This window comes from Callospermophilus lateralis, chromosome 2 (genome assembly GCF_048772815.1).
Source record: "Callospermophilus lateralis isolate mCalLat2 chromosome 2, mCalLat2.hap1, whole genome shotgun sequence".
Taxonomy (NCBI): Eukaryota; Metazoa; Chordata; class Mammalia; order Rodentia; family Sciuridae; genus Callospermophilus; species Callospermophilus lateralis.
This window is the reverse complement of record NC_135306.1, coordinates 169,481,236-169,769,593: the sequence shown is the minus strand read 5'-3', so window position 1 is coordinate 169,769,593 and position 288,358 is coordinate 169,481,236. Positions and strand designations below refer to the sequence as shown.

General features: G+C 38.9%; 3 protein-coding genes and 1 non-coding gene across 5 annotated transcripts in view; 1 reads left to right on the top strand and 3 right to left on the bottom strand.

Annotated features, from left to right (window-relative positions):
- The window catches only part of Nell1 (neural EGFL like 1), a 787,071-nt gene extending 759,297 nt beyond the window's left edge, over window positions 1–27,774 (bottom strand). For both annotated transcript variants that reach the window (XM_076844271.2, XM_076844272.2), the window contains exons 1-2: window positions 27,588–27,774; window positions 19,898–20,026 (exon numbers count right to left, since the gene is read on the bottom strand). In XM_076844271.2, coding sequence (XP_076700386.1) covers window positions 19,898–20,026; window positions 27,588–27,642 — 184 coding nt within the window. In that variant the 5' untranslated portion in view covers window positions 27,643–27,774. The remainder of the gene's footprint in view (window positions 1–19,897; window positions 20,027–27,587) is intronic.
- Window positions 27,775–43,531: 15,757 nt separating this feature from the next.
- Window positions 43,532–91,120, bottom strand: Slc6a5 (solute carrier family 6 member 5). Its single transcript, XM_076842594.2, has 16 exons — window positions 91,052–91,120; window positions 90,214–90,750; window positions 87,517–87,655; window positions 84,821–84,952; window positions 84,339–84,512; window positions 76,869–77,010; window positions 74,028–74,160; window positions 66,995–67,129; window positions 65,195–65,298; window positions 63,154–63,278; window positions 58,307–58,419; window positions 57,482–57,613; window positions 56,475–56,574; window positions 49,930–50,030; window positions 45,845–46,012; window positions 43,532–43,687 (listed from the first exon to the last, which is right to left on the bottom strand). Exons 1-16 carry the CDS (start codon window positions 91,118–91,120, stop codon window positions 43,532–43,534), a joined length of 2,460 nt encoding a protein of 819 aa, XP_076698709.1.
- On the top strand, window positions 53,764–53,837 carry Trnaw-cca (transfer RNA tryptophan (anticodon CCA)). The gene has a single exon. It is a non-coding gene; the product is annotated as a tRNA-Trp (tRNA).
- A 60,225-nt stretch (window positions 91,121–151,345) lies between the features above and the next one.
- On the bottom strand, window positions 151,346–286,938 carry Prmt3 (protein arginine methyltransferase 3). Its single transcript, XM_076846986.2, has 16 exons — window positions 286,745–286,938; window positions 286,337–286,472; window positions 284,768–284,850; window positions 283,259–283,308; window positions 282,569–282,671; window positions 275,919–276,081; window positions 274,181–274,322; window positions 269,384–269,449; window positions 254,860–254,981; window positions 243,519–243,618; window positions 217,942–218,020; window positions 205,683–205,870; window positions 203,388–203,474; window positions 176,223–176,273; window positions 175,940–176,027; window positions 151,346–156,118 (listed from the first exon to the last, which is right to left on the bottom strand). The coding sequence occupies exons 1-16, from the start codon at window positions 286,770–286,772 to the stop codon at window positions 156,009–156,011; spliced, it is 1,596 nt and encodes a 531-aa protein (XP_076703101.2). The 5' UTR covers window positions 286,773–286,938; the 3' UTR covers window positions 151,346–156,008.
- Between the last annotated feature and the right edge of the window lie 1,420 nt (window positions 286,939–288,358).

Genomic DNA, 288,358 nt, shown 5'->3' with positions numbered 1-288,358 from the left:
TGTGGTACTTGCTTTAAGCAAAAGCAGTATTCCAGACAAAGGTTTTTAAAGGCCAGCCGATACTCTGTCAGGCTCTTTTTCTTCTGTCACAACAACCAGCAACATTCTACATAAAGGATGCTCTGTCCGCTTGCTCCAGAAGCCCCAGATATCCCATAACAAACGTACAGAAAGGAATCAGCCCTCTTTGTTATATTAGCCACCATAAAATCCAGCCTATACTGAACAATACAACCATAAAATTCCTCCTCCTTAAAGGGGTCCAAGTCAATATTCCTTCCACCTCATAAACATTTGGCTCCTAATTCTTCTCATCCCACTGGGGCTGAGTTCCATAATCCCTGGTCTAGAATCTGAACTGATTAAGACAATAGATGAACAAGGCACTGGGCACTGATGTCCAATTTTGAAGACTAATAAATACTTTTTACCAGGAGACAGAGCTCATAGCTTATCTTGATGAAATATTTACCAGTTTCACACCATTCCACAATAAATAAGACTTGGTGATTGAGTTCAGGTACTACCATATTTCAGGTAGATATAGTCTCTACTTCTTGAGGAGGGATGATGGAGTCATGTCAGGCTATCAAGTGGAATACTTCAGAATATACAGGAAACTCCTCCACCAAAGCAGAACTTTATAAATGTGATTCTCTCTAGCTATTTCTCAAGAAGGAAAATTCCTTTCCTCTAGACCAGAGATTTTTAACCCTTACTGTAAATTACAGTCACCAATGGATTTTAACAAGACTATCAAAGTCTTGGAGCCCACATTAGTTCAGAAAAATGATGATCTCTGATGTGGGTCCTCAGCTTCAGAGGGCTGTGTGATGATGATGATGATGATGATGACGATGACGACAACAACAACGATGATAGAGATTGAATCCATGGCCTCATACATGCTAGGCAAGTACTCCACCACTGAGCTACACCCCCAGCCCTAGCATCAGAACGTTTTAGGGTTTCTCACTTGATTCCAATATGCAATCAAGGCTAAGGATCACTGCACCAGACAGGAAAACTCTTGAGAGCAGGGATCAAGGTTTTCTTCAAAGATTATTCCCATCACCTTCTAATTTGCCTAATACATAGCTAGTGCTCAGTCAAAGAAAAGAAGAAAAATCTGTTAAATAAAAAAAAAAAACACTGAATAAATTATTCCTGACCCAGAACACCCCATTCTATCTACTTGTTGGTTTCTCCCCATATATTCTACATGCCATTTAATCTTTTTAAAATCTACTAATTTCCTCCAGAACTACACTGTCAAATTCAGTAGCTATGAAGCACAAGTGGCTATCTAAGTTTAAATTTAATGAAATTTAAAATTCAGTTCCTTGGTTACTAGTCACCTTATAAGTACTCTACTGCCACATGTGGCGGGTGTCACAGGCGTGGACCCTGTAGATACAGAGCATCCCATCATCACAAAAAGCTCCACTGGACAATGTTGCTCCAGAATAACCAATTTCATTTTTTTAAAGCAGCAAGCGACCTTGGTGATTTAATCAAACCTCTCCTTTTATAGATGGTAATGAAATTTAATGGTAATGAACATAAGGACATAAATGTGGGTCCAAAAACCAATTGCATGAGATCAAGAAGAGAGAAGTCATGCTTAGCAGGAACAAATGAAAAACAAACAAATGCTCTGGGATTTTGGATCCACAGTAAGCTCATCATCGACTCATACCACGCAGGACAGCACTAAGAGAAACAGGAACATGCACAGGGATAGACCATGCTCTGCTACGCCCTGGCCAGACTGTGTTGGAAGCGCCACACTCCGTTCAAGACAGCAAACATCATCAGGGACATGGACTGATGGCCCAGAATGCAAATGAGAGGAAATGACAGGGATGCAAAAGGGTGCCCCATGAGACCCTGCTAACATAACCAGAAAGGGAACCACGGGAAAGGAAAGGAGGGAGGTCTGGAGGGCTGTCTAATCCACCTGAGAGAATACTCAGGGGAAAGGGATTCAGACCTTTTCACTATGGTGCTTCATTAAAACGTGTCTTCATCCATTGCCTGGCCAAATCTTTCCTGAGAGCTAACTATGAGCGCCAGGTATTGGGCTGGGTACTGATTTACAATGAAACACAAACCAAGTCAGACTATGAAGCTATTTATGATTTACTAGGGGGAAAAACTGAAGGACACTAAAAGAAATGTGTGTGATTTCAATTCTGAAGGATTAAACAACTGGAATTAGTGACTGATAACCAAAAGGGGCACCCTCAAAAATAAGATGGTTAAAAAGGCCTTTTTGAGGAAGTGGCATTTAAGCTAAAACCAGAGGATGAGTAAGAGCCAGATAAAGAAAGCACAGAAACAAGTGAGTAGGGCTGGTATGGGTCTAGAAGTATTCCAGATACCAAAAGGTGGTTCATGACACCAGAGTGATTTAGGTGGGACCAACGGAGGGGACTGCATGCACTAAACCAAAATTAGTCTTCCTTTAAATTATTCCCAACCGAGTACTCCAAAAAATAATAATGCTTCTTTCTGTTATATTGTTATCCCCATCAGTAGGGGTAACCTAGGATTAGGATTTTGGACTAATGGACTGTTGGATGATTAAAGATTCCCTTAAAGAACCTTCTCCAAAGTGAGGTATGTATCTTAAGAATTTAAGAACCCTGAACCAACAGGCACGCACAAAGATCGACATTGCAGCATTGTTTGTCAAACACCTGAACTGAGCCAAGTTTCCATCGATAAGCATATGAAGAATACCTTGCAGTGTTACACAGAAGTTCGAATTAATAAACCAGATCTATATGTCTGCAAAAGAATTATGATAAGCTAAATAAGTTTCAGAAAGATCCATACTGCATTGCACTATTTTAATGATTTTTGTAAACCACACAAAGCAATAACTAATGTTCACTGAATGCTTCTACATGCCCAGTAATGTTCTGATATACAATATGAATCAACCAGCTTAATCAACAGGACAATATTATGAGATGAACATTTTATTTACCCTATGATAAATGGGAAAAAAAAATGAGGTAGAGAAGTTAAAGAACTTTCCCAAGATTACACAACTAGTCAAGAGTCAGTGCCACCAGGCATTGTACCTCCAGAGGATGTACACTGAGTCACATTACATATGGCTTATTATGTATTGTACATTCGGACACCTATAAATATGTAAATTGGTAAATATATGCATGCGTGCACACACACATAGGCATGCATGCCCGTGGACTGAATACTCATCAACCACTTTAGTGGTAGCCTCTAAGGAGGAACTGGAAATCAAACACAGAGACTTAAATTTATTTTGTAATTATTTTTTTTAAGTTTCTAAGCAAATGTGATGAAATGTTGACATTTGTTGATGCTGAGGGACAGCTACAGGATTGTTGCTTAGTATCAACCTTTGTGCTCTTCTGAATATTCCATTTGCTTTTCAAAACAATTCCCTGTCAAATTAAACATTCTGTCAGTTTAAAGACCTGAAGTGGGCAGAAGCCAAGTGATTTACCCAGGGGTCAACAATAAAAGAGCCAAGGCCAGAGCCTGGGTCCCCAGGCACCTGGCCCCATGCCTGTTTTGCTACCCCATGCTTCCTGGCTGCGTGTATACTTAATTTTTTCACAGACCACATCATCAGGAGTACAGAGCCAACCTAGCTCATCACTACTTCTTGTCTTTACTTCATATCTTTGGCTGCATCCATGAAAAGTTGGATGTAATAAAATACTTGAATGTCAAATAATGATTTTCCACTGGTTTACATTTTAAGTTTAGAGATGTGTTCTCACAGAAAATAATTTATTCCCAATAATGTTAAAACAAATCCCAATTAAGAATCAGAGCATTCATCAAGGAGTACTGTAGTACAGGCAGATCTAATTCACTCACAATGTTCTCTCAAGAAAACCCTGTCAAATGACCACAGTGCCTTAACCACAGTACCTACATTTTAAATATATACTTATTAAACTGTAGCCCCATGGTTCATTCTGATTTTCTTGTATGTGCTCTTTAAGCAGTCAAACAGGTCTTCATCTCCAGGCATTCTGCAGGCCACTGCAAGTGGAAGAATCATGAAAATTCTATTAAATGGAATTCACCAACTGTCAGGACAACCATCTGTCCTGGTTGACTTAAAATACCTGTCAGAAGGTATTTTGGCAGAGTGCTTTGGTGTCTCTTAAGAGAAGCTACATCTCCATCACGTCGCCCTTATTTATTCATTCCTGCTCTCATAAAGCGGGGGAAACAGCCATGAGGTGGAGTGCGGCTAAGACAGAGACTGCAGACAGGCTCCCGAGTTCAAACGCTATGTTTGCCATAACAGCTAACAAATGGCCATGGGTGAGCTACTGGAACCATTTCTTTGTAACAAATGTGAGAATAGTACATATAAAGGAAGGCTGCTGGAAAAACTTAAATGTAACAGCCGAGATCATTCTTTTTTAAAAAAAAATCTAGTTCAGAAAATAATTATTCATTCTCAATGGGAATTAACTACAATAGGTAATATATGTTCCTTGAGAGAAAAAAAATATCTTCCGGAATTTAAATATGTGAATTTTTCCAAGTTATATAAACAAAACATACTTTATACTTATTTATTTGCTTATTGTCTTTTTTTCTGATTTCTTCACTGCTGTGTCCCTCATGCTTTGAAGAAGACTGCCAAGGACATCATACGCACTTCCTGTATGTTTATTTACAGAACAATGCACACTTTCAAATGAATAAAATTAACATTTACTCTTTTTATCACAGCAAATGTCTACTACCTAAATTAATTTTTAAAAGCATCTTCTTATATCATAGACATAACCAATTATTACTCAATGTCCTAAGAGAAAACAAATTCCATAAGGTTAAGTAATTTGCCCAAGGTCAATTTGTTCGCATGAATTGGCTCATATACCTAATAGTTCCTAGAAGAATTCTTATTGTTTCACATCATGTTTCTCTCCGTATCTGCTTTCCTTGGTGTACTATGGGATGGGAGAAGAAGCATGACGGAGAGAATAGATTTCAGTGCAGATGTTGGAAGTGTGCTGATTTGGGGAATAAATATAGAGTTCATTTACTCTATGATATACATTTAGTCACACAGCCATCTAACAATTTTCCAGGATAAGCCAGTGCAGGTGTTAATTTGCCCCAGAGAGGGACTTGAAAACCCACTTACAGCTTGCTTGAGTTTTTATTTGGCAAGAGCAAAAATACCTATATTTGGGGAGACACTGGTATGTGAATTGAATCACTCCACTAATTGATTAAATGCAAAGTTATACTAAATCACTCCACTCAAAGTGAGGTTGACTTGTAAATGCTCCCAGAGGTAATTAGCGACTAGGCGCATCCAATCAACAGAAAAAACAATTCAGACTTGGGCAACAGTGGGTGGCGGGAAATCTGGAAGATCGACATTAAACAAACCCTTTGGGTAACTCCATCTTACTCAAATTTTCTAAGCATTAAGAGCTATATAGTTTAAGCCTCCAGCACCATTTTGTGAAAATGATTACACATGGGCAATACTCCCGTGAAACAGAAACAACATATTTAATTCCTGTCTTTCAAGGTCGGCTTCAGGTGCCCTCTCTGGAAGTCTTCTCCAGGTCATCCTATAAGAAGAAATACCTCTCTCGAGCATTCTCAGAACTTTTCCCAAACCCAACTGCAAGCTAGTTCTCTTCTGCTCTGCATTAGAGGATCTGAGGTCACAGTAACCTCCTGAGGGCTGCCTTCTTTGCCTTATTCATATGGGTCTTACACAATGTCCAGCTCAAAGCCTAGAATGCAAATATGTGCTAAATACCTGAATCTTCCCCTGGAAGTAGCCCATATTAGGTTTTGTTCTATCTTGTCACATAAAACAAGGTACTTGAAAGACATTATTCTTTCTTTAGAAACTCTCTGACACAGAACTCCTGAAAAGGAACACTTTCCTAAGCAGAAAAAGAAAAGTAACATATTAAAGGATTTTCACTCATGCATATTCTAATTTACTTTTGTAAATGAAGCACCAAGGGACAGATCCTCCCAACGACTTAATTCTAAGATCCCGTTAGGGAGAACCAGTCTCCAACTCTCAGCTCTTCTCTGAGTCCCATTCAGAGCAAAGCAGAAGTACTCTGATGTTGGTATTTAGAATTTTTTTTTTCAGCTTTGAGAAGATCTACGGCAGTCTTAAACAAAGACAATCATTCTTCTCCCCACAACAACCTCAATCTCTAATGAAATAAAATTTGTTTCAAGCAAGAAGAGAGTAAAAATCATGCTGATTCTATTCTTTGCACTATACAAAGCAGCAACCAAGATAATTCTAACAAGCTGGCTAACCCCAAAATGAACCCTATCAGGCTTTATAGCTAGTACTATAGGAGTGCTTCCAGTTAAATGAGCTTTCTATTTAAATTTATTAACATTATTAATAGGCTAGTATTGAAATGAAGGTTTTCATTTCCTGAACATGCATCAACTCATATCAGGACAAGGGATAGTGAAATGTGAGAAAAAAATAAATAAATAAATGAAAGAATAATGAACTTATCTTTTAGACTTTATATTTTTCCAAGTGTTCTCCAATACATTGTAATGTAATTCTTAAAATTGGTGCATTCTTGCCCTTTCCAGACAATGAAACTGAGGCCAGAAGACCATAGGAGACATATCTATTGGCACCCTTAACTATTGCCTCAAAATTCTTCCATTTATTCATTGATAAAAAAAAGAGTAATAATAGAACTGACTCCATATGGTTAAAGTGAAGATGAGATGAATTAATACCTAGTGTGCTGAACTCTAACCTTCTGCCCCTCCACAATCTCCCACTTTTTCCATTATCCTACTCCACACCTCTACAGGTTAAAATATAGCATTAATAAGACCAAGGCAGATGAGACACATGGAAAACATCTAAAGCTACACCCTATCACTTTAAAACGTATAAACATATTTAATGAGCCCTCCCCATGTACCAAGTTCAGTTCCAGCCCTTGATATGTATTAGTGGATCCCATCCTGACTACCACCATATATAGTGGGTATTCTTCCTATCCCCATTTTATCAATGAGTAAAGGGATGGACTTTGAGGTAGTATAAGCAGCCTGCTAGTTTCCCTCATGCAGTAACCTTGGAAGATAAGACCTTCCATGTTGGCAGAGCTGTGGTGAAGCAGAAAACCTCTGAACCTCTCTAGAGCCTTTCTGTCCACTAGGGTCACATATGGCAAATGAAATGTGGGTAGCATAGTAATGGATTTTTAATATTATATAATTTAAATTTAAAGCGAATATTTGAGGAGAGCAGTTTTCGTGACACTGGACATCAAGTCCATGAGAAGCAGTGATCCTTGAAGTGGAGGCTGTAAAAGAGAAGAGCCCCACAATTACCACAGCTCACCACTCTGACACGGTTTCCAGGCGGCAGCCCAATTGGGGGTTGGGAGAACTTAGCAGAGCCCAGCATTCCCTCCCAGTGGAGGAGAGGAAGCCGGTGGTCTGGGAAATCAAGGCCCTGATTTCACAGGACAGAATACATGAAAGGAGATGGCAGCATGAAAAGAGGAATATGGATTTTCCTGAAGATCTGCAGGATGATTTACTATGCATCAGCAATGGGGGACACTTTCCAATGAGGTACAAACAGATTTTACGTATCTGGAAGTGGGATGCTACTATAATACCCAAAAATGTAGAAGAGGACAAAGGCAAAGCTTGGGGAAAAAATTTAAAACCGTGCCAGGAAAAACCTAGAATACCTCAGCAGACAGTAGAAATATGGATGTATGGGAATACTGCCATTAAGATTGGGAAAGGAGAGACTGGGCCATAGAGTAGAACCACCCAGAAGGCAACAGTCTCTAACAAACACACTGTACCAAGAAGATGTTGTACCTGTTCCCAGCAGTCAAATGAGAATCTCATGACTCATGAGGCATTGAGTGGAGTATGCAGGAGGAACATGCCTCAGATGGAAAATCCTTAGCTCCACTCTACAATTAGCAAACCAAAGTTGCTTAGCAACTCACCATTGCTGAGGCTAGCTTTGAACTTGCAATCCTCCTGTCTCAGCCTCCTAAACTACTGGGATTACAGGCATGTGCCACCGTGCCTGACTACCATGGAATTTTATTTGGAATCCCATTGAATCTATATAGCGCTTTGGGTAGTATAGCCATTTTGACAATATTAATTTTGCCTATCCAAGAGCATGGGAGATCCTTCCATCTTCTAAAGTCTTCAATTTCTTTTTTCAGTATTCTGTAATTTTGTAGAGTTCTTTCACCTCTTTTGTTGATTCCCAAGGTTTTGGGGTTTTTTGGGTTTTGGGGGGTTTTTTTGTTGTTGTTATTTGTTTTGTTTCGTTTTGTTTTGTTTTGTTTGAGGCTATTGTGAATGGAGTAGTTTTCCTAATTTCTCTTTCAGAGGATTCATCACTGATGTATAGAAACACATGTGATTATGGGTATTGATTTTATATCCTGTTACTTTGCTGAATTCATTCATTAATTCTAGAAGTTTTCTGGTGGAGTTTTTTGTATCTTCTAAGTACAGAATCCTGTCATCAGCAAATAATGATAGTTTGAATTCTTCTTTTCATATTTGTATCCTTTTAATTTCTTTCATCTGTCTAATTGCTCTGGCTAGAGTTTCAAGAACTGTGTTGAACAGAAGTGGTGAAAGAGGGCATCCCTGTCGTGTTCCAGTTTTTAGAGGGAATGAGGTATTGGCACCAAAACAGACATGTAGACCAACGGTACAGAATAGAAGACACAGAGACAAACTCACATAAATACAGTTATCTCATACTAGACAAAGGCACCAAAAACATACATTGGAAAAAAATATAGCCTCTTCAACAAATGGTGCTGGAAGAACTGGAAATCCATATTCAGCAAAATGAAAATAAACCCCTCACCATGCACAAAACTCAACTCAAAGTGGATCAAGGATCTAGGAATTAGACCACAGACCCTGAGCCTAATAGAAGAAAAAGTAGGCCCAAATCTTCATCACATTGGACTAGGCCCCAATTTCCTTAACAAGACTCCTAGAGCACAAGAAATAAAATCAAGAATTAATAAACAGATGTACTCAAACTAAAAAGCTTCTTCTCAGCAAAAGAAACAATCAATGAAGTAAGGAGAGAGCCTAAGTTTTGGGAGCAAATTTTTGCCACACACGTCACACAGAGCACTAATCTCCAGGATATATAAAGAACTCAAAGAACTTAATACCAAAAAAACAAACAACCCAATCAATAAATGGGCTAAGGAGCTGAACAGACACTTCTCAGAAGAAGATATGCATTTGGTCAATAAATATATAAAAAAATGTTCAACATCTCTAGCAATTAGAGAAATGCAAATCAAAACTACTCTAAGATTTCATCTCATACCAGTCAGAATGGCAGTTATCAAGAATACAGAAAACAATAAATGTTAGCAAGGATGTGGAGGAAAAGGCACACTCACACATGGTTGGCAGGGCTGCAAATTGGTGCAACCAATCTAGAAAGCAGTATGAGGACTCCTTAGAAAGCTTAGAATCATTTGACCCAGCTATCCCACTCCCCAGCCTATACTCAAAGGACATAAAATCATCATACTATATTAACGCAGCCACACCAATGTTTTTAGCAGCTTAATTCACAATAGCTAAACTGTGGAAGCAGATGCCTTTCAATAGACGAGTGGATAAAGAAACTGTGGTACATACACACAATGAAATATTACTCAGTATTGAAACAGAATAAAATTATGGCATTTGCAGGTAAATGGATGGAGTAGGAGAATATCATGCTAAGCGAAGTAAGCCAATCCCACAAAATCAAAGGCTGAATGTTCTCTCTGATAAGTGGATGATGATCCATAAGTGGAGGGTGGCACATGGGATAAATGGAGGAAATTTGATGGGGCAAAGAGGAAGGAGGAGTAGGGAGGAGAAATGGGGGCAGGAGAAATGGTAGAATGAGATGGACATCATTACCCTAGATACATGTACCACTGCTCATAGGTGCAACTCTCCATCATGCACAACCAGACAAAAGAAAAATTCTGCTGCAATTGTGTACAATGTATCAAAATGCATTCTGCTGTCATATATACCTAATTAAAATTAATTAATTAATTGGTTAAAAATAATACAGAGAGAAACAAGAATAATATCTTGAAAAATGAAATGAGTATCAGTGAGCTGTGGAAAACTTTAATCAGCGAATACACACATAATTGTAGTCCCTAAATAAGAAAGAGAAAAGGGAACAAAAAAGATATTTGAAGATAAAATGGCCAAATTTTTTTTCAAATTTTTGATGACATTCACTAAATCCCAAACACAAGAAACATGGCAAAAACTACATCAAGGTACAGCATAATCAAATTGTTCAGAATCATGATAAAGAAAATGTCATAAAAGCAGAGGGAACCAACAGCAGCAGCACAAGTCAGCTCAGGATCTGGCTTCCTTAACAAGACTACCAAAGTGCAAGAAGTAAGATCAAGAATCAGTAAATGGGATGGATTCAAACTAAAACCTTCCCAGCAAAGGAAACAATCAATAACCTGAAGGGAGAAAATCTTCAGCACATGCATCTCAGATAAAGCACTAATAATCAGGATATATAAAGAATTCAGAGAACTTAACACACACAAATAAAATATATATATATCCCAATCAATAAAATGGGCTAAGGAACTGAACAGACACTTCACAGAAAAACAATCAATCAACAAATATATGGGAAAATGTTCAACATCTCTAGCAATTAGAAAAATGCAAATCAAAACTCCTCTAAGATTTCATCTCATCCCAGTCAGAATGGCAATCATCCAGAATACAAACAATAATAAATGTTAGTGAGGATATAGGGGAAAAGGTGCACTCATAAATTGATAGTGGGAATGCAAATTGGTGCAACCATTATGGAAAGCACTATGGAGATTCCTCAGAAAACTTGGAATGGAACCACCATTTGACCCAGCTATCCCATTCCTCAGTTTATACCCAAAGGACTTATAATCAGCATACTACAGGGATACAGCCACATTAATGTTTATAGCAGCTCACTCACAATAGATAAACAATGGGACCAACTTAGGTCCTTCAACAGATAAATGGATAAAGAAACTGATATGGGTTGGGGTTGTGGCTCAGCAGTAGAATGCTCGCCTAGCATGTACAAGGCCCTGGGTTGAATCCTCAACACCACATAAAAAGTAAATAAATAAAATACAAAGGTATTATGTCCAACTAAAAAAAAAAGAAACTGTGGTATACATATACAATGTAATATTACTCAGCCTTAAAGAAGAATGAGATTATGGCATTGACTGGTAAGTGGATGGAGCTGGAGAATATCATGCTAAGGGAAATAAGCCAATCCCAAAAAACCAAAGGCCAAGTGTTTTCTCTGATATACAGATCGTAATTCACAATGGGTTGCGGGGAGGACCTAGGGAAGAATAGAGCTATTTTAGATTAGGTAGAGGGGAGTGAAGCCAGGTAAGTTGGTATGAGGGTAGGAAGGATAGTAGAATGAATCAGACATTACCCTAGGTACATATATAACCATACGAACCATGAGATCTTACATCATGTACAACCAGCAGAATAAGAAATTATACTCCATTCATATATGATGTATCAAAGTGCATTCTACTGTCATGAAAAACTAATTAGAAGAAATTTAAAAATAAATAAACAAGTAGCAAGCAGAGGGAACATAGTTACATTATCTAAAGAGAAATAAGACAACAGTTTTTCAGCGGGAAACAAAGTGAGAAGACCATCTTTAAAAGTATGAAAGGAAAAAAACCATCAACTCCTAATTCTGTACTCAGCAAAAATATTTTCAAGATTGAAAGCTAAAGACCTTTTTCAGACGTAAAAAATCTGAAAGAATATACATCACCAGCCAGCCTGAACTCTGCGAAATGTTAAAAGAAGTCCTTTAGGCAGGATGAGAATAATACCAGATGGAAATACAGATTTACACAGGGAATAAAAGAAAATAGTAACTACATGGGTAATCATAAACATATAATAGGTTTTCTTATTATGTAAATGTGTTTAAAAGATAATTGACTAATTAAATAAAAATAATAACAATGTAGCCTGGAGTTTATTATACAAGTAAAAGTAAAATGTGTGGCAAAAGGACAAAGGTCAAGAAGACAAAAATATACAACTGAAATATTCTGATACATAAAGTGGTACAATGTCACGTGAATAGATCATGATGAATTAAAGGTAGATGCCATATGCCCTGAAGCAATCACTAAACCAACAAAAGAGAGAACATGGAAATCACCCAAAAAATAATTCACTTAATTCAAAAGAAGGCAGAAAGAGGGAAAGAGAAAAAAAGAATAGATGGGACAGGTAGAAAACCAATAGCAAGAAGATACATTTAAATATAACTATGTCAACAATCATATTTAATGTAAATAGTCTAAATACCTTGGTTAAAAGAATAAAATTGTTTTATTGACTTAAAAAATAAAAAGGGGAGATCCAACTATTGACTTCCTATAAGAAAAGCATTTTATATGCTACACCCTGTATAAATCTCAAATTATCTACAATAAGTGAAACAATTCAGACCCAAAAAAAGTACATATTGCATGTTTACATTTATATAAGAGTCTAGAAAACATAAATTGATCTATAGTGACAGAAAGCAGATCAGGAGTTCCTGGGAATGGAGGTTGGGAGAGACATATGGAAGGAATTAAAGAGGAAAGTTTGTGAAGATAACTCTGTTTATTACCTTGATTGTGGGGATGATTTCACAGGTGTATTCATATGTCAAGTTACCAAATTATACTCTTGGAATATGCACAGTTTATTGTAAATCAATTATACCTCACTAAAGCTGCTTAAGTTTTGATCTAATACTTAATTTAGTCTGCACAGAATAATTTGGTGAACCTGCTTTTTTTTACTACACCAAATATAAATGCATAACAACTACTGCAGATAAAAATTTAGCATCCAAATTGAGATGTGTCTGAAGTGCAAAATACAAGTGATTTTGAATATTATTTGTTTAAGAAATATAAAATATTATTAATTTTTTGTATTGGCCATTTATTAAGATAATATTTTTAAATAAAATATACATTTAATTCCACCAGTCCCTTTTTGCTTGTTCAATGTGGCTCCTACAAGACTTAAAGTCACAGCTCAGAATATATTTCTGCTGAATGGTACTGCACTGGAAAGGAAGATTTAATTGAAGTACTCAGGATACATTATAGTGTTCATATTTCTTCTCAACAATGGGAAGCCAGAATAATAACCCACCAAAGATATACAAGTTTTAATTTCCAGAACCTATAAATGTGTTGCCATTCATGGTAAAAGAGACATTGCAAATGTGATTTAAGTTATGAGTCTTGAGATGAGGCTGTTACCCTGGACTAACTGCGCGAGCCCAATATAATCACAATGATCCTTATGAGGGAAAAGGGGAGGCAGAAGGTCAGCATCAGGGAAAATAATACGATGAGAGAAGCAGAGAAAGGAAGGGTAACCACAGAAGCAAACACAGAAATGATGCAGCCACAAGCCAAGGAATGCAGCAGCTTCTGGAACCCAAAGAAGGCAATGACCAATGAGTGTGTAGAGCCTGCAGGGTAATTGGTTTTAGCCCCCTAAAGCTCATTTGAAATTATGACCTCCAGGACTGAAGATAATAAATTCATTCTAATTTTCCAAATTTGTGGCAATTGATTATTTATAGCAGCAATAGGAAAAGTTTCAATTTCATCTACCTGGAAGTGGGATACTGCTAAAACAAATACATGAAAAATGTGAAGAGACTTTAACACTGGGTCATAGGCAGAGCCTAGAAAACTTTTGAAGAACATGGTAGAAATAAGCTACAATGCCTTCCATAGAAATAGGGATGCTAACAACGATGCTAGTTAGGTCTCAGAAGAAAGTGGAGAGCATGGCAGAGAAAGCCTGTATCATCATAAAGAGCATTTAAGTCATGGTGAACTGACTGCTAACAGAACACAGGTGTTAAAAGTGCCATCATGGAAAGCTTAAAAGGAAATGAGGGACATATTCTTGGAAATCAGAAAACAGGGAATCCTTTCTACCCAGTGACAGAAAGTTTAGTTGAATTTTGTCCTGCAGCCAGGTGAGAAACAAAACTTGTAAATGATGAACATAAACATTCAGTTGAGGAGATTCCGGAGCAAAGTGTTAAAGGTGTAGCCTGATTTCTTCTTATGACTTATAGCCAAATGTAAGAAGAAAGAGAGAGATTGAGGAAGAATGGTTTAAGCAGAAAGGAATCAGGGCTCAACCATTTGGGAAATTCTCAGCCTGGCCACCTGGCAAAAGAAAATAAAATTAGGGGCTCAGGTTGTGGCTCAGTGGTAGAGCCTAGCAGGTGCAAGACGCTTGGTTCAATCCTCAGCACTGCACCAAAATAAATAAATAAAATATGGTGTCCAACTACAACTAAAAAAATATTTAAAGAAGATTAGGAGGTCGTTAGGAGAGCCTTCTCCAGAGAGAAAGCCAGGGCTGTAACTGAACAATCTGTTGCCAGTGGCCTGAAATGACCAAAACACCAGAAAAATCAATTACCCGGAGAGCTCTTTGAAAAGAGCAAATGTGTGATTCCTGGATTCCCTCAGTCATCTCAACAGTGGTCAGAAACAGAGATGGGAATGATCTATGGAGGAGCCTCTTGTCCAGTGGACAGGAGACCTGCAAGATTCTTGAGAATGTTCAACAGACTAGAAGCAATATTAACCAAAACTGCACAGCACTGGCATAAAAACACACACATAAACCCGTGGATCAGAACAGAGAGGCCAGAAACAAATCCACATATCTGTGTCAGTTGATTTTTGACAAACATATATTGGAGAAAATAAATTTTCTTCAATAATGATCCTAGAAAATTGGATATCCATATGCAAAAAAAAAAAAAATTAAACTAGACCCCGGCCTCTCACCAAAATCAGTCAGACTTAAATGAAAGACTCAAAACTATGAAACTAACAGAAGAAAAGATAAGGAAAATGCTTCGGGGCATTGGAACAGACATGGATTTTGTGAATAAGACCCCAAAAGCACCTGAGACAAAAACAAAAATTGAAAAATAGGATGACCTCAAACTAAAAAGCTTTTGCATAACAAAGGAAACCAACCTGAAGAACTGACCTGAAGAGTGGAAGAAATATTTATCTAACAAGGAAAGGATCAAGGTCCAGTATATTTAAGTAACTCAAACAATTTTTTAAGAATCTGATTTTAACATGGGCGAATGACCTACACAGACATTTCTTAAAAGAAGATATACAAGAGTTGAGATATATCTCAGTGGTCTAGCATGGGTGAGGCCCAGGGTTCAGTCAGAAGGAGGAGAAGGAGGAAGAGAAGAAATACAAATAGGCAGCAAGTATATGGAAAAATTCTCAACATCACTAATTATCAGAGAAATGCAAATCAAAATCATAGTGACCATCATCTCACCTCCATTAGAACAGCTGTCAAAAAAAGACAAAAATACTAAAGTAGGTAAGGATGCAAAGAAAAGGGAACTCTTGTACAATGTTGGTGAGACTATAAATCAGTACATCCATTATGGGAAATGCTATACAAGTTCTTCAAAAAACTAGAAATAAGCCTGACTCAGTGATATATGCCTATACTCTCACCTATTCAGGAGGCTGAGGCAGGAGGATCATTCGAACCCAGGAGTTCCGGACTAACCTGGGCAACATAGCAAAACTCATCTCCAAAAAACAAAGCAAACAAACTAGAAATATAACTGTCCTGTGATCCAGCAATCGCTCTACTAGGTATATTCACAAATGAAACAGAGTTAGTATGTCAAAGAAACATCTGCATTCACATGTTTATTGCATCACTGTTCACAACAGCCAAGGTGCAGAATCAACTAGGTTTTATGGTTTAGATATTAGGTGTCCCCCCCAAAAAATACTCATGTGTAAAACAATGCAAGAAAGTTTAGAGGCAAAATGATTAGGTTATGAGAATTTTAACCTAATCATCAAATTAATTCCCTGATAGGAATTAACTGGGCAGTAACAACTGTAGACTGGTAGGGTGTGGCTGGAGAAGGTGGGTCCTTAGGGAAATGTCTTTGGGGTGTATATTTTGTCCCTGGAGAGTGGATCCATCCCTTCCCCCACACACACTGTTACTCTCTCCCTCCCTCTCTCCTGGTTCCATGTCCTGAGCCACTTTTCCTCCACCATACTCTTTTGTTATGATATTCTGCCTCACTTTGGGCCCAGAGCAATGGTATCCGCTATCATGAACTGAGACCTCTGAAACCACGAGCCTCAAAATAAATTTTTCCTCCTCTAATTGTTCTTGTCAGGTCTTTTAGCCACAGCAGTGAAAAAGCTGACCAAAACATGAAGTGTTCATCAACAGATGAATGGATAAAGAAAATGTAGTACATATACATAGTACATATACACAATGGAATACTATTCAGTTATAAAAGAATGAAATTCTGTCATCTGAAGCAACGTGGGTGAAACTGGAGGACATTTTATTAAGTGAAATAAGTCAGGCACAGAAAGACAAATACCACGTGGTCTCCCTTAAGTGCAGAAGCTAGAAAGTTGATCTCATAGAAATAAAGAATAGAAGAGTGGTTTTCAGCACATGGGGGAGGGCGGGATGGAGCGAGAGGATGGTTGATGTGTTCAGGTTGCCTAAGAGGAGAAATAACCTCTAATTTTCTATAGCACAGCAGGATAACTAGGGTTGACAGTAATTAATTATTTCAAAAGAGCTAGTAGAGAGGACTTTGAATGTTCCTGAAACAAAGAAATGATAAGTATTTGAGGCAATGTTTATGTCAATAACCCTGATGTGCTCTTTACACGTTGTGTACAGTACTGATATATAACATCATACCCCATAAATTTGCACAATCACTGTGTATCACTCAAAAATAAAGCTTTGTTTTTTTAAAACATTCTTGGGAATTTTATATCCACAGAAACATAGCCAACTTGAACTGAAGGGAGCAGAGAAAGGACAAAATGAAAGAAAGCTGATAACCGTCCCACCCCCCAAAATTCTGCCAATAGGCAGCAGGCTGAAGAAACTACTTGAGTGCATACTCATGCTGTCGTCATGCAAAAGGAACGATGTCTCAGAGGAATAAGCCACAAGCACACAAGACCAGGAGTTATTCCCAAGCCTTGAAACAGTGCAGTTTGCACTACGGAATTTCAAAACTGCTTGGCCCTGGTGAGCCCTTTCTTCTTTCCATTTCCTCCCCTTTGAGACAGGAATGTCTATAACTGGTGTTCTACACCTGTCCTACGGTTGCCTTTTGGAAACAGATGAGCTATTTTCTAGTTTTGCAATCTAAAGATGGGAGGGAAATTTTTCCCATAATGAGTTCCACACCTGACTTAAATTATTTAGATGATGAAATCTGGAACTTTTTTCAGCTGATGAGATTAGAGGAGATTTTAGATTTAGAGCTGGAGGGCATTTTATTAAGTGAAATAAGTCAGGCTGTAATAATTAAAACTTTTGAAGGTATTAGGATGGAGTCAATGTATTATGCAAGTGAGAAGACATGGAGCTTTGGGAGCCAGATAGCAGACTTTGTGATAAGCAAAATAATGGCTCCCCAAAGGTATCCATGAGCTAATCACTATGACCTGTGAATATGTCACTTCATATGATAAAAGGGATCTTGCAGTTGTGATCAAGTTACAGATCTTGAGATGAGGAAATTATTTTGGATGATCCAGGTGGGCCCAGTATAATCACAAGAGATAAGAATATAGGGAAAGGCCTCCCCAAACTCCCAAAGCAACGACGTTACTTTCCCCCCCCCCAAAGGAGCTGAAAATCCCTCCCAGTTGTTGCAGCATAGCAGACATCCCAGAAGCAGTTGCCAAATTAGAGAACACACAGATTACACAGCAGAGATCCAACCTTGGGTGCCCACACTTGTGGAATAAATGCATAAGTTATGGATAAGCAGGGGCAAGTCTCTTATAGGGTAGACAAGGCAGGGGAAATTTTATTTCAAAAATTTTATTAATCACTTACTACTTTCCATGTGCAATAGTAGGCTCTGAGAACCTAGAATTATCTAGATCAGCAAGACCCCTGCCCTCCTGAAGCCAAATTTTCATAGCAGCCTTACTAGGATCAAGAATGGAATGAATACTCAACAGTGACAGAACAGATCTTGTACAATGCAAAGAGAAAAGTAACCAAGTCTGTATTCTCTTAACCATACCCAGCTTAAATACTTCTCTCTTTAGCAAGAAAAATAACATATCTGTAGTCTTGTTACATGTCATTATACAACACATGCAGATTTGCAATATATCATTAACAAGCTTTAAGTTGTCTACGCAGTGAATATGCAAATCTTGTTCCATAATGTTGGTTCAGTTATTCTAAAGAAATCCTTTTGTCATTTTCATAAAAGGCCGAGTTAAACGAACCCTGCCAGGCATTTGCATAGAGAAATATCCAATCCACCTCTCTACCATATCTGACCAGTTCATTTTTCTACTTTAACCTAACAAAGCCCTCACCCCACTGTGAGAGTAAAGTACAAAAACATTAATGTGGCCTACAGGCAGGGTGATATTTACAACACTTAATAACAAGTACATAGCCTCCTACCTATCAGAATGGACACTGGCCATAAATCATCAGTCCACTCAAACCTGTGCATATCAGCAGAATATCCAGTGTAACCTGGCCTGTGACTTCCTTGGCAACGACTTGCCATCATTCAGCCATGCTAGACCTCTTTCTCTTGGTCTCTACCTTAAGACCTTCTTACATATTATTTCCTCTGCCCAGAATGCTCTGAGCCCCACCCCTTCCTATACCAGGCTTTTTATTCATTTTTCAAGTCTCTGCTGACATTCCACTTTTTCAAGGTAGCCTTTCTCTGCCACCATCTACTACTCCAGTTAAATCAAATCTTTCTCTATTACTCTTTTTTTGGCAGCCTGGCTATCACCTTCATTGTAAGTATAGGCATTTTGATTCAATAATGACCTGTGCAGTGATTGTTTCCTTCATTATATCTTAGAGCAGGGGCTGCATCTATCTTACTTACTCTAACTGGTAACCCTGCTATTAGCACATTGCCTAGTATGTAGAAGGAATTTCAAAATGATTCCTAGTGCTTAGCAAGCATTTACTACGTATCAGAAATTGTAGTAATCACTTTAATAGACTATCTCCTTTAATCCTCGTAACAGCCCCATGAGGTAGCTATTACAAGGGTCTATTATTTTAGGTGAGGACACTGAGGCATAATCAAGCTACGTAATTGCCCAAAATCTCAAAGCAAATCAGAAGTAGGGCTGGAAGCTGAACCCCGGCAGTAGAGTGCCAAAGCCCATGCTTTTAAGAATCACACTATACTGACTTTTCAAATACTTAAAAAATTTAATAAATTGTAATCAAGGTTATAGCTGGCAGAGCCAACTAAGCTACACCCCAAAGAGAATGCAACCATAAAACAGCCTCTGTGCTCACAGTCATCATGAGTGATATGGGCATGGATATAAGTAAAGCCAGAGATAACAACTGGAGATATGCCCTGGGAGGGAAAAAAAAGTGCATGACTGGCCAACCGTTCTCAAGGGTTTTGCAAATTAATTCCCCTTTAGATCCCCACCAAAATCCCCAGAGAAACACTTCACTACCAAACCAAATATTTTACCACCACGCCCCCTAGTGCCTCCTCCCACTCTCAGAACACTGCATATCTATTTGAATACTCTTCAGGACAATTACACAAAGAAAATAACAAAAGCGATCCCCAATCACACACCAGATGAGCACTCCCAGATCAGCCCTCCTTTCTGACCTCTGCTCCATACAGAGGAAGAAGTGCCCTTACCTTGAAATAAAAATGCTTTGCTAGCATTGTGCAGTCCAGACACCTGCGTGACTCCAAAGGTGGTATTCACAAGATCAAGTTCGGTGATAAAATCCATCTGAAGGTCAGGGTCCATACCAAAGCCCACCACTGGAAAGGAACAAACAGCTGTTATGACTTAAAAGGCAGATGACCAGCAAAAATATAGAGCAGAAATCATAGAGGCAGGGACTGGCAGGGAACACAGGGGAGCCAGTGAAGGATATTCCCTCTCCTGGAGACTCCCTCTCCCTGGAGAGCAATGGAAAGCAATTGTGTCCTATCACCCCTCGGATGGTGCAGCTTCTTTGTACCTTTTCCCAGCCTCACTCCCCACTGTAAATGGATAATCTCCCATCCAAAATCCCTGGGGCTAAATATATTTTGGAATTCAGAATGTATCCTATGTTTGAAAGGTCCTACATACTACATACTACACACTTTATGTGATTCTTTCAGCAAAGTTGGAATGGGCACTCCATAATCAAATTCTATATTTCTGGATTGGAAAGCACGATATTTTCCTTTAATTGGTACAAAAACTATAAATAGATTAATACAAGTTTAGTTCAAATTTTGCCACCAAATGAGTTCAACTCAGGATAGATTTTGCAATCTGGTGAATTATATAGAAATTTGGGGATTTTTTAAGCTTTTTTTAGGTTTGCAGATTATAGATACTGCATTATGACCTTGATCTTCCTGCTTCAAGGAAGCTGCAAGAGCAAAATCTGATACAACCACCAACAGTAAACACTAGCACAGAGTGAGCCCTATTAACCAGGCCCAACCACCTGTAATAAAGAGGAAGGAAATGGAGAGGGTCCCTGCCCCTGTTGGGAAAAAAAAAAAAAAAAAAAAGGTGGTAGAGAGACTGACCAAAAAGGAGGATCCTTGGAAGAATAGATGTATATTTTTACCCAAGGGGATTTCTGGAAGTTAGATACCCTGACATCTCTTGTTGGAGAATCTAAGTGCAAAGAAACATGGCCCCAAATCTCCTCCTCCCTTGTCTGAGAAAGGCGAATCCCCAAGGTTGTCTCTCCCAGGGAATGACTGTGAGGAATGATTCATTCATGATTGCAAAGTGATTTCCAATTATATATATTAATAAGGCTACAGATCACTCTAAGGGACTGTGTTTAAGCCATTCATAAAGGCTGTTTCTATCGACGCTTAGCATCTCAATAGTGCAATTCTGATTGCGCAGTTGGAAATGTTTTAATCAGCAACAGCTGTCAACTTTCCTCTGATGGTAATGCAGTCACCAAGGCAGGATTCGGAGAGCTTGCACCCAATTTGTCCCACAGAGGCTTAGTGAATATTCATCAGAACATCACGAGCCATCACGACCTCACCTGTCCCCCCTCCCACACCCCCCTCAAGACCTACAGATTCAGGGAAGGAAAACTACCCTCTCCTTCCTCTTTTCATTTTAGGAAGCAGGAATTGCTACAGCTCTCCAGTCTTCTGTCATCAGAAGGTTGGTCAGAAATGACTTTGGAGCTGCAGCTTGTCATTGCCAAGGCAGAAAATTGGTTAAATTGAAAGTGCAGGACATATAATGGCCTCTCCGTTTTTGTCAGGCTTCCCTGGGTCTACCGAACTGAAGGTGTAGGTTTTCTCCTTTGAAATGCAGCCAGTTATGGGGTCAGTTTACCCAAAGACAGCTTTTTTTTTTTAAAGAGAGAAAGAGAGAGAATTTTTTAATATTTATTTTTTTAGTTTTCGGCGGACACAACATATTTCTTTCTATGTGGTGCTGAGGATCAGTCGAACCCGGGCCACACGCATGCCAGGCGAGCACGCTACCACTTGAACCACATCCCCAGCCCCCCAAAGACAACTCTTACTTGCACTGACTCTGCACTCATTCATTAACAATGTTTTCAAAGAGGCACTGCTAAGGGCTTACTATGTACTAAATATATTGCTAGGCACTGGATAGGTCCTCGTGAAGCTTGCATTCCTGGTGGGGGAGGGAGACAAGAAATAAACATATTTTTTAAAATAATAATTTGAGGTGATAACAATGCCAAGAAAAAAATAAAGAGTAATGGGATAGAAAGCAACTTGTGCAGAGAGGCCTACTTTAAATGAGGAGGTCAGGGAAGGTTCTTTTGAGCTAAAACACAAATGACGAGAAGTAGCAAGATTTGCCTGGAAGGTTTTTCACAGGTAGAGATCAACAAATGCAAGCAAGGAACATACTTGGAGAGTTCAAGGAATGGAGAAGAATAGTGTGGCTGTGGCAGAATGTGCCAGGGGACAGTGGTAGAAAATAAGACCACAGGGTAGGCAAGGGCCAGATCACATAGGTCCTGTCACACACAACAAGGAGCCTGGATATTATTGTAATGCTAAGAGGATATCCTTGGAGGGTTTTAACATTTATGTTTAAGGAAAGTTGAAGTTTCTACCTGCCCACTCTTGCTCATCCTACACACAGTCTCAGTTCACAAGTGCCTACTCTGTGCAAAGCAGAACTGAGATGGATAGTTTTCTGTCATCCCAAGTTACAACACCCTGAGCCTGTGGTTGAGACCTGTGATGTTTTTCTCCAAGTGAGCTCAGATGCTAGCAGTTCCGTGATCACCTTGAAAAGACAGGAAAGGAACTAATATTTCAGTTTGATCTATAGTGTTCTACACCTATATGGCAGAAATTAAATCAAGAGTGATCTCAGAGGACCTCCAAGCTGGTCTTTCTCTGGCCAGGAATTTTGAAAATGGCCTGGGGAATGTGCCCTTAGCTGGACACAAAAGGAAGGAAGTATCCCTGTTGCTCCAGTGCCTTGCACCAGACCTGACATATTACAGGCTTTTAATTTAGGACCTGATTAATTATCTAATGCGTGGGTACATGCTCATTGCTTTGGGAGCAATGATCTCAGAGCAATATGCTTATCTGGGGACAACATGATAATACGGGATGGCATACAGGTCAGAGAAACTTTCAAAAGAGACTGTGGTTAACTGAATTATTGGCCCTCCCCTATCTATCCTCTGTGCTGTGTGACTTTGCAGTTTCTTCTAGTGAGAGTAAATCTCCCCATCCTTTGACTTCAAGCCCAGCCATTCAATCTGTCTTGGCCACTGGGATCTTGATGACACTACACAAGCAGAAGCTTAAATGTGCTTGCATGAAGGAACTACTTTCTTGTACTTCTAAATCTTTTTTTTTTTAATTATTTTTAGTTGTAGATGGACACAATACCTTTATTTTATTTACGTGGTGCTGAGGATCGAATCAGTGCTCCACATACGCAAGGCAAGTGCTCTACCACTGAGCCACAACCCCAGCCCTGTAGGTCTGAATCTTGATGAGAAGAACATGGCTCTGCAGCCACACAGGTCAAAGAGGATGGAGACTTGAGAAGCAGACCAACTCTCAGATATGTGAAATAAAATAAATGCTTGTTGGTTTTGGATGGCTTGCTAATAGCCAGTTTCTGTCCTATCTCTTCCCCCTACAAATTCTGTGCCCTTGGGAAAAATCACTTTCCAGAGCCTTAATTTCCTCATTTGTAAAAAAAGGAAAAAATAATACCTCCCCCAACAACACCTGAACACTCCAACTCAGGCTGCCACCTAGTTGGTATATAGCTGAGGTTACTCCATCTGTCTTTCATACAACATAGTTTTCCAGACTTTCCCTGGTGCTCAGCTCCACTAAAATAATGCAAAAGCTACATAAGGCCTTTCTCCAAGTTGGTAACTGTTTTGTTCTTTTTGTGAAAACACCCCATAAAAACGGAACAAGAGAAATCAATTAGGCTTCTGGATACAGTTTTCTTCTTTTTCTTTATTTGTTACCCTTCAGGATGGAAATGCCCAGTGCCAATAGCAGGATGTGTAAGGGATAGCACTTTGCACACTGCCTAGGGAATCAGAAAACCTATTAATAAGGCAGCATTTATATGGCCTCTCCAGACCTTTTGGAGTGTGAGTGTTGGTTCCATTCAATTTTTTTCTTATTTTAATGTTTCTGTTTCTTGTCCAAGCATGGAGTTCCTGCCCTTTCCTAGGGAAACCCTATTAAAATTTTCGACTTTTGACATAAAGTCTCTACAAATGGTTGAAGCTGGGAATTAGAATTAAGCAGGATAAAAAGCTCCTGGGGAAAAGATATTTTAAAAACCTGGAAGGCAGCATGTCAAAGCCACAGAGGCACTTGAGGCCTGGCGCTGGGATTCAGAAACTTCGCCTTAGCCAGGACACCTGCTGCTGTTAGTCACTCCTTAGCCCTGCCCAAGGAGTGCTGGAGGCCAAAGCCCACTTAGTCCACCTTTGATGTCTAAGACCTAGGCTCCCAGACAAATCCCCTGGGTCTGGCTCACTTCAAATCTAATCTGGCTCATTGCCCATGGTGGCAGCTGTCTCCCTGGTCCATGCAGAGTAAAATGATGCTGAAAAGATGCTCTAAGACCTCATTTACCAGCAGGATTTCACAACCACTTGATCGGTTCTTAATACCCCCAAAGCATTTTTCTCAAAGAATATGCTTTATGCTTGTTCCAAGTTGGCTGATATTTTACATGATCACTGAAGGCTGGGGGCACATAGTCACGAGTCCATTATTCAATTCATAATTAATGAACCACCTGGGAATTGCTTCAAAAAGAAAATCTCTCCTTTCCAGCAGGTGGCAGCAAAAGGCATTCAGTAGGCACCTAAAGGCATTGGTATTTCAGGTATTTCCTTTACCCCCTACCCTGCAGACCAAAACAAACTGAAAATCAGTGGCAGAATAATCATTGAGCTCATGTTATACTTCCAGGCCACTGGAGAAGATTCAAGGACATGGTGTGCTATTACTGCTATTACTGTAGGCTTCTAAATTTTCATTATTCATGATTACCTGGAAATCCCAGATTCTCACCCAGAAATAAGAACAAGAACTGGAGAACAGCATCTTCTATCTTAGACTAACTCGACTTTGCACCCTAAAACAAGTTCTCTGAACGAGAGCAGCGTAAGCAGCTTCCTTAGGACACCTATCATTAGATCTTTTCATATGTAACTGCTTCTGCACTGCAGTCTTGCTTTAATTAAAATGTGCCTGATATCATCTATTCATTTCCATTAAAAGGCGGTGATATCTGAGCAGCTCACTAAGTGAACCACATGTTTATTTCATCTAGGACTGTTAACAGCTTAGACAACAATTGTCTCACTTGACAAATAAACTTCCCAAGCAGCTGTTTGGATCCTGATAAACTCATCACCAGCCATCCTCTGCTACCTAAAGAAGAGGATGGATGTCTAATGTGGGAATGGGGATTTCTGGGCAAAATCAAAGAGATTGTCCCCAGAAAGCTACTCCCTTAAGCTACAAGAAATTCTAAGTGTATGAATTAAATCCCCCCCCCGCCCCCGTCTCTGATTCTTCTGACAATTTTTGAAGGAGAAATAGGTGGCTTCTGGTGTGTAAGTAGTACCAAGTGGCACTGAAAACCCAAACTCCCAGTCTTTAGCCACAAACCAGTGGGTCAGATCCACCCATGTTCTTAGTCCTTGCACAAGCTTTTCCCTCTGCCAGGGATGCTTTCCCACTTTATCCCTTCAGAGTTTACAAGACACAACTCTCAAAAGTCACCTTCCAAGTACAGCCTTCCCTGATACCACCACCTTTCCAGAATTAATTCACAAACTCCCTCCTCTGTATTTCCTTAATACAAACTTCTTTAACCCCACCTCCCACCTCCCACCATCCCATCAACTATAGAATACAAAATGCTTTCCATTTTCTATCTAGATTCTCAGCTAATCTGTAAGTTCTCAATAATGAAGAACTAAGTCATTTTCCCTTAAGTTAGTGGGCACCTAGCAAGAATGAAAAAAATGAATGAATGAATGAATCTTCCTGCACAACCAAATATGTATAAGATTTAAAGGGAAATGGGATTGAGCAGGAGAATAAGACCATGTTTTTAAAGACTTCCTCCACACAAGCAATGAACCCTGGAAACAGAATCCACTCCTGGGTATGCATACTTTTTGGCAACTTTTCAAAGGACTGATGTGAACAAAGGATTTAGACAGATTCCACATGACTTGGTGATATGCACTTAAGAGTGTAAACTGACCCATGGGATGCCTCTCCCCCATCTAATGTCTCCTTGTCTTCCACTCCTCTGTAAGATGCTCACCAGCCTCAGACTCCATACCCCTGATGGGGAGCCCAAACTCTGCCCTAACCTCATCTTTCTGGGACCTGGTCCCTTCCAGTGCATTCTTGGTTGTAAAAGGCTAACCCATCCCAACAACGCCTGAATTCAAGAAGCAACTATTCTAGATTTAAAACAATCTTGACCTCTCCGCAGTCAGGGAAACTCCCGATAAAGAAAAGCATGATGGTTCTTTTGTCCCTGGAGAAATCTCTCCTTGACGCTCTTCAATTAAGCAAAGGAAAGCGGCTTAGTCCTGGGGAGATGGTAAGGGCCAGATCAAAGCTCCTAGACGCCCAACTCTTGTATCTCCGTGGACTACTTGCCATAGAGGGGAGCCTAGGGCTCAAGCAAAGGGAACTTTTGAGCCAACCAGGGGCCCGCACTCTCCGGTTGAAGTTGCTCCCTGTCCTGGAAAGGAGGCTATACTTCCTGAGAAGAGGCATGGGAATGGTAAAGGGGTGAAGATAAAGGGAGAGGAAATGACCACATGTCCACTCTGGGGTTCAAAAACAGTGGGCAACTTGTACTGAGGATGGCTGGCTTAAAACTGAAAATCCCCAACACTCCCTAATCCGCAGGCCCTAATTTTACCAATTTCCAACCCCAACCCGCCCCCCAACCTCATTCCCACTCCTTGTCTCCCAGCATCTACTACTAGTTTCTTGAAGTAGAAGGCTACGTCCAGTCTACGAACCCCAGGGGACTTGGGAACGCAAGGAAGCGGTGCGCTTAGAGTCCTTACAACTGCGTCTCCGGTGGCAGAACGAAGTGGGGACTTGAGACAATTAGCCAGTTGCTCCCCACCCTACAACCTTCGATTATATCAAGGGAAAACTGATTTGAGAAAATCTCCTAGGATTGTCTCCACTGCTCCAATTTCACGAATAATTGTTCGCCCAGCCCTTGGGGAGGGAGGAAGGTGGAGGACAATACTACTGGAGTCCCCCGGGGAAAGTCAGGAAAGATAAAATGAGATCCGCCGGATCCCGGGCTCCCCCGCAGCCCTTTCCCAAGCTGCGCCTCACCCTCCCCGGCCCGGGCCGCGCCCCCCGGCCGGAAGCGCTCCCTCTGCGGGTGCAAGTCCTGCGGTAGCCGGTTCCCCGCCGGCGGGTCTCCAGGAGAGCTGTTTCCACAGTGCCTTTCAAGTTCGGGGATGTGAGACCCGCCCTCCTGCGGGTTTCGCCTCCCCAGAACCTAGAAGCGGGCTACTGGCGGCAAAAGGGTGCGACAGCTCGGCCGCGCCCCTCACTCCTGAGAACCCGCTGCCTCGACCCCCGGGAAGGGGACACTCAACTGGGGTGCCTAGTAGCCCATGAGTCCGGTTTCCTGCCCTTTCACCCCAAGCAGGGCAGAGAGATCTAAGGTACCAATCCACCCTTCTACCCTTCTCCGGACCAGCGCGGAGCTCGGCTCCAGGTCTCCCACGCCAGTGTGGACGCTAGGCACAGCAGCGGCGCCCCTTTTTCCGCGTATCCCTCCACCCGCCCCAGCCTTGCTTACCTGTCCTGGCAGTGCACACACAGAACCATAAAACTAAAATCACATCCATCGGCATTGCTCTCGAGGGTCCCCGCCAAGCAGGGCGCACCGAAGCCAGGAAGAAACAAATGCGCCTAGAGATCCCGAGACGCGCGGGTCTTGGAGCCGCCAAACTTGCTAGCGGGCGGCAGGGGAGGTAGCTCGGCAGCGCCGGGTGCTGCGCTAGGGGATCGCGCCCGGGATGGCAGTCCCGGCCGCCCCGCCCCCAGTCCGCCCCCCCACCGTGGGCGGTGGTGGCGCGGGGCTTGGGCCCCGGCCCCCGCTGCGGCTGCGCTCGCCTTAGGAGCTGGGGCGGGAGCGCAGGGCTCAGCCACTCCGGCAGGTTGCCCTCGAAGCGGGGCCGATCCAGTTCTCTTCCTTCGCCTACGGAGAAGCGAAGATCCGGGAAGCAGGCGCGGCTGCAGCTACCACCCAAAGCACCGGAGCGGGAGAGTCCCGGGACCCGTGGCCGTAAGGGAGGAGCTGGAGGCGCAAGGCTTCACGCGCTCCACTCCCTCCGAGCTACCCTCGCCACTGTCGCCGCCTCTGCCTTGGCGTGGCCGTGGGAGCTGCTGAAGTTGCCACAGTTCATCCCGGCCGAGTCGAAGAGCCGCCGAGCCCTCGTGGGTGGGTTTTTGTCCTCGGGGGAACCCAGACCGAGGCGGCGCCACCGAGCGTGCCCAGCACCACCTCGGAAAACAATTACTCGGGATTCGCTCTGGCAACTGGGTGGGGAGCGGCGGATAGGGACCTGAAGGAGATGATGGCTGAGACCCTGCTCACCACCTGTACCTCTGTCTCTTCTCGTTGGGCGGAACCTTATAACTGGGTGTACGCTTTTGGGGTGCAGGAAGAGAGAACTGAGGAGGAAGGTACAGGGAAAAGGGATCCCTAAAGAGATTAGGGTTGAGGTTTGGGGAGTCTATTTGCAAACCTTGTTCTGCAGGGCAAATGCTGCCACATAGGGGAAATTCTCAACCATTTTTTTTTTCCCTTGCATGACTTTCTTGATGGTTTTGTCAAAAACCCAGTCTCATTTACTAGTAATATTTTGGCCTCTCCTGCAGTTCCTCAGGGAACACCTCTACCCCCCTACACACACACACACACACACACACACACACACACACACACACACACCATTCTCTGAAGATAAAATGCTGCCTCTTGGAGACGGAACCCGATGAAAATTTCCAGGTTGGAGATCTCTGTCCCATTTCTTATTTGTCCCACTTCTACCCAGGAATGTTATTTATAACTGGAGTGTGGAGTCGTGAAATCGGGAAATGACAGAACCTCTGATTTATACCAAATGAGCTCTACATGATTTAAGCTCCCCAACTTGGTCAACTCTACCTCCAAGCCCCTGCCCCTCAACACTACCCTTGCAACACCCACAAGAAAAATCCCAGAGGAGAAAAAGAAAACTCCCAATAACCCTCCCTCATTTCCTAGGAACCAATTCAGAATCTTCTTCAAGAATAAGGACCTGCCTTTCTCACTTTTTGCCCACCCTCTCACTTCGGATATCCTTAAACCCCAGACAACTTTGACCCAGGGAGCCCCAATAATGGTCACCAAATTAGCAGTACATCTTACTAAAGTGAGAGAAGATCTTACCCACATGCTGGTCTGGTTTCTGTCCTATTTTCCGGATATTTCTGTATGCAAGCCACTGTCCCACTTGGCCCTGTATATATATATATTGGTCCCTTGGCAGATGAAAAAGAAGGTGAACAAATAGGTAAATTCTTGCTCAAAACTATACTACTCAATCCAGAAGCTGAATAGAAAGATTAAGAGGTAAACTGACTCTTGATTCAGCTGATTCTTCAACTTCACAACAATTCAGCTTGGCCCCAGAGGGGTCCTCTCTGCCTCCATGCTGGGTCTATATCAGACTCAAGATTTTTTCCTTCTGCTTGGAACATGTTATATTTAAGCTAACTTAAAATCACACACTTTGCAGAAAATAGGATCTCCCAAGTCTAGCTGGGCCTTGTGAGCAAGGACACCATTTTCTCTGTGTTTTCAGAGCCAGGTTCCCTCTCTGCACCTCATCAGCCCTTAGTGGCTTTGGACCACTCTTCTCAAGGTTCTTTTCTTCTCAGAAATCCCAGATTCCCTAAAAGCTGCAGTGATTCCAGCAAGGGGAAAAGGCTGGTCTGGGTAGGAGCTCTGTACCTCCAAGTCTCTATGTAGTTAGCTGGTCCTGTGGGGCGGGGCTTTTGCTCTTTCCATTAAAAAATAAAGTGAGACATATGTTCTGTCATAGCTTTGCAGCATCACATCCATTAACTAGAGTTAATCTCAACAAGGTCATAAATCTTTCCTAGATAACTAATATTTCAATCTGCTCCCATAAGTGTATTTCTGAGTAGAGATTTTGGATGTAGAAACCCATTAGGCTAAGAAAACCAACACAGAGTAGGCCCATAAAATGTCGATGGAGGGACCACGTGGCTATGTGTGATAGGATGTTGCACTGGGACCTGTCTCAGTGCGGACAGCAGCAAGAGTTGTCTTACCAAATGCCATATCCCAGTATACCTTCCCCTTGACCATGACCTAGCTCCCTGGTTTCTCCAGGAACTGGTAGCTTCATTTGATCATCACTCCACTGCTTCTTCTTCACCCCTAAATATTGGGGAGTTCTGGGGCTCAGTCCTCAGTTTTCTCTTCCAGAGAAATATACTCACTCCCTGTGATTTTTATCCAGATTCATGGAATTGAATATCTAAAATTGAACGACTCTCAAATGTGTATTTCCAACCCCAGTCTCTCCTTTGAATCCTAGGCTTACATGCCCAACTACTTACTAGGCATCTTAAGTATAACATTGAAATATACTGCAATTAAAACATACTTCAAATGATACCCATTAGGGAAATAAAAAGATAACCTGAAGAATGAGAAACAGTTTTTGCAAGTTCTGTATCTGATTGGGACTTGTAGCTACTAAAAATCTATTATAACTAAATAATAAAAGTTCCAGTTTGAAAATGGGCATAGGTTATAAATAGACACTTCTCCAGAGAAGATGTACAAGTGACCAGAAAACTGATGAAAAGATGATCAGCATCCTTATCCATCTGGAAAATGCAAATTAAAATCACTATGAGATATTGCTTTGCACATACTGAAACAGCTAGAATCAAGAAGACTGATAAGCATTTGGAAAAGATATGGAGGAATTTCTACTAGTAGTGAAAATGTCAAATGGTTCTTCAAACAGTTAAACATTGTCATCTGATTCAACAATTCTATTCCTAAATATTTACATAGGAGAAATGAATACATATGTTCACATGCTAACATACACAAATATTTATAGCATAATTCAAAATAGCCAAAAAGTAGAAACAACCAAAATATTCATCTGATGTTGGATAAATAAATGTAGTATATCTTTACCATGAAATATTATTCAACAACAAAGAGAAATTAATTCCAGTGGAACATAGATAAACCTTGAAAACATTTTGCTAATTGAAAGAAGCCAGCAACAAAGAACCATATAATCTCTGATTCCATGTCTGTAATGTGCAGAAAGGCAAATCTATAGATGATAAAAGTTAATTAATAGTTGCCTAGAGCTGATGGGGAAGATTAGGGGGAGACAGCTGTGGCTTGTGGGGATGATTTGGGGATCATGAAAATGTTCTAAAGTTGCTTGTGTTAAACAGTATGAAACACTCACAGACCCATTATATTTCAAGCTACTGAACTGTGTACTTTCAATGGGTGAATTGTATGGGATATGGATTATACCTCAATAAAGCTGATCGCTTCTTTAGTGATCATGACAAACAGCAAAAGATTGAAATGCTGTCAAGCAGGACTTTTGATTTTTACCTCCTCCCAGATTTGCCCTCTGACAACTTCTAAGGGGATGGCATCAGAATTTACCAAGTGATCCAACCAAATAACCCATGGTTATCCTTAACTCACTTTCCTTTCCTACATCAAAGCCAGTATACCTTAAAGACAAAGTCCAAGACAATCACTTCTTGCCATCCCCACTGTTCCCAGTTTCCTCTAATCCATCATCATCTCTCCCTTGAGCTACACCCACAGAGTCTTTTTGTTGCCTCCATTTTTGCCTCCTATAATTCAGTCACCCTCCAGCTGTCATGGTCTGCTTTTATAAACATGTATTAAATTATATTCCTTGCCCAAAAAATTCCCCTGCTGTCATCATATTTTGGAAAAATCCTAATAGTTCACAAGACCCTTGCCTATCTCCCTTTTCTCTTTCCCCTTTCTCCCCCTTGCTCACTCCAGGTGGGGTTTTCTTGCTGTTCCTCAAACATACCAAGTTCATACCTTCCTCACTGTCTTTGAGCCTGCTGCTCTCTCTACCTAGAGTGTTCCTTCCATAAATCTTTGCATGATTCCCTTTTAATTGTGACTCAAATCTCTGCTCAAATGCAAACTCCTCAGGGAGACCCTACCTACAGAAGGGTCTCACTTCACTTCCAATACTCTGCTTTAGTTTTTACTGTGCTTCCTATTATCTGAAATGATTTATCTGGATACTTAGATATTCTCTGTCTCTCCCAGTATAATGCAAGCTCTTTTCTTTCTTGTTCACCACAATGTCTTTCCACCTAAGGCTGTGCCCAGCACATTTTAGCATCCCGATGATTGTTTGTTGAATGAATGAAGCAATGGATGCTCTGGTAGGAAGCAACCTGGAGAACTGACTCTTCTCATTGGCTGTCACCAAGGCAACAGCCAGACTGCCTAGTCCCACTGGCCCCCAGAGCTGCTCCATTGCTGACTCTATGTGGGGCAGCAGATCCCACAGAGGAAGAATGAGAAGGATTCCTTTTTACTATCCAAACAAAATCCATAAACTAGATAAGTTCAAGCCTGAGAAAGTACCCATCTCATTTTCTGCTCACACAACTCTCCTCCCTCAGTGACTCTCCTTTGTCTGGCCTTATAGCTCCCTTTGTATTAAGGACACATAACAAGTTTCCTTATAAAATAGGCAAAAGTGAAAGGGTAGTGCTGTTAGGAACTGGATTGTGCCTCCCACCCTGTCCCAAAGGATATACTGACGTCCTAACTGCTGGCACCTGTGAATGTGACCTTATCTACAAATTGAATCTTTGTCGCTCTCCTGAAGTTAAGACAAGGTCATGAGGGTTGGCCCCAATCCAAAAATGACTGATGTCCTGAGGAGAAGAGGAAAATTCCATGGGAGAGCAGGGAAGAAGAGACACACAGGGAGAATGTCATGTGATGGTGGAGGCAGAACTTGAAGTGCAGCAACTAGAGCCAAGGAGAGCCTGGGGCTCCCAGAGCCTGGAAGAGATAAGAAAGTATCCTCCCCTGCAAGGCTCAGAGGGAGCTTGGCCCTGCGGACCCTTGATTTCAGGCATATAACCTCCAGAACTGTGAAAAACTGAATTTCTGTTGCTTTAAGTTTCCCAGTTTGTAGTGTTTTGTTATGACAGCCCTAAGAAACTAATATAAGTGCCAATTTGTTTGCAGGGCCAAGAATGTATAAAAACATCTAAGTTTCTTTCACAAACACAGCAGTCTCAGTACCCTGTGGAACTGTGCAAGCCCGACTTGGGTGGGTATTCTTTCCTGAAATGTATGTGCATTCATGGAGAGGGCTTGGGTGACTATATTAGTGCTTTACTTTAATTACTACAATCAACCTCAATAACAGCCAAATTAGAGGGCCCTACATTTTGCTAAATTAACTATTGCCCTTCTGTCTTACAACTTCAAACACTTTTAGAACAAAGCTGGATATCAATCTATAAAAAAAAAATAGGTAGAAAAATCTATAGATAAGACTACAGATAAAGGCATCTCATTATTCTCTGGATGAGACTGTTCTGATCCATAATATCAACAATCTTGGGAGAGCTTCAGGTTTCTGATGACAAGATCCAAGGTGTGTACAGATCTAGATTGTATACGTGTTAGGTAAACACATGTTTTCCTACAAGAGGTCCTGGAAAGAGGCCTCATTCTAGCCCAACCACAATGGCACAGGCTACATTTATTAATTTTAACTATTGGTGGGTCACTGCTCAATGTTTTCTGTAAATGAACTCATTTGTTTTTCAAAACAATCCAATTAGACCCGTAGGATCATTGCACCTATTTATACATATGGAAACGGAGCCCGTTGGTCAAATGAGCAGTTGAACCAAGCTTCACACCCAGGCAGTATGACCGCAGTCTGTGCACTCAATTATTAAATTCCACCTTTTCTCCTGGGATGAAGCCTGTGCATTCTCCTGGTTGAGATCGTGTGGGAGCTCAAGCTCTTGTGCCTGAGCTCTGAACCAATTGAGAAATAAGACAAGAGAACCAGCAGAAGGCAAAGCGTCACCTTCATTAATATAGAGACAGTGCTGGAACAGCATAGCCTCATGTGAATGCCAAAATGGACTGGCCATCTGCCCTCCCTCTGGGCTGGACCTTGCCACAGCCATCTGTCCCACTGATCAGGATGAAGACAGAAAGCAAAAGAGACCTCATTGAGAAGTGAGGAAACACTGACCAAAAGAATGCCTCCTTGGCAAAAAAAATGACAATAAACTCCCCTGCATTCCCAGAGGTTCCTTTGGTTTCCCTTTAGTCATGGCGCTCATCCTATTCCTCACGCCAGTCAGGATGCTATCTGGCTTCGTTAACGGTTACCACCATATATAGTAACTTAAATGATAGATGTTTAATACTCTCCCACATAAAAGAATCCTAGGGTTAGACATTTGGTTGCTCTATGAAGTCCTCAGGGACCCAGATTCTTTCCAGATCTTTCCTCCACCATGGCTAGAATATAGTTCTTGCCCTCATGGTTCAATAGATCTGCAGGTCCTCCAGCCATAATTTCCACATTCATACAAACTGTGGATGAGAATGAAGGGAAAGAGAAGGGCATGCCAGGGAGTCTCGTGTATTATTCCCCTTATATTTGAGCAGAACCTAGTCACAAAACCACTCCGTATTTGTCTGTTACCCTATTGCTGCACAACATCCAACCACAAAATTTTTATGATGTACAACATTAACATTAAGCTTTTTTCTGATTGACACATGGAAAGAATTAATATTGTTAAAATGTCCAGACTAGTCAACATCACTAAGCATTTATTCTCACATATCTGCAGGTTGGCTAGGGTTCAGCTCATCCAGGCTGGTGTCGATGGGCAGTTCTGCTTCAGGCTCTAGGGACAGGGCTGATTCTACTGCTCACTGCTGGTCTGTGTTTCAGTTGAGTGACTCTGTCCATCTGCCTTTTATCTTCCTTGAGCCAATAGACTAGCCAGGATGTATTTTCCTCAAAGCTCAAAGAGACACCAAAGAGCATGTGGAAATAGGTGAGGCCGGTTGAGATCTAGACACAACACTGGCTCACTGCCACGTCTGCTCACAAGCACAGGCGCGTGACCAAGCCCAAAGTCAAGGGGAGGTAGAACAATCTGCCTATGAGGACATAGCAAGAGAATGATCTGGATAGGCTAAGGAAATGGAACCAGATCTATCTACCATATCTGGTTACCAGGGTCCCTGGAAATGTCATGTTTGGGTAGACCGGCTAAAATCAGAGCTGTGACCAAGCAGGGCAAAAATCCGGGGCAGTTATCCATTTCTCCCCCCACTCCCTTGCATTACACCAACTCTGTGAAATAGCAATATCTGCCACGTTGTAACTTCTTACCCTTCACCTCTGTGAAAAGAGTTAACCACCACTCACAAGAAGGCAAGAGGGGTGCACACCAAGATCGGCAAGGTCCTGTACTTACCTATCAAGGTTCTCCATTTTGGAGCAGGTGAGGCAGGGTGGTTTTTTTTCATATGGGCTATCTCAGAGCCCTAAGCCAGAAAAAATAAAATCCATGCAATTTTAGAAGTTAGGGCCCAAGCCTCTCTCGGTGTCTCCCTCTAGAACAACAGCAATGAGAGCCACCCAATAGAAACAGCAGGCAGCCTGGAGGAAAATCGTGCAAATCAATACCCCCCCTAAATAATCACAGAATCCCTCAGCCTATTTTCTGATAGAGAGGAAAGACAGAAGGAACCAAATTATGGTGTTACAATATCTGGGCTGTCCCTAAGGCTGCTGAGCCCTCCTCCAAGGTCCTACATGCACCACACCTCCCTGGGACTCCCAGATTCTGCCGTGATCCAGCAACGAACATGGCAGCATCTGCCATGGCAAGAGTACCAGGATGGTGCTCCACCTCGCTGCCTTGTCCGTTCCTATTGACTGATGTCCTATTCACAGCAACTGCTCCAATTTTACAGTTTGACTCCCTTTGGCCTCAGTCACAAGAGTCAGAAGGGAGACTTCTACCCAAAGACTTTTAGATGTGTGACTCAGTATCTTGGAATTCGCTCCAAATGCTTTCAAATAGCAGGTTTTGTATGCAGTCAAATCAGTGGCCTTGCCACAAATCTCCCCCCACCCCAGCTCCTTGACACTGTGACCAGTTAACTTTCCAGACAGGTAGAACTGACTCTAACAGTACATACCCAATATTTACATGAGGAGTTACTGTTCAGAAAACAATTTCACCTACAAATCTAATTCAATCTTCATAACAACTGTGTGAAATGTGTATAATTATCTCAATTTTACAAAGGAAAAACCTGAGGTTATATTAATAAGGAAAAAGCTGGCACTTGAACCCATTACAGTGCTTTGACTCTGGCAGCGAAGAGGCCTCTGACAGGAGATACGAATCGGTGCTTCTGTGGCCTTCAAGGCTCCCTGTGGCCTGCCATGTAATATCTGAGCTCTAGGTTGTCACCAAAGGCATTTGATTGCAAGTCTTAAGCTACATTTTCAGCCTTAGTTCTTAATTCCCATCAGCATATATGACACTTTCCAAATTCATCCTTCATTCATTCTTGAAGTGATCTGCCTCACACCATGCTGCCATTCTTCAGGAAAACCGTTCTACTACTCCACACTAACGCTCAACGTCCTCCCTGTGTACCAGTGTCTATTTCATGACATCCTGACTAATCCACAGCCAGAGGGAATTTCTTCCTCTGTTCCCCCTCAATATGACAAGCCCCTTCCTGTCATCAGTCCTTCTGTGGCTCCTAGCACTTTCCACCATGTCATAGCAATGTACATGTAGGTCACTGTGAATAAACCTGAGGTAGGGACCTAGTCTTACTCCTGTTTCCTTCACATTATAACATGGAGCCCTGTTCCTTGTGCAGAGCCAAAACTCAATATTTGTTTTATTCAGTTTAAAAATGCATTGTTGAGCATCTACTATGTGACCAACTGTTAGGTGCTAGAAACACATTAAATAATTAAGACATTGAGTATAATGTGAAAATACATGAACGAATTGATGGCTGATGAAATTGTGATTCTGTTTCAGTGTTGATTCACACTATGTTCCAGACATTAATTTCTTCTTAATTCTACTAGTGTTGGTGGGAAGAAGTTTTCTGGAAAAGGGAATGGGTTTGTGTTAAATTACTCGTAATATCAAAATTCTTTTAGAGCTACAAACTACACTAAAAGGCAAGAAAAAAAGTGACCCAAACCACACACAGGGTCTCTGGTTTACACAGTGGAATGTGTAAACAGAGGAGTAAATCCAATTTTTGTAAAGTCAGGCCATTTCAATGGCTCTAAAGGAGTTTTCTATTGTAACAGGCCCTCACTGTGAATTCTTAAGACAGCAACTACTCACCCCAGGCACATCTCTTTGTTAATCCAATTCCCACTAAATAGACTATTATGACAGATTTCATGTCTCAGAAATGCTGGAATAAATGACCTGGGAATTCCACCCAACTGTGAGATTCTGAATCTCTGGTTGCAGGAGAGACATCTAGGCATAGGAGGAGAAGCATAAAAAAAGGCAGAGAACTCTTCAGGGGAGTAAAAGAAAGCTGGAAAAGAAAATGCAGCCAAGTCCAAGGGCAGGAATATTTGCCAATCAAATGAAAATGGTTGAAAGACTGGATGGAGGAAGCCAGGCTTGTTCTCAGAGCAGACAGCACATGAGCACCTTCCAGACAGATCCTCCTACCCCTTCTTCCTAACAGCTCAGAGTAGGTTGCTCCTGCCATGGATGTGTGACCTCTAAGCTTCCACATTTGTCCTTATCCCCATGTCGGGGAAAAGATTAGTTCAAACAATTACAAAACCACAACAGAGCATTTCCAACTGAAATTCCTTGGTATCCAGTATCTGCTTTCAAATACTCCAGAGAAATGCCCTTCAGGGAGGGGAAAAGAGAAAAATAAAAACTGAGTATGAGTTGACAACATTATTAGGATTCTCTCCAGTTTTATGTAGGCCTGAGAATTTTCAGACTAAAAAGTTTAAAAAAAAAAAAAAAAAAGAGCCAAGAAACTCAGGAAAAAGACAGAGAGTGATGAGCTAGCACCAAGTTCTGATCCCACAGAGCAAGGCTTCTTGCTGCCAGTGGACCCTGGCTGGGAAGATAAGACATGACACGGGATGTGGTATTTGCTTCTCTGTGCACCTGCTGAAGTACAGTTTGATGGTCCATCCTTGTGTGTGAGTAAATCTCATTACCACAGGCCTCTCCTAGACTGGGGCTTGGCCACAGGTTGGACATCTTGCTCTCGGCATGCAGCAGCTACGAGGGCTTTCTGTTCCCACTGAGGCTGGTCCAGATCAGCCATCTAACACTGAAGTGGAAATCGGAGGCAGAGCCTATGTAGGTTATGTTCATTTGAGGACAGAGTTAGGCTTCTGTGTTGACATGATCAGATGGGAGAGGTCATGACCCAGGACCACAAGGCCCCATCTCCGGGCAGAGAACATGGGGATCCCACCCAACCAAAAGAAGAGAAATGGCATTTGTTCATTGGTTTGATGATTTGATATGGGTAGTCTTTCTACCAGGCTCTGAGTTCCTTGAGATCTGGGACTGTTTTATTCAATTTTGCCTGGGGCCTAGCACTCTGTAGGAGCTATGTAGATGTTTGCTGAATTGAAATAAAGCTGAATTGAAAACTGACAAAAATAATCATCAAAACACAAGGCTTTAACGTGCCCAGTCCTTCTGTTCAGATCTCAGATCTACTCACATTCCCATTTCTCTCTGAGTGTTCCCTTCTCTTCCCTCCTCCCCCTCTCCTCTCTCTCTCTCATTTTCTTGCTTTCTTCTCCATGAGGAGTAATTAATAATTCAGCAAACAATAGTGCATTCTGATGGTTAAGAATATAACAATTTAATTGATATTTGTTTCTGTAGCAGCACAACAATCTCTCATTTTCCCAGGAGGGCAATTTTCCACGGCTGTTCCAGGTTTTGCACAATAAAATAGATCAATCCTGGAGATACCTGAAGCCCTTCTGTTAAGAAAAAAAAAAAAATGTGGTGGGTAAGGGTTTTGTAACAGACACAATACCGCAATCATCATGTTTTAAACACTGACATTTATTTAGGGTTTGTGGACTCATACATTATTAGGATAAATTCTAATTTATATCAGTATATAATAGGCAAATATATAATACAATAAATTGCATTTGTACACATAAATACAAAATTTGAGGTAGGGCCTCAAGAATAATGACTTCTTAAATGAATAATGCACAGTATATAATATGTACTCTATAAGATATATATATATATGATGCATCATTTGTAACATAATATATTTTCTTCATGTACAGTTAATGAAAAAATAGAAGGACCTGATTAGGGAACATATCTTTCTTCATGGGCAACAGTACCCACATAAGATGCTTGCATTTAGGACATTATCCAAGTACACAATTTAAGAATTCACCTATTCCTTGATAGGTCCATAATAAAGTGCAAAAAAAGACCAACAAATGAGAGACAAACAGTTTCTAGTCAATTACTATGTATCACCCTAACAATAAAATACACCTATAAGGCAAATGGTTACCTGAAGATGTATTTCATCCAGGGCAGGCAAATCCAACCACTGCTTGCTTTGCAGAGGTGATGAATGCCAATCTGAAAACACTTCCTCTTTGGCTGCAGGCTACTCAAAAGTGACTGAGCAGAGACCACATTTAACAATTACTTAGCCTTTCTGGACAACCAAAGCAAAATCTGGGAAAGACAGGAAGCTTCATTTTCACAAATTTTAGGGTCACTCTGTGGGGGAATGAGTATCAACACTAAATCGCCTGCCTTCATCCAGCCTGGAAGTTTTCTGCATGATACCCAGTGTGAAACACAGGAAACGCTCATTTGTTGGTCTTGACCCTTCGTCCCTGCAAGACACCCCTCCCTTGCAGAACACCTTTGCTAGAGTCATCTGCCTCAAAGAAGCACATGGTGACTCAACTCCAGGTGTGATCCTGCCTTTTTAAGTACAGGGAACAACATTTATTGTGCTAGCCTCTGGGAAGAGGACAGTGACCAATGGCCAAGGGAACAAAGAGGAAAGAAAAACCTTAACATTAGGCATGGGAGAACCATGCCAACCGGAGAAGGTGGACAAGAAGGACTGAGGCACACGTAGATAACAGAACAAAAACAGACAAAAATTCACCTCCCAAAGCCACGTTGGCATAAGGACAACTCCAGACTTATTCGTTTAAAGATCATCGTGTTGAACTCTTTTTAAAGTGCTGCTCATGGAAAAACAAGTCTCTCTCATGTCTTACATATTGAAATCACATTGAAAATTTCAAATATATTGAGGTCATCAAGATTTTGCATTGACCACAGATTTCATGCAATAAATAAATACAAAGGAACAAGAAGGGACAATTACAAAAGACCAAAACTGGACACATTTGGACTTGACAAACACGACCCTAAAGAGATTAGATTAAAAGTTATGAATATATGAGACAAACATTTGCATAAGAAGCCACAATAACAATAGTTAAGAAATATACATTTTTTTCCTCCTTTAAGGATATTATAGGGTTACAATTTTTCACATATGGCTTGTTTTTCTCAGAATGGGTTTCTGGCATTTGTGGTGTTATGAAATTATCTCACAAATGGAAAGTACCCACCACTCTGCACAAGTGAACCAGTGAAAGTCTTTCCTAAAAAAAAAAAAAAAATCCATTTTTCCTTCCATTTGAAGGGAAACCCTCAGGTGGCAGTTTATGACAGTACTATTCATTTTCTTTTTACTCATTCATTTTTTTTCTTCCAAGTGACTGTGCATTTTAATAGCATGGAAACGATCCATCTGGTGGTACATATCTCAGCTCTAAGCATCCCATCCCAGTCCACGGGGGGGGGTGTAACACTGTAGATACAGGAAGACTGACGGCTTAGAACTGAACACATCCCTGCCAGGGGGAGCCTCAAAGGTGAACGTGGCTATAAAAATCAACCTGGTAACCATTTCCAGGTAAGTTCAGAATATTTCACCTGAGTGTGCCCCTTTAAGCAAATTTTATAGGAAACTTGAAAATCACAGGAAAAAAGAGAAACAAGAGAAGCCCCAGCTGCTCGGTGGGCAGCTACTGGGTCTTTCCTAGACAAATTCTAATGAACACAAATATAGCTACCTCCAAATACAAAACATACTGGCTGATGAGGAGTTCTCTATCCTCAGAATTAAGTCAACTTTCAATTTGTACCTGGCAGCCTCCATGAGGCCCCCTCCCCACTTTCTTTAATCACAACTGCTATAATGAGTGGGTATTGGATTGGTGTCCAGCATTGTACTCCATTTTAGCCAAGTGGCAAGAGGAAAGCCAAAACCCACTCACCCTGACACAAACATCAATCCCATGAGAGAATGTTCATCAATTTAAGCTCTTTGCTTCAACCTTCAAATTAGAAAGACTGCAGACAATTTCCAGGCCTACCTAATTCCTCCCCAGCTCTCACTCTGCCTGATAGCAATTGTAGAGGCCGATTTTTGCTACTACTCTACAACATCTGGTGCAGGAATGAGGGCTTCTCATCAGTATGAGAAAGCAGACAGGTCAAGACAGCAAACCCTGAGGGCAGACAGGTCAGGACAGCAAACCCTGGACAGGTGAGGCCACAGCTTAGCTTCCTAAAACTGAGATTAGGGGAAGCTCAGGGTTTAGTCTCTGTGGTAGAGTCCAACAAGGTCTAGCTTTGGGAGACAGGGAGGAAAGGAGAACAAGGGGAACACATTGCAAACGAAAGACACGCAAACCTACACTTCAAAACTCAGTCTTGATTCCTTTCCCAACACCTTTCACAGGCCACTCTGGAAAACTAGAAGTTGGAATCATTGTTGGCACATGGCAATGATATTTGCCCTAGAAAAGAGAGAGCTCAGGAAAACGAGTTGGGACACTTTATACAAATGAAGTCACTTCTCAAAAATGTTACATTAAAGTCTGTTGTTGGGTTTCATTACTGTCAAACAGGATGAAAATGTCATGCCAATATACGAGATTTGAACTGAAAACTTTGCCTGAGACCCTGTAATAAGAAGACAAATGAGTGAGAAAATGATTGAAATGGTCTCCCCTAAAGGAAACAATCTCAGGTTTAGATATTAATACTGTAAGGGGAAAAAAATAAAACCCAGACTACACTATTCTAAACTCACCATCTCTATAGTGATTCATAAGATATTTATAAGGACAGAAAACACCACTACGAGTACACACTACATGAGCACATATCACATTTTTAAAATTTCATATATGCATATTCAGGATACAAGAAGATAATAAAGGTTACAGCTTCGCCAATCTCCGCAGACACGTGATCTGCTCTCATTAGAGTGCAGTTACAATGAGCACTGTGAATAGGGAACTCTTAAAATTGAATTGGCTAAATGTAGTCTTAAAAGCTATAGTCTTAATTGGCTCACTCACTACCTACCTAAGCTGTATTTATCAGAAATTTCTGTAAATACGATGGCCTAAGATATACTACCAGAGGAGTGAATATTGTGGTTGCTTTCTATTAAACTCTTCACTTCTTTGATTCCTCCATGACCACAATTGGTACTGACTGTGAATGAAAAAGTTAAGAGTAAAAATTGAGAAATTATCTTTGAAGAGAGTGTGTGTCCAGTGTGTATAATACCTAGACAAACCAGGGTAAGTCTTGTTTTTCCAGAGTCTGAAAGACAAGGTATCTAACTACAGCTTATAGAAAGACATTTAGAAGAGAAGAAACAAAGGAACGTGACATTGAACCACAGTGCTAATGTCACCCAGAAATTAGAATGGTGCTCTACCGGCGATGTATGAAATGAGAACAAATCATAGGATGGCTTCTTGGAGGGAGGTGGAAGAGATGGCCAAAAGTACTCACAAGTGTAGTTGTTAAAAAGAATCTAAAGATGACTGAGGGAAGAGAATGGATACTTCACTAGGATCCAACATGTGTGGCGAGTGAAGCACATGATTTCATGGTACACCTGGTCCAGATGAAAGAAGGAGATGACCAATTGTGACTAGAAATATGAGCTTAACCACTTGTGGCAACTGAGTCTACTGGCCTTGTCTCGCATCCAAAATAATTCTTGGCCACTGCTATCCCTCTAAATGTACCCTGTCCTGAACTTTTTGTGTCTGAATGAAATCACTACAATGCTGATGAGTCCAAATGGACAGTCCTAAAATTCTGCCATTCAACGCATGCCTGACTGGCACCCCAAGGACAACACACAGTGGATGTCTGTCTACTGACCAAACCACACATACCAGCCAGAATTCACCTAGTTGACCCACCCCTGCATGATGAAGCACATGCTCAGGGGACCAACCCCTCCAGACACCGACACCATGGACACAGGCAAGCAGCGCTCCAAGTGGCCCCGTGTGGCTCTCACTACAGCATGCGTCACACGTCACTATGCCTTACTTTTCTATGTAACCATCTCATGCACGGCTGTGAACCAAGATGTGGGGAGAAAGAAGGAAAATGGGAGGAAAGCTGGGGGAAATCTTAGGCAGAGGCAGACAGGAAAACAGGATTAAATCTGGAATATCCCGCAGCATTGGACTAGCACTGGGTGCCCAGTTCCAAATCCTTTACTGGCAGTTTGAGTCCCAGGGAAGAGGTGCCCAAGGGGTCGATCATGTTCTTGTAACGCTCCCCGCGGTGTTGGGCTAAGAATGGGCCCCAGTCGGGCTGTGGCGAGCACACCAACTTCAGCCTCTGTGGAGAAGTCAAAGACACACATGGTTACAGAAGTAATGCACCTCCCTCCCCTAGGGGCCACCTGCACCCAAGCTGCTTAGGACATTTGCCAGAGCCCCTGCTTGGCCACGAGGCCCCCCACAAAACAGGCAGTTAGGAAGATCAGCCCTGTTACTGAGCTAGGTCAGGGACAAATAAAGAGGAGACTGCTTGGTTCACTTGAAATTCTTTACATCATCCTGAAAGCGATATTACAATATTTCCATGTTTGCCTTGTATAAGATTAATAGAGGATAAAGGGCCCAGATTTTAATTATACATTTTTTTTTCCTTCCAAATGAAGGGAATCTGTGAGATTCCTCTCCACTGCTGAATTCAGCCTGAAAAAGACATGTGCTCAATTACTTTTGTTCTGTAGTCTCAACCGTGGGTTGCTGCATCAAAATAATTGGATTTTCTTTAGCATATTTCCCCAAAGTATAAAAATGACCGGGAAAAAAAAAAAAAATCCCAACCCCAAAGATACATCGCCAAGAGTGAGCAGAGATTTTAATTATCTGTTGACAAAAATATATGCTTCTGACTTGGTTCAGCAGTGTTGGTTCTTGCAGGCAAGCTGAAAATAATGGGAGTGTCTCTACTCCTTCAACTGAAATTTTTATGGAAAACATAATTTGACTGGAACATTTTCTAGGAAAAGGAAAGAAAACATATTTCTGACTACATAAGAGGGAATAATTATGTGTTTATTACCTATTAAAGTGAAGCTGGTTCTTATAGCTGTTAGTTTAATCTCCCCTTAATCATCAGTTTGCAACCTTTGTGTCCCAAATCAACCATAATAAATTTATAGAGCCGACTCATCAGTTTAGAGAATTTTAGCCTAAGACAACAGTAGCAGAGGCTAACCCAGCTTCTGTTCAGAGGGAAAAAGATCTTTGCACCTATTGGTGGGGAGCTTGATCTGAGGTGGGGGTGAGCAGCCCCTGGGGGTGAATGGGGCCAGGGTTAATTTATCTCAAAGGGATAATGAATGAACGGAGTTTCCTAAGGATTCAAACTGGAGTACTGCTTCAATAAGAAGACTTCCTACACCTCTCCTTACCAATTCTGTCTCCATCTGTAGGCCAAATAAAAGCAAAAACTACCCCCACCCTATAAGTGGACATCTGTGCTGTGGACTTCCTGTGCACCTTACTTCCGTCCTGCTTCTCCCCCCTGCCCCCCACCCAAGCCTCTTCCTTTTATCATTCTGGCTGCCCAAAGGCAAAGCCCAGACAGCTGTTCTTCTCTGCCCTCTACTGACAGGTGCGCCTAAATCATCTGGAGATGATGCCAGGGTCCCCTTTCTCCAGGATCTTGGTTCAGTGGAACTGCCTATAGCCTGATAGTTCATGTTTCCGATCAGCTCCCTGGTGGGCCCTCAGCCACACCCTAGGTAGCAGTGGTTTATTGTAAAACGACAGGCCTTCAAGATGGAGGCGGGGCTGACTGATTCCTAGCACACCTGAGCAAGTGACTTCTCAAAAATAACCTGAGCATACTTCACAGTGGCTCAACAAGCAGCAGTTCCCTTCCCATCTGCTCTGGGTGAAGGCAGGGATACTCTGCATTACAAATGGGAATGGGTCCAGCAAGGATTTGCTTGATAAAGAAAAACAAGTCTCACCTCATTCCAGTTATATCCCGGAACTTACCACATTCTGTAATATTGACATTAATCAGTCTGGACCCTCAGTCATTCCTAACACAGGGACAGTAGGAAGGGGTAGTAATTCCAAGCTTAACGGTAATAAATGTTCGGGAGGGAGGAGGCTTGGACAGAGAGGAACATCAGGAAAGAGAAATCTGATGTGTGGTTAAAACAAACGCTGGGATTTAAATTGTGGATGAGGGGAGAGGAGGAGGCACTCCGATCATTTATTCCCCAGAGCTGTCACCACACTGAGGAATAGCATAATAACAGCTCAGCCTGTGGATTGGCTGAGCCCCTCCATTAGAGGAATAATACATAATAAAAATGGGATTAATAGAAACAGTGGCAACTGTAATCACTTAATCACCAAGTCTCCCTCTTGAATAAGTTTACTGAATCTTTTGTTTTTTAATGCACAGAGCTTTTAGGGGCTTTCCCTTGGGAGAGGATGGCAGAGGAAGGGAGGGGAGTAGAATTACCTCAATAAATCTGCCAGGTGCCAGATACATTTTTATCACAAACATAATTGGGATCCAGATAACAGAACAGGCAAGCATTAGCCAGCCCAGCACCATGGACCAGTTAGGGTAACGGTAAGATCCATAGGTCATGGGCTCCCACTGGTAAAAGCTGAAGCAAAGGATAAACTAGGAAGAAAAGAGAAAAGATATGCATTAGGGTAGTGAAGTGATTACTCACTCCTTCAACAGGCATGCGCCGAACCTGTTATGAGATGGATGCATTTGTATCTATTATCTCATTTTATACCATGTCAACTCTGAAACAGAATTTTCCAAAGGAAGAAACTGAATTTCCAGGAAATGAAGATGACACACACTTAGCTGCTGCCCCTGCATTTGCTGTCCCCTAGGAGCTGAGCCATATGTATGCATGTATATTCACACAGACGGGCTGAGAGGAAAAGTCGGGAGAATACACACCAAAGCAACTGATGGTGAGGCAGAGGAGGTTCTATGGGGTAGTCTGCACTTCCTATAGTGGATAATCAAGCTTTGTTATAAAAGAAAAAAATGGTTAAATTTACACATTTTAATTTTTTTTTTAAATTGAATCTACTTGGCTTTTTCCTTGAGTGGGGAATGGCCCACATCCAGGAGCTGTCTCTAAAGCTGGCTAAATGAGACCCAAAGCGGTCCCCAAGCAGTGACTGAGCTGGAAGCCTGCTCCTACCTATAATAAGCTGTGGGACAAAGAGAGAAGATGCACAGCTCCCCTGTCAATGGACTCAAGGTGAATGGGCGTCACCACCCAACATCCAGCTAGACCCCAGAGACCTGAAGGCTAATCTTGGTTCTCCACTAATTAGCTGAGGGACCTTTATGTCTCAGACTTCTCTGCTATAAAATGGATATATTTCACAGTGTGACTAAAGCACAGGGGTTTTCTGGGGAAAACAGTCTAAGTATTTACTCAAGAGTCCCCCTTCGATTTTAAGAGAGGTCATGATTTATTTTCTGCCCATTATTTCCTGTCACTATCCATTTTGGCTGCAGCTGCCATGAGGTTCCTGTGAAGGCCTGGCCAGTGCAGCTGGAGAGGAGCAAGGGATGCAGATGCTGGGCACCTGCAAAGACAGAGCAAGGCTTCTAACTGCTCTGGTCAAGCTTTTTGGGGGGGTGTGGGGGGCATATCCCTGAGAAAATTATGTGACTCTTGTTTCATTCTTCCTACAGCAGCAGAGGCCTGGACCAATTCACCCACTGAAGTCCTCTTCTCAATTCCACTTTTCTCATCCTATCCTAAGCTATAAAATAACTGCCCCAGAAAAGATCAAAGGGAATTATGTCAGAAAAAAAATTATATATGGACATATTTTGGAAAAGCATGACACACTATATAAATGCTAGGCATCTATGTTATCATTGCAAAGCCCAAATGACCAGGACAAGTGATTATTTCAATGTAACAATAATTAAATATACCAATTCAAAGCAACATGAGTCTGAAGACAACTGGTGAAAAAATGCTTCTATGGAAAGAGATGTCTCCTTTAGTCTTTAGTCCTCCTTTTAAACATTTGCCCCTAGAGTTATAAGCTTTATTAACCAGTCTATTGGAAGTATGGCCTAATGTAATTATGGTAAGCTGCTCCATTTCATTTACTATATAAATAGCAATACATCTGCTTATGTGTGTGCATAACTCAGTAACGTGATCTGACTATGTATACAATAATTGCATGGAGAATATTTATAACTCTATAAATCCATGAAGGCACATATAAAAATGATCAATTTTATTTCAGGGGCTCTGAGGTACTTTAAACCCATAATCTTAGCCTATTCCAGCACACCACAACTAACCATTTTACACAAGGGTAAATGGCAAAAACTAAGTGTTGGACTTAGTCCTTTGACACCCATTTCTAGTTACACAAATATCACATCAAACTTACAGGCACAAACTTATTCTTTGCCAAACTTGTTCCCTTTTCCAATCCAGGTTTGATTTAAAAAGGGGGGAGGGGGGGTATCAGGACCTCACTGGGCCTGGCTGTTAGAGATGATAATTTAGCCACCAAGTCATCCTGATCTTTTGCTAATGGCAGCCAAAGAAGGTACCAGAAACAGACCCGTAGGTTGATGGTGATAATAGATTCAATGGCTTCAAATTGTCCCTACCTTCCAAATAACTCAGAAAAGCAATCTGGTTCAAATATTTTCTGAGACCTCTCTACAACTTTCACAGGATTCATACAATGAAAATCTAGGAAATTTTAGCATAATTGAGAAATGGTCTCAAAAAATACAAGAAGTTCCTATAATTCCTCTTCCCTGGCATTCTGTTCACAAAGACTAGAACTGTTTTAATCCAAACTGACCAAACTCCACTCGGAAACGAGAGCCTGGGTGTTAGAAATGTATTACAGCATGAACTTCAAGCCTAGAAAGCCCTAGGTTCAATCCCTGGCTCTACAAGCCTTCTAGCCCAGGGCAAGTTCCTTAACCTCTTCAAGCCTCAGTGAACACAGCTGTGAATTGGAGAGAGAATCACCCACCAGGCAGAGTGGCCATGGACTTTGGGGATAATGTTTTAAATTGTAATAAACCTCAACACAGAGGAATGCTGGTTATTACTGTGGGATTTTTTTTCTGCAGAATATAATCAAATTCTCTGAAGCTCTTCTAGGATCAGAATAAGCAATAGACAGGAATAAATCATGAGGGATAATAACTGGGAAAATATCAATGCTCAGCAGAGACAGGGAACACTACTGTCCAGAGGGTCTCTGGTAGCAGAAGGCATTCTGTGGGAGTGTTTCCCCCAGCAATAAGGAGGATCTTCACACACACCTCAGACCTGAACTCAAGGGGGTGAAAGCTATCTTAATCCTTTCCTATTCATGTCCCAAGCTGGTGGGGCTATTCAGACTAATTACAGCCTCTAAAATAGGGGTTCCAATGTGGATATGATGTTGATCTGGGGAATTAATAGTTTTTGTGTCTAAATTTCTAGCTTTTCAGGAAGAAGTATTATGATTATATTTCACTCTGGAAAGAAGAAATAAGGGAAGGAGGAAGGAAAAAAGAAGGAAGGAAGGAAGGAAGGAAGGAAGGGAGGGAGGGAGGGAGGGAGGGAGGGAGGGAGGAAATTTTCTTTGCGATTATACTTTCATCCCCCTGTCTTGTGTTTCATAAGCAAAGTTGGTATCCTTCATTCAAAGGTCTTAATCTGGTTTCTACTGCCACCTACTGGGTTAAGCAAAAATAACTGCTTCCTCTAGCCTTGCCAACATGACACTCCCAAGCCAAAGAGGAGAAAGGCAAGCCAAAGGGGAAGGGCAAGATCTCTGTAAATGACTGTGCTTGGAGAGCAAAGCGAGGCGAAATTGACAGCTTATGGCACAATAACAAAGGTGACAAGATGCAAGTATAAGCCCCTTTGCAGATTTACTGACACGTGAAAGGTTCTGATGTTTAAAAAGATGAATGTCTGATGATCCCAAAATGTCATCTTCACACTTGAGAATGAAAAGATAGTTCTCCAAAGCAATAGAAATGAGCAATAATGATCTAATTAATGCTCTCTTATCTGTACAACAGCTATACTGAGTAGTGGTTAGGAGCCAGACTGCCTGGGTTCAAATCCAGGCTGTTGCTAATTATTAGTGTACAAGTCATATCCTCTGGGTTTCAGTTTCCTCACCTGAAAAATGGATGTTAATTATAATGCCTGCCTCACGGGAATGCTGTGAGAAGGAAATGAGGCTATACGTATAAAGCACCTTGAACACAGCCTGAAACACGGTTAGCGTGTGGCAGCTTTGGGCTATGAATGCTATCAATACATAAGGCAGACAGATATAAGGAAGGGTCAGTGTTCTGCAGGGGTACTCCAAAAGCCTATGCACTAATCCCTGACCATTTAAGGCACCTTTAGGCATGTCATTTCACCTCTCTGAACCTTAGTTTCTTCACCTAAAAGACAAGGATAATACCCATCCCACCAGCTTCCCAGACTCATACATACAGGTTTTCAAACATAAAACATTGCATATATACATGCAAGGTGCTATTTGCATGAGAAAGCATGCAATCCTTACAGTTAAAATGGTTGGAGTTACAAACGCCCAGCAGACTTTCCAGAAAATGTTGGGCTGGAATCCAATCATCATCTCTATATCTTCACAGAATCTTTGCAAGCCTGCAATAGACAAGCAGAGACCAAGTCTGAGGTGCAGTGACAGCGGCTAAGGAGAGAGCAGAGGGCAGGCACTCAAGCCCCTTACTCGAGAGCCATTGGCTAAGGATGGCCCCAGCCTGGTGTCAACATGACCCCTATTATGCAGGGAAAGAGCAGACAAATGACTCGTTGCCAGGAAGATTAGGGCAAATTGAACATTTAAATAGATATTACATACTCTCTGCAGTGAGGTTCAAAAATGTCAGCCCACAATGACATCTAAAAAGCTCATTTCCAGTCCAACCCAGGTGTCTTAGCACTGCCACAGCCTGCCATGTTCAAGTGCAAGAGGCTGTTTTGTGAGATGGCCTTATGTGCTTAGTGACTAGTCTGGCAAAACCAATTAAGATTGTGGTCAATAAACAGAGTGTATTATAAAAGCCCTGGGATTTAGAGTGAGAGTCACTGTACACTGGTTTCATGTCCCCACTCTCTCAATAAAACTCCTCCAGTGAGCCCAGTTATCTTTGCCCTTTTTTAAGACAATCATGACAGGGGAAACCCAACGCAAATTCCAAGTGGGCGTCACCCACTGTGTTGGGACTAAAGGGCTGCTGTCCTCTTGGACAACTGTATAAAGTAAAATGCAGAAGTGACAGTAATTTGGGCCCCACCCAAAACCATCCCTGCACCCACTTTAGGAAAGCTTCCTGGAAAGGAAAGGCCATTGGAAAATGTTTTGGAGCTGAGCTGTTCCCTGCATTCTTTCCTGAGCTTGTCAGAAGTGTGGCCTTCTCAGATCTGTGGAATGAATTATGCCAAAGGAACCGGAAAGGTCCCCCAAGTTCAAGCTCCTTTGTATTTAGCAGTTTTGAAAATTCATCCAGCTGTATACTCAAGATATGTGCTCCTTGCAGAGAACAAGGAACCCTAGTACACTGTTGATGGGAAGATACATTAGTATAGCCATTATGGATAACCTTCTGGAGGCTCTCAAAAAATTAAAAATAGTTACCATAAGATCCAGCAGTCCTACTACTCGATATATATCCAAAGGATTTGAAATCAGTATGTTAGGATCTATAACTTGAACCCCAATTCTGCAACTCACTCACTGTGTGACCTTATGTCAGTCCTCCCTCTCTGACCTTTCATTGGTTTATTGAGGAGACTGAGCCAACTTCAGGCCTGTCCAGAGGTCCATCCATGGTGCAAGGGGGCTCTGCTTTGCTTTTTTGCATCTACCGGTAATTACTGAATGTTTTGAATAGTGGGCCATGCCAACTTTGGATTTGTTTTCTCGTTTGTTTCCTTTAGTGTTTTATCAAACACCTTCAGATAAGTGACCACCAGACACTAGGCCCCTTGGGCTTACATGAAAGGAGAGAACCAAAGAAACAGAAGGTGTAGCTGAGGCCCTCAAAAGCAAACCAAAACACCGAAATCAGATCTCAAGTGAATGAAAGAAACAAAAATGACAAAGTGAGGTTCTAGAAATTTCTGTTATCAGCTCATCCTTTTGCCGAGTTCTTCACCATAAAACTATCCCCAAAAGATGGTGATGTGTGGCTTGAATGGGGACCACTGACATGACAGGGTCAAAGTTAGACCTGAGGGGGACAGCTAGAGGAGGGGATCATGGTTAAAATGTTCAGTTTTCCCAGAGGGGACTAAGAACTGGTCCCCAGCTGTGGGAAGTGGGGGAGGATGGCAAGAGGCAGCCCCATGCAGAGGAGCAGTCCCAGGACTGGCAGTGCAAAGGCTTGGGCTCCCAGGCCAGTTCATCTTCCTCCCTGGACCTCATACAAGGGACCTGGCCTCTACCTCCAAGAGCTCCAGGTCCTGTAATCGCTGCTTGTTCTGCCAGCTTATAAGCTGCCCTTGCAGATGCAGCCAAGGGGTACCAGTTGGGAGCCATTGGGCAACCCTCCTGCCCCGTGCCCATTCCTGAGTCAAGATCTCCCATCCCTTCAGCTCCAGCCCTCCCATGTCCTGGCTCACACCCCAGCCCCCACCCGAGTTTCTTACTGAGTCAGTGGCTATCTTCACCTTAGGCCTTTTTTATTTGGCTTCCCCTGCCTGCTCCATGCTTTCCACCAATCCAATTCCATCTTGCCTTCAAAGCCTAACTTACAATAAACAAATTGTTCATGGAGCCTTGAGCATGTTCAAAAGACTTATCTGCTGCCTGTCCTTGAGGCTAGAGATATAGGAAGTAGTTGGGCCCAAAGGAATCTGAACCACCACCTTTCAATCATTTGTCTGAATTATCAGAAAAACAGGAGGAGGAAAAAAAGAAAGCTGAACTCATGCCAACTATTCTAGACTCAACAAACACATGTGAGACTCAGAAACCAACCCCCAGTAAGCTGCATGCAGACAACCAATCCTAGTCTGGGTAGACTTGTGCTTATGTAACTTAGGGGCTTCTGTGCTGATAAGTCATGCCCCTGCCCCTCGCCTGGATGTAGTCTTCTGGGAGCAGCCAGAGCAGCTTCTGGCCTTGAGCTATGCAGACCCACTGGGACCCAGAAAGACACCCCCCTCCCCTTGCTTAATAAGAGACTCCATATTTTCATTTTGTGCTGGGTCCCAGAAATTATGCCTCCATTCTGTGTGTAGCTCCAGACAAGTAAACCCCCATATTATTCCTCTAATAGCTACTGTGAAGGCCCTACCCATGAGAGCCAAATCCCTCTGTTAACTAGGATTTCCCTGCTTTGGTGGGGAATTCAGCTTAACACTCCCTAAGTCTCAGTATTTATTTGTTTGTTTTTCTATTATCTTTGAGACACCACCTTCTCAAGGTTTTTTCTAACTACAGAGGCTCTCCTTCATCTCTGGATAGTTAAAGGTTTCACAGCCAGGTGCCCAGCTTAGCCCTGACCTTCTTCTCAATGTCCTCAGTGTGTTTGCTCTGCCTTGGTGACCGTGAGCAAATGCCATGAAGGTAAGAAACCACCCCTTCCCCTCACTACTCCCTTTTCTGGGAGCACACAGTAAGCACTTAATAAATACTTGGTTATTTACTCACACATATTCACAGTGTGAGTCATTAATGGACTGAAGTCTTTCATTTCTAATGCATACTGAACCCCAGGATATGGAGCTTGGGAACCCTACATCTTGAAGTGGGAGGTATATACAGAGTCATTTCAACGGAAACACGAGTAAAGATAGAGTTCAGGTAGAGGGAGGCCATGAAGAAAAAAAAATGAAGCTTGGAGTTTCAGAATTCATGGGGGAGCAGCTTTTGTTTGCTCTTTGTTTATGTTTTGTTTTAGTTTGTTTTGTTTTGTACTTTAAAAATCTTATGAAGTTCTGCCAGCAGGATGAGCAACAAGAACTGAAGAAGAATCATGCCACCCTGTAAAAGCCATCACTTTTGGGGAAAAGTTGGTTGGTGGAAAACCAACGATTCTCACGGGGTGTTGAGAGAGAAGCCTAGAGGTGGGGTGCTAAAGCACCACCTGACTCGAGTGGAGAACAGAAGATGATTGTGCATAGCAAGGTGTCAGAGGCAAGCGGTCAGTAGGTGTGATGCCTCAGTGGACACGGTTCAGTCACCTTGTTTCTCCAGCCAGAAGGTCCCCTGCGCTGGCTCCCAGAAACATGCACTTCACTTTTTCAAAGTGACTCTCCTTTGGTAAAAAGCCAATTGAAGTTGCCAGGCAGGGTGGCACACACCTATAATCCCAGCAGCTCAGGAGGCTGATGCAGGAGGATGGAGAGTTCAAAGCCACCCTCAGGGGGCTGGGGGTATAGCTCAGTTGGTAGAGTGCTTGCCTCCAATGCACAAAGCCCTGGGTTCAATCCCCAGTACCACAAAGACAAAGCCAGCCTCAGCAAAAGCAAGACACTAAGCAACTCAGCGAGACCCTGTCTCTAAATAAAATGCAAAATAGGACTGGAGATGTGGCTTAGTGGTTAAGTGCCCCTGAGTTCAATCCCTGGTACCTCCTCCCCCTACCACCACCCCCCAAAAAAAGCCAATTAAAAGGATCACTTCTATACCACACTTGGGTAGTTCTACCTTTAACTCTAGGTCCCTCCAACCTGGGGATTGGCCTTTGAGGCATGTTAACCTAATAATTTGGATCAGCTCTTTTAGTCTAATGATAAAACTTGAAAACTGCCTACACCATAGATCAACCGCTTGAGAGGCATCCTCTGGAATGTAGACACTATCAAAAATAAACAGAAAACACAAATCTCTGCAATTTACTTGCTTATTTTTAAGATTCTGCAGCCTGGAAGGCGATGCACCAAATTGATCAGGTTCATGCTCATTCTTCACAGTTTTGTATTCAACTGCCTCACACTAACCTCCAGGTCTGGGGCCTCACGATTTCAATAGAGTGCACTGTCCTCGGGGATACGATTACATATTGGTGCAGGCTTTTCCTTTCATCTCTGACAACTTTTAGCTTAATTAACTATTTCTTCCTGAAATTTTGTTTCTTCAAACTCCATCTAGATCCAAGTCTAGCCTGAGTCTAGCATAGAGTCAACCTGATTCTGGGGGCTGACCCAGTAGTATCAGTACCCTTAAAGACCCAGGGTTTTCTGTCTCCTGTAAATCCATCATGAACCAGGAACTGAAGCACTCAGGATTTATTTATTCCTTTCAAACCAAGAGGTCTACTCCCAGATTTATATGAGGGAAGGGGAAAGAAAGCCATTTAACTTCTAAAAACAGAAACATTAAAAGGTTTCTATTTTAATGATGCTTTTAAACTACACTGAAAAGGCCTATTTTACAGGAGAGAACTGTGCAAATGTACTTTATGCAGCAATTAGCAGTTAGGAAACAGGTAAAGAAGGAGGTAAATGAGATGACTCTCTCTGCACTTGGGCCAGCGCTGCAAAGGAAGTGCTTTCCTGACTCTACCGAGAGACCATCTGGTGATTTCACTAATATGTGGACCCACCAGGGGTTGAGTTTCCAAATCAGGACCTCAGAGACCTCTCCTTGCCTAGACAAGCCCTTCGGTATCTGGGCAGACAGTTAAGATCCACGGTGCTGGATCTCACTGGGCGTCTGCCATTCTCTGCTCAGATAGAAAGTGCTTTGAAGCTTCACCCTCACTCTGACATCAGATCTTCCATCACAGCATTACTGCAGGGTCCAGGCTGTCTATTCAGCCAAACATGTTGGCAGGTTGGTCTCTGATCTCCTCAGGATGGCTGGCAGACCTACCCACTCCTCTTGCCAGGAACTAAACTCTTTCTTTTAGGGATATGATATCTGGTCGGAGACAAATTCCCTTTCAACCAATACTCAAAACTGACTTCAGTATTTTCCCGTTTCTGGGGTACCAAGGTTTCCTTGATTCCTACCCACCCTCCTCCACCTTAAGGAGTTTTCCAGGAAAGCAAAAAAAAAAAAAAAAACATTGATCACCTGTTGAGTGGAAAACTAATGGTTACATTAAAAAGATGCTCATAGCAAGAACACATGGCAGCCAGGGGGAGCTTTACTGGGCCCCAGTTTAAAGGGAAGAACTCTGCAGGGACCCGTGGTTCTGGCCTGGACCCCTCTTCCTCTGGGCTTCATGGGATGCATCTGAGGACACTTACACCCTGCACTCCAAGCGACCACTGCATCAGCTTTTAGATCAGAGCATGTTGCTATCTCTTTGGGGGAGCTGAAGTATAGTTATATGGTCTGAACTGGAAATGTTCACCTTTTTGAGATTTGCTTTGGTGGCCATATCAATATTAGGGAGGCTTTAGTGTAGGGACAGTTCTGAGCAGACTTTCAGAAACAAAGAGGTCAACAGTTCCTTGAATCAAATAGGGCTTCCTTGTCCTGACTGACAGGGTCCAGGAGACGCCCTGGTGAAAGCCCAAGGACAAGCACCTTCACACAAAGGACAAAGATGGCATCTGGTGGCTCAGCACTCCCGTTGTTCTTGACAACAGCTCCACTGATTATGGGATACAGGTTGCTATGGTGATAGTAGGATGAGTAAATCATAAGGGAACTGGTAGTTTATTCCTGGGAAAATCTGAGATTAAGACATTGTATCACAAGCTCTCCTTGTGCTAATAATTTCCTAAGGATCTGTGAGCCAAGGGGTCTCTGTTCTCTGTATCCAGAGACCAGATGCAGAATTCCCCCACACCTCCAGCTATGCAGACATTGCAAGAAATAATTTCACACCTACAAAGTAGCCCTCCTCCTCCCTTCCCTGGCCACTGTCCACAGGCATTAACTGTTCACATGTCAGACCATAACCAAAGGCAGGGGCCTTGGAGTTTCTGACACAAAGTTTCAGAGTTTCACCATCAGCTACTGTTTGTTTCTCTATTAACTCTGGATCACAGTGGTCCTGACAAGCTTGGATATTAAGATGCAATTAAATCTTTAATTGCCTTGTTAAATATGCGGAATCTTCTTACAAGGAATGCCTTAGAGACACTGAAGTTCTACCTGGAGAGCAGACACAGCGATTCCCTTACCGTACACATAGGAGATCCCAACGAGCTCAAATATGGCAATGATGACGAGGGCGTAGGAGGCAGCATACGTGTCCACAAGCTGAAACATGTAAATCCCACCCTAACAGGAGAGAGAGACAACCAACATCAAAATGAGTCCAGGAGTTGGGCTCTGTCTCCATCCTGAGAAGAGTCAGGTGCAAACAGTAGTCGAAGAATCTCCTCTCTCTCAAGAGCAGTAACCTACACCTGGTCAAGTTGTAAACTGAAGCCCTTGCCAGTTAACAAAGCAGCCCCTTGACAGTCTCTGAATTAGTCAATAAAGCAAGCATCAAAAAAAAAAAAAAGTATTTTAACACCTTATTTTTCAAAGGCAAAGTCAACATCTGAGTTACATATGTGAAAGCAGCCGGAGGGCTTCCTTTTTGGCTTTAAGCAATCCATGATCATTTCCACCAGTGTATCTGCGTTTGATTGACCTTCATACAACCTTTGGATATCTCTGAGCTGTCCTCACACAGCCCCATGTGTCTCTGCCTTACTTTTCAAGTCTCCCTATAATCGATGAGGCTTAGAGGCCATCTCATTTCAATCCATCATTTTGTACATAAACTAAGGCCCAGATTAGTGACTTGCTCAAGGTCACAGAGACAACAGGAGCAGTGTAGATACTACGGGAGCTCATGTCCAATTTACCAAGACATTCAGGACTAGAGGAAGCTTGTGTGATGAGTAACAACTTGGAAATGTATCTGGTTGGTAAATTGCAATTCGAATTTTTTAAGTTTTCCATCTTAAATGGGACACACCTGTCTTGTTGGCTCAGGAAGGCTACATCTTAATTACAAAATGCCAGAAGCACCATCAGTAGCCAAGATGGCATATTTTCCTCTCTACTCAGAATTCCTAATGGGCTGGTGCCCTCTACATGAAAATGGCAGTGATTCAGCTATGGTTGTGAGAATTAAGGGTGAAGGGAACGAGAGTCGCCTGGGCCACCCCAGACCTGTGTCCAGCAGGCCTCTTACCTGGGTGATCATGGGAAAGCCCATGATGAAGAAACAAATGCAGCAGCCCAGAGTGAAGACCGGCTTGTGTGTGCGCAGGTACTTGGGGAACTCATCCGAGATGGAGGTCACTATGGTCTCGATGGTGGCAAACTGCAGCAGTGTCGGGAAACAGTATCTGAGTCAAACTTTCCCACTCGGAAGGCCCTCAAAAGCCGTTTGCGTGTCTCCCCAGGGAAATCTGGGCTAGGTTTGGTTTTTAGGATGGTATTCTTTTGATGGGTCTAAAAGGGCCCAGCTCACATAGCCGGCTGGGAGAATTTGAGCAGGATATGAGCTTTAGAAACTGTACTTTCAAGCCCCTGGAGAATACACTCATATTCATTCATCAGGTCACTTTAAGCTTCATTTTGTATTCATGAGATGTAAATTCCTCTCCTCCAGTTACCTTGCATTTGATCTTCTATTTGAGGAAAAACCCTCTTTGCACCAACCACTGAACTTTAAGCACCTGTCAGCATGATTTGCAGTATTCTCAGCCCCACAGCAATTTCCCTAAAATTCACTTTATAATATTCTCCCTTATCCAGCCCCATGGAATTTACTTCAGGAAAATGATGCCAAGACAGGATACATGCAGGTTAAAACTTAGCATGGAGAACCAGGAGAGGGAAGGAAGGGAGAGATGACTCCTCTGCCCAAAACTGCCAAGTAATCCTGAGCCCTGGACGGGCACCTCACCTTCACTCAGGGGAAGCCTTCAGTCACCCCTAAGTCTACCTCTTTACTGCAGGAAAGAGGGTCTTCAAGGAACCTGGGACAGGGGCAGAAGGGGAAAGGGCTCACCATGGTGTCAAGTCCGAGAGTGAGGAGCATCAGGAAAAAGATGATGGCCCAGAACGGAGAGAGGGGCAGCCTGGTTAAGGCTTCGGGGTAAACCACAAATGCGATGCCTGGCCCTGGGAGGAACGAGACAGATGATTGCAGGCCTGCTCAGCTCCAGGTCCCTCTTTCCAGAGCCTTCTGACCACTAAGACCCTGAATTCTTCCTCATTCTGTGCTGAGTCCACTGTTTTTATTTTTTACTCATCTCCACCAGCTTCTCCAATTAGGCCAGGCTGTCTTCCATGCAAATAACATATGAAACTACATTTCTGTTGGATTATTATGTTTTATTGAGTATAATAATTACCCTCTAAAAAGTGGTTCTCAGTCAGAGATGATATTGCCCCCCACCACCAAGAGATATTTGGCAATGTGTGAAGACATTTCTGATTCTCACAACTGTAGTGGATTAGTATGGTTGCCAGCGTCTAGTGGGTACAGCCAGGGATACAACTAGACACCCTTCAATGCACAGCCAGTCTCCCTCCAACAAAGGATTGCCCAACCCCAGTGTCAACAGTACTGACGTAGAGATCCCCGCTCCAAAGGCTAGGACATCACCAGAATGACATATCTCCCCATTTAGCTATACTCCCTCCTACTCAGTTCTCCAACAGAAACCACTCCCATAAAACATGAATCTCTCCACCACCTTTAGGATCTTGCCCTACTTGGTAAAGTTGGGACTATGTTAGTCCACCCGTAATTCCTTAAGAAGAGGGACAGTGAAGCATGGCGTGGGTTGAATTGGTCCCTAAAGGTCAGGCAGACCTGATCCACATCCAGACTCTACCACTTATCAGCTGTGCAACCCTAGGTCAGTTACTTAATTGCCAGAAGCCATAAATTTACTCATCTGTAAAATGGGAATAACAGTAGTATCTCAACTCAATCAACAATGTTGTTATGAAGAGCACATTTTAAAGTGCAGGTGATACGCTGAGTGCGGTACCCCTGCACATCATCAAAGTTCACATAATATTAGCTTTTATTAGGAAGACAATGAACTTGGCAATTAGAGGTTCTGATTCAGAGCTTCCTAAGAATCCCACAGGCTGCCCCGCTGGGGAGCTGTCCAACTTAGAGTTTTCTCAGCTGCTGTAAAGCTCTGTGGCCATCCCCTCCTGCTTTGTGGTCTCACTGGAAAGATCATCATGACCAACCATAGCCATAACATGACAGGTGTGTGTTTCTTTGTAAGTAGAAAGCGAAATGACATGGGCAGAGACTAGTTAACACCAGTGCTGGATAATCCACTGCCAGCCCATATCTGGAAACCAGAAACCCCAGCATCTGCAGTTTTTTATAACTCAAGCATAATGGCATTTTTTAAAAAACTGAAATTTATCAGGTTATTAGTTCCTAATGTTGCCTAGGGCCTCAGGACATTTGAAATATAAAGACTCAAATGCCTAAAATACCCCTGCTTTATGCATTTAGTGAACAGACTGTACGGCCAGACTCTAAAGGCTCCCTATGTGAACCATAAAAGAAAAGTCTGTATTAAACTACAGTTCAAAATAGGTCTCACATGCAGAACAAGGAAGCCAGCACAGTGCTCTGACGACAGTCAGTCCCATAAAGCTGACAAGGTCTTAAATGGCCACTGCCACAGGACCTCAGCAGGACACTTAAACAGGATTCAACCCTTTGGGGTGTTACTACTTCCCAGGGGGGATTGGTTTCAAAATATTAGGCCTGCTTCAATTTCAGCTGTCTCCCTAAAGGACTCAAATGAAGGTTCTTTTTTTCAAGCTACATTAAAGCAAACTTCACTTACCCATGTTGCCTGGGGAGTGGAATCATCTAGAAAATAATACTGTTTTTTAATAGCCATGGTACCACAGGTGAGTCACTTGACCTCTCTGGACAAACCTGAGTTTCCTTCTCAAGCAATGAAGATAACAGTAGCCCCTACCCTTGTAGTGCTCTGTGAGAATGAAATCTGTCAATATAAGCAAATGGCATGGAGCATGCCTGGACATAGCAGGAATGCAGGAAACATAGACCTTTATCACTCTTCCCGTCACAGGAGATGAATAGAGTTCTGCATCCCGGTAACTTTCTGGGGACAGGGCCTCTGGAAATGGCACAGTGAGAGCCTCCCTTACTGCAGAGCACCCCTGAAGACAAAGCATGGGTCTCTGGCCAAAGCAATACCTGCAGACCCGCAGCACAGCATGGGTGGCCACTCAGCTGTGACACTTATCTCAAATGGGATGAGTTCTCTGAGAACACATCACCTGCACCCTGTGCCTGGGGGCAGGAGGATTGGAATGCAGGGCATGTACATGTGGTTGGATGAAGGTGGAATCAGTCTTGAGGGGGTTTGATTTGATCTCTGAACTATTAGGATGTGCCTAGTCTGGTTTATCGGGAGTTACCACCAATCAATATTTGGGAATTCTAAATAAAATTGTGTTTGTCTGCTCGAGTTGTACCCAGTCTTTCTGCTTGTTGGATAAGCATCTTTGTAGAGCTTCGGATTCATTTCAGAAAATGAATCACTGCTCCATAGGCAGCAATACAGATGGGCAGGAGATGGCTCTCAAAGGGCAGTCTCCTCTGGAGTGTTCATTTCTGGAGTAGACCCCTGGGAAGACTCCCTTCCCTATGCCTGTCATAAAAGTAGAGCACATTTGGTATCATCACCAATACCACCTTCAGTCCCCCACCCCAAATTCTGATGTGGTCAAGATTTGGGGTCATAATTTTGAAAGAAACACTATTCTGAGCCAGAATAGTGTTCCGTCATTAAGGAGAACCTGTTTTTGACTAAAGACCAAAGCTTAGTTACCAACGTTGGTTTAACAAAAATATCCTGAATGTCTACAGGTGAATAGTGTTGCATATTACAATATGGATGAAATTCAAGGCAAGTCTGATCCCAAGTATCTGACCTGGATTCTGCAGAACCTTCTTTATACCAGAGGTAATAAGCTTGTAAAGTACACATAAGAATATATGCAAGTTCAGGTGAGCAGAAATAGCTACCCTAAGGGATCTAGGGGACAGTCCCATGGACCACTGCTTTCTCTCCTTTGGGGAAGGAAGCCCACTGTTTCTGGACCAAAGACCAAGTATCAGTGCCACAGGCTAGAACCTTCTAGATGTGCTCTTCTCCCTGTTAGATCAGAGGAATACTGAAAAATACTGGAAAGGGAAAATTCCAGAAACACAGACAATTGTCTGCTGTTCTTCACACAGAGAATAAGCAAAATTCTATTGGAATTTGAGCCACATGTTCAACCCAGATTCCTTTCTGAGGGCAGGAAAGAGCTCAAAACTGTTAACTTATGTGGCCTGCATCTCAAAAAAAATCACTATTTCTGGCAGCTTGGCCATTTGTTCCCAACAAGCTCAGTATTGTCACAAAAAAAAAAAAAAAAAATAGCAAGATGCCTCAGATAAGTGCTAGAAAGTGGGGCACATGCATCTGCTTCAGCAACTCTGCCTGGAGGAAATGAGGTTACAGGACAGCTGGGGGTGGCTCAGACACTCCTGAGGACAGAGCCTTCTCACCTCCTTCCTCTCTCTGCCTCACAAGGTGTTTGTGAATTCTCAACCAGGAAAAAGCATTTGCTGAGCTCCCAGGGCCCCTCTAATTTAGCGCACTGCTGCAGAACCAAACATCCCTCCAGGGAGAGCAAGTACACGCCCCCCCCCCCTAACAGTGCTATTGAGCCGCTCTTTAACTCTTTGAGACTCTGTCAGCACAAATTAAAGCCACAATTAATTATCCTCAAGGAACCAGAAGAAATCGATCAGCCCACCCAAAAGGTGACATTTCTAGAGCTTCCTTCTCTCCTCTAATGACATCCCAGCCATTATGTGAGAACAGCAATGAGGTCCTTATAGAAAAGATGACTGCTAGACTATCCTGGCACAGATTCACCTCTGGGATGGCCGGGGAGCCAGGAACGTGCCCCATAGTACCTGACACAACCCCTCCACACTGAGGCACCTCACAAGTGCCTAATTAGTAAGACCACAGTGACAAGCAATAACCACAGTGAAATCCCTCCATGCCCCAAACCCTCTAAATACCCAGACCCTTTATTGAGAGCCAGAGTAGGTGGAAAACAAAGAGTTAAATAAAAATCTTCAATGCTCTCTCTGTAAATGAGATTCTAGAAATATGGATTAAATAAGATAAAAGTGAAAGCTGTAAACTTGAAAGCACCATATAAATGTTAGCCATGAATACAAGCATCACTTGGGTAGAGAGAACAATTATTCCACAGCCCCCCCCCCCACCCTCCCACCAGCCACCATCATCCAACCTTTCCACTCACTGGGGAAAATAAAAGAGCAGGTCTGCATTGCTAACTAAGCAGAAGGCCTCGAGAATACATCTGACCTAACCATCGGGAAAGTGCTTTGTAAGGAAAAGGCTCCTCGGAAGCCAGTGCTCATTAAGTGTTCATGCCTGGTTCCCACACAGCCCTCTGAGAGGAATGTCATCCTGCGGCAGGCTGTGGCCACATCAGCTCCAGGGGCACTGATTTGCTTAATGAGTCCTCTACTCGTACCTAACTGGTATGACAGGTAGAGAGACCTTACTCACTCAGGCTGGGTGGCGTTAAGAGAAGGAAGGGAAGACGGAGGAGAGGGGAAAGGAAATGAGGCTTTTTAAAGCCATCTCTCTGGTTAGAGACAGGTCAACTCATGCTGCTGTGGGCTTCCCCCTGAAGCCTGTCTTGGTCCCTCTGTTAGAGGCGCACTCAGGCTCCCCACCCTCCACCTGTTCCAGAAAGTCAGGTGACCCCCGAACCTCCCTGCCACAGCAGGGGACCAAGTCCCCATACCTTGGTCGGCCACATTCTCAATGTTGACTTTGCGTTCATTGGCCATGAAGCCAATAACGGAGAAGATGACGAAGCCGGCAAAGATGCTTGTGGCACTGTTGGTGCAGGTTACAATTAGAGTGTCCCTGGAAGGGAAAGACCAGCATTTGCCATTAAGTGAGTGGGAAGGACAAATGCATAACAGGTGTTGGGTGCATGTGGTATGTGTGTGCATGTTTCCATTTTTTAAGGGGCCAGAAGATTCAGTATCTGGTGGGGGAGGGCTTACTCTCAGCTCCAGATATGCTATCTCGGTTCCCTGATGAACCCTCACCAGACACTGAATGTTCTGGCACCTTAATCTTGAACCTCTCTCCAATCCTACTTACCACATACCCCTCTCCCACTCAATTCCTACTCATTTCTACCTTAGACTGCTTCTGCACTTGGAAATTGTACCCCCTCGCCCTTTGCACCTGCTGAAATTCAGCCCAGTATAAATCTCACCTCACAAGGCTGTGCCAGACCATGCAGGCCCCAAAACAGCTGTCATCTTTTCCTGTAGTTTCAGAGATGCTTAAGGAAAGTTTAACCAGTGAGTTAATGGATTCCTATGGCAGATGCTATGGACTAAAACTATCCATCCAACCATGAGCCTGAGCTCACCACACGTGGTTGCCAGCATTGCTTTATGCATGACCTAAAATGTGTGGGGGCAGCTACATACAAATGGGAGCAGAACTGCACCCTCCAAGGACCAGGTGACCAGAGGTGTTTAAGCCACTCTAATATGAGCAGCACTCATACGGCTCATCACCATCCTCTATTCCCAAAGTTGTGCTATAAGGTGCTTGAGACATTGAAAGCTGAGTCTAAGTGCCAGAGGTCTCCTAGTTCCTATTGTTATGCATGGCTATGCACCCTGCTGAATACCCCTTCTTTTTTTTTTTATTGGTTGTTCAAAACATTACAAAGCTCATGACATATCATCTTTCATACATTTGATTCAAGTGGGTTATGAACTCCCATTTTTACCCCAAATACAAGTTGCAGAATCACATCAGTTACACATCCACATTTTTACATAATGCCATATTAGTGACTGTTGTATTCTGCTACCTTTAATCAACTAAATTTGCATTCCATGAACGTGTTGAGTCTAGTGAGTGTGTCTGACAATCTGAACCTGAAACCATACCCATGATCTTACACCTCTTCACCTTGATCCTAAGCTTTGTGAAGACTGGGACATTTTGAATCTTTCTGTCTCTTTCTTGGTTCATAAAGTACCTCGTATAGTATTTTTTAAATAATTTATAAAATACCTCATAAAATATTTATTAAATAAAATAAATAAATATTTCACGAACATATCATGGAAAATTTCAAAATATTTCATAAAATATCTCATGCAGTATTTTTAAAGTAATAATAAACAATACTTTCATTTATTGAGCACCAACTATTGGCAAAATATTGCTCTGAGGGCTTTGCATACAACATCTCTTACCCCTCAACAAAATATTATCCTGTGTGTTATGTAGATAAGAAACAGATGCTCCAAGACCAACGCATCTATTCTTGTCTGGGAGGTTTACAAAATGGTGGATTCATAGTCAAGTGCACTCTGACTTCCAAGGTGATCTTTCTAGTGTACCATCCCGTCTTTCCTGTGGAGAGTCTCTAAAAAAATATTTGTCAAGTGACGGATGACCATACTTAGTAGGTGGTCGATTACTATTTGATATTATGTGGATAGTAATTCACAAATGACCATCAGGGGATGCAGCAGGCTGCATGGCCATCTCCAGAGGGGCTCAATCCCATCCTCTAAAGAGCCACTGAGCCACCAACATGTGTCAGAGTCAGCAGTGCAAGGTGGGGTCCGGAAGTTGGCAGCCAGGCTTGGCAGGTGGCTTCTCCTAGGCCAGAGGCAAATCTAGAGATCTGTACATCAGGTAAGGTGTGAGGGTGTGGTATCAAATACCTGATAACTCAGTTGTTCCACCCCAACCCTATTTTTCACTCACCAGCTCTGGCTCTTGGGAGGGCCTCCACTTACCTGTAGCAATTGTTATGGAATTTGTTATAAGAAGAAAGAGTGATCAGACCTCCCCATGCGGCAGATAAAGAGAAGAAAATCTGAGTGGCAGCATCTTTCCACACCTGGAAGGCCAAAGGAGAGAAGAGTCAAGGTCACCAAAGGAGACTGGCTTTGGGGAAGGGGCCATCTTACATGCCCAATGGCACATCATCTTCCCAGGGAAAAGGCAGACAAGGCAAGATGACATTGGACACCAACATAAATGAGAAATACATCTCATTTGTGCCAGTAAATTACCTGAGAGATTTTTAACTCCCTCTAATCAAAAGGGAGGAACTTGATAAGCCGTATGCACATTTCATGCTCATATTTCCTACCACATAAACCCGGACGTAAGGGGAGAGCCCTTTCTTTAGAAGAATAATTTACAACCGCAAAATATAGTCATAAAAAGCCTTTTAAGTTGATATTACTATGGATTACAACAACTGCTATTAAAAACCTGAAATTCTATGACCGCCGGTGGTAGTAAAGAAAACCTGGTGCCACAAGAGAGTGGACCTCACAGTGCCCCATCCTTCCTGAGCTTGGCTGATGCCACATCTTGGTTCTGTTAGGTAATTCCTCTTGATTGTCTTCATAAAACTCCAGGTCACTCAAGAGTTCAAGCTACAGCCTTATGTGATTTATATGGTAGATTTCCTATCATCTGTGTAAATTAAATTCTGTTTTTAAATTGTGCTTATCAGCACAAAGAAAGTTCAAGTGCGTGCTGGCAAAGTCTGCCCCTGCCTCAACATTCACTCCTTGATGTCCTCCTAGAAGCAAAGCTACGATTTGACTTAAGGGCAGCTATATGTCCAGCTTCCCCATCTAGGGGAAGAAAATAACATGACTTTGTTTCTGGCCAAATGTCCGAAAGTAAATTGTTATGTTGGACTTCTGGGGCTTCTCCTCTTTAAAAAAGGAGGGCGCTTTTCTCTACCCTTACCCTTTGCCTGGAATGCTGTTACGATGACTGGAGCTCTAGCAGCTATATGGATGCTGATCATTGAGGATGGTGGGGCAGAAAGAGAGGAACCCAGTCTCTGATGACACCAGGGGTCACTCAGTGGACCCTTGACCATCGCCATAGTGCATGAGGGACAAATAAATCATATCTTGTTTAAACTGATATCAGATGGAGATTTTTCTGTTATGTGCAGCCAAATTCCACCCTAGCTATGTGTTTTTTAACATACTCTGAAAAAGCTGAGCTCTCTTTAAGGTGAGAAAAATTCACCTCTCATTAAACAATCACCCCCTCATCTGTGGCTTTGGGGACTGTGAATTTTGAGTAAGATGTGCCTGTACTGAATACGCAAAGGGAAAGGTCAAGCATGTACGCGTCTTCTGTGTGTGTACAAGGAGTATTCAAATGTGTCTGTGGCTTTTAAAGCAACAGAACTGCTTGCAGGGTACCTAAGCGCTATTATATTCCAACCAGCAAAACCATATGCACTATGATTCATAACGGGTAAGTTGTGTGAGGTGGCCCAGAGCTACCAAAGGGATTTCATTCTTAATCATCAGCCTTTGTGACTTCTCCAGCTATAGGACAACTCTTCCAGGAATCTGAAAACCCTCAGCTACCCACTTCTCATTAAATATTTCCTGAGCACATAACGTGCCAAGATTATCGGGGGCTTGTAGAAGCAGACAGTGAGATTCCCTGTGGGAAGAGACCTGACCCCTTCTGCCAAACCACCATCCCAGGGAGACCCATCCCTGAAGGCTCCCCCCACCCAGGGTCCACTATAAATGAAACAGTGAGCCCACCGTGGCATCTGTGAGTTTCTCCCACTTGGGTGTGATGAAGTACCAGATCCCAGCTCCAGCTCCAGGCAGGGTGACTCCTCGGATGAGGAGGATCACCAGCACAACGTAGGGGAATGTGGCCGTGAAGTACACCACCTGGAAGAGCCACGGGCAGAGGGGCGGAATGAGCACAACTGCAGCAGACTGTCACCCGGGCACACGGGCCTGCCGTGAGTTCTCCCCAGACTCTGCCAGGGCTGGGGGCACAGGGAGAGGACGAGGACCAAAGGTGAGTCAGAGAGGGCCAGAAATACAGCCTCCAGAACACCCAAGGCTGCGAGGTGTGTCAGCCTGGAGTCAGAGGGCTGGGGGGGGGGGAGGAGAGATGTCACTCTGTCCAGCCTCTGAGTGGACAACTCCCTGAGGAACCTCAAGGGGAAGGCTTTATAACCTCCCTTCCCCAAACTCCCACCCCACTGCCTGGTGAAGGCCCTCAACTCCCCCATTAGAGATCAATGTTCCCCCTGCTCCCCACTTTGGTACCGGGGACTGAACTTAGGGATGCTTTGTCACTGAAGGACATCCCCAGTTCTTTTTATTTTCATTTTTTTTTTTAATTTTAAAACAGAGTCTTGCTAAGTTGCTGAGGCTGGCCTTGAATTTGTGATTTGCCTGCCTCAGCCTCCCAAGTAGCTAGGATTGCAGGCATGTGCCACCAATCCCAGGAAGAGGAATTTTTTTAGCTTAGGCCTCTATCCTTGCCTATGCAGATACTTTACCTGTGGCAGCCAAGTGAGGTAAAAAGACCACGAGGCCTTAGATTTAGACACATTTGATTCAGGTGAAATTGAACCTCTAGTACTAAGTAATTATATGACATTGGACAAGTTACAGAGTTCTCTGAATCTTAGTTTCTGGGGTCAAAAGCACCTTTATTACAAATAACTGTGAGGATTAAATGAGCTAATTAAATGCCTGGACAGCAGTTGGCATTTACCTGATCTATAACAAACGGACAGTCACCAGATATGGTGAAGTTCAACAGGCATTTGTTGAGGGCCTCCTACCCACTGGCTAGCATGTCAGGCATTTGTTGCCTAAAGATGAAGAGGCTTACAATATAGAAGACCTAGAGACAAGGTCTGAATAACAGGCAAAGCAGTTACACGCAGGACACTGCAGAAGTCCAGGGAACGGCACTGTGTCCAGCCTGGGAGTTTCTAGAAGATTTCTGAAGATGACTCTGAACTGGATCTTAGAAGATGAGTGTGACTTCAAGGTAGGAAAGCAAGGTCGGAAGCTGAAGGGAGAAAGTGGGCAAGGCAGGTGTGAGAGGGCAAAGCACTACTCACTCTTAGAAGAGCATAAAGTTGGGGCTGAGAGTGGAGAGAGGGGAGGCTAGTGACACTGGAGACAAGCACACTGTGGGTGTCCCAGAGTACAATGGTGGGTTCTGGAAGTGGGGGACAAGAGTCAACAAGCATTGGGAGGTAATATCAGCAGAACTTAGGGACTGGTTGGATGGGGAGGTGTTGGAGGTACTTTCCTTCCTTACCTGTCAATCAAGCCTCAGGGTAAGGAAAGGGCTTGGGATCAAGATGGTAGATGGGGAAGAGAGAAGACTGTATTAGCTCAGGTTCTAGGGTCACGTGGGCCTGACTCCACCACTTATAATCTGAGTCACCTTGAAAAGTGACTTAAGCTCTCTGAGTCTCAGTGTTCACACTGCAAGGTGGTGTTCTCAGTATGCTCCTCACAGGGCCACTAAAAGAGGATATTGGAACAATCTATACAAAGAGTACGGACCTGGAGCACTAGAAACAAAAGTGCCACTTCAGAGCCTGGCCTAGAACTCACCAGTTCTAAATTTAACAACACCAAGAACCCTTAGCTCACAAGCAGGATATCCCAAAAATGTATCATAAGATGCTTGGTGGAATGAGAGCCCACAAAAGTCCTCTCTTACCCATGGCTGGGCGTTATAGCTGAGGGAGTACTGTTGGCTTAGAGCCATCTCCTTTCCTCTGCATCTTCCATCCTGGAAGTGTTCCATCTAACTAGAACACTGGCCCCTGTGAGTGGGAGCAGAATTCTTGACACACACTGGCTATATAGACTCTAGTACCTGGCTGGGGGCTTCAGCCTGGCAGCTGGGGAAAGGAACATGGATTTCAAGGGATGAGGATTAATATGGAAACTTCAGAAGAGATGGATTGAGAAAGGTTAGATCCTGGGGTCATTTCCTTTATTTAAATAAACAAACAAATATATGAATACATAGGACAGGTAATATGAGCCATGCACAGTTACGCATCTGGGACATATCAGTAAACAAAGCAGGTGATACATCTATTGGGGGAAAAACAGAGCAGGAAAAGGAGACAGGCATACTGGGTGAATGGTTAGGAAAATGGCCATATTAAAATGGGTGGCCACAGGCTGGGGATAGAGGGCAATGACAGAGCACTTTCCTGACATATGTGAGGTCCTGGGTTCCAATACCACCAGCAAAATGAAATGGGTAGCCAGGGAAGGCCTCATTGAGAAGTGAATGTGAGCCAACCAGGTGTCTGGGAGAGCATGCTAGATAGGGGAAAGAGCTGGAATAATGGTCCTAAGAAGGGCAGATGTGTGCCCTATAAGGATATCAAGGAGGCTGGCCTGGAACAAGAGAGGAGTAGGGGAGAGGAAGCCTGCAGTCAAGGCAGAGAGGAGCAGGTCGCACAGAGCCAGATGAGCCGTTAAGGACTCTGGTTTTCACTTTGTGGGAGAAGGAAGGCTGCAGCAGGGGTTTGGGCAGATTAGTAACATGATGTCATATTTTAACAGTGTCACCTTCTGCAGGTACTGCCAGGAGCAAGGGAGGGGCAATAACAGGAGGAAACCTGTCAGCAAACCAAGCCAGGAATGGTGGTGGCTCCCCCAGGATATCAGTAGAGCCGATAAGAAACCATCAGACTGGACGTGATTTCAAGGAGAGCCAAGAGAATGTCCTATATATCTAATGTGAGAAAAAGAAGAGTCAAGGATGACTCCAAGGTGTGTGGTCTCAGCAAATGAAATGGGGAAGTTACTTTTGATGCTGAACCCAGTTACTCAAGGCCAACCTCTTACTTTCTAGCTGCAGACCCAGGGACAGGCTGGCCTCTTCACCTCTCCACTGCCACCACCAGGACAGGATGCCTCTTCCCTGCCCCCCAGGATAGCAGTCTCACAGTGCTAGGGATTGTGGGCAAGAGACAGCAACCAGCTCCCTCCTATTCCTGCACACCTGCTCCTCTCTTCCCCTTCAAGGGTGAGAGAAAGTGAAACCTCTGTGCCCAGAGATGTTACAAAACCCAAGGACATCTGACATCTCAGGAGAAAATCGCCCCACCCTGGGCTGGCGCAACCTCACTCTCAGCTGTGAGACGGGACTAGAGGGAGGAGAAGCCACCAACCAGGGATGGCCTTTACCAGTCTGACTTCCAACATCACCCCAAGACAACAGTGGCAGGGGACGCTGCAACTGAGGAGCCTGCAGGGGGAAACGCCAAGACTCCTCCCAGCCTAACCAGCTGAGAGCTATTCCCATTTGACTGTTGACAAGGTTCAGACACCGCCCGCCACGCCTGGAGTTCTGCCTATGGACCAGATATATTGGTCCCATTTTGCAGAAAAGAATACCTCTCAGGTCTTGGTGACTGAGAGGGCTGACAGATTGGTTTATAAATCCTGAGGATGCCTCAAATGCAAGAGAGGTGTCCACGGAAGCTTCGTGCCCAGTTCATTCCCCGTGTTGGGGAAACGTGAGAAGGTAACTATTTCAGCATGTACTGTCAGAGGAATTAAACTTGAACAATAATGAATTATACTTGGCAGGAGAGACTGACTAGTTGGTCTCAGTCTGTCGGCCTGAATCCTTGAGGCAGCCTCCTCACCACAGGGTCCCTGAACAGGTGGTAGGGCCGCACGAGCTAATTAGGTGAGCTTTGCTCTGTTGCCATAACTTTCAGGAAGAGCAGCCCCTGCAGTCAGATGGGCTGTGCTTGACCTTCAGGCTGCCTGCTGGTCGCCCCTGTCTCTAGAGCTCCAGCTGCTCAAAGGCTTTGGTCTCAGAAGAAGCAACCAACCATTATTGTCTCCTCAGGTCCTAAATAAGAGGAACTGAGTTTACTGTGCTGCAGGAAAGGAAGGACATCTCTGTGGCATAGAAATGACTGTGCTGGGTGAATTTCAATCACAAAGGAGTTTGCCATAATGAGCAGCTTCGGTCACGCCATTCAGCTTGGCTCTCAAATAATTTTCAGGATTAATATCTGTACAACCCAGGCCAGGATAATAAATTGTGGTTCATCATTTCTGGTGGTATCCCACATTGAAAAAAAAAATAATTGATCATTGATCTTTGGTCAGAAAACTTCCTCAATAAAGAGGGGATAAGTTAGCAGATCTAAAGAACATAAAAACCTGCTCAGGACTTCTTAAAACATCCTCTCCTAGAAAGCCTACAAAATTCAGCATCAAGGAATAAATTCTGAATTGGCTGGAAGAACTGATTATAAGGCATTCCAAAACAGCACAGAAGAGCAAGGCTTCAAAGAATCCTAGCGAATGTTCACTCAGGCCCTTGACTTTGCAAATGAGAAAAGTAAGGTCCAGATGCATCCTGGGATTTCCCAAGTCACACGTTGAAGCAGAGACCGGAGAGGAGTGGGAGGTCCTGACCCACAGTGGGAGGATGATGGATTTTCCCGATTCACATTTCCCACCAGCAGTCCCTCCTTGAAGAGAAGGCCAGATAGAGTCTAGGCCCCAGAGCAAGACAGACTTGGGTTCAAATTCCAACAGCCGTGAAAGACTGGGACCTCAGGCAATTTGGTCTCCCTTGATGAGCTTATAAAATGGAACCAATGCACTTACCCCAGCAGGGGGTTGTGAAAGCTGAATGAACAAATGCTTGTGCAACTGTCAATATAGTGCCTGGCACAGATGTTGCACAAAACTCCCTTTCTCTTCCCATTTCCCCCAAAATAGCACTGTTTTTGAGATGCCACCGTGGCACAAGACCCCCTTAATACATAGACATTTATAATAATAAAAATGAAAAGAGGGACTGGGACTGTGGCTCAGCGGTAGAGCGCTCGCCTAGCACATGCGAGGTCCTGAGTTCAATCCTCAGCACCAGAAAGAAGGAAAGAAAGAAAAAAAGAAAGGAAGGAAGGAAGGAAGGAGTTGTGTCTAACTACTTCTAAAAAATAAATGTTTAAAAAAAATGAAAGGAGCTGACTTACGTCCACTGATCATATGCCAGGTTTTACACATGCACTATCTCATTCATTCCTCACAGCAATCCTATGAGGCGTGTACTGCCATCCTCAATGTACAGATAAGGTGCTAGTTTCCAAAGGTTAAATAGCTTGTCCAAGTCAGTACTTGAACTCAGATTGGTCTGACTCTGGAGGCACCAGGTCATTTTTCCTCATGCCACCAAGATGGCTGCTATTCTCCCCGCTCCTCATTCATCACCTCTTCTCCAGCCAGGCACATCTTCACCTTCTAGCCTAGCCACTAGATCACGGTTTAGCGATAAGGGTCAGTCTCCACCCTTAGCCACAAGAGGCAATCCCGCCGGTGGAATATTGGTCCAACAAATACTTAGCTAGTCTCGCTGACCAATCTCTTGGCTGGGCCCTTTGAGGACAATGGAACTCCCTTCCTAGCTCAGTGCCAAGCCACAGAAGACAAGAACTCCAGGAAATCTAAGGCCACTCTGGGCATTGTTGTTAGGGTCACTTTAACATTGTCCTATCTTCCTACAGCCTTAAAAAGCCCACGATAATCCAGCCTCTAGTACTCTAAGCTAATCCCAGCTCTTATTATAGAAGGAGAAACTGAAGTCAGAGAAGGAAGTGATACCACTGCCCCCCCCCAGCGCACTCAGCAAGTGTTCAGACAGGATAATGCTAAAGGTAGAGGGCCTTAGACGTCACCCACCTGCCTTCCCCTTAGAAATGAGGAAACCAAAATTTCCTAAAATAGCTAAGATGAAAACATTCTCTTTTCATTTGTTGACAAGAACAAATAAAAGCTTAGAGCAAATTAAAAGCCCAGTCAAGTTTCACAGCCCAAGTGGAGATGTCCCTCTTCAGCAAACACCAGGAGAAGTCCCCAAGGTCAAGGTTAACCAATCCTTTTTGCATTACAAAACAACCAATAATATCTGGTGACTCCAAAAGGCATTTGCACGCTTCAGAATGAAAATGAAAACGTCTTTAAGACCCAAGGAATGAATATGTAATGGTGGACTCTGAGATCATAGGGTGTACAATGAGATTTGGTTCAAGTGTCCAGGCCAGGGCTTTCTGTGGTGACATTATCACCAACTGACTTTGGAAGGATCAGACCGTGTGGGGAGGCTGGTCTGTCCACCTCCAATCCTCACTCCTCAGAATGCCCCCAACCAGATACTCAAAGGTCCCCTCCCTCACAGTCTGATTGTTTCTAGCTGCTTGACTCTTCCCACATTGTGCGATTTGAGTTCTGCTACCTGTCTCAGGTGACCATGATATACCTGCCAATACTCATGATTTACATCCCTGTGTCACTAGATTATCCAGAAAGAACCAGAAAGACCTGTAATCAAAGGGCACCCAGGAGCAGGTCCATATGCCCAGAGAGAACACAGATTGGCTTATGTGGCCAAGGGGTGCCAGGTTTGAGTAGTTTGGAGAGTTTAAGGAAAGCAACCAAATCACATCAGGGAGGCTCCATCTGTGGAACGAGTGTCTGCGCCTGATAGGACAGGGAGGAAACTAATCACAGTACCCTCACCACACCTCTAGAGCTCTCATTGGGTCCCTAATATGGCCCTGCAACAAAAGTGTTACTATCCCCATTTTGCAGACAGGAGTGAAGTCACTTTCCCAGAGCTCCACAGCTACTATGGGGCAGAATCAGAATTAACACCCACATCCACAGACTCCCTTCCCATTGCTCTGTTGCCTGCTCTATGACACAGCCACCCTAGGGCGTTCCACAGCTTTCTCTTACTTATATAAACCTAAGTTCTTACTTTTCCTGAAGTCTTGATTCCTTTAGCCAGGGATGCGTACACTATTACCCAAGCCAGGAAGAGGCAGAACGCTAGTGGCCACCTGATCTCCCCAGGATACTCAATCCCAGCAGAAATCTTCAGCACGAAGTACCTGAGGATTAAAAGAGAAGGGAGGGAGAGGAATGAGAGGGAAAGAAGAGGAAGTGACAGTCCTCAGCAGAGCCAGGAGCCTTGAACAAACCCAGCAATGTCCCCCAGCCTCCTCACCAGGGACCTAATCAGATCAGGTTGTGAGGGATTTGCAGATCTGGGCCCTCGCCCATAGCTGTCTGCAGAGACACCAGCTGGATCTACTGTGCTCTTAATGATGTGCTAGGAGGACACTTGTGGCCCTTGGCACAATTCTGAGCCAGACAGTCAGCCCACCATCATCTGGAACTGCCCCAGAAGTGCAATTGAAATTCCAAACTGTCAAGCATAATTTCTGTGTGTTTTCTGCATTGTTCTAGTGGGTTATAAGAATATTTGCATAATGCTAAATTTGAAAAATCAGTACACAGTAGAAACTGCTTATGCTAAATGACTAAAAATGCTCTGTATTTTAGTTCAGGTTGCACTGCGCAGTCCTGAAGCTGAGGTCAGCTACAATGTACAAGAAGGGGTGGCCTGACCTTATTCAAGCATTTTATTCAAAGCAGATATGCAGGTGCCAATAGAAGGGGGCTGCTGGTTATCTGTAGCTGCTATTGACAACCTGTGTCAATGAAGAAGTCACAGCCTGCCTGGCCTCTCTCCCACATCCCTAGCAGGTGAATGGAGCCTGGCTGGATGGCTAGCAGGGCAGCCAGGAGTCAATTTCAAGGTCACTGAGCCTGATAGCATATTCAGTCACTTTGATTCAGTGACAATCTAGCCACGCCTGCTATATGAAATTGCTATTTGTAGGTCCACATTTTTATGTGTCCTGAACAAAGGGCCATCAAGAAACCAGACTCCACAGGGCTACACAGGTTCTGACGTGCTGAGGGAAATGAGGACAGTGGTGCCATTCCTGACCTGGCCAGATTCACAGCCTCCTGCCAGCTAGCTACAGCCTCCTTCGGGCTGTTCTGCCACACTCAGTCATGCCCTTCAAAACAGGCAGGGCCGAGTTTTGTGAGTACAGAGCCTCCTTCAGTCCCAAACCTGGGAGCAAATGGGCTCAAAATTTGAGCAGGACTAACCCCACAGTGGAATTTAACTTAGCTCCATGGTAAAACCTTGGGGATCAAATTTCCCAAGGTTGGGGGGAAACTTCCCCCATGTCCCCATTGCTGAAAAAATCCACTTATTCAACAATTGCACAGTGCCTTGGCCATCTCAACTACTCTGTGCTTCAGTAAGAGACCTGGTACAAGTCCCAAAAAGCTCCTGATAACATTTCTTCTTAGAAATTAAAACTGGCCCCAGGGGATCAGTAACAACCACCAAAAGCAGGTTCACAAATCGTTTTCCAGGATACCAACCACAGAGATTGTGTGGTCAGATTTTGTCAGATACCACCAGGCCAGGCTCAGATTTCCATTGCTCAGAGTGAATTGAAGGCCATCCATATCACCCCTTTGAGAACTGTCTTCAGAGGATTAATCATTCATCCTTAATCTCCCTTCTATCCTGCAGGGGACAACCATGCACCTTTTGAGACCATACAGAAAAGAAAATCTGAAATGGAAATTAATGGCAACTGGGAGAAATAGCGAGGTATGAGTGACCACTTCTTACCACCTAGTAAAGGTCACTAGCTGTTAACCCAGATGTAGAAGCACAGAATTGTGTTCTACTCATTGTGGCCCCCACCCCACCCCTGTACCCTCCAATATCACAATCTGCATAACTAACTGGAGGCCCATCAATATAGGTATTTTATTTGGCTCCAGTGTTTTATTTGAATTATTTTTTGCTAACATTTAAAATGGGAGAGATCACATAAAAATCTAGGTTATATTTCCAACTTCTCTTGGGAAAGGGAAGCTCTAATGATGCTGCTCCATATTCCCACAGGCAGTGAGGAGATGGGGCTGAGCATCACTGGCTTCCCTTACACAGGGCAGGTGTCCCCTTCAGTTTTTCACAGTCCCCACCATTCTCTATAGTCTTACGTGTCTGTACTTTACTCATTTATATTCCCTACCAGGTCCCTGAGCACATTTGAGTTTACAACTTCTTACTTAAAGGTTAGCTGGAAAATACTCTTTTTTTACCCTTGAAATGTCTACATTTACCTTCTTAAGATACAATTTCATGAAATTTTCTAAATCTTCCTAAAGTAGCTGAGAATTGCCTAGTATCTTTGAGCCTCAGTATTCAATGTACCGTAATATAGATATAGAAAATAGAAAACTAAGCTATAGAGAGAGAAAGATAGAGGAGGAAATTCATTCTTATTTATATTAAAACTTTGATAATGACTGAATTTCTTATTTTTTGCCTTTCTTCCCTGAAAGTCAAGAGCAGTTGGGAAAAAAAAAAATTATCTGGTTAACTGAAGGCCTGCCTTGATCACACTGGATCAAGGTTACAATTTTTTTCCATTATTGTGACGAATTACAGAAGCATTGATCTTGTTCCCACCAGCCATCTTCCAGCCAACCCTCATCTGAAGGCCTCCAATGTATCACAATCTGCATCTGGAAGCCAAACCAGGAAAAATATGTACTTCCCTGAGCAATCAAGATACACATGGAAGTGACCCAGCATGCCACCCCCTCACCTCTAGTCTTTAAAATGAGCATCTATAACTCACTGGGCTTCTCTTAGGAAGTTCACACACACACACACACACACACACACACACACACACACTCTCCCCGGCCATCTTACTTGAAGTACTCTTCACTCCCACTGACAAACGTCTTGTTGGCCTGGCTGGTGAAGTTGACCATTGTCAAGTTGGGATAGGCAGTCATGCAGAAAGTCGAGTTCTTGATTTGTATTTTGGGATGCTCACTAATAACACAGGAATCTGTTTAGGAGAGGATGGAAGAGAAACACGGTGAAATCTGTACAGAGAATACATACACCTGTCTGTCGGTCTCCATTTAAATATAAGCCAAATACATTTGCCAAGTATTAGAGGGTGAATCTGGGAAAGTGTTAACCAAGATGTAGAAGCACAGAATTGTGTTCTACTCATTGTGGCCCCCACCCCATTCCCATATCCCCAGCAGGACCTTGTACTGATAACAATGGCTCACATTTATGTGGGATCTAAGCACTTTGCAAGCATTATCTCATTTGACTGCTCACAACAATGTACACAGCAGGTACTATTATCTCCATTTTTAAAATATGGAAATGGGCTAAGGTTAAGTAACTCTACCAAAGTCACACAGCAAATGAGGAAGAGAATTTGAATTCAAACCTGGAAGGTCATTGTGACTCTACAGAAAACAAATGAATTGTATAAATGAGTTTAATCAGAGATAAACAAACTTCCTGAAGTGTTACAGCCACAGAAGCTTAGCAAGCTCATCCTAGACCCCCTGCTGGGTGCCACAGCCAACCCACCAGAAGCACTCTAAGATCCCTATTCTGTTCCCCTGACCTGGGTGGGTAGGTGAATGGAGGCAGCAACCACACAGGAAAACCTGCAACAAGAGCTGACACAGTGTTACTCAAGGAATCTGAACCCCGTGGGACATTTGGTGATGTCTGGAGACATTTTTAACTTTCATATCAGGGAACTGGGTGCTACTGGCATCTAGTGGGTAGAAGTCATGGATGCTACTAAATATTCTAAAATGTACAAGTTAGTCCCCCAAAACAAAGAATTACCCAGCACAATATGTCAGTAGTGGTGTGGCTGAGAAGGCCTGGGATAAGAAGTGGGAGTTGCCATGTGAATCGTACTATGTCAGGCACAATGCTGGACTCTTTTAACAATTATTATTAGCTCACAAAATCTTCACAAAACCCACGAGGTGCATTTTATTATCTTCATTTTAAATAGGAAGAAGCTGAAGTCTTTCTTACCACATTATAATGTCTAACAGCTTTATAATAAAATACAGATAAATTGACAGATATTTTAAACAAAGAGTCCACCAGGCCTAATCCTAAAAGATACTGTTTTGTAAAGGAGTAAATAGTAATAACAACCATCACTTGTATGGCACTGATGGTGGCTTAGACACTCTTTCAAGTGTCTTATAACCACAGGCTAATTTAAGCTTCACGCCACCCCTCTGAGATAGGCACTGTAATTATCTTTGTGTTACAAAGAAAGGAAACTAGAGCCCGGAGAAATGCTCACAGGGTCGTGCATCAAGTCACAAAGCAAACAAGCACCCTCTCTTTGGAATCCGTCCTCTTAAATTCTCTGCTATGAAATAAAGAGCAAGGATCATGACCTCAGACACCTGTAGACCCCAGGATGGCAACACCAATGAGGAGGGCACAGAATGGAGGACATAGAGAGAGGCGGGGACCGTGCCCAACAGAGTACTCCAGTCAATCAGTGCCAGGCTTTTTCAGATGTTCTGGCAGAAAATTTAGATATTGGTGTGAGATCTTTCAATTTTAAAACGTTGAGAGCTGGGGGGTGGGGGGTATAGCTTAATGGTATGACATTTTTCTCATATGTACAAAGGCATGCAGTTGGCTGGCACTCAATAAATTTTTAGCCATAACTCAATCATCACTGTTACAGCTTTTCATGCAGTGAACATCTCTGATCCTCAATATCATCTCCCCCAAGCCCAATAGCCTCCATAAATTACCTACTGCCTTCCACACATCCTCCATAATGCCTCAGAATATTGGGTAAAGAGTAAAACAATAATCATAAGACTCCTTTCCCTTTGCTGAATTCTTCAGACTAGGATTTTTCAACAGCAGTCCTAAGGCCATTTGGGGTCAGATAACTCTTTCAGGAAGCTGTCCTGCACATTGCAGGGTATTTAGCAGCACCCCATCCTCTGCTCACTAAATGTCAGGAGCATTCACAAGCTGCCCAGTTGCAACAACCAAACATGTCTCTGGAACACTGCCAGATGTCCCCCATAAAATCCTGGGCGGAGAAACTCTGCTTTTAGATATCTCTAAGTAGCTTTCTCTTCAATATTATCTTCTGTTTTATTTAATGAAATAACAGTTTCAGGAGGATTCCCAGCTAATAATCAAATATTTACTCGGGAAGATTTTGTTCCCCCTAGCAGCAAACTGAACCAAGGCAATTAAAGCACCATCCATATCCCTCTTTGGCAAGTAAGTGCAGGAATTCTTTCTCTCCCTCCTGCCCCCAAATGACATCCATCTCCGAGGACCAGAGATCTCTAATACTTGGGCAAATGTCAAATTCCTACTTCCAAAATTGCCATTGTGGAGCAGGCAGGCTCCTTCCCTAAAGAGCGCCTCTGGAGGTTTCTGGATCACTGGGCTGCAGCAGTTCAAGGTGACAGTTGCTGCAGCAATGCAGCAGCCTCCGCTCCTTCACTCTCTGCAGCCTCAGGTCTCCTGTAATATCCCTTCCCACCACTGGGCGGCAGGAGCACGCTTCCCAGCGCAGGGCCGTTATGTCTGCAAGCGAAAAGGATGGATGGGCCTTCTCATCACTGAGCTCCGCGGCCCAGCAACCCCGAACAAAGAACAGTGATAATGATCGTGCTAAATTGAAAAGCTGTTGGAATGGGATTTTCTTTATTCGGGCAATTATTAATAAATGGGAAGACTAGGGAGAATAGGAATCATTTAATTAAAGTTCTAATGAAAATTGAGCCATTCCAGAAATAGAAATGGTATTTATGTTGTTCCCATTTGGAGTGACCCTGCTAGCTCCTATTTTCACAAAACGGCTGCTGGTCTTACTTGGTAGGGCACAGATTAGTTGTTCTCCATTATAGATACCTGGAGGGTTGAGTCACCCCAAAATAGTGTCTTCTACAAATTTGCACCTTAGAAAATAGGTGTAAAACTCAACCTCTACCCATGGGTAGACCTAGGTACAATGCCCTGGCTGCTCTGTGGTGAGGTAGAGCTCCCAGATAGCATGTCCCTAGCAGCACTGAGAGACGCATGGGACAACCATTCGCGCCCTGTGGTTGAAGGTCACACTGATGGGCCATTTATCCCCTCTCTCCTAGGATAAGTCTTCTTACCTAGCTGTCATGAGGGTGGGTAGTAAAGGGGTTAAGAGGGAGAAGGTGAACCTGAAGGCCATTTGGGGCAAAAAGATTTTTCTGTCTCCTAAGTAAGCCTCACTTGGTGTGTTCACTTGGGAAATTGTACAGGAATATCTGCTGTCTGGACTAACAATTGTCCAGCAGAGCAGATGGCTCTACAGCTGTCTGCGTCTCTGCAGGTCAGGACACTATCACTTTTTCTAAATCATACAAGAACCCCACAATATCAGTCCTCCTGCACGTGACAGCATGACCCCCCGGGAATGGAACACTCCCAGGCGCAGATAACACCAAATGAGATGGAAGGGCTGCACAGAGGAAGAGTGGGGTTTTGACACCTTGTTCTTTTAACAAAAAAAAAATTAAAGCAATGGCTAGGGATGAGATAGGATCTGCTGAGCCTGCCTATAGGCTCACAGGGAATAATCAAAGTGAAAAATGTCCATTGTCTCTGCTCAGAGCTTGCACAGTTTTTATGGTTTGTACCAGTCGACCAAAGCTTAGCTGTGTGATGTCTCTACTGTGCCTTTTATGTTGCTATGAGTCAGACTGGAAACAACAAAACCAAACCAGGGCAGGGTCTTGCCTGTCTTGGCCCTACCCTTTGTGTGTGGCCTAATTGACATTCTCAGTTTACTTTTTAAAATGTGTGTGTGTGTGTGTGTATGTGAGAAAGAGAGAGAGGGAGAGAGGGAGTGTGTGTGTGTGTATGTGTGTACTAGCTATAAGATAAGCACATGATAGAAAATACAGAAAAGAATGGCCCCAAATCCACCACTGTTAATATTCTGTGTATAATCTTTCTATATTTTATATCCATGTACATATTATTACTAAAGATAAAATTATAAAAAAACAAAAATAACAAAAAATTGAGGACGGGGACTGTGACTCAGTGGTAGAGTGCTGGCCTCACATGCATGAGGCACTGGGTTCGATCCTCAGCACCACATAAATGTAAAATAAATACATTGTGTCCACCTAAAACTAAGAAATAAATATTTAAAAAAAGAAAATTATTCTAAAATTTGCATCTTGCTATAACATTTAACATGATATGATGAGAATATTCCCATGTTTAAACTATGGAGTAACTCAATAATTGTATGAATTCTATCAAATATTTAAGTGCTTCTACTGTTTTCCAATATTACAAGCATGACTATAATTACCAATTTTGTATAGTATTTACCTGACCCTAATCTCCCTCATAAAATAGACTTTTAGAAGTGGAAACTAACAATTCACCCAAGCTTTCTTCTTATCCCATAGAATTTTTTTTTAATTTCTTTCTTTTTTTTTTTTTTTTTTTAGTTTTCGGTGGACACAACATCTTTATTTTATTTTTATATGATGCTGAGGATCGAACCCAGCGCCCCGCTCATGCCAGGCGAGCATGCTACCACTTGAGCCACATCCCCAGCCCTTATCCCATAGAATTTCAATAATAAACATCAGTTAGGGAACAACTGGAGTAATATCACTTTGCTGAGACTTATGGAATAGAACCTTGGACCAAAGATTTTTCAAGAACCTTGGACAAATAGAAAGTCAGAGGTTACAAGACCCAAATTCTAGAACTGATTCTGCCTTGTAACTTAAACCTTGAACCTTAGAGTCCATTTTGCCACACGCAAAATAGTGATCATGCCACCTGACATTCGGAACTCATAGGACTCCCATAAGAAAAACAGAAACATTTATAAAGCCACTTTGTGGATTGGAAAGCATTTAGCATAGTGTTTAGGTCCATGGCTTTGGAAAGTGGGTAAACTTGGATTCAAATCCCATGTCTACACATGGCTAACTCCATGACTTTGACCTCAAATTTTTTTTTTTTTTTGCCTGTAAAATGGAAACAACGATAGAACTCATATGTTATTTGTTGTCCACCTTGACATTGATAATTCAATAAAAGTTATGTCTGCAAGCGAAAAGGATGGATGGGCCTTCTCATCACTGAGCTCCGCGGTGCTTGCTGTGGAGTAAGGGATGCACTTATATTGTTAGTAGAGGAGAATGGCGTTTCTAAACTACTATTCCTCCAGAAGGACAGCTGCAGGACACTGTCATTATGACTCATGTTATCCCTGAGGCGAGTCCCCAGGGAAGAATCCCATGGAGCCTGAATCAACCCAACAGCCCTGCTCCAACAGGCCCCCTCATGGAAAGTCACTTCCCTCCCAGACACAATCTGGAAAGAACAAGCAGGACTCTGGGATGAGCTGGGATCATGAGGTAGTTCTGCATTCTAACATAGCAACCATCTTCAGGAAGCTGTTCTGGCCACTGATTGTTGGTTGTGACTCTACTCTGTACAGCTATTTAGTGGAATTGACCCATACAGCAGCTTTGCAGAGCTAACTGCCGTGCAGCGCAAAAAAACGTTGGCTACTCCATTCCAAAACTATCTAAGGGGAGCCTAATTAAAGAATGTGGAGTGGCCCTGGGTTCAGTCCCCAGCTCGCATACACATGCACACAGATATGGGCCTAATGGTTCTTCCCCTTGGTTGCACCTGGGGAACTTTAATAATACAGATCTGTAGCCTCTGTCCCTAAATAATCTGATTTTAATTGGTGTAGATGAACCCTAAATAATGTTTTGATTTGTTAGTTTTCTTGGGTAATACTAACATTCAGCAGCTGAGCTTAAGAACCAACGTGCTAACCTAAGAAACACAGAAATGGTACAGATGAGCACACCATGCTCAGAGAGACTAAGGAACAGACTCTTGGGTCATATAACCAAAAAATCACACCTCTGGAAACCTTCATACATCTCCACCCCTCTATTTCTGAGCACTTCCAGGTTTTGGATTTAATGGGCACGTGTCTAGTTTTAGTTCCCCTTCAAAGCTTCTCTAGGTGGAGGCTGGACATGGTGTGTATGTACAGGCACCTGAGGGAAAACACACTCCAGTGGGAATTGCTGTCTTTAGGTGCTTATGGCTCTCTTGGGGATTTGGAGGGGGGGTTGTTTATCCTTTGCTCTTACACACAAAGAAGCAAACATTGCCTGAGTGCTGAACTGGGCAGAATACAGGGAGGAAAGAGCTGGTTTGGCAGGCCAATACTAAGAGTCAATCATAGATAGCATAAGCACATGGCCTCAGCATGAACTCAGCTTAAGGAGAACACAGATCTACCAGGGAAAAAGTAAACTCTTTGCTTAAGGTCTCCATGAAAATGACCAAAGCTTTCAAAATTGGCTGATACTAATGCCTTCTATTTGTAGAGTTTTATACCTTTGCAACTGCCATCATATCCCTCATGTCTTTTCTCCATACAATAGCCCATAAGATAGATAGGGTACAGAATATTATTATTTCTATTTCTCAGATGAGGAAAACTGAGATGCAGAGAGAAATCATTTGGCCCAGACATACATACAGTCAGAAGCAGAGACAGCTTATAGACCAGAGTCTTGCTCACATATCTGCCCTGTTTCCCCTCCCTTTCATTCTTGCCCTCCACCCAAGAGACTGACAGTTGCCCCCAAGACCTCAAGTTCTAATGGATTTCACACCTGCAAAGTCTTCCAGGAACACCCCCTGACTCCCCAGCAGATGTGCCCTCCTCCAGGCACTGTGTTATGCATACTTATCTCCAAGGTCTAGGCCTATGTGTTTGCTCCCATATTGACCTTGTGCTGAGCAGTACATTGTGAAGGATGTCCCTAGGATCACTTGTATCACTCTCCTAGACTCTAGAACCTAGAGCATCACTTTTCAAATTGTGATGTGCTTGATCTTGACAAAATGCAATTTCTAATTCCAGAAGGCTAGAGAGAGGCTTTCAAACCGCTCCCAAGTAATGCCGCTAGTCTGACAAACACTCTATGAAACAAAAGAAGAACCTAGACTACTTTGTAAAGCTTGAAATTTCCTGACCCCACTCAATTTCCTTAAGCCAACTGCATCCTGGGTAGGACTGTGAATCTGCATTTTTAACAAACATTAAGCTATTCATGAGCGAACAAAAATTGACCATTCCCCCTCAGAACCATGAACTCCTTAAATGCTTAAATTAAGTATGTCTGGCTGTTAGAAATCAGCTTTGTGCCCCCAGAACCTAGTATAGAACCTGGCATGCATAATATGTGTTCAATTAATCTTTGTTAAATGAATAAGTGTTCAAAACACACACAACTGAAGTACGTCCAAACTTACCTAATAGGAGTTTGGTTTTATCTTTGCATTCTGGCGTGTTCCAAGGGTTGTTGCAGGAGCCCCAGGGTAGCACAGACACAAAGGAGGCAAACAGGTAGAAAAGTGTGTAGCAAATAATCACATTGTAGTATATGGCTATTAGGACAGAGATGATCAGCATTGCGATGCCACAGCCTGCAAAAACAAAAATTCAGGGATTCATTCCACCTCAAATCCTATAGAATGCTAATGACTGGGCACAAGGTGAGGACCTTGGTCTGGACTCTCTTGTGCAGATGGATGCACTAACAGTGGAAGTGAGTCTCTGTCTACCTGGGGCATTGAGACATAATGCCAGGAATTCAACAATGACAGAGATGATCTTGGGCCATTCTTTACTAGAGTTAAATACTAGGGAGTTCCACCAATCATGAAAATAGATCTTCCTTCCCAGAGCTGCGTGGTGGCAGAGAGGGCAGGAATAAGAGATGGTCTGGACTCACCTTGTAAAGCTGGGATAGCCTTCCATACAGACACTGGCCCCTGGCTGGCAAACTGGCCCAGTGACACCTCTAGGAAGAAGATAGGCAACCCAGCCAGTGCCAGCATCATCAGGTAAGGAATGAGGAAAGCACCTTGGAAAGAGAGAGTTGGACGTGAGAGCCCTGGGAGGCAAAGGCACGGCTCCGGCCCACCTTAACCCTCTGGGTTAGGAGCTGGGCCTCCTCTCAATAAACTAAAGGACAATTTATCCTCTTTTCTGAAGACGTGTTTGATATTCTAAATCAACAAGAAGCACCCACAAGACATGTTAGGGTAGACATGCAAAAACACTCCTCGTTTCGATTTCTCACCAGACAGGATGCTAGGGGTTATATGTTGGTGGACTTTTCTTTACAGTCATTCAATTTCCCAAAATAAAGTCTTTCCAGGGTTCAAAAAGTCATGCCTTCCACTCATTATTGGAGGTAGATCTGGTAAAATCTCATCAGAGCTGAAACCTCCAAGGACTTAAAGTCTGCTCGGCTAGTCTCCAGAGACCCTCCTTTATGTTACCTGCACATCTGACAACCAGGTAGAGCCCGGCTCTGCTCCACAGGCAGCCAGACCTTTTCCCTCTCCCCCCACCACCATCACACATGTCTCAGCTTCCTTTACATGAGACCTCTCCCTTCCATCCTTCAGGGTTGACAAGTGCTCCTTCCTTCAGGTAATCTCCCCTCTGTGTCCTTCCACAGTACCTGGCCCCAGGCACTCCAAAGTATTTATGTGGGTATCTTGTCTAGGCTAGGAGCCCCCTGAAGCCCTCCAATATAGGTTTCCTTATTCCCAGAATGCACGACCTAGGCCAACAGTACTTGGAGGGCCTCCACAGGCTTGCTGGGTTCTCTAGGGTTCTTTCCCTTTGAGGATTCTTTGAAGTTGTTTGAGAGAAGCTTGGGGAATTGCCATGACCTTTGAAAAGGTTTTCAGCAGAGAATGACTTTGCAAGGGTCAAGGTTAATTCAGGGGACTAGAGATGCCAGAGCTCAGAGCACTGCTCAGTCAAAAAAAATCATGAAAAAGAAAAAAAACTGATCCTTGGGAGTCCTAGTGTTATTCCCACATTTCTTCCAACTTCCTGTCCACCAGAAGGGCCTTTCCAGCCAAGGGTTCTCACAACCACCAAGGTCCAGCAGGAGCCAGGGACTGCTGCTGGGGAATAAAACCCAGGATCCTGCTGTAATCCTCTCTAAATGGGTTTTTTTTTAGAAAGATGTGGATTGTGCAATCCTGCTCCTGAGGAAGGGGCCAGCTCCCCACCAACCCTGAGGGCTGCAGTGGGTATCAGGATCCGCAGTGCGGAAAAGGCTGCCTCCGCACCTCCAGGTGCCTGGCTCGGCTCAGATGCGCCTGGGAACCAAACTGCAGGCACAATCCTGCACTCTGCAGACTACCGCGGACCAAATTGGCGTGCTGAATCCCCTTCCCACCCTTCATTCCCATACCCAACTCCCTTTAGGTCCCTAAGCTTCTTATGGCACCTCCTGCCCACTTTCTGCACACTGTTCTGAGGACTCCCTGTGGGAAATGAAATAGAAACCCAGGTAGGATGTCCCCATTCCCGTGGCTAGCACGAATTCTTCTGCTTCCAGGGCACCCCTATTGCAAAAGCTCTGCGGTCCTCATAAGTACTTGTCAACGTGTCCTAAATTGGAATGGAGAACTCATCTATTTCCCATTTTAATTGTGCCCTGGCGCAGCACCTGTCCCTCCTTGTGCACCAAATTCGGCCTAGAGCCAGATCCAAAAGACAAAAAGAGGGGGGAAATGAGTAAGAAAAAAAACCTATGGATGGGGCCACGGGTCTCCTCCCTTTGGTTCAATTGAGAAGACGTGGAAAGGAGCTCTAGGGCAAAGTCCTTTCCTAGAGGGGACTTGCCAGTTAGCTGACCTGGGGGCTAGCCACCTTCCCTGTGGTGCCTCCACCATGGGCGGGCAACCAAGGATCTTTTCTTGTGGGATCTTTTCTCCTTGTACAATGAATTCTAGTGGCCCCATAACTGGAATGGTTTTCGTTCAACAGCAGTGTATTTCACTAAGTTGAGGACAAAAGGTAGCAAACATGTTTTTGCTAAGGGAGTTTGCTGAAATGAAAATATGCCCTGCTTTTGCTTAGGAGTGTGTTGGGGTGGGATGCTTCTGAGAGTCTCAGAGGGTATGTACGACCTCCAGCCCCTCTTGGCTGGCAGCCCTTGGCTAGAATGCATTCCGCACACATTCCCAAAGTCTCCAAAGGAAGTTCTGCTTTCCACATTATAATGTCAAAGGTTTTTAATTCGGGTCTCCAGGACTGCAGGGCTACAGAATCTAAAGGTGATTCGGTGCAGGGAGTACCAACACTTCCTTAATACTTGGCGCCGAACTTCCCTGCGCCCTTGTCCACTTGGCTCAGGACCCGGTCCCCCAAACTGGGCCAGTAGAGGTTCCTGGGGCCCCTGAGCCATCTCCAGACGAAAGCCTCCGGAACCTAAAGCCAAACGGTTACAACCGCTCCTGCCTCCTGGCTTTACTTTCAAATCTACGGAGCAAGGAACTAGAGTACAGGAGGCGACCCTGAGCTTTCCCTCCCCGCCCCTGCCTGAGGGCTCCGGGCCCCCTCCAACCCTCAAGTGCCCGCCCCGCCGCGCCGCAGGCGGAAAGAGCTGAAAAGCCATACCTCCCCCGTTCTGGAAGGCCAGGTAGGGAAACCTCCAGACATTGCCCAGCCCCACTGCGTACCCCACCATGGACAGGATGAAGTCCAGTTTGCTGGACCAGTTCCCTCGGGCCTTATTCTCATCCCCTTGCTCGTCCTCCTGGGGGCGGAAAAGCACATTGTCGGATAACAGCCCCGGTTGGTCCGCAAGCAGGCCCCATTCCTCCCCTCCCCCCAACTGGGGGTCCTTCCCAGCAAGCAGTCCCCAACTTTTCAACCAAGGATGCATCAGCAAGCAGAAACCCAATTCTAAAGAAAGGATGCATCTACAAGCAGGGCCCTCACCCCTCAACCCTGCATTGAGAGTCAGCAAGCAGGCCCCCAATTTTTAGGTGAAGATCCATTTTAAGCAGACCCCCTGAGCCCCTCTTTCCCAAGCCCTACAGTCAGGGCACACAGCAAGCAGCTTTTCCAAACCTTTACATGTAGACGGATTGCAAGCAGGTCCCTTCACCCCAACCCTTCACCAAGAGTTCATTTGGCAAGCAGTCCCCCAACATCATGCCTAAATTTCCCAGCAAGCAGGTTCCTGACCACTCCTCCCCTCCCCACAAAAGCCCTCACTGTCCACCTTTCTTCATTGAAGTGTGAGCCAAAGCTAGAAAGAGAGCTGCAATGCTTAAAGCCAGCCAGAGCCTCTGCCTCACTTTCTCTATTAATGCCTGCAGCAGAACCTGCCTGATCAGCGAATTAAATCCTTCCTTCAACCCTGGGGCAAGGGACATGGGCAAGATGGAAATAAGAAGTGAAACACAGAGAGAACAGAGAAGGCAGAGATGGTGAGATAGGCTTTCTGAAACCTTGAGTGCTCTAAACTTTAGTATCAACCAGATAGATAACCCTAGGCAAGGCACTTGTTCTCAAAACCTCTGTGTCCCCATTTGTAAAATGAAGGGCTAGAATGATTGTCCCATAAGGCAGCTGCCAGTTCCAGCAATCAAAGAATTTTGGGGGCTCACTTCTCCAAACTCACATAAAATGACTTATTGGGGGATAATACCTGGTTCAGGAATGCTTTACTAAATGCTGGGCTACCTCAGATGATTTCTAAAAGTGTTCAGGGTAGCTGGGCACTGCACAAGGTCTCCAGGGACTCAGGCCACTGCACAACTTCTACCTCCTCCACTTTTTATTTTAACACTGTTCTATAGTCCCGCACTGCTCTACAGGCCCGCTGTTCTCTCAGGAAGAGGGGAGATCGAGGGGAGGGAGAAGAAGGACCAGGGTGGGTACCAGAAAGGCAAAATCAGATACATGAGCAGGTTGAAAAATAAAGAACTTTCAAGAATCTGAACATCTGCAAAATTTCGCTTTACTTCTCCCACACAGTATCATCTCCACCTCTAACCCCACCCTCCAATCTTTGGGGTAGATTGGAAAGGGTGGGAGTTCCGGCTCTTTTTGCCGCAGTGCAGAGGTTAGGCACAGCATGTGAAACAAAATTTCATCTCCACCTGGGATCACACTGTGGAGTGTATGCTGTGAAAGGCAGATAATACACAAAGGCCAATGCTCAAGGAATAGACCCCAAACCCAAGGGCAAGTGGGAATGTCCAAGTTTATATTTATTTCTAGTTATCCTAACACCTGAGCTTCTGATGTGTGGGCCTGTAAATGATTAAGAATGTACGTACAAGTGCATGTATGTGTTTATGTACACACAAACAGTAGTGTGACTAAGGTTAGAATGAGTGTATAAATCACATCTCACATGGGCAGACATTCTGGTCCAGCATTCTCCCCTACCTCCCCCAATACACACACACACACACACACACACACACACACCCCACATAGGCCTAGCCCCTGAGCCCTGGGAAGGAGATAGAAAAAAAGGCATGCAATGGGAAGGGGAGAGTGAAAGAAGAGAGAGAGAAGGAAGGAAGGAGAGAGGCTGGGGAAAAATGGAAACAAAAGCCCACAAAGGAGCAGGCAGTTGCCTTCATCCCTAACCCAGGGATTGGGATCTGCTCTGTGAATTTTTCATGCCTCTGGTTGAATTGTAAAGAACCAAATGCAGGGGTAGAGTCAGGTGGGTGGAGCCTGACATTTATCTAACCGAAGTGGTCTACATTAGGGGTAAAAATACAAAATCATGATGGCAAAATTTGATTTGGTTTTGGAAGAGTCCAGGCAAAAGTTGGCCCTGAAGCTTAAGCTTCAGTAGCTCTTATAAACCCGCCTCTCACCAAATAAGTTCACAGATGATAAATGTTAACTGGCAGTTTAAAGACTACAGAACATGTATTATTATCCCCTTCCCACGGGCTTTTCTCTGTTTCTTTTAAATCATAATTTAAAAAAAAAAAAAAAAACGAAAGACCCAGTCATTGACAGGCGAGGGAGTCGTGTCTGCATAAAGGGATAGAATCTATCTGCTTCAACTATTTCTTAATTTACACCCATATTCTAGCTACCACGGAGGCTGGGAAGGAGCATGTCGTGGCCCCTCTGGCAGGGTCACTGCAGCCCTCGCGCCCTGAACTGACGACCCCAGCGCTGTGCGAGCTTCTGAAGCCCCAAAGCTGACTATTGCATCCACCACCTGGCACTGCCAACCCGTCTCCCCATCAGCACACGTGCACCCGCCACGGCTCAGCTTGCCTCTCGCGCGGCTGGAGAGCAGGCGGCGGCGCGGAAAGCATACGACCAGCTTACCTGTGTGGCAGTAGTGGTCACGCTGCCCGGGAGCACCGATGCGATCCCATCTGTGCCCAGCACCACGGTGCTCTGGCTCATGTTCACCCAGCCCACAGACGGGGTATTGTTCCGCTCCAACGTGCCCTTGCCCACACTCACGTTTTCATCCCCCTCTGGGCCGCGCAGAACCGGGATCTTACAGTGCAACGCGTTGCCGGGCCCGGCGCCCCCAGAAAGAGGGGTGCCCTGCGCGCTGTACCCTTCGCTTAAGTCTGGAAGGGCCGCTGAGGCCGCCTGCGCCTGCGGGCTACTGAGTTTGCAAAACCCCACTCCTGGCCGCTGGGCCTCGCAGACTCGTGCATCCTCGGACTGGAAAGTTTGGGCGCCGGTGGAAGCGGATCTGGGCACACGTGGTGGTGGAGCGACGGCGGCGGCAGAGGGAAGCTCCTGCTCCGGACTCGTTCTTGGTGCGCACGGGCTCTCCCGGTGGTCCGGGGCCGCCGCTTCCATGCTGTTGACTGGTTGTTTATTCGTTTCCTTGGAAGCACTGCAATCCTGCAAACACAACGTCAAGTTCGTGCAAAAAAAAAAAAAAAAAAGTCACGGCAGCTTAAAAATATCTGCGACTACATATAAAGACTTTCACAGCACAGGTCCAGACACAACATCTGGGGGAGCAAATGGAATCTGGATTCTTTTTTCTTTCACCAGTTCAATTAGCATTTCTCAATTAGGGAGTCAATAACCAGACGACATAAAGAAGCTAATATTCCCTCTGATGGAGGATGAACCAAAAAAAAAAAAAAAAATAGAATTTTTTTTTTGAGGGGGGAAGGGAGACTGGAAATAGCCCTACAGCCATGAGTTCCCTGCCCCTTTTGGATTTCAAATCACGGTTGTGGGGTGCCCGCGTCTCCATCACCATTGTAGAAAGATTCTTTAATTTTCCGCCCCATTTCCTTTGTCATTCAACAATGCACATTGCCTTTCCCCCCCCCCCCCCCCCCCCGCATAGACAAGCTGTGACCACAAAGCTGATGCCCTGGCACCAGCCAAGGCTTGAGGCCACGTCGGTTGCACGAAGCCCAGTGCTCCAAACCCACCCCCGCCCACCAGGTAGCAAAGGCAAAGATAAAGATCAAGATCAGAATAATAAACAAAAAAGCAATAAGCCAGACTTAAAACACAAATTAGTAATTGAATTGTTATCTTTCACAACCTACATTCATTTACAGATTACCAGAAACGTAGAAGAACGTGCAAAGTTTTGTATTTTTCTTTTTAGCTGCACTCCCCCCCCCCACACACACACACCTTCCCGCTTGACTCAGGACCAAACTCGCGAATAATTTTCATTTGCTTCCTTCTAATTGAATTTCAAATGAAAAGAATTGCCAGCAGTGGGTTTTCCATCAGTTTTCTCCCCTCATGTTATCTCTCAGGGCTTCCTACACATTAACAATACTACTTATTATACTGAAAAACTAATCATCCCCTCAACCGCGTGCCTCTCATCTAACCCCCTTTTACACATTCACAGATCAGAACTCCTTAATCTGCACCAAATCTAAGAACAACTTCAGCCATCATTCGTGTCTGAAAACCTCTAGGACCCACAGCGATTCTCCCGTGTACCGGCATTTGACTTTTCAGCACCGAGGACAGTGCCCGCCCGGGATCCTGTCTTGGGGAGCCGCCGACCCTTCAGGTCTACAGCCTAGGAAGCTTCTTTCTAACCTCAGGTGATGCTCTTTAAGTACAAATAGAGTACTTAGGGCGAAAATTGTTTTCCTCGCTCCCTCTGGCCCAATGCACAGACATTTCGAAAAGAAATATCCTAAATGAAACTGCCCTATTACCTTAACCCCCTTTCCTCTTAAAAACAAATAAACAAAAAGCAAACACTCACCATATCTGACACAGGCAACAGATTGAACCGGCAAAGTGAAACCCGCTATTAGTAAGACTGGGTTTGGCTCGGGTAGGAGAGGCGCTTTCTATATCTCGGTGGGAAAGGCCGGGTTTGCGTCAGTGCATAGCAAGGTGCCCTTCGGTTGACATCTTCTTGATAATACAAGTTTGATAAATCATTGCCCCTTTGGATTCGAGTTTTAAAGGGACAACAGCCTACAGTATGCTGGCCAGTTGTCACTGGGGCAGGAGCGGGCTGCGTGTTTGGCGTGACTCATGTGGGTCTGATTACTAAACCAAAGCGGGTGGGAGGGGACGACAAAAGTTTGCCTCCTAATTAAGGGAAACATGGGAGGGACACGTCCCACTGCACCCAAGGCGAGGCGCAGCCGCGGACAGAGTGGATTGGGCTGTCTCACTGAGAACGGGGAGGGGGTTAAATGACTACCGTTTTCCACTAAATTCCATTGCCATTTCTCAAGACTTCGCGGATTCCAAAATACTATGCCGGAAGCGGCCGAGGGTCTGTCTGAACTTGGCCCCACAGCTCTGCAACGACCCGGTATATGCATGGGTCCTTCATGCTCAAGGGTGTACCTACTTTGCCTGACTTCAGATTATCACATCCCTCTTTCCCAATCAGTCTTGGGAGAATCCTGGGTTTTTGTTTAAAAATTTAGACCAAGAGAAAATCATGTGTGTCATCGAATGTTTTCATTTTTAGCTCTTCTAAAAAACATTTTAGAGAAATAAGAAGGAAATTATTTCCAACACTGACCTGGTTCTCAGGCCCCTTTGAAATGGAAAGGAAACTCACTTTCTTCCTAGCCCTTTTAATGAAATCCCACAAAGAGGCCTAATTTGAAATCCCCCCACATCAAGATTCCGAGCAACGAGGTCAGGGTTGGCCGTTTGGGAAGCCATCAGGCAGACGTTCAACCATACTGCAGCGGGGATTGGGGGTGGCCTTGACAATTAAACCATTGACTATGGACTTTCCTGTTGGTACAAAGCAATGGCTAATACTCCCTAAAAGGGAAAATACCTTTACAAAAAAGATGTCGGTTGGAGACTATAGAAGGGGATTCGCAGCAAAAATACTTTCCTATCCTTCTTTTCTTGCCACTCTAGCGGGAGGAACCCCTGGCCTCGGGAATGAGAGCTATGGAAAGCACTTTGTCCCTTCCCTGCAGCCCGCAGCCGGGTCCGCTGCCTCAGGGTCCGCACCGTCTCACTCGGCTGCGCAGTCTCCAAACCGCGGAAGGACAATGAGGCTGCGGCCGGCGGCGGAGGCTGCAGCGGCAGATTGCGGCGGGTGCCTGGGGCACTGTGGAGCCCGCTCCTTCCTCCTCCCTAACCCTCCCAGGACCGCTGTGCTGGACGCCTCGGTGCGCTCGTCCTCCGCCAGGCCCCTCCCGAGGGCAGCCACCTGGGGACTTACAATCTGCACTGCTGGGGGCGCGCGGTGTGTTGGGGAGGGGCGGGGGGGATTCCTGAAGAGACCTTTCTTTCGAGTCTCCTTGCCGGTTTCAGGCCTCTTTTTATTGTAGTTTCGAGTTAACATTTATTGAGATCTCAATATTAAAACCGTTGTGCAAGGGCTTTTCATGAGATTATCGCATTTAATCTTGGCAACAATCCTTGAGAAACTATCTCAACTTTAAAATTGGAAAAATGGAGGCTCAGAAAGTCTCTCTTTCGATCCCCAGATAAACCCCTAAGCATCTTGCGCGGGGTAGTTGCTGAGGCCAGTCCTGATCTTTCCCGGGTTTACTCAGAGGGAACCCTGGAGAGCTCGGGAGGAGGGAGGAGAGGTTTGGAGTGGCGCTGTGGTGGACTGGCTGCAGAAGGCTCAAGTAGCCCATTGGGGTGAGAATCCCGCAGGGACGAATACTTCCGGCCTGTTTTGCTCGGGCAAACACCCAAGGGAGACTTGTGGGGAGCTTCTTCTGATCAGACCCCAGTTTCCAAGAAGGAACAAGACCAGAATTCGACAACTGTATAAGGCAGGCCTGGCAGGCCCTGGCTTCTGCGGAAAGCTCAGCCCCAAGTTGAGCCACGAGGCGCTCCCCGAGTTCCGTGTAGGCCGCCCTTTTCCCGTGCCTGGGACTTCCACAAGGAATAGTCACGACTTCGAAGGGTTCTGGCCAGTCTCCAAGCTTGCATCTGAGCAACCCCCCTCAAAGGACCAAGTGCAAATGGAATGTTCACTTGGCACCAGGACGTTCCGGGGCGCACGGACGTGCCTGGCTGGGAATGGGGCGGGGGACGCGTGGGAAGGAAGAGTACTGAACAGAAGTGCAACAGTCGTGCGGGCCTGCTCACCTCCCCCAGTTGCGGCCCTGGGCACTCGGTGCCCCCGCTCAGTCACGAGGCCTGACGTGTCTCCTTCTGGCCCTCCCCGGCCAAATGCGCACTTGGGTTCCAGCGTGGGGCCCGCTGCACGTCAGGCCCTGCAGAGGCGGGTGACGTGCCGCAAAGGCTGCGGTGGGGGTTGGTGGAGGTGCTGCACACGCCCCCGACCCCACTCCGCACCGCCGCCGCCACCACCACTCACACACTTTCAGCCGCAAGATTCTAGAAAGGAGGGGCTGCATGGAGTGTGGAGGGAGTGTTAGGAGCTAAGAGGTCTAGAGGGGTCGCTCTGAGGCCAACGCGGAAGTGGGGTGACCGGCACCAATAGAGATAGAGGGTTGGGGTAAGAAGGCAAGAAAGAGCGTAGGGAGGCAGGAAGCCAGCCTGGAGCAGCTTGTCCTGCGTCGGGTTGTATGTCAGAGCCTCGGCAGCTCAGAGGATGGAGCTGCGGTGTTTAATTAATAAATAAGCCGGGGAGGCAGAGAAGAAAAGGTTCACGTCCTCTCAGCTCCGGGCCTCAGCCCCCGCCCTCCGCAGCCGCCTGTTTGGAGTGATAATCCCGGGCCCTGCACGCTGCAGCCAAGGAGGCTGTAAATCCGCATCCATCACCTCCATCACCGCGCAACCATTGGGTCGGAATTAGTCACTACGGCCTTAATTACTTTGTCAAAGATGAAAAATAGTAATTGATTTTGTCCTTGATCACTTTGTCCCCCCCACCCTTTCTTGCTGATAAGCAAATAAATAGCAATTTGTGAAAACTCGTGTCCACCCGGCCGTATGGGGTAGTTGAAAGAAAAAAGGCCGTCAGGCAAGAGCCTAGACGCTGGTGTTTGTGCCAGACACTAAAGGCAACCTGGAAACTCGGTAGGAGAGGGCCCGGAGGACGGCCTACTGCAAGCATGTCGCTGCCCTCCTTCTCCCCGGAAAAGGAAAGAGGAGGAAAGGACAAGATGTTTTGCAGCGAGTGCCTGCTCTGGGCGCTTGTGGCACCGACCTCCTCAAGTCCTCAGGGCAGCATGCAAGAAACAGCTGCTAGTGCATTTCCACAGAGAGGCGAGGAAAATTGCCCAGGGTCAACAGTCAGAGCTAAGATTTGATCCTGGTCCTGACCATCCTTCAACATGTGAACTGTGATGCGAGAGGCTGTCTGTTCAGGCAATTCTCATGAGGGAGTTGTTATCGCCTAAAACTTCTACAGAAGATGGATGTGAGAGCTCAGTGTGGGTTTCAGGTGACCTTACTGGTAGTCCAGAACCATGCAGCAATTTTGTCCCACTTGTCTACTACTGCTCAGTTCCACTGCAGCATTGTTCTGTGTTAAGAATGTGGGTTCTGCAGAGAGAGTGCACCACTTCCTGGCTTTGTAACCTTGAAGGGAATTCCTGATCAGTAAAATGTTGATAATAAGAATTAAGTACCTTGGAGGTGGGGCTTGAGGATTAATTGAGACAATGAAATGAAGGGCCTAGATTGAGACTGTCTCCCTGGTGTGCTTTTAATAAGCTGTTGTCATTATTTAGTCTAGATAAATCATATGTTTGAAGCCTCAAGAATTTAGCAAATAAAGCAGTGTCCCCCCCACCCCACCCCAGAAGGCTTAACATGGGTAGACATGCTCAAAACAGAAAGCCTCATAAAATAGGTAATCATGCTGCATCATTTTTCATTCCTTATTCAGTGGTCTTGTTGCTCAATCAAGTATTACTTTTATTTAAAAAAAATTAGGAGCATCCTGGAAAATTGCTCAAACACAGAAGCCACTGAATGTTCCCTGAAGCACCTTTTGTTTAAATCAATGTTAATCTCAACATAAATAGCAGAAGCTTGGAGCTCTGTACTCAGCCTCACTGTCCAGTTCTCATCCAGATCCCCACACTGAGGAGACAAATGAATCAAGGCAATCTTCCTTCACCAGAGCATTTCAGAAAAGTCCATACTTGGAAATCAGGGCTTCCACTGAGGAGCTCATTTGTGTGCAAACTGTACATCCAAAATTCTCAAGACTCAGACAGGCAGGACGCTTGCTCCTGAGTCAGCAGTAGTGACAATTCCCACTTCACTGCAGCAGAATACAGGGCAGTGGGCACTGCGCAGACGCAGAGAACTTTAGAACAGTCTGAAAAGGATGTTCAAGGTCATCTGTAATCCCATATGCCTGAGGGAGAAAATGAAGTCCAGGGAGAAAAGGAGAATGCTCAAGGCCACTTGACATATTAAAAGCAAGATCTAGCTGCAACTCTTCTTTTAAAAAAGTATATGTATGTGTGTATACACATATATATTATCCTTGTGATCCAGCAATCCCCCTCTTAGCAATATATTCCAAAGAAAAATTAAAATCCTGAGTGTGTGTGTGTGTGTGTGTGTGTGCTTTCAAGTAAAATATAGAAGCACATCTATTACGTAGTCAACTAGGATTACTGATAGATGGGCATGGATGTGAGTGTAATGGAGGTGACAGGAGGGAGGAGCCAAGCCAAAAGAAGTAAAAGAGGGAGAAAGACTGTATTCTGGGGGAAAATTAAAGGTTATAATTTTATTTACAAGTTTATATAAAAAAAGGTATACACATTTTTAAAGTAAAAATTTAGCAGTAGAATATATTGCCTTCATTAATGAGAGTATTCATCAAACAGGCTGCTTTCATTAGAAAGTATTAAATTTACATCTACTTTACTGTCTTTCTCAGAGGAGTAGAGCTCAGAAAAATGAATTCAGTTAATTAAGGATCCTAACTACCAATATTTGGCTAATCCTCCTTCCTAAGGTCCTTCTGTTTTTTTATCTCCTAGCTCTGCTGGGGTGGAACCAAGGCATAATTAAGACCTTCAGAGGACACAGTCTTGGAATACATGAAGCCTATGTGTTCCCTCCACTCCAGCCCTATAGTGTACACTAAAATATAAAGTAATATTATACCCACCTGAAAGTTTCTCATTTCTAATTTTTCCGTAATTCTATAATAACAACATTAATACTTTTCTGGTAACCATCATATTCATCTCTTTCTTCTCCTGCTCCCTTTCTCTGCCCACCCCACCCCCTTCCTCCTTCCCTCCCTCTCCCTCCCCCAAACCCCTCTCTCTCCCATCCTTCCTTTCCTAATCTCTGATTTACTCCTTGCATGGATTTGGTGTAACTACTCAGTAGTCTTCTTTCAGGGGTAAGTCTTCCATATTTATCCATCTGCTGCTAGTTCTCAAAACCCAAAACAGGAAATACTAGCATTGTAAGATATGTCAGGTCTCAATTATATTTATTATTGAGAATAGATTTCTAATACATAGGTACAAGTGAACTGATATTTTGTGTCTGCAGTGTTGTGGCATTGGTAAATAAGATTATTCCCCCTTTCTTTCTTAAATGTTTCTTTTCCCTCTAGTCTTCTCTGGTTGTCCTAGTTAGCAGGAAAAAAAATCTTGAGTTCAATGGCAGGCAAACCTAGCAGGAATTCTCACAAGTAGAGCAGAACAGATGTTGGGAAGCTCCACTGTATAGGCAGTTTATGAAGTTAACCCAGGGTTATTAAGTAGAATCTGAAGAAGGTACCAAGAAATACAATGGTAAAGACAGGATAGTAGTCTATGAAGCAAGGTCTGAAAATTCAAGAAGCTTTGCACCGGTAGGAACTGCTAGATGGCATTGATTAAGCTTCAGGAACTTGTGATTTTGTTTCTATAGCAACCTTGTAAAATGGGCCCAGAGGGGCATGGGCATTAGCACCAAATTTGGAACTCTGGGTTCTAGTAACATGCAGCATCCAACAGGATGAGACCATATCAAACAATGGCCTGAAGGAGTTCATCCAGCCTACAACTCTTGACAGACACCTAGAGTTGTCTAATCATGATGATAGCTGGCCTTTGTCATGTCACCATTAGAACTTAGAAATGATCCAGGAAATCTTTTTTAAACAATCTCTTAGAGCTTGCATTCTATTTTAGAGTGTTTTTATTTCAGTCCAAACCTCTTCCTGGGTGGAGGGTAATATGATATAGTGAAAATAGGGATGTAGAATTAGACAACAGTTAGGAGTTTGAGCCAAGTACAGCCACTTTTCAGTTGTGAGTTCTTAGGTAGTTACTTGTCCTCAGAGACTCACTTTCAGTGAAATGGGTTTCCTATGGTGATTACATAAGATAAAGTGTATAAAAACTTCTAGCACAGTGGTTGGCATAGAACAAGGGTGCTTCCCTTGAGATACTAGATTTTTAAGCTACTACCCAAAGTCATTGTTCCCTTATAGCTGTACCCCAATGGGTTCTTCCTATATAGCTCAACATACCTGGATTTAGTGGCCAAGTCTTTGTTTATTCTGCCTCTTTCTAGATGGGACAGGAGCTTTGCATCCCCGCTGCCTACCTTGTTTCCCCCACTAAAAATACTAGACCCTGTTATAACTCTGTATCTGCCCCTGCAGTACCCTCTGCCTCAAATAACCCTCCTTTCAGAGTGAATTCCAACCTACAGCAGGAGACTCAGTGCCCAAGCATTTTTATATATATATATATATCTCTTCTCATAAGCTCTTTATACGCAGAGTTCATGTCCACATTCCCTGTGATTCTCTAGCACCTACTGCCTTGTAAATATTTACTCCCATGCGTATCTCTTCCTCTGCAGTAGTCACTAGCCACATTGGCTACTTGTATTTAAATTAATTAAAAGAAAATTCAGTGTAGAATCCCATTTTTAGTCATACTAAATACATTCTTAGTACCCAATAGCCACTTGTGTGGGACAGTGCAGAGAACATTTCTATCATTACAGAAAATTATGTTGGACAGCACTGTTCAAAATTGCAGATTCTTCAAAGGCAGAGGCATCATTAATTTTTTTAAGGCTTGTATATTTACAACTTGTACTGATAGTAGGGCATCAGTATTTTTGAACGAGTGAGTTAAAAAACAGAATAGCTTCTTAGTTTCATGTATGTCACCTTATATGTTTTCACTGTCATGTCTTGTATTATTATTGCTTTTTATTTTTATTTTGTTTTTCTGATTATGTGTGTTCCATATGGAAACTTTGAAGTAGCCCAAAAAAGAACATAAAAATGTATGTTTCCACCTACCCAAAAATGTATTGGATTAACATTTTGGTTTAAGACCTTCTGGATCTTCCTTTGTATTGACTTTTTGTTTATGTTGTTGTTACAAAATTTTGTAATATGCTTTTTTTTCACTTATATAATATATTGTTGGTTAGTTTTGTCCCATTGCTCTGAAATCTACATTATCTTTTTCCCTCATGGTGGTACTAGGAATCAAACCCAGGACCTCAAGATTCTCTCTTTGAGTCCTCTACCATTGAGCTACATCTACAGTTATACGTTATTATTTTTAATTATTGAGCAGATTTTCTTTTTTAATATTTATTTTTTAGTTTTCAGTGGACACAACATCTTTATTTTATTTTTATGTGGTACTGAGGATTGAACCCAGCATCCCACACATGCCAGGCGAGTGTGCTACTGCTTGAGCCACATCCCCAGCCCTACTGAGCAGATTTTCATGGTAAGAATATATCACAATTTTATGTGTAGTGGGGGGCTAGGGAGTGAATCCACGGGTACTCCCCACTACGTGCCAGCCTTTTTTATTATTTATTTTAAGACAGGGTCTTGCTACGTTGCTGAGGCTGTCCTCACACTTGCTATCCTTCTGCCTCAGCCTCCCAAGTCACAGAATTGCAGGCATGTGCCACCATCCCCAGAGCCTCACCATAATTTAACTAATAGACAATTTTGTGTACTTGGTTGTTTCCAATTTTATAAAAAAGACTAGCACCACATTCTGTATATTTCTGTCTATACAAATCTTTGCTCATCTCTCTAATTTGGATTCTCAGTTTAAGTTTCTAAACATGAAATTACTATTCAAAAGAGTTATATATGCTGGGCATGTGGCACATGCCTATAATCCCAGCAGCTTGGGAAGCTGAGACAGGAGGATCACGAGTTCAAAACCAGCCTCAGCAATGGAGAGATGCTAAGTGACTCAGTGAGACTCTGTCTCTAAATAAAATACAAAATAAGGCTGGGGATGTGACTCAGTGGTTGAGTGCCCCTGAGCTCAATCCCCAGTACCCCCCTCCAAAAAAAGAATTATACATTTTTTTAGAAATGGATCCCTCTTAACTGGACTAGTTCTTTTGTTTGGTTTTGTTTGGTTTTATATCTGCCTCAAGACATGGATATGAAGATGTATCCAAGCTCTAAGCCAAGGGTGGCAGTGCTCTGTGATTTGTTTCCATTCTTCCTGCCAAGAATGTCCAGCAATCTGTGAATACCTCTGGCTATGAAAAAAAGCCAAGTGAACAAAAAAATCCATGGTATGTTTCCATAAAGATTAAACCAATATTCTCTTCAGCATAAAGAAAAATTTTAAATGGAAAGAATATTACTCAGTAAATACACATATTTATAATTGTCAATGTACACAATATCCAAAGTTTGCGACTATTAGGACCAGACAAATAAGCCCATCTGTTCACACAGGATTTACTTCAATAGTTTCAAGAAATAATGTGAACACTGTCAAAATGTCCAGGGTTTGTGAGCACTTCTTCTGCAGTGGAAATGCCGGATTCAGGCTCTCTCTGGTTTCTGTAGATTATGTGGATGATGACATGTTTTTCCAAGTCATTAACTTGGGCACAGCTTTGAGGCCAAATGAGAAGCTACATCCAAACCATTCTAAGGGTCTGGATGATTGGTGGAGCCAACAAAGGGAAGACCCTCTGTCATTTACTGCTGTGGGAGCATTTGGGGAGTGTGATTGCCTGTGAGGATGCATGGTTCAATGACTCCATTGTTTCACAAAGGCCTGCTTTTGCTGATACTAAGAGAAAAAGGTGGACTGTGTGTGTGCCCCACATGGTATATTCAAGGTGATACTATCAAAGATATTTTAAATGCATTTTTTCCTCTTAAACCTCTACTGTTATTTTTGGCATTACAACATCTTTTGAATTATGTTATGGGAGAAAAATAAGCAAAAAGAAAAAAATAAGCATGGTCTCATTAGGACCCTTTCGATTGCAAGGGACAGAAACTCAGTTTAAAACTAGCTTTGTCTCTGAAGCAAAAAGCTTCGGTGTAGTGTGGTACAGATAGGACAAAATCAAAATGATGTTGACTTAAAGGTATGCTGGTCCCATGGGGGCTGCTCATAGCATCAAGATCAATCCTTTCTTTGAGTCCTGGTCTCTGCTGGTCCTTCTGTCTTGTGCTTTCAGACTCTCATGTCATCGAAGTCAGGCCACCCAGGGATGTGAGTTCCTGTGACCATCGAGATCTCTATTCCAGGCTGGGAAATTTGGGGAAAGCACCCTGGACAAGGCCTTCAATGCAGGTAGATTGTTTGGAAGGGGTCCTGGGAGAAGCAGTGAGGGACCAAAGGAAATGAGAGAGTCAGTAAAGAATGTGCTAATGACTGAGCCATCTCTGCAGGCAACTAGGGTTCGCCTGAGGTAACACATATCAGAATTCTCCCTCTAAAGGATGGGAGCTAGGACCTTTTCCCAGAATTCCATCCCTTATTGGCTGAGGATTGTCCCTGAGTTGTTGAACTCTCAGCACTCTACAGCTGAAATGGGCAGGTTGCTATAACACTGGAAGAAGTCTCAGGTAGAGAAATAGTGTGACCTGGTTGCTTGGGGTGAGGGAAGGTACCAATATTCCAGAAATTGTCCTACACGGCTGTGGATAACATAGATCGGCCACACAGGACACTTTGGGTGTTAGTTTACCCTGTGATCACATGGCTGACTGGGAGCCATGACAAACCCCACTGCCCATCATCTGCAGTGAATACCATGCTGCATGTTGCTAGACTGGGAAAAGATGAAAATTTACAATTAATTTTTGATTTCTGCTGAATGTACATCACTTTTGTGCCATCATAAAGTCGCAAAATCTCTTGAGTTGAACCATTGTAATTGGGGACTATCTGCATGATGAACACTTTACCATATACCTGTCAATATATCCTTAATCATTTTTTTCTATTGAAAGACTCAGGATTAAAAGAGCACTGGGAAGATGAATACATGAAATCCCCAGCAGTGTCTCTGAAGCAAAAAGCTTCAGTGTAGAATGTCAGGTATTCCAGGAAGCTACGTTCAGTAGATAAACAAATCTGAAGTCACAGAAGTCAGGATTTGAATTCCATTTCTTTTGACTTAACTATCTGACCTTGATCGATGTATTTAAACTCTCAAAATTTTAAACCTATCTTATATATAATTAGTGCTAAACAGAATGACAACTGTTATGACCATCCTCTGTTAAATGGAGATCATCATTCAGGATAGCTTGCTTAGGTTACATAGGTAATATGCCCAGGAGAGAGCCTAACACATAGTAGGTGCTTAATTAATCACATCTTGCTACTCTGATCCTTTAACCTTATTTTAAGGCAGACTTTCCTATCAGGCAATGCAATGAGGCACCACATCAATGAAAAGAGTTCTTTATGCCAAAAGAGATTCTCCTAAGCAAAAAGATATTTTTACTCTGCCACCTCTACCCTGAAATTCCACTAGTTCAAAATTCATTTAATATCAAAAATATTTTTTTTAAAAACCTAATCCTAGAATAACTAATTATGGCACACATATACATTAAAGTACAAACTTTATTAAATGTTTTTCCTCCTTATATTCACATTTACGGTATCTATAAATGAAAACTCTAGTTAGTGATGAGGTAAATGGAGTGAGTTTTGACCTATAGCCATTTGGATGGAGATTCCCAATGGTTGGGAGACTTGGGCTTCCAGAAAGGAGCTTGAGGTTCCTGGACTTCAGAGGAGCCAGGAGAGAGAGAGCAGGAGGTAGGAAGATGAGTGGTTTCCAACTTCTTTCAATCACCACTTCCCAAGAATTTCTAATAAGAAGAAATGAACTTGTTCCAATTGAATTGAGTTTCAGTGTTCAATTTTTTGCTTGGCTCTGGAAGGAAGTGGCCCTGTCCTGGGTATCAGGAGCCCCAAGTCTAGCACTTAGAAGTTGGGTGACTTTAGACAAATTACTAGCTTCCCTGAGACTAATTTCTGCAGATGTAAACAGGGATAATAAACTTGTGCCTAATTCTCAAAGCTGTGATCAAGATAAGATAAGATAATGGAGAGAACAAGGTAAATTGTGAATAACCATGTAATCGCAAGAGCTTGGATCTCTACTTTTCCACTGTCTGTGGACTTAAGGTCTATAGGTCTGTTTTGTGTGTGTGTGTGTGTGTGTGTGTGTGTGTGTGTGTGTTGGGAGGATGGATCTCTCTTGAGGAGTATAATAAAAAAGATCATTTACCTAATGATAGGACATTGATAGAGCCAGAATGAGAAAAAGATCCTATGATTTGGTTGTGACAGTCTGCTAACTGTGTTCCTGTTTGTTCTCTTCTTCCATAATAATTGAATTTAGGTGGGCACATGGCAATCTAATTAAAGATAGTGTATCTGTACAGTGAGATTAGCCCTTATCATTCTGTGGGGCCAATTGGATGTGAGCAGAAATGATGTGCACTCTTGTGGTCTTGCCCTTAAAAAAATTGATCATAAGTTCTCCATTTCCTGTTAAACATGTCTCTCCCCCATCTGGTTGGCTGGAGGAGGTTAAAAGCTAAAACCACCACTTTGAACCTACAAGTAAGAGCCACATGTTAATGGCAGAACTGCCCACTAGCCCAGTACCTTATCTCCTTGCTGTGACAAAAGGAAAAATGAACTCTTCCCTAGAATAAGCTGCTATCATCAGGGGTCTCTTTGTTACAGCAGCTTAGACTGTACCCTAGCTAATACAGTGAACCTTTTGTGAAAAATCAAACTGATCTTTTCCCAGGTGGGAGCAAGAAGCCATTTATCAAATTGAGGCAGTGTCCATGCAATTGACTAAAGAATTTCCTACCACCCTAATTGACTGGAAGACCAATGAGCCATTTTTCCTGAAAACCATTTTCTGTCAACTTGACCGGTCAAGGTCATTTACATGAGGCAGGCAACATCTGTCTCAGAGAGAGGACAGAGCATGATTCTCTACTAGTACTCCATTGGTCTGTGCTACTGTCAAGTGTGGCTCCCAGAGGCAAAGCAGAGCCTGTGTTTATTAGTCATACCCTGCCAGTAGTCAGACTAGCTCTCCAAATGTCCTTTAGGATATGGACACTGGTTGGTATTTTTTATCCATAACCTTATGGTAGGTGGTGTTTTTCAGATCAAGAGACAGTCTCAGGTCCAGCGTGTTACCTGAGGTAACTCACAGCCTAGATGCTGAGGCAGCTGGGTGTCAACCACAGCCAGTTCATCTTCCATTGCAGGCACTACACTCACACTGCATTGCTGATAGCTACTTATGTAGAGATGACATTTGCCTATTGAAATGAGAACCTCAGGGCCTGGGAGCTCCTCCCCATCACCATCCGCTAACTGCTGACTGCCTTTGAGCTTCAATCCTTGAGGCGGTTTTTAATCTTTGGGAGTGAGTGTGTCTATGTATGCACAAGTGTGTGTCCTGAACACTTTTGAGAGCTGAGTGAGGAAAGTTACAAAAACATACACATGGTTAGGGGTTGAATTGTGTCTCCTGGGGAAAAACAAGAGATATTGAAGTCATAATTGCCAGTACCTCAAATGTGACTTATGGAAAGATGAGGTCTTTGTACAGGTAATCAAGTTACAATGAGTCATTGCAGTGAACCCTAATTCTATATAAGTAATTTTCTAATAAAAGTGGGAAATTTTCACACAGAGACAGACGTATATAGTTGGAAGATTATGTGAAGAAAAAGCATAAAGAGAAAATAGCTATCTAGAAGCCAAGGAGAGAGGCCTGGAACAGATCCCTTCTTTCCAACCTTCAGAAGGAACCAGACCATGCCAACACATCCATCTCGAACTTTTGCCTCCAGAACTATGGAACAATAAATTTCTGCTGTTTAAGCCACCCAATTTGTGGTGCTTTGGTACTGCAAGTCCTGAAAACTAATAGAAACCCCACCCCACAAGTACACTATTACATGCAAGCCTATGATTGCTCACTTGTGATTTTTTTGACTTTACAATGGTGTGAAAGAAACTTGCTTTCAGTAGAATGTGCTTCAAATTTTGAATTTTGACACTTTTCCTGAGCTATCAATATGTTGTATGATTCTCTCTGCGATGCTAGGTAGCTTTTAGCCACAGGTCCCAGTCAGCCACAAGATCAAGGAGAAACGACCCAACGTTCCATGATGTACCGTGTTGCTAAGCTATAATGTTCACAATAGGTTAGGTATATTAATATTAAATGCATTTTCAATTTATAATGGGTTCATTACGATGTAACCCCATTGGTGTGTATGTGTAAAAACAGAAAATTTTACACACAAATTCAGGGCATTTACAGTTCATCCTAAAAGACCTATGGTCCCTGTTGAAGGATCCCTGCAAAGTTTTATTTCCTGAAAATATTTTAATTCCTATCATAATCATAATACTAAAAAATGAGAAAATATTGTTCTAAGAGCTTCACGTGTATCAACTCATTTAATTCTCCCAACAACCCCAGTAGCCAGAAGAAACACATACAGATTTTGGTACCTGGAAGTGGTAACAAATCACCACTAAACCTGGTGATTTAAAAGAAGAAAGACTTATTCTTTCACAGCACTGGAAGGCGGAAGTCCAAAATCAGTATCACTGGGCTGAAGTCAAGATGCTCATGGGGCCAAGCTCCCTCCACGGGCTCAGGGGAGAATCATTCCTGGCCTCTTCTAACTTCTGGTGGCTGCCAGTGCTCCTTGGCCTGCGGCTGCATCACTCTAGTCTCTGCTTCTGTGCTTTGCTTCTGCCCCTTTCATGTAAGTAAAAAACTCCCACTCTGCTATTCTCTTGTAATGACGCAGGTGATGGCATTTATCCCAGGTGATCCAAGATAATTTCGCCATCTCAAACTCCTTAGACACATCTGTAAAGATTCAATTTTTAATTTATTTATTTATTGGCTTATAAGATAACATTCATAGGTGCCAGAGATGAACATTTGGGTTGGCTGGAGGAGACATATTTCAGATAGCCATTTCCTGCCCTCCAGATCCTCAAAGTTCTCATCTGTCCCATATACAAAATATGTTCACCCCACTGGACACTCCCCAAATTTCAACCCATTAACAGATTCCACTCAAGTCCAAAACTTCATCTAAATATGATTAGTGCAAAAATCTCAAATCTCATCATTTTGCTCTAAGTCTAAATCATGTATGAGAGAGACTCCATATGATCAATCGGGGAAATTCTTCTCATTTGTGGACCTGTAAAAAAACTGAGATCAAGTTATCTGCTTCTAGGATGTAATGGAGAGTCAGATATAAGACAGCAGTTACTGATATTTCTATTTCAAAAGTGAGAAAATGGAAAGAAGAAAAGTATCGTGTTTTTGCAAAATTTTTTAAATCCAGCAGGGCAAACTCCATTAGGGTCAAATCCAGAGAACAATCCTCTCAGAATCGAGGGTTCACCCTCTTCACGCAAGCCTTGAAGCAGGTACCGTTACAATGTTCACTTCACCAAGAGCAATAAGGAGGCCCAAGGAGCTGAAGCAACCTGCACAAGATCAGACTGCTAGTGAGAGGTGCACCAAAGCCTGTTCCCAAGAGTTTGACCTCAGAGTCTTCACTCCCAAGCAGGAGAAGCTACTTCCCCAGGGGTCCTCTGAGTTTAGGGAAAGTCTCAGAAAGGCACAGAGGCTTCTGATGCAGATTAAAACTCCCTTCATCCTCTTTCCTTGTTTCCCTCATGTTCCTAGTTTTTCCTGTGTCTGCCTACAGCACTGGCCCCATTACTCTTGGTCACAAAGCACTCACCTCTCTTATGGTCCTTTTCTGCTTTGCAGACAGAGGCATTTCCCCTCCTGGCACCTGCGGTCTTTGGAATCCTTGCCTTCATTTAGTGGCTATCTTTCCTCTATCCTCTCCTCCGTGGCTCCCCACACCTATTTCTCCCCTGGGAGCAGGGAGCAGGAGAGTAGGGAGAACACTGGAACCCTGAGTTTGCCCTGCTGAGGTCTGCCTTCCTGCCCATCATTGCCCTCAAGGACCTTGTGAACTTGGACATATTCTTTTATTGTCTAAGCCTCAGTCAACTCACAAAGGATATGTAATCTAAGCCATAAATAAAACTTTGTTGTTTTTAATTGCCGAGACTGGGAGATTACTGTTACGAAAACATATTATAGGGAAAGCTAGCTGTTACCTAGACACTCAGAAGGGATGTGCACAAGGAAACAATAGCATGACATATAAATAAACCAAAAAACAAAACAAAACATTAGTTTTCTAATGAAATGAAAGTCAGATTAAATAATCTCTGGAATATCCTTCCAGCTCTGAAACAGGAACTATAACTTGAAATGCTTACAGTGACCAAATGGGTAAAATATATTAAGAAATGTAATACTTGCCCAATTGCATTGTCTTTAAAAATACTTTTGAAGCAAGCAAATTGCACATGCCAGCTGTTCTTTGTACCTCCTGCATACTCTCTCTTTGTGGCTACCTCTTTGATAAAAACTTGGTTTCTCAAAACTTAAGTCCTTAGATGGGAGAAGCCCTGAGAAAACTGGTGGCAGTTTCAAAATGGGTCCAGTTACCTCTAAAAGTGCTTCCGGTGCAGGTCACACATTATATCAGTTGCTGTGGTAATTAAGACTGTGGGCTTTGGAGTACACCTAGCCTGGATCTTAGCTCCTCCACTTACTGGTTCCATGATCTTGGGCAAATTTTTTTCCACCTCTCTAAGCTTTAGTTTCCTTTTTTTTTTTTTTTTTTCCGTATTGCTAATAACACAATTCCACAGACTGGGTAAGTCTTAAAACTTTATTTGGGCTCATGATTCATGAGGCCCAAGGCCAAATGTCTGCCTCTTTGACTTTGGTATGAGGCATTATCTACCCAAAGACAGAAAGTATCCATGGTCTGGGTCCTCTTGCTTCTCTTCCTCTTTATAAAGCCACCAATATCCAACCACAGGTGCCTTCTCTATGACTTAATCTAATTACCTCCCAAAAGCCCCACCTCTAAACACCACCACTGGATTAAGCTTTCATCCTCTTAATAACTCAGAATGGGATTGAACTCCAACATAAATTTCAGAGGTAACAAACCACATTTAAATTATAGGAGAATCTCATGGGTTTTTTGGGGAAAGAATGAAGTAATGAGATTAGCACAATCCTCGATAAATGTGAGCTTTAGAGATCAACGATAATAACATTAATGTTGTTACTATCATGCCTCTTTGTTATGGTGTGATCTCTAAAGTTGACATTTTCTCCCAAAGATAGTTTAAAATCAACACAGATAATGCAAGTCCTTTCACAGTATATTTTTAGAGGAAAATCATCGATATGACTTCGGCTTTTTTATTATCCAAAAGATCGAATTCCTGTTCTCTCCAGGCTCTTCCTGAAAGGTAATAACTGGGAATGTTAAATCAAGTCAATATTCACCCTCTAAATTGCATTATAATGCATACTTTGTTTTCCCCTTCTCTTTCTCTCTGCTTTATGTGTGATAAGAAAAAAAAATACTTTGGGGAAGAAAAAGTTACCAGATTTGTAAACCTGTTTTCCAATTACCGAACTTCTGGAAAGAAAGATGCCATAATTGCTCAAGGTGAAAGGAAGAGAAAGCGATAAGAAAGTAAATTATCTAGAGGATCGATGGTAGAAGATTTCTGAAGACCAGTGAGCATTCTCCCCTGTCTTACCTGTCAGACATGAGGGAATTAGACTGCACGCTCACCAAGGAATACTTATATGTAATCATTCTTGGGCTTTTTTTCTCCTTCCCACTTACACACTCACAGACTCTAAAGAATAACTTTGTTATGAAGTTCCAGCCAAGTGAAAGATAAGGATGAGTTCAAAGCCCAGAGACTAGGAGTTGTCCTGATGACCAGGAGTGGCAAGGAAAAGCATGGTAAATAAAAATGAAATAAAAAAGACACGGGAAGGACAGTTATCTGGAATGGGTACATTCTGATTTATTGCTACTCCTCACATCCTGTCTTTGATTACAGACTCTATCTCTAGAAGGCCAGACTTGGACAAGGCCAAGGTAAAATGCTTGTGACACTTGGCATTGAATTGGCATTGACTATCTTTTGGCTGATCTGGTGATTTTTTTTTTTTCTTGATTGAGTAAAGCTCACTTGCCTGAGGCCTTATAAGCACATGGGTATTTTGTCCTTTGAGCCAAGGATGGGAATTTTCCCTGTCGTAGTCTTTAGAACTCATGAGGTTGCTGATTCTTAACTTCAAGTGAAAAGCCTTTCGATGGGATAATGTTTGCTTTTTTATCTACTATTCACATCGTGTGATAATATGTTTTTCCTTCAATAAACATCTACTGGGCAGTAACTCTAGCCCCACATCCCTGAGAATATGGCAATAAAAAAAAAAAAAAAACAGGTGCAGCCTCTGCCTTCATTAAGTTTATGATTCATCAGGGGAGAGAACTCTTAGGCTATTGCGATAAGAGCATAAGGAAGCTTGTGTTGACAACAGCAAACATTAATTGAATGATTATTAGGAGCCAGGTATAAAAGGCATAATGTACATTAACTCAGTTAATCCCTATGACAATTAGATAAGGTTGGTAATATTCTTATCTTCACTCAAAAGATGAGGATATTGAAGCACAGAGAGATTAGTAAATTTCCCAAGTCATCAACTTGAACACAGTTAATCTGGGTATGAATTTAGGTGGCTTAGCTTTAGAGCAGATGCTTTTAGCTATCATGCTATAATTAAAGAAGCATTGGGTACATAGGGTGGGGAGAGCAGAACTCCTTAATATGATCCAGTTGGCCCAGGTAGTGACTTTGCTGAGCCCCATGGAATTTAGCTTGGAAAGGGTGAGTATGATCCAGCATAAATGTTTTCATTCATAATGTTTTCTGCAAAACATTCATAATGTTTTCTGCAAGTAACAGAAACCCAGCCTAAATAGGTTATTACACAAAGAATAGGTTATTTTTCTACACACTACTTTCTGGTGGTAAGTTATGTCTAGTGCTGATCCTAGGAAGGCTCTGAAAGTCAGGGTCCTGGTCAGCATCCTTTTCCTTCCTTTTACTGGTCTATAGCGGGTCCACATCTTGCAACCAATTCCTGAGAGAGGAAGCAAGGAGAGCATGGAGTTTATAAGGAAGGAAAAATATTTTCACAGGGACTTCCTTTTACAACTCAGTCAAAAAAAAGGTAGTTATATTCCTACCTCTAGAAGATGCCTTGTGCCTACATTCCCTGAGACCAAGAGATTCTCAGGAGAGTTTCTATAAAAGGAAATGAGAGTGGATTTTGAGTAGACAACCAATAATGTCTACCAGAATAGAAAATAGTATTCTAGGCAATCACACATGCAAAAATATGGCAAACAAGACGACAGAAATGAGGCATTGGAAGAGGCTCAATATGGCTGGAGACAAGCTTGACAGATGGCAAGAGATGAGGCTGAGGAGGGCCAGAGAGCCTGGAGCATCCTGAGGAGTTTACACTGCATCATAAAGATGAAGGGGAATCAATAAAAAATTGCAGATAGGGCAATGGCATGAGGTGCTTTGTTTCTAAAGATCATTCTGGCAATTCTGTGATGAATGCTTGAATGAATAAGAAAGATGAGAGACAGAGAAACTAGTTGGGAGGATGCTGTAGTGATCCAGCTGAGGGATGATGGTGTCTGGAGCTCTTACAGAGACGTGGTCATATAGAAGGGTAAACTGCCATTTTTTTAAAAAAATACTTTTTAGTTGTAGATGGACACGATACCTCTATTTTGTTTGTTTGTTTTGTTTTATGTGGTGCTGGGGATTGAACTCAGGGCCTCACACATGCTAGGCAAGTGCTCTACCACTGAGCTATAACTCCAGCCCATAAATTGCCATTTTTAAGAGGTAGAATCAAAGGCTTGATAATTGGATTTGGGAATAGGGACTGCAGTGACTTGATGAAAATTATTGATGAATATAGTCTACATTTCCACTAGTAAAACAAACAAAGCATCATGAAAAGGCCTTGGATCCAAACCATGGGTTCAAGTTCATGATAGCAAATTGTCAGTTCCTACAGAAGGAAAACCATGGAGTCCAGTCATTTTTTTTTTGAACTTTATTTCTATCTGTTATATATACATAGATGTTCCTCAGCTTGCAGTGGGACTTATGTCCTGATAAACCCAACAGAAGATGAAAGTATCTTAAGTCAAAGTACATTTAATATACCTCACCTACCAACATCCTAGCTTAGGAACACAGTACATTGAAAAGTGTCTGTGTTTGTCCTTGTGATCATGTGACTGCCTGGGGACTGAGGCTTGAGACTGCTTCCCAGTCTCAGAAGAGAGAATTACACAATGTATCACTAGCCAGGAAAAGATCAAAATTCAAAGTTAAAAATATGATTCCACTGAATGCATATTGCTTTTACACCACACCATAAGAGACTGTTATGTAGGCCACATAAGTGGTCCACAGGGTATGCGGGAAGAACCCACTATCCTTAACCCCAAAATTCACTGCACTAACAATTGCTACTTGAGAGAGGTATCCACTTAATCTTATAGCTATTTCTTCTGCTGCTTATCTCCATACCTCTAACTAGCATGATTATTTTGCTATTTATTGGCTTCTAACCAAGGAAGATAGGTTTCTCCCTGTTTCACCATGTCACCTTCTGTCACAATCAGACACACACTCCTCTAGCCAATATTATTATATATCATAATTTGGGATTAAAAATATTTGGTATTTATTTTATCATGACCATGTGAATATTATTCACTTATGAAACCTTTAGAATATTATGGTTAATTTTCACTTTTGTTCAACTTTTTTGATAATAAAGCTCTAGCTTTCTGTAAATCTTAAAGTAAATCATTACATAATTCCACTAAAATGAAAATATCCTTTCAGTGTACTCAAACACAGACAGCTTATCTAATGATAGCAATTTTTTTCTTGAATACATTCATCTATGAGCCTTCAATTTCCCACTGCAATGGGGACTGGACTCTCTGGGCCTCTGTATTAGTTAGCTTTTCTGCATAATCCACCACCCTAAGATTTAGTGGTAAAAAACAAAAAATCATTCATTGAGCTTACAGTTCTGCCATTTGACAATTTGGGCTGAACTCAACTGGATGGTTCTCTTGATTTGGGCTGGATTCCCTCAGGCATCTGCAGTTTACTGCAGCTCAGTTTAGCAGCTCTGCTTTGGTGGGAAAGCTATTTGCTGTTAGATACCATATCTCATCATTTGTCATCCCTCCAGCAGGTTAGTCCAGACTCCATTGTTGATACAAGGATCCAAGAGAGAGAAAGAAAATAACCCAGAGTCTTTGGAGTTCAGGATTGAAATGGCTCACTGTGACCCCTATCACATTCTACTGTCCACATAAGTCATAAGGCCAACCCAAAATCAAAAGGTTTGTAAATAGATTCCATGTCTTGATAGAAGAATTGGAAAGACACAGTGCAAATAACATGGATACAGGAGGTCACCAACTGAGGATATGAATTAAGCAATCCACCAGTCTGCTGCATATCTATTGTCCTGAAATCTCCTTTGACTATTATACGTGGAGCGTGTTTCTAATCCTGTATTGGATCCTGTTAGGGTTTAGATATTAGGTGTCTCCCGACAGCTCATTTGTGAGACAATGCAAGAACATTCAGATGTGAAATGATAGGGTTGATAGGGTTATGACAGCCTTAATCAAATCAGTGAAATAATCCTTTCAGGGGGAATTAACTGAGTGGTAACTGAAGGTGTGGGTGAGGAGGTAGGTGACTGGGGGTGAGCCTTTGGGGTATATATTTTGTATCTGGTGAGTGGAGTCTCTCTCTCTCTCTCTCTCTGCTTTCTGATCATCAAGTGGTGAGCCACTTCCCTCCACCACACTCTTCCACCATGATGTTCTGCCTCACCTCGAACCCTGAGGAATGGAGTCAGCTGTCTATGGACTAGACCTTAAAACCCTGAACTTCCAAATAAACTTTTCCCTCACTAAAACTGTTCTTGTCAGATCTTTTTGTCACCACAGCAAAAAAACCCTGACTAAAACAGATCCCCTGTACAATAGCTATACTTCAGAAAGTTAGTTTAATAGATAACGGGATGGGGGGGCATGAGGGTGGGGGGAATGGGTTTGCTGGAACTGGTATTTCTGAAGAGCACAAGAAATTGATTCTGCCAGTGCTGGGAAAACTGCAGATTGAATTCAACTGTTGCTATAGGAGGGAATTATTTCTGCCAGAATAAAAATGAGTTGCCAATGTGAGGCTCTCAGGAACTGTGTGTAAACAAGAAGCAAACAGGAAGGGGCAAGTTAGTCCTTTCTTCCTTCTCCAGCCCTTCAGTTTCCCAGTAGCTGCCTCTCTCTGTGATAGCAGAGCTCAACAGGAAGCCAGCTAGCCAAGGTGAAGAGGGTTCTTCAGTCTCATCTCCAGCAATGCACACCAGACTAGAGGAATGTGGTTTTGCAGCCATAAGACCATAAGACAACAACTGGCATACTTTGTATTTTGGTTTCTATGTCTTTCTATTTCTGGGCCATCCTAAGTATGGTAAATTTCCTCACATCTTCAATGTCTAAAGCCTTCTATCACCATTACAGTTTGGCTGAACGTGGCATTCCAGTATGGAAATCATTTCCCCTCATTAGTTTGAAAGCATTCCTCCATTACCATTCTTATAGTGTCCAGTATGGCTAAGTCTGATGCCATATGTATTTCTGAACCTTTGGATGTGACCTATTTTGGGGGGAGTGGTGAAGGAATTTATTTATATTTTTATTTATTCTTTTTAGGTATATGTGACAGTAGAGTATATTTTGTCATATTATACATACATGGATTATAACTTATTCTAATTAGGATCCCATTCTTGTGGTTGAACACAATGTGAAGTTACACTGGTTGTTTATTCATACATGAATATAGGAAAGTTATGTCCAATTCATTCTACTGTCTTTCCTATTCCCATTCCTCTCCCTTCCCTTCATTCCCCCTTGTCAAATTCAATGAACTTCTTTTCTTCCTTCCCCACAACTTATTGAGAGTCAGCATCCACATATCAAAGAGAACATTTGGCCTTTGTTTTTCTGGGATTGGCTTATCTCTCTTAGCATGATTGATATTCTCCAGCTCCATCCATTCACTGGCAAATGCCATAATTTCATTCTTCTCTATGAGTAAGCAATATTCCATTGTGTATATTTACCACAATTTCTTTATCCATTCATCTGTTGAAGGGCACCTGGGTTGCTCCACAGCTTAGCTACAGTGAATTGAGCTGCTATGAACATTGATGTGGTTGGTTGGATGTGACCTATTTCTATTGGTTCTGTTTATTTGTTTAATCTTTTTCTGGATGCTTTTAGGATTTTTCCTTATCTCTATTCTCCTGAGATTTCATAATGAATTATCCTATTTCTGTTTTTTTCTTCCTTCAAAGTATTCAGTGGATCTTTTCAGTCTGAAAATTAATTTCCTTCATTTCGGATAATTTTCGTTGGAATTTATTGAAATCTTGAAGAATTTCTTCACTTCTTTTGTCTGTGTCCTTTCTTTTCTCAAGTCCCCATTATTCCGTGTGGAATCCTCTCATTTTTTCACCTTTATTCTCTTACTGTCAGTCATGCGTCCCCTGTTGTTTTCAATGTGGTCTCCTCACCCTGGTATCCCAAGAGAAGAGTCCTTCTGGTTCAGCTTCTTCACAGAGTATACTTCTAGGACCTGGGATTTTAGAAAGTTTTCTGTCTCTAGGGTTCTTCTATAGCTTGACCTTGCTTCTCTTTTGGTTACTACCACTTCGGGTTTGGATTTCCATTTGGTTGAAGTTGGCTTCATGTCTCCATCTGCTTTCCTCTCTTTTGATCTACCTTTGACTTTTACCAGTACTACTAGAAAGTTTATCATCAGCAAGAGACAACAAAGGCATGATCCTCTTAATTGGAAAGATGGTAGAATTGTGAATGTGCTTCCATGGTCAAGGCAGATGGCAGCATTCTTGTCCTGATTGAATGGAGATCTCCACGACCTTGTGTAACTCCCTCTCACACTGAATCTGGGCTCAGCCATATGACTAATGGGATGTTAGCAAATGTGAGTTTCCTGCTTTAAACTGTGACTGCAAGGAACCCTGAGAGCTTCAGGTAAAGATGCTAACCTTCTGGGTGGTAAAAGACCTCAGAGAGAAGCCAACCATCCCAGCAGAGCCCAGCCCCTAGACATACCAACTACTAGCAAATTGCAAACAAGTGAGCTTAGTTAAGACCTAGGGAAGACCCACCTACCTGACAGCCCAGCCTACATTACTGACTCACACAAATGTGAGCAGATGGTGCAGTTTGTTTGTTTGTTTTTAGTCTGTAAGTTTGGGGGTAGTTTTGCAACAACTGATAACTGATATAGAGGGGACATGTTAAAACCTCTCTTGTTTCTTTTGCAGTCACAAATCACAGAGCAAGGCAGTACTCCTTTTGTCATAATGTCCTTGTTGATTTAGACTGATGTTATCTCTTTACTATCATTTTAGTGTGATTTTGGAAAGAGTCAAAATAAATGTGCAGGTAAATTCCATCACATTTAGTTGGAAGTCTGTATCCACTTTCTCTTCATCTGTCCAACGGATATTTATGGAGCACTTAGTAGGTATCAACAGCACTTGTCATGTGTAACACAGCTCTAACTAGTCTGTACACTAAGCATCATGTATTAAGCAGAAGTTTTCCCTTTTAACAGATGAAATAAATAAGGTTAAGTGACTTGCTCAAGGTCACACAATTCATAATAGCATTGTTAGAAATTGTGCCCTTCGCTCAGTGTCAACACAGTCCCCATTATTTCCCATATATTTTGCTGAACTAGCAAACAGAGAATGCTAGAGTCAGGATGGATGTAAGATGCATCACAAAGTAGACTTGACCTGGTGGCTGCTGGGATGTAAGGGCTGAAAAAGAAAAAATGTCTGAGAATTCCACCTTCTATTGATCTGCTTTGACCCCAGGATTGCTAATGGATAGAGCCACTAACAAAAGGGGACAACAGAGGAAAGCATGTCTCAATTGGGGAAGATGGAGAACTTGCTTCTGAGGGGCTGCATTGGATCTTTCTTTTTTCTCATCTGCATCTACAGATCAAAGCTCTGCCGAGCACGGTTGTTAGTATTGCTTGCAACCTGCTTTTATTGGGGAAGATTGGTTGGTGCTACTTATAGGACATTTTACCAGAGTAAATAGTAGCTCTGATTGGGCTCCTCGGTGGTGGGTGGGGAGCAGAGCCCAGTGAGACTCAATATGGTTAATGGCTATCAAACGGTTAAAACTCCAGGCACTTCTTGGGAAGTATTCCCAGAAGGCTGTTTGCACGTTGTGTAAGGGAAATTAAGTGCAGAGAAAAGTGTGTTCAATTTAGATCCATCTGGTCTGTGTTGCTCCTTTTCCTTCTTTTTCTCCGAGAAAGAAGACTGTTCAAACAAAGGCAGTAGGTGTTTTACTTGTATTTTTCAGTCTCTCCCTTCACATGAAGAGGTCCTGTTATTATCTCACTTTTATAGATCAATACGCTAAGGCATAGAGAAGTGACCTGAGTTGTTCAAAGTCTACGGCTAACAAGCAGTAGGCCTGGGTTTGAATCCAGGTGATTTGTCTTTAGAACGTACATGACTTCTGCAGGTTAAAGGCTACACTTCCAACCAATAAACTAGTATCATAATTGCCTCTGGGGAGGAGCTGAAGGAAACTGGGTGGAAGGTTTTCCCCTTTTTACTTTATCAAATGCTACACTGTTTGTGATTTTCTCCTTCAGCATGTGTTGCTTCAATGTAAAAATACATGATAAAAGGAAAAGCAAGTTTGCAGAACATAACAGTAGCACCTTTTTAAAAAAAATTGCAATAGAGCTTTTGAATCAGGAAAAAGCCCTATTTAATATTAGGAATTTATTTAGGGACTATGTAATTCTAGGTTGAGGGCAAGGAATGAATTAAATTTCTTCAGAATTCTTATAGCCACTGTGGGCAACTAGGGTGATAGGTAAAAAATGAGCTCTTAGGACAAAGCAATGGCTTGGAAATCCTAGAAGTAAATGCAAACAAGAACTCAGACCCTGGATGGCAAGAAATGGTGATGGTCAGATGGAAGCCAGGAAATCTAGAGTAACTAAAAGTATCAGTACAAGGGGATGAGATGTGAAAGACAGCAGATTGAGGCTCCAGGAGGGAAAAATAAACTGCCTTGTCCAGAAGCCTCTTACAGTTCCTCTGGGCCCTTGAAGGTAGATGAAGGGAAGGAAGCAGAGGAAGAGGTAGAAAAAGTGAGCATATGCTGATGTCTCTGCGCGGACACCATAAGACTTGGATGCAGAGCTTCTACCTGCATGAGCATTTGGCAAGGTTTTCCTTTCAGTCATGCCCATGTCTGGGAGAGCTCAGACCTTCCTTTCAGCTCAGTGACAGGACTTCTGGGGGTGTGTGGATGGAATGAGGCTTCTGGAGCCAGTGGGTCTGGAGCCAGTTTGACTCTCGCTGGTGGAGTTCCTGTATGTAAACACTTATCACCCTTTATTTTTGTGCTTGCCTAATTTCTAGGTGATAAACTCTGATGGGTAGCACCCTGTCTGTTTTGTTCACCACTGTATACCTGTACCTAGTGACAATCTTGCCACCTAGTACAAAATCACTGATGATTTGTCAAATTAATTTGTTTGATGAATTTGTGAAATAAATTTTGAATCCTTTTTTGAGCTTCTATTAGTAATTCTCTTGATTGTAATATTAACATGTTTTGTTGCTAGCTTTTACTAAACACATGTGCTGGCTCTTTGTTTTAAGTAAGAGGAATCCCAACTCAAATTTTGTTTTAATAGTCCAGGAATAGGGTAAAATTGGATCAGGGCTCTGTCTTGGCTTCTCTGTGATTTGACTATGTCCTTTTCGATGCATAGCTTTTCTTAGGTGGGATTTACTCATGATTGCAAAGGGTTGCTGGCAGAAACTGGGGCCACACAATTCCTCATGTATATTAAGAAGGGAGGAGCTGGGGTTGTGGCTCAGCGGTAGAGTGCTTGCCTAGCATGGGCGAGGCCCTAGGTTCGATCCTCAGCACCACATAAAAATAAATAAGTAGAATAAAAGTATTGTGTCCAACTACAACTAAAATTATAAAAAAATTTTTAAAAAGAAGGGAAAGGGAAAAGGAGAATGGGGAGAGAAGAGGAGGAGGAGAGAGAAAGCTGTACCATCAAATATTTTGGAGATTTACTATGACCCAATCAAACTGAACCTACCAGGGGCTAATCATATATTGATTGGCATAGCATAGATAATTCATCCCCAAACCAACCAGTGTAGTAGCAGGACTGGTATTATGCTGATTGACAGATTTACAACTGGAGTTTGGGTGCAAGCTGTCCTTACTGAATTTCATGGCTACTTTTAAATGGTGGAAGAGATGAAAGGATGTCGAGAGCCAAATGAATATCCATTCATTTAATCCCCACAATACCCTGTAAACAACAGAGAAGCAACTTGCTCAAGATTACAAAGCCAGTTATTGGCATCTAAGTCCATACACTTGGCCACTAGAATCTACTGCTTCAAATTTTAGACATTGTAATGGGTCTCACCAGTTTGCTTGTTCTTGAGATCACCCCCAAGACACAATTGGGTCAGGTTCAACTCCTTTAATATTGACCTTAATAATGATGGAGGACTCTCCTGAAAGCCTAAGCTGTGAGATGGATTCACAGTTCCAGCCTCCCTTAGAGGCACAGCACACCTGCTTGGGTGCTGACCAAGAGGTTGCTATAAAGCCAGGACAGACAGTCCCTGTTCTCCCATCAGTGGTCATTCATCAAGCAGTTATTGAGCATCTGCTCTCTGTGGACCCATCTGTCGAAACCAAAGCCCGAAACTCTGTTTCTAGTGTCCTTGTCTAATCTTTCACTTTTGTCTGTTCCTTTGCTTATCACACCCAGAAATCTTTTCTTTCTCTCCTGGAATGAACTGTGTGGGTGGATGCTAGTTCTTTGTCTCAGACCTGCACCCAGCCTGGTTCCTTTCTTTGGACATAGCACTCAGGATAGCAACATTATCTCTTCTGCAAATCTCCATTGATTGACAATGGCTACCTTGAGAAGCAGGAGGAGTCTGCATCCCATCTCAGAAGCCAACTGCACCCTTGCCCGCTGGCAAGCTCTGTCCTGGGAGGACAGGTTGGAACTGCAAACTGCTGGTGGATATCTGATATCCCTGAGCCCATACAGTCACCACAACTTTGTATCTGGGACACAGAACCAGCTCCCCCATTGCTCAAATTCCCCGAGAGTGACTTAGCAACAAGTCAATACTGACATAATACCAACAAGTTTCTGTCTCCTTCCATATCTCTGAATGAGGCTGAGCTGTTTACATGTTAGGTAACAGAATGATGGAGAAGTCTGGGGAGAAAGAAAGCAAGAGTGGAAAGGTCTGGTATAGGCCAAGGAGTTCCAAACTGTGATTTAGGATGTCTGAGTTCAATCTAGCTAAGCAGTAGCTCACTCTGTGACACTAGGTAAGTCTCTGACCCTCACTTGATCTTGGTTTTTTCATGTGATATTGAACATCAGAGGTTCTCAGTGGGGGAGAGACTTCTTCTTAAGGCACATTTTTCAGTGTCATTATGACTGGAGGCTGCTTCTGGCGTTTAGTGGGCAGACCAAGGTTGTATTAAATATCATACAATATGCAAGACAGTCTTGTGATTAAAAAACTATCCCATTTTACATATCTGGCTGGATACTCAGGGTGATGGAAAACTCATTCATAATTATCTGACTCAGAAATTAGTTCTGATTTAAATATGATCACAAGTTATTTCTGCACAGGAACCACAAACATTAAACTTTTGAAAGTGAAATTGCCTTGTAAATCAAGGGAAAAGTTCATCTCCAGTTTTATTGAGGTATGATTTATATACATTCACTCTTTTGTGTGTGTGTGTCGGTTACTGGGTTCCACAGTGGGTGCTCTACCACTGACCTATATCTCTCCATTCCTTTTTATTATCATTATTATTATTATTTGGTGGGGTAGTGTACCAGGGATTGAACTCAGGGGCACTCAACCACTGAGCCATATCCTCAGCCCTACCTTTTATTATTATTTTTTTTAAATTTGAGACAAGGTCAAGTTAAGTTGCTGAGGCTGGACTTGAACTTGGCAATCTTTCTGCCTCATTCTCTCAAGTAGTTGAGATTATAGGCACATGTGTGCCACAACATGCAGCTCATTTACTTGTTTTTAAGTGTTATCAATTCAGTTAGTGTTTAACTAATTAAATGATTTTGAAAATTTGATAAAGTTAGGCAACTGTCACTACCATTCAATGTCAGAACAGCCCCATCTGCCTAAAAAGTTTTTTGCACTGTTTGCAGTCAATTCCTGCTCCTCCCCCCAACCCCAGGCAATGATTGATCTGCTTACTGTCTCTACAGATTTGTCTTTTCTAGACATTTTACATAAATAGGTTGACTTCTTCCATTTAGCAATTTGTTTTTTGAGGTTCATCCATAATGTATCACTGATCATTAGTTTTTGTTTGTTTGTTTTTTCCGGTACCTGGGGGATTTAACCCAGAGGTGCTCAACCACTGAACTACACACATATCCTCAGCCCTTTTAATTTTGTATTTTAAGACAGGGTCTCACTAAGTAGACCAGACTGACCTTGAATTTGTGATCTGCTTCAGCCTCCTGAGTTGCTAACAGTCTTGTGCCACAATGCCCCTCTCAGTTTGTTTTTTATTGCTTTGTAGTAGTCCAGAGTAGTATACCCCATTGTGTTTACCTATTTATCAGCTGATAGACATATGGATTGTTTATAGTTATTGGCTTTTAGGAATAGTGCTGCTGTGAGCATTCCTATGAAAGTCTTTGTGTGGACATATGCTTTCATTTCTCTTCAGCATATACTTAGGGGTAGAATAATGCTGCATTACTTTATTGATTTTTTAAATATTTATTTTTTAGTTGTAGTTGGACACAATATCTTTATTTTATTTATTTTTATGTGGTACTGAGTATCAAACCCAGGGCCTCATTTGTGCTAGGCATGCACTCTACCGCTGAGCTACCATCCCAGCCTATTAATTTTTTTTTTAATCAAGAGCTGTTTAAATTATTTTGGAACTCATTTTGGAAAACCCCAATATTCATAGTATTTGAGTCATCAATATAACATTCCTGTATCCTCATGCTTTGGGTGCTCTCAAAGTCACAGTCAGACACATTGAATCATGTATATTTGTACCCACGATTCTGCATATAGCTATATCACATATATGATTTCACATATAGGAATATGCATGATTCTGTGCACAGGTATAGGCTTCTGACTACTTCATTATATCTCTAGTTGGGCTATACCCAAACATTTCCATATTGAAATATAATACTTTAAATTATTTCTTTTTTATGTCTCATACAATAAGGACATTAAATAATTTTTAAAATAATGTACATAGGTGGCTTATATTTATGAATTTCGTTTCAGGATAGAAATAGAGTGATGAGACAGATTGGGAAGGTGGCGATTTTAGGGCCCCAGATGAGTTTTTCAATTCTGTACTCAGAGAGACTTACTCAGAAAGACAACTGGTAATCCAGATTTGAAGCCAACAGCAAATCAAAGCAATTGTCTTGCACCAATTGCTTTGATCATCAGACTGCAGCCTGGTTCTTTCAGGCCAGCATCAGAGTGACTGTGAGAGATGAACAAACCCAAGAGAACCATCATGAAAAGGTACAGGAAGAGACTCACAGGAAATACTCACAAATGGACCCAGAAGGCTTGGCCTGGAGAGATACTTGGAGTCCAGCCCCACATTTTCCAACAGCAGAAGGGGGTCAGGGCATCTGAGAAGCATGCACCATGTCAGGGGCGACCTGGGAGCCTGATAATTAGATGCCTCTTCAGTTGGAGAATCCCTAGTCACTCAGAGAAGAGATGGAGCCCCCTGAGGGGAAGTCTGAGATGGGCAACAGCCTCTTACCTCTCTCACCCAAGCTGTCAGCTATGGCCTAGATTTGTCTCCCTCCAATGAGCTTGATCCACATTCCAGGCAAGAGGGCCACACTTTCCCGCTGTTACTCAAGCACTCTGGTTTGGGAAGTCTCACTCCCGCCCCCGACAACCCCCAACCCACTTCAAGTGATTATTCCTTTATGCCTGTGGTGGATCACTGTAGCTCTGGGGTTCTCTGTCTGCTGCCTGTGAATCATATGCAGATAGCAAGCCCTGAGGTTGCATCAGCACCTCTCACTGAGACCTCCCCAGTGGTGGGGACTGTATGTTGTGGGGCAGGGCAGGGATCAGTGTTTGGGACTGAGATTTGCCCCCCCCCCCAAGGAAGGTCATCATGAAGGGGCATCCCCTTTCTCCACAGAAAAGCCCTCTTCATCATGGCTGATTTTAGGACTGTCAGCCAAAGAGTCTCTGCAAAAGAGTCCAATGTAGATAAACTTCCTGTTTTCTTGTTGTCCTGTTTGCTGGACACCCCTTAGTAGTTTTTCACAAACATATCCAGTATAGTACTTTGTAGAAAGGTGCAAACAAGGCCTCTGGCCTTAAGCTGGGATCCACAGAGATGTCTACATTTTTAAGATAAGTTACAATTAGGCTACGTGGTAACAGTTGGCAGGGGGAGGAAAGAAAGGGGAGAAGAAGCTCTCCCTTTCTCAGGTGCTGTCCTTGAAGAGTTAACTTGCCTAGCACAGTGCAAGAAAAAGCTACTTTTATGTGAGCTTCTGCAGACTGTGAACTTCTGAGCCCCTCCCCTTACACACAGGGTATAAAACTCTGAAACCCCCTGAACTCGGGGTTCAGGGGATTGATTGATTATAGCAAAAGCTGTGCCCTCTGAACCTGGCTGCAGTCAAATAAAACTGTTTCCTGCTATCTTTGGTGCCTTGCCTCGTTTGTCCCTACAACAATCATACTAATCTGGGTTTTAGATTTAATGTTCTTTCTCTTCCTTTGTGTCTTTCTCAAACCTTGGCAGTTCATGCAAGTGCTAATTATCTGCAAAACAAGCATTCTTCCAAAGGGGCCGTTGGTGCCACAGCAGTCCTGAGGCCTGGTGACTAGTGGTGGCTCCATAGATGGGGGGCAGGAAGTGGCCTTGCCTCATAGCAGCTGTTCTGCTGTGGGGAGGCTGAGCTGGCTGGCCTGTGTGTGCTCACTGCCTGGAGAGGAGCCTGGGCTGAGAGAGGGAGGACTCAGAAAGAGAGGGACCAAAGAAGGAAAAGGAATAAAGGAGGAGAGAAAAGACCAGAAGACAGTGACTGTGAGGGATGAACAGGGGAGAGATACAGGGAATGGGGCAAGAAAGGGAAAAGGAGGGGAGGCCAACGGAGAAGGTGGAGAGGCAGAGCTGAGGTTAAGGGAGAACAATGGGAGACAAAAAGGAGAGAGAAGAGGCCTGGGGTATTTCTGCTGAGGCCTGGGCCCTATGGAGAAGGCCCCTTTCCTGAAAGCTGCTCTTGCTCACACAAATCCCATCTCCTTCCTGCCACTTCCCTCCTGCACTCTGACAATTGTAGGTCTGAAAGGCACCTTCCCATTCTTTCCTAGAGGCTTTTAGGAAGCAGAAGCCCAGACAGGGATTTCATTATCCTCTTGCAGGCCAAGGTGTTCAAAGGCCTTACTTGGAGTGGCATGCCCCCGTACCTACAGAGAGACTTAGCACTCACACAGAAGCCCAGGTGCCGGAATGCCTCCGATGGAAGCCTGTAGCCACAGAGAACTCAGAAGAGTTCATGGCAGGCTGTGTCCACACAGGCTAGACTGGACACTGACCTTCCTGATTCCTGTAGCAAATTCCAAAGGTGGACCAAGGATACTGCGATATATATAAGCAGACATTTGAGTGTTTCTTTGCAGCTTCCACTGTGTCCAGGGTCCCTAGTTGAGAGGGGCTGAGGGGCTGGGCACGCGGTGTGGGCAGGAGGAGGAGGGCTGTGCGCACAGCTCTGACGTCAGCACCAGCCTGCAGTGAAGGCTGCGTCCGCACCATTTGTCATCTCTGACTGCTCCCTACGTTCCCAGAGTCATATTCTTGTGTTTATGAGGAGGAATCACTGGCTGTGGAACAATTACTGTGTTGCAAACAAAACATTATAGCAGGAGGTGAGAGGGAAAACAAACAGCAGGCACTTTGAAATCTGGTTTCTTCCAGGCTTCTTGTAGCAAACTCCTCAGGTGTAGAGCAATACAGAGCTCCAGGGACCTGCTGGGAAGCTGCTGGATTTCAGACATTTACAAAAGAACCAGAAAAGACCAGCCGCCTGGCTTAGATAAAAGCTACACATCTAGCCCCTGGGAAGCCAGGAGTGTGTGCCTTGCAAGCAAATGATGGTGCCTGCCCCAGCAGCAAGAAAAGCTGAATTCAGGGCTTTGGAAAAATGAAATGATTACTCCCTCTGCTTTTAAGAAATAGAGCAAGAAATGGTGAGGTTATTTTTAACTCTGTTATTTGCTCTTTGCTGATTAAGCACACACTTTGCTTGCACCCAGGTAGATGCATGAAGGAAGCAATAGACTGCAGAGAGAGGAAAGCAGGATAGAGAGAGCTCTGAGCACAGGTTTTCCAGTTAGGTTGTCTGGGCTGGCATCGGGCCCCTCAGCCTCCTATCTTCCCAACAGCGTCAAATCCTCACCTGAAGACTCATAAGAGTTGTTGTGAGGATTAAATGAGATTCGTGGAAAATGCTTAGAACAGGACCAGGAATGTGCTAAGTATCCATCCAACATCAGTGGTTACTAAGCACTCAACTACTAATCTGCATATACAGCAGCTAACCTGTGGATTAACAAATTTTTTAAATAGAGTGATTGGATTTTGCCACTGTTGTTAAAAGATAAAATTTTAACAAATTTAGTTTAAAGATCTCAATTGGCTTTTATCTGCAATTCTAGAATTGAGCACAGAATTCATATAATTGTTTTTATAAGCCAAGAAGAGAAGTTTGGTTTTATAGACAGAAAGCCCCATTTGAGGGGTGCCTTCTATAAAGCATTGAGGAAAGCAGAAGCAGAAATTACAAAACAAAACAAAACAAAAACCTCAAACAACAACAACAACAGAAAAGCAGATGAGGGGGGTTGGAATTGTGGTTCAGTGGTAGAGTGCTTGCCTAGCATGCATGAGGCATTTGGCTCAATCCTCAGCACCACATAAAAATAAAGATATTATGTCCACCTAAAACTAAAAAATAAATATATATTTAAAAAAGCAGATGTGTTGCTTCAGTTATTTATTTATTTATTTATTTATTTTTGGTACTAGGGATTGAACCCAGGGGTGCTTTACCACTGAGCCACATTTTCAGCCCTTTTTATTTTGAGATAGTGTCTCACTAAGTTGCCAAGGCTGGCCTTGAACTTGTGATCCTCCTGCCTCAGTCTCCAGAGTGAGTCTCTGGGATTATAAGCATGCTGTGCCTTTGTGCCCAGCAAAATTATTTTTAGGGTTAAAAAAGAGGAAATTTTTTTGTCATGTCAATAAACAGCACCCTTTTTGATCAATTGCTTTAAAATTTTTTCTGAATTAACTTTTGAAAAACTGGCCGGTTTCAGAGTTCAGTTTGATTACAGGGAACCTAGCACAAGTAGCTACATTTTGGCTTGCTCCAGCCTAGAGCAGAAAGCTAGTCCAAAGCAACAGCTTCCTGTGAATTTTATTCAATACTATACATGGCTGTTAACCAACTCCCTTTCCTACATTGTACACAAACCAGCAGAGCCATTCTCTTCCAGTCCCATTTCAAGATGTGCTTCTATTCCACAAAGTGTTAAATTAGATGAGATCCAAATAAATAACCTTGTCCAAACTGGTTTTTTTTTGGGGGGGGGGGTACTGGGGATTGAACTCAGGGCTCTTAACCACTGATCTACATCCCTAATCCATTTTTTTTTTATATTATATTTTGAGACAGAGTCTTGCTAAGTTGCTGAGGCTGGCTTTGAACTTGATTCTTGTGCTTCAGCTTCCAGAGCTGCTGGGATTACAGGAGTAACCCACCATGCCTGGCTCCATTCACTTTTTTAAGTGTACAATTCAATGTGTTTTTTAGTTTATTTCAGAGTTTACCAACCAACACCACAATCTATTCTTAATTCTTTTTCATCATCCACAAAAGAAGCCTGTCCCCATTAACAATAATTCCCCCTTTCTCCTCCACCTTTCCTCCCCAGCCTCAGACAGCTAATCTGTTTTCTGTCTCTGGATTTGCCAATGTTAGAACTTTATGAAAATGTGACCCTGCACTGTGGTCCTTTGTTACTGGTTTCTTTCATTAGCCTAATGCCCTCAGGGCTCATCACCATTGGCAAACCTTTGGGGTGTTCCCATTCTTTGGCTATTATGAATAATGTTCCTGTGCACATTCCTAAACAGGTTTTTAATGTGAACACGGTTTCATTTCTCCTAATTATCAGGAGTGTAATTGCTGGATCATATGGTAACAATGTTTAACCTGTAAGGAGCTCCCAGACTTCTCCAAAGCATCTGAGGATCCAATTTCTCCATATTCTCACCTATACTTGTTGTAGTCATTCTGGTGGAAATGAAATGAAGTGCTATTTCATTGTGGTTTTGGTTTGCATTTGCCTGATGATTAATGATGTTAAACATCTTTTCATGCACTTGTATTGGCCATCGGTATATTGACCCTGGAGAAATGTGTATTCAAATATTTTGTCCAATTTTAGAATTGGTTTATCTTTTTGTTTTTGAGTTGTAAGTGTTCTTTTATTCTGTATTTCAAGATTATATATATATATGTATATATATATACATATATATATAATGATTTGCCAATTTCCTATTCTTGTGTGTGTTGCCTTTTAACTGTCTGGATGGTGTGTTTTGAAGCATAAAAGTTTTAAAATCTGACAAAGTTCTACTCGTTTGTCTTGTCACTTACACATTTGTTGTTATATGTAAGAAATTATTGCCAAATTAATGATTAGAAAAATCTGTTCCTTTCTTCTAAGAATTTTAGCTCAGATTTTTTTCACAAACAACAAGGAAACTAAGACCCAATTAAGGTAGAATTTGCTCCAAATTACATTGCTTTTAAGTGGAAGATAAGTGATGATTTAAAAAAAATATATTTTTGTACACTCTAAAAATCAATATAATTTCGGGACCAAAGAAGGTATCAAATCATATTTAAGAATCAGAATCTACTAGAATCAATCTTTTAAAAGCATTTTTATTAGTGCATTATAATTCCATGTGATAGTGGGATTCATAGTTACATATTCCTATGTGGACAGAATATAACAATACAATGTGGTCAGTTTCATCTTTACTACCTCTGCTTCCCCTCCCCCCAAGATAACCTTTAATACGAGGCTGATAATTATAAGAGCAGTTCCTATTTCTTGGGCAATTAGTCTGGGTCAGACCCTGTGCTGCTTTTACATGCATCCTCTTTCTAATTCTTGAAGCCACCTTGTCAATATTATTCTCCTTATTTTAAGATGAGAAATCAGGAGCTCAGAAAACTTAAGTAAAACATCCCAAATCTCACAATTAATAAGAGGCAAATGTAGGTTTCAATCCTGGGCTCTCACTCTCTTTGTAAGGTATTCTATTAGAAAAAAAGTAATGATTAGCATTAAAACCCCGATCAAGTTTATCTTCTGCCAATGAATGGACCCCAACTGCCACATCCGTTTCTTGTCATATCCATTGGTAATTTCTCTTGGTGGATTGTGTTGATTTGTGGTGGTCGGAATCCAGACACCACAAAGCATCTGGGTTGTAATGAAGTCCTGATTATTTTTCTTTAAATCTAATTTTCCACTTGGTTTGGCGAGGCCAGGGGGATGTCAAAGCTGTGGCAGGGGTCAGTCCTAGAAGGCGTTCGTCTCTATTTACATAATTCATGTGAACATTTCATGGGGGGAAATCTATCTTCATTGACATTCATCTTGGGCGCCCTACCTGGGATGGGAGGGAAGCAACCCAAGCCTAGCCTTCTGTGTTTGCCACACAGACATCTAGGTTTGCAGTTTCAATCAGGCATATTTATTTACATGTGGAAATTCCCAGTGGGAAGCTGAAGAACACAACTTAGGAGTAGTCCCCAAGTGGGAAATTGAACAGAACACTGAGCTCCTTTTATTTCCATTTAATTCACCATCGGTATCATTACCATTATTTTGTTAATCATTTCACTAGCAATGATGTAACTTGGGACCAAGGTAATTGCAGCCAAATGAGGAAGATGCTTATCTGCAGTTTTAGTTAGCAAAGACTTTCATTCACCTTTTTAAGGATGGGTATTAGTTCTTTTCCTTTATTCAGGGATCATGGAGCTTCTTTGAAATGCTGAAGATATTAAGAGCTTCCTGCAGCTTAATGAACTCCACTCAGGGTTGAAGAGAGGCTTTTGTAATTTTTAGCTCTCTGCTGCTTCCAACTGCATCACTCTGCACCACAAAGCAGTTCCTGAGATTCAAACAAGCCATGACTTTCCTGTGGTCCGGGCAATATGGAGCAAATAAGCCTTTGGGCTCAAAGTCCTGATTCTGTTCTTTATAGCTGCGTGACTTTGGGCAAGTTACTTGTGCTCTCTGAATCTCTAGTCCCTTAATTATCTAGAAAGTTAGTACTATCTATCTCATAGAGCCTTGAACAGTAAGTAAAGATGGGTGAAAGGCTCAGCATTGAGCCTTTTTGCCTGTAACAGGTGTTCAATAAGTGCCGTTTCTGTGAAACAGTGCTAGTGCAGAGGATTGTTCTTCTGTGTCTCAAGATTGTTTGGGAACCAAGTCCAAGGACAGTTAAGGGGAACTACTGACCAGAAGAGAGGCACTTTTTTGTAAGCAAAAATGACGACTGGGGAGTTTGTGTACTGTGAAATCCCAGCTATAGGATGTAGGAGGCTGAAGCAGAAGGCTTGCAAGTTTAAGTCCAGCTTGGTCAACCTATCAAGATCTTGTATCAAATAAAGGGTGGCGGTGCTGGGGATGTGGCTCAGTGGTGGACCAGCCCTAGGTTCAGTCCCCAGTGTCCACCCACCCCACCCTACCTCCCAAAAAACAAACAACAGCAGACTGTGGAGGAGCCACAGAAGTGTTCGTGCTGAGTCTGGGTCTCCACACTCTCCTTTAGACTCCAGGGATCATCTCTGGGACTAGGGATGCTGTGTGCTCTAGTGCAACCACCTCCACACCAGCTCCTGTGCCCCTCTCACCTCTGGTTACCCTCATCGTTTTCTCCTGTGTCTTTCCCCGGGGGCTGCTCCCCAGCCAGCATCACCCCCGCCCCAGCCCCCGCCCCTCACTTGGCGGCAGCACCCTGGTCCCCAGGTCGTGGGCTCCGGTTGTGTGGCATGCCTCTCTGCACGCCCCTGAAAAGCTGTCGCAGGTTGCCCCGTGCTTCTCCACACCCACAGATTGGTTTGCAACCACCTGGGCCTTATTTGATGAGGGATTTTTAATTGAAAATATCTCCCGCCACCAGACAGTTCCTTGGAGCCTGAGCCTAGGGCTCTTGCTTGGCACCGCACCGTCTCCTTCGAGGTGTTCAGCGACACTCCTTGAATGCTGAGTAAGGAAACCCCGGGTGGGGGAAGGAAGAGGGCGCTTTATGCCAATGGTGAACTTTCAGGCTTAGGCTCAGATTCTTGAGCAGTGGCAGGGAGGAGAAAGAATTAATATTAGCAGGCACAGCGTGCTTTCTGTCTGCAAGGATCTAGGCTGAGTGAGTCTTTTCCTGCATTCCCTATTCAGTCTTCTCCATAGTCCTATTGTTACTTTTCTCCCCACTGAAGCCTAAAAATGCCGTTCTCATGTAATAAATGGCAGAGCCAAGATTTGGACCTAGATACTCTGGCACCAGAAGACATGCTCATGGCCACCATACCCTGCTTCCCCACCATGTTCCCTCTCCCTAGACACACTTTTCACCTCCCACCTCCCCTTCCCACAACTCTTCCATACGTTTTGGCCCTCAGCTCTTCCTCAGAGAGACCTTCCCCGGTGCCCAGCCTCACAGATCCTGGTGGTCATTTCCTTCCTAATTGCAGGTATATCTTATCCATCTCTGGACCTTACATAGCAAACAGCACAAGGAGCATACTGTAGATGCTCAAAAACTATCAGTTAAACCAGGCACAATGGGGCACACCTACAATCTTTAGCAGCTTGGAAAGCTGAGGCAGGAAGATTGTGAGCTCAAGGCCAGCCTGGGCAATTTAGTGAGACTCTGTCTCAAAATGACATTAAAAAGAGCTTGGGAAGTAACTCAGTGGTTTACAGCTTGCCCAGCAAGTGTGAGACCCTGGTTCAATTTCTAGTACTGTCCACATATATATGTTAAATGGAATGCTTCAGTGTCTGAAGTTAGCTATTCGCCCATTTGGTAATATATTGTTTTATGTAAAGTATGCATAAGATTGACCCAGCTCTCCTACACCTAAGAATTTGCCCTAAGAAGATAATCATGCAAGTTCAAAATGATATTAATGCAAGGGCTATTGACAGTGGCAAAAAATCAGGAGCAATTTATGTTGATGGCAAAAAATTAGGAATAATGTATGTTGGTGGTCAATGGCAGACTAATGAAAGTATGCTGTCTCCACATAGTGGAGCCCAATGCAGCCAATAAAAAGAATAATATAAGGAGAGCTTCAGGAGATGACAGAGAACCTTATTCTTTTTAAATTGGAGGGTATAAAAAACTGAAAATTTGGCCTGAGGATGTAGGTCATAGATCACTTTCCAAGCATGTGTGAGGCCCTGGATTCAGTCCCTGAACACCACACACACACACACACACACACACACACACACACAAACTGAAAATCTAAGGGCTCACTTCGCTGCAGTTTATTGCCAACTTTTATATACATTAGCTTGTTCAATTCTCAATTCCACCACCCTTTCTATGAAACAGGATTGTTCTGTTCTACTCACTGTTTTATAGCTAAGGACACTGAAGAATAAGTGGCTTAGCCAGATTTCAACCTATAATTATCTCCAGAGTTTGTAACCTTTATCACTACATCAGGCTATTTCAGGGATCCTATTATGTAACATTGCATAAACAATGTGATAGAGACTGCCAGATATTCCTGCATATCTCTTCCTCCTTCTTTCATGGTAATAACAAGTTTCCACTAGGCACATGGCTTCCAGAACAAGGACTACATTTCCCAAGTCCCCTACAATTAGTTCAGGCCAATGGGATGTAAACAGAAGTGTCAAGTGGGAGTGTCTTTGAGAGCAAGCATTCCTTTGCGCCCCTCCCCCACTTTTGTCCCTTCCTCTCTCTACTATATGCAAATGCTGTCCTTTGGACTATAGGTGAAGGCCACAAGCAATACTCTAACAATACAGATGAGCCAGGTAGCTGATAACATGGAGAATTTGCCACCAGACTTCTATGTGAGAGAGAAATGAGCTTCTCTCATGGTTACGTCACCTTTATTCTGGTTATCTGCCACTGGTCTCTGAACATAACATAACACATTTGTGCAGGGCGACGCCTGTAAGTTCATGACCATGTTAATGTTGGCTGTTTCAGGATTGCAAGATTCGTAGTGAGTTTCTGCCATTTCTTCATGCTTCTCTGGTTACACAGGCAACTTCTTACAAAAGCAATAAATCAAAAGAAAAATATCGCAGTTCCCTCCTTCTTCTGGCCCACAGTTTCAGTTCCGTGGTCACGTTTTCACATGCTCTCAGCCTATGCATAGTACTGTGTGACTCTGGAAGGCTGCTCACCAGGCTTCTGTGGCTTGCCTAATGTCAAAGCTCTCGCTTGTATCTGCAAGACTGCACCACAGTGCCCTGTTCTGCTGCGAGGAAGGGGGAAGATTAGCTCCATGCCTTCTTCTTTCCTGACAGCAGGGAAACGAAAAGCAGAAAATCAAACCAGTTAGTCCCTCCTGGGAGAGGACAGGTGGAAACATACCTGTATTCCATTCATTTATTCAATGAATATTGATCAAGGGCCTTCATGTTCCAGACATGGTTCTGGGTAGGGAGATATAGCAGGAAGCAAAAGGAGTCTTTGTTGTCATGAAGCATATATTCTAGTGGATAACACTTAATAAGAACTTATTTAGTTTTATTTTTAAATAACATAATTTTACAAATATATAGGGTACTTGATGTTTTGATACATGTATACTATGTAACGATCAAGTCAGGGTAACTAGCATGTCTATCGCCTCTTATATTTATCATTTCTTTGTGGAAAAACATTCAAAATCTTATTGTCTAGCTATTTTTAAGTATATGTTACATTGTGATTAACTGTAGTCACCCTGCTATGCTAAAGAAGTCTGTATTCCTCCTGTCACATAGTATCCATCCACCAACTCCCTGCCCACTACCCTCTCTAGCCTCCGGCAACCGGCAACTGCTATTCTACTCTCTACTTTTATGAGGTCAACTTTTTTAGATCCCACCCACAGGTATGACCACCAAGCATGCCCTTGGATGCCTTGTGTGGATGAGCCCTTTTAAGCCAGTCTGTGCTGGGTGCCAGTCCATCAGTGATAGTTCCACTTCCCAGAAGAGTTCTATGTCTCACTGTCTTGATTGACATTTTCTGACTGCCTAAATGGGCCAGGCTATGAACTGAAAATTTAAAGACAGGTAAGGACAGACTGATCTCAAAATTCAGCCAGTTTGATGAGGGTGTCATTGCTATAAATGGTTATGACTTGGAAGGATAGAAGTTATGAGTTTTCATAGGGTGCCATTAGATTATCAAGGGAGCTTCCAACTAGTCTGGAGATAGGTGCATGGAAGGCTGTGGAGCCATAAGAGCTACATCCTGGAGAGTAAATAAAATGGCCAGATTATGACTCAGTCCCAGCAGAAATGGTTCTTTCTGAAGGACAGACATCAGCCTTAATAGTATTTATTCATGGACGATTTTTATCTCCCAAGTATGCCAAGGGCACAAGCTAAAGTCTAGATTAGAATGCAGATGTGTGTGGTAAGTGGATGTGCTAGGTTTCCTAATACTGAAAAGTGCCATTTGGCTGGAATGAGGGGCAACCATAGGGCTGGGGATGATAGACCAGGGCTGTGTTCCACTCTCGGTCCCTAGCCTGGTCCCACAGACTTGTGTCTGAGCCCTAGGTAGGACAGGCAGGGACCAGGGGAGCTGTTTTAATGAGGGACTGTGTGAGTCTTGGGGACAAAGCAGCCTGCTTCAGGGACCAAGTGACACTACAGGGCCGAGGGGGCCACGCCTCCCTCCTGTGTGCTCTGGCATTGCTGTGTGGCTTCCTGAGGGAGTGTTCCAGGAATGTAGCAGTGACCCAGGTCCACAGGGCTGCAGGGAGGGGGCACCTACCCTCATAGGGGCATAGACAAGAGCTGAAGGGATATGACAGCACCTTATGTGGCTTCTGATGGTGACCATTAGCAAGGGTTCCAGAGCAAAGAACGTATGGGAAGGTTCACGGAGACAGGTGAGCTGGCCCTAAGGATTCCCAGAAATATGGGGGATGAGGAGGGTGCTAGATTTGGATGCTGAGGCCAAGGCCCTGGGTTGAAGACAAGGACTGTGATCACTGAATTCCTCCTAATCCATGAACTCTGGTTTCAGGCTGGGTTCCCTGAAAGCTGAGCTTGAGATAAAAGTTTCCCTGGACGGTCAGACATGGTGGTGCACACCAGTAATCCTAATGATTTGGGAGGCTGAGGCAGGGGGATTGAAAATTCAAGGCCAGCCTGGGCAGCTTAGAGAAACTCTGTCTCAAAAGTATAAAAAAAAGGGCCAGGGTTATAGCTCAGTGGTAGAGCAACCCTGGGTTCAGTCCCCAATAACTAACACACACACACACACACACACACACACACACACACAGAGTTTGCATGGAGGTAGATAGGGATATTTGGGGATATGATCCTGGGGATCAGGAAGGAAGGACCAGGAGATATGAACATAGACTGAGAATTAATACAAGGGTGTGTCATCATGTTGGTCACTCCTTAATACATGGGAGTGCCTTGAGAGTCTAATGGCATAAGTCTCAGAACTGTCTGCCCAGCAATGACAAGGAGACACTTCCAGCAGGTTCTCAGGTGTCCTACCTAGGGTGTCAGAGAGAGCGTGGGACAAGTAGCAAAAGTTGTGAGGGGTGATCCAAAGAAAGGCCCTGACATGTGTGTGCTCAAAGCTGGCCGACATCTGGGGTGAACTGGTTGCTATAGTGTCTGGAGCACAAGGTGAGCTGGGAGGGTTTGGTGGGGTGGGGACAAGATGTGCCCAAAGCAGGTGCTTATAAGGTTGTTGGAAACTTAGAAAAGTTTTTCAGAAACAAGCAAGAGCAATGATATTTTGTTGTTCTTGCTTTTAATAAATAATAGTTCATAGTTTGAGATATAAATTACATGCTAAGTCCTTGTAGAGAAATCATTTCATTTACACTCACAATGCCCCTTTGTGGTATGTGTTATTGATGTCCGCAGTGCAGATGATCGGCACATTGCTTCATTAAGGTCATACAGTTCTAGGTAATGGAGTCACCCTGCCTCTGCATAAGGGATTGGATGGCGGCTGTCCTCTGAGGGAAGGATGAGAAACTCCCCAAACCCTTTCGTCCCCTGGCTTCAGTGCTAAGAGCAGCAGGCCTTTCTCCTGGTCAGAGGTGTCTGTCATGGTGGATGCATCAGGGAAGGATTTAGAATCATCTTCTTCAGAATGTGAAAACCTAGGCTCAAGGAATACTGCACATCACATTCCTCGACCTTGCCTCAGTTTCCCCGCCTGTAAACCAAAATGATTCGACTACAACATCTATATGATCATGTCTGGCTCTGCAACTCATCCATTTAAAATACAAGTCACAAAAATGGGTCCAGAATAGCTGAAGATGACAAAAAAAGACCCTCTTCAGCCCAGACACACAGGGCAAAGCCCTTCAAATGAAAGTGTTGGTGAATTTGAATATTTCTAAATTTGAAAACTCTCAAATGATAGAACACACCATTGATGAAGCTAAAATAAAACATCTGGGGAAAAGACTACACAGAGAACAAAGACTCGTCTGGATTATGCAATGGGCAGATGATGGCTAGTCAATTCTCAGCAAAGAAGATGCAGGTGGATGCTGAAAACACAGTGTGCTCAGGTTTATGAGTAATAAGGAAATGGAGATCAAAATATGAATGAAATACTATTTTTCACCCACTATATTGGTAATACGTAAATATTTGGTAATACTAACTATTGTCAAATGTATAAAGAAGCAGTAACCAGGTTGGTGGTAGGAGGGCAGATTAGCAGTATCTGTTCAAATGTAAAAGATGCCAGTGCCACGTCTTGGTGGCTCTCTTCCTCAGTATGTCCCTTGTATGAGCATTCACACATGCCTACAGGAAGGCACATATGAGAAAGAATAGTTAGCAATGTTTATTTTCACTAAAAAATAAAACAACAAACTAGGAAGGAAAAAGGAGCTTCAATATCTGTCAATAGGCTGTGTTCCTCTATATTATGCAATTGTATGCAAAAATTAAGAAGAATGTAGTGGAATTATATACCAGCATATAAAAATCTACAATATTTTCACCAATGTGTGAAAAATGAGGTAAACTGTAGAACAATATATAAAGTATGATACCATCACACAAAACAATAATGATCAACTGTTCTCATGGAAACTGTTAGAAGAGAGCCCGGGAACATCAACATCAAATTAGCAACATAAATTACTTCTGAGGAAAGGCACAGAGAATTAGTGTTGGGGAGGCTTAGCCTTGTCTGTGCTGTTTCAATTTGTTTAGAATAGCAATATATTCATGCATTCGTTGTGTAATCTTAAAAAATGGGTTTTTAAAGCATTAAAATGTCTTAGCAATTGATGGCTAGCAGTTTCCCCTTTTCCCAACCTCCAAGGAGCAGAATTCCTATGCCATATGTTGGAGGTTCATTCAAAACAAGCCCATTTTCCTCCTAACACGTTCCTCATCTAGCCCTGCATGCAGAAATGAAATGGTCTCTTCTGCACTGCTGCAGGCTTGGAGGCCAGGCACCCATCTTTCCCTTCAAAGATTCCATTAGCGTTGTTTTCAGAGCTTTGACATTTGTTCACCCAGAGCTAACTGCAGGGTGATTCTACAATTGCAGTGGTGTTCTTTGCTTTTTTCTTTTTCTTTTTTATTAAGGATTGAAAGGTTGAACATGCAATGTTAACATTCAACCTCGTGTAAAAACCTTGCAACCAAAAGACTTTGGAAATTGATTTTTGTGGCGAGCAACCTGGAAAACATTTGTTAGAAGTTGCTCACGTTTAGTTCCGTTAGTTGGCAAGAAGTACTGTGTTAATTTGGAGCAGTAGTTCTCAAAATGTGCCCCAAGCCCATCAGAACAGTTACAGCAGGGTCACCAAGAGAAACACCTCCTTGGGTCACCTCAGACTTACCAATGAGAATATTTGGAGTTGAGGTCCAGCAATCCGTATTTTAGCAAGTCCTTCTTATGATTCGGATGCATGCTTGAGTGGGAGAACCTCTAATTTACATGGCTAAATATAAATTGCCCCTCAAAGCTGAGCCACACATCTGCAAAGTAACAACCTGATACTTAACAGTGTTTAAGTTTCTATTCATCCTTCAACTCTCAGCTCATGACTTTCTCAGTGAATGCTTTCCTGCTATTTCTATAACCTTACATACTTTTTTTTTTTTTGCATTTATCACAGGTGTATTTTCCACCTACTTGTGTGATCATTTGACTAAGATCCTCACTACCACCACACTGTAATCTGCTTGACTACACCACAGTGCCAGCCACATAGGTGGTAAATATTTCTGAAGGAAGAAATGAATGAACAAATCCTTCATAGGGTTCTCTCCCCCAACTTCAACACAGTTCTGATGACTCATTAATGAAGCATTTTTCATGAGGTTCATCATTATTTTTCCAAATTGTAAACCTTGGTCATTCCTTGTCATTCCATGGTGACCTTTTGAACTTGTCACATTTATTCATCTCCAGATACCAGCTGTCAACAAGGTCTGTGGCTTCTTCAACAGGAATGTCTCTTCTGCCTGATGGGGCATTCCCACCGAGGCCTCTCACCGAGATTCCAATCAGGGTCCTCAGGTCAGGCCCAATGCCCGACTGCAATCTCTCCCCCACCCTTGATCGATCTCCTCATCACGTTCACTAGTTCGTAGGTTGCATTAGTATCTGATGAGCATTTTATAGTTTCCAAAGAGCATTTATATTAAAATATTAGTAACCATTAATTAATGGCTTACTTGCCAAGCCCTGAAGTGATTCTCACAACTATGAAGGAGGTACTTACTCTTCCATGTTTTCATGGAAGCACCAAGACAGGGTTAGGTTGGTCTGAATAACTGGTACACAATTACTCAGCTACTGAGGGCAGAGGTAGGACATGACCTCTGGTTCTGGCTGACTCTGTGACATATCCTCTTTGCTATAATGTCTTCCACCTAACCTTCATCTCCAGCCCTTCACCTTGTAAGAGGTCAAGTATTTGGCTTCCATATTTGGTGTCTCCTTGTCACTCCTCCATGTCATTCCTTGTCCTCAAAGCCATGCAATGAGGATAAATGTGTATATTAGCAAGGAGACAGGCTCTGGGGTCAGAGGGTTCGAATCCAGGCTATGTGATCTCTAGCAAATTATTTAACCTCTCTGAACCTGTTTCTTTTTTTGTAAAATAAGGATGGTTAAAATTATGGCTGCATAAGGTCACTATGAAGACCACCCGAGATAGTGACCTTAGCAGAGCACTCACAGTAAGCACTAGTCAGTGTTGACCATTGTTACATCTGCTTCCTTGTACATCAGACCTGAACTCTATCTAGCACCTTTCAAGGCTGCCTACTATCTAGGATCCTCTTGTCCTCTCGAGTTACATTATTCTTTATCTAGAAAGACTAATCTGCTTTCTCAGTATATATCATAATCATTGCCTTTGCCATATTTGCAATTATAAAATGGATAGATGCTCTTTGAATGAATAAAATCAAACAATATATAAGAATATAGCAAAAACAATATTTCCTGATCCTCATTTCTTATTTTCAGAAAAAATTGCAATACTTCTTTCTTATATCTGTGTGTATGTTTATATTGTAATTATACCTAGATTGGGTGTGTTATGAAACCTGACTTTTAAGCATAGGTTATATCATTTATAACAGCACTTAGTATGGTGTTACATATATTCTATTGATGGGTTGTATGATTTACTACTACATAACAAATCACTCCCAAACTCAGTGGCTTAAAACAAATTTAAAAAAAATATTTGAGAAAACTCACAGACTGTATTTATATCTTATGTCTCATGTATACAAGTTGACCTAGCTTAGGTGACCCAGTCCCGCCTCAGCTGGGCGGTTCTGCTTACCGCTGCTGTCTGGCTTATGCTTCTTTCTCTCTCCCCCACTCCTCCTCAGCTGTCATGAGGCGAGCAGTTTTTCTCCACCATGTCCTTCTGCTATGATGCTTCTGCCTTGAACCAGCAGACCATGGACTGAAGCCTTTGAAACTGTGAGCCGAGGGAAATCTTTCAAGTTGCTTATGTATTTGGTCAGTGCCACAAAAAGCTAACACTGTGGGATTGGCTTTTTTTTTTTTTTTCCGGACTTTTTTTCCCTTTACTTTTTATTACACAAGTAATAGCTAACAATACACCCATTTCTTTATTTTTTTAAGGTGGGGTCTTGCTAGGTTACCCAGCCTCATCTCCATTGCCTGAGCTCAGAACTCTTCCCTGGGCCCTCCTCCCTCAACCTCCCACTTAGCTTGGCAACAACAGTACACCTTTGTTGTTGAAAAACAAACAAACAAATGCTCAAAAAAGGGCTGGGGATGTAGCACACTTGCCTAGTGTGTGTGAGGCCATATTCAATCTCAGGCACCTAAAAAAAACAAAAAAACAAAACCCTCAAGGAAATGGGAAGAACTCTTCATACTAAAATCCATGGGATGCAGTGACAGATGTATTCAGGTAGTGCATAAATATAATCTTGGCTGCTTACAAGGCGGATTACAAGTTCAAGGTCAGCCTAGGTAACTTAGAAAGACCCTGTCTCAAAAAATAGAAATAAAAAGGGCTGGGAATGTAGCCCAGCAGTATAGGGCTTGCTTAGCATGCACAAGGCCTTGGGTTAAATCCCTAGTACAGTACCGTGTGTATGTGTGTGTGTGTGTGTGTGTGTGTGTGTGTGTGTGTGTGCGTTTCTATTCATATTTCTTTTTGTTAATGGTCTCTTCATGCCTTGTGCCAAACTTACCCTTCCTTCAAATAAAGTCAGACTTTCACAGAAGTAGAACGAAGTCACAGCCAGCTTGTCTCACCCCAGCTCTTGTGGAACTCTGTGTGCTATGGCCTCTCCACCACTCCCTCTCCTAAGGCAGAATGCAGTTAAGTAGGTTGGCCAGAAGGCAGGCATTGGAGGGCTTTGTGCCCTTCATTTTGCTGGGAAAAAGCCATGGATAGGAGGTGGTTAGGGAAGGTCAGAACCTGGACCAGTCTTCTGTGAAGGGTGATTATACCAGCTTCCAATTATGCTGACTCAGAAGGCAGAGGCCTACCATAGAACCACTGCTATTCTGGATGCCAAGACAAAAGTCCTCTATGACACCTAAGTGGTTTCTATTTAAAGAGACTTTATTTAAATGTATGCACATCCAAAATCACAGTCCCCATCAGCAGGCTCTGGAAAGAAAATAGCAAATTCAGAATCCTTCTAAGTGTTAGAGAAATATGTTGAAGGAGTATCAAGAACCCCTTCCTTTCCACCCTTTCTCCTTGGTACAGCTTGAGAAACCTGAGAGTCTGGAGATTAGGACTGAGGCTCAGTGGTATAAGGACCACAAGAACATAGCTTATCCTCACATAGCACTTTCTAGGTGCCTTGAATTGCTTTCAGCACTTTACACACATGTGGGCTCATGTAGTCCTTGCAATACCCATATGAAAAAAAAATACGAGAGGAGAGATCACCCTCATCATAAACAGATTCAGGCACAGTGGCACACAGCTATAATCCCAGCAGCTTGGGAGGCTGAGGCAGGAGGATCTCCGAGTTCAAATTATTTCTATTTTGTAGCTTAGAGGAAACTGAGACCGGAAAGGACCCACAGCTAGTAAACAGTGGGGTCAGGATTCAAATTCAGGTGGTCTGACTCCAGAGTCAGTGCTTTTATTCACTTTACTAGAATTTCCCCAAATGCACAGCATTTCCCAAATTGAATCACCTCCCATCCCCCCCAAAAACCCCTCCCCAATGCCCGCCCTCATAACTGGGGATAGAACCTAGGAATTCATGTATGCTAGGCAAGCACTCTGCCCCTGTGCTACACCCCAGCTCACCCTGCCTCCAACTTTTTAAATTTTATTTTTGAGACAGAGTCTCACTAAGTGGATGAGGCTGACCTTGAACTTGCAATGCTCCTGCCTCAGCCTATGGAGTATTTGGGATTATAGGTATGGGACACTATGCCTCCAACTGGACTCAAAGGACACTGATTCTACAGGATGCTGAATGCTACTATTTCATGACAAAGGAAACAATGTTTGAGATTAAGGGTCTTCACTTTAGCCTTTCTTAGGTAAGGCCTAACATATGCCAATCAAAATGGTGGACTTTAAAAGAGCATGTTAACAATGCAGCATTTTCTAAACATATTTGACTCTTTAAAATCAGGCCAGGTATGGTGGTGCACTCTTAAAATTCTAGCCACTCAGGAGGCTGAGGCAAGAGGATTGCAAATTTGAGGCCAGCCTCAGCAATTTAGGGAGACCCTGTCTCAAAATAAAAAAAATAAAAAGGGCTAGGAGAGTAGCTCAGTGGTAAAGTGCCCCTGGGTTCAATCCCAAGTACTATATGTAAGTATATAAATAAAATTCAAAGTTAAACTTCATTTCAGAAAAGGTTTGCAAGAACTATTTTTCCAAAGAACATTGATGTAAAGAGTTGCATGGTCAGGCACATAGGCCTGTAGAGCTGCCTTACCCTAAGAATTTTGGAAAGCTAATTGTTAAACCTCAGCCATTATTGAAATTTTAATTTTATGAATTTACAATGAAATAATGATTACTAAATGAATGAATGAATTAAAGGAATGAACAAAATTTACTACTTCCTAATTATTTTAGTATACTATAACCTATGGCCTTGGGGTTATTTATGAGAGGGTGGTTGAAATGTTAGTGTGTTCCTAAACATTTCTTCACTAATACCATGTGGATAGCTTGAAGTCAGACAAGGACAGAATATTTTCACCGCTGAACTGGCAAAGGTACCCAATAAGGGCTCATTTGAGGGGAGGGAAGTTTTGAGACAACTGGATCTTAAGCATTTACCAGCACACGACTGAACACACAGATGCGATTTTGGGGAAATGACTTGGCTTTGAACTTTGTTCTTCCATTTCATAAGATTCTTGGAAGGGCTACATGAATCACTATAGATCCCCAAAGCTACTCAACAGCCACAGCATCAGAACCTCCATTGCTGGTGCCCGGGACCTGTCCTTTACATAGAATCCCCAGGACATATTGCGGATGAAGGGAAAATCTGGGCTTGGAAACAAATATCAAAGCCAACAGAGAAAGGAATAAAGAGGTTTCTGGGCTAATCTGTAAAGAGTTATCCTTTTCTTCCAACTTGGTATAAGCAGCAAGCACAAAAATCAAGATTCCCCTTTCTAAAGAAGGACTTGTTACAGGGCTGAGGCAGAGAAAGGGCCCCTATCCCTCAGAGCTACTTTGTATCTATAATCCTCTACAAGTGAAGAAGATGGGACCATTTCTCTAGGCGTCCAAAGGACTTGAAAATAATTCAGTAACAAAAACCCATTTTGCAATACTCTTTAGCAGAGCTCTTGTTTGGATCTTTTGTATCCAAATCTCCTCAGCAAGGATGAAACACCTGGACAGTGGCTGTAAGCCTCTTGCCCATCATTCTTGCCCCTACAAGGTCAACAGCAAAAGCTGATATACTGTATCAGACCCTGTGTCCCACCAGTAAGACCCCACTCCACCTTTCTGCAATCTCAACTCAACTACCAGGTAGGTCAGATCTGAACTAGTTTTGTTCAATTTAAACTGCTTCTGTTTTGTTCCCTAGGCAATACATATGCTTGTTATAAAATAAAAGAATACTAGAAAAGAGATCATCATCATAAAAAGATTCCCTAGCTGGGTGCATTGGCACATGCCTATAATCCTCAGTGGCTTGGGTGGCTGAAGCAGGAGGATCTCCGGTTCAAAGCCAGCCTCAGCAAAAGCAAGGCAGTAATTCAGGGAGACTATGTCTTTAAAAAAAAAAAAATACAAAATAGGGCTAAGGATGTGGCTCAGTGGTTGAGTGTCCCTGAGTTCAATCCTTGATACCAAAAAAACAAAACAAACTAATAAACACCTTCCCTATTTTTCAATCCTCTTCAACCCTGCTCCTCTACCAGAACCAGCCTCTTTTAATTTGTTAAACTACTCTACTTAAACTTTTTTCCTGTGGTCATTTTTACACCCCTAAGTAATGTATTCATCTCTCTCTTTTAAAAATCTATCTATTTTAGACATTATCCATGATCACTTTTCTCTACAATGGAAGAGGGTTTAGTTTACTTATATTACCCCAACATTCCTGTATGCCTTACTATTCATATTTCTGTAACTGGTTTCTCTAATTCTTCTTGAGGGGGTGCATGCACTAAGCCACATCCCTAGCCCTTTTTTATTTTTCATTTTAAGACAGGTTCTCACCAAGTTGTTTAGGGCTTTGCTAAACTGCTGAGGCTGGACTTGAATGTGTGATCCTCCTGCCTCCGCCTCCTGAGCCACTGGGATTACAGGTGTGTGCCACTATGCCTGGCTCTAATTTAAAAAAAAAAAAAAATTGTGTACTTTGTTAGTTTAGTTCAGCAACACTCGATTATGTTTCAAGTTCTACTTCCTAAGAAAACTTTCAGAGCTTCCTACTCTTTCCTCCAGTTTTCTTCACCCTGCAAACCGACCCACCTGATTTCTTCTGTCTTTCCACATTTCAAAGGCTAAATGAACTTCTGTGAGATGCAGTCTGCCCACTGTGGCTCAATTTTTGAGATTAAATGGCTACTGTGATCTCCTGGCTCAGCGTATTCAAGATGTCATCAAACGCCGATAACACAAAACGGTAGGAAACTGAGAGCAGAATTTTGAATTCCCTCGCTGTGGTTATGCCTTTGTCTATTTGAGGAAGAGATAGAATCCTCACCCCCTCCCACCCCTGGATCACAGGAGTTGTCTCATTAAACCAAATGTCATAGAACAGGGAGAGGCGCCAGGGCCAGCGAAGGTGTAAGGGGAAGAAATCCTATTAGGGTTCCCAGCAGGAGGCTCATGAGAGACATCCCCACTAATGACAGACAGGCTTGGCACTCCATTCACGGTAATGTGGCCTTGGCTCTATTTCTAATCAGGGGGGACCTGTGCTGTTGGTTTTCAGACAAAATGTTCCAGAAGTTACACAAAATGTACTTTTTTTTTCTTTTCCCAAAACCCTGCAGAACAGAAATGGGGAGAAAACCACCTAAAAATCCTCACCCTTTGTCCTTGCTGTGGGTATTGCTATAAAATTTGGTCAATATAAAAAATTATCTGATCAAAACAAGATTTCTTATTAGCTGAACTATTTCTAGTTATTAGCATTATCAGTTTATGTAGTGTTGTGTTGAAGAGATGTTTTGAGTTATTCAGAACTTTTCCCTTGTTTCCTTACCTATTCATGTACAAGCAAAGAAAATAATATTAAATGTTTTAATTACACATTGTTTGACCTTGAGCCAGGTGCCTTGGCAAACGCCTGGAAGCCTGAGGAAACCTGAGGTGAAGGATCCATGGAGTCTAGGAGTTCAACATCGGCCCAGACAACATAGGGCATTCCCATCTCAAAAAAAAAAAAAAAATTATCTTTTTATAATTTTTATTTTTTGGGGTGCTGGAAATGAAACCCCAGCAAGTGCTCTACCACTGAGCTACACTTCCCACCCTCTTTACTAATCTTCCCCAGGAAACTTTAGTTATATGTGCAAGTAGTTTTCAGACACTTACCTGTACAACAGTGTTACAGAGCTGGGGTCTTCTGAGAAACTGAGGCAGCAGGAGACCCCCGCCCCCCTCTTCAAACCCTGATTCTAGTGATCAAGTCAGAAAGATTTCAGACCATGTCCTCGGAGTAACAAGAATGACTTATTGAAGGGATAGGGAAAGGGAAAGGGGACACTCTCAAGGGTGAGAGGGGGTCCTCTCAGAGAGGAGAGGGACAGCATCCTGCTCTCCAGTTTTACTGGGGGTCTCAGGGAAGTTTCCAGAGAGTCCCACCCAGGTCCACCTCTTGACTTTTGACTGGCAACAGGATGACATCAGACTTTCAAGTCCCCAGTGCCATGACAACTCTATGTCACCTTGGCCCATGATGTAGCAGAGCAGTTCTACTTGGATTCCTCATCATTTTTACAGAATCTGGTCTGTGAGTCACAAAAGTCTCTCTCTTCAAGGTAACTTGGGTTCCTTTTATGAAGGCTGTTTCCTGCCAGCATTTCCTTGCAGATAACAGGCAGCTTGCTGAGGAATGTGACATATCCTGTCCACTTAGGCCAGGAAGGGATGCAAGGAAATTGCTTTTTGGAAAAGAAAGCATGTGGGGTTCAGCACAGTGGGACCATTTTATAGAATTATTCTCTTAACCTTGTGTTCCCACCACCCTCATCTGTCTGTCTTCCAAGAACAGGATCAGCCACTGACAATTCTAAATTATGCACATTATCTACATTTTGAAAATGATCAGCCTGTGAGTTGATTCCCAAGTATTCAAATGTCCACAAAATGACCCTCCTTATGCAAGCTCAGAGTTTGTGAGCTCAGACCATTTGATGGCCTAAGGTTCTGAAATTTTAAAACACCACAGTGGTTGGGAAACAAACAAACAAACAAATATTTAAATGTATTCTAATGATGTGCAAGAACTTTCCTAATCCAGAAAAGCTTTAACAACTTTATAGATGATAAAATAAGTATTTGTCATCCTGGCACTATGTATATTAGTGGAGAGAGAAAGAAAATAAAAAACATATATTGGTAAAATATATTAGATGGCAATAAGTGCTTGAGGAAAATGAAGCGGGGAGGCAATTAGGAGTTTGTGAGATGGGTTGTGCAACGTTAAATTGATCATTGACAAGAAACCAGATCCTGTTGGTGGTGGCACACACCTGTAATCCCAGTGGCTAGGGAGGCAGGTCCAGGCCAGTCTTAACAACTTAATGAGACCTGTCTCAAGATAAAAAATAAAACAGGCTGGGGACGTGGCTCAATGGTTAAGTGCCCCTGGGTTCAATCCCTGGTGCCAAAACAAAACAAAACTAGCTTCTGAGTGGATGGCTATTTGTGGGAAAGAGCCTTTAGGCAGAAGGAATAGCCTCAAACAGAAGTGTGCTTGTCACTTATGTGGAAGGAGAAGAAGGAGAAGCTAGTGAGGCCGGGGGGGAGTGTGTGGGTGTAGTGGGTCATGGTTTGGGGAAGTTAGTAATGGCAGGGAGCTCCTGTAGGGCTTTGTAGGCGAACCTCAGGACTCAAGCTTTCATTCTGAGCGAGATGAGAAGCCTATGCAAGTGTCTGAGTAAAGGAACAACAGGCTGATTTCTATCTTAAGAGGATGACTTTGGTGTATTGAGACAAGAAAGGGGTATGATGGGGTAGGTGGGAAGCAGAAAGACCAAATAGGGTCTTATAATAACTAGGTCAGTGGTCCTCAAATAATTTTCATTTCAGGACCCTTTTTATTCTTCAAAATTGAGGACCCCAAAGAGTTTTTCTTAAGTGAGTTTCATTTATTAATATTTACTATATTAGAAATTAAACAGAAAATGTGTTTATTAATGCATTAAAATAAGCCCTTCATATTAACAGAAATAACATTTTTTATGAAAATAACTATTTTTTCAAAACAAAAATATTTGCTGAGAAGAATAGCAGTGTTCAGCATTTTTAGAAATCTCTCTTTTCATAGAACGCAGCTAGAGTCTCACAGCTGCTTCTCCAGCCAGTCAGTGAAGAATAACTGTTTCTATTGAGTATCAAAGAATATATGACCTCACACAGAGCATCTTCTTCAATATTAAGCCAAAACGTGACAGACATCACTTTCTTCAAGGTCAACTGTATGGACTCTTCAAGCACATTAATAAGCTTTTTCATTGTAACACTAAAATATAGTGATTTAGCAGGGCACAGAAGCATATACCCATATAATCCTAGCCACTGGGGAGGCTGAGGCAGGAGAATTGCAAACTCAAGGCCAGCCTAAGTTAGAAAGACTCTGCCTCAAAATAAAAAAATAAAAAGGGCTGAGGATATAGCTCAGTGTAGAGTGCCCCTGGCTTCACTCTCTAGTAAACATAAATAAATTAAAATAATAAATAAAATAAAATCCACTGGCTTATCATGCCCTTGAATGGATATTTATAACATTCATTTGGGCAAAAAAATATTAGTTCATGAAGTTATTCAGATTTTCTGGATATTGACATATTTTACTACACAGTATTTAACAACTCACATTTGTTATTATTACTAGTAATCTCAAAGTCCTTAAAAATTGGGAAACCCTCAGGCTCACAGTCATGGATATGTGTGTCCAAAAGTCAAATTTTAACTTGAAAGCTAACAAGTAACTTCCAGTTATTTTACTTGAAGTGATAAGCTCACTTTTTTCCATTACAGGAAAATATCTGCCATGGTTTGTCTCTTTCTTTCTTCCTTTCTTTCTTTCTCTTCCTTCCTTCCTTTCTTTCTTAGTCATTCTATTAAGTGAAAATGATGTTCCATAAAAATGTATTTAGTTCAGCTCTCAATTCAATTGTCCCAGAGAAAGATATTATTTCAGTATGCAGCAAAAATGCTTTGTTGGCATCATATAGAATATCAGAAAGACATAAACTTAATGATCGAGATTTAATAAAATTTATGTTTTTTAATGCTCTATCAGGGATAAAGAGTGTATGTGATGATATACAATGGCCATTAGTATAGTTTGGTGACCTTAATTGTGGGAGGGACCAGCAATTTTACCATTATTTTTTGTACCATGGTACAAATGTCAATATTGTGAAAGAGTATCTTGGTACTATGGCAAAAATAGTTTTGCTTTTCTGGATTGCCGGCAAAGGAATCACTAAGAATCTGTTAACCACATTTTGAGAACTAAGATCTGAATGAAAGACAATGGTTGTCTGGACTAGGGTGGCAACAGTAGGGGTAGTGAGAAATCTTGGTTTCTGGATGTATTCCGAAGGTGCATCCTGTAAGATTTACGTGGAGTGAGAGGGTCAAGGATGACTTTAATGTTTCTAGCCTGAGCTACTAAAAGAAAGAGTTCCATTCAATGATATGGAGACAGCAGGAGCAGAGTCTGGGGAATGAGGAATGCACTTTGAATATGTTCAGTTTGGGATGCTCATTAGACATTAGATGCTCTGCACAAAGATGTCGCACAGGCAGTTGGATCTAAGAGATTGCAGTCATCACTAGCTAGCTATTCAGAGCCATACGACTGATGAAATCAGCAAGGAGCGGCAGAGAAGAGGTCCTAGGACTAAGGTGCGAACATCTGAACCATGAGAAGATGAGGGGAAACCACTAAAGGGAACTGGAGAGTGGCCAGGAGGAAGGATAGTGGGGAAGGTCAGGAGTCTCCATCATACAGGACAGAAAATTCTTTCTCCAGATCTGGAGACTGACAGCCTGAGCCCAGAGTGCTGGCATGGTCAACGACGCCCTCTTTCAGGTTGTAGAGCCTTGACTCGACTTTTCATGGTCTCCTCACTTGGCAGAAGGAGGATGAGAAAAGGACACTACTCCCATCTGTGAGAGCTCCACCCTCGTGGTTTAATCACCCCAGGCCTCACCTCCTATTACCCTCACACTGGGAGTTAGGATCTCAACATCTCATTTTGGTGGCTGGACATAGACTTCCAGTCCATAACCCTAAGCAGTGTGTCAAGAGGAGCATGAACGTCAATCAGCATCAGAGGTCAAGTGAAATGACAGCTGAGAATTGGCCACTGGAATAAGTGACTGGTGACCTTCGGGAGAGTAGTTTGAAAGGTGTGGTGGCAGAGGCAAAGACTCAAGGGAGGTTTGTACTTGGATGTTCACAACAACTTTATTCTTAACAGCTGCACCCTGGAAAGAGCCCAACTGTTCATAAACAGGTGAATGGAGAAAAAAATAAACAGTATGACATCTATAAAGTGGAATAACACTCAGAAATAGAATGGACTACTGATTCACAACATAGTGAATCTCAAAAAGCACTGTGCTGAGAAGCCAGAAACAAGAACATGCAGTGTATGCTTCCCTTTACTTATGGTTGTCTGAGTCCCAAGTTCAGGTGTGGAAATTTAATGACCAATGTGATGCTAATAGGGTGTGGGCCTTTAAGAGGTGATTGGGCTCCATGGCCTGCTCCTCAGGAATAAATGAAATTCTTACGAAAAGCCTCATGCAGCCTTACTTAAGGTCTCTAGCCTTTACTTCCTCTGTGGGGACAGGCGTCCTCTCCTTCAAAGATACAGCAAACAGGAGTCATCATGGAAGAAAGGAACAGCCCTCCCCAGACCAATGAACCTGCTGGGACCTTGATATCCCTTTCCTCCAGAACTGTAAGAAAATCAATTTCTGTTCTTTATAGATTGCCCAATCTGCAAGATTGGTCACACAAATGGGCAAAGACAGTATTTGAAGTTCTGAAATAGGCAAAACAGGTTTATATTGGTAGGAATCAGATTAGTGGTCACCTGGGAAGGGGAGTGGGATAAGTTTTGACTGCAAAGTGGCACAAGAAAATTATGAAGAAAAGTATGAAGGAAATGTTCTAACTCACAACAGGGGTGGTGGTTCCCTGGGTGTATGCAAATCATCATACTGTTCACTTAAAGCTTGTGCATTTATTATATACAAAATATAGCTCAAATGTTGGGAGGAGAGAAAAAAGTGAACAGACTCTTTGAGGGGATTCAAGGAAAGAAGAAACTAGAAATATCACATTAGAGGGAGGGGGAGATGTAGTCAGGAGAATTCTTTAAGAGGAGAAATGACAGCCCAATTGTATGCTAATCGGGGAAGAGCAGAGAGAGAAAATCTGATGATACAAAGGAGAAAGAGGAAGGAGGAAATACAGAAGCAACATCTTTGAGAAATTGAAGAAGCCCAGGGAGCAGGGCCAGCCTTGACCAAAAGTCCTGAAGTCCACCAGGTGGGAAGGCATGATGGGACACCAAGGTTGCTGGGAGCATGTGAACCTCCTCCTGATGGGTTCTGTTTATAACAAGGATTTCAGCTGAAAGTAATAAGGAAGGGGGTGGTCCTGAAGGTCTTAAGTTATCAAATAGCTCACGAAAGAGAATCAGAGACTAAATGAACCAGGGAACCACGGACTGATTTCCAGGTTGTCTGAATCTATGAACCACTTGAGATTAGGGAGCATGGCCTGGAGCGTGAACCTGTCAGCATGGTTGAGAGTTTTGCTCTAGCCTCACTGAGCTCACAAGTGCCATCACCTATTGGAATTAAAGCAGGATTGTGGCTTAGCCCAATGTATAGGAAAGAGAAGTAAGGGAGTGCTGGAATTTAAGCTGGGCAAGGAGGGAAGTAAACATAAAGGGGAAGTGAAACTGTGTTAAGAATCAAAGAATTCTGTGTTGGTGGAGTTCAGGGATCTCAAGAATTGCCATACTAAAGGAAGTGAACTGAAAAGGTAGCTACTTAGAATGACTAAGGAGTTGGAGTTTTGGGTTATGGCCAGTTCTAAAATTGGACGGCTGTAGGTGTGGCTGAGATAAAGTAGAAAGCAAGATCATTTGATGGAAGTCAATAAACCAAAAGGTGAGGCTATAAAGGGTCACGCCTATGAGAAACTAGTATGGGCAGTGCTAGCAGCTAACACCTGGGGGAAGAGGAATGCTGGTGTTAGTCTTCATGAAGAGATGAAAGACATTAAGGGGGTGGAAGAGAAGGTTTGAGTAGCACTCAAAAGCAATGAAGTCACCTACCCTGAATCCAGATCTGGGGGGTGAGTGGTATGTGTGTAAAGGTAGTTGTCATTTAAGAGGGGTGCCAAGGGAAGCAATGACCTCCATAGACAGCCAGGGACTTTGTATAAAGAAGGGGGATACAGAACTGCATGGAGATTAGAGATGGAGGATGAACTGGGAGACCTGGGCTTCTTGGGATGACATGGATACCAATAAAGGGCAGTGAAATTAGTCCTGATAGTCCCAAACCTATGGTTCTGAGGTTGGAAATTCTAGCAGAGAGAGAGAGTCCTGCTAGAGATTTGTAGAGTTCTTGGGGCTTCCATATTCCATCTAAGCTAATGGGGTGGCCTGGTGGGTTCACTTCTAGTGTCAATTTCCAAAACTATTTCAGCTGTTTTATTTTTGAGACGATAATTTTAAAACTTATTAAAGTTTAGCAACAGAAACTGTGGCAGTAGAAAAACATCATTTTTTTTCAATGTTTGAGCATATGTAGGCTTTTTCTTGTAATTAGCATAACCCCAAGTTCCTTACTTTTTTCCCTTTTTATTGTGAGCTTTTCCGTGTAGCCAATGAGAACCTGATACCTTTATTAGATGCATAGTTTTTCATGAAGTGACTATGTCTTTACTTAAATGCCTTCTTTACTGTTAGACTATTGTTGATTTCTTTTATTTGAAATAATTACAATGAACAGTTGATAGTTTTTTCTGTATATTTATCTACACTCTGAACATGAACTGATTCACATTAGCAAGGATGTGGAGACAACATGTGAAAGCTTAATTGTAAAGGTTAAATGAATTATAAAGATTATTTCAAAAGTGCCATGTTTATGCATCATTCTGCTTGGAAAAGTTAGGGTAAACTTTAGAGCAAGAAAACACTCAAATTTAGAGAACAGGTGAACCTCCAAGCCAAGAGAGCATTGTTGATGATGGGGAAGGGCTCATTACACACCTTGCTGTGGTCTCTAGGATGACAACGGGGTGGGGAAGATAATTATGTTCCCAGAAGCCAAAAACCGCTGATCTAAAACAACCTCCCCAAACTTCTTAGAGACCCAGAAGCCAGTGAGGCTAAATCCTTTCTTTAAACTCACAAATCAAGCTGGGTATGGCGGGGCTGAGGCAGGTGGATCACAAATTCAAGGCCAGCCTCAGCCACTTTGTGAAATCTTGTTTCAAAATGAAAGCAAAAAGGAGGGCTGGGGGTGTTGCTCAGTGGTAGAGCAACCCTGAGTTCAATCCCCAGTTTTTTTTTAAGCTCATAAATCATTAGTTATTTTGTAACCTATGGGTGGAGTTTTATCTTTAACTTTGAAAAAATTTTTTTTTTTTTTTAAACTAGGAATTGAACCAAGGAGCACTTTACTACTGAGCTACATCCCGAGACCTTTCTACATTTTTCTTTTTCTTTTGGTACCAGGGATTGAACTCAAGAGCACTCAACCACTGAGCCACATCCCCAGCCCTATTTTGTATTTTATTTAGAGACAGGGTCTCACTGAGTTGCTTAGTGCCTTGTTAAGTTGCTGAGGCTTGTTTTGAACTGGAAATCCTCTTGCCTCTGTCCCCTAGAGCTACTGGCATTAAAGGCCTGGCTTTTCTACCTTGAGACAAGGTCTCACCAAGTTGCTTAAGGTCTCACAAAATTGTTGTGGTTGCCTTCAAACTCGCTATCCTCCTGCCTCAGCCTTGACTGCTGGTATTCCAGATATGTGAAAAGTTCTTTTTGCACATTTTTGGTCCTGTTAGAACTTTGTACACTAAGTCAATCAGGTACGTCTCATTTTGCTAATCTCCTTGTAATCAAACGTTACAATTCAGACATCAGTTTCATGTATATAAATCCTGTATTTTTTTAAAAAAAATTAGGTTGTTTTGGCATCTTCAATGGCTCCACATTAGACAAATTAAAAAATAAACCCCAAACCTTGTAATCTGTTTTCTGTGTCTATCTCCTTTATCATGACTGTTGAGTCATATGAGAAAATACTCTTTTACCTGCTCCACTGTATCTGAAAATAGACGCATTACTTTTTCTAGGTAAATTTCCTTTACAGATTACAAATCTCATTTAAATTTGTTTCACTTGGAATTTACCTCTCTATCATCACCTCTCAATTCTAAAAGGCAACATGTACTCTAAATACCATTATTGATCTAACCTGCTGCCCTTACAAGTGTGAAAAGGTTAGTTTCAACAAACCAAGCAATAGGCAAGGAGTTGGAAAACTTTAAATGACCAGGTAGGAATACTTTCAGCTTTGTGGGCCATAGGATATCACATTATTCAACTCTGCAGGGTAAAAGCAGCTATAAAAAAATGTAAACCAGCAAATGTGGCTGTTCCCATAAAATTTATTTACCAGAACAGGCAACAGGGTGGGTCTGGCTCCACAGCTATAGTTTGCCACACTTTCAGTAAACATTTGACCTTGCTTTTCATCAAAAATTGGTGTCTCTGGAAGACTTTTAATCTATAGCAAGTATAGATTAAATTTGTAAAGTGCTCTTTTCAGTTTTGCAACTAACTTCAGTGTGTCTGAAACTCTGTGACCGGGCTGCACACTTGGCATGTTTTTGTTATTCTGGTACATGAGAACAGTGGAATCTTGGGCATTTGGGATATATGCTATAGATCAGCAGTTTGTCATAAATCCTGGCATGGCCAGCAGGGAGGAGTGGTATATCAGCTATTCTCTTGTCGAATGGCACAGCAGTACTGTTACCTTTTTTCCTCCACCTGAAAGCATGGATGCTGAGACTCCTGTGAACTAATCTCAAATCAGTAACTTCATGAGACGTTTTAGTTATTCCACTTTGAGAAGTGGGTGCTGAAGGCCACTCTGTAGAAGCAAGGTCCTTACTCTTCTCTATACCCTCTTGGGCTTATTTCAAAATTAAACTACTGTACTGCTGACTGTTTTTTTTTTTTTTTCAGTGTCCTGTAGGACTGGGAGTGCAGCTCAGTGGTAGAGGGCTTGCCCACATGAGCAAGGCCTTGGGGTCGATCCCTGGCAAAAAATGAAGTGTGTCTTACTGCAGCTCTGGCTATTTACTGAACAATTTTGTGTAATGTGCACACCTGCCTTAGTTGTTTTCTTGCAACACTTCTTCCAAAGTGCTCTCTTCAGAACACACTGTTCTGCATACAGATGACTATCATATACCACACTTGGAGGAGCCTCACACATTACAATATAATCATGTTAGTTTTCACAAAGGAAACCAGGAGAAAAATGTATTTTCTTAATAGAAACAAATTGGTATCTATAAACGCTCATCTGCCCACAGCCTGAAAGGACACTGTATTTATCATTGTCAAGGGCTATGAAGTACTTATTTTTCACAGCAGTTTAATGACAGAAATTCCAACTGAAGGGTGACATTTGGATGCTCATGTTCTCATAAAATGCTTAGGTACATAAATTAGAATGTCCCAGCCTGGGAAGGCGAACTGAAAAAAACAGATCTACCAACTGTAGCTAGGCTGGGAGAAGAATCATTGGGTGAAAAATCCCATGAAAACAAGTTTTAAGGAGAAACAATTTTTTGAGAAATATTTTTTTATAAATAGTAGGAAGTTCTTGTTATACACTTACAAAACTCACAAAATTTGTGTTTTTTTTTTTGGCACTTAAAATACTTATCTTCCATCTTATTGGGTTACTCTTATTCAAATTTTGTATAGGAAGCCATTTAAGACAACATCTTTAAGTACTTTAAAAGAGAAGCTGAACATGGTAGTGGGCACCTGTGACCCCCGATTTCAAGGCCATCAATGGCCACATGAGACTCTGGCTCAAAATCCAAAAAGTACTTTAAATGATATCAGCAGCACATTTTCAGTAATGGTATGAATCCTGACAAAAACAAACTGGTTGCTTTAACCTAGTGAAAACAAAAATCATGCTTATGAAGGAAGATTAGACTAGTCTCAATACCATCATTCAAAGGGGGCTTTCTTCCCACTGCTAGTTTAGTTTTCTGATAAAAACCAAAAGAAAAATTCTTTTTGATATAGGCTTACCATTTTAAATATTTGTTATCTTCTTGTCCATTCATGTATGAAGGCAATAGTTATTATCTGATGGAGCTAATAATTCTCAAACTAATCAAATATTGATGCTATATTCTTTGAAGGGGTGTGAATGTACAATAACTCCTAGCATTTATTTAGTGTTTTTTATGTGCCAGGCATTGTTCTAAACATCTGAAATGTATAACAAACTGCAAGCAGAAGCTGGAGCTGGTGTTTGAGCACAGACACCTGAGGATGTCTTGTTTTGACAAAGAACCAGGCATTGAATTTAAGTGAGGCACATGGTCCATTTCTCCTATTAAAATACCTATTTTTTAAACTGGGCAGGTGTCACACACCTGTAATCCCAGCAACCTGGGAGGCTGGGGCAAGAAGATTGCCAGTTTGAGGCCCTAAGCAACTTAGTAAGACACTGTCTCAAATTAAGCAAACAAATAAAAAGGACTGAAGATATGGCTCAGTGATAAAGCACCCCTGGGTTAAAACTCCAGTACCCTGCTCTCCCAAATCCAATTTTTTTTTAAAAAAGATTCATTTTGTCTAGAATGCTTCTGATTTTATAAAAGGTGTTACTACCCTGAAATATCTTTTAATGCTAAGAGTTTTATACATTTTATTGAATATTTTTCATTTTCCATTTCAAAATGAATCAATTGCAAATGACATAATTTTACAGAGATTTAAATGTACCAACAGTTACATATATAACCTTTGCACATCTAGTTTGAAAAACATAATGTTAGTAAATAGGAGCACATTTATCTTATTTTTAAAAAACTTCTATGAAACCTAGGATCAATATATTGAAATTAGATTTCCTGGGTAATGCTAGAAGTCTATGGCTAAAGAATATTCACAAAGAAGGAATAAACTACAAAATGAGAACTACAGCATGTGAGACAGGATGGTCAACCACGATATCCTCAAATTTGATTTGTAGAAGGCCGATACTTACTTTCAGTTCCTTACGCTTGTTCTTTAACACTATATTCTGATATTCTCAAATAATACAACTAAAAACTATTGCTCCTTACAGAGAAAACCTGCAATAAAATGTGTGCTTCCCTGTATAACTAGTTTAATAAACATTATCCAAAAACTAGTATATTAATTTAAAATTTATAGTAGGAAACTTACTAAAAGCAAAAAAAGACTATCACTGAAAACAGGCCCATCTGAGGGATTGCATTGGCTAAATCTGGCTAAGCAGACTTCTAAGAATACAGTAACTATGCACCATGAGGATAAGCAGGTCCCTGCCCTGGGTGATACGTGAGCTTCTCTTGCCTCCCTTACTGAGGAGTCTCATGAAGGCGGGATCTGCTTCCTGTCCCCACACTAAAATTTGCAAGTTGTACTTTTATAGCTTTTTTCACTGGAGACCATAAGTTTGAGTTGAATTATTCAATGTGACTGTCACAATGAGAGAACGAGGATCTTTCTTATTCTTATGAACCGTGATCTTTCCTTTCAAGACTTCACCTATAAAAGAAAGGCAAAAAAAAAAAAAAAAAAAAAAAAGGTTAAGAATTCAAGAAATACAGTCTAGTAGAAAAGTTCATGATACCAGCAATTTTGTTTTTGTGTGTGTGTGTGTTGATGTTTCCCTATTTTTAAACATTTTTATTTATTTTTAAAATTAATAGACTTCATTTGTTAGGGCAGTTTATTTTATGTATTTTTAAACAAGGCAAGAGAGGAAGCCGCGACAGTTGCCCAGCCAGACCGGAGCAGGAAGCCGCGACAGCCGCCCAGCCAGACCAGAGCAGGAAGCCGCGACAGCCGCCCAGCCAGACCGGAGCAGGAATCCGCGCCAGCCGCCCAGCCAGACCGGAGCAGGAATCCGCGCCAGCCGCCCAGCCAGACCGGAGCAGGAATCCGCGACAGCCGCCCAGCCAGACCGGAGCAGGAAGGCGCCAGCCGCCAGCCAGACCGGAGCAGGAAGCCGCGACAGCCGCCCAGCCAGACCGGAGCAGGAAGGCGCCAGCCGCTCAGCCAGACCGGAGGAGGAAGTCCGGTCCGGCCCCGAGCGCTAGTCTCCAGGAAGCCCATCAACCCTTAAAACCCATCAAGGTGGGTGTGGCTACCAGCACAGTTGCGGCTGATCCAGGTACCCGGTTTCCAACTCCCCCACCCTTAGCTGCGATAACTCAAAATACTTCCCACAAGCTTTTGGGGATTGTAGCTATCAACACAAAACAACAACTCTAGAGGCACCTGGTTTCTACCTCAGAGACTAGAGTAGGGAAGATACAGGTGGAAGCTCATTTCCCTTCACACTGGCTATACCCACCACCCTGAATACAGAGGCTCAAACTAGGAATAGACAACGCCACCTACTGGAAGCAAGGAAAACAGTGTTCTGAGAGACTTTTTTTTTTTCCTCTCTTTCTCTTTTCTTCTCTCTCTTCCACAACTTCAGCATATGTGAAACCAAGAACTGAGCATGAACAACTGAATTACCAAAGTAATATAATATAGAGGAATTGCATATACCCCACCTCCCCCCCATTTTTTTTCTGTATTTCTATCTTACTTCCCTTTCCCTTCTCTTATTTCTCTTTTCTTCCTTGTTATTTCTTTTCTTTTCTTTTCTTTTTAATTCATATTCTCTCTATAGCACTTTCAATCTCCTAACTTTTGCTATCTATACATAGGGTAACTATCTAAATAGGAGGTTGAGTCTATACATTCTTCCATAAATTACCAGTCGAGTGGTTAGAGTTCTCCAAAGGTGCTAAGTTAGTTTAACCTCATTCCCTCACTCCTTTCTCTTTAAGTATAACATCCTTCGTCTGAAATTAAGTTTTCTATATGCCACCAGATATGGTACGCCTTTTATGAAACTAAGGAATATATTCTTAAGTAATAATTAAATCCAATATCTATAGTCTTAGAATCTAACTATAAATGTATTAATAATGAAAACTTGTCCTTAGATAATGTACTGTTGATATTGGGATCTGTTAACATTGTCTTTCTCCGAAAAAGAGGGATATTGGAGCTATTCAAGAACAATACAAATATATAAGGGGAAAAACATTAGCTCAACAGTTTCACAAAGCTAGAAAGAATCATGAGCAGTATGAAAAGACAAGGAAAGAAAGGACCACAAACAATACAGGTCAATTCAACATTAGATGAGGTAATATCTGCAGCTGATGGAATGTCAGACAAAGAGTTCAGGATATACATGCTTCAGATGATCTGGAGTCTCAAGGAAGACATTATTCATCAAATTCAGACAATGAAAAATCACTTTGACAATGAATTACATAAACAAATCCAAGAAGCAAAAGATCAACTCTATAGGGAGATAGAGGATATAAAAAACAAACAGAAATCCTGGAAATGCAGGAAACAATAAACCAAATTAAAAACTCAAATGAGAGTATTACCAGCAGAGTAGAACACTTGGAAGATAGAACTTCAGACAACGAAGACAAAGTTTTTCAACTTGAAAAGAACATAGACGGCTCAGCGAGAATGTTAAGAAATCATGAGCAGAACATCCAAGAATTATGGGATAACATCAAGAAACCAAACCTAAGCGTTATTGGGATACAAGAGGGTACAGAGGTCCAAACCAAGGGACTGAGTAATCTATTCAATGAAATAATACTAGAAAACTTCCCAGACTTAAAGAATGAAAAAGAAATCCAAATACTAGAAGCCTACAGGACACTGAATATACAAAATCATAAGAGATCCACACCAAGACATATACTAATGAAGATGCCCAACATACAGAATAAGGAGAGAATCTTAAAAGCCACAAGAGAGAGGAAGCAGATTAAATTTAAGGGTAAACCAATCAGGATAACTGCTGATCTTTCAACACAGACTCTGAAAGCTAGAAGATCCTGGAACAACATATTTCAAACGCTGAAAGAAAAAGGGTTCCAACCAAGAATCATGTATCCGGCGAAATTAAGCTTCAGGATTGAAGATGAAATAAAAATCTTCCACGATAAGCAAAAGTTAAAAGAATTTGCAGCTAGAAAACCAGCTCTTCAAAACATCCTTGGCAAAACATTACAGGAAGAGGAAATGAAAAATAACAATGAAAACCAACAACGGGAGGTAGTACAATAAAGGAAAAACTAAGCATAGAGGAAAAACTAATCATGTTAAGTATCATACATAACCAAATATGGCTGGAAATACAAACCATATCTCAATAGTAACCCTAAATGTTAATGGCTTAAATGCACCAATCAAAAGACATAGGCTAGTAGAATGGATTAAAAAAAAAGATCCAACAATATGCTGCCTACAGGAGACTCATCTGATAGGAAAAGACATACACAGACTGAAGGTGAAAGGTTGGGAAAAATCATATCACTCATATGGACCCCGGAAGCAAGCAGGGGTGTCCATACTTGTATCAAATAAAATAGACTTCAAGCCAAAGTTAATCAAAAGGGATAAACAAGGACAATACATACTGCTCAAGGGAACCATACACCAACAAGACTTGACGATCATTAATATATATGCCCCAAACAATGGTGCAGCTACGTTCATCAAACAAACTCTTCTCAAGTTCAAGAGTCTAATAGACCACAACACAATAATCATGGGAGATTTTAATACACCTCTCTCACCAATGGACAGATCTTCCAAACAAAAATTGAATAAAGAAACCATAGAGCTCAATAATACAATAAATAACTTAGACTTAATTGATATATACAGAATATACCACCCAACATCAAGCGAATACACTTTCTTCTCAGCAGCACATGGATCCTTCTCAAAAATAGACCATATATTATGTCACAGGGCAAAGCTTAGCAATTACAAAGGAGTTGAGATACTACCATGCATTTTATCTGATCATAATGGAATGAAATTGGAAATCAATAATAAATTGAGAAAGGAAAAACCCTACATCACATGGAGATTAAACAATATGCTACTGAATGAACAAAGGGTTACAGAAGACATCAAAGAGGAAATTAAAAAATTCTTAGAGGTAAACGAAAACTCAGAAACAACATATCGAAATCTTTGGGACACTATGAAAGCAGTACTAAGAGGAAAATTCATTTCAAGGAGTTCATTCCTTAAAAGAAGGAAAAGCCAACAAATAAATGACCTCATACTACACCTCAAAGCCTTAGAAAAAAAAGAACAAATCAGCAGCAAATACAGTAGAAGGCAAGAAATAATTAAAATTAGAGCAGAAATCAATGAAATCGAAACAAAAGAAACAATCGAAAAAATTGACAAAACTAAAAGTTGGTTCTTTGAAAAAATAAATAAGATTGATAGACCACTAGCCATGCTAACAAAGAGAAGAGAGAGAACCCAAATTACTAGCTTACGGGATGAAAAAGGCAACATCACAACAGACAATTCAGACATACAGACGATAATTAGAAATTATTTTGAAACCCTATACTCTAATAAAATAGAAGATAGTGAAGGCATAGATAAATTCCTTGAGACATATGAACTACCCAGATTGAATCAGGAAGATATAAACAACCTAAACAGATCAATATCAAGGGAGGAAATAGAAGAAGCCATCAAAAGACTACCAACCAAGAAAAGCCCAGGACCGGATGGATATACAGCAGAGTTTTACAAAACATTTAAAGAGGAACTAATACCAATACTCCATAATCTATTTCAGGAGATAGAAAAAGAGGGAGAACTCCCAAATTCATTCTATGAGGCCAATATCACCCTGATTCCCAAACCAGAGAAGGACACCTCAAAGAAAGAAAACTACAGACCAATATCCCTAATGAATTTAGATGCAAAAATCCTCAATAAAATTCTGGCAAATCGTATACAAAAACATATCAAAAAGATTGTGCACCATGATCAAGTAGGATTCATCCCTGGGATGCAAGGCTGGTTCAATACACGGAAATCAATAAACGTTATTCACCACATCAATAGACTTAAAGATAAGAACCATATGATCATCTCGGTGGACGCAGAAAAAGCATTCGACAAAGTACAGCATCCCTTTATGTTCAAAACATTAGAAAAACTAGGGATAACAGGAACTTACCTCAAAATTATAAAAGCTATATATGCTAAGCCTCAGGCTAGCATCATTCTAAATGGAAAAAAACTGAAGGCATTCCCTCTAAAATCTGGAACAAGACAGGGATGCCCTCTCTCACCACTTCTATTCAATATAGTTCTCGAAACACTGGCCAGAGCAATTAGAAAGACGAAAGAAATTAAAGACATAAAAATAGGAAAAGAAGAACTTAAATTATCACTATTTGCGGATGATATGATCCTATACCTAGAAGACACAAAAGGGTCTACAAAGAAACTACTAGAGCTAATAAATGAATTCAGCAAAGTGGCTGGATATAAAATCAACACGCATAAATCAAAGGCATTCCTGTATATCAGCGACAAATCTTCTGAACTGGAAATGAGGACATCTACCCCATTCACAATATCCTCAAAAAAAATAAAATACTTGGGAATCAACCTAACAAAAGAGGTGAAAGATTTATACAATGAAAACTACAGAACCCTAAAGAGAGAAATAGAAGAAGATCTCAGAAGATGGAAAAATATACCCTGTTCATGGATAGGCAGAACTAACATCATCAAAATGGCAATATTACCAAAAGTTCTCTATAGGTTCAATGCAATGCCAATCAAAATCCCAACGGCATTTCTTGTAGAAATAGATAAAGCAATCATGAAATTCATATGGAAAAATAAAAGACCCAGAATAGCAAAAGCAATTCTAAGCAGGAAGTGTGAATCAGGAGTTGTAGCGATACCAGATTTCAAACTGTACTACAAAGCAATAGTAACAAAAACAGCATGGTACTGGTACCAAAACAGGCGGGTGGACCAATGGTATGGAATAGAGGACACAGAAACCAATCCACAAAATTACAACTATCTTATATTCGATAAAGGGGCTAAAAGCATGCAATGGAAGAAGGATAGCATCTTCAACAAATGGTGCTGGGAAAACTGGAAATCCATATGCAATAAAATGAAACTGAATCCCCTCCTCTCGCCATGCACAAAAGTTAACTCAAAATGGATCAAGGACCTTGATATCAAATCAGAGACTATGCGTCTGATAGATGAAAAGGTTGGCTCCGATCTACATATTGTGGGGTCGGGCTCCTAATTCCTTAATAGGACACCCATAGCACAAGAGTTAAAAACAAGAATCAACAAATGGGACTTACTTAAACTAAAAAGTTTTTTCTCAGCAAGAGAAACAATAAGAGAGGTAAATAGGGAGCCTACATCATGGGAACAAATTTTTACTCCTCACACTTCAGATAGAGCCCTAATATCCAGAGTATACAAAGAACTCAAAAAATTAAACAATAAGAAAACAAATAACCCAATCAACAAATGGGCCAAAGACCTGAACAGACACTTCTCAGAGGAGGACATACAATCAATCAACAAGTACATGAAAAAATGCTCACCATCTCTAGCAGTCAGAGAAATGCAAATCAAAACCACCCTAAGATACCATCTCACTCCAGTAAGATTGGCAGCCATTATGAAGTCAAACAACAACAAGTGCTGGCGAGGATGTGGGGAAAAGGGTACTCTTATACATTGCTGGTGGGACTGCAAAATGGTGAGGCCAATATGGAAAGCAGTATGGAGATTCCTGGGAAAGCTGGGAATGGAACCACCATTTGACTCAGCTATTGCCCTTCTCGGACTATTCCCTGAAGACCTCAAAAGAGCGTACTACAGGGATACTGCCACATCGATGCTCATAGCAGCACAATTCACAATAGCTAGACTGTGGATCCAACCCCGATCCCCCTCAATAGATGAATGGATAAAAAAAATGTGGCATTTATACACAATGGAGTACTACGCAGCACTAAGAAATGACAAAATCATGGAATTTGCAGGGAAATGGATGGCACTAGAGCAGATTATGCTAAGTGAAGCTAGCCAATCCCTAAAAAACAAATGCCAAATGTCTTCTTTGATATAATGAGAGCAACCAAGAACAGAGCAGGGAGGAAGAGCAGGAGGAAAAGATTAACATTAAGCAGAGTCATGAAGTGGGAGGGAAAGGGAGAGAAAAGGGAAACTGCTTGGAAATGGAAGGAGACCCTCATTGTTATACAAAATTACATATAAGAGTTTGTGAGGGGAATGGGAAAAAAATAAGGAGAGAAATGAATTACAGTAGATGGGGTAGAGAGAGAAGATGGGAGGGGAGGGGAGGGGGGATAGTAGAGGATAGGAAAGGTAGCAGAATACAACAGTTACTATTATGGTATTATGTAAAAATGTGGATGTGTAACCGATGTGATTCTGCAATCTTTGTAATGTTTTGAATAACCAATAAAAAAAAAATAAACAAGGCAAGAACTAACTACAATGATAGTATCAAATCCTTGAGAAAGAGTGCAGAACCACAGTGGTCATGCAGGGTTAGGGAGCAGTGTTATTAAACTCTTGAACAGAAGGCTGTATGGTGGGTTCTGGGCATAGAGAAAACCAAATGAGAGGATCCTGTCTACAAAGAGTTCATGATCAAGGGTGAAAGAAATAGCTATTATCAATAATTACATGACAAGCTTGTGTCTAAAAGTGTGCTGGAGGTGAGGGTGGAGTGGGGATGGTTGGAAAGCAAGAAAGGGCAGTTTCATGAGAATCAGTGATGTATCCAAGGGCAGGGCTAAAGTCATGGCTAACCAGACTTAGAGTATACATGTAATGGCAGTTATAAGGTATAGAAACCATGTACAATGAGCCTTCAGTGAATGGCATTTTGAGGAAAATCAGATGGGAAAACTTACATTACATATCTGTTTAAAGGCAAAGGCCGAGTTCCTAAACAGTGACCAAAATGGAATTATTTATGTGCTTCTGATATAAATACTTCTCATCTAATTTTTTTCATCCATTTGTGAAGAGCTATTTAAAAATAACAAGAGAGATTGCTCAGTTGTAACTGATCATCATTCCTTGCTTTAATGAGAGTAAGATCACACCAACAGAATTAGGAATAGCTTCATAATCTGGGTGGACACCATGAGACTTCAAGTAAGATGACTGAGGCATCCTCGTAAATACTTAATAAAATACTTAATAAAACAAACAACCACAAAACAAAACAGCCACAAGCAGAATCTAATAAAACCACTGAATTGATATTTTCAGAATATAATGATCCCATTACTGTCCCATTCTATATACATCTTTGCAAAAAAGGTGAGACATGTACTTTAATACAAAATTAAGAAATTAAAGAAATAATGTGGTACAAGGTACATTCCATTCAGCAAAATATAAAAAATGATTTTAAGTTCAGTCATAAATTAATGTGTACATGTGGCTTTAGCTTTTATATCTAATTTATTCCTCTATATTATTATTTTTTTAGTTTTTGATAGATCTTTATTTTATTTATTTATATGTGGTACTGAGAATTGAACTCAGTGCCTCACATGCCAGGCAAGTGCATTACCACTGAGCCCTAGACCTAGGCCCAGCCCCTTATTCCTGTATATTCTTAAGAAAATGAAATAAATGTCCTATTTCATATGCTATGCTCTGTGGGAGACCAACCTTACACGTGACTGAGTCACAATCCCCGGCTGGGTGCTGAGGTGCTCAGTCACAGAAATGTGGCAGAGCTTTCCCCACCCTTCTTGGGTTCGAGGGTCAGTGTCTCATGCATGGGTGTGTCTTGCTATCACCCCATGGGTGAAGCTATGCTCACCTGTTCCTTTGTAATATAACCCCTTGCCCTGTAGGATAGAATCTTCCATGGAAGTGCGTTGTGTGTGTCCCCTTCTCTTACTGTGCCCTTGGGTGTGGCCTGTCCAGATGTCAATGAACCTGCTGACAGTGGACATCATGAAGATAGACTCAGCCCCCTGAAACCTGACCCCTTGCCTCATTTGAATAGCTTCTCCTCAATAAAAGGAGTCAGTGTGTGCCCTCTCTCTCTCTCTCTCTCTCTTCCTACAGACCAGAGAAGCCTTCACAGCGACCCCAAAGAAAAATGTATTTGTGTCTCTTGTGTGGTTATTTTGCACAGCCCAGTTAGCCCAGTTTACCTGGAGTGACCCCTGAGCCTTTTAATCTCGAAAATAGAAACCTGGCAATGCTCACAATAGCATTCTTGGGAGAGTACCAGTCACATGGCCTTTACAGTGTTAAGGGAATCATTAAGTAATAATAATTGATAATATTTATTCAACACTTATTTTGTCCCAGCTCTGAGAAAATAATCTTTATAGCTTAAAATCTAGTATAATAAACAGGAAAGGGTCTAAATTTTACTACCCTGTGACATCTTTTTGTAAAGACAGTCACTTGCTTATAAAAACATTAATATTTAAATTCATATACTTTAATACATATTATCTGTTAAAGAAATGATTTAGGGAAGAAATAAAAAGTCAATATTTTCAAACATTTGAAATTTTTCAATTTTGAACACAGATAATATTTAGCTTTTATCAACATTTTTATGTATAAAAAGACAGATAATGTGTATTTGAGGTTCACAAATAATAAATGACCGCCACAAATCCAACACAAGGCTCAGAACCTCACCAACACTAATGAAACCTCCTACTGTGTCCCTCTACCACATCCCCCCTTTTTTAAAAAAAAAAATTTTTTTAGTTGTAAATGGACATAATCTTTATTTATTTATTTTTGTGGTGCCGAGGATCGAACCCACTACCTCACACGTGTGAGGCAAGCACTCTACCACTGAGACATAACCCCAGCCCCCACATCCCTCTTTTTTATGAGGCAACCAGAACTTTTTTGCTCCATTACCTATTCAAAATAATTTTATTTCATGTAGGTGTACCCTTAATGTCTGTGTTGCTTAGTTTAACAATATACTATTTAGCATTTATATGCTCTAAAACCGCACAAAGCAATGTAAAATGTACTGTATTTCTTCCATGGCTTGCTTATTTCATTCAGTGCTTGAGATTAATCTGAGGCAAGTAGCTACAGTTCACTCATGTTCCCAATGGTATTGTATTAAGCTGTATTAATGACTGCTATTTATCCATTCTTTTTGAGTTATTTTGTTTCTTATTATAAAAAAATGCTATAACAATTTGTATATATAGGCATGTGTCATGTAACAACATTTTGGTTGGAGATGGACCACACATATTGTATAGGTAAGGGAATAGCAGGCTCTGTCATCTAGGTTTCTGTAGTTACACTCTGAGATTTGCCCAATGATAAAATCACCCAACAACATACATCTCAGAACATATGCCTGTTAAGAGTCCCAGGACTGTGTCCATACTACAAGAATGTCTCTTTGTAGTATAGGAAATAAACTGCTGGATTATAGGGCATATACATGTTGAAATTACCACATAAAAACCAAAAAGCTATTAGTAAATTCAACATCAATTCATAAAAAGTCTATCATTAACATAGGAATAAAAAGAGTAACTTCCTTAGTCTTTATTAAAACCTGAAAGAAAACATGATAAAAAGCAAATATAGTGCCACTTAGGTTAAAGTGAGAACACAGCAAAGATGACACCATTGCTATATTACTTATATTCTTGAATGCTCTACATAAGCATATGACAAGAACTAGAATAAATTAGATACATTGTTAGGGAGAAAAAGATAAAATTAATTGCAGATGCTATTTTCAGTGAAAGAGTTGGAGAAATCTAATGTAGAATTTGGCTAAATAATTGGCCTACGCATTGTAGGGTAAAACTCCATGGTTCTGAGGAAAAACCCAATTCCTAGGGAGCAATAAGCCAAATAATTCCCACAGCTTGGGCTTGTTTGGAGATGTTTGAATTTCATGCAACCAGGAAAGAAGGAAACTGAACAACTGTTAATGTTTTGATTTCGGAAGAAGTATCAGGTTTTGCTTCAGCACTGGAGCGAAACCACTCTGAGTAAAGGCTACTCTTGGGCTCCCTAACAAAACTTCAAAACGATCTTAGTAAAGATTAACTACTTGCCAAAACAAACTTCAATACTTTCTTTCTTTTTTTTTGCTGTACCAGCTATTGAATCCAGGTGCACTAATTTGCTCAGGCTGGCATTGAACTCTTTTTCAATCAAAAGAGAAAAATCATGATTGTTTCATGAAGTGTAGAAAAAGCATGTGACAAAAGTCTTTCATGATAATAGCTCTCAACAAGCCAGGAACAGAAGCAGTCTTCCTCAACTTGATAAAGGGAATCCATGAAAAAGTGCAGATATATCACTGTTAATGATGAAGACGGAATGCCTTCTTCGTTAGCCTTGGAGTGAGGCAAGGAGAATTTTCACCACTAGTACTCAGTATCCCATCACTGTCCTTGTCAGGGTATAAAGAGATGGGCGGGGACTGGGATTGTGGCTCAGCGGTAGAGCGCTTGCTTAGCACGGGCAGGACCTGGGTTCTGGGTTCGATCTCAGCATCACATAAAAATAAAGGCATTGTGTTTTGTCCATCTACAAAAAAGATTCATTCTCTCTCCTTAAAAAAAAAAAAAAAAAAAAGAAGATGGGCGGGTGAGGCAACAGGTAGGAAATAAAAAAATAAGTCTTCATTTGCAAACAATTGTTATAGAGAGAAAATTCTAAGACAATTAAAAAAAAAGCTACTAGAACTAACATGTTTACCGCAGTCAAACCATATAAAGCCAAGATTATTTCCATATATTAGCAATGAAGAACTAGAAACTTCAAAAAACAAAAATATATACAATAGTTTCAAAACAGCACAAAATAGTTAAGGTAAATGTATCAACATATGTCAATGATTTATTCACATAAAACTGAAAAAAACTCTAAAGATGATCCAAGTAAGTGGGGAAATGTTTTGTTTGTGGACGAATGAGTCAATATTGTGAAGATGACTATTCTTTTGAGTCTACAGATTTAACATAATCCTAATCCTAGGATATGCAGGCTTTTCTTGCAGGTAAAAATGTACATGCTTATTTAAAATTGGATATGTAAATATAGATTCTAGGATAGCCAAAACAATTTTGAGAATGAAAAGCAGGAGGACTCATAGTGTCCTAAAAACACACAGTAAATACAGATCAGTGGAACAAACAAGAGCTCATAAATAGACCTATATATATGTGGTCCATTAATTTTTCACAAAGAAGTCAAGGTATTTAAATGGAAAAAGAATAGTTATTTTGAGAAATGATAATGGAGCAACTGAATATACATTTGGGGAAAGATGAATCGTTAGGTCTATAATCTGTTTCATGTTAATTTTAGAGTTAACTCTAAAAAGCAAAACTAGAATTTTTCAAAGACATTAAATCTTTGTGATGTTAGAATAGGCTAAGGTTTTAAAATTGGGACACAAAAGCACACACTACAAATTATCTGACTTCATCAAAACATTAAAAATCGCTATTCTTTAAAAGTTATTAAGAAAATGAAAAGACACACCAGGAATGGGGATAAAAATATTAGCAATACATATATCTGACAAAGAACTTCTAACAATGTACACAAATGATTCTTACAACTCAATAAGTGGACCAATAATCTCCTTAAAAATTAAGTAAAATGTTTTATAGAAACCTCACAAAAAAGAAACGGAAGGCCAATAACTATATGAAAAGATGCACAACATCATTAATCATCAGGCAAATGTCAACTAAAAACAGATATAAATACATACCTAATGGAATTGCTTAAATTAAAATGACCTTCTATGTAAGTGTTGCCAAGGATGCTGAGCACATAAACTCACAATTGTGTTAAGAATGTTAAATAATACAGCATTTTGAAAAAATCTGTCAGTTTCTTATCAAGTGTTAAAGACTAAGTAATTTCACTTCTAGATATTAACCCAAGAGAAATGGGAACACAGTTTGCACTAATATTTTTTCATATGAAATGTTCCTAGAAACTTTGTTCACAATGGCCCCTAACTGAAAACAATTTTAAAGTCTACCAACAGGTGAATGTGTAAGTTGTGGTATGTTAATACAACAAAATACTTCTTGGCAATAAGAAGGAACAAAGTAATGATACACAGATGGATTTCAAAAAAGAAAGCTAAGTAAATGAAGCTAGAATACATCTGAAAAATTTCACAGATATATAACTCTAGAGAATTCTTGTATACAGTGACAGTGCGCATCAGTGGGGGTCTTGGCCTTCTTGGAATTGGGAGTTGGGGAGCTGATCACATAGGGGACTGATGGAAATGTGGTGGTGTAGACATTTGTCAAAATTTATCAGACCATAAAATTAAAGCGAATTTTTTATCAAATGTAAATTATAGCATGATAAAATGATTTGAAAAAAATGTGATGCCTTAAAAAATACATAAATAAAACATAGAAGAAAAATTAGAGGGTCCATTATAGAGATTCATCAAATTAAGTAGTAAGGCATTTTAAATCACTGAGGATTCAATACAATTGTGTAAATACAGTACAGTAATATAATCTATTTAGTATAAAACCAAAAGAAAAGGTCAACAGGTTTAACTATATAAAATGAAAAAAAAATCTATAAAGCAAGTTAGTTTAAAGAAAAAAAAGCAGTTAAATGTTGCTGTCACTTCTTAAAGTAGTGACCATTAAAAAAAAGTTTGAATTCTGAATTAATTCCTTAAGATAGATTATCAGGTATGCCTCTTCATAAAATAAATTCCAGTTTTACATTTCTGCCACCTTCACAGCACTGTATGTTATTAGAAGCCAAACAATCAAAAAGAAACAACAAAAACACTGTTATCTAGTTAAACAAACAAAAAAAACCCTCCAGAATCTGATTGCTCTGATTTGTTTTTCAGTGATTATTGAAGGTGATGGGCATTATTTAAAATGTTTAACCACCATCTAAAAAAAAGTTTGGTGCGTTTACTTTTGTGATTTTTTTTTTTTTGGTTGATGTAGATGAGGTATTTAAATAAGCCTTTAATGCATTTGCATATGTAAATAAGCCTTTTAATGCATTTGCTCTAATGGTTGCTGCTCTTTCATTAGGTTGCATTTGATGTGTCTGAAAAAACTAAGTTATCTTGTTTGTTAATGTTTCAGTCAATCCTTAGTGTAAGAGTCAAAATGAAAATGTTCCATGCTGCTTATATAGCAGAATATCAAAATTCTTAATTTCAGGTTCAAGTGATATAAGAGGACTTCCTCCATTTGGAAAAATAGTCCAAGTCAAAATAAATTAGTAACGAATATTTCTGTTTAAGTTTTCACAGAAGACAAAATTTTAAGAAGTATTAAAAACAAGATATCTGAAAAAGCAAAATAACATGAATTGTCTAATATATACAAGGAGCTACACCTATTTTCATGTCTTAAAATATGAGTAAAATATTTTTTTCATAATATTAATTTCCGAGATTAGGATGAACACACACACACTTATTTAAGTTAATTAAATGGCATGGAGGGTCACAATAATAAACATATTAATTCATACTGCTGAACTCCCTTCAATTGTTCAGGCCTAACTGAAGTGGCTGCAACACCAGGATAGATCAGGGTAATTAATCAGTGTCAAATAGATACAAAATGATGGATGTTGTTGAGAGTGAATACTGTGGGCAGTGCTGCAAAAGGCATTGGAGAACTGAGCTGTACTCTTGAGTTTATCACCGGCAGACAGCTATTAGTGTATCACACAGCGCTGCAGTTCAGTCAAGAACAAAACTGACTTCAACTGTTAGACTCTTTCTAAAAATTAATTTCTTCCAGAAAAATGAATATCATTTTCCCAGAAGAAAAGAAAAATACAACAATCATTCTTATTACCATTAAAGCGGAGTCAAAAAATGAACAAAAACCTTGATTTCTTCATCACATAAAGACTTATACCATGTGTACATATTCAAAGAGATATAAATAGCCTGCCTGATTTTTTTTTTTTTTGGTAGTGGTGATTGAACCCAGGGGCACTACTACTGAGATATATCCCCAGTCCTTTTTATATTTTTATTTTGAGACATGGTCTTACTAAGTTGGCCAGGGTGGCTTTGAACTTGTCCTCTTGCCTCAGCCTCTGAGTAGCTGGGATTACAGTGTGTGCCACTGTGCCCAACCTTATCTTAATTCTTTCTTAAAGCAAAATCACATGAGGGGCTGGGGTTGTGGCTTAGTGGTAGAGCACTTGCCTAGTACATGATGTGAGGCACTGGGTATGATCCTCAGCACCACATAAAAAATAAAATAAAAATAAAGTAATTGTGTCCATTTACAACTAAAAATTAAAAAAAAAGCTAAACCACATGAAATAAATCTGGATTTTTAAAGTAAATACTACCATATAAGCTTGTAAGATAAAATTTTACATTTATTTGTAAAGAAGAAATACCCTACATTGAAAGAAAGTGTTCTCTAACTGTTTTAAATCTACTCATTCTGGGAGGCAGATCCTTTGGTCCCACAATACTAGAAGTGGTTCAAATGTTATTGAGTACTTTTATTTGGAACTATTTTTAACACTAGGTTGTAAATAAAACAACAAAAACAATAAACTAAGCCAAAATAGATAGGCTCATTATTTTATAAGTTATATTGTGCTTTTAACCTGAATTCTTCACATTTTTTTAATGCAAAGTTCTTAGCCTGAGAAATTCTCTATTAATGTTGCCTTTTCTTGTTATCTAAATATAGAGTCTGTCTCTAAGGATAGATTTACCACTATCAAAAAGACTAAACATTATACATACATACCAACCTAGGCAGAACAACATACAGAAATGTTCATATTATTTTGTTATTAAAAAAAAGACTCTTTCTTGTCATCTGACAAGAATGTGATGGTACATGCCTATAATCCCAGTAGCTTGGGAGGCTGAGGCATAGGATCACAAGGTGAAGATCAGTCAAGGAAAATTTAAGAGCTCCTATCTCAAAATAAAAAACAAAAAGGGCTGATGATAATAATAGCTCAGGGAGAGAGCACCCTGGGTTCAGTATCTAGAACTTCAAAGAAAAAATAATCTTGTATTATTAACTTTTGGGTACCCAAAAAAGCCTCATATACATGGTAAAAATCTCCCAACTAGACTCCTGATTTTATTTAAAAATTTTATAGTACACTGAGTAAAAAAACTATTCTTAGTTTAAACCTAACTACAGAGAACTCTTTTCAGCCACACAAAGATCAATCTGAACACTAAGTCAAGTACCATGTGAAATTTCTCAGAACATCAGAGTTGGCAAACTGGGCCAACCATATATAGCAGCCAGCTAAATTCCATTGGCAGCTAAATTCCATTTAAGTATCACTTAAATTGACTAGAGGAAATTAAATTTCAATGACCATGCAATTATTATATTTATAATTCAGCCTAATGTTTACAATATACCAAGTACCATATCACATCAAAAAGGAGAGGCAAGTAACTCATCTTCTATTAGCACTCTTTTATCACAGCATACTGAGATGTTATAACACATATGTAAGCAAATAAATTGATTTGGGAGAACAAAGAAAGGTGGAATTAACTTTCTGGGGACAGTGAAGAAAGATTTACAGAAATGAGCTGAGTTGCAAAGGGTAAATTGGAATTTATCAAGTAAAAGTGGTCAGAACAGAAGATACCTTGGACAAAGGCAAGGAGGAAGAAGACATAGGAAAGTTAGCTGAAAAAGGACTAGTGTGTATAGCTAGAACATATGGGGTTTTGAAAGGCTGGGGGTGAAAATGATTAAAAATAATGGCCAGACTATAAAGAGCCACAGTAAAGAGTTTGTGTTTTCTTCTACAGATATTTCCTGTCCAATGAACAGTTTAAAATATTAACTTTATTAAGGTGTTATTTACCCAAAATAAAGTGTGCATATTTTATACATTATAGTTCAATGTCTTGCCAACATCCACTCTCACATATTCACCACCCTAAAGTCTCAAAGATTACTGTAAGTTATCTTCTATAAATTTTATAGTCTTAAGCTTTTATATTTAGATCTATAATCCACTCACTCAGTTTTGTGCATGTTAGTTTTTGGGTGTGGTACTAAGAATGGAGATGCATTGTTTTCTTATATGAATATTTAGTTGTTATAGCACATTTTGTTGCAAAGACTATCCACTGAAATATACTGCTTTTTATAAAATTCTAATTATACAGAGAAGTATATTTATGGATTCTCTGTGAAATTAATCTATATATCTGTAGTATACTATACTATCTGAATTAATATAACATTTTTAGGAGTCTAGAAATCACACGGTACAAGATATCCAATAAGATTCTTTCTCAAAATTATTTTGGCTATTCTAGGTCTTTTGCATTTTCATATTAATTTTAGAATTAGTTTTTCAATTTCTACAAAACTGGAATTTTGATTGAGACTGCACTGAATCAACAAAATTTGGGAGAAGTAACACCTTAATATTAAAAAATTCTCTCTCTCTTAAAAAACAAAAACAAAAAAACTTCACAATACATTTTCATTTTCTTACTAATCTTCTATCATGGTTACATATTTTTTTTACCCGTTTTGAAACTCACAATATTTTTTGCTTTAGCTAGTCAATTCTCTTTTAAGACATTAAATAAATGAGAAAGCAGCCTCTTCTATGTATTCACACATTCATAATTTATGTCATTTTCCACTTCTTTTTTTTGCTTTGTGAATTTGTATTTCCACTTGAAACACTTAGCTTGGCATATCTTGTATTGTCAATATGTAAAGTTCCCCACCACCCCGCAAAATTACGTTTCTTCTAGATATAGAATCCAGATTGCCAATTTCTTTCAGATGTTTCTTGAAAACATCATCTGACTTTACATAGTTTCTGATAAGTATTTTGAGGTTACTTTTTCTTTGTCCCTCTACATGTTTCACTTTTCCTTAGCTCATGGTTAAGGGCTTTTAGTATCTAAAAGATTTTTGCTGATCAGCAATTCGTGTATTGTGGGTGTTTTTTTTTTTCTTTTCCTTTTTTTGTGTGTTTATTACAAAATTTCTTAAATCTAGGTTAGAGCTTTTATCAAATGTAAGAAAATTTGGCCACTTATTCATTCATATTTTCTTTGGCCACCAGTTCCATCAAATATCATTTTCACTTCAGATATTCTAGAAGTTCCATTTGTATTTAAATGATCTTCTCATATTCTCCTTGCTACATTCATAAAAATGTAGTTGGAGGCTGGGGATATAGTTCAGTTGGTAGAGTGCCTGCCTTGTATGCACAAGGCCCTGGGTTCAATCCCCAGCATCACCAAAAAAAAAAAAAAAAAAAAAAAGTACTTGGTATTTACTCAAACATGCTTATCTGTCAATTCCATTATTTCAGGTTCTGTTTCTCCCAAATGATATTTTCCTGTACTCAATGTCTGAATGCTGGACATCAAGAATTTTCAAGTGTCTAAGTTTTACTGCTTTCCTTTGTTGCCACTAACTTAGTTTAGTTTTTTCAGTTCTCATTTTTACGCTTTGGTAAAAAGTGTCCATATACCCTTCATATGAATCCAGAATGCAGTCTTTCTGGACTGTATTCAGTAGATTCCAGGAGGACCAGGCCCTTATATAAACCATCCCTAGAGGAAAGGCTAATGCTACCTTTAAAAAAAATGAGGTGGCAAAATGGTTAGTATAAAAAATAACATTTTTCAAGTTTCCAAACATCAATGTAATGCAAATAACAGAGCTACAGAAAAACAAAAACAAAAAGTAAGGATCTAAAAGGACTTTATTTGTGAGCTGGGGTTGTGGCTCAGTGGTAGAGCGCTTGCCTAGCACGTGCTAGGCTCTGGGTTCGATCCTCAGCACTACATAAAAATAAAATAAAGATATTGTGTCCATTTACAACTAACTAACTAAATAAATAAATAAAAGGACTTTATTTGTGTCTGCCTCACTTCAGTTTTGCTGTACTCTAGCTTTCTGGAGACAGAAAATGACACTATCAAGGTCTTATTTCCATAGCATTCAGCTTCAAAGCAAGAAAATGACGACCTGTAGCTTTTCACTAGTAGTTGTTTATTTGCATCTATTATTCAATTTATACATCAATATGAAATCTATATTATTTTGGAATTTTATGAAACAGAAACAGATTAGGAAAATGACCACTTAAAGCTCACCACTCATTTAGCTCTGTCAAATCTTAACATTCTGTTCCAGCTCCTTTAATTTAATTTTTTGCATACATGTTATAGGAGAGACTGTTCAGAATATATGCCAAGAAAAAAAAAATTGCTGGGTTGCAGGGATGGCACATTTAGATCTAACTTGATGGTATCAAACTGTTCATTCAATTACACCTACTAAAACTAACAGGAAAAGAGCAAGAAAATTTAATTGGGCTCCATTATTGCCAGCATTTAGCATTGTTAAATTTATGGAATTTTTTCTCCCACCAAACTGATGGATGAGAAAGTGTTTCACGATTGTAGTTATTTGACCTCTCCCTAGTTACTAGTGACATGGGGTCTCTTTTCATTGAATTTTGTCCTTCAGAAGGCTTTCAGTTAAGGTGGAATAAGACTTTCATTATAAAAGGATAAGAAATTTCACAATCAAATTCTAATTTTTGTAGTTAAGTGTGTGGTATATGATAACTAGAGGTGCAAATACAAGTAAACAATCAATGAGGTTAAAACAAAGGAATACAGAATTTGATCAGCCCTTGAACTGTGTAAGATATAAACAGATGGACCAGAGAGGAGATACTGGAGAGAATTCCAGACAAACGTATACTGAATATATAACTATTGAACATTAGTTTTAATTAGTTTTTAAAAAATAAAAATCCTTTTTATTTTTATTTTAATTTAATATTATTAAAGTTCATTACATTTTAGATACCAAGAGAGAACTGAAATACTATTTATAATAATGCCATAAGTATATAACTATACTTCTATTGGTGATATGTCTCTTTAGTCATTTAGAAAGTGAAAATATTTTCAGTTATGTTTGCATCTTATGAAATACTAGTTATTGCCTAAAGAAATTTTTGGAATTATTTGGTGGTATTTTTGAGCCATATAATATTCCCTATTAGGTAAAAATTACCTTAAAATTACTTTTTTTTTTTTTGAAAGTCGCCATTCTGGCATTATTTATAGCAACCATCAACTTTGTTTTTTTAATATTTATTTTTTAGGTTTGGATGGACACAACACAATGCCTTTATTTTTATGTGGTGCTGAGAATTGAACCCGGGTCCCGCCTGTGCTAGGGGAGTGCTCCACCACTGAGTCACAATTCCAGCCCTAAAGTACATATTTAAATGATATTGCTGTCTAGGATTTATGTAGATGGTAAGTTCTAATAACATCAGTACAGTAGGCACATAAAGAATGGCTGCAAAATGAATACTGTTTACTTTAGAATGAATAAGATACTTTCCCCTTCTTTTCTTTCTTACCTGCTTTAACTGAAAATGGCTTTTCCAGTAGAAACACTGTTTGTTTCCAGTGTGTTTTGGTACTCTGGGGGCCCGTGGAGAACATGACCTACATTGGTAAAGTTTAAAAGTATCTGATGAAGTACAAGATTTTTAATATCATGGTACATTAATCTACTAAATCAAATACGAGTTCCAATTGCTTACAACAGCAAAATGCTTATGATCAAACACCTTAGGGCACAAAAATAAAATACAATGTACTCTGCATAATTAATTCTTATGAATAACTCATGATACTTACCTTGTTATGGCAATTCTTCTCAAAATATATATCAAAGTAGCCTGCAATTGCCTGTTTAAAAAAAATATAAATGATTATTAAACTAATTACATGATGTAATTAGTCTCAAGACATGGCAAAATGAAAAATCACTTCAAAGACCAGATACCTCTTAAAATTATAAAAAAGTCATTATCCTGGGAAAGATGTAAAAATGAAGTAATATCATTCGTCTTTTCCCCACAGAAACACACTAATAAATGTAATAAGGTTAATCAATCAATATATATATTTTTTATTAGAAAAATGGACAAGCAGACTACCAAAAGCAAGAGACCAGGGAAAGGGAGGGGTTCGGCCAGTCCAGGGATGACTGCACTTTCCAACTGGGATGCTGATGTGTGGTTTAAGCCACTGTGGACCTCCATCTCTAATGAGGCCTCCAGACAATGAAGCTGAAGGACAGACCCCAAGATAGATCAGCAGAAGCACTAGTAAGCTAAGTCCTGTCTAGACTGCAGGATCATAAATGATTGTGGCTTCAAGCTACTACATCTTGTGATGTGTTAATGCACAGCAATAAACAATGGAAATGTACTCTTATACAAAGCCATTTCATGTAATTTCTTCTGGTCTAGTGAATCCAATTTTAAAGTCAAGTACTAGGAATATTTGTGATGGAATCAAGAAATAATTTTAAAATGTTACCTATTTTCTGAAAATATAATACAAACAAATAATAGTACTGAAATAAAATTTATGTTTAAACAAATACCCAAAGGAAAACCTCCAAAGTTAATTCCTGGGGTCCCTGTGATAGTTTTAAATTAAAATTTAAATTAATCATTGCTTTTTCTTTCATTAATGGAACTAGCTTGACATATTCTATGTTCAAAACTGGCATTAAATTAAGCTTAAAAAGTGTTAAAAACCAGACATTGATTATTGAAAATTTACTATGAAACTAATTTGTGTACTCTGCTGCTCTTGCTAAGAATGTGAAATTTTATTGATCTTGTAGGGTTAATATGGATTGAGTCCAAAGCAAATTCAATATTTAACCTTAAAGTTCATTACATTTTAGATACCAAGAGAGAATTGAAATACTATTTATAATAATGCCAAACAGAGGTATAAAATGATGTGGTCCTGAGCAACAGACTGTTTTATTTATTCCTATATGCCTACCTGATTCACCACTATATTCTTAGTGCCCAGAGCAGTTCCAGGTCTATAATACACAATAACTATTTGCTGAATGAATGTGCTTATTATATATACATAATTCTATTATAGTACTTACCAAACTATATTACAGTCCTTCCTATCAGACCGCAATTTATTTAAAAGCAGGACTGAGGTGTAACTTATATTTCTATGCCCCAACCTAGCACAATGTTATATAGTAGGTTCTCAAAAAAATTTAATCAGATTTTTATTCTTTGATATTTTTAAAAAAAAATTTTTTTAGGTGTAGTTGAACACAATATCTTTACTTTTTTAATTTATTTTTTATGTGGTGCCGAGGATCAAAACCAGCACCTCATGTATGTGCTGGGCGAGTGCTCTACCACTGAGCCACAACCCCAGCCCCTATTCTTTAATCTCTTAAATATAATTAGTGCTACTATATAATCAGGATAATTTATTAAGTAACTGTCTTTTGCATATTAAGCAACTACAAATTATTAACATATACACCAACAAATGAACATAAGATAAAGCACGAAATTTATAAAAGAAAAATCAAATGATTAATAAGCATGTGAAAAAAATCTTGATCTATGTAGGAAAAAAAAAAACAGATAAAAATTCTCCACAGGGAGAAAAAGGGCTGAATACTGAGCTAACTTTTAATGGCCAATGATTTAATAGATCATGACAACATAACACAACTTCTGAAGAGCTTCCAGGTTGGTGGATGCATCCATGTGTCAGGAAGGTGGCACAGCATAACTCCATGAGGACAGAACTCCTGGTTCGGGATCCTATCATTTCTTTTATAATAAACCAGTAAAAGTAAAGTGTTTCTTTGAATTCTGTGAACCTCTATAGAAAATGACTGATACAGAGGAGGGCATTGAGAAACCCTTGATTTGTAGCCAACTTGGACAGAATTGTGGGTAACGTGGGGACCCACTATGTGTGACTGGTGACTGAGGAGGGAGTCAGTCTTGTAGGACTGAGTAGTCCTTAACCTGTGGAATCTGCTCTAAATTGGGTAGTGTCAGAACTGAAATTAATTGTAGGACACTCAGTTGGTGTCACAAAGAATTGGGGAAGTGGTTCTTGGTGTGAAAATCCAAACATTGTGTTGGACTTGTGGCCAGTGGAGAAATAGTTTTTCTTGATACACTATTTGGCCATCAAATGTAGTCCTTGGTTTTCTGGGCTCAATAGCTCATGTCTATAATCCCATTGCTTGAAAGGCCAGGGGAGGCAGGTGGATCACAGGTTCACAGGCAGCCTCAGCATCTTAGTGAAACCCTTTCTCAAAAAATAAAACAAAAAGGGATGAGGATGTGGCTCAGTGATTAAGTGCTTCCCTGGGCTTAATCACTAGTAGCAAAAAAAAAAAAAAAAAAAGTAATCTAAAGGTAAATAGTGATTGATATGAAAAAAAGTCACAATATATTAGCTAAAAAAGTATCTTCATATACAGTATGTATGTTATGGGCACATGTTGTATGTTGTACAAATGTGAATATATGACAGTATGTGTTAGATTTGGAGTATTCATATTCTTATGAATATGAATATGTGCTTATCTATATTGACATTCCCAACATGAACGAAGAAGTTCTATGAAAATGTTATTTTTAAAAAAATATTTATTTTTTTATATTTAACAAATATTTTATTTTTTTTTATGTGTTGCTGAGGGTCAAACCCAGTGCCTCACATGTGCTAGTCAAGCACTCTACCACGTGAGCCACAACCCCAGCCCTGAAAATGTTATTTTTAATAATATTTATAATACTACATGGACGGGTGGTATTCAATTCAACTATTACCTTTGTCTCAGTTCCCACAGTCCTCTCATTCATCTCTGTACCTTCAAGGGCTAACATGTAGTGGGAACTACATGAATTTGGAAAAAAAAATAAAGTCACCTCCAACTAGCAATTCTACAAAAACAGTATTTTCCAATGAAGAGATTAACAAAAGATAATTGGGAAAAAGAATAAAGTAGGAGAATAAATAATGAAATAGCCATAGTAATAAGAATTATCAAACTACATAATCATATTAAAGACTTTTAGACCCAAGTTTGAAATGCATACGATATATGAAGAGAAATATATTTTAAACTCTGGTGAAAAACAGACAAGCAATACTATGGTAGAATAATTATAATTATAGCTGACACCTGAGTTCACAACATTAGAAAATAAAAATGAAAGATTTAATTACTTTTGGCCATAAGCATTTGGAAGGGATCTCTCAGAGATAAATCTTAAAATGCATGTACATTCTATTATGGTTCCTCTTGATGTGTACCACACAGGTTCTGACTCCTCAAGCAGCTTTGCCTTCTTAAGGATGTTTGGTTTAGAGAAATACTAGAAATCACTTCCTTTAGCACACACAAGTAGAAAGCAGAAAAATGAGGTAAGTTAGGAAGAGATTTACCTGCAACTAAAATTATTCACAGATAATGATACCTCAGATAGTTACCACTCAGACATTAGCTCTGAAAAACCAAAGAGAGGTTCTGGTTTATTTAAAATGGGTATTTATTCTCAAAGGCAAGAAAATTAGAAGGTCCCTTAAAAAAGATAGGGCTTTCTTTATTTTTTGCCTGATAGAAGTTTCCCCTTATCCATGGTTTTGCTTTCTGTTTGTTACCCAGGGTCAACTACCGTCTAGAAATACTAAATAAAAAATCCCAGAAATAATTCATTAGTTTTAAAAATCTTATAGTTTATTGTTTTAACTGTCCTGTTTTTATTGTTAATCTCTTACTATACCAGATTATCCCCCACCACACCCACCTCCTCGCTGCACCCAGTACTGGGGATTGAACTCAGGAGTGCTCTATCACTGAGCTACAATCCCTAGTTTTTTTTATTGTTTAAGATAGCATCTTGCTAAGTTGCTGAGGCTGGCCTCAAATTTGCAATCCTCCTGCCTCAGCTTCCTGGGTAACTGGGATTGTAGGCATGTGCTATCATGTTTGGCGCTGGGCCTAATTTATAAATTAAACTTTATAATAGGTATGGACATATAGGAAAATATATAGTACACAAAGGGTTTGGTACTATCTATGCTTTCAGGAATCCACCAGGGGTCTTGAAACATCTCTCTCAAAGATAAGAGGGATGGGAACTATTGGATAAGTGATTCTTAATAGAGATTAAAAAAAAAAATTAAACTTGACATGGAACTTGACATGGAACCATATAAGCCAATTGACCTAAGGTTCGAATTTTTATTTCTGCAGAGCCATTTGAAAGCAATGGTGATATAGCCAATTATATATATATATATCAGCTGATTAGAAAAGAAAAATATTATATTATAATATAACATGTTACTATTTTTTAACTTAGTTTCAGGACCTTGTTACATCATTGACAGGTTATCTTTGGTCTCTTAAATGTTTTTTTTTTTTTAAATAAACACAACATCTTTATTTTATTCATTTATTTTTATGTGGTGCTAAGGACTGAACCCAGTGCCTCATGTGTGTGAGACAAGTGCTCTACCACTGAGCCACAATCCCAACCCCATCTTTGGTCTCTTAAATGTTAATTTCAATGAATTTGTACTCTCCCAGTGGAAGTCATTCAAATATAAGAATAAACAACTATAGGAAATGGGAAATGATGACTAATAGGTAATAGCAATAAATAACTGGGGCTTCAACTGGTCATGTGCTTGGCAAAGATCAAATAAGTTCAGGACTAACCACGGAATAAGCTTCTCTTTTGTCCCACATTAGCATCTTATCAGGGGCACTGGGGATTGCTGAGGGGGGAAAAACAAACCAGCATTAAGATCAAGTATTTATAGGAGATGGGTTAATCTGTAAAGGTAAGATGGTAATTAAATTTTACTGAATTATACCACAGTCCGAAAAATAAGTCCCTGAGACTAAGAGAAGGGTGACCGAGTGGAAAATAACTAGTACAAAAATAAAAACTACAATGATAGAAGAAAACAGAATGAAAGGAGAACACATGCACATTTCTGGGATAGTTAAACACTCTTAAAATTTGTTGAGACTCTCCCACATTTATATTTGCACACAACGGGAAAATGAGCAAGTGGCTTTACTGTGTATTCTAAATGTACATAAGCATTAGAATACAGTTCTAGAATGAGCTGTTCATCTTTTTTTGTGGATTTCCAAAAAGAAAATTACATAGTATTTGTAAAGTGAATCATTTAAAAATCTGTTTTAAGTCACATTTTGCATGTTTATTCCACATGTATGAAAGTAAATGCAGTTCATTTTATTCATGTTCACTTGAACAACAATAACTTTGAATAAAAACAAATTATTTGTTTCATGTATTTTGGTGTAATCAGTCTTTAAAGGGGACACATCATGTGTATGTAACAGAATGGCAACCAATGAAATAAGATCAGACTAGACCTTGTGAGGAAGAAGGAAATTAAAAATTATCATTATCACTATCACCTGCAGGGAGTAATTCATCATTTCTGTTCTTCATTGGTATCATGTTCCAACAGCGTGTGGTTACAGCAGATACAATTAGGCAGCTGGCCACAGAAGTAGGAGGATAATGTGCTTTTGATGGAGTTTATCCAAGCATGGAGATAGAGTGCTTGTAACCCATGCAGCAGAATCACTATGACAAAAATACAATTCATTTTTCGTTGGAGTATTTCTTTCAAAATCTTAATATGGAATTTAAAAGCCAACTGATGTTGAGTCTGAAGTAAGTAAAGAATAAGCATATAAAAGGCATAAAAGTGATTATTATGGCTTACATAATCATATATAAAATAAAACCAGTTGAAAATAGAAACATAAGCTTTACAAGCTGCTGCATGTGTAAGTGTGAACTCTGCTAGTAATAACTGGTGTTCAAAATCGACAAATGTGAAAATTATAATTTCCTCCCAATATTAACTATACCTTAAATTATACCTTTTCTTCTTCAATTAATTTTCTCTTTTACTCCAAGAGAAAATTTGCATCTTTGCTTTCTTTCATGATTCCTCTAGGGAACAACAGACATTAAGTGCCATTAACTCCCAAGGGATAATGCCAGATTGAGTGGTGTTTAGAAACCGAACAATATGTAAGTAGCAAAATAGACAAAAGGTCTATAAGTACGGAAGACACTCTTACTGAAGTATTCAATACAATTCAGTTTTAATTTACTTAAAATATTCCCAGACAATAACTGAAACTCCATTTAAATGTATTTGGATTGTTTACTTCTAATTTCAAAACTGCTTATTTGTGATTTTAGGGGGCAAAATGAATCATCTGTTCTGAGTCTAAAACCCAAGTTAACAGAGAAGAGAAGAAAGAGAGAGAGAGAGAGAAAGAGAAAGAGAGAAAAAGAGAGAGGTCTTGTTATGTTAGCCAGGCTGGTGCCAAACTCCTGGGTTCAAGTGATTTTCCTCAATCTCCCTAGTAGCTGGGACAATAAGAGTGAACCACCGTGCCCTGCTAAAACACACAAGTTTTTGACATTTTATAAATTTATACCTCCCATGCCTTAATTGCCCTACATTTCTTCTTTCCAATAAACATTTTATACAGTCCATATTCAGTGAGTTATCAATATTTTGATGTAGCTTGGTGCAGTGGTACACACCTGTAATCCCATGGTTTGGGAGGCTGAGACAGGAGGATCGCCAGTTCAAAGCCAGCCAGTTTCAGCAAAAAGAGAGGTGCTAAGCAACTCAGTGAGACCCTGTCTCTAAAGAAAATACAAAATAGAGCTGGGGGTGTGTGGTTCATTCGTTGAGTGCCCCTGAGTTCAAATTCCCAGTACTCCAAAACAAACAAAAAATCTTTTAATGTATAATGTACATGTAGAAAAGTTCATTATAAATACATATCATGGTGAATTTTCAAACTGAATTCAGTTGTGAAACTCACATTCAGATTATGAGACAACACCTCAGCCCTCTGGTAAACTATTCCTAGTCAATCTTAGGCATCTGCAATTCCACAGGGTAACCACTGTCCTAATTTCTAAGGGCAGAGGTGATCAGTTTTCTCTATTAGTATACTAAGCATAAAGGGAATAATACATTGTGTTTTTGTGATCATTCGTTTTTTATGGCTGTAGATGTTTTTCTATGACTAATCTCCCTTTAATACAGGGGATACATACCAAGATGTCAGTGGATGCCTGAAACTGGATAGTACTGAGCCCTATAAATACTATATTTTCCAGAAACACATGAAGTTTAATTTACCAACAAGGCATGGAAGAGATCAATAATAGAAAAGAAAAAAAAATACTGTAATAAAATTTACGTGAATGTGGGCTCTCAAAATATCTCACCCTTCTTGTGATCTCTGGTAACTGAAATCTTGGAAGGCAAAACATTAGATAAGAGGGAATTACTGTATACAACTTATCGAGTTTACTGCTGACAGATATTTGAAAAGTTGTAAGTTGCAAGTTTTATGAACAGTGCTATTATAAACTTCTAGTCTGTATCCTTTGGTGAACTATGAAATCAAAGTTGTTGGGTATGTACTGTGAGTGGAACTATGGGGGTGTATATTTTTACTATTTTTGTTAATCCTTATGACTTGCCTTCCATCTGAGACTTCCATCAGGGACCACTTTCTGTTTGCCTAATGCCCTTTAGTTCCTGAGTCAAATGCTTTCCTCCCTCTCTTAAATTTTATTTTTGGTATTCTAAAAATATCCTCATTTCAGCTTCAGCTTCATCTTGAAAGGATATTTGAATAGGGAAGAATTCATGTTGGCAGTTATTTTCTTTCAGCACAATGAAGATGCCAATTGTTAAAATGTCTTCGATCTTTTTGATTCCATAGTTCCTGTTGAAAACTCATGTACTAGTTCACTTATTGGTTTTAGAAGGTAATTCCAGTGCCTCACCCAAACCCCAGTGACTGCTTTTAAGATTTTTCCTTGCATTCTGTAGTTTTACTAGAATGTGTCTAGAATTTTATTCCTCAAGCCACATTCTTCAGGTGATAGATATCTTAATTGCTCTCACTTTTGAGCTAATTGTGAACAATACTGCTAAGAAAGTTTATGTTGACATATTTTTACTTCTTAGGTATATACCTAGAGTTGAATGACATTCAAAAATTGTACAATTCAAGTCATTTTGTGCTTTTGAATTGTAGCATGTTATCTTTCAACTGTTTTGATCTTGGCCATCATCTCTTCAATTATTGTTTGTGATATTTCACCTTCCGTTTGAACTCCCATTTAAATACATATCAAATCTTTGCTGGCATCCACTATATCTCTTGTACCCTCTGTCTCATCCTTGCATCTGCCTGGATATTTTTTTCTGACCTGAAATCCAGTTAACTGGCCTTTCTCTACAGTAAAATAGGGAGATCCGTTCCTAAACTCACATTTAATCAAGTTGTAAAATTCTTTTTTCTCAAATATGCTATTTTAAAAAACATTTCCAATTCTTTGAAGTTAGCAAGCTTGGTTATTTCCAAATCCCTGATAGAAATAACTAATCTCTGTAGTGCTACAGCTGTTTTTAATGCCTATTCTTTTCACCTGATGCTTGATAATGGCGTCTTATGCTCACATGTGACTCATTATATTTAATTATGTTCTGAAATTTTTATTTGAAAAACTGCTTGTAGAAATAATTTTGAGGCCTACAATAAATTTGAGGCCTAAAATAATTGTCATCTAGAAAGAATTTTGATTTATCTCAGCAAGGAACCTGGAAACACTAGAAAGCTAAGAACGTCTTAATCCAACATTGGGGTTTCAGAATATCCTGGACCATCCAGATGACTTGAACTTGGGTTGCAGATCATTCCAGGGCTCACTGATCTCTGCTTTGCCTTAATTTGGGTTCACTTTTTCAGGATTCCTAATGCACAGCACCAGGAAATTAAAAGCGCCTTTCCAAAAAGAAATCTGTGTTTCTGTATTCCTACCCACGTAAGGTTAGCAACAGTACAACACAAATCTTTTTAGTTGTTGCTTCTGCACTGGCAAATGCCTATCAGGCAAAAGCATCCTGAAATGTCAGTATTATTTCTTTAGATTTTCTTTTCTGCATCTTAGCTGGATAGTGCTTTACTAACTTACTTTTCTGATACCTTCGAATAGATGATATGTTTTCACATTTTGTAGTTGTTCTCAGCAAAAAGGCCTTGCTCCATTTTATGGACCGTCTCATTCTAGAAGACAGATCATTGCCTTTTTTTTTTTCCCCCTAGTTAAGGCTTTGTAACACTCTCCCCCATTTTCTAAACTACCCCTCATTTGCAGTCTCAGTTTCTATGTTACTTCCCTGGGCAGCCTTCCGTAATCTCACACAGCAGATTATAATACATTCACTAAATGCCCTGTACTCCCTCTAACAGCACTCACCATACGCATAATGCTGCTGTTCAGTTACAGATCCTAATAGGCCCTTAAGGGCAGTCTCATCACTTCTGTGTTCACCTCTGTAACCTCACTGCCTGAGCTCAATGCTTGGGCACTCTATCTAAATGGTGAAAGCAACTGTGCAGCATTACAATGGCATAAGACAGCCTGAACACTCAGGATTTGTTATTTAGTAAACTATTTGTTAAATGATAAAGTGATATATGTATATTATACATGTAGAAAAGTGCATTATAAATGCACGCATGGTGAACTTATACCACTCTTTGAGTGAAAAAAAAAAAATGACCCCTATTTATAAGTTTGATTCTTATTCAAAACTGATATTAGATCTCAGCTACTTCAAAGTAACATCCCACAACATCTGTAACAACAATCTGTAACTCCCCATAGTGAATATATTGCAAACAGTATTAAGGCTTTCCAGAAGAAGCCATGCCTAAAATAAAACCTTAAGAATTCGGTGGCATGGCGCACAAGGAGTGCCAGGTACTGAACTGGAGCAGGTTAGGTTCCATGCTTTTGTGATTAAGTCAAGGTATATCCTGGTGTTGTGTCATAACTAAAAAGAACAAAGAAAAAAGAAACAAAATCCTTAAGTATGAATAGGATTATCAAAGAAAAGTCACAGTGTGCTATACCAAGGGTATCTTTTTTTTCTATGCCTTTAATGATAATAAGTTATATGATAAAAATACTATCTATCTAAATGTGTCCTCTCCTTTTTTAAAGGAATGTCTTTGAGGTCAGAGAATACATTTTGATGCTTTTATCGTATTCACAGTGTCAGCACAGAAGCTAATACATAGTATTAGTATTCAGTAAATGTTGCTTGAATAAAAAGTGATCTTGAAAAGCTTTTTCTTTTTTTTTTTTTTTGCTTGTGCTTGCCTTTTAAAAATCTTGCAGTTCACTGCTTCTCTAGATTTCTATCTCCTCTTGCTCCATCACATATCATCAGTTTCTCACTGCTTGATATCAATGCTTTGTTTCCTTATATTCCATTTTCATGTTGCTGTTCAATGCTCCCTAAAAACTATCCAAGTGAGGGCTCCATGTTCCATGTCTAGTTCCTCAAATAGTAGAAGACATTATCAGCGGTAAGTAAACATATTTTTAATCTTAAAAATACACTGGAACAAAATAGTCAATGTGGTGAACTTGGAAATCAAAGCAAGTTAGGCATGATGGGATGTGTCTGTAGTCCCAACTACTTGGGAGGCTAAGGCAGGAGGATCACTTGAGCCCTGGAGTTTGAGCCCAGCCTGGGCAACATGAGATCCTGGCTCAAGAAAAGAAAAGGCAAAAATGAAAAAGAAATATGACTGATGCAGAGGCTTAAAAGTGAAAACTATTAAAATTCATTTTTATGGTTAGATGACCAAGTTCTACCAAATGCTAATGATTTTTACAAGCCTTTAAAGGTATAACTTTAGCCGGGTGTGGTAACACACGCCTGTAATCCCAGCAGCTTGAGAAGCTAAGGCAGGAAGATCTTGGGTTTAAAGCCAGGCTCAGCAAAAGCAAGGCACTAAGCAACTCAGTAAGACCCTCTCTAAATAAAATACAAACAGGGCTGGGGATGTGGCTCAGTGGTTGAGTGCCTCTTAGTTCAATCTCCGGTAACAAAACAACAAAAAAAATATAATTTTAGAAATCTAACACTGAAAGAAACTACTTAACAGAAACAAGGAGGAAGACAGAAGATGTGATATATTTTACTTTCTAAAACTTTTCCCCTTTCTTTTTAAAGAAAGACGGCTAATACATGCCAGGCACAGTGGCGCATGCCTGTAATCCCAGCAGCTCAGAAGGCTGAGACAAGAGGATCTCCAGTTCAAAGCCAGCCTCAGCAACCATGAGGTGCTAGGTAAGGCAGTGAGACCTTGTCTCTAATTAATACAAAATAGGGCTGTGTTATGTGGTTCAGTGGTTGAGTGCCCCTGAGTTCAATCCCCAGTACCCCTTTGTCCACCAAAAAAACCCAAAAAACAAAAACCAACCAACCAACCAAACAAACAAACAAACAAACAAACAAAAAAAACAAGAAAGAAAGAAAGATGCCTAATATGTTCCTGCTAGAGCCTTGTGTAAAGTGTTCAATATCTGGGGTGGGAACTAAGTATTTGGTAGTATTCATTTGTTTTTCATTTAGGAACTGCCATTTTCCAAAGAAGGTAATTATACTAGCTGCTTTAAGTTCTGGCTTACAATTTCAAGTTGGTTTCTTTTTTTTTTTTTTTTTTTTTGTTTGTTTGTTTGTTTGTTTTCTTCATTACAATCTCTGGACTATGTTGGGTGAAACAATAACTTACATTTCTGGGGCCTCAGGATTCAGTATGACCCATCCCACATCCATGGGGTTGGATGTTGGATGAAAGAATAGGAGAAGAGAAAAGAGCAATCAATTGACTATGCTGGTGCAGTCTTTAGAGAGAGCCCAGGCATATCATTTGTTAAAGAAAAGGACATTCGGTAAGTTATGTGACTGTATTAGTGGTCTAAAATTAAAAACAATTCTTAATAAAACTGTAGGCAGAAGGAATGTGGTTTTGCTCTAAGAAGCAGCTGATTTGCAAAAATGCAATATTCTGAAAGAATGGAGAATTTTTCTTAATACATTAGATATTCAGGGGTATAGATAAGGTCTGACAGTTTTCACTGCATGTACATACCCCTGTTCATAAAGAAATGGGTCTTTGATGTGGTTCTTAAAGGCAAGTCAGGTAGGCTTATTTAATCCTGCTGGAATAAATAAATCACATCTATAAAACCACAGTCCTAAATCCTTATAAGCAAATGGATATGTTAAAAATGAAACAATAAAGCAGAACAAACAACACTTTCTTTAAGAATACAGCCTGACAGGAAAGTGAAATATTAATTAGATCATATATTGAACCTTTTCTATGTGCCATGAAGAGTAGTAAACATGTGCCTAGTTTATCTCATTTAGCATTCAACAATAATTATATCTGAGATATTATTTTATTTATGCTTCTGAGATAAACAAAACTGAAGTTTAGAGAAGTTAAATACCTCATCTAAAATCATACTGGTAAACTCAGGTCCAGTGGGTTTGTTTTTATCTACAGAGATAAATTACCACTGTAAATTTTCCTCTTCAACTTTATTTTCATCTGTTTAAACGGGAAGGGCTTTTAGAAAACTTCTTTTCATTTCAAGATTGTTTTTTTCTCTTTCAGTTTTCTTGAAAACAAACAAAAAAAGATAGACTGACTCATTTTGGCAAATGTAAAATACATTCTGACCTAACTGGTATATATGACAAAAATTTATTTTTCCAATTCTCAACTCATTTTTGCATGAGGACTGATCCTTCCTGTCAACACATATATCAGAGGGCTGGAAACATTGGGTATTTGGGGATTTTCAGAAGATTTGAATGTCAATATACACAACGGTTTCTGTCAGGACATGGTCAAAAGAAATTTGACCTGGGAAGATTGATTCCTTATAGATCACTACTCCAGGAATGACTACTCAAATCAACGAGGAAAATACCTGGTCAAATTCATTTATCATCACAATCTAATGATGCTAACTGGCAGTCTCTAATAAGTCTAGGGAGAGCTCCCAGCATCTGTAATCAAGAGTCCACTATTATTGATTATGTAATAAAAAGCCATTCTTATGCTTCTTGCTATGCTTGAGTTGGATGTTTAGTCCAGCTTTAGGGTCATTATTTCTTTTAAAACTAAGACACTGCTGATCTCAAGCAAAATCCTTTACCTATCTGGTGAGTATGATGTAAAACTTAAGAATTTCACGACTACACTCAAGTTGCTTCAGAACAACTTGATTCAAATACTGTTAAAACTCAATCTGGAGACTTTAGAATTGGTGTGAGCAAATTTGTTTAAAAAAAAAAAAAAAAAGGCAGCTTCAGAGGCATTATCTATATCATGGCTTTCAAAGTAGGACCAGGTAAGTGAATCTCTATGAACAAGTTATTTTTCTTGACTTCAGTGGTCCTCATTTTGTGGACTTTGCATTCTTCTTCTTTAAATATCTGACCTATACTTTTTTTAATCTTTATTTTTATTTGTTTAATTTTTTTATGTGATGCTGAGGATTGAACCCAGAACCTCACATGTGGGAGGCAAGTGCTTTACCACTGAGCTACAACCCCAACCCCTGCATTCTTGGTAAGTAGGAATAAATAATGATTCTTTCCATTACTGAATGAACAAAGACCTAAGTTAATACAGTGTAGAAGTATAATTGACTTTAATTTTTTTTTCTTATTGGTAGCTTCAAGGACAGAGTAGAGTATAAAAATTGAGAGGAGGGCTGAGGTTGTGGCTCAGTGGTAGAGCACTCACCTAGCATGTGCGAGGCCCTGGGTTTGATCCTCAGCACCCCGTAAAAATAAATAAAAGTAAAGGTATTGTGTTCAACTACAACTAAAAAGCAAATATTAAAAACAAAAGAATAAGAAAATTTAAAAAACTGAGAGGAAACTAAACATGAAGAATAGATAAAAGAAATGCAGATTTTAAAAAGGCTAAAATACTCTACAACCAGGGACCGTTTAGAAGACTTTCCACTCTCTGGAACTGGAAAAATGAAGGATAAAAGAAGATAAAGTAGAAGTAAATTTTGTCAGAAATGAAAAGGCACAAGTTGTCATTTCTTTGGTTGGGATCCAGATACAGGGAATGGTTTATAATAGAGTGTTATGTTGTATTAAAAATATATACTTTAAAAGACCAGTTACATCACATGCAGTTAAACATATGATTTCTTTCTCTTTTTATTTTTGGTAACAATAATTGAACTCAAGGGGCTCAACCACTGAGTAACAACTCCCTTCTGCCTTTTTCTTTTTTTGAGACATGGTCTTACTGAATTGCTTTGGTCCCTGCTAAGTTGCTTAGGCAGGATTTCAACTTGTGATCCTCCTGCTTCAGGCTCTGGAGCCATTGGTGTTATACATGTAAGGCACTGTGCCCAGCAAATATGTAATTTCTTACTAGAGAAATATATTTAAACTGTTAACAACTAAAGAAACAGCAGTTTCTCATGCTCATTTTGGGCACATGTTCACTAAATAAAAAGGAAGGAACATCTAATACTAATTAGGCCACTACTTCTCTCATAGATTTTTTTTTTAACTGAATGCTTATAGTTAACTTATATAAGTATTTGTACATAATACTGCTCTACTGTATTTGCTTTTTAAAAATAAGCTTTTAGAATCTGATGATCTAAGAAGTAACAGGTTAAAATTAAAATCCTGGTTCAAAAGCAATTTATGTAATTTTATAAATGCTTAAAGTATGTTATTAAGCAGTATCAGCATATTTTGTGGGTATTTTCAAAATACTCTTCCACAGAATATTCTGGTTTTACTTATATTATGTCACAAGTCTGACTTGACAAGATAGGTCACAAAACAATACTCCAATTCCCTACTGGATATGATTACTTATGTATTTCTAAGGCATTTCAAACTGCACAGGCTAAAAACCAACTCCTGATCCTCACCTGTAACCTACTTCCAGTCATCTTAAAAGACAGTACCATAATTCTTCTCATGGTATAAGTAAGAAACCTTGGAGTTATAACTCTTATTTCTGTTCCACATTTCCCATTACTTAATTCCTCTCCAATCCTGTCAATTCCTTGATATGTCCACTTTTCCTCCATCTTCACTAAAACTATGTTCATGTAAGTCATTGCCATTTCTTCCCTGAGTTACTTCTAGTAGCCTATGCATTAATTAACCTCTTGCATCCACTGTAGTCTATTTTTTCTCTACATTCTAACAGTAATCTTTCTAAAGTGATCACCTCCATCTCTTCTTATAAAACATACTATTTCCCATGATTTGGATAGCTCTCCACTTCTTTAAACAGTATGGTCTACATGTCCCAGCCATATTAGGTTTTTAAAAAATTAATATATTAACTGCACATATTAATGGGGCTCAAGGTGATATTTTCAGACATTCATACAGCATGCATTGATCAAATCCAGCCACTTTCCCCCTACACTCTTCCCAAGCCCTAGAAATCAAAATCAAATCGTCTTTGAAAAAAGTTTCACATGAAAGAGAGCATATGGTTGTCATTCTGTGTCTGATTATTTTACTTAACATAATATCCTTCAGTTTTATTTATTTTGCTACAAGCAACAGGATGTCATTCTTATTTATGGCTGAATAATACTTAATTATATAACATTTTCTTTATCCACCCATCTGCTGATGGGCACCAATGAGGTTGGTTTCACATCATAGCTACTGTGAATAGTTCACAAATAGTTGTGTAGGAATCTCTTTGTTATGCTGAGCTGACTTCCTTTAGATACATACCCAGACATGGTAGTTCTATCTTCAATTTTTTTAGGAATCTTCATACTTTTCCCCATAATGATTGTATTCATTTACATTATCTACCACCAACAATGTATAAGACTTCTTTTTTCCACATACTTGCCAGCATTTATTATTATTTTTGATAACAGCTATTCTAACTGCAGTGAGAGAGTATTTCATTGTAGCCTTGATTTGAGTTTCCTGGAGGGATAAATACTTTGAGCATTTTTTCAAATATTTGTTGGCTATCTATTTTTTTTTTTCATTTGAGCAGTGTCTGTTCAAATAATTTACCCATTTTTAATTGGACCTTTTAAAATTAAGTCTGGGTTCTTTACACGTTCTGGAAATTAACTGTCAGATGAATAGCTGGCAAATATTTTCTTCCATTCTGTTTGCTGTCTGTGTGAAACACCTGAGTGTTTCCTTTGTTGTGAAGAAGCTTTTAAGTTTCATACAATCTTATTTGTCAATTTCTGCTTTTGTTTCTGTCCTTTTGAGCTACTATCCAGAAAAATCATTATATCTTGAGGTATTTTCCTAGTAATTTCAGGTCTTGGTTTTGATCCACTTTGAGTTGATATTTGTAGAGTGATAGGTGTCAAGTTTCAATCTTCTGAACGTGGATACCCAGTTGTCCCAGAATCATTTGTTGAAGAAATAGTCCTTTCTCCAACATATGCTTTTCGCACCTTTGTTCAGTATCGGTTGTAGATATGTGCATTTATTTCTAGGATCTTTATTCTGTTCCACAGGTCTATGTGTCTGCTTTTATGCCAATACCATGTTGTTTTGGGTACCACTGCTTTGTGGCGTGTCTTGAAATAAGGTATTGGGATGCTTCCATCTATGTTCTTTTTGTTCAAGATTGCTTGGGCTACCTGGGGTATTTTGTGCTTCCATGTGGACTTCAGGATTTTTTTTCTAATTCTGTGAAGAATTTCATTGTCCTTTTGATGAGTATTACATTAGATATGCAGATTGCTTCGGGTAGTAGGGAAATTTTAATAATAATGATTCTTCTAATCTATGAATATAGGAATATATATGGGAATATAAATATATTTTTGTGTCTTTAATTTCTTTCATCAGTGTTTTATAATTTTCATTGTAGAGGTCTTTTACTTTCTTGGGTAAGTTTATTCTTAGGTATCTTTCCCTTTTTTGTAGCTATTGGGAATAGGATCGCTTTTATAATTACTTTCTCAGCAAATTCCTTACTGGCATATAGAGAAGCTACTGATTTTTCTATGTTCATTTTGTAGGCTGATACTCTACTCAATTCATTTATCAGTTTTAACAGTCTGGTGGAGTCTTTAAGTCTTTCTCTGTATAGAATCATGTTATCTACAAACGGGGATAATTGACTTTGTCCCTTCTGTTTGTGTGTTTTTATTTCTTTTCTCTTGCCTGCTTGGGCTGAAAACTTCTGGTACTGGACTTAAAAGAGCAGCGAGAGTAGACACCCTTGTCTTTTTCCTGGTGGTAGTGTCCAGAGAATGCTAGAGTTTTTCAGTTCCTTGTACCCATCACCTCTGGCCACTACTAGGTGGACATTTTTTGGTTAACTTTTTTGGTCCTGTGGATTGAACCCCAGGGCACTTTGCCACTGAGCAACATCCTCAGCACTTTTTATTTTGAGACATGGTGTTGCTAAGTTGCTAAGGCTGTCCTTCAACTCGCAATCCTCCTCCCTAAGCATCCAAGGTGCTAGGATTATAGGCATGAGCCACCACACACTGCTTTGGTAAACTTTTTAACTTGAGTAATACATGCATGGAAAAAATAGAGTTCTTATGGTCAATGTAAGAATAATTGTCTTTTAAAATAAGTGCACTATTAAAGTGTTTATAAAATACATAAGCAAAGGGCTGGGGATGTACCTCAGTGGCCCAGTGCTTCCCTAGTCTGGGTTTGAGTCCCAGCAGTGCATGAACAAAATCACACACACAGAAGTGAATAAATTATCAGTACATAGCTCAGTGTCTGTTTCATAATGAACATAGATGTATAACCACTTTTCAATCAAGATAGGAATCATTCTTAATATCCCAGAAACCTCTATCATGCTCCCTTTCATTTAGTCTTCCTACAAATGATAACCACTATTCTGATGTCACCATCATGTTAGTTTAGAGTTTGTGTGAAATTTAAATATTAATATTTTATCTGGCTTTCCCCTCTTTTTAAATGAATCATGTGCCTGTAAAATTCATCCATGTTGTAGTGTACAGTTAAGCTCATCTTTTTTCATTGCTGTTTTATCCATAAATATGCTACATTATTTATACTAAATTCTTCTGTTGATGAATGTTTGGATTATTTCTAGTTTGGGGCTATTATAAAGAAAACTGCAATGGACATTCTTGTAATTTCACTTTGGCAAAGATAGGAATATATTTCTGTTGTATCTGGTCTTTCTTCTATGACTAAAATGGTTAAGATACAGGATAGGCATGTATTCAGCTTCGTTAGCTACATTCAGGTGCTGGGTTGAATAGGAATAACTGTAGATCAGTGCCAATACCTCTGCTCCCTCACTCTTTTACATTTCTTAGAATACTGTCATAGTGAGATTCTTCTTCTTTTTCTTCTTCTTTTTTTTTTTTTGGTGGTGCTAGGGATTGAACCCAGGGCCTTGTACATGCGAGGCAAACACTCTACCAAGTGATCTACATCCCCAGCCCCTATAGTGAGATTCTTTAAAAAGACTTGGCATGGAACCACCACATGACCCAACTATACCACTTCTCAGCATTTACTTTGAAGAATTAAAGTCATCTTGCTACAGTCATATATGTGCACCCATGTTTATAGCAGCACAATTCACAATAGCCAAATTATGGAATCAGTCTAGGTGTCTATTGATGGATGAATGGATAAAGAAAATGTATAGAATTTTATTCAGCAGTAAGAAAAATGAAAGTATCATTTACAGGAAATGGATGGAACTAGAGACCATCATGTTAAGGAAAATAATTCCAAGTTGGTTAAGGGTTGTTATGTTTTCTTTCATATGCAGAAATCTATACAGGAAAACAGAAAAGAAAGGTGGGGTAGATCTTAAAAAAATCAAAGGGAGGTGAGAAAAGGGAGCAAGGGATGGGAGCGGGTCAGGGAGAGTGTTGGGGAGTGCTAATGGTCAAATTATATTGTTGTAGTGGGTGCATGTACAAATATGTAACAAGATATTCCATCAGTATGTACAACATAATGTACCAATACAAAATGTGGGGAAAAAATAAAGTGGAGCAGTAAAAGAAAAAGAAAATTCCCCAGTATGTAAAAATTTCAAGCATAAACAAAATTATAGTACCTATTACCTATATTCATCAATAACTAGTACTTGGCATATTTTCTTAATCTATTTTCTATTCTCCCTGTTCTTTTCTTCTGCTGAACTATTCTAAAGCAAATATTTAACATAAAGTCATTTGTTTCCTATATATTTCAGTTTGCCTTTAATAAACATGGACATTTTCTTAGGTAACAACTATGCCCTTACCACAAAAACCAAATTCTTAATAATTCTTTAGTATTATCCAATATCCATAGGGTGAATTTTATTATCTGCCTCTCCTATTAATGCCTTATGAACAGAGAAACTGTTTTTGCCTTGTTATTATATTCCCAATGCTTCACAGCTCTTGGCATGTAACAGTACTCAGAGAACATTTCCGGAGAATAAATGAAGAGACATTTATTCTTATTCTTGCTATCATCTAAGCCCAACTATAAAGGTTTGGGGCTCAGAGAAGATTAGACATGAAGACCATGCTCTAGGTCATATAGTCATTTGCACAAAGAAAAACCTGAAACCAACTGTGGAGGTGAAATCACATAATTAGAAATGTTCTCCCTCAGACATAAAATTTACTTAATGAAGTCTTTTAAAATTTATGCCAGATGTCCCACTAAAATCTCTGATGCAAGTTCAAGACAAATCTTACTAATTCTAAGCAGCACAGATGTGTCTTAATAATTAGTTTCTTTAGCTGATTAGCTTTGCAAGGTCAAAGTTAGGTCAATTTACACCAAAAAGTATGTGGAGCTGATTTAACACCCAGGAATGAGTTTGGAATTAGTAGGTTTCTGCTGTCAAGAAGTTTTTCAAAAGTCTTGAAAGAAGATTTAAAGAACCCAACTGCAAAGATACAGGCTCATCTTTAAGTCATTAAATTAAAAGCTTGAATAAAAAGATGAAAAAGTACTATAACTAAGAAACTATGGGTAAAGATTTTAAAGTTTCTTTTCATAGCAACTGCACTAGTTTTAAAAAACTGTAACTCAAAGACCTGTTTTGATTCTGTCCAAAGTTAAATACTGGTGCCTTTTAAATCTTTCTACTATTTATCAAATATATTATTACAATAAAAGAACTGAATTGAGAACTAACAGTTTATTTTTAGTTCTCTGACTTTTGTTTACTTTCATTTATTTTTCTTAAAAGTCCTAACAGGCAGGCCCAGATTGATTGTTCAGATTGAATTTCAGAAACAAGTCCCTGAATAAATTCTTTTTAAATTAGGATACAGAGGGTCACAAAAGACCTTTACTCTGATGTAACCAAACAACAACAACAACCAAAATTTAAAAACAAAAACAAAAACAAAAAAACACCAAAAACCCTACAAAAACTAGATATACTTAACAATCATGGTTTTCATTAAAAAGACAGAAGATCTTTGAAGGCTAAGAAGTCTAAATGTACTACTTCCATGAGGTGTGTTGAGGTGTTTCTTTGTTGTACAGAAACATAGAGTGGCTTTCATATATGAAGACAAATGCTGGGACCACAGGGTGGTGGGAGGGTTAATGACAGGTGGAGAGAGTGGATAAATGGCAATAATGCTCAGAAACAGGGACTCTGCAGAAATGAGATGCCAGCCAACTTTCAATAGATAGGCCTGGGTATTTGGAATTTGGGGAATCCCCAAAGGCAGACCAGGTCACCTGTGCAAACCAACTCTCCCTCATGTTACTCATGAAGACACAAAGACACGGATGGAGTGAAGATTGTGCTACAAAGCAGGAAGAGAGGGAGGTTTCTGGTGGTGCTTGGATCTCAAGCCCAAACCACCTGTAACTACACAGGTCATTGTCACCACTTTAGAAATTTACTCTTCCTCTTATTCGAGAAACTCTTACCCATAAAAATGAGGTATTTGTTTCAAGTGTCTCAAGAAAACCCATTTATCTGAACAATGGACTTAACTAACCCTTGGGTGGAGGGGACAAAACAAACAAAACACTCAAGAAGAGAGGGGCTGTCCTGAGCTCAAAACAGTGGAAGTTAACTGAAATGGCACCCAGTCCTGGCTCAGCTCAACTCCAGATCAGCCCTCATCCTAGCAATCAAGGGGACAATATTAATCACTTTGGTTTACACTGCTTCTTTTATATAAGGTACAGAATTAAATATAAACTTAGAAAGAAGGGGAATAAACTAGAAGCTATGACCCATATCAAAAGGAAAAAAACAAAAACAAAACAGAATTACAAATGGCTCAGGGAATTAGCAAACAGACCTTAAAAATGATTACAAATATGTTAAGAAATTGGATAAAAAGATAGATTAAATAGGTTAGAGAGATAAAGGTCTTAATCATATAAATAGGAATTCAAGAACTAAAAGCCAAGATAACTGAAATGACAATACTGACTAATGCAGAACAATGAAAAGCATAAAGAAAGGAAATGATTAATGAATTTAATTACCTACAATTTTTCCTCCAGACAATACATGTCTATCAAACATAAGTGCCTTTTCAGGACAGAAAATAGGTTTTGTTTTTTGTACATACATTATAGACCTAGCATTTAATATTTGCTTAATAAATGGAAATTTCTGTTAATATGTATTCTTACTATGTGAACATTTAAAAAATTATGATTAAGAAAATCAAATTCCTCTTGAAAGACCTAAGCAATTTCATTCTGCTTGGGATCTTATTTTGCTTTGAAACTTAACCTCTGACTTATTGTAATCCTAAAGTCAAGAAAAAATCTACAAAAAAGCTCTGTGGAAACAGTTCAGTTCTCGGAAAAGCCGCAGATAGGCCAAGATAACCACATATCTGAAATTCCAGATGGCTTCCACCTAGGTGTGGTGACCAGTATCTAAACTAGAAGCCCTGCAGTTTGGCACGTACTCCCCTTGCGACATCCTCACGGGTTTAAACCAATCAGTTTAAATGAATCCCCCTCTTGTAGTGACCAATCCCTCCTACCCAACTTGTTCCCTCCAGTGGATGTGCTAATCATGTTTTAGAATTGTTATTTGATTTTCCCGCGGTGTGTGATGATTTGCTAGGAGATGCTATGATATATGTGCGGGTCCCTACCTTCTCCAAAGAATGTATAAAACTGCTGCAAAACCTGGGCTCGGGGCCTTTTAGCGTCACCTGTTGCTGTGTGTGTGTGTACGGAGGACCGAGCTAGCTTGCAATAAACACCTCTTTGCTGCTTACATCAATCTTGGGTCTCTGGTGGTCTTTTGGGGGTCCCGAATTCGAGCATAACACTCTTCTATGTCAACATTCAGATATTAAGTTTTGTAAAATACAAAATAAAGGATTTTTTTTTAAGATCGTAAGTAAAAATATGAAAGAAGTTTTATTTCTTATTTAATTCTCTTTAACAACTGTAGTAAAAGAAAAATATCTAGGACAAATGACATTCTTGTTAAACAATGTTACAAAATATTAAGAAGGGCTGGGGGGATTTAGCTAAGTGGTCAAGTGCCCCTGGTTTCAATCCCCAGTATTAGAAAACAAGAAACATATTAAGGAAATTTGGTATAAACTGAATTGTTGTATAGTCATTATTTTAGTGCATGCTAACAGAAATGCAGGATAAAAGAGAAATATGCTACATATGCTAAAATTGAGATACAAAAATGATTATGAAATTATAGAAATAAAACACTCTACATCTAAAAGATAATACTCCTGTTAGATATAATGTGGTAAAACCATCTTAAAGATTTTCATTTTCAAAGTAAAAAACTTGTTTGTTAAAAGTCACTTAATGTGTACCTAGGATTATGAAAGGATGCTTTTTTATGCTAGTGAGGAACTTATAGACAGATGCCAATATAAATGTGGCCGGCCCATTATGTGATTACACAAATAAAAATAAAATCCGAACTCACAAGAATAAAATATAATCGTTCCAAATTTTATAGTTTGTTAATGAAAAATTTGTCCTGCGGTCTGAGTATATGTGTGTGTATAAGTAGTGGGGAGACCACAATGAAAACACGTTTTTCTACGGCAGTTCTGATAACTTGCGAAGCTATCTAAAAGCACTATCAGTCTATAGCACACATGCATTGAGATTAAATCCAATGGGGGCGTTTTAGCATTTTGTTACTTTGAAAAATCTAATTTCCTTCAATTTTTTAATCAGGCCACAAATTTAGAATCTCATTAAGAAATAAATGGTTATGCATATATTTAAAATGGGCTTCACTACTCAGAAATTGTCCATCTTAATTTGTGGTAAGTGCATTTTCCTCAAGAAGAGAAAAAGCATTTAGTGTATCTGAAGGTTTGTACTTAAGAGTGAAAACAGAAGTATCTGGCTTTGTACTGCTATCTTAAAAAAAAAGCCAAATCTCTTCTTCCTACTCCCCAAAGTCACTTTTCCAGCCAGGCATATTACCAGATAATATTATTTTTTAATTTTTCCATACTGTCATTAATTCTCCTGATAGAAAGGGGGAAAAACAGAGGAAGTTCCAATAAGGTACTCGTCCTTTTTAATCTTTGTTATAAGATTCTTTCCTCCTAAGTAGGGTGACTGATCAATCTATTAAACAGTAGCCTAGAGCCCATGTCTGTGTGATAGCTCCGGGTGGATGGTGGAGGGAGCATAATGACCTGGCCCACTTCAAAGAACAAGAGAGGTGGAGTAGATATGGATGGTTAGTAAGAACTCACAAATAATAAAAACATTAGGTGACAAAATCTTGCTCATCTCAGTGTAAACATGCTAGGAAGGAAAGGTTTCCAAGAAATGTAGATGCTTAACCCAAAAGATAAAAAGTAGAACTTTGAATTTTTTTTTTCTTTTTATCTGCAGCAAAGAAGGTGAGATATGTAACTTAGTTCATCCAACCAGTCTGTCAATTTTGCTCTGAGGAAAACTGCATTTTCATTACAGGCTCTCTTTGCCTCCTAATAATTGCTACTGGTTGAAAATTAGAACTATCATAAATTTGCTTCATATGCAACAGGTTTAAGATCTATTTAAAATGCATTATGTAGTCTAATTTCTTCTATATCTGGACTATCTTATCTACAAGGTTTCTCTTTGTATAATCCCACAGAGGTGGCCTTTGGGACCAGAAAAGAGTAAGGACATTATTTTTTCTTTTGGTACCAGGGATTGAACCCAGGGGCACTGAACCACTGAGCCACATGCCAAGCCTATCTTTTAATTTTTTTTTTTTTTTTTTTACTTTTGAGATAGAACCTCGCCAAGTTCCTGAGGCTGGCTTTTGAACTTGCAATCCTCCTGCCTCAGCCTCCAAGAGCCACCAGGATTTACAGATGTATGCCACCACACACAGAACAACATATTTCACAAGTAAAACATTATTTTTATCTTCATCAATAAAATAGGAATATCAGTATTTCAAATGGCAATGAGTAATAGAAATAAATGAAAGAATGCTTTTAAAACGATGAATCGACAATCAAAATTTTAGCGACTGTTAAGTATTATCACAGGAAGACAATTTTTATCAACTAATTATTTGACTGAATAATCCTGGCAGAGTTAGCATCAATGCTACATTCTAATCTCTATCTTTAGTACTTGGCATGTATCCAATAAACATGGTTTGTAACAATAAATCACCTATTGAGATGAGTTGTAAAAAAATGTTATTCAGCAATGACCAGACAAATAAAATTCCACTCCAATCTATTACTACTTTGAAACCCCAAACCCTCCTCATTTCCAAGTAGTTATATAAAACTATTCTAGTAATGTTGAGAATAAAATATACAAATCTAAGGGTGCTTTATATAATAGTTTTTTCAAATTCATTTTCTTATGTAACTCTGTATAAGAACAAATTCAAGCACTTTTTATACACTGTATTTCAATAATAAAATTATGATCACAACCTTTCAATTAAATAAACTTTACCCATTTTTTCCTTGTAGTTTACTCTATTAAGTATACAGAATAAAATGAAGAAGGAAAGATAGAGTACAAAAAGCTTAGTTTTAACTTTATCTGAAATAAAAGGAAGTAGAAAATAACTCTATAAATGTGCTATGAAATTCTTTTATACATAAATTACCATAGCTAAAACTACTTTCCATAATTTACTCATATGGTTTCACATGGCCTAGATTTAGCCAAGCAATGAATGAAATTCCTCCTAAATGAAAGCAGGAATTGGGCAAGGTGGGCTGGGCAGGGGGCAGGGAATAGTATGTTAGAGAAGGGTTTGTGCATTTGGGGTTTTCAGTGGTGGCCAACACTCATAGAATGGACCAGGGGCATTAGGGCTAAATGGGGTCTGTAGTGACGGAGCTACTCTTCTCTTCACAATAGAAGCAGCTTTGTGACAGGCCAGTTCTAATCTATGGTTCTAGGAGCTGTTTCTAGAAGTTCAAAATACTTCTAAAGTTTGTTCCTTTAGCCTTCCCTGTATGTCTGAGAATTATTTTATTCCCCTATATAAAACACTTTCAGTTTAAACTAGTTGATTCAGATTCTGTTGTCTGAAATTAAAAACTGAACTAGAGTTCAGAAGTAACATTACAAAAGTAATATTCATATAAAGTTCATCAAGACAGAATTACTACTGCCATTTTTCAAAGTTCAAAAAAGTACAACTAGAAACAATACCATTTTTGATATCTTCACTAACGTTTTACATCTATTCTTTTTTATGTGAAGATCAATGAAAATAGAGTTGAAATATTATGAATACTGGAATTATGACAATTTCTAGGAATTCCTTTATACATGCACCTTTGCTGATCAAGATGGCCTTTTTTTCAAAATCTCAAGGATTACTAATATCAAAAGAAAGAGGCAATATAGAAGTAAAAACCTTTAGTCTATAATTTCAATTATTAAAAAGCACAATTAGAAAATCTGTAGGAAATGAGAAGCAAATTTTATTCTCTCCAATGAGTGTTCCAAAGTCACAAATCTGGAATCTAGATATTGTCCTTATAAACATTATAAAACCAACTTCAATTAAGAGAAAAGCAATTTCCTCAAAATTCTGGAGCACATTTGTGTGTTATGCTCATTTGGATATAAAATAATTATTGAATCAAAATTAACTGAAATAAATTTTAAGGAACCATAAAATCTTCTGAATGTTAACCTGACCTAAATGTTTAAAAGAATCAGGTTGAAGACAACATCCATCTGTTTCACATTATAGTTTCTCACAATAAAAATTCTAACTTTTGAAGATGAGATCACAAATTTTAAAATTGTAGTTATTTTAAAAATATAAATATTCAAAGCACTACCACTTATATAAATTCATACTTTAAGGTCCCCTTTTATTAACATTTCTGAGTCTTCTGATAGATTATCTTAAAGTTAATAAACATTTAGAAATTAAGGGAGGAAAAGTAATAGATTATAAAAACATAGTATTTCTGGCTTCACTGATCTCACTAGTCTGCATAACTAGTCATCAAGATAGAATTACTGCCAATTTTCTTAAAGCAGTTGATAGTCTGAGGTACGGATTATAAAACAGAGATTACTTGAACAAAGAAATCAATAAGTAGAAGAACCAAATGTGAATCCAGCGCTGCCTACCTTTTCTACAATTCAGATTTTTTCTATTACACAAGACTAATTTCTGAAGAAAGATAAATCAATGCCAGATCTTTATTTATTTTTCATATAATAATATAAAATATTCTACAAAATATCTAAATTAAGCGCCATTACTGGGAGGATAAAAGCGCATTAGGATATGAGCTTTTATCTTTGAAGATAAAATTGAATGATCTCAATTAATTATAAGATAGGTAATAATGAACAACATATGAAGAAAAATCATTTTGTAAACATCGTTTCCTAATACTTTTCTGTTAAACTAAACTAACTTTCCTGAAGTCTGTTCACCTATTAAACCAGATCTGTTCAATGGCCCAACAAAGGCAAAAATCGACTGTCAAAGGCAATAGTCGTTTTCATTTATCACAAGCCCAGTAATTAATTCATTAGCCTGCCAATCAACTGCACTGCTAGTGAAATCTGTGAAAGGAGAAATGAATAGCTTACCGTGCACATAGATGTCTTTGTGATTTTCAGGGTAAAACCGGAAGAAAACTCCAAATCTGAGATAGATGTTGTATGGCAATCTATATGCTACCCATTAAAAGGAAGAGAAGGGAAGAGATTGGTAAAGATAGGGGAAAAAACCCCCCAAAATCCAAGATAAACACTGCCTCTATTTTTTTTAATGCTAAAAAAGCATTATTATAAAGCAATGATCAAAAACTTTGGTCATTTACACACTATTTTGCGGATTATTTCCAAATTGAAGGGTTGCTAAGTGTATTATCATTTAGTTAATTTTTCTTTAAATCACATTAGTATCTTCTTTAGTCTTCTTGTAAGCAATGACATACATAAAATTATAGCTTTGATCTGCTAGTTTTCCTAAAACACTAAAATATTTTCAGATAAAAAAATACTTTTGTGTGTTTCACCTAAAATCATTTTGTATGCACATGCCACATATGCTATAAATTATGTGATAACAGTCAATATTTTTAGAGGAAATGGCAATTTGAAATCACATGCTAATCAAAGAAAAAAAGTTTCCACATTCATTTCTGTCAATGCATTTAAAGATAAGTTTATTAGATATTAAAAACAAACCATGATTTCAAATCAAACAGCAAAACTATGAAGATTCACCTCAGCTAAATATCTTTATTTTCACATTCTGCCCTGGTACAAGTTCTTCTCCACCTCATTTAGGAGATGGGATGCAATCACCTTTCAGCAATCTCACCAGAAATATGCTGTAAAGGCTGTCATCAGTTTGTTTACCGTGAATACATTATGACCCAGTGAATGCAATTCATGTAACTATATATCTAAGGCATTACTCAATTTAAAGCAGTCTGAGAAAAAAATTTAAATGTTACAATGTGGGTTGCCTTTTAATTTTTAAGAGGGCTTAGGAATATAGAACAAGTGGTATTACTTAAAAGCCTTTTTTTTTTTTTAAAAAAAAAAGGCATGCATATTTAATACTTTTGTTTCTCAGTTCTGAATTTTCTATTTCAAGTACTTATGCATAGCAGTCTCAAGGGTAAGCAAGATGACTAAAGAGAGAAATTAGCACTTCTCTCCTCAGCTCTTCTTTTTGCTCTATGTAAGGCTGAATGGGCTATGGATATGCCTTCTCTGAGCCAAGTTCCAAATAAATCCTTTACTGTCAGTATACCAGAGCACTCAACAGTCCTACAATCATCAAGCAGAAAGTAGATTTTTTTTCCTTAAAAGCTGAATGTAATTTCTATCAGTTTGTTTTTGTTGAGAAATTTCATGTTTATTATTGTATGCTAATTATAATATTTATCCATTTAAGGAATGTAATAAACGTTTGTTGACTACCTACTTCATGTAGACAATAATTATTGATGCTATGAAAGTAATAATGTGACTTAAACAAGGAGACAATATTCTAAAACTAATGTTGAACAAACCCTATATATCTCATTATCTAGTTGAAAACCAATTAAGAAAATCAGTATAATTTTTCACTGAAAAGTTGTTAGTGAACTCAGATAAAATCAACATTGAAAAATTCACAATAAAACCAGGGATTAACATGGTAAAAAATAATAGAAAATATAAGAAATTAGCTGAGAAATTTCAAAATAGTAGGGCTTTAGTTCCAGGGAAAATTCACTATAATTACTTATTCTAATTTTTCCCAGCCTTGTTAGAGTAAAAAGTTAAATTACGTGGAATATATGGTATGAATCAATAAGTGTTAGAATAAAGCCAGGAGGTGGTAGTGAAGCAGAAATGATAATAGGACTTTTTGCCTTCACTAAGTTAAATAAATGTAAATTATTCAAACAGTTAGATTTGAAGGATTATAAAACTGAGTAAAAGAAATTTAAATGTATAAAGAGAAGTGATTCCAAAGGTATGATTGAGCCAACTGGTAAATATTATGACCACAAGTCTGTTTTCAAGGTCCACATATACAGTGAATACACAGTTAGTTCTCTGTATAGGAGTCCCACATCTTTGGATTCAACTTGGACTGAAAGTATTTGGAAAAAAATGGCAACTGTACTGAACGTGTACACTTTTTTTTTTCCCTTTCATGTTATTATTCCCTAAATGAGACAATTTCAAGTATATGAAAGGATACATATATGCCAATACCACACCATTTTATATAGAAACTTGAGCACTTGAGTTTGGTATCCATTGTGGGTCCTGGAACCAATCCTTCACAGATATAGAGGGATGACTACATTGATTTCAAACAATGAGCTAAGGAAAAAGGTAACACTATTATTAAAAAAAATTTGGGAAAACACTTACCTTAATACCACAAGGATCTGAAATAAGAGACTTCGGATCTAAAACTTCCACCACAGCTTCTGGAATAACTGCCTTCTTCATGCAGGACATGTTGAAGCCATATACGTCATCCCAGAAAGCAATTCTCTCGGCATGTTTATTCACATCACTCACTGCTACAAGGCTGATAGTGCAAATGTCAGGATAAACTGTAACCAACAGAATGCCCAACAATGTAGCATCATCTCCTTTTATAAGAAATATAATTCTTAAAAGCCTCAACATAAACACTGACTGCATCAGTATTGATTACTAGCAATGAGAGATTAATGAACATATGAACCAGGGAAAACAACCAAGTTCCCTTTTGCAGTATCTTAAAAAGATACCTATTATCATGATAGTAAAATTAAAATGAGGGTTTCAATGACAGATTCCTATTAAATTAAACTGGCATGATATAATTCATTGACCCCCCTAACTAGAAGAAGTTAATTTAAACCAACATTAAAAAATGTACTAAAATCTTTAATTCATTGATTACTCTAAAATATGCAGAGAGAAATCATTTAAAAAGAAATGTAGTCTGTAAAAAAAAAAAAATCAAGTAATGTAACTTTACAGTTATGTAGACCAGTTATATTACCCTCTTTTATTTAATATAAAAGGAAATGTTTATAAGCATTAAAGTATGTGCTGGACATATGTGCCACACTGAGTACATGGCCCTACTTCAAGAAAAAGCAAAATCAGCTAATTCTTACTTGCCTGGAGGAGAGGAATGGTTCTTACACAAGAACTGAAGCTCAAGTTAGGAATGGAGAGTGAAAGTGTTCTAGGCCAAGTGAGCAGTGTACACCAAGGGTAACAATTAGTAGATGGTTTGGCCTGTACACTACTCAACGAGAGAGAAACACTGAGGTCCAAAGTTAGAAAGGTGCCTGAGTAAACCACATTAGTAAACTGGATTTTCTGCTAATAATAGTAATCCAGTGAAATATTTCACATAGGGTAGCAACAGGATCAAATTTTGGTTTTAGAAACCACATAGAATGCAATGTGAAGAATAAATGGGAGAAAGATTAAAATAGGCACATTAAGAAATGGTTTTAAGGGGCTGGGGTTGTGGTTCAGCAGTAGAGCGTTCACCTAGCGCGTGCAAGGCCCTAGGTTCAATCCTCAGCACCACACATAAATAAATAAAATAAAGGTATTAAAAAAAAAAGAAATGGTTTTAATAATCCAGGTGATTGAACTAGGGTTATGGGTAAGGGACTGGAAAGGAGAAAAAATCTTCAAGGATATGTCTATTTAGGAGGCAGAACTCATGGGATTTTGAGACTATCTGTGGAGGTAAGGAAGAGTTAATGAGATAGTGAGCCAGACATGGACAGCCCTGATGTAGATGAGGGAGAAATGGATGATGGGGTTGTTACCAGGCCTACCATACTGTACTACTTCAGGAAGTACCAGTCATACTGTACTTATGGAAACTAAATAGCCTACAGTTACACAGTTCAGAGATGCAAGTAAACAGCTCCAAAATCCTTCTATATTATTAAAAATCAGAGCAGGATGTTTTAATGTCATGTATCTTAATCAGGTTTGGCAAACTACAGCCCATGGGTGAAATCCAATCTGTTGTTTTTGTAAATAAAGTCTAATTAGAACACCACATTCGCTTACATATTATTTGAGATTGCGATATGCTGTAGTAGCAGAAACGACTAGCTGGGACAGGGACCATACTGCAAAGAAACTGAAAATATTTACTACCTACCTGGTCTTTTACAGAAAGTTTGCCAATCTTTTGCTCTATATCAAACAATGTTATGTAGTAGTAATACCACTTAGAAATAAAGATCATTTTTTCACAAGGGGAAATTACAACTTATGAAAAGTAATAAAACAACTTTGAAACTATGTTGGTAATAAGAATAAATAAACTAAAAAGGAATATGAATTTACTTTTTCTAGTGTTGAGGTATACTCTTCCAGTAATTATATTTCACAAAGGTAACAAAATTAGTTTTTGTATTTTAGAATGCAGAAATGAAATTATTTAAGCTCTCAATAAGATCTATGAATATTCATGAAGGATTTATAATCAGTGTTACAGGTCAATTTGGTCCTAAATCCACCTCTGCACAGCTGCCTAATTTTGGGCCACCTGCCAGAACACTAACTAACCCTTTACCTTCACATTCTGACACATTTGTCATTTGATTTTTGTTGGATAGAAGCTATAATTGAGTAATTATTCCTGCTTGTTGGTAAAATTAACAAAGCACTGATTGGATAAAAGCACCTTCTTAACAGACCATTTATAAATTCATGGCTTTGACATCTGTGTCCTTCTCGATTCACTGCCCAGAATTCATTTATCACTAGAATAGCTTACACAGTGAATAAAGATGGGAAATTCTTTATCCCTTAGAAATGCCCACAAACTTTTGGACACCAAAGGATAAGACGGAGATGCGTAAGAACACAATTCCTAGTAAACACTACTGTCACTGCTTGCACATAAACAACCAGAGTAAAATGGTTTAGAACAAAAGGAGACAGTATGTCCAAATAAACTGTGCTTCTCATAATATATGGGAAAGACACACAGAAAGATTTTAGTGAAGTAATTATAGCAAAATACTTGATATGCATAAAAGGAAATGTACTATAGTAACCCCAATTGGCAGATATTCTGGGAGTCAAATTAGCTTAAATAATCAATTTCTAGTTTATATAATAAGGATATCTTAGATTGGATACTTCTCCATCATCAACTTATAATGACTAGGCCTCTAATAGATATGAACATAGATCTAATGATGAGGAAGTGAATTACAGAAACACTAAATGAAGCTTTTAAGTTTTATACACTATTGTCAAAGGCTGCTTATATTTGAGATAATCCATGAAACAGCATAAATAATGTGAAGTGCTATAGAAAAGCCACATAATTCAGGAACACAATTAACATTTATCAAGCACCTATTTTTTGATCAAGCATCTCATTTAGATTTTTGAATGATTTCTTAAAGCTTGATTACAATTTTCATTTTTACAGATAAGGAGACTAACATTCAAAGAAGTAACTTGCCCAAATGACTAGTCTTAATCAGCAAACATGATAACTGATCAACTAATGAAGCAGAGATTCAATTTAAGGTTTAATCTAAATACTTTCCAGTTCTATTTTATGCTTTTGAAATGAAAGAGAGGGAAAGAAGGTATCCTTATTCTAAGATAAATGGGCATTTGTTGGAAAAGAGAGAGGGAGGACAAAATGGATTGAGAAAGACTGGTAATTAATGAAATTCAGGAAAATGGTAATGTCCAGTTTTAGTTATTTGACGCTGAGTGAAGGGATGAGATGACAGGGCAAAACGAAACAGGGGAAAGGAAAGTATCCAAGCAGAAATGAGGAAGAGTTCAGTGTATGGCTTAGTTTTACAAGCAGAGAGGGGAAAAAGTAAGGAAAGTAAACTTGCAAGTCTGGAATTTGTAACAGAGGCAGTTTCTTATCAGCATAGATCAGATTTTCAAAAGCCAATTCCAATGCAAACTCTTAGAGGCAGAACTATCAGAGCCACTCTATTTTGCAACCCTGTCTAAACAGTTTGTGTAATCCTTTATTCTTTTTTTTTCTGGCCATGTCAGAACTTTTTTTTAATTTTTATTATTAGTTGTCCAAAACATTACATAGTTCTTGACATATCATATTTCATACATTTGATTCAAGTGGGTTATGAACTCCCATTTTTACCCCGTATACAGATTGCAGATTCACATCGGTTACACATCCACTTTTTAAAATACTGCCATACTAGTGTCTGTTGTGTTCTGTTGCCTGTCCTATCCTCTACTATCCCTCCTCCCCTCCCATCTTCTCTCTCTATCCCTTCTACTGTAATTAATTTCTCCACCTTGTTTTTTCCCCTTTCCCCTCACTTCCTCTTATATGTAATTTTGTATAACAATGAGGGTCTCCTTCCATTTCCATGCAATTTCCCTTCTCTCTCCCTTTCCCTCCCACCTCTCGTCCCTGTTTAATATTAATCTTCTTCTCATGCTCTTCCTCCCTGCTCTGTTCTTAATTGTTCTCCTTATACCAAAGAAGACATTTGGCATTTGTTTTTTAGGGATTGGCTAGCTTCACTTAGCATAATCTGCTCTAATGCCATCCATTTCCCTGCAAATTCCATGATTTTGTCATTTTTTAGTGCAGAGTAATACTGCATTGTGTATAAATGCCACATTTTTTTCATCCATTCATCTATTGAAGGGCATCTAGGTTGGTTCCAGAGTCTAGCTATTGTGAATTGTGCTGCTGTGAACATCAGACGTAGCAGTATTCCTATAATACGCTCTTTTAAGGTCTTTAGGGAATAGTCCAAGAAGGGGAATAGCTGGGTCAAATGGTGGTTCCACCCATAGCACAAGAGTTAATAACAAGAATCAACAAATGGGACTTACTTAAACTAAAAAGTTTTTTCTCAGCAAGAGAAACATAAGAGAGGTAAATAGGGAGCCTACATCCTGGGAACAAATTTTTACTCCTCACACTTCAGATAGAGCCCTAATATCCAGAGTACACAAAGAACTCAAAAAATTAAAAATAAGAAAACAAATAACCCAATCAACAAATGGGCCAAGGACCTGAACAGACACTTCTCAGAGGAGGACATACAATTAATCTACAAATACATGAAAAAATTCTCACCATCTCTAGCAGTCAGAGAAATGCAAATCAAAACCACCCTAAGATACCATCTCACTCCAGTAAGATTGGCAGCCATTAGGAAGTCAAACAAGTGCTGGCGAGGATGTGGGGAAAGGGGTACACTTGTGCATTGTTGGTGGGACTGCAAATTGGTGCGGCCAATTTGGAAAGCAGTATGGAGATTCCGTGTAATCCTTTATTCTATGAGGCAGTGCCTGCTTCCTCTGTGGAAGTAGAAAATGACAAACTTGGTTTCTTTCCCTTCTGCATTGCTTAAGCTTGATCACAGTTGGTGTGATCAGCCGTGTAATCTGTCATAGAGTGCCTAGCATTAAGGTAATGGTATCACTTCTCAAGAAGTCCCATAATGTAATTTTGAACTTTGTTGCTGGGCTGCATAACCTTTTAGCCTGGTTTTCCAGTTCTCATAAATATTTTATACCTACTCTTCTCTTTTAATAAATTATTTTTCTGTTACACACGGTAGATTTCTAATTTTTTTGCAATAAGAACTCCAAATGATATAAAGAGAAACAAACATCTCAAATCTTAAGAATAGAACTCTTCTAGATTCCGGTTCAAACGAGTGTGGACCTGAACATCTGTATTAAAAAAAAAAAAAAAAAAAAAAAAAAAAGTCCTCAGTGACTGCAATGGTCTCTGTCAAGATTGATTAAGAAATAAGTCAGAAAATGTCTGCATTAGTACTTCATTGTACTGGACAAATGACCATCAACTTCATATCTTGACAATTCTAACTCTAGGAAGATGTTTATAATGAAAGAGCACATAAGGCATTTGTGTTTAGTTATGTCTATGTGAGGGGCAAAAAAAAAAAAAACACACCCTTTGGGTGTGCACGTAATGAAAACAATATTCTTTTCCAGTAAAATGGACTAATAAATGGATTAGTAGGTTCCTAATTTTCTTTTGCAAAAATTAAGATTTTACACATTATTACTAGTTTTAAGGAGGTTTTAGTGAAATGAATCATTTCCATATGTTGTTTACAGAGTATTTCAGCTTGTTTCATTCCTGAATATGTCAACTTTGATTGTTTGATTAAGGTGAGGTTAATTAGGCTTCTTCACTTCTACACTGAAATCAATTCTTCTTCCTTTTGTAATTTAGTAGATACTTTGTGGGGGAAGTTCTTTAAAAGCAGGGAACTACCTCATTCTTATTGAAATTTTCAGAGTATTCAGTTAGTCATTTATGTCTGAATGGACTTAATGTTTCCTATGTTATTCAAAGAGTTGTAATAGGCCAAAAAATAGTTAAGAGTATAAAAGTTTAAATGGCAGAAGTAGAACTCTATTTGTAAATGACTTGTTTACACAGAAAATCCTAAGGCATTGATATAATCACTAGAAGAAACAAGTTTGCTCAGAAAGATCGGCCAATTGGAAAATAAATCTCAATAATTTCCATTTGTAAGAATGACAAAATTTTTAAATACTCAAGAATAAGTTTAACAAAAGATATGTGATACCTCTATACTAAAAATAATATAACACTGCAGGGAAAAATTAAGCTACTAGATTTTTAAAAATGAAAAAATATGAGTCTTCGGAGTTTAGAAGACACAACACTGTTAAGATGCTGTTCATTCCCAAATTGATCTATTCTTTTAACACCATTCCATTTTTTGAGGGGTGGGGGTACCTGGGATTGAACTCAAGAGCACTCAACCACTGAGCCACATCCCCAACCCTATTTTTTAAATTTTATTTAGAGACAGGGTCTCACTGAATTGCTTAGTGCCTTGCCATTGCTGCTAGCGTCTTTGAACTCATGATCCTCCTGCCTTGGCCTCCCAAGCTGCTGGCATTACAGATGTGCACCACTGGGCACGACCCAATTCCTTCTTAATTCTTTTTTTTTTTTTTTTTAAAGCAGAAAACTGCCAGATTCTAATTTGTTTTTAAACAATCCTTCCATGACCAAACTGCTAAAGCCAAACTTACTTCAGAGGTTTCCTTACCATTTCTGTTTACTTTTTAATATAAATTCGAAAATCAGCCTATTTAAAAAAAACTGTTCATAGAAATTGCATTACAATTTTAGAAACGTCATCCTATAAAAATTTTGAACATTTAAATACTAGGGAAAATATCATTAATTCTCATATACTTACCACCTACCTTTAACAATTGTATTACTTTTGGATTCCCTTATATTTTAAATTAATTTTGGGAGACTGGACATCTTTATGGCATTGCCTCTCTATCCAATAATATGGTATCTCTTTTCATTTATTTAAATATTCTTCATGGGTCATTCAGTACTAAAGTTTTCTGCATATAAATCTTATTTTTTAGCAATACTGAGGACCAAATATTCAATCATGGATATCTTTATCCATTTAATTTCTCTAAATTATTTTTCAAGTCTGGCCTCTATAAAGTACATGGAACTGGGCATTCTTTTGTAATTTCAATGTAAAAAAAAATTCTTTTTTTTGGTGAGTGCAAGTGTGCCATCCTTGCACACAGACATGCTAATCTCTTTTGCATCAGTCTAATTTTAGTATCCTTTTTCTTTTAATAGCTATTTGGATTTATTCCTATGTTCATGAATACCATTTTCTAATCTTTTTTTTTTTTTTTTTTTGGCAGTGCTGAGGAAATGAACCCAGTATCAATCATGCTAGGTAAGCATGTACATTGCTTTGTACATGTCCTTTCCCTGTGTATTATTCATTACATACAGGAAGTTATTTTTGTTCTAGTAGCTTACTTTATAATTATAAACTTAATCTTAATCTTTAGTTCTCTATTTATATCACTATTTACTATTCTCCTACCATGAATAATAATAAAAATAGTATATTTCATTTTCATTTTAACACCCAATTACTATTTTTTTTTATAATTTACAAAGTTGTACTAATGATACAACAACCAATACAGAAGGTTGGCATAGAGTTAGTAAATACTATGAACTGCTTTTCAGAAAAGTTAGGAATCAAATGCCATAATTTATTTCACCTGAAGGAGGTAGGAACTACCAGTTTGTTTATTTTTTAAAGAGTTTTTTTTTTTAAAGATGGACATATTTTTATGTGGTGCTGAGGATCGAACCCAGTGCCTCACATGTACGAGGCAAGCGCTCTACCACTGAGCGTTATATAACCCCAGACCCCCAGTTTATTTTTTTTTTAAGTCACTTTTTAAGAAACACACAGCAACACTAATTCTTTGGCATATACACATTCATAAATACATATAGCTTGTTTAATTATCATCATAACCTGTCACTCAATATTAAAACAGTTATTACTTTAGCTTTGTAGTGATAAATGAATTTGTAATTCTGTTACTTTATCTGTCAGCTTTAAATGATATTCCATAAATTTTGGCTATTAATGACAAAGCACTGGCATTATAAACACTTCCTCCCACCTGCCTCCTTCATTCCCTTTCTAATTTTTGTGAGATGTGGTATTTGAGGCTGTTAGGGTGTTAAATAATCAAATTCTATGTTGTCATCCTAAAATATACATTTGTTTTAGTTTCAATTCTACATGTAAAAGTACCATTGGTCACAATCAAACATTTTTCCTGTTTTGTGGTACTTGAGATTGAACCCAGGAGAGCTTTACCACTGAGCTACATTTCCAGCAAGCCTCCATAGCACTGTGCCTCCCCACTACCTTTTTTAATTTTTTGAGACAGGATCTTACTAAGTTGCTGAGACTAGCTAGAACTGTGATCCTCTTGCCTCAGCCTCCTGACTCACTGGGATTATAGGCATGTTCCACTGTGTCTGGCTAATTTTCCTGCCTACCTTTCAGTTGGATTAATGTAAAATACTACAATTTCTGACATATATTTAACAATTAGCAAATGTAAGGAAAAAATACAAGAAGCAGACTTTAGTAAACTTGCTATCATGGAGTTTTCAAAATTATTATTAGTAATAGTATTAGTAATAGTATTAGTAATAGTAGTAAATGACTACATCCTCTAAAGTGCTATGGAATTTCTCGCTGATATCAGGGAGGAGGAGCTAAGTTTACTTTTTTTTTTTTTTTGATAAATATATATCACAAAAGGTAGCATTCTTATTTTTTAAAAAAATCAAGAATATAAATTGTCTTTTGCCACCAAAAAAAAAATTAATGGGTGATTATGTTTTATAAAGTCTTTACTCCATGCCTCTGTGTGTGTGTGTGTGTGTATGTGTGTGTGTTTGTATGTATATAGAAAGAGAGAGAGAGAGAGAGAGAAAAGAGGGGGTAGACCAACATAAATTGAACCTAAATTCTTGTAAAAGTAAATTATGGTCCCACATGTTTATATGGGCCTTTGATATTCTCTCTCTAAGTACAATCATTCTTTTTATAAAAATCTTTCAACTACTAATTTTTTAATGAATCTTTCCTTCAAAAAAACATACAGAAAAACTTTGCAAAAAAAGAACGAGCATTTCAATGATGGTGATTCATCGAGACTTGTACAAAGAGGTTAAACCATTTCAAGTTACTCATTTCTGATTTCTCTTTTGTTAGCAAATAACATTCAACAATACTTTTCAAGCAGTTAAATGCCAACCTCGTCTAATATAGCTCCAGATCATCTTAACACTAATATTAGCTATAGAAAAATTAGAATGAACTAGACTCACAAGCCTCCTTTTCATCCCTCTGATAATGGGAAATAGCTCTGCCATGGTTCACATTGCTGTAGGTTCTTAATGAATTTCAACGGGGAATTCAATTTAAATGCATTACATTGTTGTCAGTTCTTCAGTAAGATCAATGAATACTATTTGGGGGGGATGGAAACAGTTATCTGAATTTTCCCTAGAACTTCATAGCAAGAATCAAATTAAACAAAAGCACTTTAGTAGGATATAACAAAATTAAGGTAAAAAGAACATGGATATTAGAGTCACGCAGTTCTGAGTTAAAAACAATAATTAAAAAAAAAAGACTTCGCCACCTAATATGTATTATCTAGGACACCTTTAGAGATTGTTTCTAAAATCCCGAAGGGCTGTTTGTGAGATTACATCTAATAACCTAAACAAAAGTATATTACTGGACAGCTGGTAAACAGATATTTTTTAATGTTCATTTTAAAAAAATCACTATAATTTTATAAATACATAGCCAATTTTTACAGAGTAAAATTATCTAAAAGTTCTAGTCACATTCATGGCAGAGATCAGGAACCTATCTTGTTATAATTACAGAAAATGTGGTAAAATGGGTTTGTTGTGGAAATAAAAAGTCAACCAATTTAAATGGTATTATAAAAAGAAACCCATTGTTCTGGAGAATTTCTGTTACTTTTACCAAGTAATGTTTTGACAGTATTGATTTTTAACTATATCATAACTGCTCAAGCAATTTTGTAGACTATTGATGGGCAGAAGGCTATAGTCAAGTGCTTTATCACTAGTTCAACATGTCCCTTTCCTATTACTTTCCGTTAACCGTGTGTATGTGTGTGTGTTATTCAGGATGAAACCTAGAGTTTTGTGCATGCTAGCACCCTACTACTGGTCTATACCTCCAGCCCTATTTTTTATTGTAAGACAGGAACTTGGGGCCTAATCCCACGTGATGGAGATGAGGGCCTACTTTTTTTTTTCTATTAGACGTAGGGTCTATGATTTTATTCCTTGGTCCATGATTCATTTTGAGTTGAGTTTTGTGCATAGTGAGAGATACAAGTTTAATTTCATTTTGTTGCATATGGATTTCCAGTTTTCCCAGCACCATTTGTTGAAGAGGCTATCTTTTCTCCAATGCATATTTTTGGTGTCTTTGTCTAACATAAGATAATCGTAGTTTTGTGGGTTAGTCTCTGTGTCCTCTATTCTGTACCATTGGTCTACCAGTCTCTTTTGGTGCCAATATCGTGATGTTTTTATTACTTCTGCTCTGTAGTATAGTTTATGGTCTGGTATAGTGATGCCACCTGCTTCACTCTTCCTGCTAAGGATTGCTGTAGCTATTCTGGGTCTCTTCGTTTTCCAGATGAATTTCATGATTGCTTTTTCTATTTCTATGAGGAATGTCATTGGGATTTTGATCGGAAATGCATTAAATCTGTAGGGGTTTCTGTTATTGTGTGATCCTGGTTTGTTTGGGGCACTTTTCTCCCTTGTTTTTACATGTTGTATATGAATCTTCCTTTCTTGCAGTGTGGGTCTGAGATATTACAGTTTCTACCCTATATTCTTATAGTACCCACGCAGATTGTTTGTACTTCACCTTAATGTTGGTCTTCCAGACCCTGCTGGCATCCATCAATGTATGCTACTTAGGTGGTGGCAGCAATAGCAGAGGTAATTCAAGATACTAGTTGAGGTGTTCCAAGATGGAAGCAATGTCTTACAGATATGGGGCTGAAAGGGTGGGCCTCATACCCTCTTTGGGATGCCTGCTCTGAGATACAGCTGCTTCTAGGCCCTGTCTGTTGTCAAAAAGTTAGGGGCTATTGTGTGGGGAACGCTGTAATGATGACTGCAGTGTCCTAAGATGGAAGTCGGTTAGGCTTAGGCTCCCAGGGTTGGGGGGTGTGTGAACTTGGACCTACCCTGGACCTGGGTCCAGCGCAAGTCAGTGTGTGCCTGGATTCCCACAGTGGTCGGAAGAGGGGGTCCTATGCTGGAGGCTGGGTGCCGGAGGCTGGGCTCCGGTAGGAGTATGCAGGTGGAGGGATGGACCTGGGCCTACTGTGAGTAGGCCGGTGTGGGCAGATCTGGGCTGCTGATCTTGACGTCCTGAGGTAGTCTGCTGGTCAGAAGAGGTGGTCCTGTACCCGAGGCTAGGGTCCAGCAGGATACCCGCTGGAGGGGATGGATGAGGCCTACTGTGAGCCTGGATCCCAAGCAGACTGGTGCAGGGTCAATTCAGTTTTAATGATTCAAACCAATGAAGATGTACACTGTTATGTGTTCTAGAAGCTGTGGAGTTTGCTCAAGTGATGAAGATAAACAAAACATAATCCCTTCTCTTAAAGAAAACATTTGTTCAAGCAGAGGCCTGCAAAAATACAATCTTCTGTATGTGTAGAGTTACTATGAAAAATATTTTCTACAGACATGAAAGCCTTCCAAATGTATTGGGATTTATTTATATATTTATTGGATATGAGGTGTTTTAAATGTTTTCATTAAATCACAGAGAATCGAGGCTGTATATTTAGTGAATCATGGAAATCTGACATTAAAATGAATAAATCTCCAACTCTGTATGAAATATGCTATTGGAAAAAGGAACTTAATGACATGAAGATTAAAAATGTAAAGGCATTTCTACTAGATTTTGACTTGAATATTAAAAATCTTCCAGAACCTAGTCCTTATGTTTTTATTTTAAAAACCATATAATAAAAAGTCTTCTTCAAAATACCATTAACTTGGAGTCCTGCATATCTTATATAATGTTCTACTTCAACAATATCTTAACACTTCTAATGGAAATATCTTTCATCTCTACTGGGAAATTTCTCAGCCAGGCATAGTTTATTTGAAATTCAAAGGTTCATTTGGTTCTACTAGACTAAAATTAGATTATTAAAACTGAAATTTTATACTCACCTGATCCTCCTTTTGCCAAGTATTTGTTCTTTGCATAAAGGACAGAATCCAACATAGATTCAAAAAGAAGAAAATAGCCCTGCATGCAACAGGAAAAGATGGACTTTAGAAATAGATAGTATGCTCTTAAATGGATCAATTCAAATATCTGGATTACTCTTAAAAAAAAAAAAAAAAAAAAAATATATATATATATATATATATATAAAATATTTGTCAATCATACAATATTCTACAAAGTCTGAAATTATTGTTTGTAACTTCTTCACATATGACTTTACTAGAAAATCAGGTCATGTTGTAAGGTGAACCTAGAAATCTCATTATGGTAGACCAAATTGAACCTTCTTTACAAATGGTCCCATTTATCAAACTGTTTCTACCTCAATAAGAGGAAAATTTTAGATAGAAATTGTTAACAATTCCTAAACTCCCTGAAATGTTGCAATATTAATCATAAGCAGTGATTCTCAACTACATTTTGTCTTCCCATATCCACCAAAGTCTGGAAATGTTTTGGATTGTCCCAACTGAGGACAGGGGTTGGAAGAGCTACTGGGTAGAGCTAAGAGATGCTGATAAATGTACCACAATGCATAAGACTGGCCCCCACAACAAGGAACTTCTTGGTCCAAGGGTTAAAAAAAAAATCCTAGTGTGGAGCACAATTTCTCAATGTATTTCCTGTCCAATTATTTTTTTCTGTAATTAAAAAACAAAGGTGGTGGTGGGGATCCCCTTATTCAAAGATGTTTGAGAAACACTAGATGCCATATTTCCTCTTAAGAGACCCATAATGCACATCAACACACTAAAAGTTCTAATTAGTGATGTGATAAACAGAGCTGCAGAACATATTTTAACCAAATGTCACTCACTTTTTTACATCTATCAACATCTTGCGGAATTAGTGTTACCTGAAATATAGATCTAGACTTAGCAATAAAGCTCAGTTATTGATGTGTTCACATTAGGAAAATTAAGGATTTGGCAGAAATATTTTCTGAATTGAGTACTTCAGCAATATGTTAAACTTTTTAAAAGTTCCCATATGATGTGAGTACTAAAACAAGGGATTTGTGGAATTCAACTAAGAAATCTTTACCAATTTGACTTCACTTATGCATAAGTATACACAGAAATGTTTATGAATAGGCAACCACCCTCTGATTAAAGTGAATTAAATTTACGCCAAGAAATTATTACAAGAGGGAGCATTAATTCAACCTATGGTAAAGGAATCAGCTGTTAAAACATGTCAATTGGGTGGAACAAAATGGTTCTTAATTTGCAAGAATGATAGATTATAAAATGTTAAAATAAAATTTATACTTTGAAACAAAGAAAATATTCATTAAAGGCCAATCTTTTTGGAATGAGGAAAAGAACAGTTTGGTTTGGAACTATGTGAAACTATTTTCTAGTATTGTGCTTTCAGTAATTAGCAAAGGTGAAGTATTTTATTTCCATATGCTCAAACTCCATCTTACTTCCATGTATTACAAACCAAAAAAAGTTAATATCATTGTGTCTCAGTTTTCCTCATGTGTAAAGCAACAATGATATTTGATTTCACAGGAGGTTACAAGGATTAAAATGTTAGTTTGTGCAAAATGGTTTGGAGTAATCTTAGCTGAATAAATTTGAAAATATATTTAAAATATAGATTTCTAAAGGACTAATCAAAATTTTGAAATTATGTTTAATGAGATAGAATAAAGACTTGCCAGTCTGTCCAGAATCACATAACATTAATTTTCATTAACAGTTGCATACTACAACCCATGAGTTAGGACTCAAATTCTGTTTGTTTTTTTCAGGAGTCTATCAAAATACATTTGGTGAAGTTGGGTGTGCCAGGGATTGAACCAAGGGGTGCTTAATAACTGAGCAACATCCCCAGACCATTTTTATTTTGAAACAGGGTTTCACTAAGTTGTTTAGGACGTCCCTTAGTTGCTGAGGCTGGCTTTGAACTTGCATTTCTCCTGCCTTAGCCTCCTGAGCCGCTGACATTTTCTTTATTCAGTTATTTTTCTAGACCAGCCTAGATTATGTATCTGTGTGTGCAGAAAATATAACACCACTCAAAATTCTTTTACAACTGAAAATACTTTAAAGTACAATAAAAATGATTTGACCAAATTGGGCAAATTAGTGCTTCAAAATTTTTTTCTGGTACAAATTCAAATTAGTTATTTTAAAATGATGCTTTCTTTTCTAAAACTAAAATTCTCAAATTGTTAAAGTGTTGATAGTTGTTAGGACTCTGTAAGAATTATCACATTTAATTCTCCCCCAAAGTACATTTTGTTATTTACATTTCATTGATGAGAAAACTAAGATTTAGAAATGTTAAATAAATTATGACCTGGCTGGGCCTGGTAGCCCATGCCTGTAATCCTAGAGGAAAGATTACAAGTTTGAGGCCGGCCTCAACAACTTATCAAGGTGCTAAGCAACTTAATAAGACCCTGTTTTAAAATAAAAAGCAAAAAGGATTGGGGATGTAACTCAATGGTAAAGCACCCCTGGATTCAATCCCCAGTAGCCTCCTCTCCTCAAAAATTAACACCTACAAAATAGCTGATTGTCAAACAAACATGAGTGAATAAAGCAGAATTTGAACCTTGGCCTTACTGCAGAGCTCAAGTTCTGGATCACTACTTTATATGCCTTCTTAAATTTATTTGCCTGATTGTAAATAAGATTCAGTATTTGCATTAGACTACATTTGTAATTTAGGACTCAAGTGTTTCAAAATGAAAAATTTCCTACAGAACATACTAAGATTAGAATGTACAAGTATGCAATTAAAAATCTTTCAGAGTGATACCTGAAAGAAAAGTAGCTCTTTTCCATCATCCAGTGAAAATATTAATTTAGAGAATCAATGTGAAGAACTAATATAAGTTACCATGAAATAAACTGATATACCTAGTTAAGACTATCACAGATGAAAAGAGTCCTAAATGTATTGCTAATGATTATTGTGCTTTTCCTCATCTTTCCAGTTTGCTAAACTTCATTTGGCTATGAATGTAAAAATTTTTACTTTGAAAACAGGTAGGCATTATCTAGTAATGGGGAAGAGCAGACCACCCTGTGATCTAGCAACTTAATCTTAATTATATACTTGGAAATGCATATTTGAATGCAAATGCATATATGTAAAAGTATACCACAGCTATTATTTGCTATGGTAAAAAACCAGATATGAGTGCCCATCATCAGTAAAGTAGAAAAACACATTGTGACACATTTATACAAAAGTATCACAAAATGAAAAGAAAAAAACCCCAAATTATCCTTGCATGCACTATTACTGAGTGTTATAAATATGACTGAATGAAGAAAGCAAAACTCCTCTTTTTTTTTAAATACCAGAAAATACTTACATTGTGGTACTACTTTTGTAAATGTCAAGAACTGACAAATATAAACTAGCCTGTTCAAGAATGTAAATGTAAGTGTTAAAATCATAAGAAAAGCAAGAAAATGATCAGCACAAATGTCAGGAGAGTGGTTACCTTGGGGATAGGAAGGGAGTTGTAAATGAGAAATATTTAGATGACTTCATTCTATTTTGATTTGACTGGTGGTTTGACAGGTGTTCACTATGTAATGACTGGTTATACCATACCTGAAAGTTCACACAATTTTCTGTATATAGTTTACAACTTAAAAAGACTATCGGAAACATTTTCATGACTAGTTTATAATAATATACAATAATATGGGTGAAAGAAGAAAGGACTAACATTCAGAGAGATTAAAGATGGCCAGCTAGAGGAAAACCACATTCCTAATTGCTCTGTAATTCAGGATTCAAGCAACAGAAGTACTGCTTCTCCGAGAAGTGGGTGGAAGATAGATTTCATTAAAACTCAATACTGGATAGTCAGAGTGTCTTAGAAACTCAGACTACATTGAGCTAAGCCAGCTAACCAGCTGCACTGGTTGAGCATAGAGGGAGGGAGAACACAGAGAGAAACAAAACAGACAGATTGAGTATGGAAAAACCTGATAGCAGAAAAGTGGCCTGCTCTTAGCTGATCCAGTGGCTGCACTGTGCACTGATGCTTCTAAAGTGACACGTGTTTCCCAAGTGGCTGGGAGAGCTGAAGCAGAGCCATCTTGAGGTGGCCATACTGCAGCTGCAAAGCAAGGGGATTAGAGCAAAAAGAGCTACACTGACCTCATAAACATCTTCCTTATAGCCTAGGGTGTACCTAGCAGAATGCAAGTGACACAGCACAGAGATATACATAGCCCAAGAAGAAATGGAAAGAGAGACACAGCCGGGCATAGATAGTGTCTATCTATTCTCACTATTTTGACTACCTCAGTGGAAATGATTCCTTAATTTTTCATAAATAATCTTTTGTATGTGTGTGTGTGTGTGTGTGTGTGTGTGTGTGTGTGTTGCTGTGCGAATTGATTCATGAACATATATAGATGCACATATTTTTTTTCTCACTTTAGCATTTATAAAATGTAGCTATTTTTCCTTGCCTTGTCTTTTGAGGGTTAGAGTTTTTGATTGTTTTGTATTGTTTTTCATTTGTCTGATTTGTCTGTTTCTCTTCCTCTTTTCTTCTGCCAACAGCCAAATTCTGTTGTTCTCTTTCACTCTCCCTTTACTTTGTTATTTCTATTTTTTTCTCCTCCTTATAACCATCATGCTATCTCTTTTACATTCTGTTCCCTTTTGGAAATTATAAGCCCTATTCTACTTTCCAATCACATTTTATTTTCTCTTAAATAACTGTATTTTTACCACCTTTTAGCATGAATTGGTGATATAATTCCTGCCCCCACCCTTCATGCTGCTGCAATTATTACTGCTATGGATGATGCAGTTGACACCTGTTGTATTCTTTAATTCCAAATATAGTTCAGGGTACTTATTGTTTTTGCTGTTGGTGATTACTGCTCTACCATTTCTGTTTTTTTGTGGCAATTAACATTGTAGATGTGGCAGTAGGAACCAAGTATTTAGTTTGATGCTGTATATCCTTTGGATTGCTTGTTGCATTGTTTGTTTCCCTCTATTCTGTGAGATGCTGGGAACCTACAGGAATACCACAAGTTCACAGAGTGGAAACTCTGCTGCTAAACTAAACTCAATCCAAAGACAGCATACACTGCTCCACACACAAATTAATGACACTTAATATTTAGCTATACTTTAATACAAAGAACAGAAAAGACAAAACCCCAAACTAATAACCAGATCCCAAGTAAAAACACCTAGGGGTGGACCCCCAAGTCCCACCTCTGGACATCGTTTGCTATAGCAAAAACATACAGAAATAACACAAAGGCTGTAGACACCACACCTACAAGAGGGGGTCTCAATCCATATCACACATAGCACATATTGGCAAGTGAAGAATGTGCTCTACAAAGGCCTACACATGAGAATGGAAGAGAAATCCCTCCCAACAAACACATGAATACAAGAAATTCAAAAAAGCAAGCTAGTATAACACCTCTTAAAGTTCTTAATTCACCAGTAAATATTCCCCCAAATATCGAAGCATATGAAATATCGAATAAGGAATTCAAAGGAATCAATATAAAAATAATCAATGAATTCCAAGAGAACACAGAAAATCAACTGAATGAATTAAGAAAGGAACTGAATGAATTAAGAATATGAATGGAAAATTCAATAAGGAGATAGAAATACTGAAAAAGAACCAACTAGAAATCTTGGAAATGAAAGACATAATAAATCAAATAAAATGTTCAGTTGAAAGCCTAACAGTAGACCACGTGGAAGACAGAATCTCAGAGCTTGAAGACACAAGTGGTCAGCCTTGAACATTCAGACAGTGTGAAAGAAAAAAAAGTAACCATGATCACAATATGTAAGAACTTTTTAGAGAATCATTGGAATTAAGGAGGGCTGTGAGATGATGGGCTAATGGAATGGATAAAGTCTTCAGGAAAATAATAACAGAAAAATTTCCAAACCTTCAGAATAAGATGGACATGCAGACACCAGAGGCATTCAGAACCCCAAGTAACAAGATCAAAAAAGAACCTCTCCATAAACATTATAATTAAAATGCCTAATATACAGAACAAGGACAGATATTTAAAACTCTCAAGACAAAAAACATCAGGTCACATTTAGAGGCAAGCCAATCAGAATCACTTCTGATTTCTTAAACTCTACAAGCCATGAGGGCTTAGAACAATGTGTTCCAAGTCCTGAAAGAAAATAATTGTCAACCAAAACTGCTATATTTAGCAAAGCTAACATTCAAAATTGAAGATAAATAAAAACCTTCTAAGATAAGCAGAAAAAAAAAAAAAGAATTGATGACTACTAAACCAGCATTACAGAACTTACTTAAAAGTAATATTGCACAAAGAAAACAAAAAAACCCAGAGCTCACAAAAGAACAAATCTCATTTGAAGAGTAGCTGAGCAAATGAGAAAAAGGATCAAATTAAACATGATTAAGTAAATCAAAATGGCAAGAATTAATAAATAAACATCATTTTCTATAAATGGGCTCAACTTGCCAATTAAAAGACACAGGCTGGCAGAATGGATTAAAAAAAAAAAAAAAAAAAAAGACTGAACTATATGTTGTTTGCAAGAGATTCAACTTACAGGCAAAGACAGCCACAGGCTGAAAGTGAAAAGATAGAAGTCGATATACCATGTGAATGGAGACCAAAAACAAGCAAGAGTGGCCTCTTATATCTGACAAAGCAGATTTCATACCAAAATTAATCAAAAGAGACAAAGACAGTCACTACATATTGGTAAAGGGAACAATTCAACAAGAAGATATCACAATAACACATATTTATGTTTCAAACATGGGTGCAACTAATTATATAATAAAGAGACCCCAGTATAATAATACTGGGTGATTTCAACAAACCTCTCTCACCATTATATAGATCATACAGACATAAACTCAGTAAAGACTCTTTGGACATAAAAATATTAAAAATCAAATGGGCCTAACAGACATCTATAGATTATTTCATCCAACAATAGCTGAATATACTTTCTTCTCAGCGGCTCATGGAATCTTCTCCAAGTGGACCATACTTAGGCTGCAAAGCAACTCTTGGAAAACACAAAAAAATTGACACAATTCCTTGCATCTTATCAGATCATAATGGAATGAAATTAGAAATCAACATGACCAAACCCTACAGAAACTATATAAACACATGGTGAGTAATACTCTTTTGAATGATGAATGGGTGATAGAAGTAGTCAAGGAAGAAATTACACAATTCTTAGACTCAAATGAGAATAGTGATACAACACCCCAGAACCTCTTAAACACTATAAAGGCAGTTCTAAGAGGAAAGTTTACAGCTATGAGTGCCTACATAAGAAAATCAGAAAGATTCAAAATAAACAACCTTAATGACACATCTCAAGGCCACTGAAAAAGAAGAAGAAACCAATTCCAAAATCAGTAGAAAGAAGGACATAATTAAGCTCAGAGCTGAAATAAATTAACTTGAGAATAAAAACGAGCCATGAAACAGAGCTGGTTCTTTGAAATGAAAAACAAGCTTGATAAGCCCTCATAGACAACTAACCAAAAGAAAAGAGAGAAAAGCCAAATTAATATAATTAGAGATGAAAAAGAAGAAATCACCACAAACATCTCTGAAAAACCAGCAGATGAGGGAGTATTTTAGGCTCCAGTAAGTTGGAAAACCTGGAAGAAATGAACACATTTTTAGACAATCTGCCAAAACCGAATAAAGAAAAAACCTAAATAGACCAATAACTTGGAATGAGATACAAGCAGTAATAAACAGCCTTCCACAGAGAAAAGCCCAGGACCAGATGGATTTCAGCTAAATTCAATCATATCTCTAAAGAAGAACTAATGTCAATACTCCTCAAATTATTCCTTAACATAGAAAACAACTGAACACTTCCAGATTCATTCTATGAAGTCAATGTCACACTTATACCAAAACCAGATAAGGACACATCAAATAACCAAAATCCTTGATGAACTCAATAGACAAATTGTACATCACAAACAAGGTGGTCTAATTCTAGAGATGCATGGATGGTTAAAGATATGCAAATTAATAAATATAATTTATGACATTAACAGAATTTAAAAAGTCACTTAGTAATCTCAATGGATGCAGAGAAGACCTTCAACAAAATTTGGCATCTATTCATGATAAAAACACTAAAGAAATTAGGGATATAAAGAACCTACCTCAACATCATAAAGGCTGTTTATGAAAAGCCCAAAGCCAATCTCATAGTAAACAGGGAAGCCCACTCCCAGCACTTCTATTTAATACAGTGCTAGAAATTCTAACCAGAGCAATAAAGCAAGAGGACAGAAAAGTGATAAAAGTAGGAAAGGAAGAAGTCAAATTATCATTGTTTGCAGATATGATCCTATACCTAAAAGATCAAAAAACAAAACAAAAAAACTCCACAAAAAAACTGCTACAGGTAATAAACAAATTGGGCAAACTGGCAAATTACAAAATTAACACAAAAATCAATAGCTTTCCTATAAACCAACAATGAGAAAGAAATCAGGAAAGCAATTCCATTCACAATAGCCTCAAATAAATGAATTAATTAAATATCTAGGAATAAATCTAACCAAGAAGGTGAAAGACTTCTACAATGAAAAATATAAAACATTGAAGAAAGAAATTAAAGATGACTTCAGAAGATGGAAAGACCTTCCGTGTTCATGAATAGGCAGAATTAATATTGTTAAAATGGCCATACTATCAAAAACAATATACAGATTCAATTCAATCCCCATCAAAACACCAATGACATTCTTCACAGAACTAGACAAAAATTATAAGTATCATTTGTAAGAATAAAAGATCCAGCACAGCTAAAGCAATTTTAAGCCAAAAAAGCAATGCTGTAGACATCACAATATCTGACTCCAAATTATACCACAGAGCTATAGAAACCAAAACTGCATGGTATGGGCATAAAAACAGACACATAGACTAATGGTACAGAAGACAGAGACAAACCCACACAGCTAGTATAGTCATATACTATATGGTGCCAAAATACATGTTCAAAAGAAGACAACTTTTTAACAAATGGTGTTGGGATAACTGGTTATCCATATGTTCAAGAATAAAACTGGATCCTTATCTTTCATCCTGCACAAAAATTGACTCAAAATGAATCAAAGATCTCGGAATTAAACCAGAAACTATGAAACTCCTAGAAGAAAACATAGTGTCAACACTCTAGCTTTTAGGCACAAGCAACAACTTTCTCAACAGGACACCTAAAGCCCAGGAAATAATGCCAAGAGTTAATACATGGGAAAGCATCAAATTAAAAAGCTTCTGCACAGCAAAGGAAACAACCTAGGAATATGAAGACAGAATCCATAGAATGGAAGAAAATCTTTGCTAGCTATTCTTCTGACAGAGGATTCATATCTATAATATACAAAGAGCTCAAAAAAAAAAACCCTAAAATTCCCCAATTAATTAATGGGCAAATGAATTAAACAGACACTTCTTAAAAGAAGTAATACAAATAGCCAACAAATACATGAAAAAATGTTCAATATCATTAGCAATTAGGGAAATGCAAATCAAATGTACACACACACACACACACACAAGATTTCATTTCTCACCCATCAGAATTGCAGTCATCAAGAATAAAAATTACAATGCTGGAGCGGACATGGAGAAAAAGGAACACATTTACACTGTTGATAGGACTGTAAATTAGTACAATTACTATGAAAATTAGTATGAGGCTCCTAAAAAGAGTAGGCTTGGAACCACCATATGACTCAGGTATATCATTTCTTGGTATTTATACTGAAGAATTATTAAAGTCATCTTACTACAATAATATATTCATACCCTATGTATCTTATTTTTTGGTACCAGGAGTTGAACCCAGAGGCACTTAACTTCTGAGCCACATCATTAGCCCTTTTTTGTATTTTGAGACAGGATCTTGCCAAGTTGCTGAGACTAGCTTTGAATGGGAAATCCTCCTACCTACTAGCTTCCTGAGCTGCTGGAATTAGTCATGTGCTATCATGCCTGACTTCACCACCATGCCCAGTCACACCCACACAAATTCACAACAGCCAAATTCACAATAGCAATAGCCAAAGCATGGAACCAACCTAGGTTTTCACCAACAGATGAATGGATAAAGAAAATAATGGAGATTTATTCAGCCATAAAGAAAAATGAAATTATGACATTTGCAGGAAAATAGATAGAACTAGAGACCATCATGTTAAGAGAAATAAGTCAAACTCAGAAGGTCAAGGGTTCTATGTTTTTTCTCATATGCAGAGGCTAGAGAAAAAAAAAGAAAAAAATGTGGGGGGGGTTGGAATGTTTACAACATGTGTGGAACAGTACACTATTTACAAGAAAAATGACTGTTGTGTACAAGGGAATACAACAGCAGGGTATTGGTAAGGGAAGGAGACCAATTTTTCACCATAAACTTGTATCTTTTGAATTTTATATCATGGTCATGTATAAATTAGTTCATAAAAAGGGCAATATTAACAACCTAAAAAAACCTACTTGCCTTTCATTTTTTATTCTGGAAAAAAACATAGGACTGATTTGCAAAAAGAAACATTTAGATTATAGGTATTATTAAGGTATAAATAATTACAGGCTGGATAAGAGTGGTTTACAAAAATAAATTACAGGTGCTCCTTGACTCATGATGGATGCTCCAGAAAACCCATCATAAATTGAAAATATCTTAAATAAAAAATACATTTAATACTCAACCTATCCAATACACAGCAAGACAGTACAAGCTTGAGTATCAGTTGCTGACCCTGGTGATTATGTGGTTGACTGGGAGCTACAGGTTCTTGGTGGTGGTAGTGCTGCTCAGCATTGTAAGAGTTTTCTACCACACACAGCTAGTCTTGGAACAGATCAAATTTCAAAAACTGAAATTTGATTCTACTGAACATGTATTGCTTTCTCACCTGAATTGTAAAGAAAAAAAACAAAACAAAACAAAAAAACCCAAAATTTAAATTCCAGTGTCTATAATTAACATTAGACAATGTAAATGAACCAAAAATATTAGCAGGGCCAAAGAACACAACTTCATATATATATAAAGAAGCCAAACTAGCAAGAATACACAATAATCCTAATGTGAATATATCTAACCACCACAAAAACACTCAAGGAAAACCTGGCAAAAATGAAGACAGAAACAATCCTGAACTATAGGTAGAAATTTCATTATTTTTCTTTTAGTAATTCATAAAAAAAGACTTAAAGTGAATAAGAATTTCAGAGACTTAAATGATACAATCAACCAATGTGACTCCAAAAAAATTACGTAACAGTTCATCCAGCAATAATAGAACATATTCATTTTACATCAACATGAAACATTCACGAAGACCACATGTTGGCCATAAAACAATTCTGAACAAATTTAAAGGAATGAGAGTATACGTGTTTTCTCTAATCTGATGAAATTAAACTAGAAATCAGTAACACACACCTAAATCAAATCCTGACACTTGGAAATTAAACTGAGCACTTCTAAATAATCTAAGGATCAAAGGATAAATCACAAGTAGGTGATATTTTGATAATGGCTATAGCAGTCATTAGAGGAGAATTTATACATTTAAAAACAATGAAAATAGCAAGGTACAGAGCAGGAGTTAGACAACATCTACCCTACAGTAAATGTAAGTATAGGGATTATATCCTGCTTTGCATACTGTTTTATATTGCCTCCAACAGTGCCAGCACACAGAAGCCACATGTGTTTGTTAAGGATTGAGTATGCCAAGTAGCAAGGCACATATGTATGTTTATAACAGATTAAAATATTTCAGGAAAAATGTATTAAAAACTGTAACAGATTTTGTTGAAGAATTAGGTATAGATCTTGAATGGCAAAATAAAGACAACAGAGGATAAAATTGTTAACATTTCTATATTAGTATATAATCAGATGATGATAAAATATTACATGCATACCACAACTATTTATTTGAGCATCTCCTACTTAATTATTACTCTACTTGATTGGCCTTCCATGTGAGAAAATTAAGAATCATGGCGATAACTTCCACTGATCAGGTACCTATTGTGTGTCTGCTATTGCCCTGTAGGAAAACTTTCTTCCTCTTCTCTCATCTTACAATACACAGTTCTCATGCTTTAGTATTGTTGACTTCTGGAAAACACAGCTTAAGCTTAGGATAACAGATGGTTCTGTCTACAAGCTCATCTAAAAGTTTGAAAACTTCTATTAATTTAACAGTCTTTCTCCCACTAGATGGCACTCTGACTTAACCAATAAAAGATCAACAATTGAACTGGCCCCTTCCCTCAAACTGCTGCTAACTCTTCAATAAACATATCTACTCAAGGGAATACTGAATCATCTAAATATTTTTCCAAAAGCATGTGTAGGACTTAACTACAGATCTACAGAATCACTTTCCAAGGCTGAGGGTGGAGGATGCATGTATTATTTCTAAACAAAGATTCCTAATTCCCAAAACTTGTAGAGAAAAATAATTAATTATAACTGGGCATTCTACTCATAAAAGTTTAAGTTAATACTTTAGTAGTACTTTTTTTTTTTTTTGTACCGGAGATTGAACTCAGGAGTACTCGACCACTAAGCCACATCCCCAGCCCTATTTTGTATTTTTTTTTTTTAGAGATAGGGTCTCACTGAGTTGCTTAGCACCTCACAGTTGCTGAGGCTGGCTTTGAACTCAAGATTCTCCTGCCTCAGTCTCCTAAACTGCTGGGATTACAGGTTGCACCACCACACTGGCTTTAGTTGTACTTTTAAGAGAATCATATTAAAGAGATACACTATGAAAATATTAAAAGAAATATATAATAACAAGTGTGCTAATTTCTGAATGTCCCTCCCCAAATTCATACATTGAAACTGCACTGCCAACATGGTTGTACTATGAAGTGAGGTCTTTAGGAGGTGAGTAGTTATAATGGTGAAGCCCTCATGGGTAGGGTTAGGGCCATTATAAAAGGCCATGTCTCCATTCCAGCTACACTGTCTCCTCTGAAGCACAGAGTAACACGGTGTCATCTTATAAGCAGAGATCAGGCTCTCACTGGACATGAAACCTGTCATTGCCGTGGTCTTAAACCTCCAGCTGCCAAACTAAGAATTTCTCATTGTCTATAAATGACCCGTTCTCAGATATTTTGTCACTGCAACACAAATGGACTAAGAGTGATCCTATAATAGTTATATATTTTGAGACTATAGAAATATTTATAGTGGTATTTCATGATTTAGAAGAATATGACCTAACTCAGTTTCCAGCAAAAATGTATTCTACGAGCTCCTGATCCCCTAAATGAGGATGATAATGATTAAGAAGAGGAGAAGGAGGAAGAACAAAAAGGAGGATGAGGAAGAAGAAAAGAACAAGCATCTTTTTAGAGGCATCAGTAAGCTGACTTTTACACTAAGACCATTTGCCAAACTTAGTGAACGAACATGAGAAAAAGGAGACAAAGCCCATAGTCCAGTCGAAGTGAAGAATATAGGAGGAAATTGCCCCAAATAAAGCAGGGACAACCAAACTGATGTACAAAATGAATTTTAAATACTCAGCTGCTGCTATACCCTGCTGCCCAAACTCAATTTAGAACCTTGGTGCTGAGTATTCAAACATGCACTTCTCTTCCACACCTCAACTCCACCTCCAGTAATTTTTAAGCATAAATCAGGTCTCACATATCTATCAACCCTAATTTATAATGCTTGGTGGGGCAAGAAAGTCTGAGGGAATGGGGTATAGTAGCATAAGAAATAAAAAAATCCAAAACTTTCTGAGTGCTGGCATGCCAACACAAGTAGAAAATTCCATACTGATCTCATATGATGGGTCATGATAAAAATATAGACACAGCAAAAATAATTGTATGAAATTACATTTGGGCTATGTGCATAAAGTGTATTTGGAATATAAGCGAATTTTGTGTTTAGCCATTGGGTCCCAATTAATATATCTCATTATATATGTACAAATATTCCAAATTCTAAAAAACTCTGAAATATGAGACACTTCTGGTCCCAAGAATTTCAGATAAGGGATACTAAACCTGTACAAATATAAAATCAAAGACTTTAATCAAAACTCCACAATTTTATTTTTTTAATATTAAAAATCAGTTATATTTACTTTCTAGAAACCCAGATGTTGATCTCTATAAATCAATGACCAATGAAAAAGCCAGTGTTCTTTGATATCAAATTTAGGTAGTATAAAATGATAGCAAAATATCAACAAAAATATGAATCCTAAACACACTTATGTTGTTTTTCTTTACAATATATGACTCTGGAATCAGATATTATATTCAGGGTTTCTAGAGTTTGCTAAAGGGACACACAGATAAGTTAAAAGAGGAAATAAGAAACTACTCTGAAATTTTATTCTACATTTTTACCTCCCTATAGATTAACAGATTTCAGACTTAATAACAAATGCAAGAAGCATAAAAAAATCGATCAATGGATATCATCCAAATAAAAAACTTCTGTCCTGTGAAAGACTCTGTTGAAAGGTAAAAAGACTAGCTAAAGATGAAAATCTGTTCACACCTCATATCTAAGAAAGGATTAGTAAAAAGAAAATATTACAGTTAAAATAATCCAATTAGAAAATGAGCAAAACAGACATTTCTTTGAAGAAGAGATGCTGGTGGCAAACAGATACATAGAAAGATGTTCAATGTAATTAGCCATTAGTGAAATGCAAATTAAAACCACAATGAGATGTCATGACAAATCTATCAGAATGGCTAAAATAAAAACATAGGGACAGTATCAAATGATGGCAAGAATGCCAAGAAGCAGGGGTACTTTCAGGTAGGAATGTAAAACAGTTCAGTCTTCTGAAAAACAGTTTGTCACTTTGTTATAGAATTAAACATGTAACTACCACATGCCTATAGATTGTACTCTTGGGAATTTTTCTGAGATGAGAATCTATATTCATCCACACAGGAATACTTGTGATAGGCCCAAAGTAGATATCCTTCAAAGATTAAAGCCACTGTGGTATACATACTATGGAATACTACTCAGAAATACAAAGGAACAAACTTCATATATGCAATGATATGGATGAATCTCCAGGGAATTATGTCAGTTGAAGGAGACAATCTTAAAAGGTCATATATTATATGATTCTGATTTATATAACATTGTATTTGTTTATTTGTTTCTGTAGTGCCAGGGAAGCACTTTACAACTGAGCTACATCACTAACCCCTATAGAATATTGTTGAAATGACAAAAAATTGAAAAGAACAGATTGATGGTTGCCACTGAAAGAATGGAGATTGGAGAAGAGAGGTGGGTATGGCCAAAGGACAATAGGACAGTTCCTTAGACTAATGGAACTATTATGTGTCTGATTGATAGCAATATCATTACCCTGCCTATGACACTGCACTATAGATTTTCAAGATGTTATATTGAGAGAAATTGGGTGAAGGGTATAAAGGAATTTCTGTATCATTTCTTACAAGTTCATGTGATTATCCACAATGATCTCAGAAAGCTGAATTTTAAAAAATCTGCAACCAAATTGATTAAATGCAATATGAAGACATCACCTAGATTGTAATGTAAACAAATCCAATGTAAAAAAAAAAATAACATTTAGGTGACAATCAGGAAAATCTGAACTCAGACTAGATATTAAGGAATTATAGTTTTTCTCTACATGTAATACACAATTGTGACTGCATCAATAATTTAGTTAGGCTTGATAGCAACATATATGCCGCAGTCTGGCTGGGCACAAAATAACGAGCCACTCAAGTAGGAACAAACTTTATTTCTGAAACTCCCGCCAGTGCCACGCACGCTCCCGAACCACACACGCAGTGTTCTCCCGGGACACATTACCCCAACAGGCAATCCCTCCTCCGGAGTTCCCAACCAATGGGAACTCTTTGGGAGTCCCGCTAGAGCTCCAAAGTAGCAGGCTGAGGCGGACAGCAGGGGTCTAATATCCAATTGGATGCAGATCTTAACATAATTGTATCATCTCAATGGCTTGCTGGCGTCACCTTTCAACTGAAAATGCCATGCATCATTCCTACTTGGCTATGGCTCTCAGCACATATAGAATGTACTAAAAAAAAATCCTTATCAGTTAAAGATAGCTAAAAAAAGTGTAATTGTACAAATATTGATAAAACAAAAATGGCAAAATATTGATAACTGCTGAAGCTGTTTGATGAGTGCATAAAGCTACTATGAACTTTTATTCTACATTTTTACTTCCCTAATAAAATGTTTTCTAAATTGAAAACAATAAATGCAGTGCTTCTGTATTTGTAATTATCCCAAGTTATATGTCAAAAACAAATGCAAATTGGATGGGGTGGAACCTCTGTCCTATAGGCATCAAAGAGTTTAACACAGCTAATGTTCCTTGGAAGATATAGTGGATAGCCTCAAATACTGCTAAACAGTCGAACAAGCAATAAGCTCCATGAGTAAAATCCAATAAAAACTATAGTTCTCACACCTGCCTGTGAGGGTGCCAGGTGCACAGCAGGCGGGATCGATCTCTCCCCCAGTGGGGCAGACACCCTCCAGATCCTGGCTTTTGGCATAGGACCGCCCCTTCCGAGCAGCAGACTACCACTAGAGGTCAAGCCCGGGGCCCACATCCACCCACACCGACATGTGCAGGACCCAGGCGCACAGCAGGCCCAGTCCACCCCTCCCCAGGCAGGGCAGACACCGGACATCCAACAGAGCCAAGCCTCTAGTGCAGTACCACCCCTTTTGACCAGCAGACTACCGGGGAGGTCAAGCCCAGCAGCCCAGATCCACCCACTTCAACTTACACAGGAGCCACATCCAGGATACAGTAGCATTCATTGAGGGACACCAGCAGGGTCTGGAAGCCCAACATCAAGGTGATGTATAGACAATCTGCACTGGTACTACAAGAATATAGGGAAGAAACTGTAATATCCCAGATCCACACTGCAAGACAGGAAGACACATAGACAACATGAAAAAACAAGAAAGAAAAGTGCCCCAAACAAACCAAGACACTATAATAACAGAACCCATGGACAATGAAGTTGATGAAATGTCAGAGGAGTTCAGAAGGTTCATAATTAAAATGATCGGTGAATTAAAGAATGACCTAAATGAACAAATACAGGCAAAAATTGATCACTCCAACAATGAGATAAGAGAGCAAATACAGGAAGCAAAAGATTACTGAGAGAGAGAAAGAGAGATAGACTCTGAAAAAAAAAAAAAAACAAACCAGAAATCCATGAAATGAAGGATATAATAAATCAAATAAAAAACTTAATGGAAAGCATAACCAACAGACTAGATCACTTGTAAGAAAGAACCTCAGATAATGAAGACAAAGTATAAAATCTGGAAAATAAAGTTGATCACACAGTGAAGATAGTAAGAAACCATGAACATAAAATCCAAGAATTATGGGACAACATCAAAAGACCAAATCTAAGAGTTATTGAGATACAGGAAGGCACAGTTTCAAACCAAAGGAATGCACAATCTCTTCAATGAGATAATATCAGAAATTTCCCAAGCATGAAGAACGAATTGGAAAACCAAATACAAGAGGCTTACAGGACATCAAATGTACAAAATTACAACAGTTTTACACTAAGGCACATTATAATGAAAATGCATAGCATACAGAATAAGGACAAAATTTTAAAAGCCACAAGAGAGAGGAATGAGATCACATATAGGGGGAGACCAATTCATATCTCAGCAGATTTTTCAACCCAGACCCTCAAAGCCAGGAGATCATGGAACAACATATACCAAGCTCTGAAAGAAAATGGATGCTAACCAAGAATCTTATACCCAGAAAAACTAAGCTTTAGATTTGATGATGAAATAAAAACCTTCCACAATATACAAAAGTCAAAAGAATTTACAACTAGAAAGCCTGCACTAGAGAACATCCTCAGCAAAATATTCCACAAAGAGGAAATGAAAAACAATGATGAAAATCAGCAGAGGGAGGTATTGCACTAAAGGAAAATCTAATCAGAGAAGAAAGCAAGTCATGTTGAATACCAAAAATAAACAAAAATGGCTGGGAATAGAAATAATGTCTCAATAATAACCCTGAATATTAATGACCTAGATTCACCAATCAAAAGACACAGACTAGCAGATTGGATCAATAAAAAAGACCCAACAATATGCTGCCTCCAATAGACTCATTCATAGGAAAAGACATCCACAGACTGAAGATGAAGGGTTGGAGAAAATCATACCACTCACATGGACTTCAGAAACAAGCAGGGGTTTCCATCCTCATATCAAATAAAGTATACTTCAAGCTAAAGTCAATCAAAAAGTATAAAGAAGGACACTACATACTATTCAAGGGAACCATACATTAACAAGATTTAACAATTATAAATATATATGCCCCAAACAATGGAACGTCTACGTTCATCCAACAAACTCTTCTAAAGTTCAATAGTCAAATAGACCACAAACACAATAATTTTGGGTGACTTAACACACCTCTTTCATCACTAGATAGATCTTCCAAACAAAAGCTGAACAAAGAAACTACAGAACTCAACAATACAATCAATAACTTAGACTTAACTGACATATATAGAATATTCCATCCCAACAAGAGAATATACTTTCTTCCCAGCAGCACATGGATCCTTCTCTAAAACACACCATATACTATGCCACAAAGCAACACTTAGCAAATATAAGAAAGTAGAGATACTACCCTGCATTCTATCAGATCATAATGGAATAAAATTAGAAATCAATGATAAAATAAGAAATAAAATCCACTCCAACACTTGGAGACTAAATAATAGGCTACTGAATGAACAATGGGTTACAAAAGACATCAAGGAGGAGATTAAAAAACTTTTAGAGGTGAATGAAAACACAGACATAACACAGAAATCTCTGGGACACTATGAAAGCAGTTCTAAGAGTAAAGTTCATTGCATGGAGTTCATGCCTTAAAAGAATAAAAAGTCAACAAACAAATGATTTAACACTACATCTCAAAGCCCCAGAAAAAGAACAAATCAAGACCAAAAGCAGCATAAGACACAAATCACTAACATACATGATGAAAAAGGAAATATCACAACAGACACTACGAAAACAGAAGATAATTAGAAATTATTTTGAAAACTTGTACTCCAATAAAATAGAAAGTATCGAAGGCATCGACAAATTTCTAGAGTCATAATTTTACCAAATTGAATCAGGAAGATATAAACAATTTAAACAGATCAATTTCAAGTGATGAAATAGCAGATGCCATCAAAAGTCTTCCAACCAAGAAAAGCCCAGGACTGGATGGATACATAGCCAAGTTCTCCAAGACCTTTAAAGAAGAACTAATTCCAATATTCTCCAATTTATTTCAAGAAATAGAAAAAGGCAGCATTTCCAAACTCATTCAATGAGGCCAATATCACTCTGAATCAAAACCAGGCAAAGATACATCAAAAACAGAAAACTTCAGACCAATATCTCTAATGAACATAGATGCAAAAATTCTCAATAAAATTCTGACAAATTGAATACAAAAACATATCAAAAAGATCATGCACCACGATCAAGTGAGATTCATCCCAGGGATGCAAGATTGGTTCAACATAGAGAAATCAATGAATGTAATTCATCACATTAATAGACTTAAAGATAAGAATCATATGATTATCTCAATAGAAGCAGAAAAAGCATTTGACAAAATACAGCACCCCTTCATGTTCAAAACACACGTTAACTTTGGATAACAGGAACGTATCTCAACATCATAATGGCAATCTATGCTAAACCCCAGGCCAACATCATCTAAATGGAGAAAAATTGAAGGCATTCCCTCTAAAAACTGTAACAAGACAGGGATGCCCTCTTTCACCACTTCTATTCAACACAGTTCTTGAAACACTGACCAGAGCAATTGGACAGATGAAAAAAACTAAAGGGATACACATAGGAAAAGAAGAACTCAAATTGGCACTCTTTCCTGATGATATGATTCTATACCTAGAAGACCCTAAAAGTTCCACCATAAAATTTCTACAACTAGTAAATGAATTCAGCAAAGTAGCAGGATATAAAATGAACACCCATAAATAAAAGGCATTTCTGTATATCAGTGACAAATCCTTAGAAAGGGAAATGAGAAAAACTACCCTATTTACAATAGCCTCAAAAAATAAAAAATACTTGGGAATCAACTTAACGAAAGAGGTAAAAGATCTATTTAATGAAAATTACAGAACTCTAAAGAAAGAAGTCAAAGAAGACCTTAGAAGATGGAAAGATCTACCTTGCTCTTGGATAGACAGAATTAATATTATCAAAATGACCATACTACCCAAAGCACTATACAGATTTAATGCAATTCTGATCAAAATCCCAATGGCATTCCTCATAGAAATAGAAAAAGCAGTCATGAAATTCATCTGGAAAAATAAGAGACCCAGAATAGCTAAAGCAATTTTAGCAGGAAGAGTGAAGCAGGTGGCATCACTATACCAGACCATAAACTATACTGCAGAGCAATAGTAACAAAACAGCATGGTATTGGCACCAAAACAGACTGGTAGACCAATGGTACAAAATACAGGACACAGAGACTAACCCACAAAATTATAATTATATTACACAAAGGTGCCAAAAACATACATTGAAGAAAAGACAGCTTCTTCAACAAATGGTGCTGGGAAAACTGGAAATCCATATGCAACAAAATGAAATTAAACTTGTATTTCTCACTATGCACAAAACTCAACTTAAAATGGATCAAGGACTTAGGAATAAAACCATAGACCCTACATCTAATAGAAGAAAAAGTAGGCCCACATCTCCACCAAGTGGGATTAAGCCCCAACTTTCTTAATAAGACTACCGTGGCACAAGAATTAAAAATCAAGAATCAATAAATGGGATGGACTCAAACTAAAAAGTTTCTTCTCCGCAAAAGAAACAATCTGTGAGGTGAATAGAGAGCCTACATCTTGGGAGCAAATCTTTACCCCTCACACATCAGATAGAGCACTAATCTCTAGCGTGTATAAAGAACTCAAACAGTTAATCACCAAAAATCAAATAACCCAGTCAATTAATGGGCCAAGAACCTAAAAGAACACTTCTCAGAAGACGATATTCAATCAATCAATAAAAAATATATGAAAAATGTTCGTCATCACTAGCAATTAGAGAAATGCAAATCAATCACTGCAGTCAGAATGGCAGCTATTATGCATACAAACAACAATAAGTGTTGGCAAGGATGTAGGGGAAAAGGCACACAATACATATACACTGCTGGTGGGACTGCAAATTGGTGCAGCCAATATGGAAAGCAGTATGGAGATTTCTTGGAAAATTGGGAATGGAACGAACATTTGACTCAGCTGTCCATCTCCTCAGTCTCTACCCAAAGGAGTATTATTCAGCTATAAAGAAGAAAACTGTTATTTGCAGAAACATAAATAAAAATGGAAGAAGCAAAATAAGCTAAACACAGAAAGACAGTGTCAATTATTTTCTCTCACATGTGGAAATTAAAAAAAAGAATTACCTGAAAATAGAAGAGAGATTATTAGTGAAAGGGGAAGGGGACCTGAGGTAAAGGGAAATGAGGGGTACAAGACAAGGTAGAAGGAAGAGTGGACATGAGAAAAGCGTGATATATGCATGCATGAAAATGTCATACCTATTAAGTTATGCAATTAATATGCATGAATTATAATATTTTTTAAAATTACGTTAATTATATTCAATAAAAAGAAATTTCCTTTAAAACATAATAATAAAAAATTTTAAAATAAATAAAAAAGAAAAATGTAAAATTAAAGGCAAGCCTAAATCTGGAAATTCATTAATAGAAAAGGCAAGTAATGATTTATTAAATAACATGTGAACAGCAATGATTTAACTTTTAAAATTATATTCTTATCTAGGAAGGGGTTCCAAAATAAAGAAAAATTCATGAATAGCTGAAGACAAAAGCTATCTACATTAGGCCATGGAACAGTTAGTGGACCACAGAAGAAGGAAACAGATGTATATATCTACAATATATGATGTCTACATTACTATACTAGATTACAAGTCCATTAAACTCTGTGTCCAATTTTGGAGGGTATGTTCCTTTTTTGTCCTTCCTTGTTGAAAATACTTTTAAAAGGCAACCAAAACCAAAACAAAACAAAAGCTATTCTATAGCTGAAAAATGGCTCATTCTAAATTTCTGTATCTTTACTAAACTATGTACATTTTAATTTAAAAATCTGGTCTTTGAAAATGTGGCTAAAGATTGAAAATAATCAAGTATCTACCAATTGCTCATTGTTTCAGCCAAGTAGGACTATCTGAAAAATGTTGGATAAATTTCAGAAAGCATACTTGCCCCTTGTTTAGTTGTACAATTAGTATTTTTCAACTTTTCAACTCAGAAATCCTAATGAAATACCAAAGGAGGACTTATAGAATTTAGAAAATACCATAAATAATATTTACACACCACCAAGATGATTAACAATATTCTGGTACAAACTTTCTTTAAGCCTTAAATGCAAATTTCACTAGAGAACTAAGGGCATTCAGAATTTTGATTGCCATAAATTACAGTGTCTCATGCTCTACCTAAGTCATTTAATACAATGGCTAGATTTTCACTTAACTTATGCTTACACAAAAATGCAATGAAGAAGATAATGCCGATATTTAAGTTACCCCTTTATGGCTAGGAATAAGGGAAGTTCTTGGGTATCCCTTCTTGAATACACTGATCTGATTTCCTTAGTGAACAGCTTTCGTAAACACCCTAGCTTCCAAACAACCAGCTCCTTTCATCTCATGTGGTGGTGATTCTGTACTCTATATTACCATGACTTTCTGATAAAGACAGATATCACACCTCACTGGCTCTCCAAAGTGAAGGGTACCCTTTAACATCAGAGTCTAACTAGTACAACAGAAATTACAGACTATTTTAAACAGAGGAAAATTAATGCTGAAAGCTGATTACAAAGGGGATAAAAGAAATGTCATCAAGAGAGACAACCAGATCGCTGCCATAGGAGCCCAGAACTAAGATCATACAGTGGATGTTGTAACTATGACAGGCCTGACCAGTGGGAACTGAAGTCACAAAAAGAACAGCAACACTAACAGAATTAAAATGAGCAGAGGAATGACTTGGCTCCCTCTTTCTTAAATCTTCCACTTAGAGTTTCCCATTGAGTTCCTAAAACCTAGGGGGAAGAGTCCGCTGTTACTAAAGCCTAGGAAGGCAATGAGTGCTTCATGTAAGTACAGAAGAAAGCAGGAAAAGGGTATAAAATGGATCTGAGGGCAAACAAGTCCAAGATCCCTATGACTTTCAATGAAGTTCCTATCATAAAGATATTCTTGTAAGTATGCTCCATCCAGCTAATCTCTCACTTTCGTTGTTAACCAAATGACTCTAAGACTTCAATTGCACATTAATATTTATGGATCATCTTTCAGATTTTGAAAGGAAAACTCCAAGAAAATCAATATCTAGAAGCGTAATTCTGCCAGGCAGGATAAGAATAATCCAACTAGTTAGATTTATAAAAATGTTCAACTGAGGTAACAGGCAATTTGTTCTCGCCTCTTTGCTTATAAAGTCTAACTTGACTAATATAATAGATGCATCTTGCAAGAAAAATAAAACAGTCCCTAGAGAAATGATGTCAGACAACTTCTAGCATAAGTTATTTGAAATTACTTCCAAGTCAATGTTTCAACTGTGCTTTCTCCAAAGCATCTGTTTGGCATAGTCTTTAAAGAGATGTTGGAATTGTTAACTATTGATTCAATTTGTATCTTCTCATTCAACTCTAAAGTGCTGATACAAATTCTTTGGTATGATCATGAAGAATAAAAATATTGTTATTAAGAACTGGTATTTTAAAAAAATCACAGAGAAAAGGGAACTCATACACTTTTGGTGTAAGCAAGTACAGCCATTAAGGAATAGCATGAAGGTTTCTCAAAAAACTAAAAATAGAACTATCACACAATGGAGCTACCCCACTGCTGGGCATATATCCAAAGGAAACAAAATCAGTACATCCAAGAGATACCTGTACTCCATGTTTACTCGTTTACTATTCACAATACCTATGCATGAGTAAGGAAGATGTATATGCACACAACGGAATGCTATTCAGTCATAAAAAAGAATGAAATCCCATCATTGTGGCAACATGGATGGAACTGAAGGACATTATGTCAAATGAATGAGTCAGGAACAGATAGACAAATCTTCTCACTCACTTGTGGAAACTAAAAAATTTCACTTAATTTAAGCAGAGAGTAAAATAGTGGTCTCTAGAGGCAATAAAGGGTAGGGGAGATGAGGAGTACAAACAGGTTGGTACCTAATACAGTTAAATAGGTAGAATGAATACTAGTGTTCTGTAGTTCAGTAGGGTAATTACAGCTTACAATAACTTATTACATATCACCACAAAGAAATTATGAATGTTTGCAGAGATGGAAATGCTTCTAATTACCATTACATATTGTATACATTTGTCAAATTACCACAACGAGTCCTATAAAGATGGACAATCAGAAAAAAATAAAGAAAAAAACTCATTGCACTACTTCACATATAAAAAAGTACCTGCCAAGAACAGGGATTACACTTGGCTCTAAACTACAATGAACTACTATGTTAAATTAGAACATTTCAAGAACTCCCTAAAATTTCTACTTTGCTAGGATTTTTACCATGTATACTTAAAATTTATAGAAAATTATAAAGTAAAACTTGTTTGTAAGTTTTTTGATAAATTTGTTTCATGAAAACATACGTAAAAAACAGAGCTTTAAAAGAAAAAACTCTCCAAAAGTTTAAGAAATCTTTGCCTATTGGAAATTCTCTTATATCTTCATCAAACTGGCATAACAAAAAGTCAAATTACTTGGTAAATACCATGAATTTTAATTTATATGCATTTCAAAATAAATACTCTGCCTTGACTCATGATTTCAATTGTAATCTAGAGCTATGTAACATACTCAAAATTTACTATTTTAATAATAGCAGTATATTATATTTTATGTGATAAAGGACACTGATTAAATAGACTATTGGATCACAAAGATAGAACATCTGGCATGATAGTAATGCTGAAAATATCATGTGAATTTTAATGCAATAGTCTAGAACATCTTTATTAGTCCTTGTAAACTTTCAGGCAAATATTTAGGTCTTCATAAATTTAGAAAGTAGAAAAATAGTAATTTTCAAATTATGATTTTAAAGGTAAAAATGTAACCTTCTTTTATAAAAAGATAATGAATGGAGAGTAAGTGCTACTTTAGAATAAACTATCATATTGTTGCTATTTTTAAAATACTATCATCATTCTGTCATTTTTCAAATATAATTTAATGCAACAAAACTGCAACCTTATTTATTACTTCTCTATTTATTTTACCAATGGAAGTAGCTTTTACTATGAACACTCACCATCCACTCAGATATAATAACATCCACTTTTTCTACAGGAAGATGAACTTCTTCAATTCTTCCTTTAATTAGTATGATAGTATCTTCCAGTTTATTCAATCTGAAAATTATCATAATAAATTGTATTAGGATGTGAAAAAGATTCTGGAAGCTAGTTAAATTACATAAAATTTTTGCCAACTATTCATATTATTTTGAGGAACAAAAAAGTATGTTCAGAGTTGATTTATCCCCTACGTCTTAAAATTACTGTTTGGTCACTCCAGGAATGCCCAAAAATGCCTCTGGTTAATTTTGGCAATACACAATACTCATAAGGAAATCTTCAGCCTGTGAAAATTCTCAATGTTATTAAGAAAACATGCTTTTATATAGAACTTAGTAGCATCCAACATTTTCCTGTGAAATTTTTCCCTTGGAAAGTCATTTACATTAAATATCCTTCCACCACTGAACTTGGGTGATCCTAAGGAAATTTAGAGAGAGAATTTTAATTCTGATGATTGTGTCTTAATAAGGAAAAAAGGGAGTGTGGATGAGACAGACCAATACTGACATTAAAAGTTGGTACAGAAGAAAGTAACTTGTCATAGTGGTGAGTAAATGAGAAGGCAGAAGCCTTTACATTAACGTCCAGGTCTTCTCACACTTGTCAGCTAAGTGACCTTCACTAATTTCACTGGGCCTGTGTGTTCACAATAAAAGAGAATGACATACCTGCCCTACTTACTTCACAGGCTTTTTGGGGATCAGATATTTGTGAAAGCTATGTATACATCTCAAGCACTATATACTATATAAATATATGTTGTAAAAAACTTAAAATCCTCTCCCAAATTATTGGACTTTGCCCAATGGCAAACATTAGATGTTTTTATGTTTAATCATAAGGTTAGCCCATATTTTCCAACATCTCTTCTGCTATTTGAAACAAAGAGATAACTTAAGGAAACTAAAGTAAGGCTAAGTTTTTCCTTTTTTTTTTTGCCAAGGAGATACCCATCCCCAACTTCATCAAGGCATTATGTACATACAATTACATGCATTCATTTTTAAAGATACATTATATTGAATTTTGAAAAACACTGACATGTGCATGTCTGCCATCTCCCTGAAAAGATCCAGAAATACCCCTTCTCAGAAAATCCTCCCATCTACAACCACTGATTTTTTTCTCTTTCATCACCTATTAGATTAATTCATATTTTATAGAGGTCTGTAGTTACAGGATCATACTAAATGTACCCTTTTGTGCCTGCTATCTTTCAATATATAAGATACATTTTAAATTTGTGTATTTTTTGTGTGTATCAGTAGTTTGCTTCCTATTATTAGTGAGTATTCTACTGCATGGATAAACTACAATTTTGTTTACCCACACCTATGGATGGAATTCTGAATTGTTTCTAACTTTGGGGTCTAACTGAATAAAGCTTTATGAACACTGGGGTACAAATAGAATCACTGTACCAAATGGTCGTATATACCTAACTTTTTAAGAAAATGCTCATTTGTTTTACAGAGCACGTATATAATTTTATATTCCTAATATGTGCATTCCTGTCTCCACATGCCTGTAATACTAATGTTCATCTTTTAAAGTTTAATTGTGCAGCAAGATCCCAAGTACAAGATAAACTGTACCTTCCTAATAACCAATTATTGTTTTATGTGCTTGCTGGCCATATTCCCACATTTACTTTTCTTCATGTTTTTACCAGATCAGTTATTGAAACAGTACTGAAAAATTTTGTTGGAACGATATCACTAACCAACTAATGGAATTACTTTGGCATCTGTCAAAAACCAACCATCTAAGTGTGGATTTATTTCTAGACTTTGAATTCTGCACCCACGCTGACTGCTGGAGGGATTCATACACTTTTTTCAGCAGCACTCAACTTTTTCTTCAACAGAAAGCTTTGGCTTTAAAACAACTTTGCTGGGAGCCATCAGCCAAGTAGGTATGACAATTTCCTTGCCAGCGTACCCCCATGTTTCTTTAGTGGAAGGACTCATGGAAATAGGACATTTTGCAGGACATTGCATGTAAGGTGACCTTGCTCAAGGACCAGGGCGGATCCGTGTTTAGGGTGTTCCTGGTTTAGCATAATAGGAGATTAGGGTGTTCCCCCTTTAGAATAGGGCGTATCCTGCTGCCTGGTTTCCTCTTGAGTTCTTAGGGTCAGACAATATATTTGGGAGACAGAAGCCCAGGTGTGGATTTGGGCAGAGTGTGGATTTGGGCAGAGAACGTGGATTTCCCCAAAACGTGTTTGTAGAAGGCCGGTGTGAGTTCGGGAATAAAGAATTGCTGTTTGAATCTACAAGCTGTGTGGAGGCTCGTGATTTGTGCCCAGCCAGAGACTGTGGCACAACTTAATGATTCGAAGATAAACATCCAGACTAACACAAAGGTGATATTCCCAATCCTGCGCTCTTCTGGCTTGCTCAACAGGCCAAGGTGAGGGGAGAACACGATTTGTCGTCTCTAGTTAGCTTTTGTGGAGGCCCTCGCTTATCTGCAGTACAATTCAGACTATAAATTCACAGACTGTGTTTCAGAAAAAAGGAATTAATGCGAGGAAAGAAAACAGAGGGGGACAAAACAACAACCAGGCCAATAACAGGGGCTATTCAGATGATTTTTGAAAAAGCATGTGAAAGAGAGGAATTACGTGGGGTGTCTATGAAGGAATTATTAACAATCTTTGCAGTGAATATTTCAAATCCTACTCTTCATTAGGGGTTACACAGGCATATTGAATGCCTAAATGATTACAGAAAACAATAACATGAATAATATCTGAGAAATACATAGCAGGGAGATACTGACCAAGGTCAGAAGATAGACTGTGGAGAAAGAAATTAAAATAGCCGATCTTGGGGGGCTGGTTGCTGGGGGAACATTTATCTCCCAGGTGAATTTCCTATTTAAAGTGACTTAATATCCTTGCAGCATCTGGGAGAAGGTTGAAAATAATAACAATAAACTTTGATATATTTTCATTTTCAGTGTGTTTTGTGTTCTTTATAGAAATACAACTGATTTTTATATTATTTATGTATTCAGTATACTGATAGTTTTATTACTGTATTAACTTGTTTTTAGCTTTTCTTCCTAAGATCTACATTTATAAACACAACGTTTTGAGTAAGAACAGTTTTGTTTCATTTCCAATTCTTAAATTTTTCTTTTTATCATCTCACTGCATGAGCTAGGACTTAAAGTGTTAGATGGGAGAAGTGATGGCTTGTATTCCTGTCTTGTTCTTGAACTTAAGAGAATGCTTTCAGTAGTTTATCAAGATGTTATAGGTTCTATTTTCATAGATACTATATGTAATTTTAGGACATTATAGCTCTTGTTTTCTAAGGTTTTAAATACACAGCAGATATGCTGAATAGGTAATGAATTTTACCTGCAAATATTGAAATGATCTCAACAGATTTTTCTGGTTGATATTCTCATATTTAATCAACTTTGTATTCCTGGGAGAAACTACCTTCCAATATATTGCCCTCATAGCTTGTTTTCTTTCTTCCTCATTTTTTTTTTTTTCTCGGTGTTAAGAGGTTTAATCCAGAGCTTCCTGCACACTAAGCACACATTCTACTAATGACTATATTCTCAGCCCATGTTTTTTAAAATATTTTTTTACTTGTCAATGTATCTTAACTTTATTTATATGTGGTGCTGAGAATGGAACCCAGTGACTCATACATGCTAGGAAAGCACTCTTCCACTGAGCTACAACCCCAGCCCTCAGCCCATATTTTAATTAGGATTCTCATATATATGTTAATGAATGAATAACCTGTAATTTTTCTGCTCTACTGCCTTAAAATGGTTTTGTTATCAGGGGCCCCATATATTGATGATTTATTCTTTTAAAAAAATTTTTTTTGTTTTCTGTGTTTTTTAAAAAATATTTTCTTTTAGTTGTAGACGAATACATATCTTTATTTTTTATTTATATGTTTTTATGTGGTGCTGAGGATCAAACCCAAGGCCTCATGCATGGGAAGCAAGCGCTCTACCACTGACTCACAACCCCAGCCCTGATGACTTATTCTTGACAAAAATGACATGCAAGTAGAAAGGAAAGAAGGATCAGGACAAACAGTTCATTTACACAGAATATAAAAGTGGAAAAATGAGAGAACAAACCTGAACCACTACTTCCTAAACAAAAGTCCATGGTTGTAGATTATAGACCTAGGTGTAAAAGGCCCAATTATAAATCATTTATAAATAAATACACTCTCTATAACCTCAGAATAGGTAAATATTTCTTACTCAATCACAAATAATGATAACAATAAATAAGAATATTGCTAAATAAGAACTGAGAATTTTAGTTCATCAAAAGATAATACGAAGATGGTGAAGATAATCAAGAATAAGACGTTTGTATTACAAAAAATCCATATACAACTCAACTCTAAAATATGTAATAGATTATCCAGATAAAGAAGAAAAAGACACAACTCAAAAGAAACCTAAACATAAGGAAATGAAAATGGCCAATAATCACATGAAAAGGTAATCAATCTCATTAGCAATTACAGAAACAAAAATTAAAATTGCAATGTGTTACTGCTACATAAGCAATTAGAAAATGTTTAAAAGGTGGAGTATAACAAACACAACTATTATAAACTACTTGTTTAAGTATATATTAATATGTCTACTTTAGAAAATAGGCTGGCAACACATAGGAAATTTGAAGACATATGTAACCTAAAGGCTGCAATTGTACTTGTAAGAATATACCCCATAGATGTTTGCATCAGGGCACACGTACAAAATGTTCATAATAGAATTTTTATAGGTACCCATTTGACAGAGAAAGGGAAGTAAATGTGGATAGGATTCTGAAGTGGTAGCACTGTTCTATCTCTTGCCTTGAATAATGGTTATCACATATTTATTTATTTTATTATTTATGCTTATTTATGTATACTAATGCCCACTTATGCTTTTGTTTATCTGTTATATTTCATAGATAAAAGAAAAATGCTTACATTTGAGTTTTCAAAAGGTATTTATAAAACCCTGGTGAAATTACTACAGTTACTTGTTATTTACTAAAATAATTTTAAAACTTTAACAAATATATATACTTCAAAGAAAAACAAAAAGCACAGTTCTTAAAAGAGAAAAATATTCCATTGCCTAGATATACTTCAAAGAAAAACAAAAAGCACAGTTCTTAAAAGAGAAAAATATTCCATTGCCTAGAAATACCTTCTGAATGGTTTTGCTGCAACAAGATCTGTGTTGTGTAAAAGGCCATCTGCTCAGGCTGTTTACTGCCTACTACAAGTCATAATCCTACTTGCATCAGTAATTACTTGTTGTTCAAATATAAATAAAAAGAAAGATTATGGGGGCTGGGGATGTGGCTCAAGTGGTAGTGCGCTCGCCTGGCATGCGTGCGGCCCGGGTTCGATTCTCAGCACCACGTACAAACAAAGATGTTGTGTCCGCCGATAACTAAAAAATAAATATCAAAAAAACTCTCTCTCTCTCTCTCTCTCTCTCTCTCTCTCTCTCTCCTCTCTCATTCTCTTTAAAAAAAAAAAAAAAAAAGAAAGATTATGATTTCAGAGAAAACGGGAAAAAAGACAAAGTCCAATAATTCCCAAATATGGATTACAATAACTCAACGAACATCATTCACATAGATAACTTCTTTCATAAAACTGTTAATCTTTATTACCATGTGATTTTTTCCCATTCATGAAAAACTATAGATTTTACTCAGTTTTCTCATGTGGCTAGTCATAAAACAATACTTCAGCACAAAAACATCCTAAATAAATCCTATCTTTGGAAATACCTGCTAAAAAACAAGCATAGCTTTTAATCTATAGAAATGACATTGCAATAAAAAGGCTATTTTAAATAATTCTCATAACTAAACCAAAAAACAACTTTTTCTGAGTGGAAATTTTGTTAAAACAACACACACTTTCCTATCTTTATTTCCCGTCTTAAAAGTAGCAATTTAACTTCATGATACAAGGAACATCATCATGATTAATTGTCTTGTACTGTGCATGCACAGATAAAAGACACTGTTCATGCACTTAATAATATCGTCTAAGGGAGAAGGAACCATTAATGGCATAGGGCACTAATGGAGCTCATATAGCAAACCCTTAACCAGATAGGTGACACCTGACTTTTGACAGGAAAAGACAGCATCACAAAGATATATGTAGGTCTGGGAGTGGGCATGGTCATGTGCATGTACACTACTGCCTATGCGTCTATGTGGGAGAGAAACAGCAAATTTAAAGAACTGTAATAATTAGCATGACTACAGCCAGAAGAGGTCGTATGCAGGGACAATGTTGGGAGGTATTCTGAGAGATGCTAATGAGTCCAGATTTTACTTAGACAATGGAACACAAGAAGATAGACAAGAAAAAAATAAGAAGTATCATGGAGTTCACACAATGAACACCTAATCAAGTAAGTGGCATTAAAAGTTAGTCACAGCTGGGCACAGTGGTTTACACCTATAATTCCAGTAACCTGGGGGACTGAGGCAGAATGATCCCACGTTTGAAGCCAGCCTCAGCAACTTAATGAGACCCTGTCTTAAAATAAAAAATAAAAATGGCTAGAGATATAGCTGAGTGGTAGAGTACCCCTAAGTTCAATCCTTAGCAACCAATAAATAAATACATAAAGAGTCATAAAACAATTCTAAAGTTAACCTAAAAGAATAGGTGGATGACAATGACTTTTTTTTTTAAAGAGCACATAAAAGGGAGGAAAGGAATACTCTAAGAGATTTAAAAATATACAAGTTTAATATTACTTTGTTTTCAGTTCAGTATATCAAAGTTCACATATTTCTATTTTCTCTCTTCAGCACAGTGAAATGACAGAAAAATATAAATGCACAGATTTTGGAGGATACCAAAAATCAAAGATTCTGATAATTTAGTAAGAAAATAAAGAAATGAAAAACCTGTGAAGGAGAATTGACAAAGCTGTGAAGGAGGACTCAGTGCCCAGTGAACACATCAGAAAAGATTATTATGGATGTGGGAGCCAAAAAGTGACAAAGGAACTAAAAACTTATTGGAAGAATTATGTCCTGACCAAGTCTCCCTTTTTTCCTCTCAAAGAGAAAAAACAAACCCATACTAGCGATCTTTACTAAAGAATCTAGTCCTCCATTCATAAATAGAAACAAAAAGATCTTTAACCATAAAGCAGGGGACAAATGTATGCATATTTCATGGAAAATAGGCAGATAGAAACATAGGTCCTAGACCTGGACCCAAAACAAGGCTATTTCACGAGCTTCCCCCTCCCAAGTATATATCACTGGTATTTCCTTTTTTTTTTTTTTAGTATGAGCAATTGATCCCAGGAGCACTGAACCACTGAGTCACATCCCCAGCGGTTTTATATTTTATTTTGAGACAGTGTCTTGCTAAGTTGCTTAGGGCCTCACTAAATTGCTGAGGCAGGCTTTGAACTTGTGATACTCCTGCCTCAGTCTCCCAAGTTGCTGGGATTATAGGCATGTGCCACTGTACCCAGTCTGGTATTTACATGTGTGTAGCTATGAAATTACTAATACTGAGGACATTTATTGTTTGAAATGAGCAACAACTCAGCTTTGAATGTAATGAAAATGTTACTGAAGTCCTATGCCAGAGGCATAACTGTTGGGGTCCCAACAAATTATCAAGTCTAAAATCAAATGGAAAAAGTAATGGTAAAAAGAAGCAAAGGAACTTTAATATAGCTACACCATAGGTAAAGGGGACTGAGCATTTCCAGTCCTGTCTTTGAGGGTACTAACATGAGCTCCATATTATACGGATAAGGGGACCCAAAGTATGCACAGTCAAGCATTCTTGGTCAAAAGGGGGTCTAATTGATCATTACCTCAGGATTGGTCAGGTGATGCTTTGTCAGTGGTGATAAGAAAGTTGCTGTTGCTTGGGGATTAGTTTCTACTCATCATAAAAACCTTAAGTGTAATAAGAATTGTAATGCATCCCACTGACATTTATTTTTTTAAAAATCAATTAAAAACAAACAAACAAACAAACAACAAAAAAAAAACCTCTTATGGATCAGACCTGTTGTTGCTGGAATCCAAGATGAACAACTCAAAGAAGCTAGATGCAAAATGGAGTCAGAGGTGCCAAGTTTTTATACATTTGTAGGCCCAAGGGAAGAGTCAATGTTTTGAGCAAAAGCAGCCTCTAAGTCCTTGTTTAAAAAAAATACTAATGAAAAGGAACATTTGGATTCAAGCAGAGACAATGGGTTTTCAGGCTTTGGTGATGGTGGTTAACCTGTCTTGAGATGTGATAGGTGTCATGTGATATGGTAGGTATCAGAAATTTATTAATTTATTCACTCAGAGTAAGTATTTACATTGAATGCCTACCATGTGCCAGATGGTTGGGATGCATCAATAAAAAGAGAAAATTCCCTGCCTAACCTTGAGAAGCTGATATTTTAGTATAACTGACTTTTGTATGGATTTAATTTCCTATGACTTAATGCTCTTAAGACTATTAGGAAAGATACCAAAATGTCAACAATAATCTCTGACAGCAGGATCATAGGTCATTTTTAGTTTATTTTTCATCATCTCTTATACATACATCTTATACATCTCAGAAAACATCCTTCTTTTCCTTTCTTCCTTTTTTTATTTATTATTATTTTTTTTAACTTAAAAGGGTAGAATTGGGTAGAAACATAGGTATCACTCTACCACAGGGAGCATTGGGAGGTGAAGACAAAGTAGAAACAACTCAAGAAATTATTAAGAGTAGCTATATCCATTAAAATAAGAGATACAGAAATATTAATAAAGATATGGATTTGAGAAACATCAAGGATGGAACACGGCAGATTTGAGAAACATTAAGGACTCTCAATTAAAAGAATTATGTCTCCAACAGATATGCTGGGTAAAGGAGAAAGAAAGATCAAGTAAGAATCCCAGGTTTTTAATTTGGATCTGTGAGAAGAGTTAACATAGGAGATCTGCCCTACTATGTTATCCCCATAGGCATGGCAATGATTGATCAATCTTTAAGAGAGCTCTTAGAACATTCAACATTGTTACTGGGTAACAAATGATGTTATTAGCCTAAAGCAGTGGTTCTAAATAAACAAGAATGACTATATGTTTAAAAGTAAACAGAAGATTCTTGATATACACATGGTGTCTGATTCAGATCTGTACTATGGCTGGTCACATGTCAGATTTATACCTACATGAATAGCACTCTTTGAGAACTAAAGACACTAAGACTCAGCAAACTTCTCTGGGTATTAAGATCTCATGTGTCTTGAGATTTGAAGCTGGGGTGTAAAGAGAGATGTCTTGAAGTATGTCTGTAACCTCTTAGCCTATGGGTATCTTTTTACCTGCTATTCCTGCACTGTAAACTTTGCTATAATAAATCTTAGCCCTCATCAGTGTTCTGTGAAAAGCAAGCCTTTTTGTTTTCGATAGGCCAACATTTTGTACTGTTTCTTCAGAAATGTTCTGCTGTGCCGTTTTTATGTTGTGAAATAGAAGCTATTTTCATATAGTTCATATGCACCTCTCCTTTTCCTTCCATTTGAAATAGTAAAATTCACATTGTGGGGCAAAATAAATTCTGTTCTTCTGTTTGTGAACAGACTTTTAAAAGAGTATTCAGAAAACAATTTATTGTTAAGACCTCCAATTACTGATTCATCAGTCAGTGAGGAGGTTGTATAGCATACTTATCTCAGCATTTGGAATCATATGACTTGAATTCTAATTTTGGCTCTTCCGTTAATTAGCTTTATAAAAATGGGTAAATTACTTCTTTAAGCTTGGTTTCTTCACTTATAAAATAGGGTTGTTTAAAACAATCTTTTCCTAAGATTGTTTTAAAAATTTAATTCCTTTATGGTGCTTTGCAAAGTGGCTGGCATGTAATTGCTTAATGTTAGCAGTAATATAAGGTCGTTAGTTAATAGTAGTACAACCACCATCCACATGTATAATACTATAGAATTGGTTTGGAACATACAACAACAGAAAACAGTTAATAGTAGTAGTTGTATGTGAGGCTTGGCATCAATGCCTCAAAAAATACTTTACATTTGGTTATTTTTTAAAAATTTATCATTTATTACAACTATCCTGTCAAAATTAAACTTTTCTGTATTCTGTTTACAATTTCTATTCTTCTGTGATATAAAAGGTCAAGCTTTAGTTTCATTTTCTACTCTACTCTCTTGAACTCTTTTCACATATTTGTCTGTTCTTGTATATTGGGCTTTTCTGTAACTATCATTAATAAAACAACTCTTCTGATTAACAGGTTGTAAACTGTCTTTCTTATGAGTATATAAGCCAATTGTAAAATCAATTATGACTGATTAACTTAAGTACTAAAATTAAGTGTTAGGGGATAAACTAAATCCACTTTGCCTTACTTGTAAGCCATTGTGGAACTTATGTAAGAAAAAAAAGTAAAAGGGCTAATAGTTACGAAAGAAGGAGATATCTTAGTCTTATTATTCTAGACAAAAGCTTTACTAAAACAGTCTGTATTTGATAGCTACTACAGATAAGAAAATCTATTAAATATTTGCTAAAGAAAATATTATGATATAAATATTTAGTTAGGGGATTGGGTTGTGACTCAGTGCTTAAGGGCTTGCCTAGCATGTGTGAGACACCGGGTTCAATCCTCAGCACCATATAAAAATAAATATATAAATAAAGGTAGTGTGTTCATCTACAACTAAAATATTAAAAATAAATAAATATTTAGTTACTTAGATAGTCCTCTGTCAATATCACCACAAATATCAGTAATTTCTAATTTTATTTTTATGTTTAAAGGGTACTGGAGATTGAACCCAGGAAAGCTTTAACATTGAGCTACATACTCAGTCCTTTTATTTGGAGACAAGGTCGCGGAAAGTTGCTAAGGATCTTGTAAAGTTGCTGAGGCTGGCCTCAAACCTGCATCCCATCTGCCTTAGCCTCATGGTTTGCCAGCATTACACATATGCACCACCAAGCCCAGAGGTAATTTCTAATTTTCTATTAGAATTAGCCTATCTACGGCCATAAGTAAAAAGGGAAAAAAAATATAAAAATAATTCTCATCCTTGAAAACATTACCCAGCACCACTCAAAAGTGACTAGCTTAATCCAATTTAAAATCTTATTATTCTAGACAAAAGCTTTACAGTCTGTAACAGTCTGTATTTAATAGCTACTACAGACAAGAAAATCTATTAAATAATTGTCCAATTTTAGAACACATTTGCAAGCCTTAAAAATATATCTACCTTATGATATCCATTGCCTGGTAAAGTATTTCAGATTGATCAACTCCAAGAACTTTCCTTGCCCCAGCTTTAGCAGCAAACATAGAGAGAATTCCAGTTCCACATCCAACATCCAACACCACCTGGGGTAATAAAAAAAAGACATTATCACAAAGGTCCTCTAGTTCAAACTCTATTCATACAATATGGTATTTCTGGGTAGATACAGAATATGATCAAAATTTTAAAGTTCTCTGTTCAAATATGGTATTTTCTCCTTAAGGAAACTGAAGATATTACAATGAATTGTTTTAAATTAGCAACAATATAATGGCCATAGTCTATTACAATTAGGCAAAACATTGCTAAGTTTAAGAGATTTTTTATATGAAACAAGTAATTTCTATAGACTTCTTGATAGAAAATTATTGTTTTTAATTTCCTTTTTGTCCATATGTTCAAAGTTAGGCTCAGTAATTCTAAATTTAAAAAAATAAAACTTTTTCAACTTTGAGTGGAAACAAGCAAAACAGTCTGATCCAATAAAATTTAATAATCATTATAAAGAAATCAAGAATGTAGAAAATGACCATTTCCCCCCCATCTCCCAAATTGAATATCTTATTTTAACTGAACAAATACAACAACCATAGGGGGGGAAAAAGCCTCTGCAGAATTCAGTAACTTGAAGATTTAGGTTATAAAAATGATATTCCATTACTAGTGAAAGAAAGTATTTAGAAGATCCGAAGTTTAAGATGATTTGAAAGTAGGTGGGAAGCAATTATTTCTAAAATCAAGAATTTTATGTTTTTCTTGGAATAGTACATATTGAAACCTGCTCAGGTCACAGTAAAAATAAAAACAAGTCACCCAGGAAACATATTAAAGAAAACAACACTTGGAAGTAAACTATCCTGTGAAACTACTGAAAACCTTAGTGCTTTAAATCTTTCATTATCAAAGCTCTAAAAAAAATCCTATATGCTTGTCCTAAATACAAAGTTATTATAGTGCCCTTCTAATGTAAGTATAGAGTAAGCACAGCTAAGTGCATCAACTAATAAGACCAAATCTCTGTCTTAATGATACATGCAAACTTCTTGGGGAAATGAACAATGAATAAATAAAAAAATATAAAATAATGTTAGAAATGTTATAAAGAAACATTGAGTAAAGTCAAGGTTAAAGCAGAGGAAAGGGCATATACCCCGTTAAACTTTTTAGTCAGCTCTGGGAATACTTTTTAAAATATATATTTTTAGCTATACATGAACACCATAACTTTATTTATTTATGTGGTGCTGAGAATCGAACCCAGTGCCTCACACATGCTTGGCAAGTGCTCTACCACTGAGCTACAACCCCAGCCCCTGGGAATACTTTTTGAATACGTGTAAGCAGAGAACTGAAAGACTTAAAAGAGTGTGTCATGCAAAGATCTGTGGAAATATATTCCAGCCATGGAAAGAATGATACAAGGCATAAGATCCCAAGCAAAGCAAGATGGCCCATATGGCTGAGCTTGGTGGGAAAGAGGTCACTTGGAGGTGAGGGCAGGGATTGGTAGGGGAAAAAATCACATGGAGCTCTGGATTTTTTATTCTAATAGTAAGTAACAAAAAGAACAACATATCTGTAAGAATTTATTATACTGTTGACCAAGTATTTCATTTTATCACTAGGTTATATATTCATGCAGGTTTAAAAAATACATTTCTTATGTATCCTTCAAGAGATTTTTATGTATTTAAGAATCCACTACAGCTGCTCCTGCACAGGAATCCTGGCTGCTGTGTCCACACAGGTCCCCTGGCCTCAGCATCTGAACAGGACCCTTGGCCACCTGCCCACGTGGGAACCCTGGCCAGCCGCTGATCTCGTGTGGCTATACATCTATCAGCTTGGGGTTCCCCTGGTCACTACACCTTGGGCACTGCAACCAATGCCATAGTTGCCTACACCTGGGAACACTGGACAGGGTCTGGAGACAGCCGCCAGCCACAATACTGCATGCCACAGAGCTGCATCTCCAAACATGCTGCCCAACACCACAGCCCGGCTGGACCTCTGAAATAAGCTGCCTCCATCTTGGGACACTTTTGTCACCAACTTGGGTTATCACTGCTACCGCCATTGCCATCTTCATTTGTGACAACTCACAGCTTGGGATACCAGCTGGGACCCAGAAGCAATATCAAGGTACCTATAGTCCCCCCGACTCCCCCCCCTCCCTGCAGCCACAAAACCAGCACAGCGCTTGCAGCTACATGGCCAGTCCTTAGCTTACAAAACCTGGTCCTGATCTGCCCCAAACAAAACAGCTCTCCACAATAGGTGTGTGCTGGCCTGTGAGAGAGAGGTTCCTGATTTGGAAGTAGAAAGGGAGGAGATGAGATACAGTTAAGAGACTAAATTAGAGACCAGGAATTTTGAGGTCTACAGGCAATATAAGGAGATAAGACCAGGCACCCACATCACACAAGCGGGCCTCAAAGGCGATCCTTTGGGTGCAGCCTCCCAACTGGGACCAGCAAGTGCTATATCCCACCTCCGGAAGTTCCATCCCTAAGACCAACAGTCCCACGCTAATAACCTTCACCATCCTGAGGGTGGAGATACCAGAAAACAACAGACAACTACACTTACTGGATAAGAAGGGAAACAGGAAAGATAGTGAACTCCAACAGAAATAATCCTTTAATTTTCCTGTGAGATATGTTTTCTTCCTTTTTCTTCCTCCCCCCCCCCCTTTTCTCTTTCTTCTCCTGCCCTCACATCCCCAACATCTGCAAAACCAAGTACTTTTCATGGATCAGTCTACTAGGGACTGGGATGTCTGAATAGTAATATTATAGTTGTGTTGTATATTCTTTTATCTCCTGTTTTTACATTTTGTTTTCCTTAATTTTTATGTCTATTTGTTTTTTGTATTCTTTCTATTCTCTTCCCACTTACTTGTCTCCCCCAAAATACTTTCTCTCTTTTCTCTTGCTCCTAGCCAACTTCTTTTGATTCCTCTTTCACACTTCCTAAGATCTGATTACTATATCCTCACCTCCTACCTTCTTAACATCTCATTTTACACCCCACCCCTGGTTCTCTCTTTGTCCACCATCAGAAGCTATAGACCCTTTTGCAAACCTACTGTTTATATAGTAGATAATAATTAAACTCACCATTTCTATATAGTGTTGCAAAACCATAAATGTCTTAATAGGAGCTATTTGACTTAAGGCTGTATATTGTTTGCATTACGATCTATTCATATTGATTTCCCCTTAAAGGAGAGGTACTGGAATCCTGCAGGGACACTATAAACCTACAGAGTAAAAACTGTAACACCTTAGAAACACACTGTTAGAAGAGAAGACACTCGAACAACATGAAAAAACAAGGGAAGAAAGTGCCCCAAACAAACCAAGATACCACATTATTAGAATCCATGGCCAGTACAGCAGAAGAAATGTCAAAGAAGGAGTAGGATGTTCATAATTACAATGTTCTGAGAATTAAAGGATGATATAAGAGAGCAAATATAGGAAGCAAAGGATTATTTCAATAATGAGATAGTGATTCTGGAAAAAAACAAACAACAACAACAAAAAAGAAACCCCCACAAATCAAATGAAGGAAACAATAAACCAAATAAAAAACTCAATAAAAACATCACCAAGAGATTAAATCACGTGGAAGACAGAACCCCAAACAATGAAGACAAAATACATACTCTTGAAAATAAAGTTGATCACACAGTGAAGATGGTAAGAAACCATAAGCAGAACTTTCAAGAATTATGGGATAACATAAAAAGATGAAGAATTATTGAGATAGAGAAAGGCATAGAGTTATAAACCAAAGAAATGAACAATCTATCAAATGAAAAAAATATCAGAAAAATTTCCAAACCTGAAGAATAAATTGGAAAATCAAATACAAGAGGCTTAGAGGAAACAAATGTACAAAATCACAAGAGATCTATACCAAGGCACATTATAATGAAAATGCCTAGTATACAGAATAATGAGAGAATTGTAAAAGCCACAGGAGAAAGGAATCAGATCACATATAGGGGGAAACTAGTTAGGATCTCTGCAAATTTCTCAACCCAGACCCTCAATGCTAGAAGAGCCTAGAATAACCAAGCTCTGAAAGAAAATGGATACCAAACAAGAATCCAGCAAAATTAAGCTTCAGATTTGATGATGAAATTAAAACCTTCCATGATAAACAAAAGTTGAAAGAATTTACAAGTAAAAAGTCTATAGTACAGAATATCCTCGGCAAAATATTCCATAAGGAGGAAACAAAAAACAATAATGAAAATCAGCAAAGGGAGGTATTACACTAAAGCACAAACCAATCAAGGGAGAAACCAAGTCAAGTTAAAAACCAAAACTAAACAAAAATGACCAGGAATACAAATCATGTCTCAATAATAACCCTGAATGTTAATGGCCTAAACTCACCAATCAAAAGACTAGACTGGCAGATTTTAAAAAAAGACCCAACAATATGTTGCCTTCAGGAGATTCACCTCACAGGAAAAGACACTCACAGACTGAGGGTGAAAAGTTGGGAAAAAACATACCACTCATATGAACTATGTAAAGAAGCAGGGATTTCTTTCCATCCTCATTTCAAATAAAGTAGACTTCAAGCCAAAATTAATCAAAAGGGATAAAGAAGGATATCACACATTGCTTAAGGAAACCAACCACACATTCAACAAGACATGCAATTATAAATATATATGCCCCTGGTAAGGACATGAAGGTAGAATGAGTTAGACATCATTACCTTAAATACATGTATGAAGACACGAATGATGTGAAAATACTTTGTGTACAACAAGTGACTTGAAAAATTGTGCTCTATTTGTGTACTATGAAATGAATTGCATTCTGCCATCGTGTATATAACAAGTTAGAATAAACAAATAATTTAATAAAGAAAAAAAATTATATGCCCTATGACAACGGAGCATCTACGTTCAAGCAAACTCAATTTCAAGAGTCAAATAGACCACAACACAATAATACTAGTTGACTTTAACACACATCTTTTACCACTGGATAGATCTTCCAAACAAAAACTAAAAAGAAACTATAGAACTCAATAATACAATCATCAACTTAGACTTCACCAGAATACACAGAATATTTCATCTATCAAAGAGTGAATACACTTTCTCAGCAGCACATGAATCCTTATCTAAAATAGATCATATATTATGCCACAAAGCAACTCTTAGCAAAAACAAAAAAGTAGATACTACCCTGCATTCTATCAGATCATAATGGAATGAAATTAGAAATTAATGATAAAATAAAAAATAGAAGCTACTCCAACACCTGGAGACTAAATAACATGCTAATGAATGAACAATGGCAGAAGATAACAAAGAAGAGATTAAAAAATACTTAGAGGTAAATGAGAACAATGATATAAATTATCAAAACCTCTCAGACACTATGATGGCAGTACAAAGAGGAAAGTTCATTGCGTGGAGTTTGTTCCTTAAAAGGAAACAAAAGTCAACAAATAAATGACCTAACATTAAATTTCAAAGCCCTAGAAAAAGAAGAACAAATCAATACCAAAAGTAGTATAAGACAGGAAATAATTAAAATCAGAGCTGAAATCAATGAAATTGAAACAAAAGAAACTGAAAAAATAGACAAAATGGAAAGTTGGTTCTTTGAAAAAAATAAATAAAATTGATAAACCCCTAGCCATATTAACAAAGGAGACAGAAAACTCAAATTACTAAAATCTGTGATAAAAAAGGAAATATCATGATGGACACTACAGAAATACAGAAGATAATTAGAAATTATTTTAAAAATTTGTACTCTAATAAAACAGAAAATATCGAAGACATTGACAAATTTCTAGAGTCATATGATTTACCTACTCTGAATCAGGATGATATACACAAGTTAAACAGATCAATTTCAAGCAATGAAATAGAAGACGCCATCAAAAGCCTACCAACCAAGAAAAGCCCTGGACCAAATGGATTCATAGCTTAGTTCTATAAGACCTTCAAAGAAGAACTAATAACAATACTCCTTGAATTATTCCATGAAAAAGAAAAAAAGGAAATACTTCCAAACTCATTCTATGAGGCCATATCACCCTGATTCCAAAACCAGACAAAGACACATCAAAGAAGGAAAACTTCATACCAATATCTCAAATGAACACAGCCGCAAAAATTATCAGTAAAATTCTGGCAAATCAGATACAAAAACATATTAAAAAGGTAGTGCATTTAAAAAAAATCAATTAAAAAAAAGATAGTGCACCATGATCAAATGGAATGCCATACCAGGAATGCAAGGCTGGATCAATATACGGAAATCAATAAATGTACTCATCATACCAACAAACTTAAAAATAAGAATCACGATCATCTCAATAGATGCAGAAAAAGCATTCAACAAAATACACCTCTACTTCATCATGTTCAAAACACTAGAAAAACTAGGTCTAAAAGGAATATATCTCAACAATGTAAAAGCTATCTATGCTAAGCCAAAGGCCAACATCATTCTAAATGGAGAAAAACTGAAAACATTCCCACTAAAAACTGGAACAAGATAGGGATGCACTCTTTCACCACTTCTATTTAACATAGTCCTTGAAATTCTAGTCTGGGCAATTACACAGATGAAAGAAATTAAAGGGATATGGGTAGGAACAGAAGAACTCAAACTATCCCTATCACTCAAACTATCACATGATTCTATACTTAGAGTATCTGAAAAATTTCACCAGGAAACTTCTAGAACTAATAAATGAATTCAGCAAAGTAGTAGGATATAAAATCAACACCCATAAATCAAAGGCATTTCTGTATAACAGGGACAAATCCTCTCAAAGAAAAACTAGGAAAACTACCCCATTTAAAATAGCCTCAAACAAAATAAATTAGTCGGGAATCAATGAAAGAGGTGAAAAACTACAATGAAAACTACAGAACACTAAAGAAAGAAATTAAAGAAGCCCTTAGAAGATGGAAAGATCTCCCTTGTTTTTGGATAGGCAGAATTAATATTATCAAAATGACCATACTACCAAAACACTATACAGGTTTAATGCAATTCCAGTCAAAATCCCAATGACATTCCTCATAGAAACAGAAAAAGCAGTCATGAAATTCATCTGGGAAAATAAGAGACCCAGAATAGCTAAAGCAATCCTTAGCAGGAAGAATGAAGCAGGTGGCATCTATACCAGACCTTAAACTATACTACAGAGCAATAGTAACAAAAACAGCATAGTATTGGCACCAAAATAGACTTGTATACCCACGGTACAGAATAGGAGACACATAGACAAACCCACATAAATACAGCTATCTCATACTAGACAAAGTCGCCAAAAACATATATTGGAGAAAAGATAGCCTCTTCAACAAATGGTGCTGGGGAAACTGTAAATCCATATGCAGCAAAATGAAATTAAGCCATTATCTCTCACCATGCATAAAACTCAACTCCAGGTGGATCAAGGACCTAGGAATTAGAACAGAGACCCTGCACCTATTAGAAGAAAAAGTAAACCTAAATCTTCGTGATGTTGGATTAGTACCCAACTTCCTTAACAAGACTCCTACGGAATCAAGAATCAATAAATGGGATTGATTCAAATTGAAAAGCTTCTTCTCAGCAAAAGAAACAATCTGTGAGGTGAAGAGAGAGCCTACGGAAAGGTAGCAAATTTTTACCACGTGTACATCAGATAGAGCACTAATCTCCAGGATATATAAAGAACTCAAAAACCTTAACACCAAAAAAACCCAAATAACCCAATCAATAAATGAGTTAAGGAACTGAAAGATACTTCTCATTCAGAAGATGATATACATGTGATCAACAAATGTATAAAAAAATGTTCAACATCTCTAGCAATTAGAGAAATGCAAAACAAAACTACTCTAAGATTTCATCTCACTGGAGTCAGAATGGCAATTATCAAGAATACAAGCAATAATAAGTGTTGATGAGGATGTGGGGAAAAAGGCACACTCATACATTGTTGATGGAACTGCAAATTGGTGCACTCAATATGGAAAGCAGTATGGAGATTCTTTGGAAAACTTGAAATGGAACCACCATTTGACCCAGCTATCCCACTCCTTGGTTTATACACAAAAGACTTAAAATCAGCATACCACAGTGACATATAGCCACATCAATGTTTGTAGCAGCACAATTCACAACAGCTAAATTATGGAACCAAACTAGATGCCCTTCAATAGAAGAATGGATAAACTGTTTCATATATATATAATGAAATATTACTAAGCATTAAGAGAGAAAAATCATGCCATTTGCACGTAAATGGAGGAATTGGAAAATATCATGCTCAGTGAAGTAAGCCAATCCAAAAAAAAAAAAAAAAAAAAAAAGGCTGAATATTTTCTCTGATAAAGTGGATGCTGATCCTTAATGGGGGTGGGGAAAGCATGGGAGGAATGAAGGAACTTTGGATAGTAGAGGGGAGGGCAGGGGGCATGGGGGTAGGAAAGATGGTGGAATGAGATGGACATCATTACCCTAGGTATATGAATGAAGATAAGAATGATGTGACTCTACTTTGTGTACAACCAGAGAAATGAATATTCGTGCTCTATATGTGTAATATGAATTGAAATGCATTCTGGTGTCATGTATAACAAATTAGAACAAATAAATTAATTTAAAAAAATCTAGATATCTTTCCTTTGCAGTTTTACACAAATGTTAACATATTGTACTCATGAGATATATACTGCTATTTTAAAAGTAGGAATATCATTTAGAGATCTTTCCATGTCAGTTTATAGAGCTCCTTTCTTTTATGTAGCTGTATAAGATTCTATATTATGGCTATACAATAATTTACCAATTCAATTCTCTACTGATTGGCATTCAGGTAGTTTTTGACATTTTACTATTGCAAGAAATGCAATAAATAACCTCTTTTTATTTATAGAATAAACCTATAGAATATATTCTTAGATGTTAAAACACTGGATCAAAAAGTACATACATACTCATAATTATGCTAGAGGTAAGTGCAATGATCTCCATAGGTAATTCTACTCATGAAGACTCCAAAGGGCAACATGCAAATAAATGCCCCTTTCCTCACATGAAACTAGCATATGGAACAAAAGAAAAAGTTTTGAGATGTCTGCCAACCAAAAAACAATAATATTGGTCTAGTTTTAATATATATTTGTCTTACCATGAGATTTAGATCATTCTATATATAAACTATCTACTTATATCTTTTCCCAATTTTTCCACTGAGTTGCTAGTTTTTTTTATCAGTGTAATCAAATTTTATGAAATAAGAATTCTTCGGGGTTGGGGGTATAGCTCAGTGGTACAGCATGTACTTGGCAAAAATAAAAAAAGTTCTTTTTAAAGAGATTAAAGAAATTAACTTTTTATAATATGACTTCACAATAATTTCTCTCAGCATATTTTTTGCCTTTTGATCCAATTGCCCCAATAGTATGATTTCCCCACTAATTTGTTATATGCCCTTAACAGTGACTAAAATTTATGTGTATATATTGATCTATTTCTGGATTTTATTTCTGCTCTGCTAATCTATATATTCTTGTGTTGGTAATTATTTTAGTTACAGAAACTTTACAGAATGTTTTCATACCTAGTGAAGCTGGATGATCTTCAATGTGGGTTTTTCCCCACAGTGATATGGATAGTTGTCCTTATTTTCCTATATGAACAAGTGAATCAGATTGTCTAGGCTTAAAAAACATCTTAGCCATGTTCTTAGGAATTGAGTTTAAATACAATTAATTCAGAGAAAAGAAAAAATTTTAAGTTTTATTATTCAAGAACATAATATGATTTTCAATTTGTATCATTTGTTACATGCTTTACATTTTTTAAAAATAAATCCTCTTCATATGTCCTGCACATTAATCATTCCTCCTATAAATTTTTTGTCTCTATTATTTACTATTAGAACTGCATTTTTTTTCAATTATATTCTGAAAATATAATTTGTTAGAATTGAATCAAAAAGAGAGAAATCTAAACAGCCTGATTTCCACTGAACAAATAAATTGTAAGAAGACTACCGCACTGTGCCTCCTTATCCTCTACCCAGATGGTCTCCTAGTGGGAATGTGTTGTTGCACACGTGGTTCATCTGGTGAGTCAGTACATTTTAGCATAATTACTTTTACATACATTAAGAATTTACTTTTAAGATATAATCCATACAAAATCGTTGCAAACAAAATAAGTTTTAAAAAATATTTATTAACACGATAGTATGTCATAAGTTTCTGGGAAAACTCCATGAGTGATTTGTGTGTGTGTGTGTGTGTGTGTGTGTATGTGTGTGTGGTTCTGGTGACTGAGCCAAGTGTCTCACATAAGATTTAGTTGAAATAAAAGACAAAAATAAAAATAAAAGGTCAGTAGGCAATTAAGAAACTTGATTAAATGATGCTTCGGCAATGGTGTATACGAAGATCATCATATTCACATAAAATTTATGGAAAGACAAGATAGCAGCACCAACACCAAGCAGGGGTATATCCTTTTTGACTCTTGAGAGTCCTCTGCTGGGAATTAATTTTAAATTGTACTCACATACATAAGAAATATTTTTATTATATGCAATATTATTTCTAAAATAAAAACTGAAACAATTTATGGACATTCCTATATTGGATGTATAAATCATTAAAAAATGTTAGTAAAAAGATACTCAACATCTACTATCAAAAAAAAAAAAAAACTGAGGAAAATAAAAATGAAGGTTCATAACAAATGATCTCCATGAAAAAATTTCTGAGTGAAGAATAGTACAGAAGGGTGTGTGTATGATACCTCAATTAAATGTGTTTTCTATGAAACTACACATACATATATAATGCATATGTATATACATGAGTGCACACATGTATGATTTTCATTTAATTCTCATTATGCAATTGAGAACACTGAGCTTCAGAGAGTAAAAAAACAGGTTTATGATCATACAGTTGGTAAATTAGAGCGCTTATATTCAAACACAGATCGATCTGCTTTTAAAGCCTATAATTATATTTTAAATTGTACTTTATTACATATAACCCAAAATTCAGCAGATACACTAAAACTTGACAGAATCAAAAAGTTATTTAATGAAATGATAAAGATGTTGATTTTCCTTAAAAAAAAAAAAAAAAAAGAAAGAAAAAGAAAAAAAATGAACCAATTGTAACTGTAGATAATAACCAGAAGCATAAAAAGGCACCTAACTGGGAACTTCCTCAATGGACTACAGATAGAATTAATTACAAGTGGGTAAAAACAGGATTAAAAGCTACCCAAAGTTAAATTAATTTGAGATACCATATGGTCCCCACAGGAGCTTGTGAACTGAAACAATTTTAAGAATGGAAGAAAGCAAAGGAGACAGGGAGAGATCAAAGAATGAAGAAAGGAAGAAAAACATTTTCATTTCAAGCACTTTTTGAAAAATAAACCTCTCCTATGTGATATAGATGCTGGTGCTATGATACCAAGTTTGTTTTATCTAATGGTGATAAAAGTAGAGTAACAGTAGTAAATTTAGGAAGAACTCTGTTGTAACTTCATAAATTTGTAAATAAATTATATTTAAATAATTTATGATCATATCCTGTTATGGTAAAAAAAAATCATATAATATATATGCACATATATGAGAAATAGTGTTATTAGTAGGTAGCTAACAGGTCCCACCCCAATTCCTAACTCATTCTATATTAATGTACTGGTACTCAAAGTGTGGTAACAGGGAAAAGGACACTAAACTAGAGTAAAAAAGCCTTAGGGTTTTTAGCTGTGTGTTTTGAAAAAGTCAAGTAATCTACTGGTTTGAAATAAAGTCACACTACATGTAAAATGGAGATAAGTACTGCCTAGATATATTACATAGTGACAAAAACATGTCTGAAAATTATCTATAAATTATCAAATGCTATTTAAATATATGGTATTATATTTTCTAAATCTAGCTATAGTTTAATAAATGAATCATGAATCATTTAAATATACAAAATTTATGAAGGCACAGAAAAAATGCATGTTCTATATCATATAGAAGGCAAGGACTGTTCCAACTACTTCTGATAAGCTTTCTATACAGAAATAAAACACCTTCATTATGTTTCTAATGTGTTAAATTACAGTGTAATAAATACATATTATTTTTACTAATTTTTCAAAACAAAACAAAACAAAAGCTCTAGATTATTTGTTAATTTTAGAAAATCCTTTCATAAATGTGCTTTAAGAAGTGAAAAACTGAGCTGGGCATGCTGGCACATGCCTATAATCTCAGCAACTTGGGAGGCTGAGGCATGAGGATCATAAATTCAAGGCCAGACTCACCAAATTATCAAGGCCCTAAGCAACTCAGTGAGACCCTGTTTCAAAATAAAAAATAAAAAGGTCCACAGATGTAACTCAGTAGTAAAGTAAATCTGGTACTAAAAGAAATCCCCAGTACTAAAAAATAAGAAAAAATTAAAAATGTAAAATATTTTACATTACAGTACACTTTTGAGAAGCAATAAATGGCAAACAAAACTCATCATAGAGTGATTAAAAAAAAACACAAGCATTTTAGGCAAAGTACAAAAGAAAACACTCTGAACTTATTAACAAGCCCCTTTTCTATTCTGGCATGTTCTCTCACTTAGTAAAAGGTACAGATGGAAACAAACAAAATAATTAAATGGTTAGTGTTTTTCATGGTACTTTAAAAATATGTAACATAATAATACTGTCATAACTAAAAACTAGAAGCAAAAAAGTGATGGTTCAGTTCTATGAACTCAGTAAGAATTGTTGCACATTTACAGAATATCCATAAATACTTAATTTTCAAATAATTAAACCTTATGACTACTAATACTTGAGCCCTTTCAGTATTATCTTACCTATTACAGACAGAAGTCTACTCAGGAGCACACCAAAGAAAAAAGCTCCAACTTACTTTCTTAAATTCCTCATGGTACTCATATCATGAAATATTGAGAGAAGAGGGCTCAAAGCCAATCAAAATGGATTTGAAAATTTTTACAGCTAAGGCTCAAAAGGATATCACTTGCCAGATATCATACATCTGGTCCCTGATTAGCCAACATTAGCAATTCCCAGATCAATATATACTTCATTTCTACACAATTTATTAAGAATAAAATAAAAATCTGGGTATAATACAAGTAGAAATAAAAAATATTTACTACTAACATAATTTGCATCACTATAAACAAAGTGTTTTTTAAAAAAATACATACTAAGTTGTTTCTAGCATGAGTACAAACATAAAAACTGAAAAAACGATTAGTCTCCACTAAAATAACATAAGACAAACAAAAGAGCTATGTACAAAGAACTGATAGTAACTACAATTTTAAAAATAAAAACAATTTACTTGTCTATGAAGGGAATCAGCAAAACACACAAACCATTATAAATCTTTCACAATGGGTAATTCTTTGCACAAAAGATATTAGAGCAATATAAATTTAGGACATTCCTGTCTAAGCTAAGTCACAAGTGAAACTGCTTTTTAGGAAAGATATACAAAAAGTGAAAAGGCAGTCCAGATTATATCCCAAATAGCATAAAGAGTAAGAAAAGTGGTTCTCAAAAAAAAAAAAAAAAAAAAAAAAAGGTTTATTCACTGTTGCTAATATTATGTAAACCCATGAAGTAATTTTAGAGAAGGATCTTTTAAAATGGAAATGAAAAAGGCTTTATAAAATCCTGATATGTTCTCAATATACATATTCTTGAAATGAGAAGAGTATAGAAACATTCCCACACAAAGGTATATAAATGGCAAAGATCATAATTTTTGACTAAATTATTTCTAATGAAGAGAAAAAAAAAGAGAAAACCTGAACTTTCAAATAATCACATCAATGTAGAGAGGGACAGAAAAAGGGAAGGAGAAAGGAGGAAGAGACGAAAAAGTTAAAGATTCATACAGAAGGAAGAGCAAATGATACAAAAGTCAAACATATACATATATGCTATCACCTTTGAAATAAATAAGTATTAAAACTATAAAATATAAAGTTTCTTATACAGGGGTAAATTAATAAGGTTATTAAAAGAAAGCATTTAAATGAATTCTACCTTACAATATTTAAACTCTGCTTACTAATGCATTCTTAAGATTATTACTTTTAACTACTTACCATGAACTAGAATAATGATATGGGGCTTATCTGATAAATTTGAAATTCACAGGAATTACTATAAATTATCTGGATAAACAAAGTTTACAAAGGCTCTGTCACAATAATTAATGACTTTCAATTTTAAAAAACACTATATTGACTGACAGCACCAATCAGCATTTTCGTTATCAGAATCTTGCACCATAGAGTAGCATCGTAAAAGTCTTCCATAAAATAAAGCCCGGGTATGTTAAATCAACCGCTATCACAATGATGACTGAAAAGGGGATTTTTACTGCTCAAGAACAACATGAAATGTACAATTCTATTAGCCAAGCTACTCACCTTGTCTTTGAAGATATGTGGATTTTGATATATAAAATCTCTGTAGCTTTCTGTTCGTACTTTGTCCTGCAGGAGAGAGGAAAACATCATGTTTATAGGGCAGTGTGAATAAATAAAAAAATCTTTGGAAGATTTTTGCCATATGACACATTGCTAGTTTCTACAGCTACAGTCTACCTAGAAAATCAAGCTTTTTTTTTTTCCTAAAAAGAAAACAATAAATAGGAATAGCAATAACACAAAGAAAGCATTTGTTTAAAAAACACTGAAAATCAAATAAGATCTATCCACATTCTTTTAAAAATGTATATATTTTTCTCTCTACATGCATTATCACCATAGAACTTCAAGTAATAATTAAAACCAAAAGATTATTTTGCTCATTTAAGTAGGGCCTGGAATGTGAAGCCCAACTCCCGGCTCTACAGCTCTATTAAAATAAGGAAAGAAGAAACAAAACAGATAAATGTAAAAGTTGCAGATGCACATGAAAAATGAAGCTAAGCTAAGAAAATCATTATCAGTGCCTATCTGATTTATAATCCCATTTTATTTCTAGAAATTTCTGTAGTAGGAAATGATGCTTAAAAGCCTGAAACCTGAAAGTAAATCATTTGAACCCTGCAGCTCACATTGTAAGATCCTATACTCTCAAGTCCATGTGAACTGTGACCAAGGTAGGCATTCAACATTCTAACATTTACAATGGCTCATGAACAGAGCTCATTTCCGAAGTTGAGACACACAGAGCCTGCAAATAAGGCACTTAAGAGTTTTGCTGCCAAGTAACTAAAATATGACAAAATTTGATAAAATTAAATATTACAAAATGAGAATTCTAGTTGAGGGTTTCACACTAAGTTAAAAAAAAAAGTAGTTGACCCTCTGTATCTATGGGTTTCACATTTGAGGTTTTAACCAATTGAAGACAGAAAATATTTAAAACAAATAATAACTCTGGGCACAGTGGCATGCATCTGTAACCCAAGTTACTAAGGAGGGTCAGGCACAAGGATCAAGAGTTCAAGGCCATCCTCAGCAACTGAGCAGGACCCTGTCACAAAATTATAAAAAAAAAAAAAAAATGGCTGGGAAATTAAGCTCAGTGCTAAAGTTCCCCTGGGTTAAATACTAATACCATTAAAAAAGAGAGAGAAAGGAAGAAAAGAATTGCATCTGTGCTGAACATGTGCAAGACTTTTCTTGTCATGATTCCCTTGAAAATATTGCATAACTCTTTACATAGCATTTACAATGTACTAGGCATTATAAATAAAATAGAGATGACTTAAAGGTATAGAGCAGGATGTGGGCAGACTGTATGCAAACACCACATCATTTTATATAAGAGACAGGAGCATCTACAGATTGTTATCCTCTGTGGGTTTTGGTATCAATCCCTCAAGGATACCATATAACAACTACAGTTACAAAAATTTCAATATTATCGAAATGTTATACAAACCATACCCCTCAAAAAACACTTTCATGTCAAGATTGAGGCTTTTAGATTTTAGGTTCCTTTAAGAATTACTAAGAGATACTAATAAACATATTAAACGTTTAAATAAATTAACCAATTATCTAAGCTTATTCCAAATGGTCCTTTTTTTAAACCATACCATTTTATACATTTTTATCTTTTTTATACTCTTCTCATCCTATAACCGGTGATCCTTGCTGAAACAAGAAAACCTACAAAGGGTGCATATCGGTCATGATTGCAGTCACTCGGAAAGCTCTCACCAATCACCCTGCCTCACACCACTCCAATTTAATCAATTGAATCCCACTGATGTCCCAAAACTCCACGCACTGCTGCTCGACTGAACTATAATCTTTCATTCTGGCTCTCTCTATATATTCATATGATTTTGTTCATATGCTTACCCCAATGCAATGAAATCCAAAGTATGTCAAACAGAGTACCCTGCATCTAACAGAGCTTCAATTTAAACTGAATTTTTGAAAAAAAAAATGTAGTAAATGTTAAAATTGCAAATAAAAACTAACCTTCACAATCCTTCTAAAAATTTATTCTAACAAAAAACAAACACATCAATACAAAACAAAATAATAAACAAAAACATTTTCAATTGTTTTTTGTGTCAATGTATTGAATCTAAGAACAAAATTAGGGTTCAAATACTTAGCATGATAATAGCTTAGGATGAGTAAAGTGCCATGGAATTATTACTATAAACAAAATTAAGAATGAGGCTAAAAGTAACAGAAAATGGCAACTATATCTCTGGAATTCAAAAAAGGTATCTTCATCTTAAATTAAGAAATAAGGGGTTGGGCAGGACACAGTGGCACACACTGGTAATCCCAGCAGCTCTGGAGGCTAAGGCAGGAAGATTGTAAATTCAAAGCCAGCCTCAGCAATTTAGCAAGACCCTGAGCTAAAACTCAGCAAGACCCTGTTGCAAAATAAAATATAAAAGGGGAAGAAATAGTGGGTGGGGATCTCATGAAAATCAAGGAGAGATCAGCAGAAGAAAGGCACTAAGGGTGGTAGCTAGAGAGGGGGGTAAGTGATAGGGAGTGATACTGGCCAAATTATATTGTTATATTGTGTATATATTCAAATCTTTTCATTATGTACAACTGTAATGTACCAATAAAAATTGTAGAAAGAAAAAAAAATAAGATCACAAACTAAGTTATAATCAAAACACATGCCAAAAACAGAGGCAACAACAGAAAATCCAAATCATATTCTATCAAAGCAAAGCCAATTTAAGCATTAAAAACAAGTCCTATATAAATAGGGTTTCTCAAAAAAAAAAAAAAAAAAAAAAGTACATGTATAATGACATAAATTGGCATGAACATACTTTAAATACAGAGATATGAAAAATTGTGTTTTATATGTGTAATAAGAATTGTAATGCCAATAAATAAATAGGGATTCTCAATTTTTAATTACTTAATAAAAATTACATAAAATTCTAGTGGTAGGTAATTGTTCTGGTAAGAAACAGAATAATCCTTACGATAATTACATTGCACAACAGCCAAGGGAGACTAAGGCACAGAGAATGTTAATAAGAAATCTTAAGTGATTCTCTAAAAGGGTACAGATGCCACTAGAATCTTCAACTTGGAATTATTTTTTTTCTTTTCTTTTTTTGGAACTTCTTAAATCTACCTGTATTTCAAAAGATATATGGTCAGGTGTGAAGATTCTCTGGTTATTGACATAAAGATACAAATGTTCAGGACAGAGAGTTGTCAATGCTTGAACTGGATTTCCTTGATAATTAAACTGACAACACTTTACCTTTACTTGTCTGAAAAAGCCAACACAAGTACCATACCAAAGATATTAAAGGTTTATATCATTTAAATTAATGGGGTGATTTAAAATGACAAACATGGGCCTAGATTAATTTCTTTAAAGAAAATGTTCTATCACATGTCTGCAGTCTCAGCTATTCAAAGGCTGAGGCAGGAAGACCTCAAGTTTGAGGCCAGTCTGGCCAACTTAGCAAAAAGCATCCCTGGGTTCAATCCCTAGTACCAAAAAAGAAAAAAAAAAAGAATGAATAATAGAATTAACTTGAACAATAAAATAATAAAATTAACAAATAATAAAATTAACTGAACAAAGAAAATGGAGTTAAGTCAACTTTTTAAAGGAAATTTACTGGACTTAAAATAATTTATTACTTACAAGATAGCTATTATTTATAATTTTATGCTATTACCCAAGTGACAACAAAAAACACAACCATGACATGTAATTAGTAATGACATGACATTGCTTTAAAAGCCCCTACATAAATATAATTATAATAATTATAACTTCCACTTTCATTCTGCAAAACTGACTCAACAACACAAATAAATGTTATAAAATATCCCTGGCTATCTAAAAATGCATGTTTCAGGGAAACCTAGTTTTAGGACTTCCATTAAATAAAATAATCTTTGGAGAAAGAATTTAGGAAGGGACTTTTGTTGACTGTTTTGTTTTTTTTTTTTTTTTTGTAGGTAAGGGTGACATCTAAAATCACCAGAGATAATTATCAGAAAATTTACATAGCTTTCACAATCAAACAATAATTTTATGCTAATTAGGTATTTTCAAGTTTTGTTTTGTTTTTGTTTTTGTTTTTGAGATAGGATCTCATTATGTTGCCTGGACTAGCCTTGGAATTCTGCTTCAGTCTCCCAGGTGCTGGGACTACAGGTATATAAAGCCATGCCAGCCAGTATTTTCAGTTTAACCAAACTAAAAATATTGCTACTTTAAATAATACTTGATAAAACATATACTTGCCAGTTACAGCTAGAACTTGACTTCTATAATTAGACATTATCATTTTGAAAATTAAAATCAACCAGATTTAAATATCTGATTTGACCAATTTAGGAAATATTCCTATGTATCAATGATATCAAGTGTAAAAGTCATATCATAACAATTATGAGAATTATTATTAAACTTTATATCAAAAATTTGCCCTAATTTAGCATTGGTATTTAACACACTAAAATTAATCATTTTCTTCAGATTAAAAAATAATAGCATAATTGTTTCTATTTAATATAAATAGTTACTCTTGAAAAGACCAAAATCATTAAGCAGTTTTTGCCAATGTCCTAAATATAATTTACAATGATCTTGAGGCTCTATAATCCTTCTATCACAAGATGAGCTATTAAACACCAAAGAGATTTAAAAAAGCTGTTCTTACAGGGGAGAAAAAAGTGTTCTCATGTATTAAGGAGAACCCTGTTCTATTTTTCCTTCAGTACGGATGTGGCAGATTTGTGCTCTTTTCTAACCTTTAGCATTTCTTCATGTATCCCATAATGCCCGTATGAGCTGAAATAAACACCGTCCTCATCCTCCTGGAGGTCTGCAATGGCAGTAGATGACGAGCAGGTTCTGACATCTGCGTTCATCACAAAATCCTGAGCAAATTGTCTGTAATCAATTTGAAATACACCCTTGAGACAGGTTTATTGGACCATGAAAAAAGGAAAGGCTAGAGGTTGAGGAAGAGGAAGGGGGAGGGGTGGAGAGGGTGATGAGCCTCCTAAATCACAATGTCTCTTAAGCAACCCAAAGCTCCCCCTGCTGGATCTTAAGCTGTGGCATACTCAAACCTATGGTGAGCATTCCTTGTGCAAACCACAAAAGCAATGCCAACTGCAGATGATGGTTCTTTCTTTCACTAAGCAAACAAGCACATTTTCTTTATGCAAATTTATCATTTCTGTTGTTCTAAAATAACCTTTTTTAGCAGCTGAATCATGTAGTATATTTTAACTCACAATAATTTTTAAAACCATGTGCTAAACAGGCAGGTAGCAGACCCAAACAGATAACTATTTACATGTAGTATATCTAACACTACCTACTCCAGCCCTAAAATTCAGCTACTTTACTGATTATGACAAACTAATAATCCGTACAATATTCAAAGGAGAGAAATACAAAGGAGAGGCAAGTAGAACCTTGTTGGTTACAAGGTTCCCAAGCATAAAAATCAGAAACAAGGAAGAAGAACTAAAACTGACTCTCCTCTGTCATACAGGACATTTCTGGCAAACCATCAAATGGGTACTTAGGCAATGGCAGCTGACTCATAAATCCACCAGGTAAAGCTCCGAGGTACACGTTAAAAATACAGAATATCAGGCCAGCCACAATAGCATACACCTGTAATCCCAGCGACTTGGAGGAGGTTAAGTCAAGAGGATATCAAATTCAAGGCCAGCCCCAGCAACTTAGTGAGAGCCTATCTTAAAAAAAAAAAAAAAAAAGCCAGAATCTCAGGCCCTATTCTAGACCTCCTAAATTATAATCTACATTAACAAGAATCCCAAGTGACTGATATGCACTTAAACTCTGAGAAGCGCAACACTACTAGAATATTAACTTACTCACTAGAAAACAACCTCCACTTACCTGATTTTGTATTAAATACTACATTATATATACTTTTAAATATATATATATACACACATACATATATATATATACACATATATATTTTAATTGTCAATAGACCTTTATTTCATTTATTTGTGTGTATTGCTGAGAATCAAACCCAGGACCTCACACGTGTTAGCACTCTATCACTGATACACAACCCCTGCCCTACATTATACTTTATTCCTTAAAAACAAAAATTTCAACACTGTAATTTCCCCCAAACCTAAACTATATTAATGCCTCCACTTTTAAAAACTTATGATAGGAAAAGTAAAATGAAGAAATCAATAGGAAATAGGAAAATTAAAAGGAAGACATTAAAAGCATTTGAAGGGTAACTCTGTCAAAACAATCACCTTTAATATAAAAATAATTATGAACTATATAATAGATAAATCCATAAAATTTTACATTAATTGACTTTATCCAAACTATACAAAAGTGCTGCATATCATTAATGCTATCAAAATTAATTTCTTTGTGTTTTCTCGTATATGAAGTGTTCTATATTCTACTTTGCCATTAGCTATGTGATCTGAAGGATCTAACAACAATAAATTTTCTATAAGTCTGATAAATTACTTCATTCTCTGCAGATCCTCACGTGCTCTAGCTAACGCAGCTTCAGCAGACAGTGCCCTGGCTTCCATATGCTTCAATTTCTCAACAACAGATGTACTTTCACTGAGTCCATTGGGGTATGAGAATGGAACTGATGATGCTGGTTCATAAAGGTCTTCCACATCTAAAAAAAAATAGAGACATTTTCATCAGGCCATCTCATAGCAATGAAATGAGTATAAATATGTTAGAAATATATGTATAATAGTATTCTAAGTGTCTATTACATTGCCAATTGAGAAAAAAATAATAAAAGTACTTCTAATTAAATATTTAACATTCAAACTGTTTCAATTTGAATTAAAAAGAATATGCTGTTAGTCTGTTTTCCATTAGTTAGCTAAATTGAAAACATAAAGTTATCAATTATATTGAACCAAATATAGGAAGAAAAAAAAAGTAGGGAAAAAAAAAACCTTAATAGGTATTGATTACCAGTTAGTGCACATGTACATCTCATTTCATCTTCAAAACAAACCAAAGATGTAAATATTTATCTCAATATTTTAGACACAGAAAAAATAAATTTTAGAAAAACTAAATGATTAGCCATTTATAAAGTCAAATAATAACTCTGACTCGCACAAAGTTGTTGTTATGGCTTGAGTATGAGATGTCCCTCAAAAAAGTTCATGTGGCAATGCCGGAAAGTTCAGAGATCAAATGATTAGACAGCAGATTCTTCCATATGAGGGATTAACAATTTGAATGAATTTCTGTGTGGTAACATAAGGCAGGTAGGGCATAGCTGGAGGAAGTAGGTCATTGGGGGTGTGTCCTTAGGAATTATATATCTAGTCCATGGTTCCTGGCTCTCTCTGATCCTTGGCCACCATGAGTGGAGCATTCCTTTCGGCCATGATGTTCTTCCACTCAGGGCCAGAGCAATGAAGCTGGCCAACCATGGATGCAACCTCTGAAACATGAGTCCAAAACTTTTCCTTCTCCAAGTTGTTTTTGTCAGGTTTTTTGGTCACAGCAATGAAAAGGTGACACAGTCATACAGATGTTTAATGGAAGAGCTAACATTCAAACCCACACCCATGTTCCTAGCCCATGATATTATCATTACAAATGCCACCTCACAGTATGTGTCCTTATCTGTAGAACAGCATTTAGGTATTCCCTTAAGAGAAATCCTGGCATTTGTGACAACATAGATGAACCTGTAGAACATTATTAAAGTGAAATAATCCAGACACAGAAAGACAAATACCACATGATCTCACATGTGGAATCTAAAAAAACCTCACAGAAGTAGTGAGTATAATTGTGACTATCAGGAACTGAGGGGTGGAGAGATGGGTGGGTAGATGTTAGTTAAAAGGTACAAACTTTCAGTAATGTATAAAATTTTCATTTATCAATTATACCTTAATACACGTGGAGAAAAAAAAGATATTCTTTAAGGAGAATTAGTAGACAAAGAATTCTATATATTCAATAATTTTTTCATCCTGGCAAGGTTAAGAGTAGAATCTAAAAGCTAACATTTTATTACTGATATTATTAAATACTGGAATTCTTAATATCAAACTCTTAATTTAATTTTAATTTCATCATATATAAAACAGTAACTTCTATTAAAGAAATAATTCCACAATCAAAAGTTAAATAAGGAGCCAGGCAAGGTAGCACATCCTATAATCCTAACAGCTTGGGAGGCTGAGGCAGGAGGCAGGAAGATCTCAAGTTCAAAGCCAACCTCAGAATTTAGGGAGTCATCAAGCAACTCAGTGAGACTCCGTCACCAAACGAAATACAAAAAAGGGCTAGGGAGGTGGTTCAGTGGTTAAGTGACCCTGAGTTCAATCCCCAGTTCACACCCAGCTTCCACCAAAAAAAAAAAAAAAAAAAGTTAAACAAGGAGCTTGTGAATTTTACAAAATCCTAATGTCCACTTGGAGGTCTAATTAGCAATAATAAACAATAACAAAAAACCAATAATAAGCAATGCAAATAATACATTTTCTCCTAGGTACAGCACAGGAAGAAATGACTGTTGAGAGCCAGTTTAGTCTGAATGACGCCTGACATTTTGCTAGAGGGAATGGTTGAAAAGTGACCCTGCTCCAGGGGGATTAGGGCGGATCCTGCTGCCTCGGGGCACCCGCTACTTTGGAGTTCCTTTGAGTTCTGGGGGGGGGGGGTCCAGGAGAATTGGCAGCTCAGTGTGTTCCCAGGAAGTGTGTGTAGAGTACCAATGAGTGTTCAGGAATAAAGAGTTGCTGTTAGAACCTACAAGGCTTTGAGGCGGCTCGGTTATTGGTGTCCAGCCAGACTGCAGCAAATGACTTTTTTTTTAAACTCTATTTGTTTCTGGTTCTGACAGTTTATGAAGACACCTCTTCAGAACTGGGACAAAATAAGCTAAGCATGGTGGTACATGCCTATAATCCCAGTGACTTGGGAGGTTAAGGCAGGAGGATTGCAAGTTAAAGGCCAGTCTCAGCAACTTAGCCAGTCCCTAAGCAATTTCATGAGATCCTGCCTCAAATAAAAAAAATCAAAAGGGTTGGGGATATCATGCAGTGGTTAAGCCCTGCAGGTTCATCCCTGGTACTAATAAATAAAAATAATAAAAGCATTAAGACAAAACAGTTATGCTTAACAAACTCACAATAAAATAACTAAAAAATGAACTACTGTTACAAATGCAGTGCATTATGTCACAAATCTCTAGCCACTCTCATAGAATATTGAGTCGTTACATTTAAAAATTACAGATTCGTTTGCTATTTCACTAAAAATTAAAGAGTTCAACAAAATATTTCCAAACTACAAAAATTTGGTGTACATATTTTCTACTTCTTACTACAATCCTCACTTTGTATTTTACTTTTGAAATTATTCGAACTCTTTGGCAAGTTTCTGTTTTGCTTTCTGCTTCAGTAAAAATTAGGCATAATAATTTTTTAACATTAATCATTTGGGTAATCATTTATTAAAGGTTAAACTTAGAACTTTGAGAAGAAGAGTCAGTAAACATAAAAAGAATAGCATATTATATTCTTTTGAGCTTTGACTTTGTTTATCATTATATTCTGGGTATCATTATATATCAACTCACAAGATCTCAGTTCTTTTTAAGAGGTACTCCACAGTGTGGATATACCACAGTATATTCAACCACTCTCCAATATATGGGCATTTAGATTATTTCCTATATTTTGGAATTATAATGCTGCAAAGAATAACTCTGTGTTTATGTATTTTCAGAATGAGAAGGTGTATCTTCAATATAGATTCTTATGAATGATTTTGTTATTAAGTATGTACAAGTTGGGTGTCATGTTGCACACCTGAAATCTCAGTGACCAGGAAGCTAAGGCAGTAGGATCAGGAATTCAAGAGCAGCTTGGGCAACTTGAAAAACAGTGTCTTAAAAAAATGACAAAAGGTAGAACACAGTTGCCTAGCACCAATAAGGCTCCATATTCAATCTCTAGCACTACAAAAAAGAAAAAAATGAAAGATAAAACGAAAAACCAGTTTTGCTAAGTACTATAAAATTTCCATTCTACTAGCAAGAGTGCCTCATCAATAGAATGTATTATTTCAAAATTTTTTTGTCTGGAAGGTAGGATATGTTGTTTTAATTTGCATGTCTCTTGAGTAATTCTGAACATTCCCTCATAAGTTTCACACTATTTTCATATCTTTTTTGTGAATTACCTGATCATTTTTCCCAATATTCTATCAAATATTTGGTCCTTTGTCTCTGAATTTTTAAGAGTTCTTTATGGTTATTAATCCTATATGGACCCTGTTCCAATTATTATACAAACTTTTATTTCTCAGGCTTTCCTTATTTTTGAGAACTTGACCATTTTGAGAAATCCTGGTCGGGCAGTATAGAGAATGAACAATTTGTGACTTTTTGATTTCTTAGTTAGACTTGAATTACTGGTTTTTGTAAGGAAGATACACAGGTAAAGTGTCATACCCATTATATCAAATTAAGGATATATATCACTAATATGATATCACTGAAGATGTTAACATTGATTCCTTGGTTAAGGCAGTGTTTGCCAGGTTTTTTCACTGTAAAGGTGACTTTTCTTCCTTAAACCACAGTTATTTCCGATTTTCTTAGTTGTCTCCTTCACTAATTTAGTCATCTTTATAATTTGAAAGCCAAATACTTACTGGATGCTTCATAACTATTTATTGAAAGCAAGTTGTGTTAGTCAGCTTTTCATCTGTGACCAAAACATATGGTAAGAGCAACTTAAAGGAAAAAATCTTTATTTTAGGCTCATGATTTTAGAGGTTCCATCCATGGAAACCTATTCAGAACACCATTGTGGAAGGGCAAGGCAGAAGAAAGCTGCTCTTCTTGCCACACCAGAAGGAAGGCAGAGAGACAGTGGGAGGAGCCAGGGAAAAAAATAAAAACCCAAAAGCCTACCCTCAGGGACCTCTAGCCACCCTCAACCTGTATAGCCTCACCTATATAGCCCCCACCCACTTAATCCATTCAAATCAGGATGGACTGGTAGGTCGCAGTTCTCATAATATAATCCTTCACTTCTGAACACTTCTGCATGAAACACAGGTGGGGGTGGTGGTGGTAAACAATGCATATCCAAACCATAACACAAATGGAGGTAAAATGGTCAGTAGTCATGCCTGCAGCAAGAATGACGACAAATGTCTCTTCCAACTCACCAATGGCTAGAACAGAGACTGTTAGAAGACCATACCCATTTCAAGTTCTACTTCCTTTAATAGACCTCATTAAGTACTCCAGATCTTGGTTATGACTTCACAAAAACTCTTGTGGAACTTTTTCATTTACTAATGACAATAAAGTCTCCTTTATTAACCATTTACTCTCTGGCAGGTATCATTACCACCTTATGAATTATGGCTAAAAAAACCCTAAACTAATATACTTTTGGATAGTTAAAAGTTCTATTGCTCTATATTCAAAGTAATCAACACACAACATTCAATAAATATCTATCATTGATCTGAATAACTTCTTCCTTTTCTGATTTGTAATCTTTTCTAGTTTTCACTCACCTTATCATAGTCTATCTTATATTAAAATACAGATAATTATTGGAAAAAAAAAAAGAAAACACACCTATCATCAGACTGGGGCTCCTAATGAAGGGACCACAATTTTCATTTTTTTGCATTGATAAGGTATTTAATATAGTACTTTGATACTGTGAGTGTCCAACAGATGATTATGAATTTAGGAAGTCATAAAGAACACCCACTGGGCATTTGTGTCATTTATCAAAGAGATCACTTTGGTTACTGAGAGAAATGAAATTAAAGGAGGGGAGAATAAAGCTGAAAATCACCAAATTTTAGGACTAGAAAGAATCTCAGAAATCTAGTCCTAATTCCTCATTTTACAAATTCCTCATTTTAAAACAGAAAAGCTTAAGTGTTTTGTTCAAGATCACATATTTCCTAAAATCATATTAAACTTCTTAGAACCACATCACAATGGCACACAACTCAACAAGGGTACTTCTCAGGGAAATGAAAGGTAATAATCAAATAACTGCTCGAATATACATTGTCAAACCATTATCTGTTAAGGTAATGTCTGTTTAGAATAGTCTTGCTGATTTGAAGAAAGTAAACACTACATCTCTTCTGAATGGCAAAACGAACGAGAAATAAGCATAAATACAAAAAGAATATGTAATTTCATTTCTATAGATTAGCTCTATAAAGTATAAGAGACCAAGAGAATTTTCACAAGACTTCTGCATAGTAAGGTATAAATTAAATCACAGAGCGACAACTAATTCTCAGTAAACAAAATGTCTTAAGTCAATTATGTGATCTAAATATTAAACAAAAGTAGAAAATATTACTAAAGTTAGACTGTTTAAAATCATTATTTAATAACTAAAAATTATTCTCTCAAGTTTCCATGTTTCAAAACTTCCCATAAAAAATGTTCAAACACATGTTTCTAAATTCCTCCTTGGTAATTGTATCAGTTTCCAAGTGATTTAACTTTTCTTAACTCTCTGATGAGATCTTTAGAGAATTAAAAAAAAAAAAAATCCCTTGCTTATCCATGGAGAATATGTTCTAAGACCCCAGAGGATGACTGATACTGAAGGTAGTACCAAATCCTATATACTGTTTTTTCCTATGTATACACATTTATCATGAAGTTTAATTTATAAATCAGAAACAGTAAGAGGTTAACTAATAAAACAATACTATAGTAAAGTCATTAAGAAAATGGTCTCTCTCTCAAAAGGAGTTTATGTGAATACAAGCACTGTGATAATCCAATAAATACACTCTATAACCAAAATAGCTACCAACTGACTAAAGGGCAGGAAGTGCAGATGGTGTATGATATAAATTTCAGGAGAGAGAGAGAGCTGAATGGCACAACATTAAGTCATGCTACTCAGGAGAGCACACAATTTAAAACTTAGGTTTATTTCTGAATTATCCTTTTACTATTTCTGGATTGCAAATGATCATGGGTAACTGAAACCAAGGAAAGCAACACCAAAGACATAGGGAAACTATTTGTACATTTTCCTAAAACACTTCACTTCCAATTTTCTACAACAGATGGTCCTATATTAATTAAAGTAGATACAATATGTTCATCTTACCAAATTGAAGCAAAAGGTCATCTTCTAATACTGGCTTCAAATATTCTTCTTTCTCCCAAGGCACTGGGTTGTATATGGAATTCATATACTCAACTGTAGGATTCTGGATGTAAAATTAATTGCATGTTTTACTTATTGCATGTAATCATGAATCCCCCTGGTAAAAAACCAGGTAATTGAAACAAAACAAAAAATCAAAATTACATTGTACAAAATTGTATATCTCTATATAAGGAGCCTATATTCAACTGTTATTTTAAATAGTTCAATGCAGAGTTTTACATTTTTTGGTTTTAGGGAAAGTGACAATACATTCACTTAAGTAGGATAAAAAAAGGACAGTGTTTGAAAAAACAAAACAAAAAACAGCAAGGAAAGTACCTGAAATTACAGTAGAAATTAATTCTGGTTTTATAGAAACACTATTAGTATTTCTCTTTATGTGACAACTGAATTACTTTTTCACACAGTACTGATTCATCTCTGGATTAAAAATGACACTTCTAAGTATATGTACACGTTTACTTGGTGCTTCGTTGTGCTAATTCCTAAAGTCCATGATTCCTACAATGTGACAAATACTAGATTAATAACAGTTCCTTGTATACCCTTGAATAATCATTGCAGTGATAAGCATTGTAGCATTTCTTAAATTTTTAAAAAAACTGATAAATTAAGCTTCGAACTTACCTTAAGTCTAATGAAATTTATTAGCTTAATGTATCCATAAAATTCAAGTCCTAAAGGGGAAAAAAGATAATTCAATTTTAATGAGTTTTGTTTAAATCATTTGTTCTATAAAAGCTTCTATGATTAGATAGTATAATATTTCTGACCTCTAAACCACCACTTACATTTTGAGATTTTTATTAAGAATTATAAGTAGTAATTTTGATACTTCTGAATATTTTATCTGAGAAACAACCCTAGATGACAAATTTTAAATTATTTGTTTTCTAAAGAAAAGGGGGAGGGTTTATTAGAGCTGAAAGTTTCTAAATCCCTAACTTCTTCATAAAAGTTTATACAAAATTATAATTTTGCCAAGACAGAGTATACAAAGTCTACCAGCTTTTCCATGAAGTTAAATGATGCATTAAAAAAAAAAACAATGAGGCTTATTATCTGGTTCTCATATCTTTCCAGAAATGAAGCAGCATTTAAGACAAAGGAAAGTAGTAATCTATTGGTTATTTATTATTTGTCAGAAGATAAACTGGTTGTTATTCATCATAAGAAATTGGTTAGTATTGAGAAATGATGTTATGAGGAAGCTTTAATAGCATAAAAAAATACCTACATGGTTAGGTATTTTTATATATATATGTATATATATATATACATATATATACACATACATACACAACAATTTTATATATATATATATATATATATATATATATCCTAAAGTATAATTCCAATCAGTCTAAAAGTACATTAAAAAATGGAAGAAAAAAATGAGGCTAACTTTACATAACTTACAAAAGTAGTTGTGCACTTGAATTTATGATTTATAAACATCATATATTTATTAGAGATCTAGAAACCTAATTGGAAATAAACTAAAACTGGCTGGGTAAAAAAAAAAAAAAGAAAAGAAAAGAAAAAGAAACGTGTATATTTAACATTTATCTTTTATTTGCTATTCCTCAGTAATATTTCTTCTAGTTGTTAACAAATAAAGAACCAAAAGACCAATTCTACATTTAGTTTGGTAAGGAAAGCTATTTTTAAATGCAACAATAGAAACATTACCTAAGTATTTTGCATACCACCTTAATTTCTTTACTCCCTTTTATTTCATACTTTCTACCAAACCCATAAAACCCAATCTTGCAGTCCTTTAAATTCACATTGTACTTGGACCTGTATGTTTTCATCTGACTTACCTCCTTTCCCCAAGTCCACCTCTACCCTGATTTCCCTAATTTTGGTTAGAAAAAATGCAATCACATGCCAAGTTTTTTTTGTTGTTGTTTGTTTTAGCTCTGAAGCCACTATAAGCTTAAATACAGTGAATTTTATCTAGAAGAATGACGTTAGTTTTTCTTCAAGGGTCGCCTGTCAAAAAAGCATTTCTATAAGTTGTAGTTATATATATTTCACCATATAGATTTGAATAAAACAGGGTGTAGAAAATTATAAAATCTGAACCTAAATCTCATAAGTAAATGTGTCTTTATTCTAAGAAATACTCACCATGTTTATGGACCATGCTATCAATATTAAATTGATGTTCCAACTTACAGTGTGCAAATGTTTCTTCAGCAGATGTGAATAGCCTGATAAAGAAAAAAAAAAAAAAAGCAGTGACTTCATGGAGCACTGATTTTATGTTAAATATACACGTTTCTTTTTCTTTTTCTTTTTTTTTTTTTACCCAGCCAGTTTTAGTTTATTTCCAATTAGGAAGAAACAAACACACTTGTAGATGAAGGACCAGGACCCAGCATTTCTAATGAGAATTAGTACTTCTGAATCCCATTTAACATGTAAAACAATTATCCACCCTTTAAATGTCAAGTTAATTTATTTGCCAAATAATATCAGTAAAATTATCAAAAGTTTTATGAAAAAGAGCTCCCATTAATAGAATCTGTTTCTCTCAAAAAGTCAAGAAAATTCCCTACTTGAGATTTTTTTTCTCCTCCTAGTGTCAACTCTTGGTTTCAGAGGCTTTGATCTGACACAGTTCATCTGCTTTTAGAAATAAAGCATAAAATGTAATTTTACAGCTGCCACATTCTCTAAGTGCCATATTTCAAAAGTGATCTTGTATTGTACCTGCATTTCAAATATGGGGAGGACCAAGCCTCTTTATTATGAGACCTGCCAAACTAAAGGATACCCAAGATAGGAATATACAGCAGAGATGCTGCATTCCTCTTCCATGTGCCTAGCACATATGCAGTGCTTAGTTTTCGACAAATGTTTACCAAGATGGGTTATCTGCAGTATTTATGTAGTCTACCACAGAATGCTGCATCACTGATGCCCTCTCTCTATATATGACTTTATGATAACTAGAGTTTCATGTTCACTTAACCATAGCCACCAAAGCCAAAGTTTCTTGAGAGTGAGGCAGAATTTTAAGTGGAATATGTTTTGGGGAACAACAACAAAAACACCACACCTTTGTAACCTTGAACAAGTTATAGACATTGCAATCTCTTTTCCTAAGTGAAAAAGTAGTGGGGAGCCACTACTTAAGAAACATGAACTAAGACCAGTTAAATGGCTCAAAGTGAAATGTTACCCTGAGAAGCTCTGGCTGGTCAAGGAATTACAGGACAGTAAAAATGGAAAGGTCCTTAGGGATTACCTAGTTCAGTGTGGCTTCCAACCTTGAGCATGTATTTAGTTAACATAGTATCAAAATGTGTCCTTATAAAAAAACATAAGATTCCTAGATTCCCTGATTTAAAGGACTGGGGTGAAGAGTTTAGCATCAGTATTTAAGCATCTTTGGTGGAAAGGGTGCACACCAGATTTGGAAACCACAAATCCAATCCAAAACCGTCTCATTTTACACAGAGGGAAGAAACCGAGGCCGGTTGAGGACCAGTAGGATAACCTGGCTTCCAGTTCATGGCTCCTCCCTCTAAACCACTGTGGGTCTTCCTCTTCTACGTGCCATCACCCCAAAGCACTGGTTCAAGAATTCAAGGACAGGACTGGTTCAACTCTGAATCAGTCTTTCCTTGCAGAACACACATCCCAAGTGACGGGGCACCCTAGGTCTGGAGCTGGGCGCTGATGTGGACGAACCTGTTACAGAACAGGCAGGGGGTCTGCTGCTTGTCGTGGGGGAGCTCTGCAACGTCCTCATCCTCCCAGGCGGCCTCGTCACCGCTGTCCGACAGTTCTGGCAGGTCCTCCTCATCCTCCACGGCGCCCCGGCCGCCTAACACACGCACAACGATCAGATCTGCCTGGGACACCAGTGCGACCCCGGAGGGCGAGGAGCGGGGCGGGCGGAGGGCTCTCCCTGGGCGAGCGCTCCCCCGCCCCGTCCGCCCGCGACCCGCACCCGGCACCTCCTCCATTCTCCCTGCCAGGCCCCGCAGCCTGGGACCGCGTCCTGGAGGGCGCGCGGGCGGGGGCGGTCCCCCACCTGCCTCACACGGCGAGGCCTGAGGCTGGGAGAGCCCAGTGCTGCGGCGCTGGGATACCCACCGGTAGCGCCAGACGCTAACGAGCACATGGCGGAGGCGCCCAGGGAGCGCGGCGTGCCTGGGGGCGGGGACCGGCAGGCAGCGTGCGCGCGCAGCCGCCGCCAAGCCCAGGGCCGGGACCCCGGGAACGAGCGCGAGCGCGCGGCCGGGCCAAGGTCCGGGACGGAAGAACCCTGCAGATGCCGGGGAACTCGAGAGCGCGCACCAGGCCACTAGCGCTTCCGGCCTTGAGGCCGCGGTGCCGGTCACGTGCGATGGGTGGGCAGGGCGGGGCGAAGGTTTGGGCCCCACCTCCTCCTGCCGCAGGCTTGACGCAGTGCGCACCGCGGAAGCTTGGTAACGAATACTGGGTGTTGCGTGCTTGGAGGTAACTTTTGCCTGCTGCTGCAGCACCAGTAGGCCTTAGCCGGAGCTACCTGCCTGGCTAAGAAGTGGAGAGACGCCGCCGCAGCGGTTTTACTGGCGCATCGCGTCGTCTGTGTCCATTATTGCTGGGATGAGAGCTTAGTGGAGAGGCACCCAGCCCGCGGCGCCCTCTGGTGGCGTAGGAGGCTAACGCAGACAAGGGCTGGGCCACCGGCTCCCAGGTCCATGCTGAATGCCGCTGGGAAGAGGAACTTCTGTGAATTAAACTACCTTCACTTGTACATTAATAGTGTTAGTGCACCGTAAACACCAGATGGGGCCAAATGCCCCAAGAGGACCCGCGACCCGCACCCGACACCTCCTCCATCCTCCCTGTCAGGCTCCACCTGAGAACATGAACTAGTCTACTGGGTTTGAATCCTACTTCAGCCCCATGTATGGTCTCTTTTGAGTAAGTTACCTGCGCTAACCTGAGGGATTTAGTGAGGATAAGACGAGTTACACATGTTAAGTACTTACACAAAGTGTTAACTTTATCCTCAACAAGAAAAACAGGTGACTGGTGTAAGCAAGGTTTGCTATCAGATGTTTAGGGAAAAAAAAAAAAAAAAACGTGCTGACTGCTGTGTGGGAAGAAAACAAACTTAACTTATGGTCCCCCCCCCTTTTTTTTTCTTCCTTGTACTGGAGGTTGAATCCAGTGGGTGCTTTACTACTGAGCTATATCTCTATACCTCTTTTATGAGACAGGGTCTCACAAGGTTACTTAGGGCCTGGGGAAGTTGCTGAGGCAGGTCTCAAACTTGTGATAGCTTCCTTAGTCGCTGGAATTAACAGACTTGCCACTGCACCTGCCCACCTTTTTTCCTTCTAAACATAGAGTTGCCTTTTGAGTGGCAGCAATTTCACCAGGTAGGGTCAAGCCGAAGTCCCAAATGCTAGCACTGTGCTTGGTATGTTTAAATTGATGACCAAAGCCTACTAGGTCCTGCATGATTCTGCCTAACATTCCAGTTCAATTCTAATCCTTTATCTGGGTCCCAGGCTTAAACCTTTTATTTATTGCTCATCACTGAAAGCTCTACAAATGGTAGATCTCCCTTCTGGTCTCAACCAGAAAGACTTTCCTTGCACCACCATTCCTAAAATAGGTTCCTCTGTTATTGCAGGAGCAACAGGTTAGTTTTTTTCTTAATGCCTACCATGATTATTTGATTGTTTTATTTATTTACTTACCCACAACAGTTTA

Excerpts from the sequence above, each read along its gene's own strand:
- Prmt3 (XM_076846986.2), bottom strand. The coding sequence starts at position 286,772 with ATGTGCTCGTTAGCGTCTGGCGCTACCG. Across the intron at positions 205,871-217,941 it reads CTTGGCAAAAGGAGGATCAG|TTTATCCTGACATTTGCACT; the intron begins GTGAGTATAAAA and ends TGTTGGTTACAG. Across the intron at positions 176,274-203,387 it reads CAAAGACATCTATGTGCACG|GCAATTGCAGGCTACTTTGA; the intron begins GTAAGCTATTCA and ends TTTTTTAAACAG.
- Slc6a5 (XM_076842594.2), bottom strand. The coding sequence starts at position 91,120 with ATGGTGATGGAGACGCGGGCACCCCACAACCGTGATTTGAAATCCAAA. Across the intron at positions 84,513-84,820 it reads GGCTATCCCAGCTTTACAAG|GCTGTGGCATCGCAATGCTG; the intron begins GTGAGTCCAGAC and ends TTGTTTTTGCAG. Across the intron at positions 77,011-84,338 it reads TAAAACCAAACTCCTATTAG|ATTCCTGTGTTATTAGTGAG; the intron begins GTAAGTTTGGAC and ends TCTCCTAAACAG.